Source organism: Ylistrum balloti, unplaced genomic scaffold (assembly GCF_031769215.1).
Source record: "Ylistrum balloti isolate Yb309-2 unplaced genomic scaffold, AGI_CSIRO_Ybal_v1 Utg370386, whole genome shotgun sequence".
NCBI classification, from domain to species: Eukaryota; Metazoa; Mollusca; class Bivalvia; order Pectinida; family Pectinidae; genus Ylistrum; species Ylistrum balloti.
In genome coordinates this window covers 1,607,222-1,895,579 of record NW_026782268.1, presented here as the reverse complement: position 1 = coordinate 1,895,579, position 288,358 = coordinate 1,607,222, and the positions used below count along the sequence as shown (strand labels likewise).

Genomic DNA, 288,358 nt, shown 5'->3' with positions numbered 1-288,358 from the left:
GCACCGCTAACAATGTAATTTTATAGGTGCTCGAAAACCGAGATAATAATTATAACATTTCACCAAATTGAGTGTAATTTCATCCTCATTGAGTGTAATGGGGAACAATGAGTGACCAGAATATGAAATAGACCAAGCTGAATTGTAACCAATGAGAATGGCTGTATTAAACATCTAACTGTACAGTAGAGATCAGAACACGATATAGACCAAGCTGAATTGTAACCAATGAGAATGGCTGTACGATACGTCTAACTGTACAGTGGAGATCCGAACACGAGATAATTGCTTAATTGTATTTTACCCTAGTTCTATTGAATTTAAGTCTTGTATTTTTCTTGTTCAAGTGTACAAAGTCAAAGACACCAGTGGTGAATAGATAGAGGGAGCTTTACACCCAATAATAGCAAAAAAAAAATTAATAAATAAAACCCCACACATTTCGGCGAGAAATGAATGTTGTACGAGAAGAGATTAAAAAAGTAAACGTCTAGATATCAACAACACAAACAAGAGCTTAAGCTATGGTCATGACTACTCATACTACCGAATCCTCGGAGGCTGATCACCCAAAAAAGGACGTCACGCATCAACTCGTATTTGTGGATTTAGTAAACGCTGCACATCAGAGATCTCTGAAACATGTAAATCTGGAAGGAATGAATACTTTTAGAGGGTTGTAAGGTTTAATTTATAATTTTGACAAAATGTTTTGATAGATTATAATCATATAGACGCGATAAAATAGAAAGATAGAGAGAGAAAAAAAAATAATAAAAATGTAAGCATACCTTTTCTTAAACGGCATTCATATTTTGTGTAAATTTCAGTTATTTAATAAAATTTTAGCACAATAAACAAATAATTATTACATAGCAAAATACTCCTATTAATTACAAATCACTCGTGATGCAAAGTTATCAACCCGTTACGTAAGTTTAATCAAGTGTGTTGCTTCCATATGTAAGTGCCATCTAAAGAGGTTCTATTGAGTGTTGGGGTATTATACACGTAGCAACAATTGTCTCGCCACAGGAATTTTCCTTCTCAGCAATTACATATATCCTTTTGTCAACAGAAGAGCTGTTTTAGAATCGCCGTTGGCAAATGCAAGCAACAAATTAGGAGCATCGGGCAAACTTCCGATTGATCAGTTGCAGCCTACGCAACATCAGGGAGGGTTGGTGATCAGTTGGACAAGATTACATGGTGTAGGATTATCGGATGACATCAGACCCATTAATAACACGCCAATCTCGCATGACACGGATGGAATATTATAAAAACATAATCTTCCGAAGTCCCACTTATTAACGTTTGTCAATCACGATCAACACACACATGACGTCAAAAAGGCATCCAGGCCCCACTTGTATAAAACATCTCAACTTGAGATTTCCTCAAGTCGAGATTTTCCTCAGCTGATATCTCCTCAAAAACGGCTTATATAAAATTTTCTCAAGGAACAGGAGGAAGGCATCGGCTAGGATGTCCTGAAATTCCTTGAGGAATTTTCATACAAGATATTTTCAAGGAGATATCAGCAGAGGAAAATCTCGACTTGAGGAAATCTCAAATTGAGATGTTTTATACAAGTGGGGCCTGGAATATTGACCGAGTGAATCTATCGGATAGATACCGTAGATCGTAACATTCAGAAGTGTATATTTTGAAATGGTACATTATTGAAGGCTTCACAGTATATGTCACTCGTATAAGCCGAAAACGGCCACTGGTTACTCAAAATAATATTCATTTGACTAGTTAGTAATTATTGACTTCATACATGAATGACGAGGGACAAACGTGTCTGTTGTTTTATCAAAATAGCGTTTCAAGTATAACGAAATGGAAAGATGATTTCACGGAAGCATGTCAATCTGGTGTTCACTGACCAATACCTAGTAGCCCATCCAACGTAATTGTTGCGTTTTTTTAACCGTTAACACTTCATGGTTTCCATACTTTCGAAATTACAATAACTAAATCGGTGTGTCAACCAACCGGCGTATTCATGTAATATAAAGTTGATGTCAATTATAAATGATTAAATGGACAAGCATCCCACTTTAAAACATTGTCCATGTTGTAATATCAGGCTAAAAAGGCAATTTTGTTTACGTTACAAAGTGCAATAAACAATGGGTTTTTTTTAAATCAAAATTTAAAATTGCTTCTGTCTTCCCTTTGTCATGCATGGATTAAACGATTCAAATAACTATACATTTCCTTTCTAACAATTCTCTACATAAAATGCAAATAATTTACCGTTGGCTGCTTTTGGGCACTTGAAATATGTTTAACATTTGACTGTAAAACTTTATAAAAGTGTACCTTTTAAATATGGTATACTTTTGAACACAAAGTTCCTTTAAACAATCCGTAAGCTATCGGCTGCTGGTGCTAAAAAGGTACATAATTGATCATATTTGTATACAAACGTGTACCTCAGAAAAACATTTGCCCATAACAGTAATAAAAATGTTCCTTACGAACGTTCACCATATTACACTCACATAAGTGAGGTATAATTTTAACATATAAGTAAAGAAACGAGTCCGCTCGCTGTCGGCCATAGTACAAAACTCTGTAAACGATCGATATAGCGTTAACAGGCGGGCTCCAAAACGTTTGATCATCTCATCTCTAATTTTTTCACTCAATCCATGAGTATCCATGATGAAGAACTAAAGTATAAAACTATATAAATTATTTTCATTCACAGACAACAACAATATTATATATACACCATTTTCATGACAAAATTACCGGTAACTATTCGTTACCGAAAACATCGCACATTCAAGCCTTATTTGGTATGTCCATACTGTTCTAAACGATGCGTCATTAATGCTGAAGGACTGAAGACTCTTTTTGCTTTCCCTTCAGCAAAACGCAAGGAAAAGATTATCAGAGGACTACGTTGGTTAATATTGTTGCATTTTTACGAATATTGCTTATTCTACCCGTCAATGACCTTACACCTTTCATGGCACAAACTTGAAAAGGAGAGATTTCAGACTGTTCCGCAGTCTCATCTGCATTTCATACAGTTATCTAGAGGTTTAGGATGGATGACTTGTCTTTTAAATATATGAGCCTGTAATCATTTCCAAAGCCTCTGATTGGTCGTCCCTGACCTTCAACAATTCTGAATGGTTAACCTCTGAATTTTGCTATCGGACTACTTTATAACCACGTTCTTTTTGTTGTCATCTGTCAGTGAAAAAAATATCAACATGACCATCAATCACAAGCTTGTATAGAGACGAGAAAAAACCATAATACATTGAAAAAAATACAAACGCAAAAAATCTGACAAACTGTTTGTATGTTTTCGATGGCAGTGAAATAGGATTAATGTAGTGTTCACGTGACACGGAAGTCTTACGATTTGCTTTCCCGTGATAATTTTAAAATGCATGCAAGCTGATTATTCAGGTTTTGCTTGAACATGGGCCTGAAAGACAAAGAAACTGGAAAGCATTTGACTGATCATTCACCGAGGAAATATCGTACTCTGTTGAGAAGTTACTCTCGAATCAAAATTATGAAATTTCATTTTGGAACATTTGCCTCGGGTCAATAATCTGATAAATTAGTTTCATGTAAACCGCACACTGCATGATACGTTAGAAATATACACGTTGATTTAAAAGTCGTGATTTATTTACATAGTAGATCTTCGGACCCAAAAATGAGTCCAGTATGAATGCATTTCGGCGTTTAACTTCTGTCGACCGCACACCTTTTCCTACGTGTTTCTCTTCGGGCAGTTTTGCAGTCCGCCGACATCACCACGTGTGTCAACAACACAGTGTCATGACCGTAATGTTAGTTCATGACTCCAGCTCGGCAAACTGAAACTCTGTTGAAACACGTCTGCCTTAAACAAAATCCTCCAGAGAGCGTTTTATATCACCGTCAACAATAATTACACACCTATAAATATATATATACGAATGAATCATTTTAAAAAGTTTTCTGATGTGCAAATAAATCCGAATAAGCGTAAATTGGTCATCTAGAATATACAATAACCACTCCTTCCTTACGAACTATATTTTGTTGTGGAGTGTTGCGCGGAGTGTTGCGGCTCACAAAATTTAGTTGCCACGTTGGGAGAATTTAGACTCTGTACATTGTTGGTATTCTAAAGGTATGGGATAAACAAGTTCTGTAACACGTGATGGTCGCTAGAGATCGTGCCTTTTCTATATTTGAAAATTAACTAACTAACAATGGTATGTCTCGGCCCGCGCAAATAACCTAATGCCGTCTTCTTGAAGGCAAGCTTTCAACAATGTTAAGGGAGACATTTAAACATTTTTCTACCTATGAATCAGATTTACAGTTCCAAATTACAACTTTAGAAAATTAAGCTCGGGATGGAGCGATATTGCGGACGTCGTTTTGTTCTCTGAACTTTTGACATATGTCATATTTCAGGGAGTGGCCACCCATATTTAATACATATGTATTAAATGTTAGGAGCGAGAACAATTATTTCAAGCTCATTCATCAATATTGAGATAAACTCATAGCGTCCATTTTTTTTCTTGGAAGAAACAGAAACTGCATTTATTGAATTGAGAAAAACAATCCCAGTTTTTTAAGATCTAAAAATGAGATTTTCTTTATTCGGAAAGTTGTCATTTTCAAGTAGCACTGCAAGTCCAAAACAGGAGATTAGAAATTATAAAAATCGAACTACCCGGATAATAAAAACTGACAAGGACGTTGTCTATTAAATTTTTTCAGACATAGAATAATATGAAGTTAAATTTGCAAATATTGAGCTGGTTCAAGTGAATCTAATGAATAACATCGATCCGAGAGCTCTCTAAGTTATGAAACATATACAAAAATGAGCTAGTTTATTAAGGGGTATTAATGTGAGTGACGTCATTGGTTTATACAATAACTAGTGTTAACGCCTCTCACATTACGTACATGGTACACATTCAAGTAAATCTCTGTTTGATTCGGCATTAATCCATTGGTAGGTTACATGATAAAATCGAAGTACTTTTAACATTTTTCTTTTAAATACTATACTTCAAATGTTTTTCGATTTATATGTCGTAAAGGACAACTTGGGCTGTACTGTTGATTTTAAATAAAACGTTATTTTAAAGTGTACCCTGAGAGGTCAGCTATGTTGACCTTAAAAAATATTGCTGCACATAAAATACACATTTCCGAAGACGCGAATGCCGTGGAATGTTCCGTTACTGAGAAATTGCGACTTTCCTGAAAAACACACCTTTGGCTGAGAGGCGTTAACCTCGATTCCGCGGAAATGACGATTACGCTGATTAGGTCTGAGCGGACAGGTGAAAATCGACAACATTGAACTTTATTAACTCGACACTGGGGCAACGGATTTAACATTATATCTAAATATAAAATTACACTCAGGTCACACTTTAAAGTCGAATGTTTTCTTATTACAAAAAGTTGTAACATCAAAAAGTGTGTATTTGTTTCCTTAAATACTGCAGACGCTGCTATATGACATTATGGTACGAAGCGACTAAATTTATTCTAAATTCAACTAAAGTTTTCCCTGATGTCTGGCAAGGCACAATTTGGACACTACCCTTCAGCAGCAGGTTTGTTGTTTTTACAGGAGAGGATGCTCAAGCTTTTTGTACTGAACATAAATCCACATTCGTTCTTTTACTGTGTCCTGATTCTTCCTTCCTGGTGATTGGACAAAAAATCTTAATTCGTCATCGAATTAATTTTACCTTAATACTGACCTTGAAAAAGAAAATTCTTAGAACTTTATATCCCTTTCTTTCTATGCTAAGAGTAATTTGTTTGGCAGCTAAAGGACATCCTCCATACTCCAGAGGTTACCATCACTGTCATGGCAAAATTGAAGGTACAAGCTAGGTAATTTGATTGGTTCCAGGAGAAAAGAAGGACCAATCATATGCTGGTATATTTCTTCAGATGATTTTAAAGGAGTGGCACTCATCTCCAAAACCATTACAATACATCGTTAAGCGTCCTCGTGATTCGTTTGATGTACATCATATGACCAAACTAATCTTGTCATCTTGTCCACAAGGTGTCGCCCATAGAACCTTCAATTTTGTTACGACATGTCCCAGTAATGAAGAAAGCGAAAGTGGTCGTAACTCTTGGTATGACTTACGAATGATGAAACGCTTCCTTAAACTGAATTACCCTGAAATCATTCACATTTAGAAGTAGGCTAAACAGATCGAACGACCTCGGTAATCGAACTCGTCGGCAGTCGAACGCAAACTGAAAGATACTAAGTCATACCTACAATCCAGTTTTTATCGAAATCCGTTCATATCTCGCATGGAATCAAAAGCAGAACTGACAAAGGGCCAAAGAGACTGACCGCGACACCAGCCAATCAGTATCCCCCTTTTTCTTGGAAAAGCGGAAGATAAAAGTAATATACTGAGGTCACTGAAAGGAAACTAGTATAATCTATTAAGACGTTAACAAATATTAAGAATTAAAGACGGAATACAGAACTTAATTTAATCTCAGACCCTTTAAAGCCATTGCGTCTTTTGTACAGAATGTGCAAAATCACCTTTTGCAAGATTAAGAAATCTTTCAACCGCATTAAGGTTTACAGCCCAGAATGTTTGGATGCCTGAAAAAAAGCCTCTACGTCATGAATTATTTTTCCATTGCATTAACACTCTGTCTCAGTCATATTGAATAATGGCTGATAACGTAGTTTACGCAACACTGGGGACGAATTTAAAAGAGAATATAGCAACACTATTAAAGTCGGAGGACATTCTACGCTTCTACTGCATTATGAAGGCCATAAATATGGTTTCGATCTATACTTGGTGTTGTTCTCGTTTGAACACAAGAGCAAAAAGAGAAGAGAGTTTTAAGGCTTAAAATGGAAACCAGACATGATCAACATTAACAAGTGAATTTCACTTTTACACCAATAGTGTATGGATAGGAATGAATTTAAACACAGTCTCCAATTTTCTTGACTGTTATGTTATCAACATTTTAAAGGCAAGCTGTGCACTGTAACCTTCGATAGTATTAAATCATCGTTTGTCAATTTCCTTCCAAAACCATGTTTGCAAATATCCAAAACTTACTGAAATCATAATAATACTGATATTGCATTTTTGTTCGGGGCTTTGATTACGTCTGACTTGTCGCGTGCATGGGTCTGTTTTCCGGAAGACGCTGTCAATTGGAATCACGTGATTCCTCATCTAGTATACATCCTTTACCCTATCTTTACCTTAATCTTGCACATCAAGAACTCTCTTTTATGAAAAAAATGAAACTGAAACGTTAACATTTTTTCCCGATATTACCAAATTGCTAAAGGGAACAAATTATATCGTGGAAAATTAGATATTTTAACTTTAAAATAACCATCAGGACCAGATTGTTCAAAAGCTAGTTAGAGATAACCAGCGGTTAGCGAATTTTTTTGATGATTAATAAAATTGAGAAATTCATTTCCCAGCTGTAGGTTTGCTGAGACACGTCAGCTTGCTATATGTTGAGTGCCTTGAACACTCTTGTATTTTTCGTGGCAATAACTCATTTTTTTAACAAACCGATGATTAACTATAACAAACCTTTGAGCAACCGGGGCCTGATGGAATGGTTGAGAAGACACGATTATTAATACAAAAATCACGGAAATTGAATGAAAAAAACTGAAATCAATTGTCGACTAGGTATATATATATATGAATATACGGTCACGTAACGGAAATGAAGAAAATGTCCCCAGTTTATTAGTGCTCAATAATCTTTTCGATGCTGCAATTTTAGTATCGTATGTTTCCTACTTTCCAATAATTGGAATTAATTATCTTGACCGTTTGCCCTGTCCAGTTGTTTTATGTTACATGTGAGATATAACAAACAAAGGGCAACGCATTATTGTAACTAACAACCTGACAAAATCATCATTGTTAAGAACACCCACTCCAAGCCCTAGTGTAAATAATTGAGCTAGAGGATTTTCGACCACACTACAATCTGTATTGCGCGTCAGCTTCCAGGCTGTCTGACGCCACTATTAGGTTTCAACTAATCCATAGAGCTATAGTACGCCAAAATAATTGATTCTGATTGGTGGGCGACAGCAATGCACGATTTCTTCCTTAGGTGTTCGATGGCTTTCTAGATACGCATTTGTTAAAACAATATTCGTTGACACAGATGTCAGCTGTATTGCAGATATAGTTGCTACCGCGGCTGTACTGTACGTCTGAGATGCATTTCTGGAGAATAATCTGGACACTTATCAATGTAGAGGCAATCCTTATGATTGATGTCGCGTTTTCACTTAATGACACTGCACCAGACAAATCAACTGTCTCCAGCATGAAAATAAACCATGTTCTGCGAAGTTATACCATGGGATTACACCAGGTAAGTGAACCTAAATAATAACAATTTATGTTTTTTTTCACATTTTTATTTTTATTCATACATCCAAAGTATTCTCTAGAATCCCGCTTTGTGAATGAGACAAATATATATTTGTTACTGCAACTATTTTGAGAACATGAAACCCTGTACTTTTGATTCTAGTGATGTTTTACAGTGTTAAAGTTTTTTCCGTAAAAGCGCATCTACTTTTAAACAATTAATTGAACTGACCTAAATCGTAAGCAGGCAGAGGAACAGATTGCCAAATTAGCCCTTCGTAAAAATACCTCGTTTCTTTTCTTTAGCTCTTCCCACACAGTGAGACACTTTTTTCCACAGTGTTGACGATTAGCTTCGCATTAGATGCTTTATTTCAGCATCTCGGAAAATAATTTGTTTTAAAATTATTGATTATTAAGGCGATTGAACATCTAGTATCTTACGACGCTTTGCGCCTCAAACATTTCTGAAGATTTGTAATATTTTTACCAATTTGTCAAAGCTGGTTTTACTTTGATGCTGCATGTATCAATTGTGACATTTAAACGCGAAAATAATGAAGTAGAAAACATGCTGATAATTGATTTCTAATGTGACAAATAAGTCATCTTCAAATATGTTTTATTACATGCAGTAAAAATCGATACCTGAATTTAATTTTGGAGAGTAAAATTTTTTTTATCAAGTTAACAGGCTTCCATCAAGATAACAATTGCTTGATAAATAATAGTCGTAATAATTGAATATGATATTGGTCAGCAGTAAATGTGTCCTTAAAAAATTATTTACCAAAAATAAGCGCTGACTTTGAGTAAATCCATTTCTTTTTTCGATGGTTCAAATTTCCACGGTTTCCTCCAATGGAGAAAAAAGATTCGCGAAAGTCATCAAACACATAATGGGTTTCTCTATAATTTTCCAATGTATATGTTTTCGCGATTTTATTTAATTCTCGAAAGTAGCGAATCTTGAAAATCTACATGTCTCATTTAAACGTTGGTGTATTTTCATAAGACTACTATGGCAGCAGACTAATTTAGCTTTGTTAACATAACTCGTCATAAAACTTTGAAATTAAGACATAAAACGAAAATTGTTTACAAAATTCTTTATTGTATACGTATTCATCTTAATAGTAAACATATTTAATGTAAAAAGTAAAACAATCACGGACAATATCAACATGCAGTATAATTGAATAATATTGGAAGGGGAAGAGGGGGGGGGGGGGGGGGGGGGGGGTTGGGGGAGTATGGGGATGTGGCATATAGCATTAAGTTGTAGATACATGTACGGAGGTCCATCGCTTTGATTCAATTGAGTGTGTATGGGGCAAGACAAAGTTTGACGGTTCAGAAAACATCCCAAGATAGCAGACTCCTAGACATTTTGGATTTCAACATTGATGATTATCTTAAACTTAGTGATTGAATACGGCAAATCATTTTAATTTGGCGAGTATTTAATTGCGCGAGAAGAAAGTGACAGTCTTATTCGCGAATATATGATTTCGCGCGCAGTTCAGAACAAAAGTATTTTAACTTATTAATTTATTTTTTCTAGTCAAAATAAAAAGAATCGACCCTTGATCTTATAAAGCTGATTGGGATTCTGAAAACGACCCGCTTGGAGTAAAAAACAACCCATAAAAATGAAAAATTCTTGAATATCCGTACCGCCTCCTCATCCAAGTAAAATATCAAATTTTCTCGTAATTGCCCTTGATTTTTTTCCATATCATTTTTCGATTTTCACCGTAAAGAATAATCGTTTGAAACATTCAATCCGTATATTAACAGACTCTTGAGCTGAGCTTGAGTTGGCTTCGGAAGAGATATCATCAGCAAACAATAGTATAGGAAATATCAACACCCCCACACTCCTTCAAAATTAACTTATGGTCTGTTGCTTTACACGTGAGTTCGTTAAATTTCGCCGCAGCTTTTTAAATAGCCAATTTCCTCGCATGCATTATTCATCATAGTAGTCATTTGCATTAATAGAGGCTGACATTAATCGTAAAGTTCATTTGGAGTTAGATCTCTTGTTGACACTTATAATACTTCGATCATACAGCAGTAGGCTGAGGATTCGCAAGAGTCATATTTACACATACTGAGAAATATGTTGTCAGGTATTAACTGTATATATTTGGCAAACGCAAACCGACCCCGAAATTAGACAACAAAGGAAACTGATCTGGTGACGTCAAGACGAGATCAATCAGACTTTTCCCGCTTTCGTTCATACAAGTACTGACACTGACAGCTTTACCATTTCTACCATTTAGAATTCTTGGACCTGACATTTTACAGAAATCAAGTTTATGACCATTTTTATTCGCTAGTGCTATGTCTAATGAACGACCAGGTACAACGTAGCCGTAATTAATTGGAATGGGAGCACTATTGTTCCCGCCCACATAATTAACACGTCCAGTGGCATGTATGTCAATGACAACTATGAAATTTTAACTGGCATCATATAACACCAACAGGTAAACATGATTTTCCAAAACCGAAATAATCTTTTAATAATTAAAGAATCTCTGATAATGACTTTAATGTCCTGTAAGTGCACAAGATTCTCTTTTTGTATTTTTCAAAAACTGTAATCTCTCTCAGGGACAACATGCAAAGTCTTCAATATCCAATTCCGTAATGCCGACGACCATGTCTTAGCAAATAAAAGAATGACATCTAAAAGGTGAAACAAATGTGAAATCTTATGCTTGTAACTTTTTGCTTTGCAACTAAACCCATTAATTCAAATAAACAACTTCATCTTCCTCTAGCGCATGCGCGTACATGCCCCTAAGTGATCCTAATCACTGTCCTAATCACTGAGCCCTTTTATCCGCCATTTGTTGAATCAGCTGTCTTTCTGACCAATTACTGGCTGTACGTCGCTGAAATATTCTACTCCACCCTGGAAGCGATTCCCTCCACAACTTGCCAATTTCAACCAACAAAACTGGGAGTACAATGTTCGCCACATTCTTTGTCCTGTTTGCCGCGCTGATATCCTCAGACTGGGCTCTCTGTTATATCTTTTTTGCATGTGCATGTTATCCCCTTTCACCTCCCTTTTAGATGTATTCAATAAAAGTGTGAATAACTTCAAAGACAATTTCACTCTCTGAATAGGGAATTTTTATAATACAGTAAATTATTCCGACACGCTTCCTAACTTCCTTTCTTTAAACTACATGCATTTGGCTGTAATTTCAAGCTGTACTTAGTTTTCGTCATCATGAACTAAAATATCCCTTCACGACGATTTAAACACAAAATACCAATGTTTTCATCATCAGAATAGATCTAACCGCTTTCCTAAATGACCTTTGATCAATGTCACTGACCTCCATCGGTATTACAAAGGTTTTGGTAACAATAACTTTTTAAATAGAGAGTGCTCAATGGCAAATTCCTGATGCAGGGCTCGTTCGCGCATTTGAAAGCATCATATCTTGCATACGTCGGTACTTTCTTCAGGTAAAAGTCTCTGGAAAATCACAAACTAAAAACAATTAATGTATATTTTAATAGGAAAAGAAGCTCGAGATAACCTTGACGTAATCTGGTTAAAATATTTAATACAATTATTTATTTTTAGATGCCCTGCAACAACATAGGAAGACGTTGCAACCCTTTGAATCCCAGAGCGAGTGGCTGTTCCGGTGTGTGTCGACCAGGCAGGAGTGTGCGAAGGTGTCGTATGTTCCATGGTGTACCATACTGTGTACCGACAAGGGTACTTTGAGATGTTACCTGGATTTATCCAAACTGGTTATTTAAAAAAAACAAGTATTTCATTTATAGAAGCGCAGCAGCTCTCTAATGACTAGAGTATGGGAATTAAATCAGAGACTTTACATAATTACCTCCCTTCCCGTATGTGTTGCCTTTATGTTTTGATTGTCCGAAAACTGGAAGCAGTATTCCAGGTAGAAATAATCTCGAAACAAGTTTAAAAAAAACCGTGGCGAAATGTAGATTTGGTTTATCCAATTATAACTTTAATTGAGGTTTTAGTTTTAATTACATTCATTAATAGAACAGGCAGTAATTAACTAACTAAGATTCAGAACTGTATACCTTGTCCTATTCTAGCGAGAGTGAGAGTACATTGTAAAATGATTCTCTGGTACCAAGTTATCTGCATAGACAAAGCAGTTTAATCCAAACGAGCATATACCTTGAAAAAGATTCTCTGTTCAAAGGCAAATTATTCTTTAAATAAAAGAAAAGTAATTACATTAAGTATCACTGATTTTAGTCGCATTTCGACGAAATAAAATAGAATGTCTCATCACAGCAACGTGTGTGGTACGTTCATATAGGAAAGGTAACTCTAACAGAAAATATTACTTGGGAATTCAGTGCATAATTATCAACAAAAACATTAGCTATCGTCTGTGAGACGATAACATCAGTGACGTAGGCAAAACTCGCGTGTATAAAAGTTTTAAATTTACATCAACGCAGATTAATTAGTACTTTTATTTGTTTGATTTATGCCCTGTTACAGCCCGTTCATTTATGACACATATGACATATAGCAATGCTACGAACTTTTAATACTTTACCCTTAAACATATTATATAATGTTTGTGCAAAATGATCAATATTAGCGACTTTTGACAAAAATATCTGTAAAGCTATAAAGCAGATATAAATGTAACATAAAACATGTTTTAGTATTTCATTAGCACTGTTTAAGGGTGTCAAGTGATAATTTTTTGCGAATCTAATGGTTTGAAAGTATGTATATTAAAAACAATGTTCTGCTAATTAGTAAAATTCGGTATAGTGACATACATGGCCATCCATATAATTAGTGTATGTTGCTATAGAAATGGTACAATTGTAAGATGCAAACCTCCAGAATTTAAGTTATGATATATGTTTTTGGTTTATTTGTTTTTGGTGGGTTGCTAGTATCAAATTCAATTTGTTTTGAATGTGTAAATTAACTGAAAGAAATAGTTCGAAATATGAATACGGATATACGTGTGTGTGTCAATTAAGTTTTGTGCTATGGAAAAAATGAGATAAAAGTTTGCAAATGACCGATTACTTTTTGTTTTCTCTTTATTTTATTATCCTTAAATCTGTTATAAACACGCATATCTGTTGCATTGTTTCATCCTTACCCTTCCCTGGCTAATAAGGACGGACAATGCCAATAGTTCCGAGTTGTCTGAAACCAAAGAGTAAACATTATTCTTTTCTTTTAACACGCATAGTGACACTTAAATATTTGCACACACTGTCAATGACATTTTTTATGTAAATAAAACTCTAATTTTGTCTCTAAAAACAACAAGATAATACTAACATGTCCACAAAATCACAAGCTCAAATTCAATAAATCTAGGGCAACTTAGGAACAAAAGAAAGATTTACACAGCGACTACCATGTGTGCCGGAAGAGCGAGGATCTTCTGCTTCATTGACGACACCCGCCATGTAAGATCTTGGTCAGAGATGAGAACAAGGTTTACAACATTTGAAACATTAGCGAAACTAACGAGCATCAAACACGTCCAGCTTCAAAGAAATAAAATATTTATTAAGAAGATCTCTATGACGATAGTAAAACTTCTTCATCATTTTCATCAATCTTCGCCTTCTGAAACCCTGTGTTACGAGTTTGTCAGTTGACAACGCGAAAATCGTGATAATGCGAACGATGCTTGGATATCATATCATCTGCAATATGTGCACACCATAGGCTGGGAATGGAGGGATATTGCTATCCAGAAAATGGAAAATCAACAATAGGGAAATTGAAATCGTCATGCTTATCATGCAGCTTGATGGGGGCACACTAGAACATAAAGATATTTGTGCCCATGGACCTATGCACTTTAGTGAGAATTAAACCGGGAAGAATCAGACAGCGTTTAAATAAAGTATGTCAGGCAGAATGCACGATACCTACGGTTAAAACACAGAGCTGTGCGAAAGTAATAATAGGGTTGAGACAGTGATGGAATTTTAACAAATAGTTTATTTCTAGTTTCATTATCTGTAATGAAATATGACATCGAAGATTATCAAAAATAAAAGTATATAATTTGCATTCATTTTATACCTATAGTTCACTAGGTGATCACATGGTAATGTCGTTGATGATTGATAAGACTATGTTATTACTTACCGGCTACTTGATGATAAGCATTTTGCCCTATAGCGTAATCTTTTTTCTAAACATTTTTTCATAAGGTCTATCTTCACAATACCCCATATATAGCCTATAGTGGAGAGTTCGCCTGTGTGATGAAGGTTTTGGGCTCTGACTACTGGTCGAGACATACCACTATATTTAAAATGATAGTTTTTACAGTGCGCTGATAGTTCAGTATTGTGGTTATGTAATGACTGGTTAGTCCGTGAGGTGTCCTGCTGGGCGACAGTTAATGTTTTATCAAATGATATTGTAGTCGGACAACATCCTTTTTGAAGAAAAAAAAACCAATTTAAAACTGATATCCAAAATATTATATAATGTATTTCAACATTTCCTCACCCCCAACTTATTGTGATTACATGCCGGAGCTGATTCGATATTCAAGGCCTTCCTCTCAATATCACGATGTTCGTGCATGACATTGAAGACACATGGTTTTGAGAGACCCAGGTAGATGAAGATTACGGGAAAGTTTTATGTCATAATGATTTCCTTGATTTTTTTCTTGTGCGATATGAACCCGGAAGTGCTTGATGCTTATTAGGATGATTGATGGTTTTGTTGTTGTGTACCTTGTTCTCATTTGAGAACATGACATTACTTACTTAAATTGACCAAGATTTATTTTCGGGTGTCGAAGCAAAAGACACTTACTCTCCGAGAACACTTTGTCTTATTATCTTCATACTTTTTACTTTTTTAAAAAGACTTAATGCAAATCTTTGATTTATTCATATTTTACCCTAGTTTCATCGAATTTGAGCGTGAAATAAGATATTGTTGACGTATCGCTACATTCTTTGTTGTTCTGAAACATTGATTTTGAAATATCGTATTTTTAACTTGAACAAATTGTTTCATACATTATATCCACTTTCTTATTGAAAGAAGGTTCTTAGAACATCAAAGTCGTTGCATCACGTTGACATGTAACTTTATTGTGTTGAAGCCTTGCAACATAGATATCACTCTTTACCTATTGTATCATAACTGTGAACATCCAATGTCACTTATTATTAAAAAAGATGAAATATTTTGGTAAAACATAACTGGTAACATTGTATATGATAAATACACTTTATGCACGTTTCATCGGATATTCTGTGGAAGAACACACGACCTTTTACAAGAATCTACAATAATAACAACTATTTTGTCATAAAAGTATTTTAAAACCTAATAAAACCAACCCTAGTTGCAATATAGCATCGAGACATTTCAAGATTCCATTTTATAGCGAATCGTATTACATTAATTAGTTAGGAGTATGATCATGAGAGTTAGTGAGGTTGCCTTATCTTCCTTCATTGCCTATGCAATACATAAATATTTTGATAACTACAGTGCACAAACGAAAATCATTGAACTTTATATCAGGAATAAAATCAGTGGTTCGGTTTCACCTTGCCTTCTAGTCTATTTTCATAATAACTGCTTAAACACATACTTTGGGTAATGAAATGGAGTTCTATAAAGTATACGCTTTCCACATACAGCAGACAATGAGGAACTCAATCACAACATCACAAAATATAGTATGGCGTCACATAACATAATTGTAAGCATTGTAATTATTTCTAGTCATTGTCCTTTTGCAGGAGTCTAAATCTCCCTGGTGCCGCGCGTTGTCGCGTGGCGTTGAGCATCTGACGGTCATCCATGGTTATCGTTGCCTTGTTACTTACCGGGTGTCATACAGGCCCATCCAACCTCTTTTTAGTGATTGTTGACCAGTTGCCCATCGTCTGTATACTATGAACAGGAAACATATCCCCTTTATCCACAACACTGACTAAACTCATTCTTTTTCCAGTGCCTGCCCGACAGAGATACTCGATGGAACAACATTTAATTAGTAAAGATTCAAGACTTTGTTTCTCCCTCACGCACAACCTCAATGTACTTGTATCCAAATAATTTTGAGTCAAACTACAACATAAGCAAAAATCGGCCATATCAAATACCTGAGAGCAAATTCCGAAATTCAAACGTAAACACCTACATGCACACTCTCTATCATACAGATATTCTACTATTTTAGATAATAAGAAATGACCATGCGCTCTAATGTTGCAAGCTAGATTGAAACCTTGAACCACGTATGTTTCACTTTCCCTTCTCAATATTCATGATCCGTCTCACATTAGTAAGAAATAGTCATACAGGCCCTGCTTTATTACTAATCGTGGAAAAATTACATTATTTAAAGCTAAAGGGAATCGCCATCTTTATCAAAAGTAAGGTATTGCCAGATGATGCATCAGCGTCGAAAAAGACATAAGCAGGAATAAGTATAGATCTAAATGTCTCGCAGAATGTAGCTGCTATGATCTGGCATGCTTACTCAGTTACCCTTTATTCTCTCAGTGTCTATATGTTATTTTGTCTGTAGGTGCTCCTCTAGACCCTCGTTATGAAATCACTATGGCGGTTGAAATGCTATTAGATTATCAACAAACGACATTGTCTGTTTTACAAACTAGATAATATATTTTGTGGAGAAGAAACACAACTATGTATGCAGTGTGCGTTGTAATATGCGGATACAGGACCAACTATTGGTTAGTAAATTTATAAAAAAAACCCTCCAAGTTGTTTTTTGCCAACCAATTAATGTATGACAGCAATAGTTTAATTACAGTTATATAAACAGTAATAGGAGTCACTGGAATTATATCTTTGGATGTGGAGCGTGTGGCTTCTGGCACGTACACCTCCATTTTTAGTTGATATTCTAGAACTAGATATAGGATGAAATGGTTTGATGGTGTGTGAAACACTGAATGAAAGGTACTTTATATAAATCGCCATGTCACAACGGATGTTAAAACATGTACATGTTGTCAAATATCATACAAATCGGGTGACAAATATGATTATCACGATAGAGTATTTATATCTGTGGGTACACCTTCTTATGTATCTCTCACAGAATTGGAGCAGTGAAGTCAATGATGATCTTGGTAGGATGCGAATAAATGTGACAATTTGTTAATAATTAAGTTTCTCCCCGAAAAAAAGTTTTTGTCTCACAAACGATGTGATACAATTTATTTTAAAAAATACCACCAACCTCCTGAGAACGATAATAACACTAAACATTTCACATTAAGGTAAATACTTTCCTCTTCAATTTATCGTGTGTCGACATACGAATTTATCATATGGGGGATATCAATTAACAAGGTAATTCTTTTTGTAAAGATATAACAATAACACATTGCAAATGTCAAATCCAAGATGATCACCTATCGGCCATATTTGTTTCTTCTAACAATTAGAATAATGGATGAGCTCAAAATTGATAATGATCCATCAATGACTTATAAAGAAATGACTTATTTACCATTTCATTTGTTCATCATAACATTAGTAAACACCATTTGAGGATGTTACGCTAAAAAAGGATAATTTCAAGTGTATTTCAATAAAAGTGTTTACTTATAAGTCAATTTCATAAGCATTTTCATTTCCAAGAACACCTTCCTTCCCTCCTCTTGTTGACCACAAAAGGCTTTGTATTCGGATTAAATTCAACGCATTATTGGATATTAAAGGGATATTCCTTCATTCTAAGAGGAAACTTTGGTACGATGCTAATCTGTGACAATGTTACCATGAAAATGTGCTAAAAATACACATAATGTATGAACACTCGATATATGCTGGCTATATCTTTACATCGGGCCGAATTAAGAATTTCAAATTTTTAGATTTTGACCATTTTTTTTAAGATTTCCATTTATCATTAACTTAATAAACTAAAATAGATTCAAAGTGGAAATGCTTCTCTCATACAATGAAAGAAATATGCTGATGATGAATATATAGAATGAACAGCGCTTGTTTCATTTTACGGTCCTAAAGCGCTAATTAATAAGATTCGATGCTGCATTTCAAGTATTGTGGAGTATAACAAACCGAAAGAAATGCTTTATGTATAATAACACTAGAATGGACGCTCAGCCTATGCAATGAAACAGTTGGACAAGATTAAAATGTCCACTAAACGTAATAAATTCTACGAAATTTGTAAAAGCTATGTATCATTTAACTCTGAATTATCAGGTTAAGCCTACAAAGTTTAAAGATCTGTTGAAAACTGCGGTAAGGGATCTCTGGACCTACAATACAGGTACAACCATCGCCATACCATAACACGCCGTCTGATTTTTTGACAAGCGTTTAACTATAGTCAGCTAGTATGTATGTTTACGTAAAAATCTTCTTTGACAGCACACATGTCTCTTGAATATGTAGCCTAGCTGATGAATAATAACCGTTACGGAATTCCGGGTTAATATGAATCATTTATAAAAAAAAGTCGATCTCGTATAAAAATAATTAGAGATTACCTGATACAAGATCACAAATGAAAACCAATTTTTGACACGATTTAGTCAGCATATGAACAAGTTAAAAAAGATTACACATTAGATGAGAACAAGCAGTACATTAAAATTGTTTCTATATTAGAGAAAAATCTACATAATAGTGACGTATTCACTTAATAAAGATGTCACTTTCCAGCCAACTGTAACCAGTCCAAGCATTTAACGTCTCGTAAGATAGATGTCCGTTTTTATGGATGATCATAACATCATAACACTATAATATCAGGTTTTTAGGCCAAGTCACATGGAAAAGGTATGCATATGTAAAGAAGGACATAGTTTGCTGTCATCATATGTTGCTACCGTTTAAACCTCGAGATATCACAAGAACAGCTGTTTATCATGCATCACCAAAAGCATTCAATATATTTCCTTCTAGTGTGTATTTACTGTTTACTTGTCTTAAATGTGTGTGGACAAACAAGAGAATTTATTCTAAACAAAGGTAAGTGTAATGTATATCTATAATGAATTCCCATCTCATTTCCCTTTGTCATTACGATGTCAGGTACTATTGATAGCTACATTGGTGTAGGTATGTAAATAGAATATATTTGAATATTACAAACTACTTTGTTGAACGTCAATGAGAAAGTAGTTATTATCAACTACTGAAGTCATTTCTTTCCTCAAACAGCAAACAGATATATTCAAAAGAAATGCTGGATCAAGGGTAAATTTCGTATTTCTTAAGCATATCAAGTTATGATGTGACAACAATTAGTATACTTTTGACAACATTCCTGCTTGGAATGATACATGTCGATCTACGTTAAAAAACACCATAAGGTTCATTTCTAGAATAGAAAGGCATACTTCTAAAAACCAGATAGACAGAACTTTGCATCTTCCTCGCCTGAGTCATATTTAGTGTTATTTTACGATTTATAAGATATGGGTAACATACACAATTCTGAGGTCAATCCTGTAGATCATGATACCACGTATTTAGGCTTAGAAACATGCAGGTATATACATCTTTTCAAAATATCATAAGAAATAACTCATACATTTCTTGTATTTCTCATTATGTCAAAAGAATGTCTTATATGTAAGCAGTTCTGTATTTTTTATTCGGATTTAGATTTCAAATATAGAGTTGTTTGATATCAAGGGAGTGCAGGTCTTTTTAATCTACACGACAACGATCATAAAACTTCAGCATAATCTTCATCAATCTGCATCTCTCGAAACCCTGTGTAGTGAATTAGTGTGTCAGCAGTCGTCATTTATTATTAAAGTCAGGATATTTTGAAAATCCTTAGATATTGTTTTAACTGCGGCATGTAAACACCGCAAGCTTGCGAAGCAGGACTGTTACTTTCGAGAAATGGAAAACTCACTACAGAGTAATCAAAATCATCAGGCTTTCATTTATGGTTGGTGTGTGCGATGGACATGATGAATTAATTATGGGTAATTTAAACAGAAAAGACAATGGAAATTTAAGGATTTGGTACGGTCTTCCATAAACTCAGCTTGGAATAAAAACGGAGACAAAGGGTATGTCAATAATCTTTTGAAAGATGTTACCATGACACTCGACGAATAAATTGTCTGCTAAACTTTTCCCGATTTTATTCTCATTTTTTCAACCGATTATCTATATACATAAAGAAATGCTTTATGTTTATCCTCATGATTAGTTTCTGCAATAGTATCCATCATTAAGTAATATGACTGATGTTGGGAATGAGGAGCTTCTGGCTATTTCAAATCAATACTGTGTGGGCAGGAGATAACCTAGATATACCCCACCCATCGTTTAAATCTGATCTAAATCAATTCTAAAACTTTTAAGACGTTCATCTAGTTTAATCTAGTGTAGAATGTAATAACGTGATGCTGTGGTGTGACTATGAACTGAAACTATTCAAGGGTCCATCAGAAATCTTGTTAACATTTTTTTTAAGTGGGCATTTGACCTTTAACCTCGACTTATGACGACTAAAATCTAATCAGGTGTTGACCTTGGTAGGGAAGAGCTATAAAGTGGATATAAAGTGTGACATCTTGTATATTTGTGATTGACAATATCTTAGCCGTGTGTTGGTGAGATCTTCCAGCAGACTACCAACATACCTACAAGGAAAATGGCACTGTTTTCTTGACTGGTTTCTTTTTGTTTTCATACTGGAATGAATTTATCAAAGAACTTAACAAAACAGGTCACTAAGTTATTTGCTTTCACCATCAGACGTATTGATGATGTCCGGTCTTTAAATCTTGATTTTTACTTCAATGAAAACAACAAAGATATCTTTCAACCAAGCTGTATGATAAGCGTAACAATTTCAATTTGGTGCAGGCCAGTGACAGACAAACTTACAACACAGGGTTCCAAGAGAAACTCTCTATTTTTTTCTGCGATATGGAGCTTGACGTGTTTGAGTCTCGTTTTTATGACTGGCGGTTCCGAGTTCGTTCATGGGATCGTGACATTAATGATTTCAGAGCTACAAGGTGAGTTCCATCGACGATGTAGGAGACGCTTACTCTTGCAGACCAAATGGTCTTATTTTCATTGAGCTTTTGTCTAACTCTCCGTGTAAATTTTTATTTATTTTTTTTTTTTATGAAATGATATTCGTTTAACATCCCGACACTTTCGTTTTTGTTCTTGGTCAATGACCACAAAAATCTAATCAGGTGGAAACTTTCATGGGGTGATTCTGTGGAGGAATGCGAATTAGATCTATCGGGTTCACAAAACCAGTTTTTTTTTATTTCAAAAGTGACGACCTTTGACTTTCAGCATTGACCAATGACCACCGCAATCTAACCAAATATATTCCTCATTGTTACGATACTATGTTGTAAAGATGAATAAATTTTCTCCAGTGGTTTATGAAAGATGTTTTTTGGAAGCTTTTTATTTCAAGTGGTCGACGATGACCTTTTACCCTGATCGATGACCGCCGAATTCTAACCAGGTGAACACCATAATATGATATATCATGAATATGATTTACACATGTCCAGTGGTTTAATAGATAATTAGTTTTTTTTCCAAAAGTTGTCAAAACTGTCCTTTCATCTTTAACATTGATCGATGAACATAAAATTTAAGACCTTGGCGAGATTGTGCTATGATGTTGTTTATGGTCTAAATCTGTCCATGAGAAATCTCACGTACAAAGAGTTGTCATGGGTGTGAGCACACGCGGATTTAAAACATGATTACTACGTACGTCAGTGCTAGTGCACTCCACAATGGTCATATTTCCGATGAAAGTGACCGTGTAGTCATCAAAACCTTACACTCTAATCTTCTCCTGGTTGTGTTACAAAATCTTCTATTTCATTGGCATTACCATTTTAACATTTAAAACAGTTACTGTGATGATAACTGCTCAGGAACAAAACAACTGTTTTTAGGAAAAGGGCTCATGAAAATTAAGCCAGTGATAGGCCAGCAAGGGCCCTTCATACCCCCATAGTCATTAGGAAGTCAACTGTCCATATCCCTGATGTTGACGCTAGACATTTGGGCTTCAAAAACAATTACAAGAAAGTAAAACACCATACATGTACTATGGTGTGACCATAACCTTCAGACTACTGACTTCTTGTTTCTAATTATGATCAACGTTGTCCTTGACCAAAAGACAAATCCGATGACCTTTGACTTTGTTTTTATTATAACGATTTTTTACATTATTTCATAATGAAATGCTTATCTGTGAAAAGCTGCAAAATTTGGATTTGATATTTGACCCGATGACCTGTGACCTTTAGTGTGACCTTTAATTTCAACCAACTTTGCTTCACAATGCTACAATAAAGTACTGGTCAACGAAACGATGCAAAAATTTGACCTTGTAATCTTGACCTTTCGGCAGGAGTTTCAGCCAAAAACTGTTATAAAAGCATGATTATGCAAATTCCTTTGTTGATTTGCTGATAAGGCTCGAGTATGACATTGTATTATGTACTTCGTATATATTACTTACAAGAGTCTGATTGGTACCACTAGCAAAAACAAAATTTGAAAGCTAAACTAATACTATTACGTACCGATTTGATATTTATCAGCAAATATTTTTAACATATAATGGACACTTTTGATTTTATCGTATTTGCGTTTACAGTCATTACGTAAACATTTTGACATCAATATCATATTTGATATATTGTTGTTTGTAAGTTAGTCAGTCTTCTTGACACAACTTCCATGGTTTGGCGGAAGAACTATCGATGCGCACGCATGTAGTACACAAACACCTGTCCTTCCAGTCTCATGTTTTCCTCTCATTCGGGAACGTGATATTTCTTGCTTGGATTGGCCGAGATTTACATACTGGATGTCGTCGATGAAGCAAAAGATGTTTACCTTTCCGGAACACCTGATCTTATTCTCCTTGTATTTGTTCGGAGCCTCCGTGTAAATCATCTTTTGGATTTTGCCCATGTTGAGTCAAATATAAGGTTAACTTAATTGAACTGAATTTTGATTTTGACTTGCCGGTATTTGTTTTGTTCAGTTCCAAATGATGTACTTTACCTTTTATGTGTTTAAATAGATATATTTATGAGTTTTATCCATAATAATGTTTCTGATATATAAACACGATGCTAACATCATTATATTTTGAAATATGAAACGCATTTGTATATTTTGACTGTTTTTAGTGAGAAGAACGAAAGGATGCAGAGACTTGTCCATCGGATTCGAGACATGCCGCAGGCTTAAGATGTTTCTCTACAAAGACATACCGCAGAAATTTTGTCTTCATTACGAACGTGAATGTTGCATGACATGCACACAGGAAAAAACTATGACAATGGTATGATATAATCCAACCTCGTTATCTCGAAGTCGTATAACCCGAAGACCCCTCGTCGGTCCCTCCCTAACTATACACAAATCATTCGAACTCACGTAAATCGAATACTTGAATATCTCGAGCTTTCCTCATGGTCAAGAGTTCGAGATAACAAGGTTCGGCTGTATATAGTGTTGCTGGTAATAGTAATTGTGAAAGAATCTGGAGAAGAAAGACCTTATGAATAGCCTTATGGAATGATATCGGTTCCTGAAAACAGCTCTTATCGGCGGATTCTTGAACCTTCATAAACCAAATACCTGCTATGATTGAATTTGATATGGATGTTAAAACGCTCTTTACTATATTGAAATATGATAAGCATAATAAGAAATCGTGCATTTTTGTAATATAATTCACTACTGAATAACCGAATGCCTGTATTCGAAATGATTTAACAAAGTATCAGCTTTCGTGTAAAGTAATATATTTGCCGCTTTGTAATCTAGACAATTTTGTGAACTCAAATTAACATAATGAATATTTTTTAAGCATACATGATAAAAACATCTATAGGCACATCAATCTATATTGCTTATCTTTCCGTCACTCTCTACTTTAAACCGTTATCAGAAATACAACTTCAACTATTAGTTGAAGAAAAAAAGTTTTACAATATACATAAGGTATGTAATATAAACGAACGACAAGCGTTATACCTACATGTCCTGCAGTATACCGACTTTGAACTTTTGCAGTTTTTGTGTTATTTAATTTCTTTACCAATACATAGAAACAGGTATTTTGTTACAGCGAGAAAATATCAACATGTAAACAGAAGCACAATGTAAACTGAAATTTAATTAAACAAGAGCAAATTATGAAGAAAAGAAAACATTGAACGGAAACTACCGGAAATATACGAGGAAAATAAGACCAGGTGTTCCGTAAGAGGAAGTGGGTTCTGTTTCATCGAAGACACCCTCCATGTAAATGTTTGTCAATCCATGTAAGCCATGTCGTTACGTCCTCGGATGGGGACAAGGTATCGAGAACAGAAACAAAAACAAACTTATCTCCATCAAACACGCCCAGCACGAAATAAAATATTGTCCAATGAGATCACTATGGTGGCCATAACATGGTCGACATTTTAAACGGAAATAGGATATTAGAAGGCTATTAATATTAAAACTGAAATCATCAGTCTTATAATACAGCTTGGAAAGCTTTTCGTGTTGGTTTCGTTGTAGGAAAAGATTGAAATACTTGAGTAAGCACCAGGTGTAGAGGAGTATGTCGTGTCCTTGGCGTGTTCATTCTGGCGGGTATATACGATGGACGAGTTCAATAAATATCTTCTTATTTAAAGACACGATGTCATGATTATGACTGAAAGTGTGATTAAAGGACTACACGGAAGGTCTTTGCGACCTGTTTCGATAAACTCGTCGATAAATTAAGTAAAACCGTTTAGCACAATATATTACAAGAAGAAGCATGTGAAACTAATATTCGTCCAATATTATTATATCTATGTGTGTACTTGTCAAAACGGAAGTATTTTTGAAATACAGTATATATTTCTTAATATAATATATATGCATTTCATGTACAACTAAGGACCTGTGTTCAACGCGGAGGTTTCGCAAACACATTACACTGATATCACTGCTACCAAGCTTCATGGAAAACACGTTTGATACGTTTTTTGTCGTTGTTATATCTTACAGATCAAGAATGCCTACTCTAGAATCAAGGAAAGTGGCTATCAGAAATAGAAAAAGACTGTTTGATGCCAGCCATTGACCATATGGAGCATATATGTATGTAGTGTATTCTACCTGAAACTGTTATGGAGGGCAAATTTACGGATAAACAGGTTAAAACAAGACAATATCGTGATGTATTTATCATTGTGAGTAAGATTGTGAGTATGCGGCATAGAACCACAGTAATTTTCTTTTGGACTTCTAATTTTCAATTTTTTTAATTTTCCGCTGATAAACTTCTAAAAAGAATACCATGTAATGTTATTGTTATTAGATAATCAGTCATTGTATATGAAGACTGTGTAATAAAATAGATAATTGTTGTGTATTAAGATTACGTAATATCATAAGATAATCGTTATATTCTAAGACAATGTCATAAGATAATTGTTGTATTCTAAGACAATGTCATAAGATAATCGTTATATTCAAAGACAATGTCATACGATAATCGTTATATTCTAAGACAATGTCATAAGATAATCGTTATATTCTAAGACAATGTCATAAGATAATTGTTGTACTCTAAGACAATGTCATAAGATAATTGTTGTACTCTAAGACAATGTCATAAGATAATCGTTATATTCTAAGACAATGTCATAAGATAATTGTTATATTCTAAGATAATGTCATAAGATAATTGTTGTATTCTAAGACAATGTCATAAGATAATCGTTATATTCTAAGATAATGTCATAAGATAATTGTTGTATTCTAAGACAATGTCATAAGATAATCGTTATATTCTAAGACAATGTCATAAGATAATCGTTATATTCTAAGACAATGTCATAAGATAATTGTTGTATTCTAAGACAATGTCATAAGATAATCGTTATATTCTAAGACAATGTCATAAGATAATCGTTATATTCTAAGACAATGTCATAAGATAATCGTTATATTCTAAGACAATGTCATAAGATAATCGTTATATTCTAAGACAATGTCATAAGATAATCGTTATATTCTAAGACAATGTCATAAGATAATTGTTGTATATTAAGACACAGTAATATTGTAAGAATATCGTTGTATATTACTCCTGTCTTAATTCTCTGCAATTAAATATCGCAAATGTTTTCCGATTTAGAAATTCGCGAAAGAAAATAGCACACGAAAGAATATCACCTAACAGTTTGTAAAAAAATACTCCAAATATTTGTTTATCAGCAGTTTTTATATGTACATAAACATAACCAATTTACACAGATAAAGACATTTTATAATATCTTATTTATTAAAAGTTGACAGCAGCTTTCCGCCTTTATGTTGTTGTATAATGTGATATTGTAATAATCATATTTTGAAAATTCCAGCTGATTCCTATCACAGAAAATTACAATGACACACCATCAATTCTAAAAGATAATACTATCATCAAAATTGTGTGAAAATGCCAGAAAAAACAATGCATTTATGCTATGAAACAAAACCCTGAGTATGATGTTTCTTTAACTGCGAGAAACAGCTCTTTTGTCTTTCTAAAATTCTTTAGTGATGGTAAATCGTCTTTGGTTTGGAATCTTGAAGAGATGTCATAAAAACCGCACACTAGGAATAAGTGACTTACTATTGGAATACGCAATCAGTACATAATTCACATGTGTAAATCTTTTTTAATTGCGCCGCTGTTTATTATAATCTAAACTAGCGGAAACTGCCAGCAGGACATTTATGCCTCTTGAGTTTAGCACGGAACGCGTGCTCTTGCTTATACAATGTGTGCTGACATGCATATCAAAGAATGATTAAGCACAAACATTGACCATCAGCATAACCTATAATAGCAAATCTTTAAAAAAAAAAAACAACTCTAAAATTGGGAGATTACATCTGACAGGTTTTCCGTCTTCCTGACTCCTCCTAAGTCTAGGCGTTGTCTCACCGACGAATGTCAGTGTTTTGGCGACTTGAAACATCGGCGGAATTTTTGTACAAATTAATACATTGTTTCTATAACACGATATAAATCTTATAAATAGTTAATTACATGCTATAGTATGAAAACCAGTAGGAATATGAAATAATATCACGAGGAATATCAATTCATTCATATAAAATAATACCACGAACACCATGCTCGTTATCCACTCCATATAGTGGTAACGAACACTACATAGTATGTTAAAACGTTTCGTGGTAAGTGTATTAAGGTCCTTTTTATTTTGTTTATCTTTTTTCTGTATTTTGTTTTTGATTTTGAAGAAAAAAGACATAAGTATATATATAACGATCTTATATATTCCTCGTACAAAGATTGTAATTTTCAAACTCATTTTCTAATTCATTAATCTTTTTTCGAGATGAGATCCCCTATATCACCACAAGACGGTACATGTTAGTAGCATTTGTTGGCGCGATCTGATATCAATTCTGTTGAACTAAGGCATCGTACGAAAAATGGTCCTAATGACTGACTAAATGGGCGTCAATAAACATGAATAATTACCAACATTAAAAGTATAAGATATCATCATTTTGATTCCTTACAATGTCTGTCGTCATCGGTACTTCCCAGCAACATATACGCCATTTGTCATATGTTTTCTGTGATGACACAGTCACGTGGTTTCCCAAAAGTGAATCGTTTTATTGATAAATCATACATAAATTATATATGTCATATACACATTTAAATATATCTGAATAAAGACATTTAAATATGCCAGCTTTTGCAAAAAAGGCATATTGTAGAAATTTATTGGAAAAAAGCGTAATATAGAATAGGGAAAAAGCGTAATATAGAATTGGAAAAAAGCGTAATATAGAATTAGGAAAAAGCGTAATATAGAATAGGGAAAAAGCGTAATATAGAATTGGGAAAAAGCGTAATATAGAATTGGAAAAAGCGTAATATAGAATTGGAAAAAGCGTAATATAGAATTGGGAAAAGCGTAATATAGAATTCGGAAAAAACGTAATATAGAATTGGAAAAAGCGTAATATAGAATTGGGAAAAAGCGTAATATAGAATTGGGAAAAGCGTAATATAGAATTGGGAAAAGCGTTATATAGAATTGGGAAAAACGTAATATAGAATTGGAAAAAGCGTAATATAGAATTGGAAAAAGTGTAATATAGAATTGGAAAAAGCGTAATATAGAATTGGAAAAAGCGTAATATAGAATTGGAAAAAGCGTAATATAGAATTGGGAAAAAGCGTAATATAGAATTGGGAAAAGCGTAATATAGAATTGGAAAAAGCGTAATATAGAATTGGGAAAAGCGTAATATAGAATTGGGAAAAGCGTAATATAGAATTGGAAAAAGCGTAATATAGAATTGGGAAAAGCGTAATATAGAATTGGGAAAAACGTAATATAGAATTGGGAAAAAGCGTAATATAGAATTGGAAAAACGTAATATAGAATTGGGAAAAAGCGTAATATAGAATTGGAAAAAGCGTAATATAGAATTAGGAAAAACGTAATATAGAAGTGGAAAAAGCGTAATATAGAATTGGGAAAAACGTAATATAGAATTGGAAAAAACGTAATATAGAAGTGGAAAAGGCGTAATATAGAATTGAGAAAAGCGTAATATAGAATGGCTAGGTGTTTTGTTCAGTGTCGTTTAAACCTGCCAACAGCTATGATCCTAAAAGGATAGGTGATAGACACAACAGCGAGTGTTGACTAGAGTTAGTTTGAAGCTGATAAACTTCATCAATTTCTCTTAGAGAGTGTTATAATTTTATGAAGAGTCTAATTTTAAGTATTTACAATGCTTGCTCAAACGTATAGGAAAAAATAACGAAATCTAACCATTTAGTCCCTTTATAGAAATACGGTACCGATGGTTTAATCACAATTCTTCCTGTAAACATTTAAGGTTGGTTTTTAAGAATTCTTTACTCTTTCGCATCGTGAATTGATTTCCTTATTCATAACTCAGACTTCGTTATGTGGACTGATCCTCCGAAGTCAGAAACCAGTTATGTTTTCTATTCCTATATTCAGTCCATTGTATACATTAATGATAGGTTCGTTTCCATGATCAATCTTACATTTCACCTCATTGTACCCAATCACAGACAAATCGTCGAAATAACACAATGACAAAAATCACACCTGGTCCTTATCTGATTGGCGTTACCTCCAAGTGATGTTTTGGTGTTCAGTGAAAATTTGATCTGTCTGTCACCTTATCGTATGAACAGGCTATCAACAAAGGTCGCGCTTTGTGTACAAAGACAATCGTTTACCTCTTAACACCATTTGCTGTTATATATGTACATGACGACATTAAGCCAAAAATACAGTTTACTTCAGTTAGCAAATTAGTATTAACGAGGAAACATTACTTATCACACAGCGGGCACTGTAGCGTGCCAATTTGCTACAACAACCCAGTTGGTTGGGCACACCCTTCAAGGTCACAAATAAACAATGTAAACAATGCAACGATGCTCGATAGTGTATTGACAGACGACAGAATCATACAAAATGTATACCCTACATGTGAATAACACGTTTCAACACATGATGAGTCACTAATTATCAGCAACGCTTACCACGATACAACAATATCGTTTCTCTAATGATGTTCGAGGTTAAACAGTGAAAGGCCAGGAAATATATACATACGATCATGTGAATCAAGCGTGTTCCGTCTTTCCCCCACAACCTAATACATTGTTATTAGTTAAAAGGGCGGAGCCCAAAGATTTGGAACAAATTCAGTTACAGTAGAACCTTGTTTTCTCGAACACGGTGGGCCCATGTAAACTTCGAGATAACCGATTAGTTCGATTGTTTTGTGAAAATTTAGGCAATTGCTCCGAATTAAACGGGTTCTGCCAGTTATTCGAGTTCGAGATAACGAAGTCCAGACATAGTATCACATCATTATTAAGTGAATAGTGAATCAAAACCTTTAACCTTTAATGTGAATAAATCCTGAAATGTAAAGTTTCACTCGGTAGTATAAATAGCAGCAAAGACAATAACGGCGTGCCAATAGAATACACATTTAATTGAAACTTTGATGAAATTAAGGAAACATATAAAAAAAAAAGAACGATTTGTTCTGAGACTCCAAGAAAGTACAAGTAGAATAAAATCAGGTTACATCCCTAAAGGATTCCTAGGTTAAGTATCCCAAAACAATGATTCAAGGAAAGAAAAAAAACCCTAACAAACAAACAAATAAACAAACAAACAAAATCAAAGAAAGTACCAAAAAAGTTACCTTTAAACTTAAAAACTGGTTACCTGCCCTTGCCGGGCGAACAACACGTTCCGAGCTGCTCCGAAAAAAATATGTAAAAAATCAATTTTTGTGTGGTTCCTGGGGTTCATTCTGAAACAACGGGTTGTTTGATGTCTTCTCATTATATACAACGGAAAATTTTTATGACATTGTATTTATAGCTGTAATATTCATCCCTCAAGATTGAACGTTTGAGTGTGAACCATGCATGGCCTGTGCATTCAACGACAGCCATTGATTTTATTCCCGGTATAACTCCCAGAACGTCTGTAAATAAAGTATCAGCATCCCAGAACATAAATTCAATAGAAAGCAATTAAGATATTTGTCGCAAAACTTATCCCAGGGTTTCCTTGTAGGTTGACAAGAAATAGGTCAACACGAAATCACATTCTCTTTAGAAAAGGAAAAGTGTTCATCTTCTTGTTTTGTCCGTCCTACTCTTTTTTGCCTAACGTACATATGCGTCCTTTCTACTCATGTGTCATACACCTTCATGTATCCTACCTATATGTACTCATACGTCCTATATACAATTACTCGTGTCCTACATACCTCTGCTTCATAACTACTTTTGTGCCCTACTCTTGTTGCGTCCTGTCTTGTACCTGCCACTGTGTCCTACCTAATCTAGACCTCTAACTCGACATATCCAGTCTTACAATGTAACTATACACCCCTAGCTCGACATAGCCAGTCTTACAGTGTAACTCTACACTCCTAGCTCGACATATCAAGTCTTACTGGTAACTCTAGACCCCAAGCTCAACATAGCCAGTCCTACTGTGTAACTATAAACCCATAGTTCGACATAGAAAATCTTACAATGTAATTCTAGACCCCTAGCCCGACATATCCAGTTTTACCATGTAACTCTTAACCCTTTAATTCTTTCATTCGCTAATTCAGCTATTCAGTGATACAACAAAAATTCAAATATGACTTATCATTTCTGTTGTTTTCTACCCACACGTGTCTCCTACCTCCTCACGCGTCCTACCATATATTGTTTCTAACTACATGTGTCTCCTACCTCCTCCTTTGTCCTGCCTTATGTTGATTTCTAACTACACGTGTCTCCTACCTCCTCCTGCATCCTACCTTATGTTGTTTCTACTTTTAGTGTCTCCTACCTCCTCCTGTGACCTACCTTATGTTGTTTCTACCTACACGTGTCTCCTACCTCCTCTTGCGTCCTACCTTATGTTGTGTCTACCTACACGTGTCTCCTACCTCCTCTTGCGTCCTACCTTATGTTGTTTTCTACCTACACGTGTCTCCTATCTCCTCCTACATCATACCTTATGTTGTTTTCTACCTACACGTGTCTCCTACCTCCTCTTGCGTCCTACCTTATGTTGTTTCTACCTTTAGTGTCTCCTACCTCCTCCTGTGTCCTACCTTATGTTGTTTCTACCTACACGTGTCTCCTACCTCCTCCTGTGTCCTACCTTATGTTGTTTCTACCTACACGTGTCTCCTACCTCCTCTTGCGTCCTACCTTATGTTGTTTCTACCTTTAGTGTCTCCTACCTCATCCTGTGTCCTACCTTATGTTGTTTCTACCTTTAGTGTCTCCTACCTCCTCCTGTTCCTACCTTATATTGTTTCTACCAACACGTGTCTCCTTACCTCCTCCTGTGTCCTACCTTATGTTGTTTCTACCTACTCGTGTCTCCTACCTCCTCCTGCATCCTACCTTATGTTGTTTCTAACTACACGTGTCTCCTACCTCCTCCTGCCTTATGATGTTTTCTACCTACACGTGTCTCCTAACTCCTCCTGTGTCCTGCCTTATGTTGTTTCTACCTACATGTGTCTCCTACCTCATCCTGCATCCTACCTTATGTTGTTTCTACCTACACGTGTCTCCTACCTCCTCTTGCGTCCTACCTTATGTTGTTTCTACCTAATCGTGTCTCCTACCTCCTCCTGTTCCTACCTTATATTGTTTCTACCAACACGTGTCTCCTTACCTCCTCCTGTGTCCTACCTTATGTTGTTTCTACCTACTCGTGTCTCCTACCTCCATCTGCATCCTACCTTATGTTGTTTCTACCTATTCGTGTCTCCTACCCCATCCTGTGTCCTATCTTATTTTGTTTCTACCTTTAGTGTCTCCTACCTCCTCCTTTGACCTACCTTATATTGTTTCTACCTACACGTGTCTCCTACCTCCTCTTGCGTCCTACCTTATGTTGTTTCTACCTTTAGTGTCTCCTACCTCCTCCTGTTTCCTACCTTATGTTGTTTCTACCTACACGTGTCTCCTACCTCCTCTTGCTTCCTACCTTATGTTGTTTCTACCTTTAGTGTCTCCTACCTCCTCCTGTTCCTACCTTATGTTGTTTCTACCTATTCGTTTCTCCTACCTCATCCTGTGTCCTACCTTACACGTGTATATTGTTTCTACCTACATGTGTCTCCTACCTCCTCCTGTTCCTACCTTATATTGTTTCTACCCACACGTGTCTCCTACCTCATCTTGTGTCCTACCTTATGTTGTATTCTACCTACACGTGTCTCCTACCTCCTCCTGCATCCTACCTTATGTTGTTTCTAACTACACGTGTCTCCTACCTCCTCCTGCCTTATGATGTTTTCTACCTACACGTGTCTCCTAACTCCTCCTGTGTCCTGCCTTATGTTGTTTCTACCTACATGTGTCTCCTACCTCATCCTGCATCCTACCTTATGTTGTTTCTACCTATATGTGTCTCCTACCTCCTCCTGCGTCCTACCTTATATTGTTTCTACCTACATGTGTCTCCTACCTCATTCTGCATCCTACCTTATATTGTTTCTACCTACGCGTGTCTCCTACCTCTTCCTGCGTCCTACCTACTTCCGTGTCTTACTTGCTCATGTGTATCACGTATTCGCGTCCTACATACTCTTGGCTTCTACCTAGCTGCTCTTGTCCTATGAAATACCTTGTGTCCTACATGCTGTTGTTTTCTACCTATCTTGTTTCCAACCTAGCTATTTTGTGTCCCATCCACTTCTGTGCCCAACATCTTTCTCCATCATACCAAGCTACTTTGGTTCCCTACCTACTTTTGTGCTCCACCTACTCCTTTGTCCCACATACTCCTCCATACTTTCAGGGTACTCTTGTGTCCTACCTACTCTTGTCCCCCATATACTCTCGTGTCAATCATACTCCTCCATCCAACTCTTGTGTCCTACCTACCCTTGTTCCCCATTTACTCCCGTGTCAATCATACTCCTTCATCCAACTCTTGTGTCCTACCTACTCTTGTACCCCATTTACTCCCGTGTCAATCATACTCCTCCATCCAACTCTTGTGTCCTACCTACTCTTGTCTCATTTACTCCCGTGTCAATCATACTCCTCCATCCAACTCTTGTGTCCTACCTACTCTGTTCCCCATTTACTCCCGTGTCAATCATACTCCTCCATCCAACTCTTGTGTCCTACCTACTCTTGTCTCATTTACTCCCGTGTCAACCATACTCCTCCATCCAACTCTTGTGTCCTACCTACTCTTGTCTCATTTACTCTCGTGTCAATCATACTCCTCCATCCAACTCTTGTGTCCTACCTTCTCTTGTTCCTCATTTACTCCCGTGTCAATCATTCTCCTCCTCCCGTCCAACTCTTGTGTCCTACCTACTCTTACTCTCGTGTCAATCATACTCCTCCATCCAACTCTTGTGTCTCATTTACTCCCGTGTCAATCATACTCCTCCATCCAACTCTTGTGTCCTACCTACTCTTGTCTCATTTACTCCCGTGTCAATCATACTCCTCCATCCAACTCTTGTGTCCTACCTACCCTTGTTTACTCCGTGTCATTTACTCCCTACTCTTGTCTCATTTACTCCCGTGTCAATCATACTCCTCCATCCAACTCTTGTGTCCTACCTACTCTTGTCTCATTTACTCCCGTGTCAACTCTCCTCCATCCAACTCTTGTGTCCTACCTACTCTTGTCTCATTTACTCCCGTGTCAATCATACTCCTCCATCCAACTCTTGTGTCCTACCTACTCTTGTCTCATTTACTCCCGTGTCAATCATACTCCTCCATCCAACTCTTGTCTCATTTACTCCCGTGTCAATCATACTCCTCCATCCAACTCTTGTGTCCTACCTACCCTTGTTCCCCATTTACTCTCGTGTCAATCATACTCCTCCATCCAACTCTTGTGTCCTACCTACTCTGTTCCCCATTTACTCCCGTGTCAATCATACTCCTCCATCCAACTCTTGTGTCCTACCTACTTTGTTCCCCATTTACTCCCGTGTCAATCATACTCCTCCATCCAACTCTTGTGTCCTACCTACTCTTGTCTCATTTACTCCCGTGTCAATCATACTCCTCCATCCAACTCTTGTGTCCTACCTACTCTTGTCTCATTTACTCCCGTGTCAATCATACTCCTCCATCCAACTCTTGTGTCCTACCTACCCTTGTTCCCCATTTACTCCCGTGTCAATCATACTCCTCCATCCAACTCTTGTGTCCTACCTACTCTTGTCTTGTCAACCATACTCCTCCATCCAACTCTTGTGTCCTACCTACATTTACTCCCGTGTCAATCATACTCCTCCATCCAACTCTTGTGTCCTACCTACTCTTGTCTCATTTACTCCCGTGTCAATCATACTCCTCCATCCAACCCTTGTGTCCTACCTACTCTTGTTCCCCATTTACTCCCGTGTCAATCATACTCCTCCATCCAACTCTTGTGTCCTACCTACTCTTGTCTTGTGTCAATCATACTCCTCCATTCTTGTGTCCTACCTACTCCCCCATTTACTCCCGTGTCAATCATACTCCTCCATCCAACTCTTGTGTCCTACCTACTCCCGTGTCAATCATACTCCTCCATCCAACTCTTGTGTCCTACCTACTCTTTCTCATTTACTCCCGTGTCAATCATACTCCTCCATCCAACTCTTGTGTCCTACCTACTCTTGTCTCATTTACTCCCGTGTCAATCATACTCCTCCATCCAACTCTTGTGTCCTACCTACTCTTGTCTCATTTACTCCCGTGTCAATCATACTCCTCCATCCAACTCTTGTGTCCTACCTACTCTTGTACCCCATTTACTCCCGTGTCAATCATACTCCTCCATCCAACTCTTGTGTCCTACCTACTCTTGTCTCATTTACTCCCGTGTCAATCATACTCCTCCATCCAACTCTTGTGTCCTACCTACTCTTGTCTCATTTACTCCCGTGTCAATCATACTCCTCCATCCAACTCTTGTGTCCTACCTACTCTTGTTCCCCATTTACTCCCGTGTCAATCATACTCCTCCATCCAACTCTTGTGTCCTACCTACCCTTGTTCCCCATTTACTCCCGTGTCAATCATACTCCTCCATCCAACTCTTGTGTCCTACCTACTCTTGTCTCATTTACTCCCGTGTCAATCATACTCCTCCATCCAACTCTTGTGTCCTACCTACTCTTGTCTCATTTACTCCCGTGTCAATCATACTCCTCCATCCAACTCTTGTGTCCTACCTACTCTTGTCTCATTTACTCCCGTGTCAATCATACTCCTCCATCCAACTCTTGTGTCCTACCTACTCTTGTTCCCCATTTACTCTCGTGTCAATCATACTCCTCCATCCAACTCTTGTGTCCTACCTACTCTTGTCTCATTTACTCCCGTGTCAATCATACTCCTCCATCCAACTCTTGTGTCCTACCTACTCTTGTCTCATTTACTCCCGTGTCAATCATACTCCTCCATCCAACTCTTGTGTCCTACCTACTCTTGTCTCATTTACTCCCGTGTCAATCATACTCCTCCATCCAACTCTTGTGTCCTACCTACTCTTGTGTCCTACCTACTCTTGTTCCCCATTTATTTACTCCCGTGTCAATCATACTCCTCCATCCAACTCTTGTGTCCTACCTACCCTTGTTCCCCATTTACTCTCGTGTCAATCATACTCCTCCATCCAACTCTTGTGTCCTACCTACCCTTGTTCCCCATTTACTCCCGTGTCAATCATACTCCTCCATCCAACTCTTGTGTCCTACCTACTCTTGTACCCCATTTACTCCCGTGTCAATCATACTCCTCCATCCAACTCTTGTGTCCTACCTACTCTTGTCTCATTTACTCCCGTGTCAATCATACTCCTCCATCCAACCCTTGTGTCCTACCTACCCTTGTTCCCCATTTACTCCCGTGTCAATCATACTCCTCCATCCAACTCTTGTGTCCTACCTACTCTTGTCTCATTTACTCCCGTGTCAATCATACTCCTCCATCCAACTCTTGTGTCCTACCTACTCTTGTCTCATTTACTCCCGTGTCAATCATACTCCTCCATCCAACTCTTGTGTCCTACCTACTCTGTTCCCCATTTACTCCCGTGTCAATCATACTCCTCCATCCAATTCTTGTGTCCTACCTACTCTTGTTCCCCATTTACTCTCGTGTCAATCATACTCCTCCATCCAACTCTTGTGTCCTACCTACTCTGTTCCCCATTTACTCTCGTGTCAATCATACCCCTCCATCCAACTCTTGTGTCCTACCTACTCTTGTCTCATTTACTCCCGTGTCAATCATACTCCTCCATCCAACTCTTGTGTCCTACCTACTCTTGTCTCATTTACTCTCGTGTCAATCATACTCCTCCATCCAACTCTTGTGTCCTACCTACTCTTGTTCCCTATTTACTCTCGTGTCAATCATACTCTTCCATCCAACTCTTGTGTCCTACCTACTCTTGTTCCCCATTTACTCTCGTGTCAATCATACTCCTCCATCCAACTCTTGTGTCCTACCTACTCTTGTTCCCCATTTACTCTCGTGTCAATCATACTCCTCCATCCAACTCTTGTGTCCTACCTACTCTTGTCTCATTTACTCCCGTGTCAATCATACTCCTCCATCCAACTCTTGTGTCCTACCTACTCTTGTGTCAATCATACTCCTCCATCCAACTCTTGTGTCCTACCTACTCTTGTCTCATTTACTCTCGTGTCAATCATACTCCTCCATCCAACTCTTGTGTCCTACCTACTCTTGTTCCCTATTTACTCTCGTGTCAATCATACTCTTCCATCCAACTCTTGTGTCCTACCTACTCTTGTTCCCCATTTACTCTCGTGTCAATCATACTCCTCCATCCAACTCTTGTGTCCTACCTACTCTTGTCTCATTTACTCCCGTGTCAATCATACTCCTCCATCCAACTCTTGTGTCCTACCTACTCTTGTACCCCATTTACTCTCGTGTCAATCATACTCCTCCATCCAACTCTTGTGTCCTACCTACTCTTGTTCCCCATTTACTCTCGTGTCAATCATACTCCTCCATCCAACTCTTGTGTCCTACCTACTCTTGTTCCCCATTTACTCTCGTGTCAATCATACTCCTCCATCCAACTCTTGTGTCCTACCTACCCTTGTACCCCATTTACTCCCGTGTCAATCATACTCCTCCATCCAACTCTTGTGTCCTACCTACTCTTGTTCCCTATTTACTCTCGTGTCAATCATACTCTTCCATCCAACTCTTGTGTCCTACCTACTCTTGTTCTCATTTACTCTCGTGTCAATCATACTCCTCCATCCAACTCTTGTGTCCTACCTACTCTTGTTCCCCATTTACTCTCGTGTCAATCATACTCCTCCATCCAACTCTTGTGTCCTACCTACTCTTGTTCCCCATTTACTCTCGTGTCAATCATACTCCTCCATCCAACTCTTGTGTCCTACCTACTCTTGTTCCCCATTTACTCTCGTGTCAATCATACTCCTCCATCCAACTCTTGTGTCCTACCTACTCTTGTTCCCCATTTACTCTCGTGTCAATCATACTCCTCCATCCAACTCTTGTGTCCTACCTACTCTTGTCTCATTTACTCCCGTGTCAATCATACTCCTCCATCCAACTCTTGTGTCCTACCTACTCTTGTACCCCATTTACTCTCGTGTCAATCATACTCCTCCATCCAACTCTTGTGTCCTACCTACTCTTGTTCCCCATTTACTCTCGTGTCAATCATACTCCTCCATCCAACTCTTGTGTCCTACCTACTCTTGTTCCCCATTTACTCTCGTGTCAATCATACTCCTCCATCCAACTCTTGTGTCCTACCTACTCTTGTCTCATTTACTCCCGTGTCAATCATACTCCTCCATCCAACTCTTTTGTCCTCCATCCACTTTTTCCCCATTTACTCTCGTGTCAATCATACTCCTCCATCCAACTCTTGTGTCCTACCTACTCTTGTCTCATTTACTCTCGTGTCAATCATACTCCTCCATCCAACTCTTGTGTCCTACCTACCCTTGTACCCCATTTACTCCCGTGTCAATCATACTCCTCCATCCAACTCTTGTGTCCTACTACTTGTGTCCCTACCTACTCTTGTGTCCCCACCTACTCTTTGTCCCATCATACTCCTCCATACTTTCAACTCTTGTGTCCTACCTACTCTTGTTCCCCATTTACTCTCGTGTCAATCATACTCCTCCATCCAACTCTTGTGTCCTACCTACTCTTGTTCCCCATTTACTCCCGTGTCAATCATACTCCTCCATCCAACTCTTGTGTCCTACCTACTCTTGTACCCCATTTACTCTCGTGTCAATCATACTCCTCCATCCAACTCTTGTGTCCTACCTACTCTTGTCTCATTTACTCTCGTGTCAATCATACTCCTCCATCCAACTCTTGTGTCCTACCTACTCTTGTTCCCTATTTACTCTCGTGTCAATCATACTCTTCCATCCAACTCTTGTGTCCTACCTACTCTTGTTCCCCATTTACTCTCGTGTCAATCATACTCCTCCATCCAACTCTTGTGTCCTACCTACTCTTGCATCCAACATGTGCCTATCATAGTGTCCTAACTTCTCCTACGTCTTACCTATCTACTCTGCGTAACCTTTCTACTTTTGTGTCCTACATTCTCCTGCTTCCTATTTACTCTTTTTTCCTACCTAAAAGTGTGTCCTACTCACTGCTATACAGTAGGGGATCAGTGCTTTATTTCCTATCTGCAATTTCTTTTCGCTAAGTTATGACGGTCAGTATTTATACAACCTAAAACGCTGCGACGTTTAATTAGCTCTGGATCAATATCTGAGGATGCTATCCAGATGTCAATTGGTATTAATCGGTGAAAATAGTAAAACTGTACAATATATGTGTCCAGTTCTGATGATCATCATAAATACCACGTAAAAAGAACATGTCATCAGCATTGTCGCTGTATTAATTGACTTCCATACCTTTTCTCAAGTAAATTAATAGGATCAAATCTAAAGAAGCAGACCTGACCTTTCAATGCAGAAATATATTCAGACTGGCCGTAGTTATTTTTCTTGAGTAAGACAAGATTAATAAAGAATAAAGATGCCAAAAACAGATTGAAATATGCAGTGTCTGCCGTCTACAGGAGTACTTGTTTAATACAACGAATTACAAATGGATCGTAAAGAAAAAAATGAACGACAGCTCTAAGATCCCGAAACATCATCCTCAATATTCCAGGGATTACGATCAATTTCCCTCCCTGCAACCCGGAACATGTCATCGCAAACTTGATTGGTTCTGGGAGAAAAAAAAACTGACCAATCACAAGCTAATACGCTCATTTTGAGCGACACCTAACTTCAAAGTTTAAAGATTCAAAGATTGGGGAGAGAGGATGAGGCGGGGGGTTCTGGAGGTTGGGAGGATTATAATAATCAATACTATAGAGCCAAAAGAATTCTCATTATAAATTTTAGTTGCAATGTGGTGATTTCAAGGCCATTGGGACAAGGCTCGAATGAACTAGTTTATTATAACTTCAAAAGAGGTAACCTCTTCTTCAATTTTTTTCTGAAAAAATGCTTTAAATGTGTCTGTTTTACTAGAAGTGATATATTGTGGTTTACGACACACATGTTCCACACACACACACACAGATACACACGCACGCACGCACACAGATGCACATGCATGTACACACACACGCACACTCACACTCACACACACACACACACACACACACACACACAAAAGGATTAGTATTAGGATTGGTAATTCTAAATAAGTATGTTTCGTTGTTTACCCCAAAAGGAATCAAAAGAATATCTAGCAATGCCTTAAATCTTTCTAACAGAGTCTGTTCATCTGCACACTCCCATAAACAATAGACGATTGTCTCCCTTTCCATATTACACAGATTACATAAAGGATTAGGAAATAAATTTATTTTGAAAAGAAACGTGTTTGTAACCAAGATATGATGTATAATTCTTTCTCTCTCTTTGCCTAAAAAAGTGAATTTGGTATTACCCCACAGCAGGCTCAATAAAGAAAGGAAAGATTCGTCACTATACTTTTTACTTCATATCCAAATGACTTTTGTTTTATTTTTGTTAATATGTAGCCCAGAAATTTTAGCAAAACTAGTTAGTTCGGTAATTGATTACTTGAGTAAGTTTTCCGAACCGTAAAGTATAGACCAGTATCATCTGCATATTGTGCATTTAGAATAGGTCCATTTTCAATTTCTATACCCCGTATGCTTCCATTAGCCCTTATATTTGCTGCTAAAACTTCGACACATAAAATTTAAAAAAATATATATGGGGCGACAGGGTTGCCCTGACGACACCCCCGCTGAATCTCGATAGTGCCATATAGATTACCAACTTGATTAATGGAAGAGAAAACATCAGTGTGCATGATTTGTACCCACTTTCTAATGTCCTACCCGAAATTGGAAAACCCCAAAACTGTATTAATAAAATCCCATGATACCGAGTCAAAGCTTTTTCGAAGTCCACCATAAGTAGTATTCCTGTAATATCTAACTCTTCAACATAAACCATAACATCATAAATTGTCCGAATATTTCACCAATATACCGCCCACACAAAAAAAATCCCCTCATCTCATTTATGAGCTTATCCAACACTGATTTTATCCTACAAGCAATTACTCCAAAAGCTATTTCATAAAAAAATATTTAATGAGGAAATGGGTCTACAATTTTGCAGAAAATGGCGAGGCTTATCTCCCTTTGAATACAAGTTATTATACCATGTCTCCGAGTGAAAGAAAGTTGAACTAACGAAAAACTGAAATTAATTGAATGAACAACAAAATCACCAATAAATTTTTAAAAACTTGACAAATTCTGAAGTAAAACCGTATAATTTGGGACTCTTATCATTTTTCATATTTTTCAAAACTTTACCCGCTTCTTCAATTGTAATCATACCTTCTAAATTCCTTGACTTTGTGTTGCTTAATTTTGGTACCCCACAGCCCTGGAGATGATAATCTAGATTAACATCATCAACTTCCCGAAATTTATACAAATTTTCATAGTAAAATCGAACTTCGTTTAAAATATCCCCCTGGTTTGTAACAATAATCCCATTATATTTTTGTATTTTCGGAATAATCTTAGAAGTGGAGTTTCGATTTTCAAAGTTAAAGAAATATGAAGTTGGTTTTACTCCCCTCCTCAATCCATTTAGCTCGTGACCTGATAAGGCTACCCTTTACCTTTCTTAAACGTAAAGCCTCTAATTCTTGTTTTTTACTACCTAAGTCCTCTACATCTGAAGCTAGCTTCTATAGAATCTATAGTTTTCATTAAATTATTCTCTTGGTAATTCTGTTGTTTTTTCCTAAATGATGCAAAAGATATAGATTTTCCTATAATTTCCATAAGCAAAGTCTCTAAGAAAAGATGGTCACTGACTGAAAACTGAATCTCACTATCAGGAATAAGTTCACTAGAATTTACATATTATAAACTGGCAAACAATATTGTACCTTAACATCATCTATACAACAATGAGTTGTTAAACTTCCAAATACCACCTCCTGCCAACCCCCAACCCCCCCCACCCCCCCACCCCACCCCCACCCAACCCCCTACCCCCACCCACCCACCCACCCCCACCCCACCCCTCATCCCCACCCCTCCCCCCTTAAATTCATCCAACTGTAACGCTATAACTGTGGCTGAATGGTATGATCTATAACTAGGTTCAATAGTTGCTTTTCTAGCACTAGATAACAGAGAATCAACAGTAAGAATGAATTCTAACCAGGCCTGTTTTAAGGGGTTTCTCCTTTGCCAAGCATATCTCTTAGTATCTGAATGAAGCTCTCCATAAATATCAACGGGATTTATATTTGTCGTTAATTTCCAAATCCCTTTACTAAGCAGCAGCGTTATTAAAATTTCTATTTGTGTTATCATAATCCATATCAGCATTAAATACGAGGTTGAAATCACAAAAAACTACCACATTATTGTATCCGAAACTTTCTATAGTATTAGAACCATGACTATATAATCTGGATTGTCATTATTTGGCCCATAAAGATTAATTAGTGTTATTCTATTACCCTCAATATCGAAACCTTGTTGATATAATCCATTAGAATTTGGAATATATAAAAATCACTTCAGAACATGAAAAGAAATCACAGATACACACACACAAATAGACCTATAAACAACACATAAATATGAAAATCCAACACCGTCAGGGAATTTCTGATCGGTGACAGCCATTACTGGCGTAGTATCCAATCGATCATAACGCACATGTTGTCCCTTAATGCTTCGTCATAATGTTGACATCGACATAGTCAGTCTTACAGCGTAACTCTACATCCCTAGTTCGACATAGCCTGTCTTACAGCGTAACTCTACACCTCTAGTTCGACATAGCCAGTCTTACAGCGTACCTCTACACCATTAGCTCGACATAGCCAGTCGTACAGTGTAACTCTACACCTCTAGCTCGACATTACCAGTCGTACAGTGTAACTCTACACCTCTAGCTCGACATAACTAGTCGTACAGTGTAACTCTACACCTCTAGCTCGACATAGCCTGTCTTACAGTGTAACTACACACCTCTAGCTTGACATAGTTACTCTTACAATGTAACTCTAGACTCCTAGCTCGATTTTGCCAGTCTTACAGTGTAACTCTACACCACAAGCTCGACATAGTTAGTCTTAAAGCGTAACTCGACACCCCCTAGCTCGACATAACCAGTCGTACAGTGTAACTCTACACCTCTAGCTCGACATTACCAAGCGTACAGTGTTACTCTACACCTCTAGCTCGACAAAGACAGTCTTACAGTGTAACTCTACACCCCAAGCTCATCATAGCCAGTCTTACAATGTAAGTCTACAACCCTAGCTCGACAAAGACAGTCTTACAGTGTAACTATAAACCCCTAGTTCGACATATCCAGTCTTACAATGTAAGTTTACAACCCTAGCTCGACATAGCCCGTCTTACAGTGTAACTATAAACCCTTAGTTCGACGTAACCATTCTTACTGTGTAGCTCTAAACCCTTTAATTCTTTCATTCGCTAGTTCAACTATTAATCATTCAACAAAACTTCAAATATGACAAATCTTTCTGAGATAATTTTCCTATTGGGTCTCGGCCTTATGGTCGAACAGCATTCGGACCATGCCAGCTTATAACAGCAGAAGTATGAATAGTTCAGATTCAGAATATTCTAAAAGGAAAAATAATCAACAGGCCTGATGGGCCTGAATTGCTCACCTGTTCTAGCAGACAATAAAGAATTAATTGGTTCATAAAATAATTTTCTGTTAAACTGAAATCTTAGTCCTCAAACATCATACTACACATTTGTCCTCTCTGACCATGTATCCCAGCATGCTACATGCCCAATATCAGCACCCTGAGAGTTCTGATGATTAATTTTTTTTTTATTACAATAGGTCATTGTCATTCCATTTTTGTAATGCTGAAACCCAATAAGTTTGTCACTGTATACTACAAGGTCAATTTCAGTATTGTGGGTCCTTTGTTATTATTAAGTCGTTAAAAAAATTAAGACCTTTTAAGCCCTGTGACCTTGAATGTGGATCAAGCCCCTACCCCCCTTAAATTCATCCAACTGTAACGCTATAACTGTGGCTGAATGGTATGATCTATAACTAGGTTCAATAGTTGCTTTTCTAGCACTAGATAACAGAGAATCAACAGTAAGAATGAATTCTAACCAGGCCTGTTTTAAGGGGTTTCTCCTTTGCCAAGCATATCTCTTAGTATCTGAATGAAGCTCTCCATAAATATCAACGGGATTTATATTTGTCGTTAATTTCCAAATCCCTTTACTAAGCAGCAGCGTTATTAAAATTTCTATTTGTGTTATCATAATCCATATCAGCATTAAATACGAGGTTGAAATCACAAAAAAAACTACCACATTATTGTATCCGAAACTTTCTATAGTATTAGAACCATGACTATATAATCTGGATTGTCATTATTTGGCCCATAAAGATTAATTAGTGTTATTCTATTACCCTCAATATCGAAACCTTGTTGATATAATCCATTAGAATTTGGAATATATAAAAATCATTTCAGAACATGAAAAGAAATCACAGATACACACACACAAATAGATCTATAAACAACACATAAATATGAAAATCCAACACCGTCAGGGAATTTCTGATCGGTGACAGCCATTACTGGCGTAGTATCCAATCGATCATAACCCACATGTTGTCCCTTAATGCTTCGTCATAAAGTTGACATCGACATAGCCAGTCTTACAGCGTAACTCTACCCCCAAGTTCCACATTACCAGTCGTACAGCGTAACTCTACATCCCTAGTTCGACATAGCCAGTCTTACAGCGTAACTCTACATCCCTAGTTCGACATAGCCAGTCTTACAGCGTAACTCTACATCCCTAGTTCGACATAGCCTGTCTTACAGCGTAACTCTACACCTCTAGTTCAACATAGCCTGTCTTACAATGTAACTCTACACCTCTAGTTCGACCTAGCCAGTCTTACAGTGTAACTCTACACCTCTAGCTCGACACAGCCTGTCCTACAGTGTAACTCTACACCTCTAGCTCGGCATAGCCTGTCTTACAATGTAACTCTACACCTCTAGCTCGACACAGCCTGTCCTACAGTGTAACTCTACACCTCTAGCTCGGCATAGCCTGTCTTACAATGTAACTCTACACCTCTAGCTCGACATTACCAGTCGTACAGTGTAACTCTACACCTCTAGCTCGGCATAGTTATTTTTACAGTGTAACTCTACACCTCTAGCTCGACATAACTAGTCGTACAGTGTAACTCTACACCTCTAGCTCGACATGGCCTGTCTTACAGTGTAACTACACACCTCTAGCTTGACATAGTTACTCTTACAATGTAACTCTAGACTCCTAGCTCGATTTTGCCAGTCTTACAGTGTAACTCTACACCACAAGCTCGACATAGTTAGTCTTAAAGCGTAACTCGACACCCCCTAGCTCGACATAACCAGTCGTACAGTGTAACTCTACACCTCTAGTTCGACATAACCAGTCGTACAGTGTAACTCTACACCACAAGCTCGACATAACCAGTCGTACAATGTAACTCTACACCTCTAGCTCGACATAGCCAGTCTTACAGTGTAACTCTACACCCCAAGCTCGACATAGCCAATCTTACAGTGTAACTCTACACCCTCTAGCTCGACATATCCATTCTTACAATGTAAGTCTACAACCCTAGCTCGACATAGACAGTCTTACAGTGTAACTATAAACCCCTAGTTCGACATAGCCAGTCTTACAATGTAAGTCTACACCTCTAGCTCGACATAGCCAATCTTACAGTGTAACTCTACAGCCCCAAGCTCGACATAGCCAGTCTTACAATGTAAGTCTACAACCCTAGCTCGACATAGACAGTCTTACAGTGTAACTATAAACCCCTAGTTCGACATATCCAGTCTTACAATGTAAGTTTACAACCCTAGCTCGACATAGCCAGTCTTACAGTGTAACTATAAACCCTTAGTTCGACGTAACCATTCTTACTGTGTAGCTCTAAACCCTTTAATTCTTTCATTCGCTAGTTCAACTATTAATCATTCAACAAAACTTCAAATATGACAAATCTTTCTGAGATAATTTTCCTATTGGGTCTCGGCCTTATGGTCGAACAGCATTCGGACCATGCCAGCTTATAACAGCAGAAGTATGAATAGTTCAGATTCAGAATATTCTAAAAGGAAAAATAATCAACAGGCCTGATGGGCCTGAATTGCTCACCTGTTCTAGCAGACAATAAAGAATTAATTGGTTCATAAAATAATTTTCTGTTAAACTGAAATCTTAGTCCTCAAACATCATACTACACATTTGTCCTCTCTGACCATGTATCCCAGCATGCTACATGCCCAATATCAGCACCCTGAGAGTTCTGATGATTAATTTTTTTTTATTACAATAGGTCATTGTCATTCCATTTTTGTAATGCTGAAACCCCATAAGTTTGTCACTGTATACTACAAGGTCAATTTCAGTATTGTGGGTCCTTTGTTATTATTAAGTCGTTAAAAAAATTAAGACCTTTTAAGCCCTGTGACCTTGAATGTGGATCAAGCCCCTACCCCCACACACCCCCACCCCACCCCTCATCCCCACCCCTTCCCCCCTTAAATTCATCCAACTGTGACGCTATAACTGTGGCTGAATGGTATGATCTATAACTAGGTTCAATAGTTGCTTTTCTAGCACTAGATAACAGAGAATCAACAGTAAGAATGAATTCTAACCAGGCCTGTTTTAAGGGGTTTCTCCTTTGCCAAGCATATCTCTTAGTATCTGAATGAAGCTCTCCATAAATATCAACGGGATTTATATTTGTCGTTAATTTCCAAATCCCTTTACTAAGCAGTAGCGTTATTAAAATTTCTATTTGTGTTATCATAATCCATATCAGCATTAAATACGAGGTTGCAATCACAAAAAACTACCACATTATTGTATCCGAAACTTTCTATAGTATTAGAACCATGACTATATAATCTGGATTGTCATTATTTGGCCCATAAAGATTAATTAGTGTTATTCTATTACCCTCAATATCGAAACCTTGTTGATATAATCCATTAGAATTTGGAATATATAAAAATCACTTCAGAACATGAAAAGAAATCACAGATACACACACACAAATAGATCTATAAACAACACATAAATATGAAAATCCAACACTGTCAGGGAATTTCTGATCGGTGACAGCCATTACTGGCGTAGTATCCAATCGATCATAACCCACATGTTGTCCCTTAATGCTTCGTCATAAAGTTGACATCGACATAGCCAGTCTTACAGCGTAACTCTACATCCCTAGTTCGACATAGCCTGTCTTACAGCGTAACTCTACACCTCTAGTTCAACATAGCCTGTCTTACAATGTAACTCTACACCTCTAGTTCGACCTAACCAGTCTTACAGTGTAACTCTACACCTCTAGCTCGACACAGCCTGTCTTACAGTGTAACTCTACACCTCTAGCTCGACATATCCATTCTTACAGTGTAACTCTACACCTCTAGCTTGACATAGTTACTCTTACAATGTAACTCTAGACTCCTAGCTCGATTTTGCCAGTCTTACAGTGCAACTCTACACCACAAGCTCGACATAGTTAGTCTTAAAGCGTAACTCGACACCCCCTAGCTCGACATAACCAGTCGTACAGTGTAACTCTACACCTCTAGCTCGACATAACCAGTCGTACAGTGTAACTCTACACCACAAGCTCGACATAACCAGTCGTACAATGTAACTCTACACCTCTAGCTCGACATAGCCAGTCTTACAGTGTAACTCTACACCCCAAGCTCGACATAGCCAATCTTACAGTGTAACTCTACACCCTCTAGCTCGACATATCCATTCTTACAATGTAACTCTACACCCTAGCTCGACATAGACAGTCTTACAGTGTAACTATAAACCCCTAGTTCGACATAGCCAGTCTTACAATGTAAGTCTACACCTCTAGCTCGACATAGCCAATCTTACAGTGTAACTCTACACCCTCTAGCTCGACATATCCATTCTTACAATGTAAGTCTACAACCCTAGCTCGACATAGACAGTCTTACAGTGTAACTATAAACCCCTAGTTCGACATAGCCAGTCTTACAATGTAAGTTTACAACCCTAGCTCGACATAGACAGTCTTACAATGTAAGTCTACAACCCTAGCTCGACATAGACAGTCTTACAGTGTAACTATAAACCCCTAGTTCGACATAGCCAGTCTTACAATGTAAGTCTACAACCCTAGCTCGACATAGACAGTCTTACAGTGTAAGTTTACAACCCTAGCTCGACATAGACTGTCTTACAGTGTAACTATAAACCCCTAGTTCGACATAACCATTCTTACTGTGTAGCTCTAAACCCTTTAATTCTTTCATTCGCTAGTTCAACTATTAATCATTCAACAAAACTTCAAATATGACAAATCTTTCTGAGATAATTTTCCTATTGGGTCTCGGCCTTATGGTCGAACAGCGTTCGGACCATGCCAGCTTATAACAGCAGAAGTATGAATAGTTCAGATTCAGAATATTCTAAAAGGAAAAATAATCAACAGGCCTGATGGGCCTGAATTGCTCACCTGTTCTAGCAGACAATAAAGAATTAATTGGTTCATAAAATAATTTTCTGTTAAACTGAAATCTTAGTCCTCAAACATCATACTACACATTTGTCCTCTCTGACCATGTATCCCAGCATGCTACATGCCCAATATCAGCACCCTGAGAGTTCTGATGATTAATTTTTTTTTTATTACAATAGGTCATTGTCATTCCATTTTTGTAATGCTGAAACCCAATAAGTTTGTCACTGTATACTACAAGGTCAATTTCAGTATTGTGGGTCCTTTGTTATTATTAAGTCGTTAAAAAAATTAAGACCTTTTAAGCCCTGTGACCTTGAATGTGGATCAAGGTCATTTATCTGAATAAATTTAGTAGCTCTTCATACCACCATGCATTAGGCCTAATATCGGCCTCCTGGGTTTTTGGTAGAAGTGCACAATTTCTTGGTGTGGCCATGGGTGATATTTTTATTCATTAGATTACCCCATAATTAAGGTTTTTATGAAAAATAAATCCTTGCTAAAATTGGTCAGGTCATTTTGAAGTGGAAAATGTGGGGCTTCATATTTTTCAGAATAATATTTTTGTATTTTATTCGAGATGACTATTTGGGCAGTCTCGAATCTGAGTCTACACACCAAACACTGACTTCATAGGATGTGGAACAGTGGCCATGTTGTAAAGCTGTTCCGGGTTGGAATTTGATGAAACTCTGTTACGATGACAGTTTCGTTAACTTTTGAATATGTGTTTAGAAATCAATTCCTCACAAGAAGTTTTGGGTTGGAATTAGTGATATTTTGGTATCTTAAGCCTTTTTTGAGTTGGTAACCATAGCAATCTAAAGTCAAAATTAGAGCAAATTTTTGTTTACAAAATCTTTATTTCTCTACCATTAATGTAATTGTTATGTAGTTTATAAATATAGATACATGTAAGGGTGTATTTTACATAGCCAATCTGCTATACATGTACTTGAATATCTCAAACATGTCCTATAATTTCAGGTAAAATGCAATCCTGATACCATATAGCACATGAAAAATAAAATCTACGTCGAATGTGCTTTCCTATACTTGATTAAGTTTAATTCCATTCATAATTGCTCTAAATGTATGAAAAACATACTGAAACTTGTTCATGACGACTACATTTCAATTTCATCTGCCTAATGGGAGGTAATTCAAGTTGTTGGTGAGAATTAAGCTGTTTTCAAAGGATTGGTATCGATTGGAAAACTGTTCTAAAGTATGTTACAGATAGAAAATAGCTCAGTAACAATCACAATGTATTTAGACTGAATTTCAGGGTAACTTGAATAGTTTAATGTCCAGTATCCATGGTAATAAAGTTTTTTGAATTTTAAATAAATTCTCTATTTTGATTTTTTTCACTACATGATGTTTGTGAATTTCTCATAGATTGAGTTTACAGTCATGACAGTACTGTAAATAAATGATATTTCCATAGTAACAGCTGAAACAAATAGTATATGTTGGATGCTGGTACAGTTTCTGATAGCCATAGTGAAAGAATGGTTGAGGTGGTAAGCATGGTTCATTGTGATTTCAAACACATGACATTTAAGGATCTCTGATGTCATATCATTATTCATTACTTCCGAGCAACGTGTCACATGACACCTTGAATTTTTTGTGGGATTTCTAGCCTTCATTATGACATCACAATTCATTGGTTATGACATCAATAGCAAGTGATTACATCATAGTACTGGTTATGTCACAAGTTACTATGACGTCATGAGTTACTATGACTATCCTAGTATCACTCTATTATTCAGTAATCAGAGGTGTAGCAATAATGTAAGCTTGTATGCTTAAGCTTTATTCTATTGAGATATTTTTACTTAGAACTGTTTTTACTTTATTTTGCACATAGAACCCGACCCAACCACCAGGGATCTGCGCCTGGACCCTCTCTTGAAAGCATACACTCCTAAAAAATATTTGCTACACCTCTGGTAATTAACACAGAAACACGAACTACTCAATTCATTTTGAATTGCAATTTTATTCAAGAAACCTGCGCGTCAAATGATCTCGGTCCCTTTAATCCTAATTCATGAGCTAAATTGGTAAAAAGAGACCATACGAAAAAATCCTTACTACTCTGTAGCTATTGGAGATACGTAGCATAGTAATGTATCATTTTGTTTGTCTTTTCTTTTTCTAGACACTAGATTTCAATGATACATAAATTTGCTGTTCTGGTTATTGAGAAGAAGTTACATATGACCCCTGTGACCTTGGAGAAGGGTCAAGGTGATTCATTTGAACAAAGCTGGTATCCCTTTATCTCAGCATGCTGCAGTGCAATATCAGCACCCTTGGCCTTTTGTTATCGATAAGAAAATGTTAAAAGACCTGCAGCTAGTACCTGGTGACTGACACACATAGGCCTCGAACCTGCGACCCAAAGGTGCAGGGCTAGTGGCCATTGTGTCACCCATGTTACACAAAACATTGACATTTCACTACACATCAAACCTCTGGAAAAAATAAGCAACAAGAGTGAAAGAAATATTGTAAATAGCAACTTGTGTAAACTCTGGATACTTTATCTGCAATTTGTATATCGGAGTCTAAATGTTTGAAATAATCTCAATAACTTGTACTTCAGAATTCTGTGTAAATACTTTCTGCTTCATCTGACTTGCAATATTGAAGGTACGGACAAATCCTGATTATAAAGATGCTGCAGTCAGTGAAGAAAGACCATGGTAAGAAGAATCTCAAAATATTTTTTGTCAAGTATTACGACCATCCCTCTCCCTATCGCCATCTTGTAGTAAGTACGCAGGTCTATAGCAGACTACACCCCTGTCATCTCTGTACTGTAGAATGGGGTTTGGATGGGTGTTGTCCTGGCTCCCCAGAGAAGTGTACCTGTCAAATACAAAAACAAAGAGCATAGATACACAAGGCTGAGTAAGTGCGGTACAGCCTCAAAAGTTTATCATCAATTATTACTAATTATTGGTTAAAAATGGAAGCACGCAAGAACTCTTACTAAGGGAGGGAACTGGAGTATCAGAAAAAACCTATGACACTTAAGCTTTTGCCTAGGTGAAAAGCAGTTGTATTACCACTTAATTAACGAAACATCCTATTTGTGAGTTTTTTTAATGAATGACCACTCTGCTAAGAAGATGTATTTTCTTTGTAAATTCAATATAGAGTATTAACTGACCCTTGGTCATATAGACTGCAGTAGTCGATGTAGAGTGACCGCAGAAAGTACCACACATCAGAGTAGGACCAGTCCAATATTGGATTAACTCTCATAAACTTAGGCCAATCAGGGTCAGTCCAAGCAAATCCCTCCAATTGACCTGTATCAAAAAACAGGATGTCACTACAATTTACCAAGTAAAGACACAAGAATACATATCAGCACATTAACCAATATCAGTTAAACATTTTTATACCTGTTAATACTTTTATTTTGTTACTTTATTTTTTTTTAATTTCTGGCGACCCCACTTTTGGGAGCAGTCAGACATTTCTCTCAACCCTCTTTCTTAAGAGTGTTACTTTTTTGTCAAGCTAAGTTAGTGTTGCCTTTCTATAAAAAAATCTCACTAAGGATAGACTTACATTTCTGTCAACCCTACTTCTTTTAGAGTAGGTATCACATTTTTGATAACCCTAATTTTTTTGGATACTGTTACATTCCTAATAACCCTCCATTTCTGGGATAGTGATGCATTTCTCTTCACCCTAATTTTTTTAGATACTGTTACATTCCTAACAACCCTCCATTTCTGGGATAGGTAATGTCACATTTTTTTTAAATTGAATTAATGCTGTGCTGAGGAAAGTTGCAATAAGCAAACCTACACCACATACTGTATTGACAGAGAGAACATTACAAACACGTAACACAGGTATTTTGTCACCATGTTTATTACCCATTTGGGATATCATTATTAGTTTAACAGGGTTGAACAAAATCTGTGACATACATATCACCAACACCATGCAGGCAGGATAATCAAGATGTCTACATGTTGTCATAATGTTAAAGATGATTGAGAGTCACTGGTAACAACACTGATATATGATATACCAAATAGCCGTCACATATTTGTTGACATAAAATTTGCAACACCTTCACATACAAATAACAAACCAAAATATGTAAACATCTAATTTCACTATGAAGTTTTTTTTCTAAAAATATCTAAAATGTACAAGTAAATAACACTGGGTCATGCCCAATAAGCATCACTAAGGCAAGAGATAACCCCTGCCATGAAAAATAACACTGGGTCATGCCCAATAAGCATCACTATAACCCCTGGAAAAGGCGAGGACAAATTCTTTCCTGAAGAGGGATTATGTAACCCTGGTAAATACTAGCCATAGTATACCAGTAGCCAGAAGTCCTGGGTTCAATTTCTAGCAGAGACATTAAAATGAAAAGTGACCTTTGTTACATACATGGCCATAATAAACTCTTACATTCACCACGACAAGAACAAACAAAAACACCTTGAAACACTTCTCTTTCAGCAAAAAAAAAAAATTTGTAATCTATTTAAAATTTAAATAAAAAGGTCAAACTATATCAATCATATAACAAGGAATTTATTCATATCGAATACATGTATCTTAAAAGTACATGTATTTTTCAGTTTTGCATTAACTTCTCTCAGACATTTCCTCATCGTTGTCAATTTAGCTTTACTATATGTATAATATGTAGAGTTCACTTACTTCCGCGTGGGTCAGTATTTCTGGTACCCATAATAATCGCCTCGATGTTTGAATGTTTGTGCCTTAGCTCACGAAGACAATCTTGAGTTCTCCCTTTTAAGATAATTCTATCCAAATTGTACCTGGTTAGAATGAAAATCGGAAATAACACAAACTTTCCATCAAAATCAATATTTAGCATCTTTTTACAATTTTTTTTAATATAATCAATCAATTCTTTCATACAATTGTCATGTTCAATATGAAATTTAGTATTAAGCTGTCTCTATTTCACGATAAAAAAAATCAGGATATTTTAGAAACATGCCAGTTTTGTTGATTTCACACATAAGTCACCTAAAGACTGACCATACAGTATTAGTAAATTAATAAATTATCAGAATTTGCAAAGATAAATTCTAGTTGATACAAATTTATGATTATTAAAAAAAAAAAAAAGATTTCATATATATTCATATTTCTGACAATTGCAATTAAAACTGAAACACAAGAATTACATATCTATCACACAATTATAACTCTGAAACATTTTCACCTGTCGCTTGACATCTCAATAAATTGTTCCACTTCTTGGAAGGGCTGTCCACTTCTTATATAAAGTGCTTTCAATTTGTCTGTATGATCTGGATGTTTTCTGTGAAATTAAAAGACATCAGATGGTAAAATGTATAAAAGTCTACATAGGTACAAAATACTCTTAAAGAATATTACAAAAATTTTGACCCATTTGGACAGAACTGCCCGTGTAATGGAATTACGACAGCTATGAAGATGATCCCTTTTTTTTCCATTAAAATCCATGTTTTCAAAACCATGAACGCACTTGAATTTAGTATGCGACTATGTTAGAAGAATCAGGGGAAAATATTATCAAGGGGGAATAACTTATACATTGAGATTAAATTGCAGACAATTTAAAGATCCTGAGTAGAATTTGTACAGAAGTATCCATAGGTAACCATCTTTTCCCATAGGTACAGTATAAAGTTTGTCCTTTGGACCAGGTGTGCTAAAAATGGATTGCTATTAAACACTGTCGTCCACACATTATCTATAAGTGATTTTTGGTCTATTGAATTTATATTATTTTTTAAATTTTTATTTCAATTTCCAATTCTACAGACCCGGAGGTCCACTTACAGAATGGATAACAAATAGAACACAAATATAAATATCACAGTCACATGAAACAGAACTATTAAATGTACAAAATATGGAACTATAGGTAAAGGGCATTCATGAGTCGTGCTTTAAAGTCGGTGAGAGACAAATAAAACATATCACAGTCTGAAACAAGACCAAGAGAGTTAAAATTTGACTAAGTTCTGTTTAAAACACTATATTTTCTAACATTTAAATGACTTCTCTGGCAGTAAAATTGAATTGAAAGAGTAGATCGTAGATTACGACCAGGTACTAAAAAACACATTTGCTATACTAAATATGGACAATCAAAAACACTGTTTACACATTTGAAAAGAAATACATTGTCTTAAAAAATAATCGTCTATGTTCCAAGCTGGGGAGATTAAAATACAAGTTTCAGCGTAAGACAATGAATTGAAGTCAACATGTGCCTTAAAACATAAAAATCTCAAAAACTTTTGCTGAACAGCTTTGATTTGTTAAATTAAAGAAGTTTGGTGTGGTGACCAAATCTGACAACAGTATTCTAACTCCTTACAAGGCTAATGTATAAAGATTTTAAAACATTAACTTGGGTAAAACTTTTACATGAATGTTTAATAAAACCGAGCAATCGCATGGATTTAGAAACAGTATGTCTGATATGTTTGCTAAAACTCATTGTAGAGGTAAACCATACACTCAGATCTTTCACACACGTTTCATTCTTCAGGAACTCGCCACCCATAGCTATAATTAAAATATAAACATTTTTTCTTATCATATTATTTCTTGTAAATACGATGTATATTCAAATCCATCTTAAAATCCTAGATCTTACCTTTTGACGACTGCATGAAATAAATATAATACGGCCGTGCAATCTTTACCACCGTTGAATCCGATACAAGTTTTTTCTAAACTGAAAAAAGGAAAAAACAAGAGAATTATGAGAGTCTAATCAATTCAGTAACATTATGAATTAAAAATTTCCCGACAAATCAGACAAAGGATGTCAAGTTCAGGAAATTTAATTTGGATGTAATTTACATCTTTACAGATATCTTTGTTCCGAAATATGTCACTTGTTCTACATTTCAAGCGATTTAATCAAAATGACTAGAAAATTCTTGAATACAACACCAATGTAAAACCCTTAATTCAATGTAACTCAAATGTATGCAATATTTTCAGGACAATATTTTTCCAGATTGGTTCAGTTTTTGAATAAAGATAATTTTTTTTTATCTTATAATGAAGTCAAAACCAAGAAACACTACATACCGAAAACATGCTAAAATGCTGTTGGATCCCATTTTTCTACTTCTCACAGAAAATAAATTATCTCTGATTTTTGTACTAATTTGAAGACTTCTGGCAGAACTATATTAAATTGTACTGTTTCAGAATGATGATCACATTGACAAGCTACAAACAAAATAAGGTCCTTTAAATTACCTATATCTTCCTAGACTTTGTTCAATTATGCCGATGGAATGTTGAAGTTTATCTCGGAATTGTGCGTCTACTGTGTGAGATTGGAGAACACTATAGACTCTTTCTGCTGCATAAGCAACCACATCCATGTCAAAGTTCACCACCGAACCTAGAGAACAGAAATTGAAAGAAAATCTGCCATAGACATGAAAAATACACAAATCGCAAAACTCTATATTCTTTAAGTTTCAAGGTCAAACGCCATTCTTACAAATTGACAAAGATATACAATGTCTACTGCAATGATGAAAAATATTAAACTTATGTTTATTTGTCAAACAAACACATATATGACAAACACTATATATTCAGCTTGGTAGAAAATAACCTTATTTTACCTAATAAGTAAACCTAACATTACGTATACCCCTTCCCCGTTTTTTTGCAACATTTTTATTCAGGTCAACAAATGTTAATGTTAAGTACATGATATTACTGGTATGAGGAATACATTCCACTCGTATTGAAAACCTATGCATCAGACACGTATACAAGTTCATTGAGTTTCATAGTGTGTATGGAGGATCTCATTCGAGATATTATATTACAGGTCCCCTATCTAATGCGAGTACCATTTGGTTTTCACGCCTGAATGCAAACAAACAACTTTGATGAATCAGATCAATTATCTGCGTTTTCTTCAGTATATTTTGAGTGAGTTTGTGATAACATGAATATCTAATGTCAATATTAAATAGAAACTTGAATATGGATACGATATCAATATAATATGAGAGGTTTTAATAAGCATACGGATTAATATATTCATATTTTACAAATTCTGATCTGGTTTTAACATTCTGAGAAAAAAAAGACTGAAGTTGGCATTTATACAATTAATACATAAAATAAACAATTTACCTGCCAGCAATGCTTCTGACATTGTTATGATGATATCATGTTAGAATAATGACTGCAAATCCAGGCTAACTCAAGATAAAAGACGTATGCAGTGCTACACATTTACAGTGTACACAGGTGGGCACAGATAGACTCTACCTATACATTAGAGGCCAAATCTGAGGCCACTTGAAATACAGGTAAATGTGATATTGTCGCTGTCTTATGAGTCACATCAGGCCAGGGTATCATTCCCATCAGGTACAAAAGGTACATTTTGTATGAGTGTTTCTGTGTGTACATGTTTCTATGGTAACAGTACAATGATGTATCTAACCTGTATCGCTCACCTGGATATCTAAGTAAATAATGCAAAACTTTACATTTCTTAAGAAGGAAAATATTTCCCCTCATGAGCCTCACTCCACAGATACAGCTTCACATTCCCTGTGAAATGGGGACACAGATCAGTTGTTGATCTTTTGATGTCAGCAATGCTATTTAGTTATGGGATAGTGATATCAATGGCTTTAATAATATAATCTGCTTCACATCAATATTTGGACAATATCATGCGTTTCCTAAAGAACAAGATGGACTTTAAAGAAACAGAAGGATTTTCCCTATTGGGCTCTGCCCTTTTGGCCCTAGGGGCCAGTCCAACCATTTATACAAAACTGATTTACCTTCACCGAAGCATGTTTTACATCAATTTTAAGACAATATACTGTATTTGATAAAGAACAAGATAGATTTAACAGGAATTGATAGATCTTCTCTATTTGGCTCTGTCCCTTTGGCCCCAGGGGGCCCTGAGACCCACATCTTTTAAAAACTGATTTCTCTTCACCCAAGCATGCTTCAGAGCAAAATATGAACAATATCCCGCAATTCCTAAAGAACAAGATATATTTTTAAGAAATTGATGGATTTTTCCTATTGGGACCTACCCCTCAGCCATGACAAGATCAGACCCACCATTTACATACCTTATATTGATGTGTTGCGAAAACATAAAAAAAAACAATTTTTGAACTTGTTTGGCTTGGGAACCATCAGTGTCCGTACTGTTAAATATTGGCAAAGGTGCTAAGGCCTTGGCACGCTGACAAAATTCTTATAGTCTCATTATTTCTTGTAAGTTACACAACGCCATTCTTAATGTAAACAAGCATGACGGTCATTCTAGAAATTGATCCAACTATCTATCGATCCCAAGATGCAACAGCCCATTGTAAACTTCCATTATGGCTTTCAAAGCAAAAATGAAAAGTTCAAATATAATTGTGATTCATATTTAAAAGTATGATTATTTAAATCCATGAGGATGTCTTTTTATTTTTTCAATCTTAAAATCATCCTGTATATGATTGCAAATGACAGTTCTAGTCGATCTAGCTGTTTCAGTGACAAACACATGATGGACAGGTACTCGTAAAAAACTTGGTACAAATTTTCTATTTATAGAATCAGCGACTTTAATTTTTAACTTTCACATCAAAAAGCAAGCAAAATCACTAAGAGAGCACTGTCTTAAATCTGAAGTCTGCACTGAATTCTTTGAGTAAGAACTGTGCTAACTGAAGAAACAAATTGTCTATTTAAAGTAGAAGAGATCTCGACATTTGATCATGTACTCCTTATAAAACAACAATGAGTAAAGTTTGAGTTTCCTCAGAGAACTCAAGTAATTTGTCTGGGTATTTGAAACTGAACTACTACAATGTAATATTTGGCACTGGACTACTACAATGTGATATTTGAAACTAGATTACTACAATGTAATATTTGGAACTGGTCTATTACAATGTAATATTTGGAACTGGATTACTACAATTAATATTTTGAACTGGCCTATTACAATGTAATATTTGGAACTAGACTACTACAATATATTATTTGGAACTGGACTACTACAATGTAATATTTGGAACTAGACTACTACAATATATGATTTGGAACTGGACTACTACAATGTAATATTTTGAACTGGACTACTACAATGTAATGTTTGGAACTAGACTACTACAATATATTATTTGGAACTGGACTACTACAATATATTATTTGGAACTGGACTACTACAATGTAATATATTAAACTGGACTACTACAATGTAATATTTTGAACTAGATTACTACAAAGTGATATTTGGAACTGGACTACTACAATTTGATATTTGAAACTAGATTACTACAATGTAATATTTGAAACTAGATTACTACAATGTGATATTTGGAACTGGACTACTACAATGTAATATTTGGAACTGGACTACTACAATGTAATATTTTGAACTAGACTACTACAATGTAATATTTGGAACTGGACTACTACAATGTAATATTTTGAACTAGACTACTACAATGTAATATTTGAAACTAGATTACTACAATGTGATATTTGGAACTGGACTACTACAATGTAATATTTGGAACTGGACTACTACAATGTAATATTTTGAACTGGACTACTACAATGTAATATTTTGAACTAGACTACTACAATGTAATATTTTGAACTGGACTACTAAAATGTAATATTTTGAACTAGACTACTACAATGTAATATTTTGAACTAGACTACTACAATGTAATATTTTGAACTGGACTACTAAAATGTAATATTTTGAACTAGACTACTACAATGTAATATTTGGAACTGGACTACTACAATGTAATATTTGGAACTGGACTACTACAATGTAATATTTGGAACTGGACTACTACAATGTAATATTTGGAACTGGACTACTACAATGTAATATTTGGAACTGGACTACTACAATGTAATATTTAGAACTGGACTACTACAATGTAATATTTGGAACTGGACTACTACAATGTAATATTTGGAACTGGACTGAAACAAAACCAAATAAAGCATATAACTTCATTAACTGATCACAATAAACGTATCTACACATCAATGACAAAGAATGGGTTTGAAAATTGATACTGGCAATGTGTTTAACCTAGAAAATTACCCATACGTTTCTGATACTTTTTCACAACCAAACAAACTGAAGTTTGTATGTTTTTGAAGAGTTTAGATTAAGGTTTGGAAAATACAATTCATATATACAAGAAAGGAAGAGGAAAACAAGAGGCCCATAGGGCCTTATTGCTCACCTGGATTTTGAAAGCCAAGCAACAGTAAACATGCCTATAGATTGGATATTTCAAATACTTCCAAATCAAAGCTGAGATCAGGCTTAACCAAATAGGTGAAGTTTTATATCTTATTTCTCTTTTCATTCCCAAAAAGAGTTTAAATGGTTATCTAGTTGGAATTCCAATTATGTCAAAAATATGACCTAGAAATAATGTTCGTAGAGGTGTGCCACACCCAAAGGTCAATTCTGACATTATGAATGTGTTTATTTCTTGATGCCAAGCAATTTGGTATGTTCTTGGGAGGGATTCCAACTGTTTCTAGGATATAACCCAGAAATTAAGTCCAGAAGGGTAGGGCCACACCTAACAGTTGTAACATTGTAAAGGTGTTTATCTCTTGATGCACAATTCTGCATGTGATTACGGGCAGGGGATTTCAACTGTTTCAAAGATGCCCAGAGGGCATGTATCACTCACTGGATATTTAAGTCAAAAATGCAAAACTTTAGATTTCTTTAGAAGGGAAATATTTCCCCTGATGAGCCTCACTACACAGATACAGCTTCAAATTCCCTAGGGTTGCGGACAGAGATCAGTTGTTGATCTCTTGATGTCCAGCAATGCTATTAAGTTATGGTATGATAATCTCAATGGCTTCAAAGATTAATCTGTGCTGGGGTGGAACCAGACCCCAGGACAAATGATCAGTGATGATTGTGTTTATTCTCCTTATGCTCAGCAATGCTGTAGTTGTTCAGTGGTGGGGATCACAACTGTTTCAAGACAAAGATCCAGATTAATGGCTGATAGTGCAAAGCAATGATATGAAAATAAACAAAATCTACTTGGGGTTAGACTTTCCCTGTTGGGCCCCACTAATCTGGCCCCAGAGAGTGGAAATCCAAACTTTATTCAAAACTGACTTCCCTTTACCTAAGCATGCTTCACACCAAATTTGGACAATATGTTAAACATTCCTGAAGAATAAGATAGATTTAAAAGAAACTGATAGATTTTTCCCTATTGGGCCCTGTTCCTCTGGCTCCAAGGGGTCGAGATCCAAAATCTTATACAAAACTGATTATCCTAAGGATGCTTCTGACCAAATTAGGTCAAAATATCATCAGTGGTTCATGACTAGTAGCATATTGTAGAAAATGTTGACAGATGCTGGAAACCGTGGTATCCCTATATTTCACAAGGCACTTCAGGCCACGAGAACGGAAAAAATATAAGATGGACAGGAAATCTAAAGACTGAGGAAGCAGTACATAGTTTCTCTGTGTTGCCATGGGTGATAGTTTTGTTGAATAGATTACCCCATTATAAAGGTTTTCATTGAAATTTAGAAAATAAATCCTTGCTAAAATTGGTCGTGTCATGTTAAAATTGACAATGAGTGGTTTCCGTTTTTCCAGAATAATATTTTAGTTTTGTGTTGGAGATTACTATTTGGGGATTTTCAGATCTGTGTCTAAAAACCAAAAACTAGCTTTACAGGAAGCGAAATTTTCAAAGTGTTTACATGTGGTCATGTTGTGAAGGATTTCCAAGTTGGAATTTGCTGAAATGTAAGCAGTTTGTTACCATGACAGTATTGATGATTTTAAGACAGGTGTTCAGAAATAAATTTCTTCTACAAAGTTGTAGTGTTTGGTTGAAATTAGCAGCATTTTTGCATTTTAGTATTTTTTCAGTTGGTAACCATGGCAATAACATGTCAGAAATCAGAGGAAAGTTTTGATTTAGATAAATTTTATCTCTCTACCTTTAATGCAATTGTTATGTAGTTTATAAATATATATACATGTAATGGTGTATTTTTCATAACTAAACTGCTATACCTGTATATCTCAAACAAAACTAATAATTTCAGGAAAAACGCAAAACTGTTTCCAGCTACCTGAGAAGGAGAGAACAGAATGTGTTTAACATTATGGTAGTTTGTTTAATACATGCTTTTATACTGGTAATTCATGTTATTTCAAATATTTACATTAATATGACCGCTGGATCCCCAGTGTAATGACATTGAAGTTTGACATTTTCCTTGGGTTAATGTGTAAAAACATATATTCAAGTACACTGTATGTTGTTTAGAATAAAAAGATAGGTGAACTCATTAACATTCATATAGTCAGAATAAAAGCACTGGCTTGTTAATATAAATGTGTTTACTTGTTATTTGCGAATGACATTGCCTGATATTTTGTCCAGAGTGATTGTTTTACCCGAATTTGTTTTACCTGCCACCTGCATTTTTCGAATAACCAAAAAAAAACATAGTGTTTATAAGTTACTCTTTTAATAACCAATGGTGTTTGACAAGTTGCCACCAGCTCATGCTGTTTGACCAGTTGCCACCAGCTCGTGGTGTTTGACTAGTTCGCACTAGCTCATGGTGTTTGGCCAGTTGCCATGTAAGAAATCTTGGTGTTTGACTAGTTCCGACCAGCTTATAGTGTTTGGCCAATTGCCATGTAACAACTCTTGGTGTTTGACTAGTTCCCACCAGCTCATGGTGTTTGGCCAGTTGCCATGTAAGAAATATTTGTGTTTGACTAGTTGCCATCAACTTGTATTGTTTGGCCAGTTGCCAAATAACACACAGTGGTGTTTGGCCAGTTGCCACAATCTCATCGTGGTTGGTCAGTTACTCTGTAACAACCAGTGGTGTTTGGCCAGTTGCCACCAGCTCATTGTGTTTGGTCAGTTGCCATCAGCTCATGGTGTTTGGCCAGTTACCATGTAACAACCAATGATGTTTGACTAGTTGCCACCAATTTATGGTGTTTGGCTAGTCACCATGTAGCACACAGTGGTGTTTAGCCAGTTGCCACAAACTCATGGTGTTTGGTCAGTCACTATGTAATAACCAGTGGTGTTTGACCAGTTGCCACAAGTTCATGGTGTTTTTCACTGGCTTTGTTACAACCAATTGTCTCTGGACACTTGCTGTCAGTTCACCCCATGGTGTTTATCAGCTGCTATGTAGCTATTAATGTTGCTTGGCCAGTTGCTCCTAACTCTTAGTGTTTATTAATTGCTATGTACATTTCAGCAATTAACTCACAGGTTTTTGCAGTTACTCTGTAACTATAAAATCATTGTGTTTGACCATATTCTCTGTAGTTTCAAGTCTTCTCTCAACCAGTAGCACTGATTGATAATACAGTTAAAACACTCACCAAATTTTGATAATGCTAAAGAAAAAACACTGAAATTGTACATATTCCAACACTTTGTTTCTTACTTACAACTTCAAAAGTAACTTACCTTTGGGAAGTTTATCTATAAGATTTTGCTTGGCTTGTCTTAGAATGCCTGCTTCTTTTGCCTCCAATGTCAACTTCACTTTGTAATACCTGGAATCATATATCAGATAAAGTTTGTTAGTGAGTACAATTCAAATTCACTCCAATACTTCAGAATGGTTGTATAAAGTACAATGATTAAAACTAGTTGTTCAATAGTTCAGTGTTTTTCTCTACAAATTTCGAAACTTGAAGAAAACAAAGATTTAGTCATATGAAGATTACAATGCTACAATGGCAGAATTTGATAAATTTCAACTTAATCTTTTGAAGAATTGATGACAACCTGATACATAAGCTTTCTAAAATAAATGGAGACACATGAAGATGCAATCATGCTTGAATACACAAAACCTAGCTCATCTTTTATCTTCATGCACTACAAAATCCTATGTTGATGGTCTCTAGATGTATTATTGGACCAAGGTATCTTTGAGGTAAGACCTATGTGGGTTGTAAGCTTTTATTGTGCCTCCACATATTAACAAACACCTACAGCCTTACTTTGCCTTTTTAAATACAGTCAAACTTCGATAATTCGATATTCAAGGGACCGTCATAAAAATATTGATACATCGGGACTTCGATACAAAAATAGTTCAGTCAAATAGCTGGTCCACGTAATAGGGGTCCGTATTTAAAAGTTTTTTTCATTATGTTTTAGACAAAAGATAACAATTATGTGTGTATTAATGATTTAAATAAAGACTCAACAATCAAAAACAGTTAAATTGAATTTTATTACGACCAAACAACAATAAATAACATGAAACATTCGAAGTACATGGCAATGAAGTATCACACGTAAATGACGAAATGGGTAAATGTATTTTACGGAACAGAAAAATCACATGTCACGAAAAGCACGAAATTGGCACTGTCAGTTATTTAGTACTCTTAAACACTATCACCATTAGCACTAAAACACAAATAACACATTAATCAGTCACACTTAGAAACAGTTCCAAAGAACTCACTCAGGGTACACTGTTTTCTCTCGAGGAGGAAATACTGTTGGATGGAATAACTGACGTCGGCAAACTGTGAGGCGGCTGAGTCTGTATTATTCCCGATGCCAGTCTGCTGGAGAAAATCTCGGACTGTATCTAGGGCGTTACTGTTCAAACTAATTATTGGTCATTGACTAATTGTATACAAGAGGTGGTAAAATGCCATTGTCCTGATCGACCGTAACGGTAAACAAAAGATTAACGCTGGAGGGTCTCGCTACAGGTGTGAATTTGTTTCGGTCGACTGACCATCGAGCACAGTGACCACAGGTAAATTTTTTTGGTCGATTTATTCATGGTGATTTTGAACGAATTTATATGACTTGTACTGTAGAAAATTATCGAAACACCGAGAATATCGAAACATAAATGATCGATTCATGAGTAGTGAGTTAAGTAGAAATATATAAGGAAAATAGTCGGGGCCAAGTAAAAATATCGACACAGCGAGAATATCGAATCATCGAAGATCGATTCATCAAAGTTTGACTGTATATGCAATCAAGAAGCAACAATGATATTGTGAAAAAGAACCCACAATGGGCCAAAACTAAACCAGAAATCCCTGGTATTTTAAAAACAAATAAAACAGTTATAAAGTCATTTTCTTTCACTGTTACTACAAACTGATTATCTTATATTCAAGTGATTAGAGGTCTTCTTTAATACTGAAAAGAAACTTTAAAAAAATCATGCTTTCAGTGGTAAAATATTACCAAATGAGTGTGAGCTCATAGCTCTACTAATAGTTAAAAAATTGTATCTACCTGTACACATCCTGATTGTTACAAATAACAATCCACATGTAGATATAGAGTATGTAATACGTAGTGAGTGAATGACAGATCAAACAATTTTATCCTAAAATGTGTTTTCCTTCTAAATGAGGTTTGGAATAAGAATCACAGATTCAATACAGTTATCAAGTATCTCTACCTGTTTGTGAAATCAGGGTAAGAGCCAAGAATTATCTCCTTTCTATGCTTGTCATTGAAGTCATTGAGCACCGACGTGATGGACACCTCATCCTTGTCCACATAAATCTCCTCTGTGTAACGCTTTCCAGCAGAGTTCTTAAACAGGTCCTGTAATGTACCAGCGATGATTAAAGTAACATCAAGCAACTGATAGTAATTACAATTCTCATTCACGTATGTTTGTATTTGCCACTAATGTGTTATTACAAGAAAATGTGACACTGATACACTTGTTAGATGTAGCTTGAAGCACATTTGTTATAATTCAATAGAGGCATTAATATTGCCAAGTTTTCTTTAGGTTTACCTCCAGAGTGACGAAGGATCGCTCTAAAATTGACGGAACTCCGGGGAAAACACACACATTCTTCATCACCACTGTTGGAAACTTATTCTTCTCCCCTGTTTTTTTGCTGATACCATAGACCAATCTGGCAGTACTTGGAACCTTACAGAACAGAAATATCCCCAAAGTCAAGGCAAGTTCAAAACTATAACAGGACTTTTGTTTTTTCAGGGTTGAACCCCACTCTAAACAACCAAGGTTATAAGATGAAACCTGTGTAGATGAGCATCAGCAGAGTACAAAAAAAATGTAGACATACATGTATGTATGATGATGATGAAATACATGTTTAAGGAGACATTATATGTATGATGATGTATGTGCATGTATACATGTATGGTGATGATATGTATGAGGATGATGATGATGATGATATACATGTAAGATGATGTATGTGCATCTATGAATGGATGATGATGAATGGATGATGATGATGATGATGATGACGATGATGATGATGATGACGATGACGATGACAATGACGATGATGATGATGATGATGATGATGATGATGATGATGATGATGATGATGATGATGATGATGATGATGATGATGACGATGATGATGATGATTCCACTTGAGTGAATGTGTGGTGTATGGTTGTTGATCTGTGTGATGTATATGTATTAAAAATCTTTGAAAAAAAAATTACTAAAAAAAACCCCAAAAAATTGTTAACAGACACAGCACACAGGAAAGAAAGGAAAGCAAGATTGCATTTATGTCAAGTGTTGCGCTGATCTACAATTTCCTAGATCATGTTACCAGATCCTGTTTTAAGTATACCCATTTCACAATATCAACATTACTAAATTTCTGCATTTTCCTAAGCTAAAGAAGATAATAACATGATATAGATCCAAGATTTCCTAAAATGATTTATCAAATGTCTTAATATCTGAATTGCCCACTGTATATATAACATGTCATTCTTAACTCACCATCGCTAACTTCATCATAGGGGAAGACATGTTATCAGGCCCAAAATATTCTTTGCACAATTTAACAATATCAGGGTTAGGGGAAAGCTTGTCTCCAAAGGCCTGAGCCACGCCTGTATAAAAGTAATAATCATGATAAAAAAACCATTTTGTTTATTTTTGGACAATGATCTAGACTGTTTCAAATTTTGTTATAAAAAATATTAATTTAGTCAGAGGATAAATTCATTCAAAAGTAAGGCAGAAAGAGGATAATTTCATTAAAATGAGAGGCAGAAAAAATAATTTTATCAAAAGCAGAGGCAGAAAGAGGATAATTTCATTAAAAAGATAAGCTAGGAAAAAATATTACTACCATTACATTAGCACCTTAAAATCAAACTTTGTATAATATACATACCCTCAAATGTGACATCATCATGAGTAGGTCCTATACCCCCTGTTGTGATCACATGAGTAAATTTCAGAGAGAAATCTGTTATTTCTTTTGCTATTGTTTCAATGTCATCACCAACAATAGATATCTGAAAAGTGAAGTTATATTTCAGAAAGAATGGGCAGACAAAGAATTGTTTTCCTGATCGTTTAAAAAAAGTAATTTCTAATTTTATCTCTCTTTCACTGGCAACTGTTTGTCATTATTAAAAGATAGATATGACAATGACTATGTTCAGACTAGGATTTGAAAGAAAGGGCAGAATGCTAACCAAAACAAGCAATCTAGTGTTTACGATAAAATAAAGATACAGAGAAAGAGGTCTACTCAAGCATAGCGTAAGTTGGTATGCCAGGTTTACAAAATGGGTTAATTCTACAGACTTCAGCAATATTTCTATCAACCAAAATTATCGTATGACGTCATCAGGAACTCCAAGTCGATTCTTATTGGTTAGAATTGGGAGTTTTCTCAAAGAAGCGGGAGGGATTCCCCAAAATCGGGAGATATTGCTGTTTTATGACTCACGATCGGGAGTCGGGAGACGGGGTGAAAAATCGGGAGGCTCCTGCCTAAATCGGGAGGGTTGGCAAGTATGAAAAACTGGCAGGATGGTCAGAAAGAAAACCACTGTATCCAAAATGCTGGTGGAAGATGTTCAGAAAAAACGGCAAGGAACAATCTAATTTTTGAAAATGAGATCAAGGTGCTACATCCTGGTGTCCCATTTAAATTGTCATGAAAATGCATACATTGCCCAGCAGCATTTTTAAGAATAACATTTTCCTAAAGAAAATTTGCTGAAGCAGACATATATTGTATCATTTGACTAGCTACTCCAAACCAAGCTGGTCTAGCGTCACCAAAACACATTGTATCTGTATATGTACATAGTAAGAAGGTTATAAAATATATGTATAAGCCATAATATGATATTCTATTGCATGCATTTCAAAATCGAATTAACTAAGCAAATGAAATTTATAATTTAGAGCCTATATTCTTTATGTTTTTTACTTACACGTTTGACCTTTACTCCCCAGGAAAATAAATGTTCACAAATAAAGTGAGAGTTGGTGTCTGCAGTCTGTCCTTTCAATATTTCATCTCCAATGACTGAAATGAAATAAAAATATGAATCAAGTCCATATAAATTTAAAGATGTAAATGCAGGTGTAGAATTTATATCTGAAGACGACCCAATGGCCTATTTTGAATATATGGGTTTTTCAAAACGGGAAAGACACCAGGTTTAGTTTTATTTATGTGTAATGATTAAACTTTTCATTAAATCCTGATTTATAAGGTTTTATTTATTTTGTACCAAATGCAAATAAAAAGTTAATGAAGGTGATGGATCTAGGTAGAAGAGCCAATGGAGTTGTTTCCTCTTCTGTTTGATAGCCAGCAGTATACAGGATGATTGAGTAGTAGAAAAATAGGTGAGAGTATCATTATCACAGCAACATCAGGTCAGTGCTGTAGCTAGTCAGTGATATAAATGGTCATCTTGATATTTAGTGCAAAGCTACATTAAAAAAGATATTTCTTATCCAAGTATACACACAATATATTACTCAATGCAGTAATTACATGTAATACCATAATGCAGGGCCTTTGTCCAATATGAGGGATTGTGCCTACTCTAACGATGTGGAAGAAGGTCCAACACGACTAAAAAGTTTTAACAGACACCGTATGAATATATGATCAACTGCATACATATGGGAGAAGGTTTATGTTTTCAACCTGATCACACATCGCCGGACTAAGGGTTAAATGGATTTAAAAAAAACAAACAAACAAAGTGTTACCTATGATTCCGGCTGAACATTCATTTGAAGAGGCCATGAGGGATCTGGTTGTAGGGTTAATGTGATGAAAGATGTTGACGATGCGTCTTAGAGAGCGATGAGAATACATTCAGATATTTTTCAGTAACATTTCGGAAGAAGTGTTTTTTCTTTACATCTGGAGTTATCGTTCTTCACTTCCTGTAAACGGTGATGAACGAATTTCTTTCTAGATTAGTAAGAACAATTGTCTTTTGATTAAATACTTACATGGTCAACAATCGTGATTAGGACTGACACATAATTTGTAAGGTATATAATCAAACCTCATATTGAGTGTTGATGTTTTCCCCAGAATATCTTACATTTCAAGACTCTTACCGTGTTTGATTTTATCTTATTATGTTTCCTAAATTAGAACTATTTTCACTTTCGTTTTCGATTCGGATTTCCTCAAGATGTTTTTCATGTAACCTTGTTCAGTTTATTAACGAGTGTTTTCAATATTATTGTTATAATTGTGTCATTATATTTATGTATTAGTGTCAAATCTAATTACACTAATGATAATCATCTAAATATTGAACTTATACTTATCTTTACAGTGTTATGGTATATCAAGCTCCTTAATTACGTTATTTTAAGAAGATACATATTCAGTACATTGTATATGTATAACATAGCTCACCCTACATATGATGCAGAGGTACGTGGAGTACAGTTTTGAACTGCACTTTCATTCCTATTAATCTGTTCTACAAATCAATAATAACCACAATTAGATCTTTACTCTCTACACACTGCATACAACCAATAGTACATAAAAACGACATAAAATAAGAGTCTATAGTGGCAACTTGTAGATAGAGCTACATGTACATTTATATATACAGATATCAACCCCTACATTATCCTACTTTTATAGATAATAGTTACTTGAAATACATAATATTATACAATATTGGAAAGAATAGTTACTTACCAATAATACTGGTGTAGAATCAATACCCAGTTATTCAATCTCTCTGAGATACTAATAACCAGCCGTTCCCTCCAAAACCCAAACCTGTACTGCCCGACAAATCTAAACTTCCCAGTAAAAATCATACTTAACCATTCTTGTGTTCTACCCAATCAAAATTACCTACCCCAGGTCAGTGGACAGGTCAGTCACACGTCAATCTGTACCATTACCATATGTGGAAATGTCTTACCTGAACACTTCTTACTATATACCTAACCAAACCATTAAGGACACATGCCTCATGATTTTCTAAAATACTATATTTACTACCTATATTGCTCAATATATGAATTAATTAAATTATACTAATATCTGAATCATATCAGATATTACAATACATATAGCAATAAAAAAGATACATTATCTTATCCATGTCAGCAAATACAATGGTATAAAACATAACTTTAACAAACATTTAATAAAAGCAATAATTCACATAATTCACACCCTGTCACATTTAAGAAATCGAAATTCTTATGCTTTCTTCGATCCCGATGTGATGGAAGGCTTTTTGGTATTCGAAATAGGTGCTTAATTTCCGCCGACACCGGTTGCGTTATATATGTCAATAAAAAAAAGCATGGAAGGTGCAGGTTCTGGATCTAAAAAAGCGGTTTTGTTTATTTGTCTCGGTAAGATTTTATATATTATGCTATTAACACTTACATTAATAAGTATGCTATACTTGTGTTATACATATATGTTAGATATGTTAGATCACGTCTTACCAGAGACGTATCTGGTCTTACTCAGTATTTCCAAAGCAGTGCATGTACGTACAAATGTAAACATGGCACAATGTTGGCTTGTTACAAATCCATTTTGTGCATAATTTTAGCGGATTTCATCAAAATGTGTTCCTGCATCGTATTTGAATTTATTCTGCATTTGATTACTTCATTACTCAAAACACTGCTAGCGCTGTCACTCATAAAATGCATATCTGATTAAAGTTACACAAATATTGCAGGAAACATTTGCCGTTCGCCAATTGCTGAAGCCGTCTTTTTGGATTTGCTGAAAAAGAAAGGGCAACTTGATGAGGTGAAAACTGACAAAAAGTGTCAAAATAAAAATGTATTGTCTTGATCAACCATTATGTTGTGAGTCTGTTGTAGTTGTATTCCTAAAGTGATCTATATATAGTTCACGTGAGTATTTTTTTAAAGAAAAAGTAAAGCTCCCAGTAGGGAAAATGGTGTTGCACAATGTATAAGTTTATTATCAAACTGAATTTACAATGTCATATGTATTATAATGAATTATTTTTGTTTGTCAAGTTACAAGGAGTATATATCCTTGATTTTATTAACAAACTCAATGTCAAGTTGTTACATTTATAAGACAAAATGAAAATACTTAATGACTGACATTTCCAGTAGCCCTATGCATGAACAAATAAAATAGCCTTAAAGTAAAGTTACACTATTTATTTTACATATATACATCTAGAGGAGGAATGATAAAAAACCAGACTCAAAATGATCACTTATGATACATTGGACGTTTGAGATATTTTCATCTTATGGTACATCTTGTACTTTTAGATCAATGAAAGTTCCTGTTTACTTTGAGGAGATAATGCCATTCAGTGAGTGGTTGTCACTGAGGTTTGATTATGATATACATACCATTTGTATTGATTATGAGTGTTATACACACATTGTATAGTCTGTCCTTCCTTAGGTATCTATTATTTATTTATATCTAACTTTTGTAGCGAACATCAAATATAGGATTTTCAGATTTTAAACTTCCAATATACTCCATTTAACTTTTTTTCAATCATTTCTTCACTGTTTAAAATATATTTGTTTAACTACATGAAGCCAGAGACATATATTGTATACGTCTCTGATGTAGCTAAATCTCTTGTTAAGTAAATGGTATTCTCAAACCTAATATTTTTATTCACACAGTGGCATGTTGACAGTGCTGCTATAGGGGACTGGCATGTTGGAGGTCCCCCAGACAAACGAACAATGAAGACCTTGAAAAAGAAAGGGATAAACGACTACCACCATATTGTCAGACAGGTACCCCATGATACTTACTCTTTATGTTCGGAGGTTCCTCAGAGGATTGACACTTACATTTGATTTAAAGATTTGAGACAAGTTTTACCAAATTTTCAGATTTCAAATTTAACAATTTGAAGAGAGTAAAATAAATCAACATCTACTCATTACATCTTCTCTAATTGTTTTCCTCAATATTCTACATGCTAGATTTTTGTTTATCAGTCATCCATGACTTGTTGTTATTTTTTTTCTTCAAATTTACGATGTATTTCAATAAAATTCCATGAAATTGCAGGAACCATTTATTTCTTCAAAACAGCATTTTATTCACTGTTAAAATCTTACAATGAAAATGAAATATAAAACAGTTTTATGTTGTAAGGAGTTTGGTATGAGAAATCACATTTAATTGAACACTTGTCTATATAATGCTTGTGATTTCACACTACAATGTATAAAAATTGACACTGATGCCTGTACTTTGAATCCATGTGATCGACACCAGGAGCTAGAATATTTTCTTGTCAGGAGTTTTATTTATTCTTTTTGTTTTTACAATGAAAAACAAGTTCTGAGAAATTTGAAAAGATATCCTGTAAAACAGTACCACCTATGATATATATAATTATACTGCCTTACATACCAAGTAACTTATAAACCAGAAGAGTAAAGCCAACATCAGTTTGAAAGTAAGTAGGTTGACAGGGCTCTCGATCTGCCAGATTTCGGGCCGATATTCAGCCCCATTCCCAATGCAAAATAGTATCTTTTTTTCCCAATTTAGACCCCAGGTTTTCCCAATTCTAAGGAAAACACTACTAATGTTCCCAATTCTAAGGGCCGCGGGCCCCGGGCCCCAGTCCCTAAATAGGGTGTGAGAGCCCTGGTTGATCAATAGGGTGCTGCGCGTTGGGTATGGATACAGAAAAGTAAACAGGGTGACAAAATAACATAAAATAAATAAATCAATTTAGTTTCAATCACAACAATGAAGCATCGATTATGGAGGTGAAACTAGCCAGCCATTAAGTAAGCCACTGACTGGTGACCCTTTGGTATTTTGTGATTGAAACTACCTTGATTCAAGTAACTATAAAGTTATAATACATCAATGATAAAATTAATATTAAAAGTTCTGATAATTTTTGTAGTGTATAAAATTATCCCTTTACTAGTATTTCTAACTTTCCTGCTTATATTTACAAGTTATGCATATTTATTTCATGACAGTTGTCTTTCATATATACAGTGTACTATATTCCTTATTTATGACATCACATGGAGGTCCGGAACTCTCCCTAATATTACTCACTCTACATAATCCGAATGATCACCTGCATTTTGGTTTGACTTTCAGATTAATGTGGAAGACTTTTACAAGTTCGATGTTATCTTTGGTATGGATGAACAAAATATGAGGTAAGATACGCTCCGTCTGGATTTACCTTTGAGTATGAGGTAATGAGACAATGTTTGAAAGTTAAATGAAAAGCTACACTTCGTCTTTTGATGACTAGCAAATTGCTTATTTCATTCCATATACAAATGTCAATTACAGCTTGCTGAATGATTTTGATAATGCTTTATTATTGAGCGATCTCTGAATTTGGGGTGGAGCTACAATGTACAATTTACCTTTTCATATCTGCCACACTTCAGAGACACAAAACTGCAAATATTAAACTAAGTATAGTATACACACCATAGATTATTGAATATTTTGAATTGAATATTTTGAATTCAATTTATGCTATTATTTTGAGTATTTTTTAATTTGTTAAAATTGCATATTCAGCAAGAGACATGATCCTTTTATAAGGTCTATAAAAAAATAAACATACTTCTACAGATCCACTTAAAATAAAACAATCACATGACAAGTTTGTTTTTATCTGTTGAAAAAATTTGCTTCTTTTCCTGCATGCAAAAAACAAAATAAGTATTGTATTTCATTGTCATTGATTTATCTTTATAGTGACCTTGAAGACATCCAACCAAAAGGAAGCAAGTCTGTACTTGAAATGCTTGGAACATATGGTTCCAAATGCAAAACCACTATTGATGACCCGTATTACGTAAGTAAACTTTACTCTGTGAAGAAACCACAGGAAGTATAGGAAAATATTAACAATTTTAGTGTTAATGAGAATACTTTTATGGAATATGTTTCTGTGTCCATATGTTCATCCATCCATCCTTCAGCCATTGGCATGTTTGCAGACTTCTTGTGTTAAACTACTTTTAATTCATAATTTAACTCTCACATTGATGTGTACCGCTATACAGACATATATATTGTCTCTTAAAAGTATATTTGTAAGTAATTTGATGTCTGCATTACATTTGTAACATTGGTCCTATATAGATATCTGTTATATTCTGATTTTGTGCCTAATTTTTATCTATTTTCAGGGTTCAAGAATTGAGGATTTTGAGGATGTGTTTGATCAAGTAGTGAGATGTTGTGAAGCATACCTAAAGAAAAACGAAGAAAAAAAATCTTGACAGCTGAAGTTTGTTAATCAACTTTTAAGTTGATGTAGAGATTAAATTTGTTAACAGTCTTTTTCAGTTAATATAGATATGTGAGTTATCTGTACTGGTGAGATTTAAAAGGAATGTTGTTTTTGTGTTTTAACAGTTTATGTTAGAACCATCCCTATCAATTGTACTAATCTGTTATGAGCATATGCTCTGTTGCCCTACAGTTTTTCTCTTCAAAAAGATGTTTATTATTAAAAAAATTGTTTTGGTTGTATTTGATATTTGTTGAAAACAGCATGCATGATAACTGAAAATTTTACCTGCTTTTTTCTTGTTTTTATCTTGAGTTCAGATTTACCATTTTTACCCAGTTTTACCTTTGAGTTTGAGGTAATTTCAAAGACGAGTGATTACAGTCTATAAACTATGTACTTCTGATCTGACTGGAAATAAAACCAACTGTTCATAATACGAGTTGTATTCATGTTTTTTGTTTTTATTTTCATAATCTGCATATCAAACTAGAGGCATGCTTTTTTTTATAACATCGAGACAAAACCTTGCCATACATTTAACAAAAATGAAATATGTTGAACATCAATCCAAATTTTATGTTAGCGTGTTGACAAATACACCCTTTTACTTTGTGAAAAAAAATAAGAAAATAAAGATATCAAATATTTAAAATAACATTTTTCCCTCACACAGCGAAAATTGATGATGTGACTGTCGAAACAATCACAGTATTTAGGTTACAAATCATGAATTGTTATACAACATGGTATGCTGTTATGACAGCGATCGAAAGTAAATGTTTACCATATTTAATCTTGTGGTGATAGAAACCTACTTTCTGTTTTTCAGCATCGTTGTTGAGGGACTTGCATGTACACTGTAGCTCCACCCCAACCCCAATTCAATGATCACACTATATAAGCCATTATTGTAGTCATTAAAGACATGGAGACCGTTTCTTGTACTTTTGAAACATTATTCCATTACCCTAAACTTAAATCCAAATCGGATGTAAAGAAATACTAAAAATTAGCAAGTTGAATTACATTACAATAACCACTGATAGTAAGAAATGCAGAAATTACATTATCAGAGACTTGTGAAAATAAAATGTTCTCGGATCCCTTTTATTTATCTTATTCAAGAGGAAATCAATTGAAGCCATGTTTGTATATAATAAATGTTTACTTATTGATAAATAATCAATAAGATATAGATAAATTCTAAGTACCTCATGCAGTTTTCTAAAGAAAATACTGATTCAGAAGTGAAAAAAAAAGACTTCTTCTGACTTAAAAGTAAATCAACTGCTGAGAATGTGGATGCTGCTCTTTAAGGAAAGAAGATTAAGACTATTTTCATTTTTTGTTCTGTCATTTTTGTTTTGGTATGAATTATGATTTTGTTGGAATGTCAGTGTTCTTCTGACGTCGTATGAAGGGAAATAACCTGAATGATACGACAGCAATGGAGGAAAATATTTTGCTCAAGGAAAACATGATTTTCTGGGAGGAGAAGCATCTCATAGGCTGCTTCTGATTTCTAGTGTAAAATTAATTTTGTAAACATGTGAATAATTAGAAATATCATAAGTACATACAGTTAATTAAGAATTTATTCTTTGTCGTATACAGTGTTGATGAATTCAGACACATGTGTTGCATGTACTGTATAAAGGTCCGTAGATCTTCTTGTTAAAAGGCTTTTTTATCAATTATAATTGGATGTAACTATTTCTGCTCCAACAGTGTTCATTACACACTAGATGTTGCTATATTTAGACCAATATCTCCAAATGCTGCATCCCTGGTCTATCATATGTCTGGTTGTTCTAGACAGTTCTTGTTATTGTTAGCGTGCTATTTCTTGAGAAGTACATGACACTAGATGCATCTCCAACAGGCGCCGGCGGCCATCTTGGATTTTGACAATGAAATTTTATATGAGAATTCCCTTGGTCCCTTGTGCCCATTTGATTTTGGTACTGTCAGATAAACAAAATACTGACAGGCAGACATCTTTTATTTGGTAGTTGGGGATCATTATTGGTATTTCTTGGGAGAAATTATCAAATTTCATATTATCAAGACCAAATAAGAATAAAAAAAATGAAAAAGATCCATTTTTTTTAAAAGATTAATTAAGATAGAACAGAGGTGGGCACCAAGATCCCTCTCGGATCTCTTGTTATATACCTTATTTAGATTTATCGATAGCTAAGCAATGGTACATATGAAAAGTCATTCGTTACATTTGCAAAAGATGTCCTTGCCTGCTATGAGAAAAAAATGAAAAATATAGTCGATGTTTCGACATCAATTCCGCTGATTTGTCCTGACTTTATAGAATCACAAGGCAATGTTATCCTTAAACATCAGGTTGATGATAATAACCTGTAGATGTGTTTTAATGTCGGCGACAACTTCATCGGGTGAAAGAGGCGATTATTTTGTTGCTTGAATTGATGTTGCTCTTATTTGAAGAACATGACATTACTTTATTACACTCAATTTACATGACATGTGACATGAATTAAACAGGAGATGCTTCCCTTCCAGAAACCTAGTCAGTCTAATTATTCTCCTTGTCCTTTTCAACCGTCTTCTTGTAAAGGTTTTTTTTAAATTTCATTTTTTATGCCCTTCTATCAACTTTTGAATTTGAATTTTATTGACATGTACGTCGTTACAACATATATTTTAAACAATAATTTAAGCCAGGATTGCTTGAAGTTGCTATCTTACTGAACATGATGGGAGAAGCCCGCCGCAAGTTATCTGGAGCAACTAGGATAGCACAGTACGATTCATGACCTCGGCTATCACATGTCACAGGTAATATGCAATACTATTTCGGAAACCTTAAAGTCCCAAATTTGCTGTTATGATTATCTACTTGTACATGTCACTAAGACTTGGACTGTGTGTTTAAGTTCTGTTAAACTATTCCTCAAAAATATCTCCTCTTTAGGCAGTTGAAATACTCGCCTTAATCTGCTAATATCGATCGTATGTGACACGTTAACATACATACATGTATCTAGAAAATATGACTCTCACAAGAGCCCTATGGACAGCTCTAAATAAATATGATCTTGTCACCAAAATATTGAGGTTACCGCGGTTTATAGCTGTATGTATATCACCAGAATAGTACATACAGTTTAATGTTGTTGTTTCACGTCCTTTTAACAGCCAGAACCATTTAAGGACGTGTCGGGTTGGGATGGTGGAGGAAAGGTGGAGTTCTCTCAGAAAAAAACAGCGACCTGTGACCAGTACCTGGCGACTGCTCCAGGAGGTCTCGAACCCACGACCCAGAGATGGAGGACAAGTGATGAAGACATCAGACCACCTTTTGAAAGTTATGATGTAATGTCTCAGCGATAGAGTCTCAGGGCTTGGGGGCCCCTGAGCTTCCTCATAGTGCAAGCAAGAATATAAAAAGATGAAAAAAAAATCCCAGTTCCGTTAGGCATTTGTATCATAGGTCTTGACAGATGAAAAAAAACTAACACATTTATTAACAGGTATATTATATCTCAACTTTTACCAATTCATCCTCTACAAAAACATGTTCATTATCACTTGCAAAGTGTTTTGTTCTTGATGTAAGACGCTTAAATCATTCGGCTACCAGTACTTACAAAGAGTACTTCACGTATATGATGTATATGCAACATGTAGAGCGTATTACTGTTGTCTATCATTCATAATTTAATGACGTAGAATTAAAAAGTTTCTTAAAGATTCGCTAACAGTTAGGATTATACCTGAAGCCACACTCTTTTATTGACTTTTTAGGCTAAACGTACTCAGTACGAATAGCCTATTGCTACGGCCTTTCGGACAAAATTTACCGATCCTGGCCTTCTCATTGGCTGAAATATCGAAAAGAGTTAGAGCCCTCTAGCGGCAATTTTCTGCGTAAATAATGCCGCGATCTTTCAAATCGCTATTTTAAAAGCACCCACAATTAGTTTATTTTTTAAAATAACAATACGATTACTATACATTTAAAATAAAGATGCACAGTGTGGTTGAACTATTTTGAACAATATATTTTACGGAATTTGCTCACGGACATCCCCGACCTGTGCTACTGAAGAAGATCGAGCTGACGTGATTCTTATCGCCTGCTGTGAATATTCCTAGAAAACAACCATATTTACCTGAAGTAAGCAAAAAAATGGTTTCTTGTATCTTCAAAGTTTATTGTAACTGCATGACTTGATTTACAGTGTATTTATTGTATGGCGGGGCTTATGAATCCTTCTCGACATGACGTAAGCGTACAGAACACTGTACGTGCGAGTTGGCGCCATGATAAGAATCTAGTCTGGCGGCTTGGTTTGAATTATCAACTAACAGCACTTATAAACAAACAAAACTTACAAACAGAACATCAATTTTGTTTTAATCCTTGTCGTTGTGGCAAGATCGTCTTAATATATAACATCACTTTACCTCATTAGACGTCACAAAATTAGACTGTTGGTCCCACGCGCACACCCGCCGATATGATACTTTTTCAAGTTTTTCACACCTACCGCCGTGACACTTTTTCAAGTTTTTGAAGATAAAAAGTTTGCGCTTCGTAGGCAAGGTACATTTGGTGCTCATGATTTATGAATGATATATTTTTAATACTGTACTGATCATGATGTTGACTTTGTTGTCTTTTAGTTTTATTTGATGAAGGTTGATTGTGCTGATTTCTCAAGTTTTGTTAATGTGTATCAAAGTTCCTTGAAATGAAAATATTCCTTCAAACAAAGCGCTTATTAAAAAAACCCCAAAATATTCATATTTATAATTATCAATTTACTAGAACAGAATATTTCTATAATATATTTATTAATTTCGCGTGTCATGGTGATATTATCTAATGCATTGGAGATCAGAAATAGTAGTAGCTGTAGTGAAAATATTGTATATGTTGTATATATATATGGAAGTCTAGTTTAATCTCATAGAACTGTGTCTTTATAGACATAATTACTGGAAGAAAAGTCTAACCATGATACTTCAAGGAAGATAGGCATGTAAATACATTTAATGTGATTACTTCCACGTTTATCTATCTGAAATGCTGTGTATACCTTATCTACTTTCCTCAACTACAAATGTAATTATAATAAGTAAGGACTATTACTTTGCAATTCATTCAAAATAAAGAAGTAGGTATAAAGCCAGCTCGATTTGTCTAAATCCTCATATTGATAGGATAGTAATTGCAACATCTTGGGTATTTCAAAGATTTTATTTAGTCAACTTCATCATAGAGCTATTTATCATTTGGCTCGTTGGCGATAAATATATGGTTGTGTGTAATTTTTTTTTTTTTTTTTTTTACCTATTTTGATTTGTTCACATTATTGTCGTCAAAATTGAAATAAGAATTAAAGAAGATATAAAAAACGCTAAAAATTAAGAAAGATAGCCCCTGGTTCTCTTATTTTAGTAATTTTTGCATTCCAAAGTGTAGGAGTATGGGGAAAGTAATATAACTTAGCGGTTATTTGTGAACATTTTTCAATACGTTTAGCCTCTCAGTACTTTCAGTACTTTGATTTAATTGTATGGACAAACTTAAAACTGATAAAACTATCCATTTAGTATTTGTAGTGACATTTCGCGAGCTTTTTATATAAACAAGTTGTACGTTTCTCGATCTTTTTAAATAAACAAATTGTACGTTAAAAATTCGATATTCCCCATTTCCACTTTACATGTGATTAAATCGGTAAAAAATTCAACCTGTCCATATTGTAATAGGATTCATGTCAATACCTATGTAGGACACGTATGCCGTACAAGCTGTGCATATTTGATTAGTAAAGAGTGTGAACTGTGTTTTAACTGAATTGACCTTACTGCATGTATGATAAATGTTATGTGACAGGTTGATGTTTATGCTCAACACTTTTGAGAAGATGAATTCATCATAAAGAATGTATTTAGATTTGGTCGCACTGTATTTTTAAAAGCTTGCTTCTGATACACACTTTCAATTCGTCTAACAAAAAAAATCGAAGTACGACAGGTCTGGAGAAAGCTGATTTTCTAGGGCCGCTTATGTTCTTATAGAAAACAAAATGGAATATAGAATCGTTTATGTTACTGCAGTCGTCTTGGTCTTCGTATGTAGAGCATTCGTCGGATGTACAGGTAAACCATAACTTTAAATAAGAGTGTGTTTACATATCAATATTTTGTATCGTCGATTTGATGTTGAAATATTTTAATGTAAAACGAACTTTTTATGACAGAAAAATATGTTTTTATAACGTGTACTGTTTACACATGTATCTAAAACACTGCTGAAATGTCCCCTCGTAGCCTTTGTGATTTTATATATTTCATTAGATGTTGTTGATTTTTAAATATCATTTATACTCGCGTTTTTTTTATTATTGCTTGCTAGTGTCGTAAACAAGTTTTGACGCGACGCTGCGTGTTGGTAAAGTCGTGTTTTATAAGCAAATACAATAATTTTTACAAAAATTAATAAAAATTCGTTATATTGTAGGATGTTCGTAATGTGCCTATATTGAAGATATGAGCATAATCACAGAAGTAAACTACCCTACCATATATATTTTAGACAATGCTGTCGATTCATTTGAAATACATGTGAAACAAGTGTTTCATCATAAATGAGTTGTGTATACGTATCAGATTTTTCACCTTTTTTTCAGGAAATGGGATAAAGTGATAATTAGAATAGAGCATTTCTTATATTTTCATATGATTTATGACACAATAAATAAGCACTTTGTAATTATATTTTAGCTAACCGGGTTACCATTACGATTCCGAAGACACTGGTGTTAGGTGAAGACGGGTACCGCTATACTGGGCTTAATTCGTTCGGCTACTCTGTTGGCAACACAACCTCTTTCGAGTTTATGGTGAAAACCTGTAGTGGTGCACAAGTGGCATTGATGTCCGGTCCTACGGAGAGGTCCCAGCTTTATGAGGTGGTCATCAGTGGACTGGACAACTCTGAGACTGTCGTTCGTAAATACAAAGGTGGTGCAGTCATGATTAAAAGCCATGGCGGTATGCTGGACTGTTCAAAATACAGGGCTTTTCAGATACATTGGGAAGATGGAGTGATTTCTCTTGTTAGAAAATGTCGCCTTGGAAAGTGGTTGCAAATTTTGAGTTGGAAAGATTCTCATCCGAGACCAGTCAGATACATTGGAGTAACGACGGGATCGTGGGCTTCCAGCACGTGGAAGTTTAACCAGGATGTTGTGGAAGATCCAGGTAATGATGAATTAAGAACATCATTAAGTGTGTTAATTCTGCTGTTTGCAATTACAACGAGTTTCCTATTTTTATTTCGATATCGAAGCATCCCTTCTTTAAAACTGGCACACCCGTCTGGAAAATGTACATGCCTATCTATATAGGGATTACAATTTTTTTGACTGTAGGAAAGGAAATCGTGGCCAGATGTAAGATGCGCAGATAATGGCAGATATATTTGCTCTTAAGAGCTTATTAAGGGGGAAAATCGTAATCTCAATGCCAGATCTATTGCCGTAATCATAATATCATTGGGACGTTTCTATTTCCTTGTACGCTACGAAGTCTGACGTGTTTGATGCTCGTTAATTGCTATGGTGGTTCCCTTTTGTCATTTGGAAATCTGGCACTATTTACTTGGACTGACCAAGACTTAAATGGCGCATGCCGTCGATGAAACAAAACACGCTTACTCTTCCGGAACATATGGTCTTATTCTCATACGTTTATATTTTTCTTTTGTTCATATCTTGCTCTGCATTCATAGAATATGAGTTTAAGTTTTGTTAACATGCCAGTTTTTTTTTGTCTTGCTTATCTACCTATAACATGCGTGAGCGATACTTATCTGAAATGGATCAACCCAAATTATATTTGTCCCGTGTTGATTATCGTGATTTGATAATAATCAAATTAATCAGTGATTATACATAATCTAATGTTGATTTCCAGATTCCAAACGAATACTTGAATTCGAGACTGATATGCAGAGAGGTCTCAACTATTACTACAAACACCTGACAGATTTCAAATACGAGTTGGGTCACCGGACATCCATAACATTCAGTGTCAAAGCCTGTAGTGACATTCACGTCGCCCTTCTATCGAGAGACGTTGGTGCATGTGATATGTACGAAGTTCTTATAGGTGGATATGCAAACACACTGTCAACTATTCGCCGCGGGAAAAACGGATACAATTTCGTCACAAAATCCTCCTCTCCAGCCGATTGTAATGCGTTTAAATCGTTTAAAATCACCTGGGATCTGGGTCTGGTCACCGTTTGGTACGAAAGTGAAATTGCCACATGGCATTTCTTGATGTCGTGGAGAGATCCTAAACCAATCAATGTTCGGTATATTGGCATGACAACAGGAAAGGCCACTTCTGGAACATGGAAATTACAGCTTTAGGTATTGACAAGATGTTACGACAACGAAAAAGGTGATGTGATGTATGAACTATTGAAATGAAACATATGTAAAGTGATCGATATCTTTTAACACTCACCGATTGTCTGATTCCCAATAAAACGTCATGTTGACACCATCTTTTATTAGTAGACATACGTTCGCATTAACGTAATTTTCTGTTGTTATCGAATACCGCAGAGCTGGTAATTTTCAGGAATCAAAATTTTCGCGATTTTGATTTAAAACGAACGAATTATATCTGAACGAATTAAAATTGCGTAATCTGGATATAAAGGGACATCACACACACCCGTGTCTCATTATGTCAAGATTAAATTTTCGCGGTCACGTTAATACACCGCCAAAATATCGTCCTCAAGAAAATAATCAGCTTTAAGGTACCTAAATGCTGTCCTTGTTTGTTAAAGTGACCGCACATACAACACTGCACTTTAGCAAACAATATATTTATCTTTTGAAAACCAATTGTAATGATGCAATGACATGTATTCAACTGTTGACTGTTCATATGTATCTATCAGTTTTATCATCTCATTAACTAGTTTTATGTGCCCATTGACTACACAGGAAAATCCTGCATACGAAATGACAGAGGTCAACATCACAGAAAATAAAACCAAATATGATCCAGCATGTGATGCCATAGTCTTCGAAGCAGTTTGATGATATCACAGTGGAATCTAACCGTTGATTTCCCTCGAATTAGTTCTTATAAAATAAATATTTTAACTCTTTGTTTTCTACCTCGGGAGACGTAGAAGTTTAGCGGTATGATATAGATGTAATCATATGTAAGAGAATATGATAGTTGAATTGATTTTCAAGGGCCTGTTCCCAATTGCCCAATTGATTGACCAAGATTTACATGGCGGGTGTTGTCGATAGAACAGGGGACGCTAATTCTGGTTTTATTCTGCTTGTACTTTTTCAGGAGTTTTCACGTCATATTTTCTTTTGTTCATGTTTCACTGACTTCATCGAATTGGAGTTTGAATTAAGACTTATGACATGTCTGTATTTTCTTTATGTGTGTGTGTGTGTGTGTGGTTTTTTTTTTTTTTTTACATAAGCATACATGTTTTGTGCTAAAATCTTTACCATCGATTAAGACCGGTAGGAATTTCATCCTACCAGCCTGCAAGATTTGTCATTTCAGTGCAGACGTACTTCAAAATGATCTTCAGCTAGCTGCTCAATTCACCATGCCTTGTACAACCCTGAATATATTGACAGTTGCTCTATGTGTCTCTTCCATGTATTTATTAATTCCCGTATGTCCTTAAATGGGAAAGTAACTGTTTTCGCTCTACACATGTTTAGTTAAAAATTCTTACAACTCTTTCTAAATGAAAATTTCGAACTCAACTGAAGAGATTTGAGCTTATTATACATTTCTATCTGATGTGGTTCTCATGCTGATGCTGAAGTCTTCGCGTGAAATTATTTGAATATCACATCTCACTGTATATATATGATGAAATAAACATGATATATGTGTTTCGCTAATGTTTTGCGGACCTTGTGTCAATCTTGCATAGACAGTATAGGTCATCGTGTTATAAACAAATATATTTATTTGCATTTTATTACCTTACCTGTCTAAATATTATACGATCTGGATAAACAAATTATGGTTTAATAATTATTTTGTAGAAGCACTGTCTGGTATGATTGCTTCTATACAGAAGTCAACACAACTGAAACTTGCTTTTCAATAAATAATTTCCATATCCGCTAATAAAGTACGCAAAAACTTTATATAAACATGCATATGTAAAGCCTTGCCCTTTAATCTAAGTGTACATATTATAGTCACTGGGGATGATAATGATAATGAACACTTTGTTGGAAGGTGCTTATATAATGTATTACTGAATTTAAACATCACTATATATCATGACACACAACTGTTTTAGTACATTGTCATGTAATGTGCATTAAAAAGAAATTAAAACCCTCAATGACAAACGTGTTAGGTAGACACCTATGGAAATATTTATAACATTTGGTTTACTTTCTCATTTTCTTACTCATATCTGTTTTCATAATTTATGTATAAGTTAAAGTGATCACATAAATATCGAATTTACCTTTTTAAAATAATGTTTGAAATTATGTCTTTTACAAGGCTAATAAAATCCGTCATTGACAATCATTTGATATATGATATAGGGAAAAAAACCCGCTTCGTCCTCGGCCATCAATATAGGAATATATCCCATTGTGACACGTTAGTATCGACAGAATGTGTAATGAGCCACGTGTTCCTCTGTTCTTGCACATTTTATGCTATGATCGACAGCCCCTGACTATCAGAAATACAAACAGGTTGACGCCTATGACCTGAACACAGTGACAATGACCATCCATGCTATCAAGTAACATACTGGAAATGGTGGTAAATGATAATTACCTTTGTACATCGACACTGCTCTCGACCATTCAGCGTACGACATAACGCAATTACATAAAAAGGTGACATTGAAGAAAACATACATTTGTAATCATTTCTGAGAACGTTCAAAGGAGTTTATGGTCAATTCAACGCAAAATGAAGTCACTTATTTTAGCCTTGTTGTTCCTACTCTGCGGCTTGGCCTGCCATATTGAAGGTAAATGCATCTTTTGTAATCTTAATAGAATTTATCATAATAATAAAATACTTACATAAAATAATTTTACTTCATATATGAGATTAATTATTCCAGTGTCTTCGTAAAATGTTAAATTAAAGTTACATGTTCATGGCAATTCAAATAATGTATGATTTCATTATACAAAGTAGGTTGATAATAATATTGTTTTTAATTAAAATATTCGTATCATGAAACAGGCCTGAAAAAAGTTTGTAACTCAAAAAGACCTATTTAAAGCAATGGTTTAGATATCATTGTAGTTGTTAGTTGTTTATTTTTTGTTTTGTTGTGAAAGTACATTTGTTTTACTAATCGTATTGTTTATGCTCAAAAGTTATCATATTATTTCAACATTTTATCCATCTTTATGTTATATTTCAGTTGACAAAAGCGGAGAGGCGCGAAAATTTAATTTATTTTGACGATTTTGATTAGTTAGATTGTATATTGAATACATTTTAAACAGTTCATTATTGTATGATAGTAGGTTGCATGAAGCAAATATGAAAAAAATAGTTTATAACTCAAAAAGATTGTTTAGGTATCATTATGGTCGTTAGTTGTGTTGTTTCCTATAATGTCTGGTACATGACTGCATGTTTCATTCCATCTTATTGCTTGCGTTTAAAAGCCATCATATTTAATCAACATTACATTCCTCTATATGCGATGGTTGGCATGTTGGTATTTTCTTGTTTTTGTTTTTTTAGAAAAAGGGGGTGTGGCGAACATTGAATGATATTTATTAACACCACTTCGTTTGTGTAGTCACTATATTGGATATTCATTTCTTTTTTAATAGGTCGTGGGTACTTAAGCAAAAGGCCACGTGCCCAAACAGATCTACCGACAGAGCCAAAGCCAATAAGTAGGAAAAGAGCAAGACCCAAAAAACCCGTCTTAGACTTTCCTTCTCGTAAGCATTTCACTTACTGCGATCACGTTTAATCTGTATTATATGTGTCAGTAATTGAGTACAAACATCCCTTTACAGTGACAATCTTATTCGGCGTATCTATCTATATTATGACAATCTTAGTCAGCATACCTGTTTCTTATATTGACACTATACTTTGGCATACCTTTATACTGACAATGTACCTTCGTGTATATCATGTGAACGCATATCGGCCTACCTACATATATATTAGAAATTTAATCTATCAACGAAATATGTATCGGACCAAACAGGTAATGATCTTCATCACCGAACTGAACAGTGACATGTAGAACACTGTTTTGCGTTTGTTTTTTGATTGGATGGCCTATGAACAATTTATATTCATATTAGATGATTTTCAGGTTTTCTGTAAAAGTTATCGTATTTACAAGCAGATCGAGCATATATTGCCAACATAATATTAAATACCGTGTAACGAGTTATAAATCTTCTAGAAGTGTTGATCTATCGGTATATACAGGACATGTGATCCTTTAAAACTCTGCACTTCGTCCTTGGCCATCAATATACGAATAAACACTATTGTGACATATAAGTATCGACAGCGCATAAAACGAGCTACGTGCGTGCTCCCCTTGTCTGCATTTTTTATGTTATGATCGACAGCCTCTGATAATCAGTAAGCAAAAATGTTGACGCCTATGATCTGGACACAGTCACAGATGCTATGCAATCTATCATGTAGCATACATGTACATAATGAATTTTATGGAACTATACCTTCAAGGAGCATTATTTTACTTCGTTCTTCACCAGAGTACGACAATATGATGCAACGACAAATAAGCAACATGAAAATTTCTCATGTAAAGAGTAACAATTTATTTTTCCCCAATTCCATCAAAAAATGGCTTGAAGTTACCTGATCATGTAACTTTAAATTATGTATCAAGCCATTAAAGAATAGAGGAACATGATAATATCATAATCTGTAGCTATTATGAACAATAAGCTTATAATATTTGTGACTCAAAAATACGACTTATTTACATGGATTATTTGGGTGCCTCCATAGTTGTTAGTTATTGTGTAAATCCACATAAGTGCCTTTACATTTTTTTCTCTTTGTCAAATCCTATTGTACATCAACATGCAAAATATTAAAAAGAAATTATATAAGGAAAGACCATCATATACATGTATATAAATTTAATATATTTTTGATGAGAAAAAACGTAGAGACGCAAAATTGAATATTTATTGATATCGGAAAGTCCACCCTGTTGAATGTATCTTGTCTTTTAAAAGGTCGTGGAAACTACGGTTGGAGGCCGCGACCTCAAACAGAACTGCCATCAGAGCAAACACCTATAAGTACCAAAAACGTCAAATCCGGAAAATCAGTCATAGACCCTGCCATTCGTAAGAAATCCGTGGGATGCCCGCGACGTCGATGTGCCTCTAGAGATATCCCGGTCTCCTGTAGACAGGAAACTTTTTTTAGATCCGAGGATGGTAGGCGATGTAAAGGATGTGATCGTAATATTTGTCAGGAAAAAAGCCTTGATACGGGAAATCCTTTGTTCACCCGTAAGTTAGCTTCAGAAAGTGATCCGATCCGAGATACCGTTTCCAGGGATAGACAGAATGACGGGACACTACCCTCTAGAAATCGTAACAGTAACAGCGCAAAAAACAATTTACGATCTCAAAACGAGTTCCGCAACATTGACCTTTTTGATACTATTTTCCAAAACAGAAGAAATTCACAATCGTTAATTGAGAGAGGATTTCCAGAGATGTTTCCTTCGGAATCAGATTCCATGATGTCACGACTTTTTGGACAAGATTCAACTGGACAAAATATCATGAATAATCGGGATGTTGGAACACGAGGAGCAAACAGAAGACGACAGTCACCTGGTTTACAAAATCGTCGCAACCGTGTTCCTGTGACAAATAACAGCTGGGCATCTCCAGGTTTCCAATGAAAGTAAGATGTCAGTTAGAGTACAAATTATTGATCAATACGTTTTACATTTTATCAATCAAAGGATCTACATGTGAAGACGTAATTGTTTTGCTTTGCGTCTTAAAGTGTTCACACTTATGACATACAGATCTAAAATAAGTGGTGTCAGACTCAACTTTTTGTCCATTTAATTCAAAAGTAGCATTTTCAATATTAACAACGGCACTTATTAAGATACTAGTGAAAATCATTTGCAGCCCCGCCCTTAAACTAACTCATATATTAGATGTAAAACAATGTGTAATTTGTAACTTATTAACTCTTGATTCAAACTCGTGTTCGACGAAACTAGGAGCAAATATGAAAAGAAGAAAGATGTTTCGGAAGGGTAAGTGCCTTATACATCTTGGTCAATCCAATTAAAACATTATGTAATCTTTTCAAATGAGAACAATAAAAACATAATTCTTAAACCGGCTGTTGCAACCACAGCGGGATTATGGGAATGCCATAGTTTGTGAAGAATGTATATATATATTTTAATAATTTGCGAGGGTATATGTTCGTAGCATGGGATACAATTATACGAGTCATCCTCGTTATAGTTGAATCTTGTTATGTACATAAACTATAAATAATTGATGTCATGAGCGCACGTTGATGTACAGTGTCATGTCTAGTGTTAAGACTTGGTTAGATTTTTTAAATTATGAAAATATCAATGACGAATTATCGAACAAGATAAAAAAAATTTGACAAATTCGATGCAAATTCAAAGTGAATAAAGAAGTATGGTATTATAACATACTGAATAGCAGATTTTTGATACGTCTCGCAGTATGCAATTTTATTCTATATTGGTAGTTTTGGAGAAAGTTGATTTGCACACAAGTGATTTGGAATGCAGCCATTAAAATTATAAAACCATATTTGAAACTTTTAACACTATTAATCCGGTTAGATAACCAAGATTAGTGCATATTATTGTACATATTTCATTTGTCGAATAAAAACAAATATATATATCTTTTTTTTGTAAATTTATTACCCAGTATGGGATACACACATTACATATATGACAAATTCTCGTTATAACTCTCTACAATAAGTAAATAGCAACAATGTGTTAAACTACTGAAACATTTCAAAACAGAGATTGTACTTTCAAACAGTTTAACAATATAAGTCTTTGGATGGATTTTATTTCATTTCAGGCAGCTGCTACAATACAAAACAAAATCGGTAACAGTCATTCTATTTTCAACTAAGAAAACTACATAATGTACAACGTTTCCAATCGATCAGAATATCCATAAGTTGGTGTTTCCTTGCTAAAAGTTTAACATATTTTGTAAAAAAAAAATACACATTGGTCTTTCATTGTGTTAAGGCCTTTCTGATTCAGTCATATATAAAATTTAAAAACGTTGAAAGACAACGTTATTTGCCTTAAAATGCGTTTTTTTTTAAATAATTTGGCAATACACCAAAAACACATCAAGATTAATGTAAAGTGGTGTTGCTGTATAGTTTTCTATAATAAGTTCTTACTTTTATTATATATTAATAACCAATACGAAAAATGCAAATGAATAAAATTCTTATTTGCCCACACAGAAGACTGGGAGAAGGACGGACTGCTTTACGTAACCAAATGGATGTTAAAAGATAGTGAAGGTATTGTACCTGAGGCTGATAAGGGAAATAATGAATATATATATATCTTTTCTATCTCATTTCACTCCTTCTCCTTCCTATCAATCGTCAATATCAAGGAAAAAGTTACATAATTCAATAACAAGATTGTCTTATTTCATTATCTTCGTCGCTATTCCGAAATACTGGTCAGAAGTATTGACGAAATTGTATTATCATATTCGTTACAACATACACATCAAATTAGAATTTATGTCAAACCCATTTTGTGCATTCATGTCGGAGGCTCCTGTAGACTATTAAAAACACACAACTGATTATAAAGTATTTCGTACGAGCTTTCCACTGCCTATATGTAGGCTAGTGCATACATCTTTGATCAGTATTCTAGATTCTAGTGGCATATCAAAGACATGATTCATCACACACCTACGGAACAGCAAAAAATACCAAACTCGACTTTCTCTTTGTGAGAACGAAATAAAACTTTAACTGTTATCCGTTTGACAAATAATTTTATAACGACAAAAATCAATTTCTACTTGATATACATATATACATTTTCACAAGTATTACATGGAATTTATATTCGTCCAGATAAACAAAATCGCTTGTCTGAATCAAATTATGAAAATATGTTCATCAAAGTTTTGAACTTGTATATTACCAAATACATATACGTTTTACTATATATTTCAAGTATGCAGAGAAAATATTTCCGCATTAATCCATATCTTTATGCGGAAGGTGAGACTGAAGGACAAACACGTCCGGATTTGTTTTCTTACGAATATGTAAACAAAGACCAGTGATTTAATTGTGAGAAACAATATCGACATTGACCACTGAATGTAAACAATTAAAAGACTTATCAAGTATCACCCAATTACGCAATTATAACGTACCCTTTTTTTTTAAAAAAAATAAATAAACATATTTCTTTGAATAACCACAAATTAGAAATGAAAAATGTATAAAAAAGCACACAAAACGAAAAACAATTACGTATTGAATAGGACCACCTACGAATTAGACATTTCTACCCCTAGATTTTTTTTCAAACAAGTTATGTAAGACATTCTATATTCTGTTAAAAACCTACTGTGATGCTTAGTTATGACACCAGATTCTTGCATACACGGGATACATAATCTATGGTAGTGATAGAAATATCAAGACTGAACTTTTCTAATTGGGCAGAAATCGAAATCGTTCTACACAATATGAACAAGACCAGGAGAAAAACATGTGTAGTACCGTAAAATGACTGCTTCAAATTCAAATGCCTTTTATACTCACACTGGTGAAAAACGAATCGGTAGTATTATAAGCAGTGTTACATTTGTTTGGTGATACGCTATAAAGAAAAAAGAAATACATTGCTGTTCACTTGCGATAGTTTGTGCAATTTTAAAGCACAGAAAGTAATATCTCCGCGGAAAGAACATTTGGGTTACTTAGGTATTTTCACTTTCAAATTCTGAAAATTTTGCACTCTGATCACTTCATACAAGCGTTAAGGAAACGCATTGGATTTTTGTATAATACTCTTGATTAAAACCTAGTTCCTGCATTATCTAAATGATTTCGTATGCATACGAAAGACCATTAAAAATCAAGTTCTTGAATTAACTTTGAATTTACAATAAGAATAACGAATATTCGAGGTAATAAATCATTCGTGCTATCAAGTAGACAACAATCACATTATGAAACACGACTGAATTAGCCGGTTTTAACTTAACAAACAAATCCTGCATTTCTAACGATAGCTCTGAAAACTCCAGTTCTCATCTAAAAACGAACATATGACACACCACTTAATTTTCACAAATTAGTCAAATATAACTTCAGAAGAATCCTGGCACAAGATGTCCACACCTTTTGTCTACTGAAACGCTATATATACATTAGCATACAATACAAAATGGGTAGCTTGTCGAACTTTCAGTAGCGAAAACCGGATTTGTTTTCACCTCACAGCAGCTTAACGTAAGATATTTATTTGCAAAATTGTTATTTCATCAAAGTGGGAAAAATCATCAATTCAATTTTGTACAGGATAGGATAATTGTTATCAACTATCTAAAATAGATCAGACTATGGCAGTTTAACCACTTCAACAGGGAAAAAAACCTGATGGTTTGCCAGGGTTGCATCCCTTACTCCCAGGCAAACCGCTGTAATAACTTTGAAAGCAAACATCATTGACACTATCAAACAGAGACATAGTACAAGCATGAAATCAATAATAATTAATCAATGCAATTCATGAAAAAATAACCGCAATTTATTTGCAACGTAGAAGCTTAATGACAATATTAACATATTATTCTAATACATTCATTTTGCAGCAAAAAATCACTTTGCTTGCAGGTTGACATCAGCATTATGTAAATATTTACATCATCTGACCGATTAAACAAACCGATTATCGCATTGTACTTTTGATAGAATAGTCTCCACCTATTTGGCTTATAATAGTTTAATATAGCCGTCCTATGTTATTACAATCTCTTGCATATCATTTGTATGTACATTTGTCCACGCCAATTGGATAAAAAGAGATTTACAGCCAAAACAAGACATAAAATAAAGAAAATATATTGCCATGCATCATTAAAGGCTGGATTAGATTTAAGCATGTTAGTACTAAAAAGTTCCTTGATTTGACTACGGACAAAACCTCAGCGCTAACTTTTTTTTTATAAGGGACTTTATATACAGAAAGCCGCAAATCTCAAGACCTACAGATATGAATGGTGTAATTTAGAAAATGAAAATTTATATTTTTTAAAGCAGTCGTGTTGGTAAATTGTCTTACAATTGACAAATAACTCACTTTTCAGTGTTTCTCATATGATACAATGAACCTTGAACACGACTTAGAGATATACATTTCATAGTTTTACAGACATCGAGATGGTGACAAGGATTACCTGAAGCATGAATGTTGTGGTCTTTTCTGCAGAAGATATGTAACTACTATGCTCTTATATACAAAATAAAAATGTATTTATCAAATTGTCTCTTTGATTTGATCCACTCGGGATACAACATGGCAACTGCTTGATCATGCCTCGTTCACCACCGTATTACTAACTGCACAAGACGTTACAGTGTGCTGGTATACATTAAATCTGTCATAACTTAACAAAAAAAAATAATAACTTGTCAAAGCTATCTTAGTTATAAGTGTATTGTATTTTGCCAATTAATCGTCGATGATAGATTTCGGAGGAGTTGGAACAGTGATTTCTAAAAACAAGGAGAAAATGCCAACATTATAAGAAAATGAAAACTCGCACGCAAAATGGAAAACAAATTATAGAAAAGATACCAGTCACTTACACTTGCATGTATTTTCATTTACATGAGAAAAACCAATGTTAGTATCCTTAAGTTCTAAGAGACATTTTCATATCAACTGCACGATGTAGAATAACAAAATGTAACTAAATGCTTTTATTGGACACAGGTAAGGCTTTAAGCAACAGACGGATGAAAATCACAGCCTCTCAAACACTAAACTTTACTCAAACAGCTATGCAAACACATTTAAATAAGAATATATACAGACAATCACTTCGGCTGGTTGGTAGATCCTTTATTAGATCGGAATATGTTCTAAACCGGTATGTTTTTAAGACCGCTCTGATCTGTTGCAGGTATTACTAAAGTTGATACTTCTATTTGATGAAAGCTTTTCATGCTGGCATACTTTTCATTAAATCCAGAAGAAGAGGATGTTTTGACATCACGGGCCATTCAGATTTGATCTTATTCATTTTTTTACTGCACTCCGTCAGAGATCGTAAAGCGGTCAAACGTTCGAGTAACAGACGTATTCTTTTGTCAGGATTGAGCTTATTTTTCTTAGCCAACCACCGGATGCAATTTAATAATTTCCATTGGATTTTTTCTACTTTTTCTGGTTCTTGTAGTTTACAGCGGTCTGAAATATATACAAACATCATTGACACTATCAAACAGAGACATAGTACAAGCATGAAATCAATAATAATTAATCAATGCAATTCATGAAAAAATAACCGCAATTTATTTGCAACGTAGAAGCTTAATGACAATATTTACATATTATTCTAGAATAGACAGTTAAGAGACATGGAATTTTATCTAAAAATTATGTTTTACACGAAATTTAAGCATATTGAAACGGGTCATAACGCCTAACGAAATAGGAATACGAATAGAAGTGACAAGAGAACAATAAGGATGAAATAAATTGCGTCACAAAATAAAATCCGATGTAGAAAATCCGTCATCAGACCGAAACATTTTAGAATTGTTTTTATAAAAATATCAATTAGCTAATAATTCATAATAATGAACAAGTCCTTACGTCCTTTACATACCTCTGAATGTGACAACTACTCCGCGAAGAAGAACTATTTCTTCAGAATTCATATTCAGTGCGTGCAATGTTCTTGCGAAGTTAAAAACTTCGTCTGTGTGATCTGCTGCAAACAATTTCGCAAAGTCGTCCTTGTGGGCATTGATACATCCAGACACCACAGATAACTCTGGGTTTATCATTCGGAACTCCATGAGAATCCAGAATTCAAAATGACTCGCTGTAAATATTGCAAAAAATTGTCAACAACTGAAATTCATATTAATCTTCAGCATAAAATTGTATATGGTTATCAATTCAATATCGCATAGAATTCTATTCAATATCTATTTACACACTTTAGGTACTTAATAACTTGAGCGTAGAATAAATAACTTTAAAACACGGTTTATTGGTTACTATTATACACAAATTTGAACCGACTCATTGCCAGCTATACTCAGTTCTGACGTCTCTTTAATAAATAAAAAAATAGTTATAAGCTAAACAAGATCTTTAGAAAAAATGTTTACCAAAAGGTAATTTATTTCAGAATATTTGTTGATATCACTTTTAAATTGCGTACCCGTGATCATTTAAAGAACAAAAGTAATGTTCTTTTATATTCTTAAGCAGGACATTTGTTTGCACAGCTGTTGATAGATGGGATTTTTCTTTCAGTCAGCCTTAAAGCTAGTTAAAGCTAAGGTGATGTGCATACAAAGCTTTACTCTTATATCCAACATTCCTAATTCTTTTAACAGACATTTTAAGACCATTCTTCAGCTTATCACCTTTGTAGAGACATATTCATATTGTTAACAATTGTTGTTTACTTAAATATATAATATTATAATTGTGAGATAAGTATTTTTTTCAGTTTCCTGTTATAGAGAAAATATGGCCCTTTATCAAACTATATAACCCGTACTGGCAAGAGAGCATTTATAATCGATGTGCTTTACCCTTCGACATATAATTATCGTACGACATACCGAAATTTTCTTGCATTTGGTTCTGTTGCTGTATCAACCAACTTTGGAAAATTCATACTTATATGAAATAAGTTTTTTTTCCTTTCCTAATATAATTCAAATAGATTCACCATAAAAAAACAAAAATATTTCAAATCCCTAGTGTATCGTAAAACATTCGTCTACAGATCTTCGTCATTGTTTATAATCTAAAAAGCTATGCAGCATAAGCGGTTACACGTACGAAGTTTTCACCGTAATTTAGGGACACAATTTCCAGTGCATTTGAAAACGAAATATTTAAACCCCTCAAATTCTGTGGACGCTTATTTTAGAAGGATTCTTGAAGCTTACGGTCAAATTTAGTCGGAATATTGCAAATACTTTGGGAAAAAAAGAAAAGAAATTTTATGTTATCCAAACATACAGTGTTACATTTAAATCATTCCTCCGCAATCATATAACTTTCAAGTTAATTCAAGGTAAACTTCAAAGGTGATTTTTCTAAACAATGTTTATATTCATCGTCATCATGAATAAATTAGTTTCTAGTGTTATAATGTACATATTACTAAAAGGGGGATTTAAATGTGCTATTGGATATGCATCGTCCACATTATAGATGTATTCACATAATATAAACATCAGACCAAATTTCTACTCAATGAAATCAATTAAGATAATACCAGAATTTCAAGCGCCGTTAAATAACTATTACGAAGATCGGGGTTCTAACTATTATCATTGTAATACTGGTATTACGACGTGAAACCGTTAAATAACTGTCCTATTTTCAACAAGTTTCATATTAATTATAAATATTTACATTTTATTAGGTTTGTCTGGTCCTCCACAGACAGCTCAGAAAAACCAGGTATCAGACGAACAAGTTCCACCATGTTTCGCAAACCATGCTCCATCTGACAGGCTATGTTAGACATCAATTCCTCACGGTTGTCCAAGTCGATGCCAGTCAGTTCTTTGAACTCTTGATGAACATCAGGAGGCAGCGTTGACATCGTACCAAAAAGTTCTACGCGGGACTTATATTGTTCCTTTAAAAGTAAAAAAAAAACAATACTGAGTTATTTTTGATATGTAGCAAGTCCTGCACGCTCGTGAAGTTCTGAGCTTTGTGATGTGAAAACCATAAGCTTACAAATTATAGGACTACTGTATAACATGAAATATTTGCGTTTTTCCCCTCAGATATCATTGCGAGATCACAACTTTCAGGAGTGTTCTTTTTACTTTACAAAAGCCCTTTTCTCTGAAGTTTGTTAAAAATCCTTTTATACGTAACGATTTCCTAATGAGATTATCAAAACGACAAATAAAAATCGCACTTTTCGTGACTATGGACTATGATAGATGCAAAATTAATTGAATTCCAAAACTAAAATTGGGAAAGCCATGAAGTGTAAACATATGTAAAGACTTAAGATAGCAAGTTCAGTATTTCACCAAGTGTTCATAATATGATGTTTTTGGAAGATTATTTTGATAATACAAAATGAATGTAACATAACATTGTATAAGTTTTTGAAAGAACATTAATCTTTTATAATAAAACAAAAAAAAGTAAAATCAAAATGCTGCTACAAGGAAATTATCAGTAGCTGTGTGATAGTCGTGAATTTTACAATAATGTTTTACTGACAAAGGAGAATATAAAAAATGTAGAAAAAGGTCCGTGTCCCTTATCAGCTTTAATGTTCATTCAGCATAAGAAGATCATGTTGTGGATATATTAAACACTGACAAATGAAACGATTATGTGGTTGTCTGAGATACGTGAAAATATTTTCGTCATACAAATTGACCAACAGATTAATACACGTTTTCTTTACAACAAGAGGCCCATGGGACCTGCATCGCTTACCTGGCTAATTTAGCTTTTCAGCCATTGAAAAATAATTTCAAATATGATAATAAAGTTCCGAAATAATTTATTGATTGGGTCCAGGCCTTATGGTCGAATAGAAGTCAGATTCACTATTCCTAAAACTTGCTTCAGACCAATCTTGGATAATATCCGTGAATGGAAGAAGGATTTTTAAGATCTTATATTTCCTCTATTGTGCCCAAACTTCGGACCAGGTGGACTAAAAATGTATCTCATTTTATAAAGCAGTTATATGGCTGATAATGAAATCTTACAAATATAATCTCCTGTCTTTTTTGAAGCTCTAGCTTCATTTCAGGGTCGAGATTGGTTAGAGGGCAATATCTTTTCTGGACCTCCATCATTGGTTCGATGATGGCCAAAGCCTCGTCATCGTCTAAATCCACCTCTGAACGTTGACCGAGACACTTATTTTTCTGTTGTAATTTTTTGACCTCCTGTGTATCACGTGTGCGCTTCTCGTATGTGTAACGCCCTGTCTTAATTGCTGCAACAAAAAGAAATCACTAGACTGACGTAAGATGATACACTGTATGTCCCGAAGGTCAACCATTTTCTTTTTCGTGTGGCATATACAATGAACACGTATCTGTTCCAGAAGTTCGAGAATGAATTTATTCTTGCTAAACATGAACCTCCGAAGGGAAATCGAAAAGAATAACCTCATTCAATGCTTGAAAATAGTTTCAACTTTCTACAGAAAAAGTTTAATACATTGCAGGAGTATGTTAGCTAGGTCAGTTTTTATCTTTGGTATGATATTCGATCAGGTAACATCATTATATAAGCGGCTGACCAGATTGTTGGACAAAATATTCGTTGGCAATAACACGGACAACGATCATGATTCATGTATTATATTCAGCGTTCATGAGATATGTTAAAGAGTATTTCCGATCCCAAATAACATTTACGTTATTTTTTGTGTTTTACATCAATTCGTCCTCTGGATACCCCATTCTTTTATGATAACATCATACTTAAGATTTTTTGTTGAACATCAATGTATCCCATCATACTGGTATTTCACTGTGAAACACAAGTTGTCTACATAACAATAATAGTTGTTTACTCATTTATCAACGAGTGACAGAATAAGATCAACGACGACAATAGATTTGACCTTTTCTCTGCCATGTCTTCACAAATATTCTCTGCCATGCAAATGTTTGATAAACAACCATAGAAATAAAAGTACATGTAACTGTTCTGAAATTGGACTGGTTTAGAGTTCCTCATACACGTCACAATGACGTATTAATAACGTATTCATATCAGCATTATAAAACGAAAACTAAGAATTTTGCAAAGAGTTTTGCAATCAAATAAAAAACCAAGTAACGATGACATTGGCCGTGACATGTTCATCATTAAGGCAAATGTATGGGAGCTTTAATTTCCACAGAAATCTTTTTCATTTGTCGCTATATTGACGTTACCAATCGGAACTCGACGCGACTCAATGCTACGTATGAACTCGACGCGACTCAATGCTACGTATGAACTCGACGCGACTCAATGCTACGTATGAACTCGACGCGACTCAATGCTACGTATGAACTCGACGCGACTCCATTTCATGTACGTCAGTAAAACATACACTGTGAGTTCGCAATAAAATAGCGAGTAGAGAGCAACAATAAAGGTAAGAAACAGACTTACCTTCGTGCGACATTCCCACCTCCAAACACTTCTTATATCGACATAATGGACAGGCGCTGCGTTTCCCTGGCTTAATGTTACACTTGCCGTCACCGATACATTTGTATTGTTCCTTGTTGTTTTGTACCTTCACAATACTGCGTCTGAAGAAGCCCTGCAACGACAATAAGACAAGTCATCACATGGGACATATTAAACCTTTGACATAGCATACAGTGACGTCAAGCTAATAACACATAGGCATGTGTTTTTGGTAAACTCAAATTTCGTCAGCAAGCACCGGGTTTATGAATAACGTATAGAAATAACAATGAATTCATATGTAAAGCAAGTACGTATTTGTGGTTAACGCCCATTTCTACAAAATGTGCATATATCTCACCTTGCACGCTTCACACGTGTTTGCTCCATAATGAAAACCAGACGCTTTCTCGCCGCAAACTCTACAAGGTGGAAGAAGGGGTGATGGAGGCGCTGCAGGAGTGGTCGAATCTGGGCTGGTTGGCTTTATAATAGTCTCATTCAATATATCCGAGACGTCCATTTGGTGCTCAATGGTGGTGCCAAGCATCTCCTCCTTGAGGAACAATGCATCCTCCTCAGACGTCAATTCCAAGATGTCTGAAATCACATCAACATCAAATTACTTTCATATGTCTCAAACCTTCAGACTTCAAACAACATTATTTCGATTTCGACAAGCTTGTTGGTATTTTTTTCATATAAAATTGTAATTTGCAATTTGGCATTTTTGCTAAGATTAATCTGTATGTTTATATGTTGTCATGTATTGGTCTGTATTTAAGCATCTTTGTCAGGTATTAATTTGTGTTTAAGTACCTTTGTGTTCATCTCTATGCTGGCCTTTTCGTCATTCTTTGATCTGTATGTGGGTATTTTGTCATGTTTTGATTTTTATTTTAGTATTTCTCTCATATTTTGATCTGTACGTTGGTAATTTTGTCGTGTGTTGACTTAATTGTTGGTAATTCTAAACGGTTCTGATCTGTATGTTGGCATTTATATGATATTTTGATCTGTATTTTAGTGGTATTAAGATGTTTATTATATTTTGTGATATTTTGGTCTCTATAGTGGCATTTGGTATGACAAGATGACTTGTAAAGTGATTTTTAAGATACTTTGATTACATGGTAGTATTTCATTCTGTATGTTGACATTTTGATTTTACGTTATTAATTGTCTCGGGAACTCATATTTTTTCTCTGTATTTTGCGTTACATTGAACTAAATGATAGTATCTTTTGTGATATGTTGATCTGTATTGCAATCTTTTTGTGTGTAGTACTGTTTGCAATATTTCGAGAAGTATGACGGGGTTTTTTGGAATACAGTTGCGATAATTTTACCTGAAAGATATGTTTGACATCTCAGTCACCTCAGCTAATGTTTACACCAATTTAAATGTTCATAATTGTCTATTTGTGATGTTTTGCATTTTTATTATATCGAATCGGTTCCCACTCCAAAATTCAGGAATATGTTAAATATCGAACAAGTGTTAGTGGGCAGTTTATAACTATTATTATTCATCAGTAACCTGTTGCTTCACAAATGTATTTATTCGAATATACAGCAAATCACAGTGAGTAAAGACAAAGAAACCTAAGACGCCCTTGGGTGTATTTAGATGGAATATGTCTTAATGGCCAAGCAACAATTGTACTTACTTAAGATCAGAAGAATTGGAATAAAACAACATCGTATTTAGATAACCGTCTCTTGTTACTCACAAAAACAGCCGGCTTACATTAACATTATTTCATAGCTTTTTTGAAACGAACATTCACGAATGAAGTTATAGATAAGTGAGATTGGAATTTCATTTCAATGGTCGTTACACAATCATACAATTCGAAAAGTAAGTAACGAACGAGAAAGTAACTTTAATTTCATCAACGGCATATATTGAATATCATAATAAAAGCCTTTATATTGATGATAAAGTATATGATACTTTGTATTAAATATCTACGTCTTGGCCAAACCGCTTAATTATATTGCTTCACTCTATCAATAAACATATTGTATACTGTACAATTACTGATAGAAGATGTAGTCATTCCTGTATAGAGAGGTCGGAGACGCAGATGACAGTGTACTTTAAGATAACTGACAGAAGATGTTGTAGTCATTCCTGTATAGAGAGATCGGAGACGCAGATGACAGTGTACTTTAAGATAACTGACAGAAGATGTTGTAGTCATTCCTGTATAGAGAGGTCGGAGACGCAGATGACAGTGAACTTTAAGATAACTAACAGAAGATGTGTACTTTAAGATAACTGACAGAAGATGTTGTAGTCATTCCAGTATAGAGAGGTCGGAGACACAGATGACAGTGTACTTTAAGATAACTGACAGAAAATGTTGTAGTCATTCCTGTATAGAGAGGTCGGAGACACAGATGACAGTGTACTTTAAGATAACTGACAGAAGATGTTGTAGTCATTCCTGTATAGAGAGGTCGGAGACGCAGATGACAGTGAACTTTAAGATAACTGACAGAAGATGTTGTAGTCATTCCTGTATAGAGAGGTCGGAGACACAGATGACAGTGAACTTTAAGATAACTGACAGAAAATGTTGTAGTCATTCCTGTATAGAGAGGTCGGAGATGCAGATGACAGTGTACTTTAAGATAACTGATAGAAGATGTAGTCATTCCTGTATAGAGAGGTTGGAGACACAGATGACAGTGTACTTGAAGATAATTTTCTTTGGACAATAAAAGTGACACGCCGCGTTTGACCTCATATTCACAAACGAATAAAAGATGTGTAAGATAGTGATCAAAGTGTTCCACGGAAATAACTTCAGCACATTCATGCGAAAACATCTTTTATCGCAGCAGAGGAGGATTTACTCTACAAACCATGCTATTCAAAATAGAATAAAGGAGAAAGATGGCAGTTTATATATCACCCATCTCTTCCGCTAATTGCAATGGTGCATGTTTTGACCACAATGACCCCAACCTTGTTTAAAACCTCATCTGAAATATGCCAATTGGGTAATTACATTCGATTTTCGGTATGCTAATCAATTCTGTGCTTTTCTTGGAACGATTGTTCTAGCTATGCTCCCCCATGAGTATATATGTATCGCAGCACCCTTAATACAATACTAACTTATGTACGTCATCCAGGTCGGACCATACCAGGTATACGTGTGCACATGACCTTCACTCGCTCAATTCAATATGGATAAAATATTTATCACTACCGCCATAACGGTCTACACGATGGCAGTCATAGTCACTTAACTACTTCTACAGGAATAATGCTGGTGTTTGGCATGGCGGACTAATTGGCGTGGCATTTAAAATGACCAAAACCGAAACACGAACGAGCAAACAAATCCTGAACACAACCTAACGGTTCATAGAAAGTAGTGCCCTTTTATATTTCAGCTATCTCAACCAGGCCCAATAGCTTAACAATACCATTGTTTACACACTACAGTGCCGTGTCATTATATACATATTCCAGGTCCGAATGTCCTTTATCACCATTAGTATCGATTATTAAATGCATTATGTGGATTAAACGTACTCGATGTTGGGGTCAAAGTAATCATTTCTAAAACGGCTGAACACAGGCTATACAAATACTGAGTTACTGAATATCTCAAAAGTGAATTTCTAGACTCAGAAAAACATCATATTTAGAAAATATCATTGGGATTTTATTCATTTTGATATTACTACATTTTATATTGGTGTGAGTAACATATTATCAGAACTTAACATGTACAAAATATGAACGGTATGACAAGCCTTATGCCTACAGAGGTCAACAAGACTTTGAGGAATAATATTTGTTTTGAACGCAATAACGGAGGTATCATGTCGGATCGATTTTATGATCTTATATATATACACTGACGGCAACCATTTTATATATTAGCAATAGCAAGCCTGTACCAGCATATAAAATCTATACACTGACGACAACCATTATACATACTAGCAATAGCATGCCTGTACACAACCATTATACATACTAGCAATAGCAACCCTGTATACAACCATTATACATACTAGCAATAGCAAGCCTGTACACAACCATTATACATACTAGCAATAGCAAGCCTGTACACAATCATTATACATACTAGCAATAGCAAGCCTGTACACAACCATTATACATACTAGCAATAGCAAGCCTGTACACAACCATTATACATACTAGCAATAGCAAGCCTGTACACAACCATTATACATACTAGCAATAGCAAGCCTGTACACAACCATTATACATACTAGCAATAGCAACCCTGTATACAACCATTATACATACTGGCAATAGCAAGCCTGTACACAACCATTATACATACTAGCAATAGCAAGCCTGTACACAACCAGTATACATACTAGCAATAGCAAGCCTGTACACAATCATTATATATACTAGCAATAGCAAGCCTGTACCGGTATATAAAATACATCCACTGACGGCAACCTTTTAGTCGTGATAACGTCATCGATATGCAAACTTAACGAATTAGTTTCACAAAATGCTCTTTCATGAGATATCTAAAGCTTCAAATAAACGCAATCGTCCTGACTTTCTTTTGAAATCAATCTATTTTCAAAACTTTTAGGGCTCGTTACTCTCATTTTTTCGATTTATGTAGGCCAATCTGGATCATCTTAGGTATTACTGACGAGTCCTAGATGTACGAAAGAGCTACATGTATATGATGCGGTTTTAATTCATCATTTCGTTCTACTGTATCTAAATACTAGTTTGGGTCTTTTTTACAACCATCAGTGTCACTTTTATAAACCGCTTTATCAGACATTTCTTAAAATCCCATCGTGTTTTAGAGATTGGAACTTTGTTCTTGAGTACATCCGAACACATGCGCTAAAACATCGCCATCAATTTATTTCTGGTTGACGGTAATGTTAAAATTATTGTTTGCATAATAGACCTAGAATTCGGACTTAAACATTTTAATTGGTCGTACTACATCTAAATTACCGAATCGTTGTGTGAGGTGATATGTGAGTGTTAATCTAAGAGTTTTATCAACAATGATTTACCCGATATTGCGTTTGTATACGACGTTATCTGCGGGGTTAGATTAGGTCAAGGACCGCGCCTGTGTATATGTCGGGTGGACCACTCTATTTGATGTGAACCAACATGTTAGCGTTGCTACTCATGTACCTGTTGTGTGACTGATGTTGTAAGACTGGCCGACGGTAAAACACAACGTAAACAGTAGACCGGTCGACCGTACTACACCTCAGACGGCAATGTCTACTAACTGGACACCTTATCAGCTTACTGACAAATCAGTACTATTTAACTCAGGTTTTAAATGTTTAAATCCACAACTTAATCGTTTATAATCGTCAAAAATACAATCGCAATCGTGACCATAGATTTTTTAAAACATATAACAAAACGGGAGTTCTGATCCTATTAATTTAACACCGATGTACCATCACACTACGTTGACAATACTTAGCAAAGCTGGTCCACAGCAGTAAGACAATGTTAGTCATAAATTATTAATAGACACGACCAAGAAATGTCAATCTGAAATTTTATTTGCAAATCGAAATCCGATGGTAGCTCTCTTTCGGCTTAGAATAGAGTCAATATTATGCTAGGTCATACCTCTTCAACAAGCGTAATGGTGTGATTGGGCACATTCAAAACGGACCATGACCAAGTAATGTTTACGTACATTAACGAATAGTATGCATACTCTAATCTATTACGTCTGATGTTCAAATAATGAATTAAATATGACGTTTAATTTGTGAATCAGCTTTTTGCTTAATGGTACCACTTTGACATCAAGATATTTGTTTTTAGTGCTAATAGTGGTGATGTTTCGATTGGCAAAGTGCTCATACGAACAAAAATGGACAGTGCGAGAAAAATCATGTTCATTGCACAAGGGGCCAGTCCAATGAAAATGTCCATTATTTAAAAAAAAACGCTTTTGTTATGTTGGTCAAGTCATCACATATGCAGACGACAAGATGTTTCTTTTTTAAGAAAAAACTATAAATATGAAAAAGTATTTTCATTAAAATGAAGGCATTGATCAATTGAATCATTTTTTTCTATTTATATGAATGACAGTACCTTATATGTCAGAGACAGTATAAGTTTTCTGTTGAAAGTATATCTTTGTAAGCGTGCATGTGCTAAAACTGTTTGTTGAAATCTTACTGATGAGAGCTAAACGTATCACCCTTGAATGATACTTCATCTGCCCGCCTCCCACATTGATTTTTATAAATATGATGTCCAATCAAACTTATATACATATAGCTTGTCGGTCAGCGATGTCGATTATCTTTTATCTTAAAAGCAACACATCTCTGGTGGTTTAATGTGTGTGCTTTAGATAGTAAAACAAATGAGGTTTAAGTATTCCTGAAAAAGGAAATATTTCTATCTTGCCTTATCGCGAAATAACTGACGTTTATTCGGTCTGACAGAGGTTTGTTAGCTTATAATTCTGATGTAACATCTGTTTATATGAGCGGGTGGTATTGAAAATATATTGACATCGTTACCTGTTGTTTTCTGGTAGGCTGTACCAGCCAGTGTAACTCACTTAGAGAAGTAGGTAAACACTATTCTGATTTTATGGATGAATTAAAAGCTATCAATACTACACATTACATGTATACACATCAGATCGATGGTAAAACCATTCATGGAATACCGCTGAAGTGATGTCGTTTCAGTACCACCAATACCACACTTTACAGATGTGTGAATTCCTCGAAATTCTATGATTTGCATTTAATGAGCAGTAATCTTGTTTAACATATAGCTTGGTTATTATTGTACATATCAAAGTGACGTATCTAACAGATTTTACGTATCAGTATTCCTAACATTTTTGAGACTTGTTCTCGAGTTATGCCCATTATCAATATGTGTGAGTTACATACCCTGATGATGTAGTTCAAAGAACCATACATCACCATGGTGATGTAGTTCAATGACCCGTAAATTATCATGGTGATGTAGTTCAATGACCCGTAAATCATCATGGTGATGTAGTTCATCGAACAGTGAAATCATCATGGTGATGTAGTTCATCGAACCGTAAATCATCATGGTGATGTAGTTCAATGACCCGTAAATCATCATGGTGATGTAGTTCACCGAACCGTAAAACATCATGGTGTATAGTTCAATGACCCGTAAATCATCATGGTGATGTAGTTCAATGACCCGTAAATCATCATGGTGATGTAGTTCAATGACCCGTAAATTATCATGGTGATGTAGTTCATCGAACAGTGAAATCATCATGGTGATGTAGTTCATCGAACAGTGAAATCATCATGGTGATGTAGTTCATCGAACCGTAAATCATCATGGTGATGTAGTTCACCGAACCGTAAAACATCATGGTGATGTAGTTCACCGAACCGTAAAACATCATGGTGATGTATTTTACCGACCGTAAATCATCATGGTGTATAGTTCAATGACCCGTAAATCATCATGGTGATGTAGTTCACCGAACCGTAAAACATCATGGGAATGTATTTTACCGAAGCGTAAATCAAACAGATAGCGACAGCAGCACCTGATTTATACTTGGAATTTAAGGAGATCAAAATACATTTACTAATAACTAGTATCGTGTGTGTGTTTTAATGCAATGAATCGTCTTCCATTATATGTATAACATTGTTTGAGATTGAATTCAGTTACACTAATACTAAATACTAAAACTTGATTACAGTGACGTTATATTAAGGAAAATTATTAACTGTGTATTGGATTGTTAACAAGAGTTTAAGTTTTACCAGAACATTCTCAACACCCATGCATACATTTGTATGCCTGTAGATTTTACATACCCCATAGGTCACCAAAATCTGACATTTCTGTATTGGAATACATGTCAGATCCGGAAAACTGGTCCAGCTTTGAGTCTATAATTCCAATCAGTCCTTAGGTTCCGGAGATATAATCACTGACAATCTTGCATTTAAAAGACACACACAGCATACATTTACTATCAGGTATGTGAACGAGAGTGATCCACGGTGAGGATAGGCTAAGACAAGATATCACACGACTGAAATAGCCACGTGATCAGAGGCTAGATAATCGGTGTTGTCGGTTAGATGTTTACTCTGACAATACCTGCTTGTCCTTGGGGTAATGAATTATATCATATTAGGAGAAAGATGGAGTTGAAAAGTAGTTTGCGTTTATGACAAATTTACTAAAAATAGTTATGTCGATAAATGTCACGGATGTATTTCGAAATACCACTGTACATACACACTGTTGTATTAAATCCGGTGAATGAAATGTTTCGTCGATATTTCGTCACCGTGTTTTTTATCACATGTATTTTTCTGTCTTTATCGCTCTGAATATTACACTGTATAGATTTGCAGTGTCACAAATTAGTCATCCTATCGATGTGTCTAGAACAGGCCTAGATTTGGGACAACCGATCCTTACTCTTTTCCCTATCTATTTGAGTGCACATTCGGCAGTGATAATTAACATTTCTGGTGCTTTTACACAGTTTCCTTTTCACACACTGTATACGACATGGACTTCTCGCTACGGTCTTACACAGCATACATGTAGCCGTGTCTTCTTAACTGTCCTGCTGTTTTATCATGGATCTTGAATGATATATTTAACTATTGTACTGCTATCTAAAGCAGCTTTCACGCAGTGGCACGGGTGAATGACCCTAAATACTAAACAAGACAAGTAATTTTAGTATGGGAAGTTTTCCATAAAATGTACAGGTGTTTCTATGTGTTTCTTTCTATTATAGACATATGCTAAAATACCTGGTGTGTGTGTGTTTACCATAAATGCAACAGACTACAGCCTATGTTAAACAGGTGTCACTTTGTTTTACCGTATTATATGGTAGTTCATCAACAACACAAATCGTTTGTTTGGAGGGGAAATAGCATCGATAAAACGATAAAAATGGAATATAGACATATAAAATTTATATCAGTATCCAAATATTATTCACGGACATATTCACGGACAGAGTATATCAGAGTAAGTAAGTAGCACTGCTGGGGAGATCAAATTAACAGGTAGACTTGTTCGTATCATGTTTCACGCTTTTACAAAACATTAAAAGAAAGCAAATGATTTTTTCACAGTAGGAATTTTAAATTATTTTACTTAACATGTTGTGAATGTCACCAATTTAAGTTAAGTCTCTCATTGCTACCGTATATGGACACCACAAAAAGAAAAAAAAATGTTTCACGCGGGATTGTTGGGTTAAGCAAACCAATGGTGATATATTCTTAAGATGCATTGATGATAACATAAAGTCTTAAATAGAATTTACTTATTCTAACAGCAAAGGAATATCACAATATCAAACGACTTTAGCTAAATTTGTCTTCACGGTTGCTTTACTTCGGTCCTGTCGTCGAATTGTTATCGCTACGACAGATATATAAACATTACATTACACGAAGTCGATAAGGTTATTGATGTTTATCTGCTTGCTTTAAGACAAGAAGATGACACTTCTTAAGACTAGGTAATTGATGATACCTGGTTAGCCAAGATAATACTTTCGGTCACTATCGAGAGACCGGTTGTCGAGTCTTTTGTTCTACCCGGCCTCTACTTTAACGTTGACTTCACCCATAAGATAAATGATCATATTTTGTTGGTATCTCGTTTTGCCTTGCTTAAAGCTGAGTAGGACAAACTGTCCTAGTGACATTTCAGTGTGTCACACATAATAGTGTGTCTGACACCAACAGGCTCATTAGCCACATATCAATTGTTGAAAGGCTTAAATTTATTTCATATATTATCTTTTTGGATTTATCGGGGTTTAACAATATCACAACAGTCTAGATCCAAGGTACAAGCCAGTGATAATGCGGTCAGTAGATCAAATTCGCTTTCTTCAGCGTCCCTCAATTGATACGCGACAGAGAGAGAGGGGGAAAGGATGCTGCTGCACTCATTGCGGGCTTCAACAGATACAACTGTTAGATAAATGAGCAGGTCTTATCTGAGGTTTCCAATGGTAGAAGCATCGTTGCAGAAACCACCATCGAAATTGTTATATAAACGAAACTTTCAAAACAAGACGGAAACAGCCAGTTGAGACATGCGAGGGGAAATGAGTTAACTGTAAATATATGTGCATAGATGACGTGTAAGCCAATGACACCTCCAGATTGTCACCGATGTGTTTCGCTGTATTATGTTGTACCACACTCTTTTCTATGTGATGTTGTAAGAGTGAAATGATATATAATAATATACACCCATGAAATCGGACATCTAGCTAAGATCTAGTTTTTCTACGTGTTATAATTTTGTTTTAATCCCTTTATCTTGTTCTGCCCCTAAATACCGCCAATGGTTTTAAATATTTCGTTATCAGCGTTTTTTATTAACCACAAGCATATTGTGAAATGGCATTATAATATAGCCCCCTCGAAGAATTTCAAACAAACAAGTATAAGCAATCTATTTCAAAGACACGGACAAGCTGAAGTTATCTTCAGTGCCGTATCTTGTTCTGGGTTATTCAACATGGCACTGGTAATTACACATCAAAACGAGCGTGTACAGTTTGTACCACGCGTCCGGTCTTCTATTGTTTGATTGATATCCAAGTCATACGAACCTAGTTAAGAAAAAAAATATCAACAGGATGTTTAGCAAAACATGGCGTAAAAGCTTCACAGTGCTATTTTACATATGACCGCTCCTACATGTAGATACGTCTGTACGTCCCCGTGTTAAATTACTTTGTAAACTCCAGTTGAAATGTCAGGATGAATACAAGGTTATGATAAGTATCTGAACAAATGGCAATGTCAAGTGATGATGTTTTGGCACATGATGTCAACCTCGGTTATTCCCGTGTAAAAGTCATCAAAATAGACAAGCCCATTTACCTGTCGTATTTGTTTATTCTAATTACACTATGTATTCGCCTACATGTAACATTTGATAAATATGAAAACCTTTAATGTAAGATTCGTTGCATTCATTAAAACAGGAATTAAGGTGCATAAACAATCGTCAACATTTGCCAAACCTTTCTTGAGGTTTCTTGGTTCATTCATTTCAAATTTATTTTTATTCAATGTACGTAATGTGTATATATTTATTATTTATTTCTCTATAAACTTGATAACTATTGTTGACTTCTCTGAGGTAACGAGGACACGACCCATTACCGCACATGTACTGGATGCTGTCCTCTCTGTCTAGCACCTTTCCCGTGAGTTTCTCAGCTAAATTTCCCACGGTAATTTATTCATTCGAGCGTTTAAAATTCAGACATATTGATTAGTAATAAATTTGAGTTCGGGATGTTGCATCATTATTATCCATCCTATCAATTTACGTTTATAGTATCGGCCGCATTCTTTACCTGGGTACACTGACACCTTCAGTAGGTAAAAACCGTCAGATCCCAGCAGGACAAATGTGGCAATAAGGAAAGTTCATTAGATACCAACACAATTACAAGAAAACAAAGGAAATACCGCCAGATCACACTGTAAACCCATCTCTTGCGGAAAATCAAATCAGATGCCAACAGAATCCAAAGACAATGAGGAAGTTCCATAAGATCCCAGCAGGATTCCATGTCAACAAGGGAAAACTATCAGGGATTCCAGAACATTACAGAAAGGCTGTCAGACCACCAGGACAATACGGAAAAGCCACCAGATGCCAAAAGGATTCCAGAATAATAACGAAAGAGACCGTCAGGTCATAGCAGGTCACCATAGCAATAAGAAAAAGCCAGCAGATGCAAAAGGATTCCAGAATAATAACGAAAGAGACCGTCAGGTCATAGCAGGTCACCATGGCAATAAGGAAAAGCCAGCAGATGCCAAAAGGATTCCAGAACAACAGAGAATGACATCAGCGCAATTGCGTCACAATCCGGAAAGACCATCAGATGCCAAATCATCCAAAGAAAATGAGGACATTACATACGGACCGAGCAGGATTCAAAAAAAATACGGATAGGCCATCAGAGGCCTAAAGGATTCCAGGAAATTAACGAAAGACCGTCAGATCAAGACAATACTCAGAGACCGTCAAAGCAGACAATTAGCCGCTTAAAAAACAGACAGGATAAAAATGAATAAATATATTCTGAATCAGCTGCAGAGGTAGACGATGAGATGAAGTAAAAAATATTTCTAAATTTTGCAATAAACCTGAGCAAGTTTATTGCTATTGCATTTGTATGGAGGTTTTGAGCAGCGACTTCGGAAGACACTATTTTATATTTAGTTCTCAAACGCATAACCATCGATGTTCAAATATAGGTTTTGGTCCACGAACACACTGTCACACACGGTCTCACTGTCAATCAATAATTACATGGATGATTTATCATATTTCGAGCCAAACTTGAATATGCATTTCAATATCATTATATATGTATTATATACATATATTGACAGAGTAAAGGACGATTCCAGAAGTATTCAATGTATGGTTAGATTGTATAGTGTGGTGCTTACAATGAAGTGAAGCTTCCTAGTGATATCTCACTAAAAGGCGCAAACAAGTAATATAAGACCCGCATGTTGATATCCTCGGCGTACCCTAACGCAGTCTTTCCCAAGAAATACATAGAAAATTGACAATGGTAGACAAAGCTTACATGTTATATTTCAAATTTCGTCAATTGTGTAAATTTTCGTTACAAAAAACTCATTTTTAATGTCTTGCGCGACGATCTATGTACTTCCGTCCGAACATCGTATTGCTCATCAGGGCCGCTTATGCAAATGGAATCATTCAACGTTAAAGAACGCAACTATACTGAATGTAGGTATTGTTATATGTGGAAATGAAATGATACAATGGTAATCTAAAGATAATGTTTCATGTTAACCTGCACTTATTGCCATAAAATTTGCGGAAATTACAGATGTAACGGCATTCAGCCAATCTGTATCGGAAAGTCAAGGCTAGTTCCCATAAACTCCATGAGCCCAATATTCCGCAGTTCTTTTTCTATCCTAATCTGTACTTGGTGATTTCCAAACAGATTTACTCAGTTCAACCGTTTCAACCACTTACAGGTCTATTGTATCTTATGTAAATCACTGAACACCGAAACACCATTTCATCCGGTACGAAATTAGAACATTGCCTAATTCAAATATTCTTTCGTTCCATTCATTATAAATGAATGCGGTTATTTCCACCTGTATGTTGCTGCACATATTACAGAAAATCCTACCTCGTCATCTCTCAGTCGGGATTCCGGATTACGTTACCGGCCAGGATTTAACAAGAAAATTAAAGAGGGATGTCTTAAATTCACCACCTGTATTAACACATATTGTCAGAAAGTCAATCGTCCACCAATCTCCTTCGACTTAGTTTCTAGTTAATCTGATACCAAGCGTACCTGGAATTTGACCGAGCAGACCAAGGTGGTATGAATCCCAGCAGTAAGGTCACGACTAGTTCACACAGCATATCATACAAAGAGATACATGAGAGGGAAAAAAGAAAAGTTTAGCAGAAAAGTATATTGCGATACATACCTATCGTGTGCCTGTCATAACCAAGACATGTTCTAGCCATAGCTTTGATTTGTATAGACGATAAGTTTCCATCGGCGGATATTTCTATTCTGATAGTTACTTAAACTCTCTTTCTAGGTCAGATGTATTTATATATACTTATGCGATAACGTTTTGGTACATATAGGTATGCCCATGCATAAAGCAAGTTTACATTGTACTGTTCTTCTAATCTGATGATGTTTCACATCGTTCATCTCAATGTTCTGAGGTCCCATATTAGACAGTATTTCATTTAAATATAATAACACATATACATGTACTGCAGTATCCAATCGGGACCTCTATTAAACTTTTTTAGAATTACTGTCTGCTATAGAGAAATTTTGGGGTGCTTTGGGGGTTATTTCTGATGATTAAAAAGGGGGATTTGCTTTATTTCTGTTGCAATTTTCGTCCAAATATCATATTATATTTAGATAAGGAAACAAACTAAAATATGAATTTCATGTCCTTAAAATCAGAAAATGCTATCTTTAAAACAAGAAACAGAAACAAGGGCTCTACCTGTCAGGATTAACGTATTTCAAATATGTGATCTCACTCATTCATTTGTTTGGCAAGAATATTCCATCCCAAGACGACTCCACCCTTTCAGGGAGCACCATCTCACTAGGTGTGGGAAAGTATTTAAATTGTCCACACTTTCAGATGAATCACAACATTAACTACGCCATCAAATAGTCAAGTAGCAATTTCGTTTTTTCTAATAATGTCCCAAATTCCAACGGGCATAACTATAGACAAAGTGTAACCTACATATGAATTTTAAACAAGATCCTCTTTGTTCTCCTCAAGAAAGAGCGATAACAAACTTTCATTGTCGAAATCCAAGATGGACGCCTGTCAGCTTTTTTCTCCATTTTTCTGATCAGTCGCCTTTATATCGGAGTTTTGAAAAAAAAGTCCGTTCAAAGGTTTTCAAGTAAGAGCGATAATAGGCTATCTCCGATCAAAACTGGCAGCGATGGGTGGTAGACACAACAGCGAGTGTCGACTATCGTTAGTTTGAAGCTGATGATTAATTTCCCGTAGAATGTTATAATTTTGTGAAAAGTGCAATTTTCAATATTACAATGCTTGCCCGAAATCAAACGCATGGGAAATGTAATGAAATTTAACCATTTAGTCCCTTTAAATATATCACTTTATCGTAACACTGGTACATACATCTCCAGCCGTCTTGTACGAGAAGACAAGGAAATAGGTAAATTTTACATGGGAGTCTGGCTGGATATCTTTTATGTCTTCCTGTTTCAAGTTATTCGAGTCCCTAAACATCTATTTTTAAATAGTAGTAACCCGGGTGGGTACAGTTACCGAATTATAGTGTTGTTTTAAAAATGTCTGTCTAGACCAGATAGTCAAGATCTCGCCCACCTTAGAATTCAATGATGGCAGTGGACCGAAGCATTTCACTGGGTGCATGTAAGTGCAATACTGTTTTACATGCATATGAATAATGGCCTTCGTTACCATGACGATTTCAATCAGAAAAGGGTACTTTAAAGGGCATTGTAAATGTACAATCAGCTGTTTCGCTTTTGTTTTACTTTAAGGTTAAATAAAAGTATTGTTAGTGTCGCAGTCTACAGTATGTTTGATAGTACAGTCGATTGCGATAATGTTCCTTCGCGTGTTATAGAAACGGCACCCAACTCTAGTTAAACAATGCTTGGTTCTACATGCATGGTATAACGTCCAACAACTACCTGATTAATTATTCAATACCAGTCTGAATAATAATATCAATTCCCATTTGGGGTGTATGTATTGAGCAAAAGTACTGTACAAAGGCGCTGCTCAATGCCGTGAACGACAGACAAGTATGGATCCTTATCTTTGAATTTTCGAGACTTTTTATCGAAATAGGTTACTACACTTTATGTATATGGTATATTGTACCTTGATGTCATAAGAGCGTGTTGCCCTACGTCGAAACCTTACTTGCTGTCAATCGAGCATGTTGCCCTCTGTCGAAACCTTACTTGCTGTCATAAGAGCACGTGCCCTCTGCCGATACCTTACTTGCTGTCATAAGAGCATGTTGCCCTCTGTGGATATTTTACTTGTCATAAGAGCATGTTGCTCTCTGCCGATACCTTACTTGACGTCATAAGAGCACGTGCCCTCTGTCGATACCTCACTTGTTGTCATAAGAGCATGTTGCCCTCTGTCGATACCTTACTTGACGTCATAAGAGCACGTGCCCTCTGTCGATACCTCACTTGTTGTCATAAGAGCATGTTGCCCTCTGTCGATACCTTATTTGTTGTCATAAGAGTATGTTGTCCTCTGTCGATACCTTATTTGTTGTCATAGGAGCATGTTGTCCTCTGTCGATACTTTACTTGTCATAAGAGCACGTGCCCTCTGCCGATACCTCATTTGATGTCATCAGAGCATGTTGCCCTCTGTCTCGATACCTTATTTGTTGTCATAAGAGCACGTGCCCTCTGTCCCGATACCTTACTTGCTGTCAATCGAGCACGTGCCCTCTGTCTCGATACCTTACTTGTTGTCATAAGAGCATGTTGCCCTCTGTCTCGATACCTGACTTGTTGTCATAAATGCATGTTGCCCTCTGTCTCGATACCTTATTTGTTGTCATAAGAGTACGTTGTTCTCTGTCTAAGTATATATGTAAATATTAACATGCTCGCTACCAAATTTCGGAGAGTCAGCAGAGAGACACATTTGTTATAAATAGTTGACTAGTATCTTGTCATACAACAATATGTATGTATATACTTATCATCTAACGTGTAGTCACATGTCACTGAAAATAAGGATGTCAACTTCCGGTTGTAAACTTCAAAATTAAAAAAAACAACATACAAGCCTGTGTGATATATTTGCCTTTGTTATCGGTAATATGGTCTATCTAGAATTGATTACAACTAATGGAACTTTACTGCGGTCTTAACGTTGTGGAAAAACGGCATTTCAAATGCATTGTTTCTACTTTACTAGCAAACCACTCGTAGTCGATGTCATTGTCACATATGTGTACATGTTTCTGATAAACGTTAAGAGATGGACTTAATCACATGTGTACTCACACATTATCAAAATCACACTTGCACGTTGTAACACGTTTACCAGCATATGGAAATTTGCGAAGATGCATTTTTCTCGACTCAACATTAACATTAAACATGTCTTTTTTCTAAAAAGGTCTGCACGTAAATGGTCATTACCAAGGACTTTCATGAAGAAAATTATATAAAAAACCTCACAATGCGTCAATTCAACAGTCCGTGGCAGAAGATGAACCGGACCCGAGTTGATGAAGGGACGAGATTTTCGTCAATATATCTTTTTTTTCAAATCGCGTGAAATATCTAGCGACGAGACTGGATTAGAAGAACCAGATGGAATTTCCCATTCCAAAAGAAGCAGTTGCCTATCCCTCTCTAGCTAGGTAGATCCGAGTTCATGGTATTACCAAATATAGCATTAGCTGCATGATAATTTTGGACCCTGTATATAAATTATCACTTGGAAGATATAAGATCATTTGTCTTGGAAACATAACTATTTGGATGACGACGATAATTATGCAATACCTAGCTCCTAAGCTGATCAGCCAATATGGCTTGGATTGCTTAGCAACAGTAATGTATGAATTCGGTAGCCCTATAAATGTGAACGTGCACATCTATAACATTTGTAGATACAGTTAATTTGCATTCAATCACACAAGATTGGCAAATGAACAAAATTTTAAGAAGTTAATACCCTGTGTTAAAAAAACAGTATTTGATATTATCTCGACAAACTAACAATGCTCACTCTGGCCATGTTCTATATCCTAAAGATAACAGCGTGTAAACCTAGATCTCGTATGAACATGAAACAGAAACGTATACAGACATTAACAATCTATTGGTTCCATGAGGGTACGATCACGAGAAAAGATCAGGTCCTTATAATATTGTATTGATTTCAGATGACAATAGGTGTCGGTTGTACCCTGTTCTACGTCGGTAGTTGGGTACATAATTGACGATCCCTTGCAGTGTCCCTTGCACTCAGCGGTGTATATCTATTTATCAAATACGTCGTCGGCTCTCTGCGTCATCGAAAATCTTGTTTATAAATACTTCATGTATATATGAAATATTATTAGCATTTGGATAATATACTGGCAAATTTCAGAACATCATGGACGTAGGTTACAGTCATATATAATGTAAAGAGCTCGCAACATCAGTTACAATATGAACATCACTTCAGCTTATTATTGATATCATGGAAAGACAAATGATAAGAAAGGTGAGCATGGAATCACTGACGTATATATAGACCCAAGTCTGTGATAGAACCAAACAAAATATCATTTCTAAATTAATACTAAAGTGATTTTATTTTTTCCTTTCCCATTTAATTTGTGTTAAGAAAACCTTTTAGCGAATGAGTTTTGTTTTCTCAGAGAACACATGCACCAGCATTCATCTGGGTCATAAATCAGAAGTTTGCTATAAGGTCTGGTCATATGTGTAAACATGTCGCGGTCAGCGAGATTTCGCCAACATTACATTATGCAAGGTCATGGTCGAAACGACACTGGATCACGCGTTCACGTGTCAAAAGTTGAGGGTGAATATAAGAGCGACTAATCTGTGCTGCTAATTCTGTTTGGTTATGGTATTAGACTAGACATGTTTGCTTGTATATTTACAGTACTAAACCTCTACTTACCAGTAAATAAACTTGACCCAGTTTTCAGACATACGCGATGGACAGTGATGCAACACATACCTGTTAACAATACCTTCAGATTGATGTAGGTCTATATACTATAAACTGATTACAGTATAATTCGTTACATATCTTATAAATTAATATATTTTTCTGCTTTCGTCACACCATTCCTCTAGAAGCAAGAGATGCGACATTATACTCCGATTCCAATTCCGTCAGTATTTTCGGACAAAATAGGAATCACATATTATATACATTTAGATAAAGGGTTTGAAGGTTTTACCCTACCGTAACATCAACAACACTTCTGTAATTGAAATATTTTGTTTTCGAAAAAGACAATACTTTACTCATATAATCACACCCTATGTATTACAAAATGTACTGTGTCTCAACTAAGGCTGAAACGTAATAGGCAAGATATTTGATATTAGTAATTTTGTAAATTCCTTTCATTGTTGGTATTTACTTGGTAAAGAAATCCTTTGATCGTGAAAACGTAGATATCGATTTGTACATTTGAAATAAAATGCATATTGAAAAACCGCGGGGAGTCGAGTTTAAATAGATGATTTGTTTAGATAAGGTGATTTTCAACAAAGTGATCCTTAAACGTTTGGTTGTGCGCTGAACGCCGGTTTATATACAGGTCGGTTTCGAAGCATTTTGAACTGCATGTTTACATATCCTTAACACTTATTTGGTTTAACAATAATTTCAAGTGTTATCAACTGATAGGACATACAAATGTTCCTGTTTATGGTGTTTCGTGAGGATGGGCTATATGCATGTATCGTGAATTCAACGTGATGATGCACAGAAATTATCACATTTATCACATTGAGGGCCTATGATGTATTGATTCCGGACCAGGATGCTGCGCTAAATCTTATTAATTATTTGTTTTTGTGACAGATAAAATTGCCAAGAGGACTTCTGATACAGATCACTGTAGTATACATGTATGCAGTCGTTTACCCCACACCTCACGGATTGTAGCTCATAACATCAAAATTTCAATCAACGTCGGTAAAAAATCTTTTTACCTAAAATCCGGCTGTCACTTTAATCATCTGGATATAAAAACGGACATATATATCTAAGTTGGCGATATATTATTAAAAACTCGAACCACAACACCACAGAAAATATATTTTTACATTCCCTTTACAAGCACTGTTCGTATTATCGATAGTCCAGACATTTTAATCTATTGCCATTTTGAGGAAATCCGTGATTACTCATAAACTGAACGTGAATATAAGGACTCCCGAGGTGAACTTAATGACGAATAGCCCTTCACAGTACGACAGGGAAGAGGTCCGGGATGAAGGATGATAAATGGCGATGTCTCGTGGTAACATTCAGTTATTTGTGTACCTGTTACGTAGTGTTATTTTCCCGATCTGCACTTACATGTAAACATTTATGTGTACAAATATATGTAAATATTTTCACGGTATGAAACTCATTAGGATTTCACGCACTGATGCATATGTACATACAGGAAGCAGGCGCACGACTGCTTTGCCTGATTACATACTTTTAAGTACATATGTACTTTTAGGTCGTTAAAATGATAGATATTTGCCATGCTGTGCAACTGATAGGTAAAGTTTACGATTTGAAATTACATCGTTCATGTGGGTAGCAAATTTCCATGGTCATATTTTCACCACAATTATTTGTTTATATACAATATAGTCCCACGTCACGCATGCTATCTGTTCATTAAGACCTACCTCAACGTTCGGCCTGCCCTTGTACAGAGCTTGTACCAGTGTTTACACCGGAATTAAATGTAGTTACAAGTCTCGTTGCTTCTTCACTTACCTGTTCCTTCGGTGAAAATATCCATGCTTACGAGCAAAAACGGAGACACGCCCCTTCAAAAACAAATATATGTGTTTTCGTCTGTGTTTGTAGTAATGCGGTTCCCATTCACAACAATCTTCTTGTACGCGAATGTGTGTTAGGTGTCATGTGACTTGAAGCGTAAATAAACATTGGGTTTCGTTTCAAGAGGAGTGTCAACATAGCGCTTGAACCGAATGGTCCCTAACCTGAAGCGTGTATCTGATCCAGACTTATCTACTTCTAAGGCCGTCTCAAAACAATATACGTGGCGATTGCGAAATGCCAGTTTATTTGCGATATTAAAGAACATTTAATTAGCATGAATGTGCCCAAAATCAAATTGTCCATTTGGAACATGAACAATTTGTATTTAAGCGAGTGTCAATTTCACGAAAAGAATTAATCGGGAATGTTTGAAATGATGTTGAATTTCGTTTGAGACGGGCCCTCGTTATTGCCCATTGGGGTAACAATCTAGAACGTAGCCGATGAGCCATGCAACCACGTAGAATAGAGATTTATCGGTACAGAAAAGTAACTATTATCCACATGTACGAATAAGTCATTGTCTTAGTATATGTATATATATTAAAGCAAACTAATTGACAGAACATTTTTTTCTCCGTGGACCATGTGACAGTATGTTATTGATGGTTAATAGGACATTTTATAATGCATATTGCATATTAATGTACACTTTATATTACTGACATGGATCAGATTAATTTTATTTGTTCTATAATATACGTTGAATGTGTCTAACGTTTGAATATTTATATACGTGTTTTAATTTGGAATATACATGTGCGTCAGTTAAATAACACACTATATGTTCATGTTCGATAGAACATTGTTGTAATATATTACATATGTTGACTGTGTTTAATAGACTTGTGTGAGCGGTGGTGGTGGCGTGTGGTGGTGTGTGAGTGGTGGTGCGTGAGTGGTGTGTGAGTGAATGGTATGTGTGTGAGTGGTGGTGTGTGTGAGTGGTGGTGTGTGTGGTGGTAGTGTGTGTGAGTGGTGTTGGTGTGTGCGTGGTGATGTGTGTGTGTGAGTGGTGGTGGTGTATGAGTGGTGGTGGTGTGTGAGTGGTAGTGGTGGTGTGTGAGTGGTGTGTGTGTGATAGGTGGTGTGTGTGAGTGGTAGTGGTGGTGTGTGAGTGGTGGTGGTGTGTGTGAGTGGTGGTGGTGTGTGTGTGAGTGGTGGTGGTGTGTGTTAGTGGTGGTGGTGTGTGAGTGGTGGTGGTGTGTGTGTGGTGGTGGTGGTGTATGAGTGGTGGTGGTGTGTGAGTGGTGGTGTGTGTGTGTGAGTGGTGGTGGTGTGTGAGTGGTGGTGGTGTGTGTGAGTGGTGGTGTGAGAGTGGTGTGTGTGTGAGTGGTGTTGGTGTGTGTGAGTGGTGGTGGTGGTGGTGTGTGAGTGGTGGTGGTGTGTGTGAGTGGTGGTGTGAGAGTGGTGGTGTGTGAGTGGTGGTGTGTTAGTGGTGGTGTGTGTGGTGGTGTGTGTGAGTGGTGTGTGTGTGTGAGTGGTGGTGGTGTGTGAGTGGTGGTGTGTGTGTGTGAGTGGTGGTGGTGGTGTGTGGTGGTGGTGTGTGTTGTGTGGTGTGTGGTGGTATGTGTGTGGTGGTATGTGTGTGTGTGGTTGTGGTGGTGGCATGTGGTGGTGGTGTGTGTGTGGTGTGTGTGTGGTGTGTGTGTGTGTGTGTGTTTGTGGTGTGTGTGTGAGTGGTGGTGGTGTGAGTGGTGGTGTGTGTGAGTGGCGGTGGTGTGAGTGGTGGTGGTGTGAGTGGTGTGTGTGTGAGTGGTGGTGGTGTATGAGTGGTGTTGGTGGTGTGTGAGTGGTGGTGGTGTGTGTGAGTGGTGGTGTGTGAGTGGTGTGTGTGTGTGTGTGTGTGGTAGTGGTGGTGTGAGAGTGGTGGTGTGTGTGGTGTGTGTGGTGGTGGTGTATGGTGGTGGTATGTGTGTGGTGGTGGTGGTGGTGGTGTGTGTGGTGGTGTGTGGTGATGGTGTGTGTGTGGTGGTGGTGTGTGTGTGTGTGTGGTGGTGATGGTGTGTGAGCGATTGTGGTGGTGGTGATGTGTGTGTATTGTCAATGCATGTGTATTTAGTTGTATTATAAATAAAAACAATTATCCCTTTTGTATTTTAAGTCTGCTTATACGTGCTTATCGTTTGTGTAGATAGGTGGGTTAATAAGTTTGACTGTACGACATATATGTACAATCAAATTAAAAGTTATCTACGACACGATCATAATTATCAAGTCTTAATAAACTAGATGGAGTAAGATGGCGACAGTTGTAATAGGTTTGTATACGAGTGTATACAGCATTGTATTATCATAATCAAGTTATAAAATTTGACAAAGAAAAAAGAGAGAAAGAATATCTCGGACGATTTAACAATTCGAAAAGATTGTGCATTCTGATCGAATTATCTCCGTTTGATTGAGAATGAGTAAGTGCGTGCGTGCGTACGTGCAGCCTTGATCCTTAAAATCGATTTTCAGTAAAAGTCACACTCAGGAATAAAACCGATAAAGTTTTATCATTCTGAAAGTATAACTATACTTATTTTGTTAATATAATTTATGTTATATATCATGTAATATTCAGGTAATTACACATGTAACTGTAAATATACCTGATTTTATCCTGTAACAGGCACTGCGATTGTCAGAATACACCTGCCTCATATATTTTTCACCCGGCTGTATTTGGCAGAGGCGGAATACAGACAGAAGAATAAGCTGAATTTACTTAGATACTTTTATTTAAATATTGTTATTAAAATTACATATTGTAATGGACATGGTGATCTATGAAAGTTCATAAAATCTCTGTTATACCCGATGAAGTTTAAAAATATGTTACGTTGGCGTCCGTCATCAGGCAAAATTCCGCTAACCTCAACATCCCAGGTAAACAAAGATTGAACAACAAAATTACTGAAGTAATTGATTGATTTTCAATCGATGTTGCAGAATAAATAGAATACATGTTCAGTGTCTTAAAATCATGATAAGCCGTATTTTGGCTCGGACGGACACTTAAAAGACGTCAAAGGCTCGTCACCTCTCTCTCTCTCTCTCTCTCTCTCTCTCTCTCTCTCTCTCTCTCTCTCTCTCTCTCTCTCTCTCTCTCTCTCTCTCTCTCTCTCTCTCTCTCTCTCTCTCTCTCTCTCTCTCTCTCTCTCTCTCTCTCTCTCTCTCTCTCTCTCTCTCTCTCTCTCTCTCTCGTCAAAATACAGCTTATGTTTTTAGACTATCAGTATCATTGAATTCCTCGAATTATTTCATCCCAATCTTTAAATAGCGTTTAGCAGCATGTTTGTAGCCAAAGAGACGTGTACGACGATCTTTCGATTCTTCATTATAATGAATTTTTTTTTAAATGGCCATGACTCACTAAAGGGATCATTCTCCAATTACACTCCTACCAATGAAACCGGTTTGAAAGTTGTAGTCATGCGTCTCTTAATCTTCAGCAATACTCACACTATCCACCTTTACACTACAGGTTGTGGCCAATAGACCACGATTTCGACGAACTGTCTGTCAATAACCTATTCCCAAAATAACTCGGAAGCCCTACATTCTCAAAAGAGGGTAGATACACATGTAGAAGCGAGCGTCTGACTATAGGGTCACCAGCTGATGGGTCATGTCATTCTTTTATACCGTAGAAGGCTTCATTATAAGAGTTACGCCCCCTGATAATCGTATCTTGAACTCAAAGAGTTGTCCTTCTTACTTGTTCACATACCATTGTCGTCTGTTTTCCTAACCCCATTCAACGATTTGACCAACTCATAGTTAGATAAGAGGTCCGGAGATCTACAGATCATTCGCTGGAAACAGATTTTTTTTATCTACATGTAATAATTCTGTTTCTGGGATATACGGGTATTTAAGAATGCTGCAATGTAATATTTAGATGCCAGGTAGACGATGAGAAATAAAATATGATTGTAAATCTGGTTTTTACTGTACAATAAATGACAAGGAAAACATCATATCGATACATTTATATCACAATTCAGCGCCATTATGGTTATCATGAAACTGTATACGCCACTATCGGAATCACGCAATTTCAGTTTTTTCTAGGCGAATGAAATGCAAATGGCGGAATCTATGCTACAATGAAAGAATGAAATTTTTGGGGTACATGGTGGCCTATTTTTCTAACCTTTCACAACGTCAGCCACCCAAACTGTAATAACCTCTCCGGTATCTTATATCGGTTGGGAAGTCACGTGGGTATCCATGAACGACCTCTGGTGATGAGTTAATTTATTGATCTGTCTCTTATTTCACACCACAATCCAATTCTTGTGATTTGCATGTGTGTTGTATAGGTCATATGAAACATTCACATAAAACTTCGATTTTCTGGTGAGATCAGACGAACGAACTTAAAAAGTTGAGTTAACATGAACTGATGAATGTGTTAAAAGCCCCGAAGCAATTACGATTTAAATTTGTCATTTGTAGAAAGTGATACATTATAAATATTGCAATCCAAACACTCAGAAATAAAGAAAATTCGCTGCTAGACGAAATCAATTGCAAGATGCTAAAAAGAATACAACCTGTCCATATATATATAGACATAATTGTTTTCTGCTAATTTAAAATAAACCTTTCAATCGAACCTAGGTCAAAGGCAGACATTGTCATCAGTCGGACCGCGATCGCCCAGCGCCATCTTATCTTTAATGTATCTCTGTCATCTACTTTCTATATTACAAAGTCAAAGAATTTCATTCTGCCATAATAACACTGTTTGCGTCTTCCAAGAAGAAAGTTGCTTTGCGTCACTAAAGCGTAGAGGGATAAGCACAGGTATAAATATTCTGGAAGGCGAAATGTCTTCTAATCCATCGGTCAACACTATACGCCACGTAAAAAAAAAAAAAAAATAAGAAAATTGCATATGTAGCTTGAAAGAGCACGTGCAAATGTAATCAGTAGGCCTTCTGATCGTTCATGACAACTAATTATTTGCCGATGGAACCGCGATGGCGCCCATAACACTACATCTGAATTGGAAACAAATCATATTCCTGTCTAGAAAAGGAAAGTCAATCGGAGTGAAATTGAAACTAACATGCTTACCGTACAGCCGGTCAAGAGGCTAGTTTGTCCTGTTATGATATATGTACAATGCTTAAAATCAAAAATAATTTCAACATTAAAATCTAATTTTACTTTTACGATTTCATTGTACAACTATAGGTTGTCCTCGGTCTTCTGATTGGCCGATTCTAAACATTCTCACATATCACCTCTAAATCAATCCAATAATACTAAAATCCAATTATAGATACGAGGTATTTTCCGTGACGTCATAATAGCGTTCCAGTTGCACGTGGATATAACAATCCAACAACACCGGATCGTTCCGAAATGTAGTAGCAAGGGATTTCAGTGACGTCAGAACAATTGTTAACAAGATTGCAGATGGCGGAAGATTAAAAGTTTGAAGAAAAAGACAGAAAAAAAAACCCATTCAAATTGCAATAGATATAGCAGTGAAAATTCTTCTGGTTATATCAATTAAAAGAAAAAATGCAATACAATTTCGAATGCGAAATTGATCAGATTGTTGTCGAAATTATATGCTGAGGAAAAAACGGTAAATGGAATGGCATTGTAAAACTATGTATTTCCTATTAATTTTGTTAATTAGTTCAGCTTCATGTTTTTTTTTTTTTTTTTTTTTTTAATTTTTTTTTTTTTTTTTTTTTTTTTTTTTTTTTTTTTAATTTTGTGTTTTTTTTTTTCTTGTTTGTTATTTTAGTAGAAGCAGGGACGTATAAAATACGCCCCGTTTCTATAAAAAGACAGGAAAGGATTATTTCGTAAAGTGAAAATATTACAAAACCTGACCTTGGGTTCATGCGATGATTTATCAACACGAGAATTATCAGGCTGGTGCATCCCCTTGTTTAGATTTTCATATTTCTTCCGATCAATTTTGATTTTCTTCAGCCGCTTTAAATATTTTGAAAATCAGGCACAGATGAGTTCTGGAAGAATGAAACAGCTGAGTGCAATTATTTGTCCGTACTGTATTAATGTATGATAATGATTATTGGGAGGTATTGCTCACCTGTATATCTTTTGTACAATCTTTAACAAGTAATCGAACCACCAGTGGACGTAATGTGTACGTAAGGTTTCCTTGGTAATGAAAAGAAATAAAGGAATTATTTAAATATTGGATGGTTGACAGGCTGGTAGATTGTATTGTCAATATCAGGACTAGGTATGTCATAAAATAAAGGGTTCGTGTTACCGCCTAAGCGAATCTGTCTATAGCGGGGATCCGTCTCACCGACAATCGCCAGGGCTCTGTCGTACCCCTGTGTACATAATATATTTCTATTTGCATTGTCCGAGCCTTGATAAAATGGGACTCTAATGGAAAAAACGAACTTATGATTTTCAAAAATATCTACATCACATTTAGCATACCATCTAAATGTTCAATTTAAAAAGGGTGTAGATTTTGTGTTAGTCAACTCTCATTAAAAGAGCTGTTTGATGACCGGCGAAAGCCTACGTGAACTGGTAGAACAGCTTTGTATGAGATCGGCACTTGTAATGTGATCTGTTATCTCAAGAGTATTTTTTGTGACTTGTAAATCTTTTTTATTCATAAATAATATGGTCAACTGCCAATTTCTTTTAAATTCCATACACGGCGATCCTTTTACATGTTACTTGACAAGTTTTTCTCTGGTAGTACAAGCTAGTATTATGTTTGTGTGTGATAGAAAACCATTTTCAGGCCTAATTTCTTCCACACTCATTTAATGTAAGACATATTAAGTAAATATAGATATAGATAATGTATTACATACTACTAATACGAAATACAGGCCTTGTTTCATGGTTCGTTTTTTTTTTTTTTTTTAGTTAAACAGGACACAAAATCGACATAAATTTTGTTAACGAACGCAAACGATTACACAATACCGCGCCAGTGTTAATGTGAAGGGATCGTCTCATAGGAATGTCTGTAAGTTACACCACAAAGAAATCAAGACGAGACGATTAACAGATTCAAATATGATTTACAAATATTATCATGATATGTGCTTTTATGAATGTGTTCTATGGATTTAAAAAAAAAAAAAAAAATTACACTCATTCCAACAACAGCAGGAAATTTATCTTATCAGGTCCAGCAACGAGAAATTTAATATTGTAACTAAAATCCAATGTTGGCGTTATTACAACATGATAGGGAAAGGATCATGATTGTATATATATAACCACACAATGTTTTTTAAGCTTATAAGTTTATAGTTAGATATCAGTCAATCTTATTAACATACTTTATTTACTGTCGGTCATTTTCAGACAACGGAAGTTTTTCACGTGTTGCTAAATAAAGGAGGTTTTATCCGATAATGGTGATTTTGTGTATATCGTAAAAGTTACTAAAAGATCCAAATGTATACATATATATGTGTAAATGTTACTGAAAGCATTGCAATACCGATAAATGTTTGTGATTTACGACCTCCGAACAGCCAGAGTCATATGAAGACGGCACGGTGTTCAAGGATGTATATTTTCATGACCGAAACGTCATAACCTGGAGGCTGTAACAGATTCTGTTATTTCGGATAAATTGTGTTTCAAATAACATCAAGAAATACAGGTAACTTGAATTTCGTCTAAAGTCAATGATAATTCCAATATAATGCAATTCGTTTCAATTTTTTTGTTAATGAAAAAAAATACATTGAGACATTTTAAATATTCGCTTGCTACATAAAGTACTGTATAAAATACAGTAGGATGTATAACAGTATAAGCAACGAATTTTGTTTGACCTGAAGTCTGAATGTTTTGTCTCCCTTTGTACTGCCGGCTTATCGATGCCATACAAGCATTTTCGACTTCATCCAGGTCAATATAATTTCATTCGCCAGCTGAAATAATTTAGGGATATTCATGATTTTCAAATACATACAAAAGCTACACGAATATTGACCACTACAAAATCTAGGGGATGTTTCCAACAAATCTTCTCTATTACCAGAAAGATGTATTTGTTTAGTCACAGTTAATGAATTAATGTACCGATGGTTATTTAGGAATTTTTGACACAATGTACCAGCAGTTTTCCTAAAGTATTTTAGTTCAGCTTTGTCGTTAACGAAGGATTCATCAGACCACAGCCTCCACATTACTTAAACTCGCCTCTGAAGTGAAAACAGCCTAACCACTAGAAATATCTCCTAATACATATAGATATATATTTCTGCTATAACTTTTTTCATAGTTTTAGAACACTTTCTTGATAACAGTTTCTTCCGAAGTAGCCGAAAGTAATTTTGTAGTTTCTTCTGATATTTTTTTCTCGTTTGTGTCTTTGAAAACCATACTACTCATTCGCTCTGTCAAAAGTTCCCTTTCCCAAACTGGAACACGTCTGGGTTTTTTCCTTTGATTTTCCACAGCTCTTCACCTTCCTCTGACCAAGCTTATCCGCCTTTTCAAACCGTTTGAATGTACTTGACATGTGTCTCTAACTTTTGAAACGTTTACAAGGAAACTCCCAGCCATCATTGATGTAGTTTCATTCATTAACCTGCTAAATAAGATGCAGGTGAGTGAACTTGACTTCCGGCAATATGAGGAAGTGGCAGAGGATTAAACTACAAGTACACAGCATAGTAATGTAACGACCGAATTGCCAGGAAATTAATCGATGTCTGGTTTGGAGCGAAATGTGAAACTTAAGATGGTAGCACATTTTGATCACGGCAAGCCTTTCTCCACCACGCGACAGGTAAGCATGTGTAAGAATGCCAATGGGAATAGATCGACCGTTTTCCAGTTAAAATGTTGCGATATATGAAAATAAAGAGATAACAAAATATTTATTAATATTTTGTGTCTGTAACGAAAGGACAATGTAACTAAAAGCATTCTTCTCTTCACATTTTACTCAAAGAACACGTAACGTGATCGTTACATAGGAATAGAAAGGCACGAAGATCGACATATTTCGGAAACAAGAATGATAATTCAAATATGTAACTCCGGGCAACGGCTTATCAAATACTTTCAACATAGGCTTTCAGACCAGTTTTAAATATTTTTGGTCGATTAGTAATAAATATACTTAAATCACTTACCAATCCTAGTACAGTGAGTTACCAATATAGACCAACTTATCATATAAGTACGTAGACATGATTAAAAGCATCTCGCATAATGAGCTTAATTATCAGAGACAACCTTAAAGATATCCTGTTTATCTAATTTATATGAATAAAAATATACAATATGGCACAGCTGAAGGATGTGAACGAAATAGTCGTATCAATTTCAGACATTCCATAAAACCTGCCGAATAATTCTAGAAAATTCAATTGTAACAGATACCAACAAAATGAAGATAATTGACATATGCACATATTTACAATGGGTACAACAGTACTAAACCGGCCATGCCTTATTAGAATTTTTTTTACATATCTTCACCATACTGCCCCATACAATATATACATCTCTAATTTCCCTAACAAGGATTTTTTTCAATAAAATCTTCAAATTAGAACGACTTTTTAATTCATCTTTCAACACAGCTGTCGTTGGAAAACTTTGCTGTGTAAGTTAATTTTCTCATACAGATTTATGCATCAATTATTTGGCGAGCAAGAAACAGCAGTATAAGTGGAATATTCCTAGACATCTCTCCTACATTGTTACAACACCAAGAGTTACAGCAAGTGATTTAGCAGCAACACAAACAAAATTGCTGAAAAATGTTCTCTGATGTTCATACAGACATATAATTTCTGAATATCATAACTTTTCAGAAGGGAATGTTTTCTATAAATAGAATACCAGAATAGACAGTGCTGTTACAGCACGTGAATATAGCACAATATAAGCTTGGCAACATACTGTTTTACTGGGGATGCCTGTACAAGCTGCGTAAACTGCATAATACAGAAATGAAAATTTCACATATATAGGGTCATATGGGGGTCACTTCATGAAATTCATGAAGTGGGTATGAGAATTTTTCATTTTAGCAAAACTCTACCAACCTCCAAAGAAATGAAATGCATTTCTTAAAATCAAATCAAAAAGTGAAAATAAACTTATTTTTTTACAAAAAAAAAAAAGAGTTTTTACTCCTGTGTCTAACTTAAAATCTGATATTGTGATTGTTTTACATCATTTTCTCATTTAAATTTGAGGTAACAATAGGTTATATACAATGTATTTTTTTTTTTCTTTTTTAGAAAAAGTTATTCTTGAATAATAGGATAACAGTGAGATGAAAGATTGTGTTACACCACTTCAAAGTCTATATAGAGCATTATACATGTGTGGTGTTCAGCCACTTGAAAATTTACAACAATGAATAATATGACAGCTGATGAAATGCATATCAAAAGTGTAACAAATAAATAATCAATATTCATTTTTATTTTATCACATAAAAGACATGAATATTTTTGGTCGCAACAAATACATATATTTTTTTTATTGTTAGTACAATAAAAATTGTTTAGATACAATTGTTAACACTGTAACGTACACATTTTAGGTGTAAACGTACTTCAGCATTTTTTACTTTAAAAGCTCTGCGCTGATTGCAATTTTTCAGTTTTTTTATATGGCTTTTATAATGGATGTGGAAATTTAAGACATTACGCTTATTGTATCATTATTTAGTTGATAATGCAACTAAATTTGATTGCTCCAAATTAAGTATGTTAAGAGAAAGGAAGGCTGTTAGCCAAATAAACATATCATTCTTTTCAAGCAGAACATATATCTCTGATTTATTTACCAATATATTCAGGAAAAGATAGCTGCTTTTTTGGCATAGACCAGACAAAAAATGAATTTATGCTTGTTTCAAAATGAAAAAAAAATATAAAAAATAACATGTAATGTCGTAAACTCAAGTAGTAGAATGTAGTCTGGAATCGGTACTAACAAAACTTATATGCCCATTTCCTGAAAAAAGTCAATGCATTTTATCTACAATGAGAGATATTGAATAAACAACAAGCATTTGGAACTATTTGATTACAGTAGCAACACCTTGATCCTTACCCCCAGACTTGGACAAGGCTTGACATACGTCTAATGTGCGAACCATAACACAGAACAAAATCATATTCAATCAAGGAGCAGAGACACGACATTTGGATAGCACTAGGCACTTTGGAAGTATACTTAATATGATGTAAATGTCACATTCATTGATACTGTAACAGAATGGAAGAAACGAAGGTTGGGCCTGGAAATGACAAAAATAAAGACAATGAAATTGAGCATGACTATTGTTAAGAAATATCGAACAGTAATAAGTAGGTAGCATAACTTCAGTGATGGTTAAAGTGTGTATTCTCTGATTAATATCAAAATATGCAATTTTTGTTAAGTTCAATATTTATATAAAAACAGACATGTAAACGATGCAGTCATAGGTTGATCAAGCGTAATAAAAAGCATAGATATGAGCTGTAGTATCACACTCCTGAGACATAATGTCTATATCAATTTTTATGTGAATGTGAAATTTATTTAAATACAACAAAATTGTATTACAATAACAGACATCGGTTTCTATCATAATTGATAATGAAAGGCATTAGTCTTGAGTTTATTTCTTAAATACATTAACTCAAAATATCCATAGGAAAGTATTAGCTCGGAGGAAAATATTCCTGGAATTTTGCCTTAAGTCTGATGATATATTCTATTGACATACTTCAACAGAACTTCCTTGAAATAAGCACTTTTCCTAAAACTTGCGCCTGACATTAAATACATGGGCTTTCTGTACAAGCAATTCTTACATATTTCCCTTATTTCACATCCCCCTCTCATCTATTCACATGATTATGATACAGTATTCATATCACAACAACCAACTCAAAAAGTAATGAAATGGCAGGAAGATTTATGCTGTTTTGATAAAACACTCAAAACACTTGTCAGTGTTGACTGATCTGAATGTTTGTTGTATGTATGAAGCATTTCCCTCAGTGAGTATTCCATTTTGATGTACGTAATTCTATAATGAAATTGCCATAATTCTTTTGTGATAGCACTTCTAAAGCTGACTCTGTATACCTTCAGTTAACTGATGCGCTCACATTTTTGCACAGAACTGCACTTCTCATAAAGCACTCTTGCCACATGGTATACACAAAATACTATAATAAATATGTAGGCTAGAAATGATGCTGTGAACCCTGTTGATAATTCATATTTTGTTTAAATTAATAGATGATTACCGTTTCACAGAGACTGTAGGATTAAAATGCTATGTAACAGTATTAATCTTATGCTGAAGATTTTTAACTAGCTCACTTGTTGTACCTTCAAGTTAAAATGATAATTAAACACTTATTTCAACTCTGATATTCATTTTTTACAAAAAGAGTGTACACATGAGATGCAATTCAAGCTGTCACACTATCCTTATGATGTCCATTGTTCATGTATGTGCCATATGAACATTTTTAACACCAGGCCCAAGTTGCTCAAAAGTAAAAAGTTCAACAGTGGTTAGTGGAAAATTCAAATTTCTGACACTGAACAAATAGGAATGTTAAGGAAAAATCAACACTCAAAACATACCAGTCTGACTACAGCTGTGATATGGAAAAAAAGAATGTTTCCCAATTTCATTCAATTAATTTTTGAAACCACTGGTTATTTCTTACCAGCCTTTCACATAGACTCTCCTCATGGTTGAGAATAGACAAGTGTTCCATTTCATATCTAATACTGGTTTTCCTACTTCAAAGTCACCAGGCCTGGAAAACATTCTGTAGCAAACATCTGCTCTTGGGAAGCATTTAGGCATACAACAACCATAATAACCATGGTTGAGCTGTTTAATTGTTGCAGTGGAGTGAGACTATAAATACTTATACTGAGTTTAAGATGATTTTAACTACATTTGTGTTCCATTTTTTTGTAACTTTAATTTACCATTATCTAGAATTTTCCCTAAAGATGATACTAGTTTGTGTAGCAAGTAAACATGGAGACAAAGAGTAGGGGTCCACAAAGATTTGATCTCAATCCTTAGATCAGAAAAAATCAGATATAGACCTTGCTGGTATGACACTCTGGTGTGAATATGAACTGAATCTGTTTACAGGTCCATATCTGTTACACAAGGTTTTACGTTATCAACAATGCATACATGGATCAAAAACACAGAATAACTCAAAAAATGATTCCAATATATTGGAGACTAGATCATCATATTTTTTTTACCATTTTGAGAGTAACAGAGAAGTTCCCCAAACTATACAGTACCCAGGCCGTCAAACACAGTGCACAATTAAGTACTCCAACAGAAACAAGGCAGGTCTTTGAAACCCAAATATACATCTTGAATTTTTTTTTTTTTGAAAACTTAAGCCAGAAAATGTCAGCCATCTTTGATATCATCATAAAAATAAATGATTTGATGATCTCAAGCGGCCAGCCATTACCAATGTACAGTTTCGTTAGTGTTGCCTAAGTAGTTTTTTCTGAAAACATCTAAAAACAATCATGAGAATAATGATAAGATGTAATAAGAAGAATCAAAGTGAAAACAATAACATGGCTAGTTAACTTGAATTTCGTTGCTGTAGCTTTACAAGAATATACAGCTTCCTAACACTAGATCATACATCCCTGTTTGGAGAACTTACATCTTACAAAAGAAATTATATTTTTCTGAGCCAGTAATCACATTGGAATGTCAACATAAAAGTTCTATCAGAAAATTTGAGAACTTTCATGATGATAAATGCATTTAAAAAATTCAGCAAATGTTTAAATGAAATGTTACATATTTTCACAAAATGATGCACTGTTCATATACTTTGCATATTGACACAGATAATTTGTATGTAATTGAATGTGATATACTTATCCATTCCTCGTACTGATATCACATAAACACATCAAACATCTGAAGCTATTACACCCAATTAGCAATGCTAGTCTCTGGTATATCTTTTTATGTTCTGCTTTCAGTTTACAATAAATTATGACTATCGAGGTGCAGATCCACCTTATAGCAATATGCCATTCTAACACTGTATAGCCTCTATAATCAGACTGTCCCATCAACACTATCTTAACCCAATAGCACAAAAACCATAACTCTCATTTAGGGTGTAGGTTCAACAGTTTCCACAGCATCTAAAACTCTGTTCATCAACCCAGTATACTATCTTAAGTACAAAAACACAGAAAAGGACCTATAAGTTGAAAAGTACTGCAGGTTTTCAGATACAAAAGGGAATAATTCAGATACAAGTGATCTATCAGTTAAAATTAAATCAAATATGATGCATTATGATGTTATTGGTATTTTATATATTGGTCAACTTCAAATACAGTTAAATGATAGTTCTGGTAGTCAGATTTATCATTAGTTTTACTTATTATGTATTATAACTGACTAAATAATTCCTGATGAGTTCATCTATCTATGAACTTATCTCTTGTCAAGGTTGAAAAAGTATCATTTCACATATCCCTGGTTTCATAAAGAGGAGTTGCCCTTAATGAGATATATATGAAATTGGTCTACACTTACATACCCTAAATATACTTAATTTGGCTCAACTGAATTTTAACATATCATTACTTTTTGGCAAATAAGTACAACGATCACAAGATTTGCTAAAAACAAAAAAAAACCATAAAGACAATGTGACAGCACAGTTTTATGTTTAAGCACGAAAAATTCAGAAAAAAAGCAGTAAATGAAAGTTAACCGTTAAACATATATATGTTTAGAGTATGTCTATTTGTCTCTTTATATTCATTATGTGTCTTATATAAAATGAAGCCAAGCTTTATCTAAAGGTAAATTCATACTTGGCTTTTTTGCCTTAGCACCTATATGACTGTATTTAAAATTATATTAATATTACAACAATACATTGACTATTGATTAGTGTCCACCTTGTAGGTGAGTTGTTGTAAAGTTTAAACAGGATTTGTATATAACAGGTAAATACTTGGTGGCCATTTGACCATTTCATGACGATATGAAAAGTATCAACTGAACTTTTTAAAGATGATTTTTTTTATTCAAATCAAAGGAATGGAAATTTGGAGCTCGAAGAAATACTTCCAATGTTTATAACTTTCAGCTTATTGCTTTCTACAGCAAAAGTACATGCCTACGGCATAAACCAAACCAAAATATAACGACATTCAAACATCCTGATTGATAGTTATCCAGATGATGTATACTTGACAACCATGCATGGAAAAAAAATTCCTCAATATATCAATTGAGTGTGAGCTCAAACAGCTGATATTTCAGAACAATACATTTCAATTTGACATCATTTTCGTGTTCATATAATACACTTGCAGCTCAAACATCATATTTCAAATCAATACAAGCTGGACCAACTTGTTTCAAATAGACATCAGTTCCAACAAGAGAGGGTGGTTCTTGATTACAGGCCACTCCAACTTAAGGCTTTGAGAGACTCGAGTGTTAATTTCTGTAAGACATCGTATAGCTGCAAGACGGTCAAAGATCTTCGAGAGGAAATGTTCCTGTGGGCAATGGGTTTTTTCCACCTGGTACTTGAGGCACATTATCATTTTCCACTGGATTGTCTCCACTTTGTCTGGTTCGGCCAAATTGCAACGATCTACAAGTAATCAAATTGAGTACCATAACAAGGCTGGAAAATGTGACCTGCACTTATTATACCAACCTCTGATATCCTATGATTATAAATAGGACTCACTGGTAGAATTTGGAATCTGAGAACACTGATGGGGTGAGAACTGGATGAACCATATACAAATTTATCCTACAACTGGTGCTGGCATTGTCGGAATACACTTGCCACATGTATTTTCCCTGTATTCAGCAGTGAGAAAAACAGCTGTATTTGATCATGTGCGGTAATTTGACAGAATTACTTTCTGAATTTATTTAAAATCATATTTAATAATATAAATAACTGTTGAAATAAGTGATTTTATATGTTGTAACGAATAAGTTTATTTATGAAAATTTATCAAATCACTCGTGTTTGGAACTACATTTCTAAGCAGAGCAGTCATTTTGGTGTACGTTTTGGACAAAATTCAGAGTAACATAAACGACAGGTAAACATAAATTGAACAACAAAACTATTGAAGTTTTTGATTGTCTGATTTTCAATCAAAGTTGTAGGATAAATAGAAAACATGGTCAGTGTCTTAAAATATAAGCTGGCTTAGGACAGAAAGACAAAAGTGGCTCACCTGAGACTCCCCATTTTTGTCTTTCTTCATCTCGCCAAAATACAACTTATATTTTAAGACACTGACCATTTATTGTCTAAATACTAATTGGAAATTGATAGACAATTTACATTCTAGCTATCAGATTAGAGAGACTTAAAATAAGACTGCTGTGCAGATCAGGGCCCGTATTCATGAAACCATTCTCATGCTTAAGCATAATTTTGTGCTCAAGCCTTATATCTTGTTTAAGTTAAAGATTAATAAATAAGGCTTATTTTGCCAAAGATTTCAAAACAATTTTGAAAAGGACTTCAAGTCAAAGTTATATTCAAGGTTTAAATTTGACATTTGTATTATTTCATATGATTTAGGTGAATTATAAAAAAAGTTTGCTTGAACACAAAATCTACACTTGAGCATGAGCATGGTTTCATGAATATGAGCCCACGTGACTTGATATGAATAAGAATATGATCTGGTTTGGAAAATATGTAAATAATATCTTAAAACCTTGACCATATCAATCCAAAACTCAAAAACCTCGCTTGTGTTGGTGTACAGACAATGAATACTCTCACATCACCAGTACACAAATGCTTGTCTTAAGTAATTGATTTAAAATGTTTTTTCATCCAATGGTGGTAATACACAATCATGCACTAAAATGACCTTAAACTAGAATGAAAGGTCCTTGCTGCAGCAGTATTATCACTTTTTGGTAAAAAACAAGCTTAAAAACACCAGAAACAAAACTCTCCATTTTCATCTAAGTTTCAAAACTGTTTTTTTGTGCTGCATAAAAAATACTGAAAAAATACTGAGAAAAGATATACACATGTAGCTCTCCAGAAATTACAAGCATTGAATTTTTTCTTCTCTTTTTTAATGGTATTGTCATAGCTTAGTTAGATTGACTTGAAAGCCAAACTTTGTGATACAATTTACAAATCATGATAGTCATAACCACTTGAAATTTCTGGTCAACAAACCAGTACAGTATGTCTGCAAGGATTAATTGAGTACCTCGGGAAGAGAGATGTCATACCCCTGACATCCTTAGAACGAAGCATCAGGTCACAGCAGTTTAAAGAAACAAAATCAAGATACTTGTTCAAAGTAGTCTCCATCAACAATGTAAACAAATAAACAACAACATTTTACCTACAGATCACACTTACCTGTGTAAGTCAGAATAATACTCCTAATGAGGGAAATTTCCAACACTGACAAATTCAGTTTCTGAACAGAACGCACAAAACTGAACAACGTTGTGATGAACGTTTCGTCCCACAATTTGAAAAGTTCCCGTATGTGATAACAGTTTCCTTTTAAGTTTGTTGTAATTCCTAAGTCTGCATTGATGAACCTATAAAATCCCCAGAACCAGAACTCAAACCTTGAACCTGTTAAAAAAGAAACATATAATATCCTTTTCATTTGAAGATATCAAGATATGATAAACCTGATTGTCATTTCCATGAAGGAGACTTTAAAATAGGAATTCATTTACAAATCATTTTGTTAGGAGAAATTTTATTTTTGGTGAAAATTATCCTAACGCAACGTCTAATATACCAGATTTTTTTTCAATAATGTAGGTAATTTTTGGTAAAACCCTCTAAAATTATGTATGTCTTCTAAAGAATGTTTTTAAAGTTTGAAATTGAATCTTAAAGTTAGGAACTCGGACTCACAGTAACTCATATGTCTTTGACCTAACTTCAATAGATAATGCATATTTACATCTCTCTAAAGGCATATCTTCTACTCAGATGTGCATGAACACACTAGATATTAAAATAATTCATCGACATCATCATTGCCTTTAAAATGAAACAGATTAACAAACACAATCAAAGGCTATTATCCTCTCTCTTTGAACTGGAAGCATTACATAAACGCACAGCTACTCACTTTTCACAAGTGCCGCCTGATCATCCAATGACAACTCTGAGAATCCAGGAATGTTTTTAGCAAATCCGATATACTTTGTGATTCCATTTTCCATGGTGGTAGCAATGTTGCTCATCATTTCCAGTCGATTGTCCAAGTCAATACCTGTAGTGTCGTAGAAAGTACGATGTTCCTCTTTTGATATACCAGACAAATCTCCAAACAACTCCTTTTTTGCCATGAACTCATCCTGTTGGTATACAAATGTTAAATATAAATATGGACTGACTATTGATATTCTTTAAAGACCATACTCAATGTAATTGTCATGTAGTTTTTCCACAGCGTGTATTTAATCAGCATCACCTGTGTATTTAAAACAGCAACATTCCACATACCACTGACCACAATATCCTACCTTATTATCTGGTAAGTTCTCTACACTAAAGCAATTTTCAACTCTGCTGATTTAACAAAACTATAACCAAATTTGTTTTTTTGTTTTTGTTTTTTGTTTTTTTTTTTTGAAAATCAGATGATCAAAGAAAATTTTAGCCAATGTTCCTTATAAAACTCACAGAGCCATTTTTTTTCCATATCCTGCTAACAATCTTAATTTGAATGCTTTATGATGTGTTTCCTCACAGGTGTAATTATATCAATGTAAATCAACCGTAACACTGTCAATATTGTATCAGGGTACACACACAGCATATCTTTAAGCCTATGAAATAAAATAGCAGTATAAGGCAATAAGGATTGTTTTTTCACAAATACTTGAAGCTTATAAATAAACAATATATGGTCTTTATTCTTAATCCTAAATATATTTCATAGTCCTTGCATCTAAATCTCTGAATGGCAGGTAAAACATGTGCCTTTTCTTCCCTCGAACAAGATCAAGGGTCATATTGGTCATGCCAACACCAAAACCTGCAGACTTAAATCTTTGAAAAAAAAACAGTATAAACATATTTGTACGTCTCTTTCATGTTGAAATCACAGCTACACTGAATTGCCACTGCATGGACTTACATGATATTTCTGCGTCTTTTTTATGATATCATTGTCCTCATCGAGCCAAACTTTCCACATAGGACCATACATTTCCTCCTGTGCTTTGTCCATCCTTGTCAGCAGACTTTCTATTTCTTCATCACAGAACATTTCCTCTTTAACTCTCGCAGGTGACGTTTCACCTGATATATCTTTTGACGAATTAACATTGAAAGGAAGAGGAGAAAGCCTTGGTGAGGGGCCAGGTGGAATCTCTCTGCCTAGTTCCTGCTTCTGAAGTTGTTTAATCTCACGGATATCGTTGGTTCGCTTCTCATGTGTATATCTGCCTGTTTTGATTGCTGCAAAATGTTAATAATTTTTTTCTGAAAAGTTTTATTCAATTTTGTTTCAATGCAGATATTTAAAGTTCTGATGCAATCAATAAAATTTAAAGATTTTCAAGTATTTTATCAAAACATAACTCAATAGTAAGCCTAGAAGGGCCTGAAAGCATTTACAACAAGAGTGCTAAGTTACAAAGACTTGCCTCACATTGTTTATTGATAAACCTCAAACTAGCATTAGGAGATGGTTTCATCAGCTGAAACCTGTTTCCAAATACACTTTCAACACTGACACCAAAAGCTTGATTTCAGACTTAATTAGATTTGACACAAAACAACTTTAATGGGCATAAAATTTTAACAAAGGGCAATAACTCTGTAATTAAAGTGTTGCAGACCCTGAATTTTGAATAGAGCACATACTCTTAGTATGAGCAATGTATATACCAAACTCCATGATCCTAGTTTTAATGCAAGCAAAGCTATGCTCATGACACAAACATTTCAACAAAGGGCAAAATAACTCAGTGCTGAAGGGTCATGGACCCTGACTTTGCTACACTATACCTTGCTTTGCATGCCTGATGTATACATCATCTTTCAATATCCTAGTTCAAATGGAGGAAAAGTTATGACATCCCTGAATTTAGTACACTGCACATCACCTTAGTATGACTGATGTATACCTAAGTTTCACGATCCTTGCCTAACTGTGGGCAAAGTTATGCTCCAGACACAAAAGGATGGACAAATAGACAGATAGACAAGGCGGTGAATATTTACTCCCTGGAAATTTTTGGGGAGCATAAATACATATACATTTGCACAACAATTGAGAATATTTTTATGTTATAACATTTGTGGTTTCAGGTCTCATACAATGCAACGACCTCTAGAAATATGTATAAAGCACCACTACAATAATGTTAGAAATCTGGTTTCCTTTTACCTTCTTTTGACATTCCTACTGCAAGGCACTTCTTGTAACGGCACTTTGGACAGCTGTTCCGTCTTCCTGGCTCTATGACACATTCCTTTCCCACCGGTCCCTGACATCTGTAATCTATTTTCCTCTTAAGACTTCTACGGAAAAATCCCTGAAATTTTCAAATATACAAATCAAGCACAAATGTGAATTTTGGGAAAATTTACTAAAAATTTCACGAAAAATAATCTTAAAAAGACAAACAATAATAATATGTGATGGGTATATTTGCTAAGCTGATTATTGTTCATACACTTTCAGTATGCATTGTATTGAATATCAATTTGATTTGAGTCTGGAGGAATCTTGAAGCCCTTCCCTCCCCCAACCGTTTAATCTTCATTTCATTTTTTAAAAGTTGGATCTTTATTCTTTCTTTCCTCTTATTTCTTCGGAGTTATTTACTCTTGATTATATGAAATTAGATAATCATCTTTAACTATCAAATCAAGGATAGATGCCAGTCAGCCAACTACTCAGCACCATGGGGAATCTACAAATGAAATTCGAGACAGAACCGTCTCGTACTTCTCAAGAAATAGTGGTAACAAACTTTCAAGGTCAAAATCCAAGATGGCTGCCTGTCAATCATCATTTTTCTCTAATCAGACTGAAAATTGAATGGGAACAACTAGAAACTAAGAGAAACCTACTTGTAATTTAAGACTAGATCTGTCCTGTACTTCTCTAGAAATAGAGAAAATACTTCAATAAACATTCTAATGAGTTTTGAGAAAAATCCTGTTGGTATTTCAAAAGAAATAGTGATAACAAGTATCATTTATAAATGGACGGACCGCAGATGAAGGGCAATCTTAATTACCCACCATTTGCATAAAGCATGCACTGAAGGTTTTTGTGAGAAATCCAAGACATATCAGATCAATGTCCCATTCTTGTACACTACATACATGTCTGTAGAAGAATGTCACCAATTTAATCGACTGTATGTGGATACACATTTATAAACAATTAGTTTTAAAACTCATCAATGTATTCAGTTTTATTACCAAACATACAATCTTTATTTCATTCTAATGCCGTAACATTGAGATATAAAACACCGCAGTGTGTCATGATTGGTTTGATGACATTATGTATCTATTTCAGATGGATGACTTAGAACACAATTCTCACAAATTATGGTTAACTGTTATATCTCAGTTGTTTTGACACATTGTAAGCTATCCAATTACAGTCTAACACTATCAATCTATATAGTGGGGTTTTACTCTCAGCCTTTCAGCAAGGGAGCCCTTGTCCCCACTTATGGTAGATGAATCAGCACAAGATTAATCGGGCCAGCATCGTCGAGACCCCTGATGATCCGGAGTGAATTGATCATCACCCATTTTCCTGACAAGGTTATGCGACACAAGTCATTAGAATCCACTGTTTTCAAGGTTCTTAATAGGGATTTATCAGAGTTAACTGACACCCAAACCAATTCTTTACCCAGAAACAAAATAAAATTGTTTTGATGCTTATGGAAAGTACTGTATCAAGCTACTATTCCATCTCATGTAGTATTATGTTCACTCACCTTACAAGCTTCACATGTATTGACGCCATAATGAAATCCTGATGCTTTCTCCCCGCACACACGACATGGAGGCAACATTGGTGTGGAGGCTTTTGATGTTAATGGTTGACTGACCGAGTCTGGACTTGACTGTTCCTCTCCGTTGTCAAAGTTGACCTGTTTCTCATAGTTTGGGGAGGGAAGGCTACTGTATTCCTTAAGGCTTGGTGGTGTAAGCACTGTGGTGTGGGGACTTGGCTGGCTACTTGTATCACTGTAAGGTGGACTGACATGACTTCTGCTGAATTCGTCATAACAATAGGGTGAGGTACTGCTTGTACACATTGATATCACATCCGTATTTGTTTCCGGACAAATGCTTTCCGTTTTAATTATTTCTTTTTCATAATGAGGTTTGTTTGTCAAATCACTATGATGTATATCAGTCATCCCTGAAGTTGGATCAATACAGTTCATACCCGACATTTCAATTTTAGAAGCTAACAGATAACTGTCAGTATTGTGGTCACCTTTCTTGTCTATACATTTCTGCGAAAAGAAGACAATCATTAAACATTTATCATCAGTTGAATAACATATTAAATAATATAAATCTAACAGTTTTCCTTGTGTCAAATACACACATAAAAAAAAAAATTCCTTTTGTAATCATTTGCCGATAACTTCTAAAATTTTACCTTTTTGATATTAGAATTTCTGGATTTTGGCGAAAACATTTTAAAGAATCACTCAGTAACTGAACCAAAAGGACCTAAGGGACTCATACAGCTCCCCTCACCAGTTTTGCAGCTTGGTAAAAGAAGACTTACTATGTTGTTTAATTCAATTTTGACAAATCTGAAAGCTCTTTACCATAGCATGCTGTCAGCAGAATAATGTGATTCTTGGCCTTTGTTTATAGAAATAATTTCAGCCCATTTGACCTTAAAAGGGGGTCAAGATCATTCCATGTGTATACACCTGAAAGCATGTCATCCCTGCATACTTCTGGCAAAATTTTCTTAAATATTACTGAGAAGTATCCATGAAAAAATAATATAAAATGTGATCAGTAATATCTGGTACAATTAATCTAAAATAATGGACATATCTTTTCTTATGTCTGTCTAGAGATATAAGAAAATCAATAAAGTATCCCATTAAATCTTACTTAGGTATAACATATTGAAATCAATGATATTTGAGGGATCAAACTGTGACATCCAAAGCAAAATTGGCAGGAATGAAGATTTCATCACACACATACTTTTATAACAACCAGCGTAAGATTACACTTATCATATTGAAAAATATACTCGTTTGCAAATAATTAAAAGACCTAAGTCTTCAGAGAATTAAAATCAACTCAAAGTTTACTATCTTAAAACAGCTGAACGATGCTAATCTCCCTGGTCAGTCCATTGTCCTTGGACTATTTTAAAACTTTAATTCCAGGGGGACTACAGTTATTGAGCGAAACATATTATACATAGTATATCTTATACTGTGTTGAAAAGAACATGCCATTTATAGTAACTGTAACCTTGATATCAATTTACATGTTTTACTTGAACAACAATCCAAAATAATAACTGGTCATTTTTGAAAGAAATGAGAAAAAGTTTGAGTTAGATTGATCCAAGGAAACTCCAACAAAAACAATTCTTTTGTTTATTGTAAGTGACATTTACCTTTGATCTTTCACAAAACCCAACCCCATGGAATGCAAGTCAGGTCAGTAGGATGCTCTGTGTGAAGTTAATTCAGCCTTAATGAACTTGACTAGACTTGACAGGGAAAAGATTAATCTTACAGTGACCTTAACTTTTGATTTTTTCTTTACCTGAAAAGCCATTCAAAGCAAGCACTTCCCTTCAGGAAGCAGTTTGTCAAGTTTGATTTTCATCAATCAACATCAAACTCAAAGATCCTAATGATCAAGTTGACTTCTTTTAGTTAATAGTAAATTTAAACTTGATAATCAAGTTCATTTCTTTTAGTTAATAGTGAATTTAAACTTGATAATCAAGTTCATTTCTTTCAGTTAATAGTGAATTTAAACTTGATAATCAAGTTCACTTCTTTTAGTTAATAGTGAATTTAAACTTGATAATCAAGTTCATTTCTTTTAGTTAATAGTGAATTTAAACTTGATAATCAAGTTCATTTCTTTTAGTTAATAGTGAATTTAAACTTGATAATCAAGTTCATTTCTTTTAGTTAATAGTAAATTTAAACTTGATAATCAAGTTCATTTCTTTTAGTTAATAGTAAATTTAAACTTGATAATCAAGTTCATTTCTTTTAGTTAATAGTGAATTTAAACTTGATAATCAAGTTCATTTCTTTTAGTTAATAGTGAATTTAAACTTGATAATCAAGTTCATTTCTTTTAGTTAATAGTGAATTTAAACTTGATAATCAAGTTCATTTCTTTCAGTTAATAGTGAATTTAAACTTGAAAATCAAGTTCACTTCTTTTAGTTAATAGTGAATTTAAACTTGATAATCAAGTTCATTTCTTTCAGTTAATAGTGAATTTAAACTTGATAATCAAGTTCATTTCTTTCAGTTAATAGTGAATTTAAACTTGATAATCAAGTTCACTTCTTTTAGTTAATAGTGAATTTAAACTTGATAATCAAGTTCACTTCTTTTAGTTAATAGTGAATTTAAACTTGATAATCAAGTTCATTTCTTTTAGTTAATAGTGAATTTAAACTTGATAATCAAGTTCACTTCTTTTAGTTAATAGTGAATTTAAACTTGATAATCAAGTTCACTTCTTTTAGTTAATAGTGAATTTAAACTTGATAATCAAGTTCATTTCTTTTAGTTAATAGTAAATTTAAACTTGATAATCAAGTTCATTTCTTTTAGTTAATAGTGAATTTAAACTTGATAATCAAGTTCATTTCTTTTAGTTAATAGTAAATTTAAACTTGATAATCAAGTTCATTTCTTTTAGTTAATAGTAAATTTAAACTTGATAATCAAGTTCATTTCTTTTAGTTAATAGTGAATTTAAACTTGATAATCAAGTTCATTTCTTTTAGTTAATAGTGAATTTAAACTTGATAATCAAGTTCATTTCTTTTAGTTAATAGTGAATTTAAACTTGATAATCAAGTTCATTTCTTTCAGTTAATAGTGAATTTAAACTTGAAAATCAAGTTCACTTCTTTTAGTTAATAGTGAATTTAAACTTGATAATCAAGTTCATTTCTTTCAGTTAATAGTGAATTTAAACTTGATAATCAAGTTCATTTCTTTCAGTTAATAGTGAATTTAAACTTGATAATCAAGTTCACTTCTTTTAGTTAATAGTGAATTTAAACTTGATAATCTAGTTCACTTCTTTTAGTTAATAGTGAATTAAAAGTGACCTTGATTTTCCAACAGTTTAAGCTACTGACCAAAATAACAAAGAAACATTCTTGATAATAAAGCAGTGTGAGAAGTTTGATTCTTGAACATATATACTTCACCTTGCACTGTATCTTTTTTTAAAGTGGTGATGCAGATGATCAGATGGATAGCAGCGTTTATATCATTATATCCCCTTCTGGTCTTTGATCAGGACTTGACATTTATCTATTAATATGTATACATTTATGATTTTCTAAAAGGCAACTGTCTATCATAAGAAGATTTTCTAGCAACAAAAAATAACCACTCCATTGATACAATGTTTATTTGTTTCATTGGGTACATGAACTGTTAGATGGAAAATCTACATCTACATTGTACTTGTAATGACAATTCAAAACAAATTTGCTTATAATCTTATTCAAATATCTGATTTTGTCAAAAAAAAAATTCGCTAAATATCAAAACTTTTATTCTAAAAAACACGTGAAAAAAATAGATCGAAGATCTTTATAATAATTTCATTAATATGCACTTATATTTACATTATATACACGTATAATGTATCAAAATGTTAGCAAACTTGGTTCACATAGTGTTAATTACATGTAATTGGGAAATGAACGCTTCTATTGGTACGCTAGGATTGCATAATTTTTTAAAAGTCTAGTATATATGACCATGGTTTTGATTGGTGTACTGTTAAAAAGTAAGTAATCTTTTCCAATTATCCACTAGTGACAAAAACATGGACCCGTCAGATGTATAGGGTTCTAATAAACAATTGTGACTTGTAATGACCAACTTTGAAAATAAGCTTATAATCACTTATTACAAAAGAATACAGCACGCGTTTTCATTTGATATACACTACACAATATGTAGAAGTCTAGATCCATGACCAGGAAGCCTTATTCCAGCATGGCGACTATACCCTGTAACTACAGGCTTTGTTTTACTACCCTTGATTTCTACAGATCTTTATCTTTATGTGTCCTAATTTATTAAATGAAACGTGCAATAATACTGATTATTCCAACAGATGTTCATTTAGCATGCTTATCCAAAATGGAAAAAAAATACGACCCTACGTTTTTTTTATCTTTGACCTGTATACTAAGATGTTCCGATTTCAATTAAGTGTAGAATATCTGATCACACATAGCCTAAAGTCAAACCTGTTTCTCGGAGACTGACAATGTTTGGGTACAATCGGTGAGTAAATGGGTCACCGTGACGGTACTATCTGCTGAACGTCAGATTCGACATATGAACTTTCTGAAATTGGAGTCGTGGTGTCAACAGTTCACCAACGGGATATACCTATTTATGAACATACCATATTGATAACATATACTAACAAAATAATTCAAATATTAAATATTTACCTGTTAAAACGCGTAAATACGACTGAAAACAACTTGATTCGCTAAGATCTGTAAGGTGCAGCTTTACTCTCAACGACCTACTTTGCTTGACAAGTGTAAACATATTACTTGTTCGCGGAGGAGAGGTACGTTCAAGGGAGGTAATAATTTAATTGCGATGCATCGAAATATTTCAATATATTGTATTTTCTTTGAAATTGCGTAAATAATATTCGTTATTTGTTGTGATTTGGCACTTTAATTCACGACTGAGACATATAGGCTATGACAAATCGAATTATCTCACAACTTGAGCGATTAAAAATTTTAGCAACTTTCATTCACCCTATCGAAAGCCATTGGTTAAAGGTCTTCATATGTAGTATGACACTTTTGAAATTAATCCACATTATTTAAGAACAGGCAAATAGTAAATTAAGGATGTAAAAGCTCGATTGTAACTCGTATGTTCCCACACATGTTTCTGTCATTTCGAAAGCTATTAATGACAAGGACGTTTACTTTGCTTTGAGATATCTGTCCGTTGTACCGACAAGAAGCTATCTCCGGTCCTCCTTGATAAAAAATCCAACGAAATCCTATAGTGACGATTATGACACTTCTCTGATAAACTGTGAATTGTGATTTTCTCGTCGGCTGTCTGCATCTGTCACGGAAATTGCAATGTTCCGAGTATTAACCTTGAACATTAAACCCGCTGTGACAAGTAAACACGGTAGACTGGGAAAAACAGAAATATGATTAACTATAAATAGAAAATCCATTAAATACACATAGAAATAATTACGCAAATTTAAGAGAAAAAAACCTTCGATAATATCAGCTTCACAATAAATAAAATGCGAACATTGGGAATTTTTCTCATTTTTCAATCGGTAAGTCAGTACATGTTGTTTGTCAAGTATCTTGCCAACTAAACGAATGTATTGTCAATTTAAAACTCAATGTAATATTTCTCACAAGTAATCCTTTTCATGCGCCAGCCTTGGTTTTTTATTAGCACTTAACCACAGCAGACTATCGAAACCATCACAACATGCAATTGCAATGATCTATAAGTTTGAAATAAGTCAATTGTCGCCTCACTTTTTTGAGCGGGGTTGGGGGGTGGGGGGGGGAGGGGGGCATATCTTCTGTGGTATCCCCGTATCACTGATACAACTTTATTAGAATCCCTGTATCACTGATACAACTTTATTAGAATCTCCGTATCACTGAAACAACTTCATTAGAATCCCCGTATCACTGATACAGCTTCATTAGAATCCCCGTATCACTGATACAACTTCATTAGAATCTCCGTATCACTGATACAACATCATTAGAATCCCCGTATCACTGATACAACTTCTGTGGAATCCCCGTATCACTGATACAACTTCATTAGAATCCCCGTATCACTGATACAACTTCATTAGAATCCCCGTATCACTGATACAACTTTATTAGAATCCCCGTATCACTGATACAACTTCATTAGAATCCCCGTATCACTGATACAACTTTATTAGAATCCCCGTATCACTGATATAACTTCATTAGAATCCCCGTATCACTGTTACAACTTCATTAGAATCCACGTATCACTGTGTGTATAACCCATTTCTAAAGATTTGGAAACCGTTTGTTACGAAATAATATTTGTATGCAGCTGGCTAGGGTTACACTCCTGACTGATAGAAACTTGGACTGATACCTAGAATCATTAGATATGAAATGGGCTTTATCAAACAGTTGTCTAGGACTGCTTGTCTGATAATATCACACATCTGTCTTAAAGACTGATTATCTGGTAATATCATACAACTGTCTGGTAATACACAATTGTCTGATAATATCATACAGATGTCCTATAGACCGCCTCTCTGATAATATCACACAGATGTCTTATATACTGCTTGTCTGATAATACACTCAGCTTTCTTATAGACTGCTTGTCTGATAATATCACATAACTTTCTTATAGACTACTTGTCTGATAATATCATGCAATTGTCTGATAATATCACATAACTTTCTTATAGACTGCTTGTCTGATAATATCACATAACTTTCTTATAGACTACTTGTCTGATAATATCATGCAATTGTCTGATAATATCACATAACTTTCTTATAGACTGCTTGTCTGATAATATCACATAACTTTCTTATAGACTACTTGTCTGATAATATCATGCAATTGTCTGATAATATCACACAACTTTCTTATCGACTGCTTGTCTGATGATATCATGCAATTGTCTGATAATATCACACAACTTTCTTATAGACTGCTTGTCTGATAATATCATGCAATTGTCTGATAATATGACACAACTTTCTTATCGACTGCTTGTCTGATGATATCATGCAATTGTCTGATAATATCACACAACTTTCTTATAGACTGCTTGTCTGATAATATCATGCAATTGTCTGATAATATCACACAGCTTTCTTATAGACTGCTTGTCTGATAATATCATGCAATTGTCTGATAATATCACATAACTTTCTTATAGACTGCTTGTCTGATAATATCACATAACGTTCTTATAGACTGCTTGTCTGATAATATCATGCAATTGTCTGATAATATCACACAACTTTCTTATAGACTGCTTGTCTGATAATATCATGCAATTGTCTGATAATATCACACAGCTTTCTTATAGACTGCTTGTCTGATTATTTTCAATGAAAGATCCTATTAGAATACGTAACATACAAAATACATCATTTGGACTTTGGAAAGTTTAATCGCATCCTGCCAATGATTTGTAACGAAATGCTTTTTTCTTGGTTTTGTTTACTCAAGTTTCATTGGTGCTATTCATATGTATTTAGTCATTGTAGCGAAGTAACTTTCAAACTCAGTCGCCAATGATTAAAAAATGACTCTTCTTTGAATTGTGTTAAATTGTTGCCACAGACACTCCAAATCACTTCGGTTTAAAGAAAATCAACTCAGTTATACATACAGACATATACATGACGTCAAAAACAGGATTAAGAAAAAGCACATTATATTTGAGTTTTAACCTGTTTCCTCGAACTCTGACACAAGGAGCAGTTGTTATGATGAGCATCACAAACATTGAATCAGTTAAGCACATTTTGTCTGTGAATTACAAGTCTTTATTAATTTCTATGCAATATAAAATGAAAATACTAGGGCAGTAGAAGGGTCTATATTTAGACACTACTTAAAAACTTAGAATGTTCAAGTCATTGCAGTTGAACACCAGCTTGAAAAGAATTTGTGTACTTTTCTCTGTACAATTGTTTAAAAAACAATGAAACTACATATCAAAGGTAGGTCAAATATAAACAAATGAAAGATTTTCAAAAGACTTTTGAATTAGCCCAGGGAGAATATAATAATATGGTGTTTCGAAAGGGTAAGCGTCATTTGCTTCATCGACGACATCCGCTATGTAAATCGAATTCAATACAAGCAAGAAAAACCAGGTTTCAAATAAAGGAAACAACAGAGGCGAGAACAAGCATCTAAAACGCCATAACATCTTAACGTATCAGAAAATAAAACATTTACCAATGAGATCATGATGAACTTGTCTAATAGTTTCATCAATCTGATTCTCTTGAAACTCCATGTTTTTCTTCCAGTTGTTGATATCTTTCACAAAAATCGTGATACTGAGAACAAGTCCTTTAATATTGAATCAATGCCATGATGTAAAGCTCATAAATTGGAGAAGCAGAACTGTTCCATAAATAGGTAAAATATGGCGTCCCTGTTGATTTCTTTCTATGATAACATCGAGGGTTAGAAGTGTCCTGTCCTTTACTTCCAGTTCTGGTAGGTATATACGATGGACATAGATGTAGTCAATACATTTCTTGGTAAAAGAAAGTGAAATTGGAGGATTTTGCAAGGTCTTGTGGTCAGTTTTAATAAGATCTTCGATAAATTCAGTTTCATATATAAAAAAAAAACAAGTCAGTCAATAAATGGACATAGTTTGTTCCCATAGGTAATCCTGTAATAGTATGTCGGAAAGTGTTACGGTCAATCATTGTTAAACAAACTATGCATATAAGTATATGGTTTGCAATGATGTAACATATGGATGACACTAGCATCGTATGGTTTGCATTGCATATGTGATTTACAGTTTTAAGACTTTCACATTTTGACGAGCATTTGGCAAATTTTTTGACAAGTATGATAAATTGATTGAAGAAACGAATTTGATATCCTTTTATATTGCATTGTCTATCCCATCAGTTTTGGTAGATATTGCGTCGCATCACGTCGTCTCGACCCTATATGTATGGTTTTCATTTTGACATTATGATTTTATCTGCGAGTTTGTGACGTCATATCATTACTAAATTTTGACGTCACAAAACGTGATATCATACAGCGGGAAATTCGACATTTTGACTGACATCGTTCCAGATGAGTACATGGTAATACGCAAACAGATCACGCGGGTACATTAACTGAATAACAAAACTATCATATGCTGAAGAATTTATATATCTAGTGGTAAGTAATGCTAACTTAAAGTATTATATGACACACTTAAGTTACAACACAATGTATACCTAATGTATCAATTTCTATCCTAGTTATAACACAATCCCTCACGGTCATTCACCCCTTGGCGATAAGACCGCAAATATGTCATAGATAGGAGAAGCAGATATGTGAAGGTCTATATGACACTGTGCCTCAGTGTAGAATACAAACAAAGGATAGTGGATTAAGGGGAAATAAAAGTATTAGCACAGACATCAGATGAAACAAAGATACTTCAATAAAGGTAGTATATATATTAAAAACTTAACAGTGACCGAAATGTTTCTGTCCACAATAAAAACAACAGTAACCTGTCAATATAATCGTGATCCAAACTCAAATTCGACAGAACTGATTTTATAAATCCTGCAGGGTTTTAACCTCAATACTATTTATAAGTTTAGGTCTTGTAACAGTTGTTTATCCGATTTCAACCTTTGTGTGTTTTAATGTAGCATTTATACTCCTAAAAGGTTCTATTAAAGACATGTTTACGTCCTTAGTGTCATATTTCATCCTATATATCCACGAACAATGATTGATTGAATATCTGTTATTTTATCACGTGTATATCCATCAACAAACTTAGAAATTAAAAAAAGATACATTTCCCTCTGAATCATTAAGAAAAGCGGACTTAAGCAAGTCTGTGATGATATTTGTTATAAACAAAACCATCTACAAGACAAGTATTTTTTCATCAAACGACATGTATGCATACAGATCAATGCATCTAGATAATAACGATGCTGAATAGGTCTGTAATGAAGATATGTATAGTAAAGTTAAGTCGTTGATCGATTTTTTCCCTGAACCTAAGCCCAGGTGACTATCTGCAATATCGATCTTTTAATACAGACGGCGATTTTTTCTAATCGTTTGTTTATAACATTCTCTTGCAGATGCTAACATTTTGTCGCTACACAAATATGAAATAATGAAATTAACTAATTATTGAATATATCTCACCACTGTGGCCAATTCCTCTGTACAGGATAGAAGGTCATCGACCCAATCGCCCGTCATAATTAGTCGTAACAGTTTACACTGCCTTTTGTCCGGAGTTGTCGTCTGCTCAGGCCCTAGTGTTACAGTGATTAGATCTGAAAACAATTTGGTTTGTGGTTGATAGTTCACGTTTAGGGTTGTTTTGTTTTCTTTTAGATATTGTCACGTCCACAAATATAAAACTGAAAATGTTTGTTTTGAATTCCTATACGGCTGTTTCAACTATCCACCATAGCATATACACACAATTTATTATCGAAATGTCTCAGTATGATTAGAATTTATCAAAATATATTATATAATCGTTTTTAATGTCGCTTGATATGTAAATGAACCCCCTTCTCTGGCCCCGGAACTATCTCAGTGTTAAAGTACGTTAATACATGAAAATGACTAACATAACATTTCACTGAGAAGCACCCAGCGCCCCAGAACAGGAATGAAGTCAAACAGGATGTAATGCTTTTCAGTTTGATTGCCCTCATTTGTTTAATGTCATGAGATTTTTTCCTTGTATGCTTGTAAAAGAGGAATTTTAGTTTCGACTCATCAGACAAAATCTTTATGATTGAAATCAATTGAAAATAAATTTGAAGGTTACAAGATAGGACGTCTTTAAAACCGTTTTTTTTATCTTTCACATTCAAGCATACATTAATATCTTACGATTTTCTTCTTTTGATTCAGAAAAGTTTCGAGTCTTCTTATCTTTTTTTCACTTCCTTCTATTTTGGAAAAAGCTGTAACATTATAGAACTGATAATTACTTCACCAAAAAGGTAAGCGTATGAAACGTTCATGAATTAACAAACACGTGTTGACCTATTTGTACTCAACCTGTTAAAGCCCATAATGTGTATTATGTTAAGCTTGGTATGACGAGTACGTTCAACCACTTTGTGTTTTTAAACACTTATAAAATAGTGTGTCACGTGGATATAGTCAACAAATGCAGTTATCTTTTCTCAAGACCCGTCTAACGTTTTGTAGTGTTATGATTCAGTTAAACATTACAGAGAAAAGCAACATGTTCCGAGAATGAATAATAATGCAACACGTCGTAATATGTCGAGCGTAACAAAGCTTCAACTCCCACTGCCAAATTGTCTTCTTGAAATTATTATATACGGAAGGAGAAATACAACGTTTGAATTATTCCAATGTAAACAGTGGTGCAGAAATATCTCGTTAAACAATCTTATTTCTACAACATGATTCGGTGTCAGGAACAGAGCCAACACACCGTGAGATATATTGGCAGTTAGCTAAGTGACAGATAAAATAAGTTAAACAAGTCCTGAATGCATAATTGCGTGGCATTTCCAGAAAGTACTAAGTTTTAATATTACGTTTTAAGTTAAAGCATCTGTGTATAAATGAAGAGATAAAGCACTCCTACCTTACGTAGATCGTCATCTCTACAGGGTGTGTTGCGCCAAGCCTGATACTGTATTTTACACAAGGATTACACAATAACGTAATCGAGAACTTCCGTATTTAACTGAAGCTTAACGAAAACTTCTTTCTGTTGTAAAAGGATATTTTGTTCAATTGTTTTATTATGAATCGACGGTGAATAGGTAGATCGTTGCTCTGGGAAAATCAATTTACATGTGGATACTGGAAATCTTTAAACCTCTAAAAAAAAAAAAAAAACAAAAACAAAAACAATAAAAAAAATTTCAAATTTATAAAAAACATGCATGTAATTGAGTACAGTTAACGTATATATATATTTGTTCAAATACGGACACTGGTCATTTCTAGGTGCCATATTCAGGGACTAAGTACTGATAAGAAATTCCCAAACAGAGAATGTAGGCGATCTCATTTCAAAATGTTGGTTTTGCAAAGTGGAGTTGGGATTGAAGGGGATCTCGTATTTATTGATATAATTCATATGTAGAATCTGTTTTGCATTCCACACGTCAGAGCACATAATGTTAAGAGATTTGTGGATAAATGTTTATTGAAAGATGAGATTTGTTGATGGTGAATCTGATTTCTGGAGTATTATTACAGTAGCGCTCGATGAATTTCAAAATTTATGTATCATCACGTGCGTATTTATAGGACGTGTAAAGTATCAAAATATTAGTTTCTTTTTATATGTATATTTCATAACATATCGCTGGTGACCTCTTTGTAGATATTTGGTATTGTTATATTCTCAGCAGTCGTTAGAAGGTTGATTACCAAAACCGATTTTCTTTAATTTGTCCTTGATACCTTGATAACCAATATATCCATTGAGATATATTTGTAAAGATAAGTAAAATAAATAAATTAATTTTGAGTTATTATTAATTCAATTAAGTAAAATTAAATGTAACAAACGAGGCCGTCAAAATTATCATGGCTTTTTGTCCAAATCGGCTCATGTCTGCAACGTTAATAATAATGTCGTACCTCGTGCTGTCTTTTAATATACAGCTCACGACACATCACATATCACTTCCATAGCAAGCAGAGTATTTATATACACAACCAACACGTTCATCGCTAGAGCAGTAGTAAACCATTCATTTGAATTCATTCACACATAATGACGAATATATATATATATATTGTTTTACACTACCCAGTTTATTACAAATCAGCACTAACATTTTAACACCAATGAATAAGAGAACATATTGAAAAAGTTGATATGCCTGTAGATATGACCAATTAGAGATACAAAGTTTTATAAAGGACAACAAATGTACTTACATATCTCTCGTTCTAGAAATGTTCACAAATAGGCTTTATTGTGTATGTTCTTATCGAAATCGCACTTCACATTTGCCCTACATTATTATCTCAATGTAATTGTATTATGAATAGGTAACTGGCATCGAATTATATTGAAGAAAAAGAAAAAAAATACAATATTAACCTAAGTTGTTCTTCATTATTCAAAGGACATGACGTCTCTGTTAAGTCACGATTAGTCTATTTTTAGATAACCAGTATGAATGTCTGGTATAGCTTGTGTCCAATATCTAAAAATAAATCATTGTCAAGTTGTTGTCGGCGTATGGAGATCTTCACATCAGTGTTAGAAAGCACTACGTTCAACAACCATAATACACATTATGTGTCAAATACAAACAGTGGCAAGCGATGACGTAATTGATTGGAGACTGCGCCGCAAATGGAGTCTTGTATCCATTCAAATAGATTAAAACATTTCAACCTTGAAAACAAGACCTGTCAAAAAGCCTTCATTGTGCTTCGGGATTTCGGAAATCAAAAATTAAAAACAACATACTCAGCTATAATGCTGTCGTTCTATTAGTTATGGACTTCTGTCAATCAATTATGAAAAAAAATATAGTTTATTTTATAAACATGTCATATTCTGTATTATCAGTCCCTAAATAAAGCAATTAACAAATTATTACTATGTTTAGTAGGCTGTTGTGATAAAAAGTCATGTTTTGTATTGAGCCTATGACCTTACTGACACAACTTCTTTAATTTGGAAGGCAACTTTATATGCATGGGTTGCAGATAATATACTCTTGAATGATGTCGAATTTTTAAAAATCATTTAAGATGAATATTTTTTATACTAAATGTTATTCACATAAAGCAAATATTCTACAATAATTACATATATGGTTGTATGACAGTTATAATCATATACGCAAATGTGACCTTTGAACTCTACAATGGATGACGCATACCATTACGTAACTTGCTGGCGTACGTGCTTCAATGACCGCGTTTTAAAATGACACATTATTCATCAACGATGGATCGTAAGGACTTACAAGTGACAAAGTCAGTTATTTAAGTTAAGTGCGGTCGTCTAGACAGTTTAAGACTAAACGGACAATTGAATTTTAAGATTCAATATAAGAGATTCAAAGACATGATCAACTGCTTCCGATACATTAAACACACTATATTATCGTCATACAAGTGGAGATAACTCCTACATAGTTATGTAAATACTTCTCTTTGTACAAATGTGAAATTAAATCAATATTGCTTTGGTAATGAAAAGAAAGACAACATATGATACAATATACGCTTTAGAAAGACGCTGAAAAGTACTTTATACTTTATACTCTGACACCAAGATCAACTCGGAAAGATGAAAAGCGTCAATTGTATGCTTTAGACACAAGACAAGGTAAATACAAATAAAAAAAAAAAAAAAGAGAGTTGTTAAGATATAGCGTGAAGACAAACTTTTAAAAAAATATGCTTTAGATGAATCCAAAAATTAAATCACCTAAAATAACTCATTGTTTTCTATACACGACACAGAAATATTAAGATATCATTCAAAAATCGCTCGTTATGGTAAGACGAAGAAGGATACAAAATGATATATTACGGACATTGCATTAAAGTAGAGAATTCTAAACATAAAACATAGCGCCAACAAAAATATTTTTATTTTGCTATAGCTGTTGAATCGATAAATGTCTATAAAAATCAACATGGTACTTTAAAATTATTAAACACGAGATGATTAACTAAGTTGCGATTTTTTTTATTTTATTAATGCAACTTACAATGTTTTACCATTTTTCAATTTTTTAAAAATCTTTTGTCCGACTTTTGTGAGTAAGGTGCCCTTATTTTCATCATCGTAATTTTGGAAACGTTTAGCAGGTCAGAAACGTCAAACTTACGATTATTCTGAAAGACTTTCCAGGTCCGAATAAGAAACACAATTTTGGAGTTGATTTTGGAAATATTTTCTAGGTCCAAATAAGCATTACAACTTCGTCGTTGATTTTGAAAAATGCTTTCCCGGTCCGAATAAGCAGCATTATCTCATTTTGACTTTGGAAATACTTTCCAGGTCAGAATATGTAACATAATTTAATCTGTTTTGTTAAACATTATACGTACAATCCCGCTGGATAGGAGATTTTATTTTTCTTCAAATGCAGTTTTGTTAAAGGTAACAGAATACTGATATTGCGAGTAGAATAGTCAGTTCGCATATAATATAAACACCACTGTTAGTGATTCCGTAAATAATGTTCTGTTGACCATAAACACTATGACACGCTTTATGGATCAATATGATGATGTGTTCTGACCATAAACCAGTACAGAGACAAACTCCAGTCGCGGTAAGTCTGTCATAAACAGTGTGTACCAGAAACGGGAATAAGCCTCAATAACGCTGCACGTGCTTGTAGATAAAGTTACTTCCGTGGACAGACGGTAAGTGTTTATTTGTGTTTGTTATACCTTGACTGTAGTTTTGTATCAGAAGGTATATCGATAATATACTGCTGTCATTTTCAGTAAAGTTTGTTCAAAGTTTTTAATAAGCAAATAAGATATAAAATAAAGTGAAAGGTTGATATTATTTTTTGACTTAGAGAATATTATATCATTCTTGGACTAAGATAATAGTATATTATTATTGTACTAAGAATATATGCTATTATTCTTGGACTAAGAGAATATTATATTATTCTTGGACTAAGAGAATATGATATTATTCTTGGACTGAGAGAATATTATATCATTCTTGGACTATAAGAGAATATTATATCATTCTTGGACTAAGAGAATATTATATTATTCTTGGACTATAAGAGAATATGATATTATTCTTGGACTAAGAGAATATTATATCATTCCTGGACTAAGAGGGTATGATATTATTCTTGGACTAAGAGAATATTATATCATTCTTGGACTAAGAGAATATTATATTATTCTTGGACTATAAGAGAATATGATATTATTCTTGGACTAAGAGAATATTATATCATTCCTGGACTAAGAGAATATTATATCATTCTTGGACTAAGAGAATATTATATTATTCTTGGACTATAAGAGAATATTATATTATTCTTGGACTATAAGAGAATATTATATTATTCTTGGACTAAGAGAGTATTATATCATTCTTGGACTAAGAGAATATTATATCATTCTTGGACTAAGAGAATATTATATCATTCTTGGACTAAGAGAATATTATATCATTCTTGGACTAAGAGAATATTTTATCATTCTTGGACTAAGAGAATATTATATTATTCTTGGACTATAAGAGAATATTATATTATTCTTGGACTATAAGAGAATATGATATTATTCTTGGACTAAGAGAATATTATATCATTCCTGGACTAAGAGAATATTATATCATTCTTGGACTAAGAGAATATTATATTATTCTTGGACTATAAGAGAATATTATATCATTCTTGGAAAGAGAATATTATATCATTCTTGGACTATAAGAGAATATTATATTATTCTTGGACTAAGAGAGTATTATATCATTCTTGGACTAAGAGAATATTATATCATTCTTGGACAAAGAGAATATTATATTATTCTTGGACTATAAGAGAATATTATATTATTCTTGGACTAAGAGAGTATTATATCATTCTTGGACTAAGAGAATATTATATCATTCTTGGACTAAGAGAATATTATATCATTCTTGGACTATAAGAGAATATGATATTATTCTTGGACTGAGAGAATATTATATCATTCTTGGACTATAAGAGAATATTATATTATTCTTGGACTATAAGAGAATATTATATTATTCTTGGACTATAAGAGAATATTATATTATTCTTGGACTAAGAGAGTATTATATCATTCTTGGACTAAGAGAATATTATATCATTCTTGGACTATAAGAGAATATTATATTATTCTTGGACTAAGAAAATATGATATTATTCTTGGACTGAGAGAGTATTATATCATTCTTGGACTATAAGAGAATATTATATCATTCTTGGACTAAGAGAATATTATATCATTCTTGGACTATAAGAGAATATTATATCATTCTTGGACTAAGAGAATATTATATCATTCTTGGACTATAAGAGAATATTATATCATTCTTGGACTATAAGAGAATATGATATTATTCTTGGACTGAGAGAATATGATATTATTCTTGGACTAAGAGAATATTATATTATTCTTGGACTATAAGAGAATATTATATCATTCCTGGACTATAAGAGAATATTATATCATTCTTGAACTAAGAGAGTATTATATCATTCTTGGACTATAAGAGAATATTATATCATTCTTGGACTATAAGAGAATATTATATCATTCTTGGACTATAAGAGAATATTATATCATTCTTGGACTATAAGAGAATATTATATCATTCTTGGACTAAGAGAATATGGTATTATTCTTGGACTATAAGAGAATATTATATTATTCTTGGACTATAAGAGAATATGATATCATTCTTGGACTAAGAGAGTATTATATTATTCTTGTACTAAGAGAATATGATATTAATTTACTCAGACTCATTTTCTTGAAGATGGTCGTTGGCCTATATGCATATAGCTAGAATTATATATTTCAAACAAATGTCAGTCGTTATACAACAAATTGTAAAATACCTTGTCGTAAAAAAAAATCCAAATATTTTGTTACACCACATTTGAACTTCTTGCACTACATATCTACAGATCACACTGAAAACAACCAGGAAGTATTTCTGCTATAGTTAAATTTCTCCTATTTCACACAACCTATTTTTCTCTATCCACCTCCTCCTGTTGAAACCAGGTATATAAGATATGTTAATATTGACAGCTTTTGAACGTAACTTAATCGATAAAATAAATACCGACATGTCAATATCATTTTGTTAAAGTGAACTTATGAAAATAAAACAACTGACAAATTTTAAACAAATGAAAGACTGACACGGAGACAACTAATAAAAACATCTTCCTCTTCATCGACAACACCTGTAATGTAAATCCTTGTCAATCCAATAAAGTAATGACGTTTTCCTCAATTCGTCAGGTAACTATCTGATATCAATTCGTTAGATAAGTATTTGACAAATAAAATTTTTGTCTGCAAAATTTCTTCTGAAGTAATCTATTGCGTTCTCGGTAAATTAAATATCTATCGGAGAAATAAGGTCTATGTCTGTGAATTTCTGCAAAATTACTCAATTACATCCTCGGTAATTTAGAAATTCATATACTTTAGGGAATTGAAAGGGGGCACAATTTTCTCTCATTTATGACAAAGTTTGAAACAAAGTATAGCGAATCGACAACAGCACATTGTTACCATCATGTGTATTTTTTCATCAATCATTTTACCATCTTGTCACACCGTTACTACCTTAGTGTACAAGGGGTTATATCACAGCCTTACCATCTCGTCCACTACATACGTCAGTGCTAGTACGTTTTTCCCTGTTCATTTGTCTGACGAAGGTAACCGTGTAGGCATTGAAACGTCAAACATCAAAATCTTAATTGGTTTAGTTATAAAATTTACTATGCTATTGTTACCATGTGCATCAACCAAACGACCAAGTTTGTTATCTCGTACGTCAAAGCTTACTTCGTGTTGATGTTGATGGATATTATAAGATATGTCTGAAATAGAATGAATTGGAAATGATGACGTCAAACATAAATTGTTAACAAAATATCAAGTAAAAAGAATACTTCAATGGAACATGGAAACAACAAACGTACCAATTAACTGGAAATAATGACGACAAGAACGTGATAATCAGTATCTATTGTAGATATATGAAGACAATGCCTCGATGCCTCGTGATGTACTGGCTGTTAGCCATGCTATTATACCCCGGACATGTGCACTCCCTCACACCTTCACAGTAAGTATTATACTATTTATGGAATAATGGAATCTTCCACCCCTTAGAGGTGAAGTAGATGGATTTCAACCCGACAGAATAATTAAGTTTGAAAACACGAGCCAGGGGGAATCCCACAATCTCAACCCTAGGATGAGACAAGGAAATCTCGAACAAATAATAAACGTGAACACACCTGTACAGGTAAAATAATTACCCTACACAAGTAAGTTGAGTTTTGAAAAAAGGAAATTGATCGTGTAGAAAGTGTAAAAGATCAAACGATTTCATTATGGTAAAGCAACTATTGGCAAGTTTAAATGTAGAACTTTATGAAAGTCTAGGAAATACTTACAAATGAATCAAATAAAAGTTCGTGAACTCATATCAACATACCATGACCATGACAAATTATTAACCATTTAAACACAAAGTTCTGCTATTGCTGCTTCAATGCAATACGAATGACATTATTGTATTTGTGATACGTTACACATTATACTTAACCAAGGTTCTATTGTATTGTATGTCAGTGTGCTTTAGTAATCTAATGTTATGCAAGATCTTAATTTATGTTAACTTCTCACAAGAAGATAATTTTTAAATTTACCAAATTCAGTTTTACACGCAGTTGTTCTGTATCTTCCGTATAGAGTTATGCTCATTTAAATTTTCAGGAGACAGGAAATCGAAACCATGCTTGAGAAAGACCATTCTAGTCCTCCATTTTACTATACAGGTAATACATTCTATTTCACACAGGTTATACATTCTGTTTCACACAGGTTATACATTCTGTTTCACACAGGTTATACATTCTGTTTCACACAGGAAATACATTCTATTTCACACAGGTAATACATTCTATTTCACACAGGTAATACATTCTGTTTCACACAGGTTATACATTCTGTTTCACACAGGTTATACATTCTGTTTCACACAGGTTATACATTCTGTTTCACACAGGTTATACATTCTATTTCACACAGGTTATACATTCTATTTCACACAGGTTATACATTCTGTTTCACACAGGAAATACATTCTATTTCACACAGGTAATACATTCTATTCCACACAGGTAATACATTGTATTTCACACAGATAATACATTCTATTCCACACAGGTAATACATTCTATTTCACACAGGTAATGCATTCTATTTCACACAGGTTATACATTCTATTTCACACAGGTAATACATTCTATTTCACACAGGTTATACATTCTATTTCACACAGGTAATATATTATATTTCACACAGGTAAAATATTCTATTTCACACAGTTTATACATTATGTTTCACACTGGTAATGAATTATATGTCATACGGGTAATGCCATCTTTTATTCACGTAAGTATATACCGATATGTTTAAAAAGTCTCCTAGTACACTACAAGTTTTAATCTTTGTTGTTCAAAGCAGACACTTACACTAGTGTATATCAGCAATATCGTAAACACTAAACTGACCCGCGGTGTTTAAAGTTTTGAATTAATTTGATAAAGAGTAATTCTTCAATGCCAGATCATAAATTTAGTATCAACTCATATCAATATACAAAACTATGAAATTTATGAATTCGTAGTTTTTTTCCATACCAATGTAATTGTTCAAAACACGCCACCCTTTACGTTACTGCTATTCATCACACACTAACCAATCATAAGTACAGGGATATGACTGTGATATAATTTTCATTAATACCCAATGGTTGCTAAAATTTCCTCGTATCATCGTTAATGATTAGATATTGATTTTCCCCCAGAGTTCACAGTTTCCCCAAAGCAATAATCCGCATCAGAATTATGATCATCTCGCTTTATTTCAGAACAATCCTCTTTACATAGTATACTTAACAACTAAGACCACCTCGTAATCAATACCAGATTTAAAAAGTCATTATGACCAGTTATGCGATGTATTTCTCTTCACTGATCAGACCACTACTCTTGCAAAACACTCACAAAGTTATTTGATGAATATCTTACCAGGTGCCATTGCCTGAGACAGATCAGTTAACTCAGTTAACATCTCAGATATAGTTATAATGTTTTTAAGTTATAAAACCAACACTATACTTAAGAGACCATGGAAACATAGGCAAATGTGACCACAATGGAAGTGTGTTTGTTGATATACTCACTGTTCAGACCGTCACGTTATAAATACGAATTTTGTCTAACCTCCATGGAGTTCTTAAAACTGAGAGTTCTCTCTATGTCTCAATTACATTTAAATGTTGTAATGATATGTGGTGTGGGATACCAAAATGAAATTCCTGATGAGTGAAAAATTTTTTTTAAAAATTGGATAGACGAGAAAATACATAAAAAATAAATAAAATTATGATTACACACATTTTCTCAATTTCAACCACAAAGGTGCAATGGAAATAAGAACGAGTGTACCGGAAGCGTGCATTTGCTTACCAAGCATTACGAATAGCAAAACCCATCAATCGAATTTTATACTACACATCTAAATCTAATCAATTCAGTCGTGCTATATAATATATATCTACAGATTAAAAAATAATTGCATGATGTTGTCAGTGAAAACTATTTCAAACATATCATGTAATCGTAATATCAACTTTAACGTCTACCAGAGGATAGAGGTTGTAATATGTTTTTCTAATTGTATACGATTATTTTCATTAAAACAAGGAGTTTCTTGTATCAATTACAGATTAACTCCATAATCAATTCTGTGTTTACGTGAAAAATAATTCACACGCGTCTATTTTCGTTCTCGCAAATCTGATATCAACAAGTTGCAATGTCGTAATTACCGATTCCCAAGAAACACACGTGAAAAAAACTTACATACTTGAGTGATAGCGATGTCCGTTTCTAGTTATGTGTAAGGTATTCATCATGTGTTGTCAGCATTTATGATTTCATACTCCGTTGTACCTGTGATTTCTCACATAATTAACATGGTGACTCCGTGGTTGCTAGTGATGGCTTCACTTTAACACCTGAGAGGTAGGGAAGGACAGCTGGCACATGCTATTATGCTACTCACAATAGAGCAGTTTCATCATTGAATGAAGCGTAACCATGTCGCAAATTTCGAAATCAAAATCATCAAATCTAACGCACATTTTTAAAATAAGGTGCGATGAATAGGTTAAACAGTTGATTACAGTATATTAGGGGAAAAAATCAAACGTTTTAATTATCTCAACCTTAGATTTTCGCTGATCAGCACCCCGGGAAGCACCATGTAAAATTTATCTATCTTCGATGTAACCTTTGTTGGAGCCTCTGTGGCTGCGGTTGTAAATCTTGTAATCACACTTCGAGGCAATGTTGAAATGAATACTCCTGAAGTCATGGCACTGCATGATATGAATAAATTACATGGTAAAGAATTCAGCCAAGGTATAGAGATGGAAATCTGCATAAAATATCCTTCACTCCTCTGATTACATATCCTCTAATCTAATGCAGATTGAGGAGTAATGGAGATTATGAGGGAGTTTATGATGGTCATAATTATCTCTCTGGGGTATATGTAGTTTTGCGATGGGATTTTTGACGCTTTTTATGCTCACTAGTGCAGTGTTGATTCGCTGTGGTTAACCTTGATCTCATTCGGGAACGTGAAATTACTAACTTGGATTGACAAAGATTTACTTGTTGGGTGTTCACGATGAAGCGAATCCTTCCGAAACATCTGGTCTTATTTCCCTTGCATATATTTCAGGGTTATCGTCCCATGGTAAGACTTACTTTTGTCTGTATTTTGTGATAGTTTCATTGAATGTAGGTTTTCGTTGTCACTTTCACAACATTGTTAAAAAACAGTCAGAATCCGACTTAGATTTGTATTACTGCAGGTAATCAGACCGCAATCAAAATCAGCATCCTTATGACAGAAATGAGATTTCTTGACCAGGTGAGTATCTTCCTATATACAACGCGCTGAATCATAAATGTCTTCAGTTCTATTCAGTGTGTAAAATTTTGTGTAGAAATATAAAATATGTTGATAATTTGAATATATTTTGCCATTTGTCAATGTGTGCAGTTACATTTCAAACCCATGTCTATGTATGCAGTGTTTCTATAAACATCGCAGATATTTAATTAGCTTAATATTGATTTTTTTAATGCCCAGAAGATATTATTTCACATTTTTAAATTCTTACGTGATACGTCTATCATTCCATCAAGACATTTTTGAAGTTGTAAATATGGCAATTCATTGGCTAGTTAATGAATTCTCCATTATATCGAAAGAACTTTAAAAAAAAAAGTAAATTGAATTTTCTCTTTGCAGACCGAAGCTGATTTTACGTTTTACTACTACCAAGTATGGGATGACCCTCGACTGAAATATCCCTTTGCTAATAATACCGATTATGGTATTAATGACTATCACGTGATTCGAAGTAAATACTTCGATAACATATGGCTTGCTGAAAGCTACATCGAAAACGAGTTACGCTCACGAGTCCACGATTCATCGATGTCCAATCATTTTGTATGGCTTCTTTCCAATGGAACTGTTGTTTACAGTATACGGTAGGTTCTGAAATTTTAACAATCAAAAAATTAACGTGTCTATATTTTCGTGTTACCTGTAAGTCCTCCATATACATGTACTTGATCCGTTAGTAGGTGTTTCACACACCCCACTCCCTGCCATGGCTGAATCAGGGGCTTTCTTCTGTGTCTTTTACTAATTTGACATAGAGAAATACCAGAACAGATTTGCGGCTTGCTACACTTTTGAATCTCGGTATTTTCTTTTGTTTCCTCAACGCTCTCTCTTTGTGTGCTTTATTTTCCCTTATTGGTGTCACTCTTGTCAGCAGACCACAAATGATCCTCACTGTTGCAAGGACGATAAAACATTAAAATAATGAAATAGACGTATAATTCGTTGGTTTGCAAATGTATCTGTCGTACATTTATCTGGTATATCGTCAGATAATACGGCAAAGATAGCAATTTTATAACTGTAAAATATTAATTACTGGCGTTAACAGATAAAAGTGGCATTTTGTGAGTTTTAACTTGATATTAAATATACATTTACATACGTATTGATCTTCCAGAGTTGTACTAAGCAAACAATCAGCATGGATATGTAAGCGAATGTGAGATCCAGGTGATCACAAAACAATATTAAAAAAACAAAAATAAACTGATAAATAAAAACGACATGACTGTTTTTGAGTATTTGATATTGCCAATTGAGGACTGAAAGAAATTGAAACTATCGTATTCAACACTTGGTTATATCCTTGAACATTTCAGAATGACGGCCGGAGTTGCTTGTATTTTGAAAGGGATTATGTTTCCAAATGCTTTGTTTGTCTGCAGGTTAATGTTTCGGATTCGTAAGTAAACAATATTTTGTCCTGCACTAGAACACTATTTAGGCATATCAATAACTTCACAACTGGTCAGCATTGCCTTTCTGACTCTGACTTTACAGGACTTTGTTATCGCCTCCGTTTGGTGTTCCATTCCCTCTTATTGTACATTTCTATCCTAGAGCATTCACAGTGAAGCTTTTTGAGATAATATGTGAAATATAAAAACATCTTTTTTCGCATTTGATTAATTATCATCGAATTAAAAGTGTTACGTAGTTATAAATGTATGTGTTAAAATTACATAATTACCAGGCCTACCTTGAACGTTATATACGTAGAATTATAGATAGAATTAATTTGTATTCAGGTTATCGGTGCATGCTATCAATAAACCTACCAAAAACAGACGAAAAATAAATGTTATAAGCCAAATACAAGCATGTAAGAAATATATAAGAAAATATTATGTATCATCTGAAGTAAGACCATTATTCATTTTTCCGCAAAACCACTTAGATTTCGCGGATATTCCATGCGAATGCATGATTTCACGAACGCTGTTCAAGAAATTACTTCGAGAATGATGAGCTGTAAGAGACTTAGACTAATTAAGACTACATCTAGTGTTATTTTCGTACAAATAATAGCGAAAATATATCCAACGCAAAAAACAAGTGATTTACAGTATTTAAAATCTAATTAAAATATATCCCCTGTTTGCAAAGACTGATTAAAAGCGTTTCTTTTGTGTAATATCTGATTAAAAAACATGTTCAGAACATATATTTTTCATATATTAAATAGATTCGTACACGACAGAAAAAGTATATTTGTTGTGGGATTCGCAGCTGCAACCGAGGATTTCAATAGACTTTGATAATGAAGAAGCGTCTATGGATAAATGGGAGTTAATGCAATGTTCATCAGACAACAGTGCAGGTACATGAAATATCAGTTGTAACAAATTCTAAACTTTAACATATATTGACAATGAAGACAATTAATAGCCGATTAACTCCATAATACCATACTGAAGAACAGTTATTATCAAACTTCAATGGACGATGACGTGAGTCTTTCTTTAATTCTTTGATATTTTATTCACTTTAGAAAAAAAATTGCGTAGGTTTATCCTTAAATTATAGTGGAGTTGTTTTGAAAACGAACTGCTTAATCTCTTTCAGTTGTTGATAGTTAATGCTTGGAACTCAAAGTCAGTCTCAAAGTCAATTTCGCAAGAAACGCTATACGCATATTCATGCCAAGTGTCTTCATCGTTCTGGTTGGATGGCTAAGTTTCTGGATTGAACGATCCGAAGTATCGGCGAGAATCAAACTTGGAACGCTTTCGATGTTAGCCATGATTACGGAACAGGTGGGGACAAAATTCTTTCTACCGGTTAACTTCAAAGTAGCTGCATTTGAAGTATGGTATATAATGTCCTTATTGTTTGTCGTTGCTGCAATGTTTGAGTATACTTTCGTACATGCCGTTGACGTGTATCAACTGAAAGTGAAACAGCGGGAAGAAAAGAAGAAGGATGAGAGTAAAAGATCAAAAAGCACTGTGGACATAAACGGAGACAACACAGAAGGCAGGTCTAACCAAATAAAGCTGGAAGAGATTGATACAGTATGTATAATGTAGCATTAATCTTATTCAAAATTTAGATATATTTATATCGATAAAAAATTGGTTTATTAATGTACCAGCAATAAAGTGCTGTTAATATTGCTTCGTGTGAAGTTTAGGAATACGATACATACTAGGAAGGCCCCAATCCTTATCATTGGTCGACTATATGAATTATTGTAAAACTGAAGAATGATTGAAAAGTATTTCTTCTTTTTCCAGGAAATGAAATTATACATACAAAAAGAGTCAAGCCGCAATTTTTGGATTCTGTATATGCAGTAACGTACAATGTAGCTGATATTATAGCACTAATTTCAACTTATATCGTTGATATTTCATTATTTCTCTGAATGATTATCATTATACACTGTATTTTGTCGTTTCTAGGCAGATCCTGTCAGCGGTTCAAGTCCCAACACTCAAGACAGCCAAGGCATAATAAAGAACAGCACCATCGCAAAAATTTCTACTGGTCAAGTGGAGAAGTATTTCCGCATACTGTATGCTGTTGCATATCTCGTCTTTCAATTTTTATTCTGGACAATATCATTAAACTATGAGGAAACCAATGTTTGATACACAAGGAAATGATTTGCCAATGAACTGCGATAACAAAACGTTCTGCAATTGTAGCAGATTACAGTACAAATATATTTGTTTGTGAATAAATTTGAAACATGATGATAATCTTATGCAATTTATAGAGTATATATTGACTAGCTGTATTTATCATCGATGGGTAGATGGGAAAAAATGATGATTTGTACAGAAAAAGGTTTATTTGGTAAATAATACACCGGAAAAACTAAGAGCGGAACTGAACATTGTAAGATGTTGACTTGAGATGTTGTGCACAGCTTCGAAACAGTATTTAAGGTTAGTTTGATATCAGCAAGTAGTTGCGGTTTAGTTCTGTGAAGAGGCAAAAGAACAGCTTTCACTTCTCCAATTAAAACGTCGAGCCGAGCATAGAGACGTTTCATTTTTTATTACAAGAAAAATGTTATGTATAACTTTCTTTGCGTCAACAGAAACAATTTGAATGTGCAGACTATATGTCATGGGGCAAGTTGAACGTTGGGCCTATCACTTTACTTCACGGAAGGTTAAGTTCTAAACTACATTTATATCATAACGCATAGACCCGATCTGTGATAGTCTTTTGCTGAAACACATGTCGCTGCTTTATCATTGTAGAGTGGTTGTTCTTTAGCTCAAGTAGCTGACACATAGAGAAAGAGGTCTTTAGTACGCTAAATATGAAATTTATTTGTGGTATGATTGTTGCAAACTTAATTTTCGTGATTCGGTACATTAAATAGTTCTTTCATGTAATCATTTTTATGAAAGAGGCATATAGATGTTATAAATTACTTCATTCAATTTGATATTAATCATAGGAAGTCAACTGTAAATCAACGTAGAACTGATGGTGCAGATCTAGGGCAAAGATAATGTTTGCTGATGTTTTGCTTAAGGGAGGATATGAAATGCCAATAACTTTTATTGGTTTGATGAATAAAGAATAATTAAGAAAGGAAACGAAGAATTTTGTTAGTAGTAATAAAAAACCAACTTTAAAACAAGTACGTAAAATATATGTTTGAAGTGCGTCATATCTAAATCGGTGCTATTTCTTTTGTGAAAAGGAATGCATGACGTTTAATCATTTGTCATGTCGTAAAAGACGAAGTAACATTTTCAAAAAGCAACAATGCAATCAAATTAGATCACATTTCAGCCATTTCTGACCCATGTTGGTTATGTTTCGTCTGTTCGGTGCTGATATGACAGAAAAAACCCTTTTATTATGTGGGTGTTAAAGGTATGGATATTTCACCCTCAGGGATTACAATATGTTGTTAAACCCTCGACAGAGCCTCATGTATCAGCATATCTTGTGACCCGTGTATGGATTATCCCTATTCTACATCCACGCATATGAATGAATCTTATTTTATCCTTTTCATCAACTTTGCCGAATGCAACAATAGCTTAATGCTAATTAACCTTGCACGTGCTCTATATTTTATTCCAGAAAATACACTGATTGGTATATTCACTGTATATATCCCTTTTCTTCTCGTTGAAGACATTACATGTTTGTTGTCAGTTTCTCTTTTTCACGGTAAATGTCGTTGCAGTCACAATTTTAACACATTATTTTTTATCCTTTCAAGCCATGGAAAACACAATAATGATTATCCGTGTTTTTGTTGTCTTTCCGGACAGGAAACTTGCGTTGAAATGAGTAATACGATATTACAGAATAAGGGAACTTAAACTTATGGCACAACTACAGCATCAGTTCCCGAATTAATCTTAGCTCGAGAGCGAAGCTGTGTGACTTGTTTTGATCATGGATATTATAGGCTCTGATGGTTTATAGACATTCTTATTGTAACGAGGACTTTTTTTCCTTATGGAAGACCATCATTCTTTGCTCTTTTTTCTTACTGTTTAATCATGCTTAAACTTTGAACCATTGACCTCGTCATCTGTGAACTCCGTCTTCAAATGAACCTGACTGTTTGAACGCAACCTCAATCTCAATCGATAATTAAACACAATATACATACTTATAACAGAAAGTATGATGTCTAAAAATCAACGAAAAGAAGGTGAAGAGGAAAAGGGGAACAAATAAATGGATAACATGGATATTAATTATTTACAAGGAGAATTAAAGTAATCGAAAGTAAAACGATTATATGTTAGCAAATTGAAGCGTGGAAGAGGGGTTACAATAACAATTGTAAACTAACACCAAGTCTAATCAACAAGAACGCAAAGATGGACCTGTGAATTGCTGATGCAAGACGACAGAGGAGTTGTCTATATGATTTACGTAGTGTGCATGCTATTTACTTGAAGTGTCCAGCAAGTTAAAACCAAACCAAGGTATCTTTATCAACGTTATCACCTTTTCCATCGGTGTGATGCAGGGTTATTATAGAGAACTGTTCGATACAATGTAAAACTCTTTCTATACCACCATTCTCTCTACCTGCAGAAGTCGATACTTATTTTAGGGTCTGGTAGTTATAGCCTTTCTAGTATTATCAATTAACTGTTGAAACTTGTTTATCATAAACCATTCCGTGATATATATATATATATATATGTGTGTGTATTATTGTAGGGGCCCTTAAGTGTACGCCATCCTCCATCACTATCTACATGCAGTAAATACACCTATCTCTTATAAACATTGTGCATAGTGTGTTTGTTGTTTAGTGCCTCGTAAAATGTCGATGATTGATGTTACTAATATATTGATGTTGTGTTAACGACCAGGTGCTGTTTCGGAAGTATCATGTTTAGTTAGTATTCCTTTAAACCAACTATATCGTGACCCAAGCTACACAAGGTAAGTTATAATAGTTAATCATGGAATTGTGACATAGTTTTTCAATAGTTCATGTAAGTATAAATATTATAAGTTTTATTTTAAAAAAAACTGACTCAAAAAGTTGTTTTGCCGCTCACATACAGGTTTTTCATTTCGATAAATGAGTTTCCGTTTGGCTTGTATCAACCGACTTAGTTATTTCCAATATTTCATTTATTAACGTCAGACGCCTAATTTTGCCATAGTGTTAAAAAGCGTATATAAAACATACTCAAATGAATAGCAACTTTCAACACTAATTTAGAAAAAGATATTGAAAGAGCCAAGTATTTTAATTTGACTTCATCATAAAGCTGTTTAGTCCGTATATGACTCGTCAGTGATACTAAGGGTTTGTTTAATGAAGCGACTGAGGGTTTATTTTTTATTTCTTTAATATAAAAATTCAATCAATTTTATGATCCCTAATGCCGAATAATTCCAAAGAGCGTCAAGCACATATGTATATTCGGAACCATGCCAGTGCATATAATGGCAAATTTCAGGGAGATACTAAAAGTCCACCAGCAGTGATACAACTCTCTTATCTAGAAGTTCAGGGTTTTCACAGTTATAAAGTGATATATAACAACATGTTAAAACACTAACGAACATTAATACTAGATGTGGCTAGGTTTCCAATCAGTTAACATTCAAATTGAAAAGAGAAAAAGACTTAATTTTAAAAATATAATTATTAGTTATTTATTTATTGAAAATAAAGGAGATGTGGATTTGGAAAAGAATGTTTACATTTTAGAGGTGTGTTTGGACTAGCGACATAAATAAAATGTAAATAATGTAGAGTATGTACCATCCATTGATCTTGTTATACAGATATTTTCATTACTAATCCTTACATATATTATTAATATGTCAACATTACCATCTTCAAAGATACCTTATTGCTTTTCATTTGATACTATCACATCAACAGTAAAACATTTAAAAACATTTACTTAAACTTCTTCACCTAAAACAGGGAAACAGATTTTGTAACGTATGTGATATTTCATTTTTATTTTATTACATAGGTGTATATTTTGTATCATGACACATAATATATCCTTTATGCTTCATTCATTTATGGAAATAGTCTAATTTGATTAATGATATTTTCTTATACATGTAATATGTAATATTTTGTCCTCATTTATTGGTTACATAGTTGACCAAATTAAGGCTGTAATACAATGAAGGCCGCGTTCACAATATTAATTATCACGTCATCCATTTTCGCATACCTGTATCATCAGTCAGGTCGGGTATTATTGTCAAAATGATTTGTATGTATATATTTGTGAAATTTTCATTCGTTTTTTTTCTTTTTAATCTTGATACACATGACGTTGCATCTCAGTGGATTTATATCACACCAAACATTTACTAAATCAATTCACTGAAGTGGTCAATGACCCCCTCCTACCCTTCTCCCAATTTTATACTGAACACCTTAGATCGATTTCTATTTCATAACTTCTCTTCTGGTTTTTCGGAGCCATCAGTGACTCAAAGAAATTAAGTATTTAAAACTTTTATTTGAGTTTGTATTTTAACGATACTTATCAACACAAATTATATCAATATGATACTATTGTTTTCTAACAGTGTCTTGTTTTCAATCATTACAGTTCCATTTGCTTGACTCATTCGCTGCTGAATATGATAGTAACCATATTGCTAAAGATATGTGCTATTTTGATTCCAATAGCAACATATGGAGACGTCAGAGCTGAATTGACACCATCACAGTAAGTTTTCCTTGGGGTCACTCTTCGTCTCCTTCCTATCTGAACTGTTCATTTTATACAACCTATTATTTTAACTTGATATTCTAAAACTCATTAATGGCCTTGCTATAAAGTGTAAATAATTAATTTTCAGACATCACGAAATAAAGACCATGCTTCAGAAAGACCAATCAAAGCCTCCATTTTATGAGACAGGTAAATAATTTCATGCAGATTCATACCTTCGTTCCTAAAACCTAGCTTGCATCGAATGCAGTGTCAATGTACATTATCATTATAACGTGAAACAGGGCGAATACTGGAAAAGGAACCAAAATTCATGGCGATTACTGCAATATTTTATATTATCCATATCTTGCATTTACAAGACACATATTCAGATATATGGATATCTATAAGCTGTATAATTCATGTCTAATATTTTGTATTTCAGTAAACCAAACCAAAGTCCGAATCACTGTACACATGACCCAAATGAGGTTCATCAATACGGTATGTAATAATTAAAGATCAATTTTATCGATCGATCTGTGTGATTAATTAACATTATGAACATTCACTTTTGATCTTTTTGGCATTTCCGTTGTATGATTTGCAACATTTAGTTTTATTTTCATTGATTTTATTAAGTTTGAACTATAGTCAAGGATTTGATTCTAACCTTCAATTTGTATAAATAAAATTTCTAGTTTTTAGTAATATTTTAAGCACTTATAGAGATCAACCTCATTATTTGAGAACCTGTCTAAATGCACGTTTGATGTTTCAAACTTCCCAGTTTTTACAAGCATTTTGCGTATTTTCATTGCTATGGAAACGGATTTGAAATGCTAAATTTAGATAAAGAAAGTAATAATTTATCGATTTATATTGTTATTCAGGCGGAAGCGGACTTTACATTTTATTACTACCAGATTTGGAATGATCCCAGACTGAAATTTCCCTTCGCTGGTAACACTAATTTTAGCGAGTATACATACCACGTGGTTGAACGTAATCATTTCGGAAATATATGGCTGGTAGAGAGCTACATCGAAAACGAATTACATTCCCGTGTTCACGATTCATCGATGCCAAACCGATTTGTATGGCTGCTGCCAAACGGAACTGTCATATACAGTTTGAGGTACTGGTATATTCTTATAAATCTTTTTCGCTTTAGCAGTCAGATTTAACGACATATACCATCTTGTTATTCTTGAAATGAAATTCAAACAGCAGTATATTATCATCTTAAAATTCCTCATTTTAGAATGACTGTTGGACTTGCATGCGAGCTGCGGGGCTTTCTTTTTCCCAATGGTCTTTTTGATTGTCTGTTGAAATTTCGGATCCGTGAGTATTTCTGTGGAATTTTGGTGCAAAATTCAGTATGAGTTGTTCCCTGAAAAATCACTGAAAGAAGATTTTAAAAATTACAATTTCAATATTAAATGAGCCAAGACATAAACATTGAAAATCTGCTTCGTATAATCAACTGCTCCTGTACTTTACATAAATATAGGCATACATATATACTTCATTTAAAACAGGTATTTGATGTATTATTTTCACTATACATTCTTTGAATTCTTTGAGAGGAAACCAATGTACGTAACCTTGTATAGGCGAAAAGTCGAGATAGTATGTACAAAAAGAGGTCGATAGAAGTCCTTAGTTATGTTTACCGTGTTTTGCGAATAGAATTATTTTTCATTATCAGTGTCCACAACAAGATATCAGACTGCCAATATGATACGCGTGTATGAGTAAATATCTCCAAAATCTGCTGCCGTAGTTGTTTTGCTCTTTTGATATTAAATGTTTCATGTCGTTGAGGTCTTACGCCATAGTACGGTAGTTTCTCAGGGCAAGAACGAGGCTCACGGTTTTCGAGTGAAGGTCATAATTACTTTGTATATAAAATCATTGCCAACGCTTTATCTCTTGGGGAATTCCCAAAAGTATCTTCAACCAGTGTAAATTTCAGGGAGTTTAGGTCCAGGCCATGTCACTCTGGCTGCTTCATTTCTTGAGGGACTCTCAAAAAATATTTACAGGATTATTAAGCATAGATATATCTCGGACATGGTCGAAATTCAGGATAGTTGGGTTAAAGTTAAAGTCATTTTTTTGTTTTTGGAAAATTAGTGGGTTCATTCCTTCAAGAATTCTGCATCCACATTTAAAGCACTAATATATCTTGAACTAGTTTCAGGATTAATATCAGAAACATTGTCGGAGTGATCACACTTCTTTTAAGGATACCATTATAACATATATCCTCTCGTTTCCGTTGAGACCAAAAGTATCTAATCCAATTAAATATTTTTCTTTATATTTTCTATCCTAAAAGTTTGATGAGGCACACTGTAGACGGCTTTTTGAAAATGTTAACTTTTATCAGTGCCTTTTTCTTGTCAAGATTTTCTGTCCATTTAACACACAAATAATCCTTTATTAGATCATGCTGATATCTAGAGAACATATTGTTAGATTACATGCAATTTACTGCAGTGTCCCTTGCTGTTTTTCCATTTTTTGTTTTTATACATATTTGGGAAGAAGGCATATTGTTTTATGTCTTTTATATTGTATAAATGATTCATATTCAAGGACGAAAACGAGGTAATTGCCTTAAAAAATATTTCCAACTTTCTCCATTGTTATTGTCCCTATGCTTTCAAATTGATTAAATCTCTTATTAATCATGCATACATATATGTTAATTAGTAACATGGGTCTAATCTGTTGCATTATGTGTCTGTATGTATTGTACTTACATACCGTATAATCTTATTCAAGACTCGTACACAAACGACCAAGTTTATATGGAATGGGACTCCATCAACAAACCGGTGATAAATATATCTTTTGCAAACCCGGAAGTGAAAATGCATACCTGGCAGTTTACGGAGTGCTCTTCAGATATGAGTGCAGGTACGTATAGCAAAGTATGGATATGTTTTTAGCATATGAACTTTGTTAGAATATGCAGAATTGCTGATCGATTCCAAATCATTTTGGATTTCCAAATGATTATGTTGAAGATTCAGTTTCACTTATTTTCCATGTTCTTCCCTTTTGTTGCATTCTGTTAATTCGAAATATTACCCTAGATACCAAACACAAAAGTATCAGTCAATCAAAGCAATTTAGCGGTCGCAGTAAATTTATAGTAGAATTCTTAAAGATTGTGTTTGTGATTAAGAAAAAAAAAGTTAAAAAAAAAATTAAAAGAAAAAAAATGTTTGAGTGCTCAAATACTTTTTTTAAAAAAAAAAACTTTAAACAGTTTGAAAATTGCAAATTTATAATATGATATTTATCAGATGCATGTATGTTGTGCAGTATTTCTATTTTATTTTGCAGTCGTTGACAGCTCTTGCCTGCAACTACTGGTACGTGTTCAATTCAGTTTTGCCAGCAGCGCTGTGCGTTTGTTTTTACCTAGCGTTTTTATCGTACTCGTTGGATGGCTGAGTTTTTGGATAGAACGTTCGGAAGTCTCGTCTAGGGTCAAACTCGGAACACTGTGTTTGTTAGCAATGATAACGGAACAAGTAGGAACGAAATTGTTCCTTCCGGTCGAGTTCACGATATCCTCCATGGAGGTGTGGTTTGTGATGTCTCTGGTGTTTGTCGTGGTGGCCATGATTGAATATACATTCGTACATGCTGTAGATATCTTCCAGGAGAAAGTAAAACAACAGCAAGAATTGAAGGAGAGAGTTCGTACAGAAACAGGAGGAATCGGTGATCCTCAGGATATTAAGCAAAGGAGCAACGTAGATCTCATCGAAATGAACACATCGCCAACGGTAAACAAAAATCTTTTGTTTTATCCTTTAGCAAGACTACAAGGCTTCAATAAGTTTCTTTATAGTTGGAAACATTTTTTATTCATTGATCTTTAAAAATATTTTTACAATCTTAAGTAACTTTTTTCTATTGAAAATGTCTAAAATGTTTATCAAAAATATGAGAAGTCTTAGAGCTCATACCAAAATGAACCAGGCTGATAAAAATATCCAAAAATTTAAGATTTTCAAGAAATTTCGGACAGACTGAAATAATATCAGACAAAAATGCCTGATATCCATATTCATTTAACATTTTTCTCACTTTGTTTGGAATTCTGTAGGGTAGTCCAGTTGATTTCGAATCATATGGCAATGAAAAGGACGATCTAATGAACAGCTTTGGTGCCAGATTTATCATGATGGTGCCAACTGGTGTGGTGGAGAAGTACTTCCGGATTTTTTACCCAATTGCCTATCTCTTATTCCAGTTCCTGTTTTGGACAATCTTCCTTAATTATGAAGAAGTGCTTTAATAAACGCTTTATCATCCATCAGAGACCTGGCGCGTCACCTATATGTTGTAAATACGTACATGTGATTTTTTGGGTTTTTTTTTTTTTTTTTTTTACACATTTTGCGAAATCAATAAAAAACGCTACTGTTTCGATAATATTACAACTTATCAATAGTTTAGATTACTGTTTTGGGCAGAAATACGATATGAAATTGCATGCGTAGTATTATGAAACGAACTCAACGATACTGAAAATCAAACAAACTGTTATTTAAAAGCAAACTCCACTTAATCAGAACAAACAATGAGTGAAGGAAAGATTGAAGTGGGGATCACTGTCTTAGAACAAGAGAATAAAAGCATGTGTTCACGGAGGGTAAACACACTTTGTTAAATTGACCACTTCAGATGTGTAAGTCCACTTCAGATCATAGACGTATCACAATCCGATTCATATTTGATTTAAATGTCGAAACTTGCCACTAATGGTATTTATACTGACGTGTATGTTTTGAAGCATTTGGTTTTTGGATTACCTGATACTGCCTCTTGTCTGACGTCGAGTGTCGTCAATTGTAAAACTATTGACATTCTTGACTTCTTCTTGGAAACCCTTGAATCATTTTCAGTGAGACTTTACATAGACCTTCCATGGCCAATGGTGAAACAAAATTTTGAATCAGACGGTCACCTCCCCGGGGGCCTGAGGGGGCTAACACGGAACAAGAAGACCAATTCTCAACACCCATATATGGTATAATCAATTTTCATGGAAAGGTCTTGTGGGTTTTACCGAAGTTGTGAATTCACAAAAGTTTATAGAGAAAAAAATCACACTTTGTTAAACTTATTAGCAAAAAAAGTCGGTTTGTTGGTATATACGTACCTTTCTGTTCCCAGGTTGATGGTTGTTACGAAAATTAATAAAATTGACTCTGATTTCGAAAATATCAGCACCCAGATATGACAGAATGAAATTCGTCATCGATGAAAGATTCTTAAAGAGCTTTACCACAACTGTGAATTTCCTGAACCCAGGATCTCACACTCCCCATTGGAGACATTCATGCAATCTACATAGACTTGTCAAAGGGTGAAGAGTATACTCTACAGCCAATTTTACAAAAATTTGCACAAATCCTGTAACATCTACCTGGTCATTTATTCTGAGGGACTTGACATCTATGAGTTTCCATACAGCTGAGATCAACGACGGCTCTTCATGTTTGTGTATAAGACGCCCACACGACATCACATGACCTCTAAAGTCGTCACATTGCCCAAAGTATAACGACCAAAGTTTGATAACTGGATTGAGTATCCTTCTCTTAGAGTAATGCACCTACATTCACAAACTGTCCCGTTCGGAGATATTATGGTTTTCTTCTGAGATCTGGACAGATTTACGATTGCGATTGTAGACATCGATGCAAGTGTTGGTACAATTCCCGTTGGCAAGTTAGGAGAAGTATGGAACTTGTTTTATGCTGTTGTAATAAAGACTTATTTGTTAAATCAAAAAAATAATGTTATTGCAATGCTTGCTTGGTGCAAACAGACATAAGTACGCCGTAGAACAAACAGCTTGTTAATGTAATTCTAATATACAATATTGAATCACAAGAGGAACAAACATACCCATAAGACTGCATGCGGTTCATTCGAAGTGAAACGTCTTGCATACCAGTCAAACTGGAGCGAAAAGCAGGCATTTTTGTATCCCTAGGCGATTAAACAGTAACGGCAACTCGGCGTTTCTGGGTTTTGTTTCAAGTTCAAGAGATTGTAATATACTAGTAACATAATATAATATAGATTTGATTTGCATCCTATTTTTTTTCTTTTTAAAACTAGTATCCTCTACATTTCATGTTATTTCAGTTCAATATCTTTGGACTTGTTTATATATAGTTCCCAAATACGCATTTCGCTACTAGTGACAACATATGTATGCGTAGTTTACTAAGTTTGAGCTGCAGATATATTGCTTAAAAATGTGTCTAAATCTTCCGTGGACATCATCATGTGATAATATCCAGCTGTAAAGAAAATTGTAGATAAATGATCTGATTATGTACAGATTAAATATTGGCCATGAATTCCTTTGACAGATCTCCGTCTCAGTCCCAGTTATTATAGATAGCATCACAAAAATGGAGAAGACTGGCCAATGTCTTGAAATATAAACTTAGCGAGGTTAAGAAAGACAAAAGTAGCGAGGATGTATTTCTCTTCGTGTCCCGAGTCTGGATACAGTGATACATATAAGGTAAACTGATATTGAGTCGGACGCGATCTAAAGTCGGGCAAATTTTATGATGTTTTATTCGCATTTTGGTTCAAAACTCTCATTCTTACCCTGTGCAAATCGAAAAATGGACGTGTTCTGAACCTAGACTGATCTTTCTAGCCACTTCGGTCTTTTCTGGTGTGTGACGGAAGAAGCCCCATTTTGATTGGTTCTCCCTTTAAATATCTGCACCAGAACACTCTTGTATCTTTAATGATAACTAATTATTTACAAATAAACCATGATGCCGCTGAACAATGCGTACTTCTGACATTTTTAAAACATGTATATGATTTGAAAATTACAATTTTAAAATTAATTTTAAAAGGAATTACGGTATATTTGTTATACTATTAAAGAGTCGTTCGTTATCATTTATGGAAATAGAATTGTACATTTTTTTTTCACAAAACTCCAAATAGATCTTCATTTCATATACATGTATAAACACTTAACAGTTATGTTATATAATTCATGTCAATCTTTTATATTTTTATTTCATTTTTTTTTTCAATATATTTTGGCAGTTTTATTTTGCAATATCACCTTGGATGTTGGCTGTGATCTTTTGCTTTTGCAAGGTATAATACATTGTCTAGTACTTATTTTGATAATAAATCTGAAGGATAGTTTGATGTTTATCAAAACAATTTGTAGGATCTTAAACTTCCTGACACTCTAAAAAAATCCATGTATGTTTAATGAAAGTTTCAGTGTTTCAACTACTTAGATTACAAACGGAGAAATGACAAGATATGGTCGAAAAATGAAAGAGGTAGTTGTTACGATATGGTGTCTGACTCTAGAGCCGAGAATTCGCCTGACAGTGTGCAAAATCACGACCGGATCGAGGGAGCGCAAACAGGCAAATTTCGTTCCCTCCCCGTCATATTCTCGACCCCTCGCATTGTCGTTCCTCGCTCTGCCGACCTTAAGGTCGAGGGAGCGCAATCGCGAGATGGCCCTAACCGTCCACCATATTGTTCACCTTTTGGTTTTTTGTATCTATGGCGCTATAGTTTCGCCTTGTATCTCGGCAGTTAAGGCCAATATTACATTGATGAATTGCAACTGAACAATCGCATAATGTTTTGATATGTGTTCATAATTCAATAAACAGTACAGTGTAAACATTTCCTCTGAAAACGTTCCATAAAATATATAAAATAAACCGAAGTTGTCCAGCACGTAAAATGCGTAAGAATTGTACCAACTGTTGCCAATAGAAAATTGTAAAAGAGACGACTAAATTTGGTATCTAATCCAGTTTTCTCTTACTTGTTTCCTTATGTCTCCTTGACCCTTGCTCCATTTTGACAATCAATGAGTTTTGATTTTTTTTTATATAAACATAATTTATTGCACATATGTAGCAGTAGGATGGGGCGCAAGTTTTACAACTTATGTAAAACCTTTTCCAAACATATTAATACACACGCATTATATTTACAAGGTGGCAGTAGGATGTGATAGCAATGAAACAATCATAAACAAGTTTAGTGAGAGAGAGAGAGAGAGAGAGAGAGAGAGAGAGAGAGAGAGAGAGAGAGAGAGAGAGAGAGAGAGAGACAGAGACAGAGAGAGAGAGAGAGAGAGAGAGAGAGAGAGAGAGAGAGAGTATGTATGTATGTAATGTATGTATGTATGTATGAGAGTATGTAGATCATGTGTCTTGAGTTTTCACTTTGGGGTGCATTGTTACATCATTTACGTCGTCAATTGACTTGGTGAGTTGTCAGTGATCAACTGGTAGCTCGATAGTCTCTGGTCCGGGAATAAGGAGGCGGAAACCGAGAGTTCAAAGGTGGGAAACTGGAATTGGTTCTGAGTTTAACATTGTAAGTCGTGAGACTGACAGCCATTATCTTAATAATAAAAGTGATTTTTTACTATTTCTAAGTACGTACCCGAATTACTTGATGTTATAAACATAAACTGTACTTAGTGTACAAAGATAAAAATCCCTTTTGCAATGATATCTACATTTATTTGGTATCACAATTTGGACAAAAGAGGAAGAGACTATTAGTAAATAGATGTACAAATTGACTAGTACATGCCTTCGATATAATTAGTTCAAGATTATGAATGCTTTCGACTTTGTCATCATTGCCAGGGATTGGAAAAAGGGAAATGGATGATAGCATCATAGCCACGGATGTCAGCATTTCAACCGCAAGAGTGTATTGACAGACGAGGCTGGTACCTGTGGCCAAATTAAAGAAATGCTGGCAAGTCATGAGAAGTTTTGTACACAATGTGTCTTATTCTGATTTTCATAGCACTTCCGGTGTAACACAATCCCAAGTGAACTTTATATACTATTTAAAACATAACAAATTAATTGACTGTTTAGATGGACGATCTAGAACAAATAATTTCGTTAGTGTAATTTTCAAATTAATAAAATAAATAATTAACTATCCTAGCTGAGATGGATGAGTGTATTGCAAAAAAAGGAAGATGAGAAGGAATGAAAATAAATTTCGTTTTTTAAAAAAGTTTTAGGTATTTACATTCTTAATTCTGACACAGAAATCTTTCAGTTTATGTATATATCCGTAAATCATCCGGACCTAATTTTACTACAGCTACGACAACTTCCGGGTCGATGCTTTTGAAAGGTTGCTAAGGTTGACGATATTCAGTATTTTTACATTTAACCGCATACGAATGATTTTTCATCAACATTTAACACGAAAGAATCCCTTTGTAATAAGTTTGATTCGGGATATGTTTGGTATTTCACCATGATTATTTTTATCATTAATATCAACTAACGTTACCAAATATTAACCAATGCCTTTCACCGTTGCTCACCAGGTCATGGTCATTGGCACAAAGAATCAACATAATTTAGACTTAGTGGGCATCAGCTTTTGCTACAGACTAGCTCGTAAGTACGGTTTGAGCATATGTTACTTCATGTCAATTGAAAGAAATATACATTATGATGAATGGCCAGTGACAATGCATTCTGATAAACTTTGAATGTTAACGAGGTGTTGAAATATTTTTTGATCATCAGACAAAGTTAACAGTACAGCAAAATGATATGTAATGTGAATGACAGCTGTTTTGTATTCGTAATTTATTAAAGAACAGACATATGTATACTGTATGCAGATCCTATAGTCTATGTCATGCTAAAGTGAACAGCTGAAAGTCTCAACACACATATTTCATCATAAGCCAAGGATGTAATTTAATAATAATAATAAAAGGATAGATACAATGCCACATTTGCATAAGACCATATTTCATGTACATTTGTAGTCTGGAGATATAGATTACTGTATTAGTTTTAGTTTGAATTTCAATACAATTAATCAAGATTGAAAATTAGCATACTTATTAATTGAAGAAATCGTTAACTTTAATATATTTTTTTATATTTTCTATTAGATCGTCTTGATGGAGCAGTTAGAATCTTTGTAATGAAAATTTGTTCCGGAACAAGATGTGTACATTCAGAAAGAGGAATATGCTACAGAAGGTATTAAAATACATGTTTTCATCGCCATTTCTTCTACTGCCCTAACATTATGACCTTCATTCTTGACCTGGTGCACACATTGAGTCATGGCAGTAGCTATGCCCAAAAACAATGTTACAAAAGTAACTAATGCTACTACAACCATGAAGGACAAAGCGATGAATCCTTTAGATTTTAATTTACCACAAACTAGCAATGGGGGTACAAAGTCTCTAAGGAAAAAGAAAAGAAAAACAAAAAAATGTCCTAAAGTTGTGAAACCTTTAAGTCGGCAAAAAATTCGATCATCTTCTGCTGTGGAGTCAAAGTCGGAAAACACTATTAGTAACACTCCTCATCATGGCTTGACGTCATCATCTTCGTCATCCCGTTTCTGTGAGCGTCCCAGCACAGCAGGAAGTCTTCGTCTACCCTCCATCCATACCCCCATGTCTACAAGTAGCACAGCTCTATCTGCCTCCATAGATAGACTAGCAACACCTCCAGGAAGACAAAGAGCTTCTCTTCCAGAATCATCTCAACCCACATCCAGTGAACGCAGAAAGAAAATTCCACTTCTTGCTGCAATTAAACCAGCAAACGAAAAGGCAGAAAAGGAAAGATTTCTTCGGGCAAAATGTCAATACAATCCATATTTCATTTACAAATTTCCAGCTGATGCTGAAGTTCTAGAGAGAGTTAGTGTGGCTTCAGACAAGTTTTTACCACAGGTAGGTAAACCTTTTTCATAACTCTACACCTGTCATAAGCATGTATTTTCTCAATATATAAATTCTGTAGGAGAGTTAAATATGTATTGTACCTTATCCATAATAAAATATGACATCATGGACATTTATTGAGTCATGTTAATCTAATACATGAGACATCCTTCCATTTTCCTATACTAGGCAATCTTAATAATGGAACGTGCTATTGACCAATACGGGAGTTATGAGAACTTTGAAGCAGATACTGGTGGTCAGATTATATCCCGGGGACAGATCAACAACTTGGTCCAGCGCTATCTGAAGAAGGAAGATATAGAAAAAGAAATAGTTGTTAATCTGACAGAGGAACTCCTCTCACGGGGCTCAATGACAAGACATAAGGGAAAACCTCAACTAAATGTTCGTGTCAGTAACCTGAGGGAGTATTGGGTAGAGGGACTCCTTCGCCATGAGCTTGGTTTGTATTTTAATGTATACATATTTCTTGCGCAGATTTGAAGGGAAAAAATAACATACTGTATAGATCTTTTAAATGTCATCCTCTTTTCTAACAACAACAAAATGATATTGATTGAAAAAAAACAGAAAACAATTTTTAATCGGTAAAATTATCAGTGAACAGACTTAAACAACATAATAAATGCAAAATCACTATCATGAAAAACAGTTTTGATGTTAGTATAAAATCTCAATATGGATCATGAATTGTAACTCTTATATCTTACTACTCAATATAAGAGCTAAGTAAATCTGACATAAAGTTGTCTGAAATGTTTGGAATGTATTTAAAAATATGATGTTTATATGTCTTAACTGAAGACTGTGTAATAATTATCTTTAAATGGTTTAATTAAGAAATTCAATGTACCTGTTTCAAAAAACTATTGAACAGGAGATTGCACTGTTCTGTTGATTTTTTAGCATGTAATATCTCGGTATGATAAATCTTTTCTGTTTAAAATATGATTTTATTATTTTCAGTAAATTTATGCCAACAATTGGTTTCATATTGTAATGTCAAATGAATATCATGGTATTCATATATTTCAGGCACTCACTATGTTCGCAGTTATAACAATAAATTTCAACCATGGTACAACTGGAAAGTACGTAAAGAGCTAGATATGTTACCACTGAATCCGACTGAGGAGGGACTGGCATCACTACACAGTGTGTTGTTCCGTAGGAACCCTTGCTTGTGGCGGTCAGCACTGCTTTATTACACAGTGTATAAAGCATCTAAACTGTCCCTGAAGGATCTCTTTAAGGATCTTGGCCGATTTGTCAATGACCAGCATGTACGATGGGATTATTGTATCCGCGCAAAGCGAGGTCAGATAGACACATCAACACCAGGTAATTTTGTCAGATGTGTTTTGTACGGTAAGGAATAGAAAATGAAATTTATTGTGATGTTACTATATCATATTTCCAACAAGACATTTGTTCTATTTTAATTTTTTTTTTTTGATAAATTTGCATGGATGTTTTTTTCATACACAAGTCAGGGAAATCTCACATGCTACACATTGTTAGATTTACCGTCTTGTCTGATATATCTAATACTATAATGCGATTTTAATGCCAATATTGTTTTTGCTGTAATACAAGAAAATACTGAGGTATCGATGAATGATAATGAGAAATTACATTCCGTCATCTGATCAGATGAGGTTAAGCAATTAGATAATCAATTATGTAGGATCATCGTCCAATCACATTTTTGCAGTGCTGCTGATGATTGTTTTTTTTTTAAAAAACCTTATCAAACATATATTTAACAGGGGCATTTTCCAAGGATCAGGTGTATTTATCTGGAGCACTACAAATACTGAAATACCGTCGACAGATTGACTTCCAAATGATGATGAGACTCGGTAAAGTGGCATACCAGGATATTGACCGTTTAAAAGGGTATGCTGATCTGGAGGGGACACGGGTGCCAACATTTATGGAAGACAGGGCAACATACATTAAACATTTGGACCGCATTGCAGAGGCTAACGGTCTCACTGACCAAGTCCTGCAAAATGTATGATGATGATGGATCCTAGCCTGTAGAATTGATAGGAACTATAAGTGTTGTGATACATTGGCTTTGTGTTCGTGTTTCTTTGACGTAAACAGAAGGTTTTTTTTTTTGTTTTTTGTTATGGGTCTGTTGAACAAATTTCTCAAAATAAAAACTGTTTAAAAGGTATGAAATACTTCTGCACCAAACTCCTAAGAAATAGAAAAAGACACTGAGAAATTGTCTTTCAAACAGTTAAGATATATATGATGGAATAAGCATATCTTTTTTGATAGAAATGAGGATCGCATATTAATGGAAAAAAAACCACCCAAACCTCAGACTAATTGTAGAATAATTCATATTTTGTTTTTCAAATGGTGGATATTTTATTTAAACCATGAAAAAAAGTCTACAAAAATCAGAATTTAGGAAGGTGGTTTTTTTTCGCCCTTTTCTTGTTAAAGTGCAAAATCTAACTCTTTTGTAATAGTGGATGTAAGAAATTAATACAGGGATAAGGCCCACCAAAATAAAATGCAAGTTTGCTGAATAATTTAAGATAAATAGGGAACTATTGTGCTTGAAAAATATTACTCTCACAAAATAGCTGAAATTTATTTTTAAGCAACAATCATGACACTGGCTTCAGTTGTCATTTTCAATGAAATAACTATGAAATTATCAAGATGAACATTAATTAAAGCTTAGAATAAATGCATTGTCCTAGGTATTTTACAATTAATTATTTGAATGGAAGATTTTGTATTCACAAATACTTAAAAGAAACTTTTAAAGTTGACAAGTAGCTCTAAACTTGAAACTTTTAAAAGTCAAAATTCAACAAATTTCAAATTTTCAAAATTAACTTGTGTTTAGGTAATATCAAAAGGCAATGCTTAAAAGCTAATTTTTTTTTCTATGCATATCGTTCTTAACAGAAATGCGATCTTGATGGAGACTGCTGCAAGTGAACCAAGTCTGGTTGATCAAATTGATCTCACAAATTGAACTGAATTGACAAGTATAGCTAAGTTCTTGATTTTGAATGACAAAAATAAGAGTATATATTTGATGTTGGATATGATTGTTGGTTAAAAATTATACCATAACATTCCCCTTCTGACTAAGGGAATTAAGGTTTAAATGATATTTCCTTTTCAAACAAATAAGAAATTTTTCTTTTCAGCCAAAGCACAGAATATAAAGAGATACAAACTTTTATGAAGTGGTGTAAATGTTTAACCTTAATTTCAAACACTGCTAATGATTTACTTTTGATTTATAGACTTTACTGGTAAACTTATTTGTTAATTGGGAAAAAAACTGCAGAAAAAACAAGATTTTCCTTGTTAAGAGATATTGTGTTGAAAAAGTATTGAATTGTTGATATAGCTGACAAGGATGGGAAAAGATTAAACTTTTAAAGAGCAAATACAGACCAAACAAGGTGAGTGCCATAATCCGTCTGGGATCTTGCTGTTTGTAAGGCCAATAAAACCTCAGATTTATAATTCCAGTACTCAATATGAGTTCTTTGCTAGCTGATTTCATGAAGAAACTTTTTCAAGTCATGACCAGCCATTATTCTTCCAGTATTTTTGCCACTATCAGCCTGTTTGGATGGCTGTGTCTTTCACTTGTTGATGGCCCTAATGACCTTTTATGTGTTGACGGGCCGTTAAGATTGTAATAATGATAATAATTACACTCTCAGTCTGTTGTTTCTTTCCTTATCAATAAGGAAATTTTCAAATAAATTGTTCAGTATGATTTCAATCTTGAATGTTTAAAAAATGAAAAAGAAAGAAGGAAATTGGATTTAGTCAGTGTCACAGGATCAAGACACATGGAAAGAAAGTCTGTTTTCATTGCATTGTTAATTATGTGTTTCAACTTACATCAATCATTTTGTGTGTGGATTTCCTCTACGTCTACAGTTTCTGGGAAAAAACGACACAATATTGCCAAAAACAGTTTGAACTTTACTGAGGAATATATTGTATTTATAATTCAAAGGTTTTGATGCCATACTTTGAAATGACTGATCAGTATTTTGTTTGAAGTAAAAATTGTTATGAAGTTGTTTGTAAATAATGTGTTACAGTATATGTACATATTTACCTGGTTCAGTACATAACCCCACAGTGTCACTTCAAAAGTGTATTATTCTGTTACTTTTATCAATATTAAAAATACTTACATGTACCCTGTAATAATCTGTGCCAAAAAAATCAGTTTTTCTTCAGCTTGTGCTAATGGAAAATGGTGCTACAATGTATGGAATTATGTATTGACGAGCGATGAAAGAAACATGAAAATTTATATTTCTACTAGGAAGGGAGGTAACCATGATATTGTACACTCTAAGGCTGAAATAGCATGTTCAGTTTTTAAGTAGAAGGTCATGCACTCTGTATCAAGTGGATTAAGGTTTTTTCCTTCCTTGTTATGTAACAGTCAATATCACATAACAGTTCAATGTCTTTGTATAGACTGATTGTTGGATTTGTATTCAGTATTTTTTTTTTTTTTGATAGATTTCTGAACAAAAAAATTGTAATTACTTACAGAAAAAGTGAACTTGATGTCATGTCTGCTTTACGTTTTAATTCATGACTGCTCAATTCATTTTTTGTCAGATGTAAACTATTTATTTTGTTTTTTATGAAGAAATACCAGTCCATTTTGATGTTGGATTTTGTACCATACAGATTTCTATGTGTATAATTATAAGATTCATTCCAAATTGCAAAACAATTTTTCTTAAGAAATAAAGAAAACTTAAATTTAATAAAAAAAAAAAAACCAGTCCTATATAGTTAATTGTACACATTGAATTCTGCCAAATCCTTCCCCTGGATTATTTCCGATCCAGTGATGTTCCCAGACCTGTCAGGTAGAATGTGTCAGACATTCCATGTTACTTTAAGTTTGTCACTGTTGATAATTTTGCTGATATCGTTGATGCTAATGATTTGGAAATGAGTTGAAGTGTGTTTATTTTGACATGACTATATAAATGATAATGTTAACCTGATCTGTTTTATCGTATAAATTTCAAAGTGAGGATGAAAATGATCATAACCAGTCCAAGTTTATGTTTGTTACAAACTGTTTTGTTTCTGCAATACAATGTGAGAAAACACGTAATTTGACATTAGAATGGAATGTTACTGAGTAGGTTTCATTCTGTTAGTCTCTGCAAACATTTGTGTTTTTCATGTGAATGTAAACTGTTTTATCGGAGTCTCAACTCAGCATCACTGTGCGTTTATATTCACACATTAGATTTTAAAATAATTATACGGAAAATATCTTACTACTGAACAACATGAAATGTTTACATTAGGTTTTGTATCTTGCTTTGTAGGTATACTGGTATATTTTTAAATTAATCATACAACTTCTGTTTCAACAACTACATGTTAGATGGACAAAGGGATATGAATATCATACAGACCAAATGCTAGTATCTTTGGTCCACAGAACTGTTTTGAATTATGGGTATTAATGAATCATCATATTGATAAGACTTTAAATTTAAAAGGAACACAAGTTTTTCTGTTGATATATTTGATGTTTGAGGATTGTGAACTTTTTATTTCATTTTTTATTAATGACTCATTGAACTAAACTTAGTTTACCAGGATTCTGAAACAACTTACATTGACTGGACATGTTTTAGTCACTCTTGTTGGCCTGAATGGATGCTTACAAGGGGTCAAAGTTTAGGAGATGGAGGAATTAAATGCCTATATGGCTGCATCTCTCTTAAAGAAATGAAGGTCATGGCCAAAGAAATGAAGGTCAGGGCCATTCAGGTAATCAAAACCAGTTTTGTTTGTCCACTGTGATATACCAGACCAATATGGCGTTTTACACATATTTTGTTGTTGTTGTTGTTGTTGTTGTTGTAATAGTTTGTTATTATTAACAACATTGTTGTTAACTGATTAACAGGCATGAACTCTGTTATATGGTATCAACAACACAGACAGTAAACTGACGATCGACAAAAACCAAGCTCTTGTGTGATAAAGATACTTTAGTAATCTTATAGCTTCATTAGTTTCCATTTCACAATTTCTTTATTTATTTATTTTTTTATTTATTTATTTATTTATCTATGTTTGTCATTTTACAGTAGCTAGACAGATGCTTGTGACAATGTTTTTTAGGACTGTGTGACATAAGTCTTTTGTTGTATTTATGAAATTTAATAAAAACTGGTTCATTGATATCAGCTTAGTCACTTTGTAAGTTTTGTAACTAAAATAGATTTATTATATTTTGATAAATGCAATGTCATAAATCACACTCTTATCATTTTTTTTTCCTGTAATTAAAACTATTTACCTGATTCTTCAAAATCATTGCAAATATTTACTTTACTATTACATCAACGTGAATCTGCTTAATGTTTCCCCATTTTCCTTTTTTTAATTTTCAGCTGGTCATGGTCAATATAATGACTATTAAATTGTTTAGGTTTCGTCACAATGAAAGACTTGTAACAGCCAAATTAAATATCACATGTATTAGTTTTCTGGTTTATTCAATTAACACAATCAAATAACAAGTTATGAATATAAGTGCTTGTTACTGGAAAATTCAATAATACGCCATATCTAATTATTCTGGTGGGTATTTAAGCATGATCAGAGGGGTATAAGTTCTACCTGATGTAAGTGAAAATTTCTGTTAAACTTCCCAGCTACTCAACAACTTTATATGTGAAATACCAGTATATTTTTTTTATGTACATGTATAGACCATCAGGGCTTATAAGCCATCTGATTGTCTGTTTCCAAATCAAGCATAATTACCATACTGGTAAATTTTTGATACGGCAATGTAATTACATGTATGTTGTGATGGCACTTTGTATGCTGTCGTTGTCTCGTCAAGCAATGTGTGATTGTTATTATGTTTGATGATAAGCGAGACATCACTTTCTGAATTTGTTTTACATAACTTTATACTTTGCGGAAATTGCCTTTGTTTTATTGTAAAAACTGTGATATTTTTAAAGTTGGAACAGGATTTATGTTATAAATTCTAGTACTGTGATAGATGTTTCTTTCGTTGGTGAATATATGTATATTATGTGGTCAACGTTTTTTCTGTAGGTTACAGATGTTGTAATTTATTTCTATCATCACATACAATGTAATACATATAATATTTATGCTGTTGCGAGACTTGACCAGATGATTGTTGGTTGACAGCAAAACGTCCAGTGATTACGTTGATCATATATGTCAAACTCCTGGTCCAACCCTAATGTATTTTCCATTTCTTTTTATAAGCTATTTTACCTCAGATAATTATAGTCACAGTTGAATTTCATTTTCTTTGCTATACAATGACCATAAAGAAAAATCAAATGGCTAGATTACTTGAAAGGTGCTAGAACAATTTGTGTAGTATTAGCATGATTTTGGATGCTTAATGGTTTTGATATCTTTGATTATAACTGTAGATTCTTTCACTTTTTAGAAGATGTGATTTAGGCACTGCTTTTCTAATTTAACAATGAGAGAATATTGTATATAAATCAGCATTCCTAAGATATAAAATGACATCACATCGTTGGAGGCGAGAATTTGTGATTTTATTTAGCCCATAGTTCAAACATTTGTTCCCTTTCATTTCAAGTTTATTTGATTTAAATTGTTTAAATATACACAGTCTATACAAAAACTTATAGTATTTGTACAAATTACACCATATACAGCACCTGTTCAAGACAGGATTTTGGATTTAAATGGAACCGCCATAGCCGGGTGGCTAAGGCGTCCGACCATATTTATCACTAGTCCTCTGCCTCTAGGTCACAGGATTGAGGTCTACATGGGGCAGTAGCCAGGTACTGGCTGAAGGTCAGTGGTTTTTCTCTGGGAACTCCGGCTTTCTTTCACCATGTCCATAAATGACCCCAACAGTTATTAGGATGGAAAGAAACAATAATCGAAGTTACATTTCAACATGTACATCATAATAAATGAAAATGAAATAGACCAGTGTAATGATGCATTAAAACAAACAGTGATTTGTCAAATACATCTTTAACTATGGAAAATTAAAGGGAACTGATTTTAAAACAATGATTGTTTAAAACCAACTCAAACTGTAGGTTAGATACAAAAGTGATGTCTGTATAAGATATGAAATGTTTATCAAGGAAAAATAAACAAATAGAAATAATGTTTATTAATTTCTCATGGTAGGTTTATTTTTCAATCATTTTTCTGTATATTTATCTTTTTATGGTAAATAAGATTACAGCTTGTGAATGTTTAAGTGACAATTGTTGTACTCTTTTTAAAAGATGTGTGATATTGTTTTGTAATCAATTGATGTTTTTTTATCATTAATATTGATCTGAGCATTCAACAGGAAAGCCCATAATATGAACTATTCAGGGAGATCTACAGAGTCCAAAGTCCAGCTACATATATATTGCAGTATAATCTGTCTGAACCAGGAGTCACAACAACCAAGCATTTTGGGTCGAATTCTTCAGATGACCGATATGTGGAGGTCCAAACCTGTCAACTTATTTTCAAATAACGATCAAGTTTCCTGAAGATTTAAAAAAAAACTATAACAAATTGTTTTTTATCACAGAATTGATTATATTTGCAACAGCATACACACATTCATTGCGTATATGTAAGTGAATTGTCAGTTGATTGTGAAGGCCATAGAAAGTGTTTAGTATTTAGATTATGTGGTGTCAAGTAAAGGTCAAGGCCAATATGAAAAGGTCGTCTTTAGAAATGCACTCAAGCTGTCATCAGTAAAACAGCTCCGGTTTTCAGAATAGACAAATATTCAGCCTAGAGAGGGATCAGTTTTGACAGGTTATACTGATAAGTCAAATCTAACTAATTGCTAGCTGTCATGAATTTCATCAGCTAATTATGGAATGGAATGATTAACAATCTACCTCAGTGTGCCATTTTCTTCTATTTTTTATCAAAAAAAACCCTGTGGGTAGCTCATTTTAGCAATTAAGGATGTAAACATTAGTGCGATGATATCTGTAATATTTCAAACAGTTACTTTCAACAAATGTAAAATCCGATATAATTGGTTATTTAATTTTTTGTAATGAGAAAGAGATCAAAACCTTAGGTGATACAACCAAATGTTTCAACAGTTTATACTGACTTTGGCCTAGTTTTAGACAACAGTTGGTCAGAGTCAATCAGGAAATCTAATGATGGATTGGGTCAAAGGTCACGGTCAAATACCTGTAAATGACCACTAACCAGAAATAAGGGTAAATTTTCGGAAGTTTATAAATTCTCAACTTAAATTTTGTTATGGCACCCTTTACCAAACCAGAAATTTAGATCCGGAGATGATTAAGAGGTCAACATCAGATTTTGTTTTTGAAATAATTACTGGTAATGTACTTTTTATGACTGATAGAAGTTAAGTTGCAACATGTTGAAATAAAGCAAGGATTTGACAAAAAAACTTTTGTGATGAAGATATATTGCTGCTATCTTCAATTTTCATGTAGAATTCATGATTTTTTAAACAATATTTTATTCAATAATCAGCAAGGTTGATTTGTTTATCTGCATGACGATTTAAAGAGTACACAGGACAGTGTACAACAATCTTGTTTTTTACATTGCTTATAGATTCCAGAGAAGCTTATATAGACTGACCCAGCTTTTATTCAGTACATTGGCATTCTATTTATAGACATGCTCTCTATCTTCACAAGTTGCAGGGAGGTAGGGCTGGGCTGGAGGCTTAGGCACTATAGCTACATCATAGTCGATTACTAGATGTTTTTTTTTTATTTGAAGCAGTATTAGCCAGATCATATTACATGGTAAGTCATTTTTATGGTATCCCAGGTTGGATGTTAAAAATAAAGTTCTTTGTTTTTTCTAACATTTCTCATTAAATGGTGCCATGGGAAAGAATGGAGCACTTTATATATGCCCATAAATTTCATACCTAAATGTGAAATAAAATTGTAAAACTTGCAGAATAGTGACAATTAGATTGTGTAAAGTTATTTTATAGGTCATCTTTTCAACTATTATAAAGTAAGTGATTGCTGCACACCAAACAGGCTTTCAACATTGGTTTGGTTTATCATATGCGTGCCTCTTCAGTGTTGATCAAGAGGCTTTGTAATCATCCTTACTCTCTGTATTGTCTTATGTGGTCCTATATCTGCATCGTGCAATGGCATGGCTTTTAGTAAATAAAAGTTTTCAATACTTGTTTTGAAATCCTGTTTTTATTGTATTTTCAGAAATGAATTGATAGTACTTTAAAATGATTTTGTTTTTTTGAAGTCACAAAAGATTTAAGCAAGATTCAATGATGTGAATACTGAATATATACTGAAATATATATGTCTCCTTGAGAATACAATAGAAGCATATATTATTGTTTTCGGTTACAATTATTGCTTCTTCATGTTGTACATGTACAATACAACCAGAACTTTTGAGTTGTTAAAATTGCAGCATATGTAAATACACATTGTTCATTACACAGCATCCCCAATACTCCAGAGTTACAATCACTTTCACTCTCTGCACCCATGAAACTAATTTGATTGGTTCTAGTCAAAGCCATTGCAATATACTGTTATGCAACCTTAAGATTTGTTTGATGTACATATAAGGAACTTACTACATGGTGTCACACATGGAACCTTCAATTTTGTTCCAGGGGTGCAGAGGGCAAAAGTGTTAGTAACCTCTGGTATATCAAGTATGACTCCACTATAAAAATGTTCCTTTGCAGAAATAGCAATGATAATTTTTACTTGCCAAATCCAAAATGGCCACCTGGAAGCCATTTTGTTTCTTCCGATCAGTCCCAAAATCAAACGAGCACAAGGAGAGAACATTAAGAAGAATTTGAGAGACATCCGTTCAGTGCTTCTTAAGATATAGCAATAACAATCTCTACTATGCAAAATCAAAGATGGCTGTTTATTGGCCATTCTATTTTTCTGATGGCCGCCTTTCGGCCATTTTGTTTTTCTGATCAGAAGCAAAATCAAATAAGCACAACTAGGGACAAAGGGAAACTTACATTTGATATTTAAGAAAGATCCATCCAGTACTTCTCCAGAAATAGCGATAACAAACTTTCAAAGTCAAAATCCAAGATGGATACCAGTCAGCCATTTCGTATTTCTGATCAGTCCCAAAATTAAACTTGCACAACAAGAGACCAAAAGGAAACTTTACATGAAATTTGAGAAAGATCTATACATTAGTTCTCAAGATATAGCAATAACAAACTTCATTTAAATAATCCAAGATGGCTGCCTGACAATCGTTTTGTTTTTCTCTCAGTCTCAAAATCAAACAGGCACAACTAGGGACCAAAGGGAACCTACATATGAAATTTGAGAATGATCAATCCAGTACTATTTAAGGAAGAGCAATAACAACAATTGTTTACAGATGGACAGACGGACGTTGGACCATGGAGGCAGAGCGGTTTGAATTGCCCACCATCATCAAATTGTGGAAATTCTTATGTAACTTGGCTTGGAACCAAAGCTGAATTGCAATGTGTGGCACAAATAAGGACCAAGGAGGAAGATACAGGCATTACTTCTAAAGAAATAGTGAAAACAAGAATTTTCAAGGACACTTTCAGAAAAAGAACAATAGATGATTTTGATCAGTCTAGCTAGAGGAGCTAAAAAAAAACACAACACTTCAACCATTAATTTTATTTTTCATTTTTTTAATATTTTTTACATTAAATGAAGATACATTTATGCATGAATAAATAACTTATTTTTGTCAACAGTCAGCACATGTCATTGTTTGTTCTCTCCTTTTTGTATTTTGTACATAAAAATATAAGATTTTTTTCCTTGATACATTTTATGTACTACAATTAAGCAATGTGTCATTATGCTACAACGCTATTGATTTCATTAACCAATCTACAAGACATATCACTTTCTACATCAAGTTTGGATTGATAAGCAAATGTAGCATTAAATTTACCAGTCTATACATTTACAGGTCAAAGTCTTTTCAGTAGTAGGAAACCCCAAAGTGTTGATGATGAAAACAGTGTGATGATGTACCATCCATGAACTCTCACAGGACTTTAGGTGACTGGATCACAATCAGAAGGTATTCCTTTTCTGAAATAATAAAATACATGTTGGTATCAGATCTCAGGAAGTTGACAACATCAATAGAATTTGTTTATTGACATATGTATTAATAATCCAAACATTTTAAAGTTGACATAAACTTCATTAAACCACAAATATTTGTCATTACACCAGTGCTAAAATGCAAACAATACATAATTTTGTTCACAGTTCAATTCATAACTACTTTGATTTCATTTAAGTACTAAATTTTGTATTGGTTAATTTCACAGGGTGACAGATTGGGTTGTTCTAAAGACAAATTCAACATGAACTGCTTCATTGTTCATTCAATTATATTTCAGTCAGCTTGTTTTCAATTTGTATTTTGAACATATCCAAGCCTATAGTTACCAGAACTTGTGCAAGTCTAACGGATTGATTTTTAAATTAGAGGATGACCAATCAGTACTACTCTAGCTAAATATGATTATGTGACACATTTACAAAAAATGCATAACAACACGATCAGATTATAAAAATTGATTTTGTCTATGTACTTTACAAATCATGAAAATTTTCCAACAATTACATGGAAGGTGATCTCACATTTTGCTTCAAAATGGTTGGCAGCCATTTAAAATTGTCATGAAGTGTCTTATGACTTTTCTCAGTATCTATGTATAACATCAAAATTTTGGTCAAGAAGCAGCTCTTTATCAGAATTGCTCAGTAGATGCTTTTGGTCTAGGTTGAGGTTTTTCTTTTCAGGCAGTAGAAGGTTGAAAAATAGTTGCTTGCCATTTTGAAGCAGATATGCAGATATACACAGAAAACAAATCTGTTCTCGTAAAAATGAACCATGTCACATTTGTATTTATCTAATTAGTTTACGATCATTAATCAATAATGAAATTTTACAGAGTCAAAAAATTGTAGGATGTTAATTAGATATCTGTGTGGTATTGGTTGTCCAAATTTAACACATGTATAAAAAAATGATTATAATGTAAGTTTGTCGTTAATCCCTGGATAGCTTTTTGGTATTTTCTGAAACTTGCCTTCAAAGCGTACTTCCATGCTTACATAAATCAGTAAAATATTTGAGGCGTTTTATCAAAACAGGTTAACATGACTACATTTTTTTTTACAACAACTGCAAATAAGCTATCAGTTTATATTGTCAATGTGATGTCCTGGATTAACAGGAAAGGAGTACCTGAATACATTTGATCCAACATAGTCAGAAAGGTGATTCTGTACCTTTCATGTCGAATCTAGGCATGGAATCCCATTTGTCAAGGTGAAAGGTTAGTGTGTTACCAATGGGTTACCTGACCATTTGTTATGCCCCCATCCCTATTTCTCATGTGTATTCCTTTTGACAAGACCTTTCCGGTGGTACCAAAAATTTTTCACCATGTGACCTTAACTGTGACCTTTGACATACATTTGGAAAATTATAATATTGGCCATAGCTATTTCATCATAGGAGGCATGGCTTTCATATTTGGCATATGTTTTCCTTGTGACAATACCATTCTGGAGGTACCAAAAATTTAGACCATGTGACCTTAACTGTGACCTTTGACCTACATCTGAAAAATCATAACATTGGTCATAGCTATTTCATCATAAGAGATATGACTATCATATTTGATTCTGTATGTGTTCCTTGTGACAAGATCTTTCTGGTGGTACCAACAATTTTGACCATGTGACCTTAACTGTAACCTTTGACCTACATGTAAAAGTAAAAAAAATCATTACCACAATGAAGACATAAGTGTTTCACAAAGTGTGGTTACAATTAGCACATGCCTTACACAGTACAGCTCTAATGTCCAACTGCAGAACTTTGTTGCAACTGCTGGCATAGTGTTTCATAAACACATTTTGTTTTATAGCATATCATATCTAATGGCAGAACGAGGACTCAAATACAATGTAGATTGCGCATTCATAGTAAGGAATCCTGTAAATATCCCCTTAAATTCAAGAATATTTTCAACTTGATAGCAAAATTGTTAGTAAACTATACAGGTTTGGCACATCCTTGTCAATTTGTCCATCGACCAGATCATGAAAATAAGGAAACATCACTGATAGTCTACAGATCATTTGAAAATGTTTGTTTCTTCATTAACATGTAATTTGATATCATTTTCTATCAGATTAATAACTTCAAAGACTGAAATACATTGTGTGTGTACAGCCAGTCAAACTAGCCATTAAAACATACTAGTTCTCAAGCAATATTAGTACACTTCATATTACAATTTTAGCGGTTACACACCTCCAAACTGTAATTGGCCCAACAAAATCTCACAAAAAGCCTTCATGTAATTCAGCCACCAGAAATACATACTAGGCATGTTAATCTGTCATTAAAAATTATGTCACAATCTTCAACCAATTAATGTTTAGCTTTTCAAAAATGATATCAAAAGCAGACAAATTACAGGTATAACAAAACTTGGTTAAGATATAGAATATTTCTCAACAAATCTTGGTAGTCCTTGGTGTTTCTTCTTCATATTTTAAACAGATTTGACAACAACTTACATTCTTAACTTAACCATGTAAACATTGTATTAACTAATTAAAATGTCAAGTATTAACGATGTTAAACAAGTAACAACATCAAATGCCATATTACATCTAAGACTTGCACACACCATCTCTGGCCATTTTAATACAATGCTAAAGCCAAATGTTTAGCAGACAAACATAAATCATTCTAACCTATACAGCTTCGTTTGGATCCTGGATTACTATCAGTAAGTACTCAAGATCTGTGAGACGACAAAATCAAAATCATTTACAACCAAAATGAACACTTTAATGTGAAATGAAAAGTAAAACAACAGTATAATGTTACTTATCCAAATTGAACATAAAGATTGACTTAAGACGATTGTTGAAATATTGATGTTCATAGAAATTTTATACCATCATCATTTTGAAGTTGTATGTACATCAAGCATTGATTTAACAATAAATATCAGGCTGTGAAAATTTGAATATATTAAATGCTTAATTCCTAGAGTGATAGCTGAAAAGTCAATAATTTGTTTATAAATACTCAAAATATTTCTTTAGTTGTGAAATAAAACTTCTGATAGTCTACCAAAAGAAAGCTACCTTCTTTGTAATGTTCTTAAGGAAATAATTTTTTCTAAGTTTTGAAATGCACACTCAATTCAAACATTTTCTTAAGTATAATGAAAAACAATATTTCATTGATTCAACTATGATTGTATCTTTGCAAATTAGCTTTGACTCCTGACTTACAAAAGACATGTATGTCTCCATGAATCTAGCTTTGACTGTTCATATTGGAACCAAGGCGACCCTAAACAGGGAATATGTACATTGTATAACATTACTGTAATCATAATTAATGAACAAACCTGAATGTGACATTAAGCTGAAGTATGACTACAATGTACTTTAATTAAAATCCTGGAATGTAACATGGATTTATGTGCTTTAATCATTACCTGGTGCCACCATTATTTCATGCTTTTTTGATCGAATTCTGAGAAATGTGAGGTCATTCTGTGGATCAATATCTCGTACAACACTTCGTGCTTTCTGTGTGAGCTGGTGAAATAGGCCGGCATACTGCACAGTAACAGAATTGTCTAGCGTCGTTCTGATGGGAATGCCTGGAAAGCAAACATATTGAAAAACAGACCATTATTGTAAAAGTATATCCAAACAAAATCAAAGAAATTATTTTTTATATTTTTTTTTTCATTTCAATAGACAATCAAATTTAGCTGATCTGATATTGAATTAATAAAAAGAGTTTTGATATGAACACAGTTAGACAAAATCTTAAAAATATAATTTCTAATTACTTAAATAAAATGTACGACAATTGATTCAAATCCAATTTATGGAAAGGGGACAATTTTGTATGTCTTAATAAGCAATTCATTTGCATATACAATACCATTTTCATAAAACTAAGATTATTTTCAAATAATTCATGGCATTCACAGTGAATCCCTGCAGGATATGGAATTATATAAGGCTTTTCATGGTGAGTATACACTGAAATAATGTCAGTACTTGAGATTGCCAGTTAAAATCAGAAATGGAATCAAATAATTAGAACTACAGACAGTAAAAGGTTGTAACATTAGACAAACTGCCTTCAATTATATTATATTATTATTTAAGATAAAACTTGTGAGTATGAATGAAATGTTACCTTCATGATTGACAATGACAATTCCTTGTACACCTTTGTGTGCACAAATTCTCTTTACAGTTTCTTCAATTTCAGCCTAAAAAGAAACATTATTATCATTATTTCAATTAATAACAATTGACACTTATCATCTTGCTTATAAGAATTTATATTCAAACTTCTGTTAAAGATAGTTTGTGTTTGTGAATTTTACAAGAGAAATTGTCATATAAATTGTGGATCTTCATAGCTTTTTGATGTTTCCACACTTATATTCTATACTATTGTTTGCTTACACAACTTTTCAATAAACAGTTTTGGTATTTTGACATTGTCATGAGCTTTTCTGCTTTTACAGGTTCCAAAAATGTTAGAATTGAATATTAAAAAAAAAAAAACCAACATATGCACATGTATTTTGAAATCCACAATGTTACAGTTCATAATTAACTGAGGAGCCTTGTAAAACACAAAACATTTGGTGAAGCACATGTTCAGATTATAAAATATCCAAAATGAGCAGACGTGTAATTTCTTTAACTGTGCATTGTTCCTCTAAAAATATCATTTTCTTCAGCAGATTCATGGCAACGTTTAAAAGCTGACTTGTACAGGTAGTAAATGGACAGATATATAGCTAAATGAATTAAACATTAAACTATCCTAAAACAGCAGTTATCGTAGGGTGCCGGATACTGAAAAGACCAAGTATCTATAGAGAACATTCAGGAATGGGAAACTAAACTAATACCAAGCTTTAGGGATCTACCATAACCAATTAGGTTAAAAAAAATAGAAATACCATCCTAAGAGTATAGATTATGGTCAAGTATGTTGCAGGTCTATAAAGTCGAACATTTGATACCTTTTCCCAAAATATACTGGAGTATAAAGAGTAGACCGCAACTTTGAACCAAGTGTTACAACAAAACAATACAGTACACTTAGTAACACTAATCTGTGCAGCTGGATGTGATGAAATGTATAGACAAAGACTGTGAGAAGAAACACAATAGAACTAGTTTGATTACCTGGGCTCTTCTGTTCAGACAACGCAATTCAACAAAATTGAATGGGGACAAACTTCTACTTCTAACTGATACTGACCAACTTCAACAAGTTGAAGACTATGTCAGAAGAGGAGTTGTAAGAAGGGACAAAAATTCTACTTCTAATAAGTTGTCAAATATAATGGAACATTAATGGTGATATTTCATGCGGATTCTCGAGCAGAAATTATCCAAAAAGGAATAACACTGCGTCGGATTACCATTCATTCTATAGAGGAATGTAACAAACAGGAAAAGGAAAATCTAATGCCACAGCTATCTCGATAACCATAACAAGTGCGTGTTCCAGTGAATGATAAAAAATTAGGTATGCAATTAAATTTGGATTATCTAACAATACATCAAACGAAATGTGTAAATGGAGAGTTATTGATAATAACGTTCAAGTAAACAAAATTCCTCACCATAATGTATGATCTCCTAGATTCTGGTTTCACTTAATGTTGGAAAAATATTTCGTTTCGTTGCTACGAACCTATGAACATGCGCAAGTGCTCGTTTCCGGTATTTCTAAATCGGCATTTCCGGAAACCGAAACGACTGGAAAAATTCCGCTTTTACCTGAGACAGCGTTTGTCGGTCAAACCATGAATTTGAATCAAAGAAATCAAACGTTCATAGATTTTGGTTAAACAATAAAGTCGTTTTAAAACTAAAGGCATCAGAATGTTGCGTTTTGGTTGAAACAGAAAAAGAGTCACAAAAATCCACATTTTGGATTTTTTTATCGCTCAAAATAGGATCAAAGGAATAAGAAAAATCGATTGGTGCAAAAAGAACATTTTGAGAATTAAATCCTGAACAGCTTGTATAACAATGAATAAGAGAAATTAGCTGTATTTCAAGACCAAAGAGTGCACTACATTGATAAGAAAACTCACAAACGACCAATAATTTTACTTGAAAACTTAATAAGAACCATCACACTAAAATATCACATCATGAAGTATTGTTAAAAACCATTAAAGTGCAGAACATATATCATTATTTATTTATTTATTTATCTATTTATTTATTTATTGTTTTGTATTTAGTAAGAAAGGCATGATTTGGAATTCACGATATTTAGTATCGAAAAGAAAAATCTATTAATACATCCAAATTTGACCTGCGCCAATTTTCTCGAGCTATTTCAAAGTCCGAATTGAAATATATCTTGATTTAGAAATGTATTTTTCAAAAAAGTTTTACAACATTTTCAACAAATGCTGAAAATGAATTAAATAAATTTTATGCAAGATATTCTGAGCAGAAAAAGAAATCTTTGTTCGGATTAATAGGTCACGTTGATTAAATTTGACTGGGCCATTTAAAAAGGTCGATTATTTTAAACAACATTTTTTTTGCAGGTATTTCAACCACAACACACCCCAATTGATTTAGGAGAATAAACATTAAACTTTATCATTTTTTTCTATCGGTTGATAGTACAGAGGGGTTACGGGATTTCGTAATTTTCAATAAAATTATTTCATTATCAAATGACGCTTTCAGTGTGTGTTTACATTTTCCATGAATTATGTATAACCGTTACAAAAGCTCATCCTAGGTTCAATCATTCGTTACTAGCCGTTCACATATTATTACTGAAGGTCGAGCGCGAATAATTTACCACTGGTCTACCACTACGTTACATATGATTAAGTAAAATTTTAAAAATCTTATTTGTTCCCTCCGAATATTGAACACATTCTGTTTTTGTAATTGTGTACATCGGGAAAAAATATAATATTTTCATACTGTCAAAACCTGTAACTCACGTCCTACACACACAAAAAACATCAAATAGTAAATATTACACACGTGTGATCTATTATCGGGGAAACGAGTGTGGAAACCGAATTTGATTATCACCATTTACGAAATGTAATATCTGACATTACTTTGCTGTCTGATTTCGTTGGGATTCTAAAAGTAGTGTGTTTTGAAATGAATGATTTGAAAACACCGCGTCTAATTTTTTTCCCTGTTGTATATATATAGAATACAAAAGCAGGACTTCAACACATAGTGTCCTAGGCTCGGTTATAACCGGAACAAGGACGTTAAGCTAAAAAAAAAAAAAAAAAACACGTCCTCTAAACGAAGCCAAGTGTGGTTTTCCTGGCAAGCCTGGGTTGTCACATGAACAAAGCTCTCGAAAGTAATGTTCTTTCATTTCTATATTCCTTATCGCTTTTTAAAATTCGGACATGCTAAGTCCGTCACGGTCTGCAGAGTTTCCATACACTTGAGATTTTCTCCTTAAAATGTTAACGTTGTCTTTCGTCTTTGGTATTTATCAATTTACTTCCGTTATTTTCTGTACATGTTGTTAATCTGTATGCGTGGTTCCAACAGGCTCTTTTAATCCGTATATTGTTTTTTAATTAGTTAGCGTAAATTGCATCCTATCGATATGTGGTATGATACAAAGGTGTCTGGATATCTATGGTATGATCTAGGGACACTAAGTATGAATGTCATGATTATGTCATTCGCATTGGTTTATATGGACATATTTGATATCACCTCGAGAAACTGATGATTATGACAGTATTTGTTTTCGGCTAACAACATAGATTTTTCAAACGGTGGAAGAAAGTCAGTCCAATTTCGAACAAACGTTATTGATAACGGTTTTATAACATTCGTTTGATTTAAACAGATATTATTGCAAATAGATATTTACAAAATACGTGATCACAAGTATTCACAACGCTTATCACAGTACTTCTCTTCATAATACATTGATACAAGCAATAAACCGGAACGGCAAATTTAGACAATTTATAGTGAATGAGAGAGAAAGTCGGTCACATTCATTCACACCGCTGTTTCGGATTGCCGGATATAAGTAAACCTAACGTGAAATTCTCACTGAATGATTGTAACGGTCCTATTGATAGATATCGGTTCTGAGTGTATAAGGCACAGAATCCAAGATTGTCATCAAATTATAAGAAAAGGTTCACCATACCTATGTCATGCAGCTGTATTACTTAAATTTACTCTAAAGAGGTCGTAAACAAGGGAGTTAGTACGGTTTCTCAATTCTGTTGAAATTACGTAAACCCATACACTAAAGTTTTAGAGATTTAAGACCCTCTATGTTAACATTAACTTTTACATCTCAAATAATCCAAGGTTATATTTGTTTCATATTGTAACCATTCTCGCGTGAAACAAAATCAAAATATAACACGTGATCTTCTTCAAATATATATAAATTAACCACCACCCACCCACACAAGCACCAACCCTGCAAAATGAAAAAAAAAAAAAAAAAAAATGAATAAAGCAACGGGAAGGGGTTTCGATCCAGGACATCTTACCACTATACTGCCACTACGTTATATAAGATCAATTTAAAATATTCACATATACAACATTGCAAACCAAGCACTTCAAAAGAGATGGTAAGATGTTTTCCTTATTTTCTTGATCCTACAAAAGGCCAAAACTTTTCCTTAAACCTCGCTTTCAGGCGTTTTGTTTTAAAATATTTTAATGTTGGTTGAAAAAAAAAAAAAACAAACAAACAAAACAAAAAAACGAAAAATAATTTCTTTTGTTATAACTTTGAAGTTAGGACTTTTTCAAGGCCTGAACAGTTAGATACGTCACATAACAAATATTTCTGGTGTTTAGAATGTGTACCTTCGAAAAACACAAAGAAGCCCCTTCAAATAGACTTAAAATGTCCCCATGTATAATTGATAATGTGAGCTTACCTTGTTATTGGTCCTGTACATAATAATTTGTTTCTTAGATCAATAATCTATTAGGCACTAATTTCGATTAGCGTTGCGAAGAAAATTAATTCAAATTTAAGTGTGGAAAACCAGCACAGAAAGGAAGAACAAAATATATAAGAGGAAATTACGGAAAATATCAAGATACAAGTGGAAAAACAGATCCAATATAATCTCCTAAATGTCATTTTAGCCGAAAACATGGAAGGAAACCCCCGATTCTGCAGGGGTCACTCTCTAGTCGCCCCCTCCCCCGACGAACATGAGGTAGACTATATTCCTCGTCTCTCCGATCTCCCCTAAAACAGAAGGCATCGCGAAAACCATGTAATCTACAATGGTGCTCCACAATCTGTCTCCTTTTCATGCAGAGATATAAAGCTAGAATATTCTTTACCTGTTGTCTGCATGGGTCTTTTTTGAGAAACATGAAAGTCAGACAACCTGGTCGTTAATTTTAACTGAAAATGGTGCATTAAAAACATTATTTATTGAACGCAATGAATAAAGTCGACGCCACATAACTTCACAACAATTTAATGGAACTACTATGCAAATGCATTTGAAGACTCCTGAATGCCATTCTGCTAGAATTTGAGTAATAATTCTGACATATTACTATGTTAACGTACAAACAAGTAGTGTTGAATAATATTATCATCGATATGAAAGTAGAAAATACGAAACCAAGTTTGCAGCTCTTGAGGAAGCCGTGTCGACAAAGTGTGACGCTGATGCGTAGTTCTCTATAATAAACAAACAGATTAAAATGTTTCCTAAACAAAGGAGGTTAGATAACAAAACAAAGTTGTTTCTGTCTTCCAGTCAACAGAGGACGTTTGACTGGTCGGTCACAACAAAGTCTCCTATTGTTCAAACGTCTTTTGACGGCTAACGCGAAAAATGATGTTCTGTCTTCTGAGCCTGTTGGCACAAATGAATGGGGCTCGCCTTGCCAAACTACACAGAAATCTATCTTCTCTTTCTGCAATTCTTCATTATTGCTGCAAACGCTGTTGTAGGCGACACAGCAAACTTGTGTTAGAGTACAGAATACCCCAGTTATCCTCAAGTTAGGTGTATCACTTGGTTTGTTTTGTTTTAACGTATTTAATTGCCGTTAAACAAAAGGATTGGGCACATATTACAATAAAGTTATATTGCATATATACATTACAAGATGACCCAATGAGAGAGAGAGAGAGAGAGAGAGAGAGAGAGAGAGAGAGAGAGAGAGAGAGAGAGAGAGAGAGAGAGAGAGAGAGAGAGATTTACTCGAATTTTATGGTAAAATAGATACATTCTTGCAAAATACATCTGAAATATATCTTACACTTTATTATACATTTAACCGCACCAATCGAAGCATGCTACCACACAACACGTTCATGCTCACAAGTCATGAAAATTACACAAATTCAACTAATTGGAAAGAAATAATTATGCAATTTCATAGAGAAACGTGGAACGTGACCTATCTAAAACCGACGAGTGCTTAATATGTACTGTTGGACAAATATAAATAAATCCTTATTATCATCACTTGAGTAGTCTTCATGGCCAATTAGCAATTTATCTAAACTTAACGACAAATATTTATGAAGGTTTCTGGACATGGCCAGACATTGGTCGTTATATCAACCTCATACAAAGAAGAAATGATGAGCATTGTCATAAGCATCACTTGGTGGATTACGACAACAAACACTAGAAGTAATTTGTCAAATGTTGTTTTTAACATTGCCAGCTAACCATGCTTTGCCCAACGTATTGCTAAGAGATAGATTAACATATCTAGTCTTGTGAACAGACTTATAATATCACTAAAATTGCTTTTTGAAGATCATTAATGTCGATATCTAAGTCACTATGTATGTATGTGATATATATAGATATTTATGAATTTGTTCAATGATACACTCCAATACACACCACTCCTAAAGGAACACGCGACATACGAGATGAAAAACCCTGTACCATGTCATTGTGCCATTGACTAAAGACACCAGACATCAACGAGATGAAAAACTCTGTACAGTTTCATTGTTTAAAGACATTAGACAACATGCAGGACATTAAACCCCGCCCCATGTCATTGAGTCATTGACTTAAGACACCAGACATCAGCAAGATGAAAAACCCTGTACCATATCACTGACAAAAAGATATACAACAGACAAGAAAATATAAAACCCCGTCCCATGTCATTGAGACATTGACTTAAGGCATCAGACATCACAGTAGGGATATAAGACCCTGTACTATGCCATTGTGTCATTGCTTAAAGACATCTGGCAACATACTACTTATAAAACCCTGCCATATGATATTGATTTAAAACATCAGACGATAAATAAAACCTGTCCCATGTCTTTGACTACGAACATCAGACAACAGACTAAACATATTCTTAAATCTGCAAAAGTATATAGAAAACGTGATAAAAAGGATAGGAGAAAATCGTGAAAATTATATCATTCCAGTGTTTTGTTTAACTGGCTATATTCGATAAGATAAATTAAAAGACAAGCAAACAATATGTAAATCATTTTCATATACGTCATAGTTTTTAAATATTGTAATAGTAAATCCAGGTAATTCTGATTCTGAAACAAAGAACGAATTAAAAAATTGTACATTTATATACGTTATGAGAATTTACAAAAACTAACATTACATCTTTCAATCGAGAGAACAATACTTCACAAATCATATTTATAGGTCACTAAAATTCACTATTCAAGTATGAAACTAGATCAAAAATTTCAAATAGAAAAACACATACATTTATAAAGATAAAAGCTACTAAACAACATTTATCGTACCACTGAGCAACATGGTTCCAGGTTACAGTAAGGACCGTTTTTTCTCCCATGTGTTCATTGGCTTGGTCTGTTCGCGAAAATGAATTGTCACGTTTATGTCTTTTTTCACTATTCTTTATGCCCCAATTTCTGTTTTCCTTGGGTGTTCCCTGAATACCGGTGTATATATAATACCCGGTCTCTGTGTGTCTGTTGAAATGTTTCTCATTTCCATTGCTGTTATCTTCAACAGTAGTTGTAGAATTCCTTTTCATTCCGTTGACTTGAATCTTTCGTGAGCAACATGCTGTTAATTGCAGAATCCAGTGGGGTATTTGTCTATCCGCCTCTATATTATAGATTCGAAGTCCGAATATGGCCATCGCTACCGTAATACTACTGCACGCGAGTTGGAACAAGAGGTAAACTGTGATACGGGGTATGTGAGGTTCGGATGTATTGGGCAATTTATCGGATACAAGCGATAGGAATACAGCCAGAGACAGTAGTATGGTTGTACCAAAGGCAGTTCTCTCACCTGGTTCTGGGGGTAGGATAAAAATAAACACATTTAGGACACATATAACTGATATTGGAAGAAGTAAATTCAAAACAATAAAGAGCGGCCTTCGCTCAAACTTCAGGGTCATTTTGATCAATTCCCTGCCATCAGCTATATATTCCACACTTGTTTGTGAGGAATGTACTTTCCAGTTTCCGTTTTCTGTAAAGTTAATTTGAGACATTGCATCTAACGGAAGACGCAAATTGAAGAAACCCGAACTGTATCCTAAAGGGATGAAGAAAATTTCACAAATTTGTCGATCACTTGGATAGTATGCGACGTTAGCCATGCATGAAATCTCGTATAAGTCTGTGACTTCCCAATAAGCGTTTCCAGTATATTCATATTGCACCTGTATGAAGTCAAATCCAATTTTTTTTACCTCATTGTATGGTTTTCCTATCACGACAAACGGAACCCAGACCTTTGTTTCAGTTAGAAACACGTTGGTAATGTTGCCATGTTGTTTTGGGTCCCACATCATTCTGTCATCATTCCATTCAATGCTGAAAGATCCCAGAATGGCCAATTTCCCGTTAACATCATCAAATTCTTTCAGTGAGTACAGGTTAAATGAAACGAACAAAGTGACGGGGTCCGTCTGGTTACTATTAGGGCTTAAATCCCTGTTGTAGTTAGTTAACAGTTTGAAGTGAAGATTATGCATATCCTGTCTCGTTGTCATACAGTCTGTTCTTCTAAACAGTGTTAGCAAACAATAACACAGCAAATAAAACTTCAGGATCATCATTCTTAACAAATTTGCTGTACACCAATGTACTGTAAAGAAGGTAGCAAAGTTTGATACATTAGTGTAATACTATTGCTTTATATATAATTCCCCAATTTATTCGTCCGTGACTGAAATCAATTTGATATGGTTCGTTTGACGCCAAAATATTTTTTATAAGCTGACTCATGCCCATCTCTCCTACACAGAAATTCATGTCATTTAAACAGATCCGGTTCTATCGAGGTGATATTGTCGTTCCAAAAAATTATACTGTGTATTTTATTTGAAATACTGATTAATTTAATTTAAAGTTAATCAACACATAGTAAAGTCTCTAGATTGTATACGAAATTATATCAACAACAACAGACTAATCTGAGACACATGACGGTATGATGAATTTTCACGTGGTTACATTGTGGTCGCGATAGTATTATATACAGTTTATATAAATATATATATATACATGTATATATATTGCCTAACGTCAGTTGAGGTCATTCAAGGATGTCCTCACTATGTATGCGTGTGCGTGCGCGTGTAAGTCTTCTTCAGATTGTGCGGATCTAATGCTGAATTTATAGTGCTACCACACTGGAATATATTTGTGAATGTTGTTAATGTTCCCAGTAGTACCCAAAACCTGGTCAGATACTGACAACGGACAGACCAGTCGATAAATTAACACAATGCTTAGAAATAAGGATGAAGTAGTTACCACCATTTCTGAAAGCCTGATATGTCCTCCGAAGTAAATCCATTGCTAGACAGTAGAAATTAATGTAGTTTAGATACTATAAGAGCAGATGACGTAGCAAATCCCAATAGGTTCATTTCTTACACCACATCTGCAGGACAGATCATATACAAGTAAAGATGTACAGTCGAACTTCGTTATCTCGGACTAATATAACCGCAAGGCCTTGTTCAATTAGACTATTTCGTCTGTACAGGCAAACTTTTCACCTAGCATCAGACCTCACTTAAATCGAATACTTGGATAACTCGAAATTTTTCAACAGTCACGCCGACTACGACATAACAGTTTGACTGTACTTTTGGAAAAGTATTGCTGGCCAATACATCTCCGAACCAGCACGCCCACTTCATCATATTCTCAGCTACACTTTCGGAATCGTAACAGAGGCAATATCATTTTCCGTTAGTTGCAACCAATGTATTAATGTATAAACTCATCAATGTGTTTATAGTCTTGATTAACTTTACGAATAATCCAAATGGCTTTCTTTGTAATCTAGTAAGCAGAATGAAAGGTTGGCAAGCTTTATTTAAGCACGTGTTGGATTATCTTAACAGCTGTTTGAGATTAAAATTGTTTTGCATTTTTACAATAATAATATATTCTCATTTTTGCAAGGAACGGATGATATTATCGTGTTGCTTTCTTGTTTAATACAATGTCTGATTGCCGGATCTACTTCCCCCTGAACAGCCTGAGGCGGTGTTTCATTGTCGAAGCTAGTGACGTTCTCAAAAATGCATTTGACAACAGCCAGAAATAATTATTCTTTATTTATACTGAAAAAATCTAAGACATTTTGAAATGAAACAAGAATAATGTAGGTTTTTTTTATCAAATATTCAAACGCTAATATTAACTAAAAGCTTGAAGCAAAAGGATGGATTTTTCATCAAAATGATTAAACGAACATTTGAAAAAAAAATTTCATCCTCAAAAGTCTACCTTTTTGGCAATATTTTTCAAAATAACAACAAATATACCCCCTGGTATATAACAACATTGACAACATTCTTCTCAGGAGTTATCACTAGTCTACAGCGAAATATAAACTTTATTTATTTTACAGCAATTGCGAAACAAGTTACTTCAACTAATACTTAATCACTTTTCGTATGTAAGCGAACGAGAGGTCTTATTGTGGGAGGAAATGGGGAATACCCACGTGGCTAGGCAGGTGACCCCTTACTTTTCACGTCAGTTCCGGGAATCGAACCCTGGCGAACCCCTCCTTGCCCTTGCCCCCCATGGGTGGCGCAATCCACCGTAAAATAAGTACCAAGTAATGCTGTTTATGGTGAATGATATTGCAAGTTTATTATACCGTCTTGTTAAAACATGTATTTGGTTGCAATGAAAACTAAGTTCAAACCCAGTATAAATGTCATGATTTACAAAGCAAATTGATGATCGGAAATCACTCACAATGTATAAGTTGATATGTTGATATCAAATTTCTTTTTGACATTTTGACCATATCAACATAAACAGTTTTCGATGCGTTTGTTATAACTTAGAGTAATAGAATTATTATATGGAACTTGTGATGAAATAAACAGAATAAATGTGTATTGATACTCAAGTGAACATTTATCTAGAGCTCATGATACAATCCTAAATTTTGCGGAGCCGTGTACATTTGTCGTCTATTTCCAAGGCGTTATTCGTGACTGGCTCAATGCAGTTTTCAAAATGTTACAGATTTTATCAGCAAAATTCTTTTTGATAATTGTTAACCATGACAGTAATCTGTCAAAAATGTAAAGCTCAACAACATGTTTTAACAGTTATGCGTATCAATGTCGTTAACATGGACTCAATAGTTTTGGAATAGTTTTCTGTCAGTGTTTGCTACCATTGCAACAGTAAGCTCTAGATAAGTTACAATTACAACGACTTAGAAGTGACAGCGTTGACGTCATCACTATGACGACAAATCACTCCTTCATGAACACGTTTACTCTAACCTACACAGCACTGGTAAGTTTAGTTAACACGCCTAATCAATCAAACTCCCAGTGTGATCGTTGTCCCTGGTCATTTAACACGCCATGCAGACATTTATGTGATTTTCTGGACATGGCGATGAAATACCGAGGCCATTGTCGAGGGGAAATCAGATGGCTGCCGTCTGGAAGTCGAATTATTTTAAACACACAGTCTTTTCCTGGTGCACCCGCAACTCCCCATACACGTAAAGTCAAGCTGTCCCCTATCTCTGGAACGCGATGAAGTCCTTGTATTCTGTCTAACCCTACTATCCAGTGATTCTTGTCAGGGTCGACATGCAGATATATCGTTCGCGTGTCGTGATCAAGGCGAATTGTGAAGTAGTTCCCATCTTCAGTTTTTTCAAACACAAAATGACTTTCGTTTACCGATGTGGAATCGTTCATGCCTCTAACATATCTTTTAAATTTGGGTAGACCTTTAGAATGTAGTAATCGTACTGCAAAATATTCAGGCCATCTCTGTGTTGTCATGGCAACTGGACGGTTTTTCAAATAATCTAAATTCTGATATATGTTTAAATCTGTCATATATTTATGCAAGAAAGGCATTTCAGCAGGATCAAAGGTCGCTAAAATAACTGTGGTCTTTTCATTTGGATGTGCAAGCTTTGCGATTAATCTGTTAGCATCATTTCTGTAACAAGTAAGAACATTCTTTATTGCAGCAATAGTTGCATTAAGTTGAACGCTTGCTCTCTGAATGATACAAACCAAATACCATAGGATCATCTGCTTTACTACTACTAATTGACAATACAGCTGTAGATATGCTAGAACTTTCCTTGCTGTTTTTGAATCCTTATCCGCGGAGGAATCATACACCTTGAAAAGGCTTTCAATTCTTATTCTAAGCTCGCATATGAATTCATCTTTCTTTTCCGCCATATTGCGGGGCTGCAGGGCCTGGATGTCAGATTCGGTGATTAACTCGGTAGATTGTAGACCACGCAGGTATTGTTGTGTATGTTGGAAAGAATGAACACAAGCTTCAGCCTTCGTTCTAATATGAACATCGTCATAATCCTCTAGTGCGTTGTCAATAGAATGCCTGACTATGACCCCGACATCATTGTTCCCTCTACCATTCCCAAATAATGATAATATCTTCAAAAGCACTGGAGATATTTTTGGAAGATAGGACACGATATTATATATAGTGTTTATCACCGGAATAGATTTAATCAAAATTTGTAGGATTTCACAGTCTTTTATTGTCAAGACGACCGTAACCATGTTTTGCAACGCTGCTGAAATTGCAGCAGGAATGTTTTTCATTGATGAACTATCGTCATGTAGGTCTGCTCTAATGTCTAGGTCAACCATTTTGTCCAGAATGTCATTCAATGATTCCATGACATCTTCTGTTTCATTCTCCATGACCTTAGAATCGTTTCTGTTCTCCATTTCCTTTATTCAACGCGAAGAAAAGGCTTCAGGTGTGTGTGTCCATGCTCTTATTATGTGATTCCTGTCCGTCGTTCCCTTCAATAATGTTCTGATCCATTTCTCACGATATCAAGCTATGCTTGTTCAATCTGTTAGGAAATAAAAAAAAACAATGAAAATTTAAAACTATTTACACGTTCGATATATTTTTTCTACATAACTCGAGTTGTGATATTTATATTAAATTATGTTTTACCTTAAATGGGTAGTTCATAGAAGTGTTATCAAGACGTGTGTAAGTTCAGATGTTTCGATATCAATATTTCCAAAATTAAACATGTCTTTTTATCATTTTTTGTAAAAAATAACACACTTTGAAAATCGTTTTACATATTTTTTTTATATTTTATCGATAATAACGATATTGATTTTTAAAATTTTTATTACAATAAATTTTATTGATAGTAGATCAATTGGATCGAACATCAGACTGAAAGCTTATACAAGCCTCCGAAATTTGTAGTTGTCAAAATTAACAAAACATGTTCGAAGGGAAACAACTCTTGTAAAAATGTAAGATGAAAAAAGTGTTAAAGTATTGACTTAATCCATCATCATGTTTTAAAACTTATGTTATTGATCTACCAGATAGCCATGATATACACTTCACAAGAAATTTGAATGAGATAGTCCATACTGATTATGGGTCCTCCGAAAGTGAGCACATAACATAAACAATGAAAATATCATAATTGCATTACACTCACTGTCTGTGCTGTGCCAGGCCTTTGCATTACATACATGTGCACAACCCAAATACAGTAATGACATTACACGCATAGTGGGCCTTTGTGTTACAGTCAAAGGCAAGTGTGTTCATTGCAAATTTGAAACATCCGATATCAAGATGTACACAGAAATTTAGTCAAACGGCAGAGGACCAGCACCTGGAGCCATTAATCAGAGCCTTGTGCTGGCTACTCTGAAATCCAAAGTGGGCACATCCGATGCTCCCTTATTTCTGACATGCATGAACATCAAGCCACTCAGCAGAACATATAAACAAAACACATTTAACACATTAAACACTAAAATGACAGAGATCAATAGGTCATCTATGCTTGAAAACCAGAGGTTTGTGAAAGAGTGCTTGGAGCTTCTCGGTAAACAGCTTGTTGTAGCTGTAGAAACAGATACAGTATATAATAACAGGCTCCAGACTGGGTATGAAGCAGCATCTGCTTCCTTTTCTCCTTTAGTGGAACAGGAAACAAAGCACAAACTCGCACTTGCAATTGAGACGGCCAATAAATTGTGCCTGAAACCAAGCTGTGATCACCAAGCTGCTTGGACATTTGGTGCTGACCAGTCTATGTCCTCCAGTGAGTGAACACTTGTCCTTGCAAACATTGAGAGTGTTCGCACTGCTAATATTGTCGGTGTGAAATCTCTCATGACTGATGGCAGCAGTCAATAACCAAAACTTGTGAGGGAGTACTTTAATGGAACAGGTCTGAACATTCAACACGAAAATTGATTCTTTCACCTGCTGAGGAATTTATACAAGAAAATAAAAACTAAATCCCATTCAGAAAACTTTTGACAGGGATCTGTTCATGGAGAAGCTTGCCTCCTGCGTGCGCAGCCGACTGAGACTGGAACTCACACGTGTTCAACAAGCCTGTACTGGTGACCGCTTCATAGACCGGTGTCAGACAGCTATACAAAATGTGATACCGTGCTTAAGCGACATGCATGCTAACTGCTGTGCACACTCCACCGTCTGTTTAGCTCATCTGCGTCAGTACAACACACGCCATTTGCCTTATGGTCAACATTTAAATCTGAGTAGAGAAGATGAGCATATATTACATACCCTCCTAAACACTAGCCTTTCATTTGCAACACTAACAAAAATTCCATGCCTTTTAACAACAAACAATTCTTAAATCACCGCGCATTTACATACGCACCAAAGACCACCCTATGGAGTAGAAACTCCAGTGGACTGTGTCATTCAGCTGTCCATTCAGATACGGTAGGGACAGGTCAATCAACACTCGACTTGAGTACGTCGATTGGCCTGAAATACCTACGACAGGATCCCTTTTGGAAAGAAATGGCCAAAAGGGATCTAACTGATAGGTACCACGCAAACAGGAAGCGCACAACACAGTACAAACAAAAAAGGCACTTAGGGAAACTGGAAAAAGTAACTGCAAAATCAGAGCACAGTCATTATATTCAAATAGCACACCACAACATGCTTCCATACACAACTACGGTGTAAATATAAACAACCACTTAACCAGAAGGGACGACAAACAACAAGTGACACCAGACCGGAAGGGACACCAAACCACAGGTGACACCAGACCGGAAGGGACACCTAAAACTAGAAACACAACCAACTGTCATGAACAATTCTACACAAATAGAAACACAACCGTCATGAACACTAATACTCACCAACATTTACAATACACAATTAGCAAAGCCATGGTGACCTCTACAGACTATCAATCAAGCACTGTTTCCTACTATTGTTCACTCTGCATGGCTCCAAGGATAAATGGCTGATATTTACACACAATTTGTTGTGGCAAAGATGAGACACATGCAGTTGAGGGGAGATACACTGACAATCCATGTGAAATATTGTAGACGATGAACAGTGACACGCCGCGTAAAATTTCTAAACGTCAGACGTATGACACCATTGCGTCCTTGTTTACTCTTCCCACCCAAGTGTGGCAGTGATAACCAGAAACTGTGTATTGCCTTAATTTAGAATGAAAGACCTGCTTTTCTTGAGCCGTGAGAACTGAACTAAAAATAACAGACATTTGGCTTTGTAATTGATATATATGTAAGCTGTATCTATAAATGAGGCATATACAGCAGTCAAATGAGAAACTTACACCAGAAAACAGTAAAATGCAATTTCTGAGCTAGTTACCATGGTAATGGTTCAGTTAGTTGTCAGAAATACACTGAAATACAACCAGAATTATTGTGAGATGACCACTTAAATGTTTCACACTTATTCCTTACTGCTTTGCTACTTGTATGTAATAGATGTGATATGAACTTGTCAAGTGTCTCTGGCTTTGAAATTATAAGAAATTGGAGAGGTATTTCCCTTTTTCATCACCTGGAGCAAATAAGAATTTTTGTTGTCTTTTATGATGTTTCTAGCCATACCAGATGTAAAAGAGACCCAATGAAGAATTTTCAAGGATATTTGTCATACAACAAATTTTGGTAAAATCCTATAAGGTAGCAGGAAACAGTTAAATGGCCATTTCTGAAAAAATAAGGGACACATTCCAGATAATTACACACAATAGATTAACCGTGCAAAACAGACATATGAAAGTATATATTTTCATAGACTACACGCCACATGAAATTCTAATACACAATAGAGCATTGTCTAAATTCATGTTTACTCTGTATTAAACACTGTTGAAAACCATGGTTACCACATTAAAAATCACTGAAAATAGCAAAATTTTGTGATCGCAATGGCGGTTGTTGTTGAAGAAAATAAACATCGCGATTTTAATATAGAATTTAAAAAAATACGAGACATACAATCATCACAGGAATTCTGTGTGGACACGGTTATGGGCACTGTAAACCGCTACGTTGTATATTTTGCCATTTCGCATAGACACGAACGCGTGTTCCAACCGGCAGGATGATGTCTACATAGCCTCTTTTACTTTACATTTCCGAATGTGTCAGGTCATGACTTTGTCAATCTCGTTCATCAAACGTTCTTTAGAAAGATGTAACATTTTTTATGGTGTATATGTCGCCAAGATCTATGACCCTTTGGATATAGAAACCAAATTTAAAGTATGTTCAGTTTCTCATCTGAAAAGTTACAAGCCTTTTCATTATAGTATATGGGAATACGTGTCATGTCCCTGTACATTGAATTATACCACTGCCTTCTGGGTTATATATCCGACTCTTTCATTTCATTCATTGTTTGAGTGATTCCGTGTCAGTAAAGAGCTTTTTTTGTTAATCGCTGATTGCGTACCTTGTCAAGCGTTTACATGACATACTTGTAAACAAAGTTCAACTGGCGACCATTATTTTATAACTAAGTTCATTTTTGTACCACTAAATGATCGGAGAAGTGTAGATCTCCTGGAAATAAAACCAAACTTCCTGTTTAATAAGAGATTTTTCTGCCAACGGGGTCGACAATTTTACCTCACCCTAATTTTTTTCTACACCTCTCTTAGATTTGTTGATGAAATTTCAAATCACATCATAGAACTGATACATAGTGTTATATTACTATATATATTCGTTGTTATCATATATACACCGTCTCTATTATATTTGTATACATCAGAATCATATACATATTGCATACACATATGTTGATGTATCTCAGATCATTTGAAATCAAAGGTGGTTGCTAGAGGTATATCTAGTTTGTAAACTATCTGCTTATAACACGAACCCACATTTATATATCTGAAGTTTCATAACCTCACAGCTACGATGATATTTTACAAGTAGTAGCTTTATAGACACTGACTCGTATATAAGGTTAATACTATAGTGAAACGATTGTACATTCACATAATACGCACGGGCAGATGAGACACCTACCGTGAAGTGCAAAAATCTAATATGTCCGTTACTTCAAAACCACTGGTGTTCGATGAAGGAATTAAGGTGCTAATAATCAACTTACTTTTTCTGCGGGGTTTCATGATTTTCTAAACAGTATTGAGATGTTAAAGATAATCGCAGCAAGGGGTTGGACATCCCTAGCAAACTGTCTGACCAAACTAATACATACAAGTGACCTCAATGTGCATTCACCTGATAATTACCCTCGATAGCATAACTAAAACTCGCTTTGATTGGAGTGAAAACTGCTTTTTCATTGGCTAAGAGATAAAATATCTAAATTTGAAAGAGTGTTGAATTCTTATACGTGTTCACATGCACAGTTTTATTTACTAAAGTTGTTTTGTTAATACACGTCCACAAGTAAGCATTCCAAGCCTAGACATTAGAAGAGACACTTGTAAACTTCATAATTTAACTTAATAAAATATCTCAGAAATTCATATAGTAAACGAGTAAAACACGTAATAATCAAATATAAACTTTTTCAATAAAAATCAAGAGTTAGATACATTAAAGTCAAATAACCAAGTTACTAAGTTACATAGCTGTGTTGTCCATCTGAGACTCGTCAGAGATGCAAAGAGTCAAAGGTTGGAAACCTATAAAGCGGCAAAGGAAAATCGAAAGCTATCGAAATATATGCTTCAGGCCTACTACTACACCACAAATCTCGTAATATTCATTTATTCTTCTCTCTGTTTGTCTAATAATTTTCTCGATAAGTAGTTTTGTATGAAGTATGAAATGAAACGTGGCATGCTTGTTACAGTAAAGTGCACTTCCGAACGAAAATGGCAACGTGTTCGTGTGAAATATCACCATTCAAACGTTAGATTTAAATGTTAGTCATCGAAGTGCCAAAACTGTGAACTGTGCATTGCGAAAAGTGGTTTTGTCTTAAGTATATATGACCATAGTGAACTCCTCGAGAATTTCAAACCAGCCTTATAACAGTCTGATTGGTGATGACGCAACAACGGTCATGTAATGGCAGATTGAACAGTGTCACAACATTTCTTAAAACTAAACATCAATAGTGTGTTTGTTTTAACTGTTATGCTTTGTTATTTAACTTCTGTTACGTTCTACTAACACATTAAGAGCATTTAAAGACAGTTCCTATTTGTATAATTTTTATACCAATATACACATGCAGTACTGTATTCCCCGAGGAATGAGTCATCAAGCATGGCAAGTCAATAATCATGCTTGTTGTCCAAAGACATCATACACAGGAACACTTTGTTCATCCCACAAAAGTAAGATGTTGTTCTAGGACGGCTTTCGTCAGATAAATAACATAGAAAAGGATCAGATCCCAAATTTAGTCGGTTTGTTGGTTGACATGTTTTCCGTGACGTGTAATCCAAATGAATGAAGAGAAGTAAACTTTAGTTGACTGAAATTTTCATTAAATGATAACGAATATGTTATTTTTACTTACAAATGGTATTGTAGTTTGGGATCACCAGAAGATTATAGTTGATTCCCCTAGATGAGTTAAAACGATAAACAAATTGCCTGTATGTATTGTAAATTAAATGTTTGAGTCTGCGCAAAATATTTAGGGTGGTTCCATTTCCTACAACAGAGACATTCACCTAATGACTTTTCGTGGTTCTGGGGATTTTATGGGGTTTATATGGCTACTGTATTCGTCTAGACTTTTACTTTTTTCGATCACTTTGGATTTTCTTCAGTCACTTACTTGGCTTCAAAATTTAGACCCTTGACATCACTGACGAATGCTTCAAAATCGAAACAGCTGTATGATGCAGTCAAATAAGTTTGGCTTTTTTTTTTATCAAGTTTGCAATTTGTATCAATAGAAGTTGTTCGGCCATATATATTTTATAGAATAGTCTGTTGTCTATAAAACTGATAGTCAGGTTCCAGAGTCTTTTTGTTGTTCTGGTCCGAATCCTTCAAGTTTACATAGTTTGAAAACGGGCAAATATAACATCAATGTTATATGTCTTCGGGGTTCATAGTCACAGCATTCGCAGCTGCAATATCATAGTGGTCTGTGACAGTTCACAATCTATCCTAGCTGACTTTTGTTACATGCTTCAAAAGATTACAACCTTTTGGACATTTCTATATCTTAATCTACCTATATGAATATAATTTAGTAAATGTAAATTGATTTCTAGCAAAGGCAGACTAGAAACCAAGTCTCAGATGGACAGATGGATAGAGGAGCAGTTCTGCAGTTAGACGGTTTCCTTCACATGTTTATTTCTTCTTAAAAAGGTTTTGTGTCCATAAAGGTTCGAAAGGCCTGTCTGTTAACATTATCTAATGACAGCAAATTGTTTCATTATTAAACGTACAAATGTGGCAACACCTTTATCTCGTAGACAAACAAATGTAGAGAGCAACAGTACGGACATATCAGTATGTCGGTTTCTCTTAAATATTCATATAAAGGTTTACATAAAATGTAGCTTCATATATGGTTCAAGTGTTGAGTACATTGGGAATCGATACTTTCTTGTTTTTTAAACAAACGTTTCTTCCTGTTTCTGCCTTCAGTTGAGCGCTCGTTCCGGGTAGGAAAGCGTTTGGGATCGTCCTCCTACCAGAGTCTTTTAAAGATGACAGTTACTACACCTTACGGTTCGAGATATTATGGTGGTGTAATGACTGGCTTGAACACTAACAGTATAACGTGACCGGATGGGGTGTCTCCGGCAGTATACTTCAGTGTGTTGACACTATTTCTTTCGATTCAAGGCCCTGTTTCCGTTATCATGATTTTCGTGCTAGAAGTCGTCAACCGACAAACTCCTAACGCGGGGTCTCAAGAGATTATGTGGAAGTTTTACGGTCGTCACAATGATCTTATTGAGAAGTATTCTCTTTGTTTGTGTGATATGACGTTGTCTTGTCTGATTCTTGTTAGGTTGTATGTTGGTTCCGTTGTTGTATACATTGTTCTTATTTAAGTATCTAACATAACTTAATATGGATTGGACAAAGACTTAGATTGAGGGTATGGTCGAGGACGCAAGAGACGCTTGCTCTTCCGGAACACCTTGTCCTGTTCTTGTACTTTTTCAGGAATCTACGTGTAAATCTTTCTTTTGTACATATTTGCCCTTGTTCTATTGAACTTGAGTTGATTGTGGTGACTTGTTGGTGTGTTCTTGTTTTTTTTTTTTTTTTTTTTTTGTTTCTGGCAAAAGAATGGAAATTGTTCTTTAGATAGAAACACTAATTCTTTTGCTGCTGTGTGTGTTAATTTACAAAGTCTGTAGTGTTCTACTTAAAGATGACAAGAATATACCGACATTCCGTGTATACCGTCTTTTCGATAACTTCTTAATCAAAACGAAAATCGATGGACTTTGAAAATTGAAATCAGTTGACAACCAGATTTTCCGGACGGGAAACCCTCTTTTGCTTCGACAACATCGGCCATATAAATTCAGGTAAATAAAAAAAATGAATAGGAAGAACAGTTGCATAGAGACATGTATTACAAGACCAGGGGTTACAGTAAGCGTCTTTTGTTGTTGTGTTGGAATCGTGTGCGCCGCACCAATAGATATCTATTATTGCAATTACCAAGCAAACTAAAATATTCAACCGCGCACCGTCAAGTTAAAGGTGTAGTATACGAGTGTTCATGTATCCCCGTTTTGCTCAATACGAATATTTCTTATTGTGAATTATATAAGTTACCTGTATACCAGGCTAACAATGAATTAAAAAGAACATATATGAATATATCCTTGATAAAAATTTCAGGAGATATTAAATTTAATGCATGATTTACTTAATTTGCATAAATCGTACCCAGATCCCATATGTCCCTTGTTTAATTCACATTCAGTTAACATTGATTTACAGCTCTGGACAAACAAATTCTACACCGGTAGAAATGAAAGGAAATTCTGATGAACCCGTGTCACTATCTGCGGTTCAACTATATTTTTAATTCAAAAAGATCTCACGAGGCATTATCATTAATTTTGACCTTATATTTCAGCTTTCGTGATAAGAAGATTTAGGTATTTAGCAGGAGACAAACTCGTCAATTTGGTTATGTTATTCAAATTTGTAAACGCTTCATATTACCATAAATGTACTGCAGAGACATGAAACTCCAAACCAACCAACACTTACAGATATTTTTTGTAATCTTTATGAAGACAAATAGCTGACATATGTTTATTATAAATAAATAACATATGATATGTCGTCCTCAGATATATTTACATTACACCCTACCTCATCTGTCAGATCGTTTAAGTATTAATGAAATAGATAAGACCCAAGGACTGAGCCCTAAAGTACTCCAGATTCCAACATTTGATAAGTAAAATAAAATAACTTCATAAGTACTCTGCTTCCTGCTTTAATGTTATTTATAAACCATTATTTCTAATTTCATTTTGTTGTCCAATGTATACATCAATCTCTTACACCAGACCTTTTTCAAAACCAATGCTCAAAAAATAAATTAATATTTATCTTTATCTACATAGTTGACTAACAATAATGTTAAATACTGACAGAAGCTGGCAAACAGTAGATTTGTAGATAATATATTAATTATTCTATGTAGCTAAATTGATCGCTCTCCGGACATTTTCCTTCCTATATTGGTACAACATTTTCAGGTGTAAGGATGACAACATGATTCTATTAATGGAGGATCATCTAACAAATAATGTAGATAAGACCAGTCTCAAAGTAGGAGACATATTATCTTGACCAGCTGATTTATATTCGTCTATTAATTACAGGTGGTCAGTTGTATTCTGTTCTACAACTATTTAACCAGAAAGGGTTCAATTTAAAAGTCGGAACTTCAATTAAACCTGGTACATCATCATTTTGTTTATCTGTTGTTGAAATTGTGAAGATATGATTGCTAAGTATTTTAGCTTTTTTTCTACAAAATGAACGATAATATTGTCAAATGTTTAAGTTTTAGTTTCAAATCATATTATTCACAATTTATTTTTGCGTTTTGTTTTTTCTCTCCTTTTACGTCTCGGAATGGTCCAATTTGCTTCTGTATCTTTAACTTCTAAAATTGTATTCCTTTGCATTACTGACCACTGAAATGGTGAGGCCATTTCGTGAACGCCAGTGTTGCTGTTTTGGTAATGTTTTAATTTATTCATTCACTTATTTATCGTTTTATGCCTTTTACTTTTCCTAATTCTAAGTCTCTTGTCGTTGTTAAAGTAACATTTATCATTCGGTCTTTTTATAATTGTTTCAACTTCATCACTTCATCACAATTAGGATGTGAAAGATTCACATCCTAATTGATACCTTATTTGATCAGGTATTGTATGGATCTCTGCAGTATATTTTATTGTGATAGCACTGTAAAATTGGCTTCAATACCTGACTATTACATGAAGGCTAATGCAAAACAAATCGTAAAGGGCCTGTTTCCAGTAATGTTAATTCTCCATAGGAGCCTGCCCCCGTATAATTTCTTATCTAGCTCAACTACTGTTTTTTTCTTTTCCGAAAAATAATTTTACACCTTTCCGACACCCTGATTTCATAATTTCAGTGAAAATGTATTTTTATAAAGTTGTCAATTTCAGCATCAAAGACATAAGTTCGTAAATAAAAGAAGGTTATCTCGAAATCGTAATTCGCAACATAGTATAAATTTCTTTTGATAAATATTTCCAAAACATCGTGTTTGTTCATAAAACATTTAAAAAAAAATATTCTCGCATGAAAATGCACTTGCAGAGACACAATTATGAAGAAAAATGCCATTTTCCTCAAACACACGTGCGAAACACGAGCGCGTACTTTTGCAGGACTAACCGTGTAAATATTTGTTTATATTTTGCTCTAGTTTTGCTGAATTTGAATTGACCCTATCTATGAACAGGACGTTAAGCAATATTAACTAATCTCATTAGTCTTGCGACCGATGAAAAATATATCAACTATTATTTAACATCTAACACTAAAAGAGACGTTAGCAAAGAAAAGTAATGGGCAGAAAACTACATACAGATCGTGATGGCAATATTTTGACCTTACGATGGGTTACACTTGCAAGAACAGATGTACCCTTAAATGTTACCGAATAACAATACTGAGTAGAGTATGACAGTCTATGCAAATTGAAGAGACATGGATTTTTTTCTCATAAAATGGGCGTTTTGTTTCCGAATGTGTCTGATATCTCTGTTACATTCTGGATAGGTTTCTCAAATAGCTGCTTCACATACCAGTTATTTCAAAGTATGAAAAAGGGCTACCGTGCCGTGCAGTCACGTGGTCTATTCACTATGTACTATTCAATTTGTTGGATCAATTATGGTAAGGTCTTCTCCCCCTTCTGCCTGGTAAGTCAGAAACCAATTTAAATGATTTACTTTTTCATAATGAAAAAAATTGAATATACAATGTCTTTTTTAATTACAAATACCTCTATTTTTGCTCATTGGAGGCTATGTTGCTAGGCCGTTTAGTTATAATCAAGTCGAAACGTCCCTGGACAAAGTTAATGAAATTTATAGATATTTAAGCACTGCGATCGTGATGATATCCAACTTCAAGATTTAAAAACAACAATTTGTACCAAGTAACTAGATCATTTTACACAAATTGGCTTTATAGATCATTAGCTGGGAGAGATATTTAATATTTATCAATCACATATAAATACATTGTGCTTAGCTGCCTCTCTCAGATATCTGTTCAATTTATATGTTTTTTTTTCATTTCTATGATCTTAGAAACATGTCTCTGAAGAGCCAGATGCTGCTTATTCAGTATCTGTCTGTCTATCCTCCTTCTGTCTGTCTGTCTGTATCTTCTATGTAGCAACAATAAGGTATTATGAAATAACCGAATTTTAAATGTATTCCATTTCCAATATTTGCTCCCAACCCCATTGCCAGACAGCCAACATTTTACACCCAAAGTTGTTTCAGACCAAATTGGGACAGAATCAAGGGATTCCTAGTAAAAAAGAAAGGCTGTTAAGATTTGGTCTAACTTACATATTGGTCCCCATCCCTCTTGTCTCAAAGGTTCGAGACCAATAATTTATGCAGAATTGAAATGAATTCTAAAAACAAATGTGGGGAATACAGAAAATAGACACTATGGTGGAATTTTGTGATGATATTGGGTAACTGGCTAAAAGGAGACAATTACAATATCCCAGAATAAAGAATATTAAACACATAGAGTTTCTTCAATCATTTTCATTGTACAACAAAAATGACATTACAAGACATTCATGCAAAAAAAATTTTGTTCAACATTCAATAAAAATCATGATGTTTCCACATTGATGCAAACCTGTAACAGTGCATGACAAAGCTAAATTTAGATATCAGTGTCTTTGCTAAACCAGATCTTTTATAAAACATGGCACATTTTTTTTACAGCTGACAAGATGACTTTATACATACGGCTGTACAAATATTGTTTATAATAACCCTTTCCATAGCTGTGTTATATCATGTTTTGTTCCACATCTATTCATTATAAATATCCAGTGTGCGATACAGTAATGTCAATATGTCTTCCAATGATGTATGTTTCATATGCAACATCCAAGTACTACATTCATATACTGAGATCTCTGCCAATATTACATGTATAACAATTACATACATGTAAAAAAAATTAATAGTTGTTAGTTGTAAGTCAAACGGTTTTAATTGATTTTATTGAAACTGAAACACTTATTGTTAATATTAATACGCTGTCACAGTCTTCATCATCATCTTCCATGATAGAATTATAAAAAGAATAATGCAATTTGGAATATTTCTTTTTATAAAAAAAAAAAATCCTTAAAAGTAACTTTTAAATTATTAATAAACCATGCTTGTTAAGTAGGTTTATTTTCTGTAACATAGAAATCATGATTGTTATATTTATCACCTTAATAATCGGTTGCAAGGTAAGTCTTCAATTTTTATCTTATTAAAACTATCCAAATTCACCAAAAGCATTAACGATTTTATCAACCAGGTGCAGGAATGGTTTAATTTTTTTTTTTTTTTTTTTAGAATTTTAAAAGACAATTTCCTAAATGTGAACGTTTCTGACTCAAAAAATGACTGAGTTTGAATTAAGTCAATATATTAAAACATATATTATTGCATCAATATTTAGTCAAATACCATAATAAAGTATGAAAATATATGTCAACAATTAAACTGCAAGGAAATAATACAAAAATTCACAACCAATTTTCAGGCTTGAATGACTGTAATGACAGATCTACGTGAACTACAGAGGAACCTTGTGGTTTGTTCTGTCAACAAGGCTCTGGAGTGATTGATTTTATCAATGGTTGCTAAAATGACTGACGGACACTAATAAAATTTATGTATATATACATACAAGATAGGGTCCATTTTGTGGCAGAGTTGGAGGGACTGTTAAATTTGATATCTGAAAGGTTACAAAAGTATGACAATGGACGGAGAGAAAATATACACAATGCAGTTTTAAAAAGTACAAAAATATTTCACATCAGTATTTCACATCAGTATTTCACATCAGTATTTCATTTCAATTCCCAACCCCCGCCCACTTTCATATCTTATTTATTCTCTTTCTTATCTGTTTGTTAAATACAATAATCAATAAATACATTTTATATCTAAATACATCAATGACAAAGAAAATACAAAATTCAATAAATACACTTCACATTAAAATACATTGATGGCAAATACATGGAATAATAAACACATTTCATAATTTTAAAAACATCAAGATCACTGAATCAGAAAATAATCAAAAATGTTTACATGATGTAAGGTTACTTTGAAAATAGTTTTATTTTTATTATAATGTGATGAAATGAAATTGAAAAAAAGGGGTTTTTTTTTGGTGGGAATGGAATTACAAGTATGACTTTAATTACATGTGTTAATATCCGTCATGCACATTAGAGTTGTCTCCCTTGAAGGGCCAACACCACAACTTCTAATTATTGTCATTTTAACTATGCCAATTCAAGGACTTTTAGTAGGGATAAATATTGTTAAATATAAGCTATATATGAGTCATTATTTCACTATTCATGGAATTTGTTTTTACTGGGTTTCATGGTTTTTTTTAAACAGCCAATGTCATACAAGGACAGAATAGATATTCATAATTTTGTAAAAAAAAAAAAAAAAGAGCATTCAACGGTTCTAAGATTGCTTAAGCATTTGATAGGTCTTTCTTGAAATATCGTTTTAAAATATGAACAATGCAATCTCAATCTGAATAAAAAAAGACTGAATGTACAATGAAGTGCCAAAAAAAAATTTAAAAAAAAAATTTTTAGTGGCCAAAAGACGCCATGTGATATGTTAATAATATACTTAAAAAAAGAAAAAAACAGGTCAATCTCATTCGAATGTATTCAGTGGTCACTCTCATACTAAAGAAATCTGTAGTCACTCAAGATCTCACACTAAATTCAGTGGTCATTTTCACCATAAGGAATCTAGTGGTCTCTCTCACACTAAAGAATTCAGTGGTCACTCTCATACTAAAGAATTTTGTGGTCATTCTAGATCTCACACTAAATTCAGTGGTCACTCTCCCACTAAAGAATTCAGTAATAACTCTCATACTAAAGAATTCTGTGGTCACTCTCATACATACGAATTCAGTGGTCATTCTCACAATAAAGAATTCTGTGGTCACTCTCCTACTAAAGAATTCTGTGGTCATTCTCCTACTAAAGGATCTAGTGGTCACTCTCCTACTAAAGAATCTAGTGGTCACTCTCCTACTAAAGAATCTAGTGGTCACTCTCCTACTAAAGAATCTAGTGGTCACTCTCCTACTAAAGAATCTAGTGGTCACTCTCCTACTAAAGAATGCAGTAATAACTCTCATTATAAAGAATTCTGTGGTCACTCTCATACATACGAATTCAGTGGTCATTCTCACAATAAAGAATTCTGTGGTCACTCTCATAATAAAGAATTCAGTGGTCATTCTTACACTAAAGAATTCAGTGGTCACTTTTACATTAAATAATTGAAAAATTTGGTAATCTATAACATACATTCCAGTTAGGAAATATGTACACTTTAATAAAATGCATGCGCAATGTACAAAACTTGTGTATATTACCACAACATTTGCTCTGGAACCTTGTTACACATTTAGCTATTTTAAGCTGAGTCCTGTAAAATTTTGTCACCAATCAAAGCGGTGTCTAGTTAGGTAAACTAACAAATAAGGCCTACATTACTCAAGAAATCAGAGCCACCCTACTCATATCATCAAAAAAGGTAGAAGTTGGAAGTTAGGTACCTTGTCAAGCACAACATGAGTTGATATCAGATGGAACTACATGCAAATGCAACAAGCAGGCTTTAAGTCTTGTACCTTAATTTGTATCAAACCAGAGTGAACTACCTACTACAACTAGGGTCCTTCTTGATGTAGCAGGTCTCACTCATCCAATCAAATCAATCTTCCACATAAGTCATATCTACTGCACTAATCCCATCAAACCAGATATCTACCCTCTGGTAGATTAAACATAACTGGATGATATTCCAATTCTACAAATTTGTCCAACAACATCTCTTTCCATCTAGATTGAAAAAGAACATTATTCCTTTTCTAGGAACTAATGAAAAACAAACATGTTTCCTTTTCAACTGCTCAGTAATATGAAAAATCTAAATAGCATAAAGCATTCAATATCCTTATACAATCTTCTCCGTACAATTCCAGTTGAAACATTCATCAATTTCTATGCAGAATGCTTTAAAGTTCATCACATTGTCAGTTGCATTTCTGCAAAGTTGTAGAAATCTTCAATTTGTTTGTCCGCCAGTGCCTTGGACTGGCTGATAAAAACCAGTCCTGTGGTACCCTTCATAAACTCTACAAGTTCTATCTGACATAGGTTTATACAGTCATCACCATTGTACTCCAGACCAATCACATGACCTATAACAAACAAAAGCAGTCAATCAAGTTATGTTTCAGCCAATCAAATAAAACAATACAAAATTCACCAAAAGTGTGATTAGATTACTTAAAAAAAAAAAATGTGGCAGAAATTTTGGGTTTTTTTTTAAGAACTCAAGAAATAAAGACAGACAAAACAGCCCAAACTATTGTGTCTTGCAAAATGTTTCCTGGAAAAAAGTTTTAAGTGTGTGTATGTGGAGGTAGGAAAGGGGTATGGGGGTAATCCCTACACTACAAATCAGCTGACACGTTTTTCAAACCATCTTTAATATTTCAATAATACAAGTGGAAAATGTCCAGTCTTTGAAAACAATTACGTTTTTTAGACAAAAGAATACATGATTCAAGTTTATCATGCCCATCATCTATTACCAAAAAATCAGAGCAGTCTGCAATATACTATCTAAAGAATTATTTCTGAAATGCCTGCAAGAATCCAAAAGATAAACATAGCAATCTCCATATATCAAATTAGTACATTTACTCAGAACATATGTAACAGTTCTACGGTCTATGGTCAGTAAAATAAAGTCAAGTTATGTAATACAGGTGTGTACTGGATTGTACACAACACTTATGTAATACAAGTGTGTATTGGACTGCCCATAACACTTATGTAATACAGGTGTCTATTGGACTGTACATAACACAGGTGTGTTTCGGACTGTATATAATACTTATGTAATACAGGTATGTATTGGACTGGACATAACACTTGTGTAATACAGGTGTGTATTGGACTGTGCATAACACCTATGTAATACAGGTGTGAATTGGACTGCACATAACACTTATGTAATACATGTGTGTATTGGACTGTACATAACACTTATGTAATACAGGTGTGTATTGGACTGTACATAACACCTATGTAATACAGGTGTGAATTGGACTGCACATAACACTTATGTAATACATGTGTGTATTGGACTGTACATAACACTTATGTAATACAGGTGTGTATTGGACTGTACATAACACTTATGTAATACAGGTGTGTATTGGACTGTACATAACACCTATGTAATACAGGTGTGTATTGGACTGCACATAACACTTATGTAATACAGGTGTTTATTGGACTGTACATAACACTTATGTAATACAGGTATGTATTGGACTGTGCATAACATCTATGTAATACAGGTGTGTATTGGACTGTACATAACACTTATGTAATACAGGTGTGTATTGGACTGTACATAACACTTATGTAATACAGGTGTGTATTGGACTGTACATAACACTTATGTAATACAGGTTTGTATTGGACTGTACATAACACCTATGTAATACATATGTAATACAGGTGTGTATTGGACTGTACATAAGACTTATGTAATACAGGTGTGTATTGGACTGTACATAACGCCTATGTAATACATATGTAATACAGGTGTGTATTGGACTGTACATAACACTTATGTAATACAGGTGTGTATTGGACTGTACATAACACCTATGTAATACAGGTGTGTATTGGACTGTACATAACACTTATGCAATACAGGTATGTATTGGACTGTGCATAACATCTATGTAATACAGGTGTGTATTGGACTGTACATAACACTTATGTAATACAGGTGTGTATTGGACTGTACATAACACTTATGTAATACAGGTGTGTATTGGACTGTACATAATACTTATGTAATACAGGTGTGTATTGGACTGTACATAACACCTATGTAATACATATGTAATACAGGTGTGTATTGGACTGTACATAACACTTATGTAATACAGGTATGTATTGGACTGTGCATAATACTTATGTTATACAGGTGTGTATTGGACTGTACATAACACTTATGTAATACAGGTGTTTATTGGACTGTACATAACACCTGTGTAATACAGGTGTGTATTGGACTGCACATAACACTTATGTAATACAGGTGTGTATTGGACTGTACATAACACCTATGTAATACATATGTAATACAGGTGTGTATTGGACTGTACATAATACTTATAAAGCACAGGTGTGTATTTGAGTGTATATAACACTTATGTAATACAGGTGTGTATTGGACTGAACATAACACTTATGTAATACAGGTGTGCATTGGACTGTACATAACACTTGTGTAATACAGGTGTGTATTGGACTGTGCATAACACTTATGTAATATAGTTGTTTAAATGAGAGTACAAGTATGACACTAACCCTGTTGTACGAGGGACTGGTAGGCATCTGTGCCAAACACACGCTGTGCATCTTGTGGCTGCATAGCCAACTCTTTGGTCTGTACTAACACACAGGTGGGCTAAAACAAAGATTTTACCAATATAAACACTCAGTAAAAATTACATAAGAGTTTCTGTCCATGCATAATACTATGATAAATCATATTGCAGACAATTTATCTAATTTCAACAACTTGTATCACTGGTTCCTTTACTTGTTACTTTGTACAACTTTTTGTCACTTTGAAGAAATTATTCAAATTTTTAAGTCTCTCTGAGATATGAAAATATCAGTTTATATATATATATATCCAGTAAGAAATATTTCTTTCTTATGTGTCTTTGTACCATCAATTGACCTTAATAATTAATTTCTGCTCATTAAAATGTCTCCTCAACATCAACTCCATAATATTTACAGGGTATAATGTCTACAATTATTTGATTCTATCAGTCTTCATGTGTATAGTAAAATAGAAGTTCTTACAAAACAACCAGAAGAAGCTTTCAGTGTGACATTTCGATAACTACACAGTCACTATCCTCAACAAGAGCATTCCAGCACTGATGTATGTAAATAGTATATGAGATGTTAAGGAATCGTTCAATTTTTTTTTGCTAGTACTATACTCCTAAGTACACTAAGGTCAAAAGTAGTGTGCGATGAGATGGCAAACAGATTATAGACCAAAAAATACACAAGATGGTTACAACGTACAGTAACACTTGGTCATAGATGTGCTTGGGTATGTGACTCCCTTCTACGTACATTACCAACCTGAAGGAAATGTTCCAATACAGTCTTCGCTGTCTGTTTACTGAAAGTGGCTACATGACCATATTGTCGTATTGCTCCATACATCAATCTGAAGTTTTCCTGATCTTTATTCTCTATGTTAAAAAATGTTGAATGATTTTTTTTGAGAAATCTGGTCTGATATCTATCTATTCAGGACTTAGAATTACCTGTTATTGTTGGATCGCTGTAGGTTTCACTAACTGATGGCTCTAATGACATTTTATGTATTGCTGGGCCATTAAGACTGTAAAAATTATATATAATAATACCTGTCTTTGCCTCATGGTACGTATGTATTTCATCGTTCTATCTACGGCACTGCCATCATTGAAGAATACCAATAAACAGGACTGAGAAGAAAATACAGAAACTTCTTTTAACAGAAATCATAAATTCAAACGTAATTTTATATGGAAATAAAAGTTTACACGTACAAGAATCAAGTTTTGTGAGAATCACATCAATGCATATAGATACTGTTACAGGACGATATGCTTATCATAAAAAATTTAACCCAACAAGACAAGAACATTCTTTGGAGGTCATCTTTCTTTTAAGATACATATCTCATTCTGGATTTTGTTTGCTGTCTACTAAATAAGCTACTTTTCAATTGTCTTCTACCAATTTAATATTTTTTTAACTTATGATATCTTAAATAATGCAAGGATATCTTTTAGAACATGTTGATAAAGTGTAGTACAGTTTTTTTATATCATTTTAACACCCAAATATAATATCAATCCAATATTTATTGCTCTCAAATGTTGAAATGTTGAACAAAAATCACAAGAATTTGAGACTCATACAGTTCAACTCAGTCTGATTCCAAACAAAATTAGAGACTCCTTATTTAGTTAGCTTTATATACAGGATTTCAGTCCCATACTCTGATGGTTGAGCCAATGTTAAGATGTAATTTCCAAGAACCTGATTTACACTGTACCTAAAAAAAGATTGAAATATTTCCCAAAGCCTCCTAGACCAGACAAGATTAAGATATCATTTTCCAAAACCTGAGAGACCAGACAAGATTAAGATATTATTTTCCAAAACCTGAGAGACCAGACAAGATTAAGATATTATTTTCCAAAACCTGATAGACCAGAAAGATTAAGATATTATTTTCCAAAACCTGAAAGACCAGACAAGACTAAGATATTATTTTCCAAAACCTGAGAGACCAGACAAGATTAAGATATTATTTTCCAAAACCTGATAGACCAGAAAGATTAAGATATCATTTTCCAAAACCTGAAAGACCAGACAAGACTAAGATATTATTTTCCAAAACCTGAGAGACCAGACAAGATTAAGATATTATTTTCCAAAACCTGAAAGACCAGACAAGATTAAGATATTATTTTCCAAAACCTGAGAGACCAGACAAGATTAAGATATTATTTTCCAAAACCTGAGAGACCAGACAAGATTAAGATATTATTTTCCAAAACCTGATAGACCAGAAAGATTAAGATATCATTTTCCAAAACCTGAGAGACCAGACAAGATTAAGATATCATTTTCCAAAACCTGAAAGACCAGACAAGATTAAGATATTATTTTCCAAAACCTGATAGACCAGAAAGATTAAGATATCATTTTCCAAAACCTGAAAGACCAGACAAGACTAAGATATTATTTTCCAAAACCTGAGAGACCAGAAAGATTAAGATATTATTTTCCAAAACCTGAAAGACCAGACAAGACTAAGATATTATTTTCCAAAACCTGAGAGACCAGACAAGATTAAGATATTATTTTCCAAAACCTGAAAGACCAGACAAGATTAAGATATTATTTTCCATAACCTGAGAGACCAGACAAGATTAAGATATTATTTTCCATAACCTGAGAGACCAGACAAGATTAAGATATTATTTTCCATAACCTGAGAGACCAGACAAGATTAAGTTATTATTTCTAAGAACCTGGTTGGCCAGACAAGATTAAGACATCACTTCCAAACATCTGATAGACCTGACAATATTAGATATTATTTTCCAAAACCTGAAAGACCAGACAAGATTAAGATAATATTTCCCCAAGCCTGATAGCCAAGAAAGATTAAGATATCATTTCCTAGAAGCTCATTGACCAGACAAGATTAAGATATTATTTCCCAGAGATTGATTGACCAGAAAAAATTAAGATATTATTTTCAAGAACCTGATAGACCTGACAATACTCTGATAATATTTCCCAGAGCCTGCTGACAACCCAAACAAGGTTCTTAAATGATGTGATTAAGATACTATTTCTTAGAGACAGTTGCACCAGACAAGATTAAGATATTATTTCCCCACACCTGATAGACCAAACAAAATATTAGTTTCCCGCACCTGATATACAAGACAAGATTCAAATATCATACCCTCTATTCTAAATTTTCATATGAGAATAAGCAATTCGCTAATCTTAATAGTGTGATATTTGAGGTATGGCTGAGCAATGCCTTCTATCAGTTTGAGCGAAATGCTAACATCCATTGGTCAGACAATGCCTAATGATGGGAAGAGTCACGGACACGTAAAACCTGTAACCTATCAAACAACATGTTGAAACTCTCCTTTCCAAAGTGTGATATCTTACTTTTAAGATTTACATACTTTCTATCCTGTTGTATGATATAAAGAAATAAAAAAAAAACCTCAAAGTCTTTGTAAATCTTTAAATGAGGGCATGAATTAGGAAAAACTATTCCAGTATAAACAGAGTTTACCTTTCCACTTTGTAAATAGCCGATAGATACTTACCTCATCTGAACCTTTGCGGCGCAAACCAAGAGTAATGGGAATAACACTCTTTTCTAAAGAGAGGTCTATTTCCATGGTGGAAAACTGCTCGGCAAGAGAAATGGGCACTAAATCTTCAACTTTAGTACCCTGAAATGATATATAATGAATAATAATATTCTTGACCAAACTCGTTCGGATTTTTATCTATCAAATCTACTTTCGTACAAAAGCTCTCAACATTTATGACACAGAAATGAATTTATCGTAGTCACGTGTTTGTAAACAGTGCCATTTGTGTCCGGTATCACTCAATCAGAGATTTATTTTTAACAGTGATTATCTTCTACTCACCTCTGGAATAAAACTGAAGTGAGTCTCACTTGGATCACTAGAAAAATCGTGGATTTTACTCCAGTTGTTGTTGAACTGACTCATCCCTGCTGATTTAAATTGTCCTGTAAGGGCAATTACATATTCCTTTTAATTTCATTCTTTTTCACAATTCCCGATTTCTGTAAACATATGGTTCTGGATAAAGACAAACTCTATCTCACATACTTCATAGGGTGGTATTGTGGTTGCTAGGGGTGGGATAACTCTAACATACTTCACAGGGCTGTACTGTGGTTGCTAGGGGTGGGATAACTCTAACATACTTCACAAGGCGGTACTGTGGTTGCTAGGGGTGGGATAACTCTAACATACTTCACAGGGCGGTACTGTGGTTGCTAGGGGTGGGATAACTCTATCTCACATACTTCACAGGATAATCCTGTGGTTGCTAGGGGTGGAATAACTCTATCTCACATACTTCACAGGGTGGTACTGTGGTTGCTAGGGGTGACATAACTCTATCTCACATACTTCACAGACTGACCCTGTGGTTGCTAGGGGTGGAATAACTCTATCTCACATACTTCACAGGATGGTACTGTGGTTGCTAGGGGTGGAATAACTCTATCTCAAATATGGAAAGCTGGCATGCATGCTAGTGTTACCATGACAATATATTTTAACACATATTTCATGGGATATTGTTAATGTGGCAATAAAAAGGTTTCAAAACAACTAATGATTAACTGATTTTTTATTTCTCAATGTAAGGAAAATAAATAAACATGGGTCTGTTTAATGGATGTGGATATCTTAACCCTGGTGAAAGAGGTTGATTAAAACTAACATTTGTGTCAAGATATACCAGTACGTGGAACAACCTAAACTTGATTCTACTACACATCAATATCTCTCTTTTAGCTCAGTGTTAGTTGATTATCAATACCTACCCTCTAGTTCTAGGTAAAAACAAGCTTATCATCAATACCTACCCTCTAATTCTGGGTAGGAGTATGTAAAACAAGCAAACTTCATGCCCGAGGAGTCTTCAATGACAGGTTGTGTTGTACAGAACAGGAATGCCTCTATCTTACTACAGTCGCGTGTACGGAATTGCTGACAAGCAAGTGCTATCTTCAAGTTCTTACAATCTCTTATAAATACACTGAAAATGAAAATGTATTTTATGATAAAATGATAGAAAAAAAAACACACAAACAAAAAATTAAAAGGTTTCCAACAAAATTATGTCCTCCATTAAATTCAATGATGCATGTACATTGTTTATCAACATGTACATTAAATAATGCTAATTTGAATTCGAGAAGGAAATAATCCGAAAATTGTAGGGAACTGTCAATCAAGGAACTATCAATTGAGGAACTGTCAACAGGGAACTATCAATTAAGGAACTATTGATCAAGGAACTATCAATCAGAGAATTGTCATTCAGAGAACTATCATTTAAGGAACTGTCAATCTGGGAACTATCAATCAGAGAACTGTCAATCAGGGAACTAATAGTTAAGGGAACTGTCAATCAGGGAACTGTCAATCAGGGAACTATCAATCTGGGAACTATCAATCAGAGAACTGTCAATCAGGGAACTATTAATCAAGGAACTGTAAACAGGGAACTATCAATTTAGGGACTATAAACAGGGAACTATCATTTAAGGAACTGTCAATCTGGGAACTATCAATCAGAGAACTGTCAATCAGGGAACTAATAATTAAAGGAACTGTCAATCAAGGAACTATTAATCAGGGAACTGTAAACAGGGAACTATCAATTTAGGGACTGGCAATCAGGGAACTATCAATAAAGGAACTGTCAATCAGGAACTATCAATTTAGGGACTGTAAACAGGGAACTATCAATTAAGGAACTGTCAACAGGGAACTATCAATTAAGGAACTGTCAACAGGGAACTATCAATAAAGGAACTGTAAATCAGGGAACTATCAATCAGAGAACTGTAAATCAGGGAACTATCAATCAGAGAACTATCAATCAGGGAACTATCAATCAGGGAACTATCAATAAAGGAACTATCAATCAGAGAACTGTCCATTCCTGGTTAGTTCTTCAATATTAAAATATTTAAGCAGTTTCACATCAAAAATTTAAACTACTTAATTTGCTGTGTAGGTATATACTTTCCATGCCATACACTTTAATTGACACTGTAAGTGAGTAGCAAAAATGTGAAAATATTGCAAACCTTTGGAAATATCTGCACTCTACAGTGACATCATCATTTATTTAAGAATAATTTATTACACATTTAATAAACAGGAATGAAATCAGGTATAAAGCTTGATCGTGTGTACACATCGTACTGCACTACTGAGCAGATAACATTACCTTGATAAATCAATAATTATCCAATTTTCCTATGTGATCAAATGCCATTAAAACAGGTTGCATAACTGAAAAGGTATCTGTCGCTTTTAACAGAAAAAAAACCCACACATAACCAAACTGTAAAGCTTGGCTGCTTGCTACAGAAATCTAGTTCCATGTAATGTTATGTACAATAAAAGATTAAACAGTCTGGATCCATGTCTATACAAATAAATAGGGAGGCTTCTCATTTCATATCACATACATGTTATGAGTATGACTGAATGACTGCATGTATTTTTCATGAGCACAAAGCAGAGAAAATTATGGACAAAATATTCTTTTCATCACGTTTTTAAAGGAAAAAACAAAAAAAGACATTTCAAACATGAAATACACAAGTCCAGTGTTCAAAATAGTTCCTGAAATATATATCAGAGCATTCATTGGTTTCATGTTATTTTTGAAAAGAAGGTGAAGCCATTTCATAGAGACTATTTTACATGATTTCTGTCATTACATATAGACTGTTTTACATGATTTCTGCCATTACATATAGACTGTTTTACATGATTTCTGCCATTACATATAGACTGTTTTACAACATTTCTGCCATTACATATAGACTGTTTTACATGATTTCTGTCATTACCTATAGACTGTTTTACATGATTTCTGCCATTACATATAGACTGTTTTACATGATTTCTGCCATTACATATAGACTGTTTTACGTGATTTCTACCATTACATCGACTGTTTTACATGATTTCTGTCATTACATATAGACTGTTTTACATGATTTCTGTCATTACCTATAGACTGTTTTACAACATTTCTGCCATTACATATAGACTGTTTTACGTGATTTCTGCCATTACATATAGACTGTTTTACATGATTTCTGCCATTATATATAGACTGTTTTACATGATTTCTGCCATTATATATAGACTGTTTTACATGATTTCTGCCATTACATATAGACTGTTTTACATGATTTCTGTCATTACATATCGACTGTTTTACATGATTTCTGCCATTACATAGAGACTGTTTTACATGATTTCTGCCATTACATATAGACTGTTTTACATGATTTCTGCCATTACATATAGACTGTTTTACATGATTTCTGCCATTACATATAGACTGTTTTACATGATTTCTGCCATTACATATAGACTGTTTTACATGATTTCTGCCATTACATATAGACTGTTTTACATGATTTCTGCCATTACATAGAGACTGTTTTACATGATTTCTGTCATTACATATAGACTGTTTTACATGATTTCTGCCATTACATAAAGACTGTTTTACATGATTTCTGTCGTTACATATAGACTGTTTTACATGATTTCTGTCGTTACATATAGACTGTTTTACATGATTTCTGCTGTTACATAGAGACTGTTTTACATGATTTCTGTCATTACATATAGACTGTTTTACATGATTTCTGTCATTACATATAGACTGTTTTACATGATTTCTGTCATTACATATAGACTGTTTTACAGGATTTCTGTCATTACATATCGACTGTTTTACATGATTTCTGTCATTACATAGAGACTGTTTTACATGATTTCTGTCATTACATATAGACTGTTTTACATGATTTCTGTCATTACATATAGACTGTTTTACATGATTTCTGTCATTACATATAAACTGTTTTACATGATTTCTGTCATTACATATAGACTGTTTTACATGATTTCTGTCATTACATATAGACTGTTTTACATGATTTCTGCCAAAGAATCTATTACAGAACTGTTTTTTTCATGCAAAATAAAAAAAAAAAAAAACCACATGAAAAATCAACTTATATTCAGTCACCACTTTGTTTTCCTCCAAACAGGAAAATAGGTAAATATCAATGCAGTTAAGAAAACACTGGCTCTAACTGGTAAAATTTTAAAAAGTAATATGGTCACTGAAAAAGTTAAGTTATCAATGACGATTATTTATGATTGATATAGATTTAAAAAGTAAAGGGAATCTTTGACCCATAGAAACATTATATAAAGTTTATCAATTTTGTCAATATTACATTTTACATATCAGTGAATTTATCTAATACTTTCTGCGTTTAATCAAAAGTTTTATGTTAAAAGGCCCATTTAGTAATGGGAAAGGAGGAACTTACCTTTCTGAGATGGGTCCCATGAAAATATTACAATTTACACAATCATCTATTGTTACTGTTGATGAATTGTCATATATGTAGATATTACAATTCTGAAAAAAAAATTAAAAAATCATTAATTTTTTTAAGTGAATGATTTATCTTTAATCATCTTATCAATTAATTTGATTTAATTAATAATTTTACAGGTTGGTTGATTGTTGGTTAATAGTTCTTCTGTCTCAGTGACTCCTCCCAATTCCGAGCATCAACTCACTGACAAACCTCAAGTGCTCTGATGACATGAGATGGCGACCTGCATCCTCCTCAAAGGGTTGGAACCGTCTGTCACTGTGTGTGTTGGATTATGCTAGTTTAAGAAGATGACTCTGGGTCCTGATAATACCTTATCCTAACTCTGGCAATCGGAAACATGTCCAGAAGTGGACGTGAAGGATTAGGGGCCTACATAGATTTGGTTTAGGTTAGGGTAATTTTGAAATCAGTCAAATGCCTTTAAGAAAAATTGTATGGCCTAACATTATCCCTTACCCCTCGAATGATGCTATCATGTCCGTTCTTTTTTAAAAAGCCACAGAGCGATCCTTAGCATGTGAGTACATGTGAACAGTCTCCACAGAGGAATCTTACAGATAAACTAGGCATTTAACATTCATCATCTTCTTAATATTTCTTCATCTTTATCTAATCTTTTCCTTTTCAATAACAGTTGAAAAAATCATCACAATTATTTTGAAATGATTCCCAAATACACAATCATATACCACTATAGGCTCATTAATAAAATCAGTTCATCAACACGTTTCTGAAAGAAAAGATACCTACTTCACAATTCTGTATTATGAACATATTTCCGTTGACCTGTCCTGGAGTTCTACCAAGCGTTGCGTCCTTGTGCCCATCAAGCGTGTAATCCTGTACATTCACCTTTTCACGCCGTTCCCTGCAAACATATTTATAGACAATTTAAATATTTTTCATCATTAATTGAATATTTCTGATCAGTCATAAAGTATTATGATTATTGCAGTTTTGCTATGAAGACCACAAATGGCAAAGTCCGTAGAACTTCAATATTTAAAAGCTGTCAGAACCGTCGGAAAATTTTGACTTATCTAGTGTCTCATTTGACTTAAGTGAGATGGAACTCTTGGTAAAAAGTTTGACCAGGACATACAAAATACTTCAGGAAAAATGTTGTCTTCAAATTATATGTATTAGAGAGAATGACCATTTGACGGTATATCAGACAGTTTTGTTTCTTATGAGAGGAGAAAGATGAAAAAATTTTGAGAGGAATTGGGAAGGTGAAGACGAAGAAGGAAAAAATACACTGATAACGTCCAGTTTACTTGTTTACATGGTCGTTAATAATCTTACGTAGCATTAAATTATTCAAGATTAAAAGCCTTAAAATTCCTGTCCCCTACCTCTTTGTAAGGATGTATCCCCCTTTTGTACAAAATTCTGAAATTTCAAAGATTACGTTTGGGTGTGTGATTTGCTGATAAAGCAGGTGTAAGGTGAAAGTCAAATTTAATTCACCTTAACACTGACAACTTTGGATATACAAGAACCGAAAATTTCCCTATACCACTTATATTTCGAGGTATATTGTGTTTGTATATATATATATATACTAGATAAATTGACTTAATGATTATTAAATAGCCACAAAAGATTTAGGTATCCAAAGCCAACAACAATACATGTATGTTGTTATGAAAAGCATATGGCTTAATATATACAAATATAGTTTAACTTGTCATTGATTCAAGTGATTTCCAGCGACTACCTTTAGTACAACACTGACATCTTCATGTTGACTTACTCTGTCAGCGTATTCAAACTTAATATTAGTAACATAATCTTAATATCATTTATAGTCCTTATCAATATACTTTCACTTCGTGTACAATATCTGTAACATCTAAAGCCTTTAAAATTCATTCTAAAATAATGGTTATGCAACACATTTTTCAATTAGAATTTTTTTTTTTTTATCAAATCCCCAATATCTACTCATGAACTCTGATGCTGGCTAGCCCAAAGATGGCTGCCATCTTTTCTGCCAAAGCAGATGATCTACAACAACATTGGGGAAATTTCGTTATCATAACGACATGCTAAAATGTGTCCTCAAAATATGAGTGGATAGTATGATAACGATAATCTTTGTGACATACTGCGTTTCACTTTTCTCCACTATTAGGCGAGTTTGACGAAAATGTCAAAATATTCTCAATCCAGGGAATAACTTTCGTGAACAATATCACAACATAATAAAATCATATCATGTCACATTGTCTCCTTCCGTTACTGAATAATTCTATAGAGAATGATACAAAAATCCCAAACCACACTTGGCAGAAATTTACTGACAACTTTGGATGATCTCTTGTTGATGACTCTCCGAAATGCAAATTACTTTATTGATTTACTTTGGTAAATAAATAACTAAATAACGTTTAGAGACAGACAAGGCAGATATATGTGGAATTAATATTAGCAATAATTTAGACATATTGTCCACGTAATGAAACATTCTAAGCCTTTCAAATATTTCGAATTATATCCCGACCCAAAACTATCAACAACTTGGCTGGAAAGTGGGCAGAGCTTCTATAATGTCATTAATGGTTGAAAGGGGCATTTTCATTGGCTAAGAACCAAGACAAATTTTAGGTAGGTACATGTAGAATTAATATTTGCAATAATTTAGACAGATAGTCCATGCAAATAAACATCTTAAGCCTTTTTAAATATTTCAAATTACATCCGGACCCAAATCTATCAAAACTTGACTGGAAAGTGTGCGGAGCTTCTGTAACGTCATCAACGGTTGAAAGGGGCATTTTCATTGGCTAAGAACATGCGAGGGACTGTTTCAAACAAAACTGTACAGTTCTTAATTTTTGTTGAACTGCGTTGACACTGCCATTATAACATCACTTTGAGACTCAAAATATTTTTGAATGAGGATAGCATGTTTATTTTCATGCATAAATTTTTTCATGTTTAAACCAAAATTCATGATCTAATCTCCAGTATATGTATATATTTGTAAAAGATTAATGAGAGATCGTGATATATATCTAAAGAGGAAAGCACTTTTCATTTGTAGATATCTAATAACTATTCAGGATCAATAAAAGGGAATATTAATCATGAAATATTATCTATAGAGGCGTATAAAAGATAGCTTACCCTGAATGTTTACCACCACTATAACAGGGAATTATGGTCTTAAAACACAACATTTCCATAAAACAGTCCAGATCTTGAGAAATGTGGGAGGAATTCGTTGTCATCCACTAATCATGCTTAAATGATTGTAAACAAATCGTTAACAATCCAAGGAAATAACCTTCTCCCATCCACCGGAGTTTATATTTTTTTTTGTTCCTGGTAAAGTGTTCTGAAATCCCATCTCTTTCCGATAGGAAACTTGTTGTAACAATTCCCTGGTCATTTCCAATACTGTATGAAGTTAATTGTCCAGCATTCTCAACCAATCACAGCTAGTTGCTTTGATTGGTCAGAAATATCCAACATCATATACATAATCTAGAGTAGAGCTGTATACTCCAATCTGGATACAAATTAGGCCTACACTATAATGGGCAAGTTCATTCCTTATTGGAGAAAGGTATCTACAACTGATTCATACAGCAATGAACATTACTTGTTCATGCGAAACCAAAAATATTTGCTTACAGTATTATAATATCACAGTACAAATAAAGAAAAACTCAAGTGACACAAACAGAAAATATCTTCTTTTTCATCTAGTTCTTCCAAGCGTGAAACTAAATGTCGTAGTTTAGTCATAACAGGTCATAAGTGGTGCTTGAAATATGATTTTTAAATGACTATACATGTATTTCAATAAGTGGTAAACAATCAGACTCAATTATATAACATTACTGGAGAAGAGATTGAATGTTGAACATAACAGGTAAAGATTGAACAATCCTAAATAGAAAAGATTTACAATGTTTATTCAATCATGTCAACAATTGTTTTGGCAGTACTACAATATCTCAAAACACCTGATAATATTGATAAATTTAAAACATTCAATAATAACGTCATTTTGGAGTGATTTTTCATAAGAACACTGAATTCCGGTATACAGGTCAAAATTTATCTGATAATCTTAAGAAATTTGTAGTTTTTGAAAGAAAATTTATGATAATAAGGTGATAGAGTTTAAGAGAAAGTACTTGTACATGTAGTCTATACACTACAATCATTCTTATGGTAACCAAAACACTACATCAACATCAACTGGCCTGGTCTGTACTAAAATCCATAAAACTAGGAACAGGTCCTAAATCCTAGACCTGCATGTCTGCAGTCCATCTTTTTCGAAACATTATCTCCGTCCTCATATTAAAATCAGCCACTTCAGGAATTAAAACTCAGGTAAACACATTATTCCATGTATAACTTGAAAGCACACTAGCCTGTAGCTGTTGTTAATGTAGAGATGATGATATTAAGATGGCGTAATGCCTCTATGGCCACCATCTACACTAATAGCTAGACCATATAAAAGATATATATATTAAAGGCAAAAGGGTTTGGTGATAAAAAAAACACTGGTATCAGTCATTGATTCACCAACTTGATTGATTGGGAATGTAATTTACTCTCTGTGTGACCTTTCAATATCACCCTGGTATGTAAAATATCCATTTTCACTGAGAATCAATAACACTGAACGTGTTTCTTGTGGTCAATGTGGCCTGGAAATTATAATGGCTTCTTTTCAAGAGAGGTGCTATCAGGTAAAATGCATCAGAAGATAATTAGTTTCTGTCATCCAAGGCGCAGAGATAAACACAGATTTAATTTCTGGATGTCAGATAAATGTATGATTCTTATGGAGGATATATTTACATCATTTCAACCCAACACAAACTGGTTGAGAACACCCATCACAATTGTCAGGCTGTGCTATTTTTCACTAAGTATCAACATAGCGATTTCACAACCACTGCCTAGAGAAGTAAACATCCATTTAAATCCAGTTTTAATAATTCATAATCAACAGCAATTATGAAAGCACTCTATAAAAATTTCCCACAGGCACAGACGAAACATGGTGTCACATATACCAACAACTATACTTTAACAGCCACCATCGTTACAGGCGAGACATCAATAAATAAATAGGTAGCAGAGGTATCGAGACATTCAAGCATGTGATTCAGGTGTGTGTATAATGTATTGATCTAGTTTTGTTTGGAATCCAACTCGAAGAAAGACTTTTACAGCATAAAAGCAATGAGCATTCAGCTTGAAATCTACATGAATGAACACTTATTTTCATACATATATTTCTGAAAACATTATTAAATGCACAGAATTTTTTTATACAAGTGGAGATACTATCTCAAGATAATTACAGTTACAGTAATGCTACTTTAAGATAATTACTGTTACAGTAATGCTATTTTAAGATAATTACAGTTACAGTAATGCTATTCTAAGATAATTACAGTTACAGTAATGTTATTTTAAGATAATTACTGTTACAGTAATGTTATTTTAAGATAATTACAGTTACAGTAATGTTATTTTAAGTAATTACTGTTACAGTAATGTTATTCTAAGATAATTACAGTTACAGTAATGTTATTTTAAGATAATTACAGTTACAGTAATGTTATTCTAAGATAATTACAGTTACAGTAGTGCTATTTTAAGATAATTACTGTTACAGTAATGTTATTTTAAGATAATTACAGTTACAGTAATGCTATTCTAAGATAATTACTGTTACAGTAGTGCTATTTTAAGATAATTACTGTTACAGTAATGTTATTTTAATAATTACAGTTACAGTAATGTTATTTTAAGATAATTACTGTTACAGTAATGCTATTCAAGATAATTACTGTTACAGTAATGCTATTCTAAGATAATTACAGTTACAGTAATGCTATTCTATAATTACAGTTACAGTAATGCTATTTTAAGATAATTACAGTTACAGTAATGCTATTTTAAGATAATTACAGTTACAGTAATGCTATTTTAAGATAATTACAGTTATAGTAGTGTTATTCTAAGATAATTACAGTTACAGTAATGTTATTTTAAGATAATTACAGTTACAGTAATGCTATTCTAAGATAATTACAGTTACAGTAATGTTATTTTAAGATAATTACTGTTACAGTAATGTTATTTTAAGATAATTACAGTTACAGTAATGCTATTCTAAGATAATTACAGTTACAGTAATGTTATTTTAAGATAATTACTGTTACAGTAATGCTATTCTAAGATAATTACTGTTACAGTAATGCTATTCTAAGATAATTACAGTTACAGTAATGCTATTCTAAGATAATTACAGTTACAGTAATGTTATTTTAATTAATTACAGTTATAATTACTAAGATAATTACAGTTACAGTAATGCTACTTTAAGATAATTACTGTTACAGTAATGCTATTTTAAGATAATTACTGTTACAGTAGTGCTATTCTAGATAATTACAGTTACAGTAATGCTATTCTATAATTACAGTTACAGTAATGCTATTTTAAGATAATTACAGTTATAGTAGTGTTATTTTAAGATAATTACTGTTACAGTAATGTTATTTTAAGATAATTACAGTTACAGTAATGTTATTTTAAGATAATTACAGTTACAGTAATGCTATTCTAAGATAATTACAGTTACAGTAATGTATTTTAAGATAATTACAGTTACAGTAATGTTATTTTAAGATAATTACAGTATTATTAAGATAATTACTGTTACAGTAATGCTATTCTAAGATAATTACAGCTACAGTAATGCTATTCTAAGATAATTACAGTTACAGTAATGCTATTCTAAGATAATTACAGTTACAGTAATGTTATTTTAATATAATTACAGTTACAGTAATGCTATTCTAATTACAGTTACAGTAATGCTATTTTAAGATAATTACTGTTACAGTAATGCTATATACAACAGTAGTGCTATTCTAAGATAATTACAGTTACAGTAATGCTATTCTATATAATTACAGTTACAGTAATGCTATTTTAAGATAATTACAGTTATAGTAGTGTTATTTTAAGATAATTACTGTATTTTAAAGTAATTACAGTTACAGTAATGTTATTTTAAGATAATTACAGTTACAGATGTCTTCTATATACAAAGTGGTGTTATTTTAAGATAATTACTGTTACAGTAATGTTATTTTACAATGCTATTCAATAATACAGTTACAGTAATGTTATTTTAAGATAATTACTGTTATGCTTTTATAATTACAGTTACAGTAAGATAATTACAGCTACAGTAATGTTATTTTAAGATAATTACTCTCTATTTTATATACAAAGTAATGTTATTTTAAGTAATTACAATTACAGTAATCTATTCTAAGATAATTACAGCTGGTATACAAAGTGGTACTATCTTTAGATGTCTCTATATACAAAGTGTTACTATCTTTAGATGTCTCTATTTACAAAGTGGTTTTATCTTTAGATGTCTCTATATACAAAGTGGTATATACAAAGTGGTACGTTAGATGTCTCTATATACAAAGTAGTACAAAGTTTATCTTTAGATGTCTCTATATACAAAGTGGTACTATCTTTAGATGTCTTCTAAATACAAAGTAGTTTTATCTTTAGATGTCTCTATATACAAAGTATCTTTAGATGTCTCTATATACAAAGTGGTACTATCTTTAGATGTCTCTATATACAAAGTGTTACTATCTTTAGATGTCTCTATATACAAAGTGGTTTTATCTTTAGATGTCTCTATATACAAAGTGGTACTATCTTTAGATGTCTCTATATACAAAGTAGTTTTATCTTTAGATGTCTCTATATACAAAGTGGTACTATCTTTAGATGTCTCTATATACAAAGTGGTACTATCTTTAGATGTCTCTATATACAAAGTGGTACTATCTTTAGATGTCTCTATATACAAAGTGGTACTATCTTTAGATGTCTCTATATACAAAGTGGTATATACTATCTTTAGATGTCTCTATATACAAAGTATGTTTATATCTTTAGATGTCTCTATATACAAAGTGGTACAAAGTGGTACTATCTTTAGATGTCTCTATATACAAAGTGGTACTATCTTTAGATGTCTCTATATACAAAGTGGTACTATCTTTAGATGTCTCTATACAATATACAAAGCAGTTTAATCTTTAGGTGAAACTATCTGCTACAAAATTGAACACATACAAGTAAATGTACTTGAGGTTATAATTACATGTACTTAACTTGTCAGAGAGACTGTTGGTACAATATTGTCAGATTCTCAATAAATCAACCAGCCAAGGGTCTCTCATTAATCAGATACCTCAAATTACATTTGTACATGTACAGTAATTTAACAGCACTATGATATTTCTTGAAATACAGAACTTCAATTACAGCTACTGTCAATTACAACACAAAATACATCATGAATTATTTTGTACTCCAAACTTGTAGTCATTGTCACAATGAAAAAAAAATATAACTGAAAAACAAAATTTTGATTACAAAATGGGATGTACTTTAGTTTATATAAATCTATCCTCTATAGCTGCATGAATTCTAAGTTTATCATGTTAACGGTAGCTGATAATGAAATGATCCGAATTCAGTCTCTTTGTTTATTTTTCAAATTTAATTGACATATCCTGGTATAAATTAAAAAGTGCGCATTAAATCTATAGGAGAGAATTTTTCATCGCAAGACAAGGTAAAGTTTGCTAAAAAATATCACCAACTATGATTTACCTCTCTGTGGCATTATAAAGTAATGACGTAGTTCTGATACAAATCGATTGCCTTCAGCCATCAAAATGTCCAGAGAGACCATTGTATCACATAGATCATAATGGTGTCTGAGATGTTAAAATAGTCAACATCGCAGTCTGAACTGCGCCTGAACTTATCAATAATACAACAGAGAGAAATCAGGACTGAGATACATCTTAGGGCATATGAATCCATTACTGACAAGTTATCTGATTTTCAAGAGATTCGCACACATCACAGTGTAAAGTCCAGTGATTTGAGCCCTGGGTTTGCAATTCTGCATGCTGATATGCCATGCTGTTCCAAAAACATATCATGTATTGCATTTATCTCTGACACACCTGAGATAAGCCATGTGTTACTACTTGCCCTGATGAAATATAACCTTTTTCCGAACAAGACTTATCATCCTGAGGATAGTTACTACCCCCTCCCTTCACAGATGCTAAATGTACAAGTTAATTCATTACCTGGTTTAGTTTCAGTTTGTGTAACCCCAAACAATTTATATATGACCTTGAATTTCCCTTGTTCTTACTATATAGGTTAACGTCCATCCATTAGGTGGCTCATTTAAGCCAGAATATTCCTTAAGATCAGAAGTACCAAGAAGCCCTTGGGCCTAAATAGTCATCAGACTTTCTACCATTACAATGTCAGTACAAAGATAAGCTAAAAATGATGGAAATGAAATTGGTGAGAAAGTCAGTAAGTATGTGTTTTATTCTAACATAGATTCAGTAAAGATACAGTTAACACTAAACATCAACCCTGACCAATAGAAAGCCTCCAATATGTTTCCCCAGTAACAATTTTGAAGTTACATTCACTCAGCAGGGGGTATAAATGCAAACTTATTTTAGCAGCATAATGCCATATATGGTAATGGCACTTCATACACACGTCGCCAGAACACCGACATTCGTCGGCAGGACAATGCCTCGTCAAAACAAGTCTAAGAAATGAAAACCTGAAACCAACCAACCATGTCACGGAAGAATAAGTGGATACATATGGTATTTATCACTCACTTAAAATGAGTTAACTCAACTCAATATTGATTTGTAATTCAGGTGAAAATTGAAGGAAAAAAAACAACAAAAAACTATGAAAACTGGACGAATACATAGCCAGACAAGTTTTGTCTCATTTTTCAAATAAAGGGGCATATTAACTCTCTTAAAAAGGGATGAAAATGTAAGACCACTCCAAAGACCACAACTCTATACAGTTTAAAAGTTTATTATCAGGAAATCTGAAGGAAAATGAGACAGAGACAAAAATGTGTTCATATTTTTACAGAGAAGGGTCATACTTTCTAAACTGGAATCAAAATATAAAACCATACGACGGGCACATTGCCTTATGGTATTGCTTATTCTTTCACTAGTGCAAATACTTCATTTTAAGAAGATATATGCATCTCTTTTTAAGTCAAACATATCCGTTCCTCATTGTACCTATATTAAGTAAGTTATTTTTACCTTATCTGTAATTAAGTATCAATTAATATGCAGCTAGCCTTAGGTGCAGAGTAGATTCTTTATTTCCAGGCATAAACAGGAAGAGACAAGGCCTTAAATTGGGACCATCCTCTGGACTTGAAACTTTGAAAAACTAATCATATACATAGTCAGGAAATGTATATCTTTTTTTCGCATAAAGGGACTTAATTCCCTTAAAAAGAGAGAGAATACAAAATCACTCTGAGGCACAATTTTATGTGGTACATTTACTTGCATTTCACACAAAATATTAAAAAAAAAAAAATGAAAAATAAAAAATCATTGAAAACTTTGGGAATGCATATACATGTACTGTATTCAGATGATTTTTTTTATCTATGGACAGAAGAAGTACAAGCTGATAACCACATCTCTCTAGCAGGAGGTAAATGAAGGTTACACATATGAATGTTGATAAATACATTTTTAATGTATCTACGTATAGCCCCATCCCTAGATAATGTCCCCATCCATATTTATTTACTTTTCAGTAAAATCATAATCTAAGTTTTTCCATTGTCCTGTAATAAGCCCATCCTCTGGCTTTGAATATGAAGTACTGTGCTGATTCACTGGGCTTATTGTAGCCTAAATTAATAATAAATAAATTCATCGAATACTGGATATGGTACGTGCTGCTTGCTGGACATCATATATTTCTTTAAATTATCTGAAATTACAATTGTATATGTAACTATCACACGAAATAAATTTCATTGGGCCTCTTTAAAAAGTAAAGTGTGTCTGTTTTCATCATATAATCTAGGTGAGGTACACTTTGGAGCATTGTGTCGTAATTAAATTGTTACTTGCACAAATGTTATAATTTGCAAGGATGGGCAAAATCAATGACTTACTAACTGTATCAAGTAACCACTTTAAGTAACATTTGATTTAACTGTATCCAGTTCCCACTTAAAGTAACATTTGATGTAACTGTATCAGTACCCACTTTAAGTAACATTTGATGTAACTGTATCAGTATCCATTTTAAGTTACATTTGATGTAACTGTACCTAGTACCCACTTTAAGTAACATTTGATGAAACAGTATTCAGTATCCACTTTGAGTAACATTTGATGTAACAGTATTCAGTATCCACTTTAAGTAACATTTGATGTAACTGTACATTTTCAGTAAATGACAATAACAATTTTAAGTGTTTATTTCCTTTGAACTAATGCCACAAAATTTAGAACCTATATACTGATTTATCACCTACAATATGCCTAGTTTTTAACCCCAGTTTGTTGTCAAATAAATGACAGTTTATCAAAAGACATCCACACAGAAATTCTGCCATTTATAGTTTTTATAGTGTCAACAAGTTATTTATAAAAGGCTACAATGGTGTAGATTTAACAAGTGCAATAGAATAAGTCTTGCCACTAACTCTTTGTAATGTGTACAATGTACAATGAGACCACGACAAAAATAGAAAAAAAAAATCTGTTCTGTTTTCTTCACATCCTCCACAACAGGGTAATAAAATAAAGTTTTCCACCTGCAGTGTCATCCATAGTTAATGAGGCAGGAAACCTGTAAGAAATCTCCAGCTTTCAACAACATACCAAAGAAAGGTTTGCCTTTCCTTAACGATGTCTTCCACGCTACAGTAAAATGACACACATCACTGAACCCCATCTGTCTGTGCATGTGAATCGAAAACACAAATATCCTACTGATAACGACAACAGAAACGTAATTCAGACACAAATTCTAAGAAACATGGGCTAAAATATGACCAAAAGTTTATTTTACACAGAGACTCTTGAAACAGTACAAAGAGAGTAAGACCAGCTGCTCCAAAAGAGTAAGCATTTTCTACTTCAGTGACAACACTTATTATGTAATTCTTGGTCAGTAATGGCATGTTTCCATAAAATGTACAAAACAACAAAACCACCAGACAGAAATGTACAGATGATAAAGTGTCCTCATTATATTCATCAGCCTGCATTACTCCAATTGATATGTCAATCTGTCACTGTGTTATCAACATCTTTCATGAAAATCCTGATATTGTAAACAAACCCTTGAAAAATTGTTGTTAAAGGATATATTTCAGTTAAGATTAAATTCTACAAGTCCTTTTCCACTCACTGGTATTTTATCCAAATTATGAAACAAAATGGTATTTGAATTTTCTTCAAGAAAATGACCAAGTTAACATTTAAGACACAATTTTATCTTTTGAAACAATAGAAATTCTTCAACATGGACCATTTGATGGTGAGAGGTTGGAAATAAAAATAACTCTTTCAGGAGGTAAATTAAGATAGACAATTTTGTCTGCATGTCTGCAAATCACATTTTTTCATTTGTAGTATTGATAGGAGAAGGCTTCCTCAGTTGTATAACTTGTTCCAAATCCATATATTTATTTGGTTAAATAAAAAAAAAAATCATATGTTTAATAGCAAAAGTAAATGGATTAAAGTCAGAGACCGATTAGAGTTACCTCCCTTGACAAATGCATTTCTGGTTGGTGGAGGGTGGGCAGCTTTGAGAACAACTATCAATTCTGACAATTCAGATTCTCCTTATTATAAAGATCTTGACAATTTTTTTATTAAGCAAAATGATTGGAATCAATACACAGACACCAAACTTGATTAAACAATTGGTGATTGTGTCCTTGCTATAGAGACAGGTGCCAAGATGAGGTTGTCTCTGATTGTCTTCAGATAAGTCAGATGTATAGTTCTGCATTCATATACTTAAGAGTGGTGACACGTCTCAGAGCAAAGCATGTAAGGAACTATACATACACACAGTGAAACATAATTTATTGTTGCCCAAAACTTTTCTTTATAAACATTCAAAATTCTACAATAACTGAAAGAGTCACATGATCTGAGTGTAGAGAGCCATTATGTTATTTGATCTGTATGTGAGTTTTTTGACAGATCTTTAATCATATTTTTGCTTGTTGGTCCTCAACAATGACAAGTTTTGGTGACAAGATATTTACTAAGACTATAAGCCCCCACCCCCACCCCCTCTCCCTCCCTCATATCCCCCACCCCCGAGGCTGATATGGGTTTCGGTGTATTGTATAAGATTCATTTTTAAGTTGAGTCTATTTTGTTTATTGTTGATTTACATCCTTTTAACAGTCAGGGACATTTAAGGATGTGCCAGGTGTGGGCAGTGGAGGCAAGCAGGAGTTCCCGCAGAAAAAAATTACTGACCTAGCTGCAGCCAATACCTGGTGACTGACCAATGTAGGACTCGAACCTGTGACCCAAATGTTGAGGACTAGTGATAAAAGTAAAGCTATATAATTAGCTAAGGTCACAATCAGAATGTGATACAGTATTCCTTTAGTGTGTAAAAAATACCATACTGGTGTCAGTTAACAAGCCAGCCATCAAACCTGAGACTTTAACATGGCAGTATATAGAGCAGGAAGTGCTTAATAAAGATTTTTTATGTACAAAATTTCAGATAGCTAGGATTTATTGTAGGCCTGAACAAGTAAAAACATGTTCCTTCAAAACATAATGGTACAAACCAAAAAAAAAATCTTGACAAGTTTTACAAATGATAATGAGACTGCAGGGATGTCAGGAATCAAACATAACAATATACATATCTTCTTGGCCTTGGGGTTCGTATAGTAAAGCAGAATTTTCTCAAAACACACTAGCACTCATCTGAAAATATCAAGCTCGAAAATCTTCATAGATAACAATGATACCGCAAAGCAGTTACGAATTCAAAATGAAATGAACACTTGGGTACCTGATAATGATAAGTACAATATGATGTCACAGCATGTGCATCACTTGCAATTTTGTGTTGAACAAATCAAACTATACTTACTAAACCACAGGCATATCATTGCCACAAAATTTACTACAGCAACAGCACATTGTAAGGGAGATAACTACAGGAAAATAGTAAGTATGTATACTGTTTTGTAAAGAATGTGAGAATCTAAATAGTTTGCTTTATTTACACAAATTAAGGTTATATACTGACCATAATAAGTTTCTCTAGATATGATAATTACAAATTAATGAGAACCTTTTATATACTTATCACTCATGATCAGCTCAAAACAGTTTTCTCATTCTGTTTACAAAGCTCAGCAAACTTTTGAGATACATGCCTATAGAACAACTAAATTGAATTAATAATCTGCAAATTTTATAGAAGGTCATCTTATCAATCAATGAGGCAAGTGAGTCTCATATCTGCCACAGACCTAGTGAAAGCCATATATCAGATATTACTGGTACAATGCTGAGGTAGTGCATGCACAATTTAATTGTAACACACATATACACTGGTACAGTGTATATATATATCACGCAGTTAGGATACGTAGATTGCATTGATGATAACTATTTTAGTATTATTCCTTGAAATATTTCCAATTATGTTGAGGATGTTGCATACATTAATCTATAACCCAACTCTAGAATATGACTTATGGGTCACAATATGGTGCCATCCTCAATACTTTAAGGGTTACATTCACTTTCACTCTCTGCACCCCTGGTACATGTCATGTCACAGCTGAAGGTACAAGCGAAGTAATTTGACAGCTTCCAGGATAAAATTGCTGACCAAGCACATGCTGATATGCTCATTTCGAAGATCACAAATGAGTGACACCTAACTTCAAAGTTATTACCAAATTGTGCAACCTCCAGTTTTGTTTGATGTACATTAAAGGATCAAACTGGTCTTTTCACCTTGTCCACAATGTGTCCCGCATGGAACATTCAATTCAATAGCCTCTGGAGTATCCAGGATGAGTACGGTGCATAATAAGGCAATTTGCAATGTGCCAAATTCATACAATGCTAGCCAATATTATGAAGTCACAACATTCATTATACACATGCACACAAAACCTCATCAAAATAATTGCATTATCAATCACTCACTGTAGTACACCACTTGATATAGTACTGGCCAAGTTAACCAACAAAACCTCAAAATTCCACGTTCTTGATGTACACGTTACCAAAGACCTAAACAGTACTCTGTATATGCCTGCAGAACATGTACATCTAAAATGTAGTCCAACCCCGTTTTTTATTACTTAAATTAATTAATAAAGCATAAAATATAGTCATGTATCTAATTAAATATGAGTTTTATATTCATGACCAACTGGTTGTTCCGTTCAAATACCTTTATCCAATAGTCATTGATAATCAATGGATGCAGACCGGCTAACGTTGCTGGATCTAAATAGCAAACCGGTTTGTTTACACTCAGCAACCAGTAAAGTACATAAATTAAAAGAATATATTACCATGAATACTTTGGAGGAGTCTCTTCCTGTAATTCTGCATGACGTCTTGGTCGTAAAAAGCCTAATTTTGCGAAAAGGCAACCCATCCTCTGCTGCTAATACGAGTAAGAAAAGATTAACTCGAGACAAGTGTCGACAGAATCAACAAATTCCGGAAGTAGAAGTCAACAGGACAGAGAAGAGTAAATACTAGCTTCTGATTGGTTAATATTCATTATACGTAATTTTACATACACGTTTGTGATGTAATCAGTATTAACGTGACAAGCATTACAATAAGAAAGAACACAAAAGTCACGTTCTAGATTTAGCAATAGAATGACGAATTGGTGACGTCACGACGAATTTAATCAAGTCATAAAGTGCATGTATTAGGAAAAAACACCCGTGTTGGAAGCTATAAGAATTAATAATAATGATAGATATAAATAATCATGAACAATGATCTGATAACTGAAATTATCTACACATTTATTAAAATCATTAATACATTTTGTAAATTTTTTAATAAAGAAATATCCGGAAAAAAACAGTAATATATCTGATTACATTTTCGGAGAGTTATGGTTTAAGGAAAAGAATTAAGCTGTTTAAAGAGCAACAAAAATTGAAATGTGTTTACATCTAGCGGATCAGTGAAAAAAAGTGATACAAAAACCTATATATAACTTCGATTAATTATCGCCATCACTAGATTTCCTATGTGGTTAGTTTACCTGTCAGCTGTCAGTAAACGAAAAATGTAAATGGAGTAGCCATATTGAATTTATATGTAAAAATGTGTCTAAGCAGGTAAATGTTTTACCAAGAACAACATATCTAAAAGCGAAATTGAAGTGCTTGAAAAGGTCTCTGTGCTTTGTCTTAATGAGTTCTGCTATACATTCCGCTTGCATGAAAACAACAAGCAGACCAAGAGAGGAACAAGGGTACATTTGGCCTTAATTCGTCGAAGAAGCAGAATACGCTTACTCTTCCGGAACATCTGGTCTTATTCTCATTGTGTTTTTCCAGAAGTATCCGTGCAAATCTTTTTTGTTCATATTTTGTTGTCCTAGTTTTTTTTTTTTAATTTGGGTTTGGATTATGATAATGTTGACACCTGATATTTTTTTTGAAGTTTTAATATGCCAATAGTCTTTTATATACCACCAAAATCGATTATCAACTTGAAATTCGCAATTTTATAGGTATTATATTTCTTCTTGTCTTTAAAGTTACTTTTCATATGTTAAGATACAGTTCATAGTGTATACTTACAAAGCAGTTCATATTACTTTGAATTGCCTGTTATATAGCATGTGATTTTCATGGTAAGACTATCAAAATCGCAAGATCTTAAATGAAAATTAATTTTCTTTTTTTTTCTGTTCTAATTGTGGTAAAAAGGTGGACTCAGTACCTCATATTCAAAATTAAGAGGAAAAGTCTGTGCCTTCGTGCATGTTTACATGTTTTAGTTTAGCTTAAACATATTTCATTTCTTTTAAACCACGCAAGAGGAATGGGGATAAGTTATGGCAACTTAGAACCCTCCCCCCTCCTCCTCAACAATTTAATCCAACAACATGACAGCACAAATCAACTCATATGTACATTTTAAACAACAGAACGAATTTGGAAATTATAAGAATGAAAGAAGAACAAGGTTGAAAGTACAAGGAAATGGCAAATACATCATATAGCAAATATCATCATGTATAAAAATTGATTGCACAGTAATATAGGATATATAACATAGCTGCCTGGTAAACACAAGCTACACACTCAAGCTACATTTATTCAAACTGTCCATTTGAATCCTCACGCCTAATAACATTGCTCTCGTGTACACTCGCTCTCCTTCTGGGCATTGTTTTATCGTAGCACCCCAGAAATAGAGAAAACTATTTATATGTATAAAAATTCACATGTAACAAGGTATTCTAGAAAAGGTATGGATAGCATTTGGTAGGTTGGATATAAAGGCCAGGATTGAAAGACAGACTGTAGGATAATCTCACCTGTTCTTCAAGATTATAAATATTTAGACATTGTTTATGCAAACATTCGGATAAATTCAAATTAAGTGTTGAACAATTAGTATAGTATAGTATAAAATAGATTGTTTTCATAGAAATAATTTTATATGTGTTTTAAAAGAAGACTTTGCCTACTGTTGATAGTCAGGAAAATAAGTCGGCATTTAGAAGGCGGGTCTTTTTCATCTTTTTTAAATACTGGCATACACTGTACCTATTGCTCGTTTCTAAATAAACCGACAGAGATTTATTGATAAAACTTTGGAGAGGTTTAGCTGTATATCGTAACATCTGGTGACATATACAGTAATATACCTGAGAACTTCTCTGATTTAATACCATTTATATACCTGCTATGTCCTCTAATTGCAGGTTCAAAAAACTAAATGTTGATTAAGTTTTAAAAACTAGAAGTGGAATATGGACATGTAAGTTATTTAAATTGCTTATATGAAAAAACGGCGTTCATTAAGGCAGCCATTTCATTATTCTTATATATAACATTACCACTAAGTGGATCAATAAGAGACGTTTCTATCTTTCAGAGTAATTGTTCAGTTTGTGTTACGAAAATGTATCACACGAATAATCACCTACAAAGCACGCGATGACGACCAAACATTTTAAATGTGGTAGATAAATAGACCAAAGTGCGAAATATTCGTCATGATAAAAAAACGATAAAAAAAAAAAAAAAACAGCAGCGAGACAAGCTTTAATATGTAAAATTGCATTAACATTGACATCAAAATGGTTTACAGTTCAAGAAAATTGATATTTTAAAAAACAATATCTAAGTAGGAGAAAGAAGCTGAAGTATTGCGCAACCTGCCTGTGAGGTGATTTCTAAGATAATTTACTGACATGACTTCGTGTTTGTTTGAAAGAAGTCGTTACACAATTTATTTGATTATACGTCGAGAAATTACGTCTGTTTACTTGGGAGTTTTTATTTTTTTCGTAAACAAATTTAGATAAGTAGTAAATGTACATTTAAATATGACTGGTAACGGTCACGAAAGAAATTTTAATAAATTCAAAAAAAATGTCACATATATTTAATTTGTTCGATTTAAAAAAAGATACACAATGCAAAAGTTTTTCGTTAACGTGCATAAAACATTTTATTAGTTTTGTGTAGATTTTAAGATACTAAATGACATTTATTGAACGGCAAATAGCTAGTTTCAGTCAATATGTTTTGAAATGCAGTTGGTAGAAAACCTTGAACTTATCTGTAGTTAAAAAAAAAAGACTTTTTATAAGCGCTAAGGTCAGTATGCAAATTGTAACTATAAGCGAGTGGCAGACTCAACATCTGACTCCTAATGTAATCTCCTAACCATTGTAACCATCATACATTTGAATACTTTGTAGGCGCTGCGATTTCACGATACAAAACTAACTAAATGACAGGATATTTGTATAGATACATCTACAAACAATACAACCATATTTCGTTTGCCGTTTCCGAGTAAGATAAATTCCGAAATCCAGGTTTTTTTGTTTGGTTGTCTTAAAACTGCTTCTACCATATCTTCGTGCTTTGTCTTAATGAAAGCCATACCTTATCAAATATTCCAGGTAAAAGTTTTGTACAGTAGTGTAAAATTATGCTCATTAACGAAAATGAAATGATCGTTATATAAAAACGGACATGTGATTTGCTTTTTAAACCTGGGTACTAATTTGATCAAACGAAAGAGATTTATCTGTACTGACACCAACATCTTTTTCTTTCTCCACGTGGCCGACTTTTATGTATGGATTTACATTTTGAATGGTAAAAAATGCAATTTTTGCTCCATGAAAGACGTTTGTTCAGGTCATCATTAGCGTCTCCTCGCATTGGTTTAACATCCTTGGTATCTGCATATCAATAATGTCGGCCCAAGGGCAGAGCCCCGAGTACCAGTGAGTACTCTCGTCCAAATACAATTTCCAGTTTTCATGGACACCCATTGCTCCCTCTCGGAAATAAAGCTAGATGTTCAGTTAATAATTTGTTTACTTATTCGGTATGTTGACATCTTACTTAAGAGTCGTTTATGTGAACAGTATCAAAAGCCTTCCGGAAATCCACGTATATGCAGCTGACTGCAATTCAAATATCAATTCACTTGGTCCATTTGTTTAAAAGTTGCAATTTCAAGGATTATCATAAATGAGCTTTCTTATTTGAAAAAAAAAACATATATAGTCCAAAGTTACTTGATATTGGAAAATATATAATTTGATGAGCTTATTCTCTTAACATCCAATACAATAAGAACATAGTTTAACTTTAACATCTCATCAAAGGTCACCTGTTCCGAAATAGATTTTAATTACCCCACTTAAGGAAACACAATATTTACTGTTTTACATTAGCTTTTACTGTTAACGAACCATTTATCTAATTTATGTACCAATTAAGTGTCGCATAAAGATAACGTGCGGGGATTGCCTTAATTGAAATATTAAAATTGAATTACTCATAGCTGTTATATGAGTTATATTGTGCTAACGACCGATCGAAATGTAACTTCAAATAAGTTCTTGCCCATTTTTTACCATATGCTCCTCGTGTGAAGTTCAACTGCGCTAGTGCGCTAGGTGGAAAATATTCTCCAGGGTGTAAGTATAGTGATAATTTGTTCGTTAGTTGTAATGTTTTGTGATAGCAATGCTGTTTTTAAAAGTAAGCATCGTGAAATAACACCATATGCTAATGACTTTTGGGTTGACAATCTGGTGACATTCGTGACATTTTCACTGATTTGTTTTAGAAAACATTTCCAGTCCATACCGACAAATATGGAGGGGTTTGTCAGGCCTTTGGTGTCCACTTTGGCTGTTCTTATGTTGCTTCCCCAAACTGTTTGGACACAAGGTGAGCAAGGAATATATGCCAACAGTCATGTTACTATCATATTCCCAACGTCTATGGAGGTCGTGTTGGTCGAGTGATTAAGACGTCTGACCGTCGTTATCACTAGCCTTTGCCTCTGGGTCGCTGGTTTTATGCCTGGGGCAATTGCCAGGTATTGGCCTTAGGTCGGTGGTTTTCTCCGGGAAATCCGGTTTTTTTTCAATCACTCAATATTGACACGTCATTATCTAACCCTGACTCTTAAAAGAACGTAAAGTAACAATAGATAATACTTAAGTTACTTTAGAATATTTAGAATATTTCTTTGAAATTTCAATGGTCCTATACTGTGAGAGTAATGTTACATGTGCTTAAATTGGATGATGCAACTACAGATTAGCGTTGCCATTTTAGCATTATATGTGACAGAGAAAATAACAAAGTTACTGTTGTAATACCAAACTCGATAAAAATTTGTCATGAGCAGAAAATATTGGGGTTTTAGAAAATTATTTTTGTATTCATTTTTGTATACACTGAATTTGATTTTCGTTTGAGATCCCTGTGCAATACCAAATCCGGCCGTCGTCCCTTTTCTTGGACAAAGAGGACGTGACACCGTTAATATTGGACTGGAGGATTTGTTAGCGAACCAGTGGTTCAGCGGCACCGATAATTACGACATGGTCATCACCGACGATACGGAAGCAGAACCAACAATTGACCAGTGTGGTTCTCTATATCCTGCTATGATCGTTGGTACGTATATGGACTTGTAGCGTGTAGATATCCTGTACAATAATTTCGACAAGTTTGGATTTTCCTCAGACTCTACCTAAGGTTTAACCCTCCTGGCCCCACTTGTATAAAACATCTCAACTTGAGATTTCCTCAAGTCGAGATTTTCCTCTGCTGATATCTCCTCAAAAACGGCTTGTATAAAATTTTCTCAGAGAACAGGAGGAAGTCCTCGACTAGGATGTCCTGAAATTCCCTGAGGAATTTTCATACAAGATATTTTCAAGGAGATATTAGCTGAGGAAAATCTGGGCTTGAGGAAATCTGAAATTGAGATATATGGGGCCAGGCATTTAGCATCACTGATGATTAATAGGTAAGCCTTTTTTGTACTACATCTTAATTCTTAATTTTAAATGAATGGTGGCACTGACTTTTTTCTTTGGTATAATGTATGGTTTTTAAGCTTGGAACAGAAAAGAAAATACATGTGTATTTTACATGGAATAGATTTCAGATGTGTAGAAATAAAATATTAATTCAGCGAATGTAACTCTGACATTTGAAATTAGATATGTACCGGAATTATTATGGATGGAAAGATTACATTAATGTCAAAGTTGAGACAACACATCGTCTTTTTATCAATTTTCAATGTAGCCAGTGGCGGGATTTTGTAATTTGTTATTGAATATGAAATTAGTCCTCTGAAGGGAGAGGTTATTCAATCCTCAAGGAATACAAATAATGTAATTCTCCAATTGCCAAAATATTTTTACATTCATTTGCAATTAAGTAAACTTCTCAACGAAGCAAATATGTAATATCGGTATCCCCGGGAAGTCCGGTTTCTTCCCACAATTGACAGGCTTCAATCTGGATCAACAAGAGTGATAAATAGAAGAAGATGAATAACTGTTTTCGTTATCGTTGTAAAATAAAGTTTATACTTACATTTTTGACATATATAAAGCACCATCATTTTATCATGAAGCTTTTCGATGTTTATTTATTGAAGAAAAAAATCTGGTTTCCTATATAGAGTTTTAATGTTTTTTTCATAACTCAGGTCCGAATTCCACCATCCCTAACGACAACACACAACAGAATGTAACTGCCAGGTTTTATAACACTATGTCTTTGACTTGGGAGACTATGATTCTTCAAGTCAAAGACTGTGGCACTTATCGGATGTACCAACTGCAGTCAATACCGATGGGGACATATTGCTTCGGTAAGTCTTCACTGAAAAGAAAAATGGGAAAAAGATATCGGGAAATCTGTTGAAAAAATACAGTAAATTTTCAATTATACAAAACTTGTAAGAAATAGATGACATTAAATGCTTAGGTATAATTATGTGCATTTGACATATCCATGTATAAATATGAACGACAAAATTCTGTATGACCAGTGTATAATCAATACGAAAAAGTGGTCACTCCAAACATATTTGGAATATTGATAAACGTAATCAGAAAAAATAAATGGCAAATATGTTATAAATTATTTATAATATAGAATATATAATTCAAGATAATTCAAGAAAAAAACACATTATTTGATTTTCCACACTCTAATAAACTACACCTCTCTGTTTATATCAGAACTGTGGTTTGTGGCTACTGTAGTGTGACATGCTTATCTAAGATTCAGTCTGTCAAGTCAAACGAAATTCACCGTTTATCATCAAGGAATATCATACATGCAAACGGGAACAGTTCTTTGAGTCGCCTTCAAACTGTCATCAAAACAACTACACAATTCAGTTTCATTTATTATTTGGCAAAGAATGTATTTAATTGTTGCGTGTTTCGGCTCCTGCTGTTTTCTTACCGTGATTTGATTTTTAAAGTAACTTGGATTTTTTTCACTGCAGGGTACGACATAGACTTTTATTGAATAAGATCTAATGTATGTATTTTTGACACAAGCAGAAGTAACCCAAAGAACTTTGTAACATTAAATTTTCAAAAGAGTGTTTTTAAGTCAATGGAATCGCTACGCTTTTTAATTTCCTAATTGTACTGAAGAAATAGATCAAGTTAGCTTGATCATTTTCAATGTTGTTCATACTCGGTACTTGTATTTTTCTTTGTGGATTCGCAAATAAATAAAATGTGCCCAACGAAACAACATAATAGACTGTTAAAAACTTCATTATCACACGCGAAATCATTCATAAGAGCAAACTATGCTAAATGTAAGATGAAATATTTACTTCAACCTCTTTGTCTCATTAGCATCGGTACGCATACTAAATGGTACAGGCTTACAGTCGCTATGTCCATAACGATATTATAACAAAGCCTAATGCGGATATTTCGCAGTTTCAATCAATTACTGTTAATCTAAAGATAGCAACAAGTTGTCAAACTAACGATCAAACGAACAAGCTTAACATAGCACAATTCTGGTTTTTATCGTGATATAAAAATCGAATCGGGCATAAAGTCTTAATAAAGTTTTACTTGACGTGTGATTATAATCTGATGCGATGTAATGAGACAGAATTGGTTGTTAGTTTCATGTAATAAATATTCCTTCATTTTATGTTGCAGAACCTAACTCGAATGCAGGTAAGATATATTATTGGTTAACCTTTCATGCCTTATGCAATCACTGCATTCTAATACTCGTACATAGAAATAGTTTAGGTTTTTTATTGACAGTCATTCTCATTTAAGGACGAGACAATGGAAACATTTCTATTACATCAGACCAGATTTAACATGTTAAACGTACAAAAGAATAAAATTAACGGCAATTAAATCTTACAGGTTAATATAAAGTAAAATAAGTCCATCACTTAACTTTGGAAAATATGCGAGTAATATTAAAACCGTTGATATCAAAATGTTTAGTGATCTATAACAATCCATTGATCTTTGGTATTTTGTAGATTGTGGTTTAGAACGATCCTTAATATTCTCTTTTGTAGATTTATGTATTCGGAATGACATCCCACATATATCGAACGTTCTGGATCGCAGGCCTCTTTTCGATGCAGCTATTTTAGATGATAGTACTTTGACCCCAGGATGGGTTAAAAGTTCACTACTCGATATATCGCAGCCATTTCCAGTGGAAAACCCAGACTTTCATCATTGTGGCGGAGCACAACCAATATATGCGGAGAGTATGTTTGTTTCATCTCCCTTGGCTATGTGTTATAATTTTCATATCCGTGATTTCTTCTCTGGATAACTGATAGACAATATTTCACGCATAAAATGAATAAGTTAAGAATTTTATCATTCGTTTGTCGGGTTTTGATGACGGCTTCCATCTGTCCTTTCTCCTAAAATTCGAAATTTATACAAATGGAAAGTATCATTACCAGCCCTCATACAAATAATAGCTAATCAAAATATTCAATCATAGTGAAAAAGAGATCAATGTTTGTGTCAAGACCTGTTGTACATTAGAAGTAAACGTAAAAGACTTTTTATGTCCAGAAAAGTTTCCTGTCAAGAGAGCAATCATTTAGCTGATATACAAGGCTGAATTTATATTAGACATCAAACCTTCCTCCAAATTCTTTCTTTTTATATATAACAAGGCATTAATTGAGAATTACCATCGTTTTTTTTTTTTTTCGAAATTTCAAATTTTCTGTACAAGCTGCGACAACTGACAGTCAGCTCTCAACAACAGGCTTTCAAAATATGCGAGATGATGAATATAATAAGGAAGAAATTTGTATGACTGTCACGACCTCTTTAAGAGATTTTCCATTTCCATGAGCGACACAATGTCCAAAGTGTGTATAATTTTTAGTGTTCCTGTTCGTTCCATGGCTGTTAACCTTGTTCCCAGTCGGGAACGTGACCTTGCTTACGGGTGTCGTCCATAAAGCAGAAAAGGCATACCACTTCAGAACGCATGGTTGGGTTTCCTCTTCTTCTATGTCTTTCTGTTGTTCATATATGTTGCCCTCAATTTGAATTTCGAATCGATCTGATGCCATTTTTTTATTATATATATTAGCAATACCCTTCCTTCACCAACCTCAGGTGTTTAAATGTCGCAGTTATTTCGGTATTCAAGGACCTGTTCCCATTATCAAGTTTTTCGTGAAAGAAGTTGTTTACGGACAAACTCGTAACACAGGGCTTTTAAAGATGCTTACACTTCCACAACACCTTTTCTTATTTACCTTGTGCTTTTTCAGGAATTTCGTTTGTTCATATCTCCTTTGTTTTATGGAGTTTAGAGTTCGGATTATGATTACATTGACATGTTGGTGTTTTCGTGATGATTTTAACCAAATAATCATCGTATATGCCTTGACGTCTACATTGCATGTACAGATATGCCGTAATGAATATTAAAAGCCAAATCATGAATTACCGTGTCAGTTGGAATCGCTATCAATATTACATTGTTTTGCTTGAAATACCTAGATATCTAAGTTATCTGTTGAATTTTGTTTTCGTATTATGACGTCAATCATACTGAACTCAATTAAGGGTTTACTGTCCAACATTACAGTGCACTGGTAACGGTCAAATACCATTGGCAATTATTACAATACCGAACAGCTTTCAGGTTACATCCATGGACGATATGAATGCGACCTGGATAAGGATAAATTCAACATCAGCCCTTCATGTTAAATTTGCCGTATCTAGATGGCACTCATCATATTAGAATGTGAAGCAAAAGCGGCCGAGAACTTTAATATCATCTAAAAATACCTTGTTACATGAAGTTGAGACGTAAACTTTTAAGGGGAGGCTTTTTCTTGTATCTATTGATGATGATGATGATGATGATGATGATGATGATGATGATGATGATGATGAAAGTAATATTGTAGATCCCTTACCACCTAACGACGGAATGGGACACGACATGAATTTGACCATTTTTAACATAAGTGGAAACAACCAATCCTACGTCACCATCCAAGTAAGGAACTGTGGGGATTTTCGTATCTACAACCTCTCACCAATGGTACCCAGTAATTCTTCGTACTGCTTCGGTAAGTCATATATATTTCACAACGAAAATTCTTTTGTTACAAAGACTTATGAACCTTCCGCACCGCTGTGCTTGTTTCTTTCCTTGCATTTTGGTGTAACCTGGTATCCTTTATTGTAGTTTCATCAGTATTCACTTATAGAACATATGCCAAGGGATATATTTATTTTCTAAGTCGATTTTTCTTAGATATATCCATCATCATTAACTTAATTCATAAAAAAGTATGTAACATGACAAGTCCGAATTAGTTGTTATTTAACACCTATTTAACAATAAGATAATACTGTTCAACTGTCATGTAAACAGAATATGCTTGTATGATTAACATGTTGCTTGCAATGACTGCAGAAAATTTTACAAAACAACACACAAGTGAATAGCATATTTCGTTACTAATTCAGATTAAGACACAGAGTAGCCATTAATGAGTTGAACTGCATTATACAAGTGTTTCGTCCCTCTAGGATACGTGTGTGATGATAAAGGCTTAATTTGAATCTGGTGGCAATGTTTAAGGATTTTGTCTCTTTCTGAAAAATCTCGCCCATATAAATAAGAACAGAAGTATACCAATACATGTAAGATTGGAGTATTTCTATTTCTGGCGTATTTTGATTTGCTATTAGCTCTGTAGATGTTCTGATATTTCTTTATTTTTAACAGATATTCCACATTCAACTGACGGTACGTAAAATTATAGAGGAAAACATTAAAAATGCTTCGATAGCACAAGACAATCAATAACCCACGGATTGCAATGAAATAATATAAAACAATTATTACAAAAAAAAATATATGACTTTGAAATGAGGTTATATACAAATGCGATAAATGGTCAACGGTATAGTGATGTATACATTCATCTAAGTATGAACTAATTATTATAGAATACAATAGGTTCATTATGGAAAGAAATACAGGGGAGGCAAAATGGCATGCTATAAAGATGTATGTCAGATCAATTATAAGTATACTTTATGTTGCAGAGTTCGCGCCTATGGTATTCCCAATATTAACGATAGATGTTTACCACGAATGTTTGAATGACACGGGAAGGATCGTTGCAGTTTGTGAGTTTGAACCAGAGGCTGAAAACGACACCAACGTCTATTTAGTCACATGGTTTGTCTCAGAAATGCCTTTACTAAAGACGAGCCAGGTCAACGCGGCTAACCTGACGATGGCGATAATAACGGATGAAGATCTTGTCAATGAGGGATATTACCGTGCAGTGAATGTAAAACCATTATACCTCTTTGTTATGTGATGAAGTGATGATTATTGATAACATGTATTTATGTTATTATTTTATATGGCACTTCCTAATTACTAACACCACTAAATGATCTAGCGTCTAGTTTATTGTCATCATTACCCAATGTCTAGTACAGCGTATATGGTCATCATAACATTTGGCCTGGCATGTGGTCAGCATAACGATATGTCTCGTGTTTGGTTATTAGAACCCTGTGTGTAGTATATGGTCATCGTTACTGTTATATTGCAATCAAAGCCTTAAGTCTAATGAATATGGAAATCAAAATCCTGTGTCTTTTATTTGGGCATCATAATGACGTAATGCCGAGTGTAGATTCATCATAATGTTATGTCAGGTCACCATGACAAAATGTCTTGTGTATTGTTAGGTAATGTATCTGGCATATGATCATAGTGACCTAAAGTGTCATCATAACGTTAAGTATAATGAATATGTTAATCATAACTTAGTGTGAGGTGTCATATAACTAAGATATATAATTTCAATTATATATTTATACAAAATTATACAAAATGCAGTTTTGATGATGTTGATTTAGCTTTCCTGTGGAGTCGGTGTCCGGTCAACAGCAACGGGAATGGTTGGAGAACTGTCTTTCAGCGACGAAATTTTTTTCGGTTTGAAGGTATTTCATGTGCTATTTGTTTAGAAATGTTGGAATGCTATAATTCAATAACATTCAAGCACACAACGGCAAACAATCAAGTTCTTGTTGTGAAACACAGGGAAATAGAATTGTTATCCATTATTTAAATTTTTCTGGGTCGCGAAAAACGGATTTTCATAATTATATAACAACAGATAATTTTTGTAAATGTTAAACTTGTCCTATCAACTTGCATATGTTTCAAAACAATGAAATGAGGCAATGACCTTTTCTAATGATCACCATTATACGTAATGTCGCCAGAAGTGTCTTTTTAAACCATCCAAAATGGAAATTCCCGCGAGATTGGCGGTAAGTTTACAAGGGTTAGTATAGAGAGAATATTAACACCCATTGTAAATATACTGGGGAGTAAACTTGTTCGGTAAAATTAATTGGAATACTTAAATAATGACTTTGACAGTTAGTTGAAAAAATGCTCTCTGTTTCATTTGAGGTATCATTCGTAACTATCGCTCTCTTGTAAACTGTATGAAATATTGCCTGAATGCAAATACAAACACGGGTCGCTGAACAAGGAAAATGTGGATAGACAAAAATCTTACTTCCTTCAGTCTTCTTCGTTATTTTCCGAAAGTTGGAAATACCTAACGAGAGTGTAAGAAGTTCCATATATAACAACCTAAATTTTATGTGAACTGTTTCTACCACAATAAAAGAAATATTCCGGAGTTGACTTGTACCCATGTGTGGAGTGTTAACGTGATCATTTTGGGCGTAATGATACGCCGCTGATAAATGTGCAAAAGTGACAATTGTAGAAATATTATATCGTAAATAATTGCAGATTATAACCAGAACTAGGTGTTGTTTTTTGGGATTTTTTTTTTTAATCTTCAAAACAAAAACAAATGATATAAATCCAAACAAAAACAAATTATCGCAAAATCAAGCACGAACTACTTATTTTGATCCAGTTTCCGTGTCAGCCAGTCCAAACCAGGTAAAGTGTTACACCATATCCAGTCTAAAATGCTTGTTTAAATATCAATTTGATTGCTTAATTGATGCAATTGGAATTTAATAACACGTCTATTGTGGTAGAAACACTTCATGATACGCAATATATAACTGGCACATGAGTATTATTATTTTTATTGTAACGCAGAACACTTTAGATTATTTGGGTTGAATATGACTGGATGACAACTATCTTTACAAATCTTCTATGAGGAAAAGAGAACAAAACGAAAGAATTTTATTCTTTATAAGTTACAGTATTGGTTTTTTTTTGGTCGGAAGGAAAAAGAAAAAAAACTTTCATAGTGCAGGTTTTCTGTGTAAAATTTCTTTCAAAGACTTTGAATTACAATATAACTTCTTCACGTTGTATCATTTTCAGGCAAATGATATGGCCTTTGAGGTTGAGCCCGGAGAATTCCATAATGTTGACATTCTCATAAACACCCCTCTCTCTTGTCCATGTGGAGAGGAATTCTGCAATGTAAAACTGTTTGCTGTCGATCCTAGTGTCCCTGTAACACCGACAGATCCATCAGTTGAAATGGCTTTCGTCAGTGTAGAGAATGCACCGAATGGTGAAAGCGGAGTTTCAGACGGGGTACTCGTTGAAGGTAATCGTATTTGTGTCAGTATCAAGCTTTGATGATAACAAGGCGATTGTTAATATTTAAGTCACGAGTTTGTTTTTTATCCATTAAAAGCAAATGTTTCTTATTCATGATTATATATATTTCTTGTTTTGCACGAATGCATAACTTTTGCTACTTTATTGCTCAAATTTACTGTAGTTTTGTTTCATTCCAAAGTTATTCGCATTCCGTGGTATCGTGGTTGTCGCATTATCGAATGAATATGAGTATAGGATATAGGATATCGCAATCCGATATCATCACATTCTGTTAAACATTTTATTGGCATGTTCTTGTATTTGTAATAGTTACAGGGAGCTCAGAATGTCAAATCATGATACTAGTTGATTTCTCCTTGCTTCCCATCTATTCGTACAGTATCGAATCATGTAGACGCGGCATTACCTTGTTTTAAAAAGACATGGAACGAATAACAGGACGAATCAAATTATCTGTTTCACCAAAACTGAAAATATATTGATGGGTTGAAATTTACCTAAAAAATCCCTTCACATTGTCCTACCATTAATAACCAATGTCGCTTGTGAAAACTAATTATAATCCCCATCTAGATTTTGGCATTTCGGTAAATGTTGTTTTTCTCAGTCGACTCCTATATTTCTTACAGTTAAGGACCTCATTATCAATAAGGAGTCCTAGAAGGTCGAAACAACAGTATGATGGAGTTTAATTTCTTATCTGGTTAATGTATCTAATTCTAAATTTGTATTTAAATGTACGCACTATGTACTATGTAACTGTGAAGAATATTTCTATTCGTGTCCTCGCGTTTCTTATCCATACTAATTTGATTATAAACTGTTTAATGTCAGGCCTTTTTCTTATTTTACCTGTTATACACTGTATGTCGATGATATTTCAATTTGTTTATTTCTGATACAGGAGCTGGCAGTGCCCCTGCGCGAAGACGTCGAAGTTTCAGCCCGAGTGGAGACCCATTCCGCCTTAGCTTCAGAATTAAACATAGTTTCCCGTATCGTACAAAGCATTATATTACCAGAAAGAGTATTCCTATAATGTTACGTATGACATCAGATAGAAATGCATTTTGGCCAAATGGAATTTTCGGTAGTGTCAACGTAAGTGTCATCTTCTTCCTCCCATTCTCAAACAAGAGCAAATATCTTAATTAGTTTTCTTTAGCCTTAATGCATGTGAATTCACACATTTAACTAAAGCAATATACTCGAATATTGAATTATTATCGTTATCAACCATTAAATCAATTTAATGAATAGTTATCTCATGCAACAATGTGGAAAACATATTTCAGACATCAATATTCTTCGCCACCTTTTTTCATATATCCACCTCTGTCATTTCAAATTTGTAGTAGGGATGTTGCCTTTTTGTTCATATAGTCTTGTTATCATCATACATGCCCATGCAGTTAACGTATGCAGCTGTCTCTAAATGAAAACACACATCTTAATAACAGTGTAACGTGCATTTCTATGCTTAACAGAAAGTTTTTGTGACAGGTTCGGGTACGTGAGCGGTCTCATAGACAACACTGGAGAAGGAAAAGTTGTCATGCATTCTGTGATCCACATATGAGGTCATTTGATGGCAGGTAATGGATGTATGGTTAATATGAAAAAGGACATTTTCTACGATATGATTTAGTTTCGAGGAATCGAAAACATTCATTGAATATCCTTGAAAGATGCATTCTCTTTATTTTTCATTAGATAAAAATGCAAAATCATGACTATTTACTTGATTTCACATGTATAACTGTCATAGATGAATACTTGATAGTACTCATAATAAAGTACATAACGACATCATGAGACAGTACCTATTATAAAGTACAATGTTACAAATCTCATTAGGATGTAATAAGGATCAACATTAATAGTAACTCTACAGAGAGCATTATTCCTGATCAATTCTTTATTATATGAATTAATGAGGAAGGAAGTATTCGTAGTCACAAAACAGCATGTTGCAAAATACGAAAAAATATTAGTTTAACTGGTTATTTTCGAGAAATATCCTTTTCACCTTTCGAGAGTTTGGTCTTGGTAAACAATTGATTGTCGAGGAAGAACAATCTTTTTCAGGAGTTATGAGTTACAGACAGATGGAGAATACGTGTTGTACAAATATTGCCCCAAATTATACCCACGATGGTATTCCAACCCAAGCGTTTCCCTGAAGGTAGGCTTTTTGTTATAGAAGTAACGGATCCACGTGTTTTAGATAAAATTTACAAACAATGCTGAGATAGTAACTATATGGTCTACACCATATCTTAAATATACTGTCATGCTTTATAACTTTATTTTGTATTTGATACATTGCAAGAAATATGAAAAAAAAAATCAAAGTGAAACTTTAGCTTATGTAGGTACGTAAAGGGTTCTTTTTGTAGATTTGAGCTACTTCGTGCTAAACACCGTAATCTATATGTACATTCAAACCTTGTTTAAGTATCACAGGAACACGTTTATCAAAGAAAGAATACACCGAGCACGAAATCATAAAAAGTGATCGAGTTTCTAGTTGACAAATTCTACGTAGATTTTGGTGATAAGATATTCCGACAGACTGATGGCATACGCATGGGAACTGACTCTCCCCTTCTAGCTGATTTTGGCTTCGCTTGAATACGAAACTGAACTTATCGAAGGATTTATCAAAACATGACACAATGACCTTTCAAAGTCCTTTCTTTATTAGTTTCAGATATACTGATGACTTTTCGTTTGTAAATGACACTATTTCTATTGACAGCGTCGATCGGATATGCCAATCAGATTTGGAAATCAATTTAACTGACAGACAAATTCACAAAATAGAATTTCGAAAGAAGCATATGAATCTATATATCTATAATAGTCTACTTCTTTGTGCGATATTTTGGAAAGTGACATTACATATTTGGAAAGATTTACATAGCAATTGTCGTTTATGAAGCAGAAGGCAACGACTTTTCCATGTAATCAATAGCCTCCGTGTATACCTTTTTTTGTTCATTTAAAATATTTGATTAATATTCTGTTCACATCGGGTATTTTTTTTATTGTTTCTGAACGATTGTATTAAAATGTTTAATCCTCTCCAGCTTCTTAAACAAATAAGATCTCCCTTCAAGTCAGGTTTAAAGTTTAGGAGTGATTTATCTATAAATTTGAATAAATACTTTTAAAAGAAGGAATGCGATTCCTGTCAAACACAACAATATTGACCATCAACTACATCTTGTTATAACGAAGATTTCCAAACAGATGAAGATGATAATGAAATTTTGCTCATTCAGATTTCCACAGTATCGACTTGGCCTTAATGTTTGTATCCAAAGAGTACACCAGTGATATTTATTTGGATGCAATCACCTCTTGTACAGGTTCATGTTAAAATCTCATCTTGTCGTGGGGATGGGCATGTACCCTTTTGCCCTTGTGGAATAGCAGTGATGGCTGGCCATGATATTTACGTGGTGGATACATGTGAAGATAGCCGGTACCAAGGCTTTACTCGCTGTGAGGATAACATACTACGTGTTGAAGAAACGGACACGGTTGTCAAAGTATGTGAGAAAGAAAACAGATTATACAAATACAAATCGAGTTGCAATAGTGTTTAAAAATGCAATGAAAAATACAAAGTAATATAGAAAAAATTTACATTTTACAGACACGTTAAATATATCATTTTTGCCAAATGCAAAATTAACGAACAAGAGAACCAAACAATATGCGTCAAGATATATTCAGCACTTTTATCGTCAGTTAAGAACATTTCATATTGGAATGGAATTAAGGAAATGTTCATCGTACATCTATATAATATACATATAATTTATTTTATAATCTTGTTTGAGTTTGTAAATGTTAATCCATTTCAACTGCGTGAACTATATCACAGGTATGGTTACCCCATGGCACTCGCGTGGAAGCAAGAAAAGGGCAGGTGAAAGAATCAGTTTCTCTGTGGAACGTGTGGGTGTACCCATCTATTTACGATGTAGACAGCAGTTGTGGGCTGTGTGGAACACTAGACGACAACTGTGCCAATGACTGTGATGTGTTTAATTGTAATACATTCTATAGGCCCTATGGATCCGATTGTAATTCCCGCGTACATGCTCTCGAGTTCACAGAACAGTTTCGGTAAGTTGAGTCGGTCAATTTCATTTCAGAAATTTACACTTATTTGTTTTGAAATGAAACAATTTGATTTCTGCTGATATATATTATCCTTTTCACTTATAAAAAGTAAGCATCTATGTTTACTATTGTGTCAATCTAATTCATTAGTTTACTGTATATTCTAATATTTCATATCCTTTTGACACTGCGGTGGAAATCAAAAATGTCCTTAATGCTGATCCTCTTCCACACTGTGTTAGGAATACTAATCGCTCACAACTTACAAATCATGTAACCCAAGAAACTCATACTCGACCTACCATACCTTCCTTTACCCATAGAAAACCGATTTTACAATAATTTCTGCCAATAACACCTTCACAGTTTCATTCGTTGTTAAGCAATACTATTTATTCCCCCATGTACGTTCAATAGGTTTTCAACAGGGAAAGTTTTTGCATGAAACTGTGTGTTCATTGCGGTGATTTCAGTTTCCATATTAATATTCCAATTCTGGATAGCATCGTGCCTGAATACCCATGTCACAGTTAATTCAATATTCAAGACTCTGTTCCCTTTATCGTGAATTTCGTTCAAGACATCGTCAAACTTATTACATAGGCTTTAGAGAAGAGTGCAGGTTGATTCAAAGTATGGAGAAGTTTTAGAGTCATTGAGTTCTCACTGAGAAATATTCTATGTCATAATTGTGCTACATGATGCTTGATGCGTTAGAGGAATTGTAGTTTGCTTATTGGTTCCGATATTGTATATCTTGTTCTATTTTGGAATTGTGACATGAATTATTTGGATTCACCAAGATTTGCAGAACAGAAGACACTTACTCTTCCGCGACATCTGGATGTATTCTCCTGGTATTGATCTGGAATCGGAAAATCCGTGTTTTGCCTTAGTTTTACTGAAGTTTTCCCTTTGCTAAATCAAGTCAGGTTTAAAGCCAAGGAGTGACTTACTTATCTGACCTGACCCCATCCTACATAATATTATTCAGTTATATAACTTTTTGTAATTTCTTCGTCTTTCACTTCATAATTCTCAACCTGTTTTTTTATACAGGTTCTCAATGTGTTAGAGAAATAAATGAAAATATGTCGGGATGGCAAGGTGATTCCCTTTTTCTAGGTCCAATCATGCTTTTGTAGTTAAAATCAACTTGCCATCCATTGTTTAATTTTCATCTTAATCAAAGAGTGTTTCCTCAAAAACATGAATTGAGGTATCCTCTGCAAATAGCTTAACAATTGTTCCAATGTCATAAACAATGCTCTTTATATAAATTAAAAGCTGTAAATGTCATAGGATGGAACCTTGAGCCTTACTTTCCAAAAAATATAACTGCGCCCTATTAATAATTTTGTTTCGTTTTCTGAGCGTTAGTTTTTAAACCAATTAATCACTTTATCGTCCAGTCCAATGAAAAAATGTATATCACAAAACACAATACGTACTTAATTCCTTGATACAGCCGTCCTTCCCAAATTGTTAGATTTATTCAACAAGTAATTAATTGGTTGAATAGCCGGGGCAAAATCCAGATTGGCAATAAATTTTTTTAAGATTTTTTTGTTTAAATATGCTTAATGCCACATCTTTCCATCACTTTTCCAATACTCAGTAGAAAAATATCACGCCATCCTTAAACTCTTTCTGTGTGCAGTTATGACATCTTGGTATTTTCTTGTTTTTTTTTCTCCACATTTATTTTACATGTACGTTTTTAAGTACTGTATACATATTCATTATTTCAGCGTACCATCGTCACAGTCACTATTTCCGCCACTTGAATTTGGTAATATAGTTTACATCAATCCGACTCCCTTTAGACCGAACAGTCCCAGCTACTGCTTCTGTGGACATCGACAGTGGCCAAGAGATTCAAGCTCATGCTCGTGTCAGCAGACACAATGGTGGGGTGACGTCAGAGATCAGTCATGTGATGTGTTTTTAGAAATACCCGAGAATCCATCAGAGCGAATTATTGACCGTCAAGATGAAGTGAACCGGGTAAAAATTTATCTATAATTAAATATTAATTGAAACTGGAAATCGATTAAACATGCTATGAAAGCGATAAGAAATTCAGATGTTGAAAATAGGTTTCGTCAGCGTTGAAATCTATTTCTGAAAATAATAGAAAATGCGTTAAAGATATTCAAAATAGATAAAAATTATGTTTCCGTGAAAAAATCTTCAAAATTGCCTGTTTTCATTTTTTAGGAAACGCAGCCTGATTGTGAGACTATGATGGCGGATCTGAGAGAAGAATTCCCAGAATGTCCTTCATTCAACGACCAACTCGAAAATTGCAAAGAAGATCTAATATTGGATGTATGTTTTTCGATGTAAAATCATAGCGTTTTTTTTAAAGCTTTATAAATTCATGTAAATGAACTTTAAAATGTGCTTATTCTATTGATATGAAGTTGATAATGCACTTTTGACATAGAACATTTTCTAGCAAAGGGAAATTATCCTCTTCTTCAAGGATATTAAGAGTACAGTGTATCAGAATAATTAGATTACTTGAAATGTAATTCATGATTTGAATTAATGTCAACAATTTAGTATTTTGAGGAATGTGCAACGCTCCAGCTACCGACGTTAGATCGAAGTCGGTAGACACTTTTTACTGATGTTTAGCCGTAACCTACATGCCACAAAATTTAGAGTTATTCATCTTGCTTATGACATTTCGACAAGTTTTCACTTTCTAAGTCGTCCCCTAAGTTTCAAGAGTTGGGTCAGCATCACTGACGAGTCCTAGAGGGGCGAAACAGCTCAATGATGTAGTTAAAATCATTATTTGGTTTTACAATAATTTCAATTTTGTACTGACAAAAAAAATGCTTTTGTACTACCTCAGGATAATTGCAACTCCGTAATGGTAGTATATTTGCCTATCTATTTTTAAGCCAAATGCACTAGATGAAGGCACTGATTGGGTTGAAAACTCAAGACAAATACTTGCCACTGCATGTCAAATAGATAATGCTGCCCAAATGGATCCAGTACCAGCGATAATGAACATGTGTCCAGTAGACTGTGGTAACCATGGACATTGTGTTGAAGGTAAGTATTGAAAAGTGCTAGGTGTTTATCCAATCAAACAGTTGCTTTATTGTTGAAAAGGTCTTGTTGTCAATGTATCATCAGAGAAATATTGAGTTGATATTATTTTTTAAACAAATTATTAAATAGCGGACAACATATTAGGGTAAATCAAATGACATTACCAGCAAAAACGCCGGATATATAACATTTATTGTTTTGAAACCGTAAGCATGATCCAAACATATATGAACAAAACTTCTTGCACAAAATATCCGTAGGGGCATGTGTGTGCGATTCTGGTTACGGAAACTCTCTGTGTGACACATCATTTAAAGATAAAGTGGATGTACTAAGTGTGGAAAATGGTCTGTGTGACCGCCGCCGGAAACCATGTACAGTGTTCGACCTTAAACCGAGAAGGCGGGCATTTGTTCGTGAATTTGATTACATCGCAAATATTGACGTAAGAGAAGTAAGTAGAACTGACATATTATGTTTATTACTGAAATAGATATTGATGACGATCATGCCAAAAAGAATATTTTATTTTTCTTGCTTACGATGTTTTCTGAACTCGGCTATTTATGTACCATTTCACACAACAGAATTCTGCAAATGCTGTATTATTGGAAGGGTTCTGATTTTGCAGGAAATCTTGAAAAAAAAAGATATCGCTTAAGTGGAATTAAAGGAGATAATAAAAGTCCGTGTATGATTTCTTGAACAACAACGTCACGAACATTTAAACCATTTAAAGTAATATATCCCACAAATGCCTGTAAAGTTATGAATTTCACAGTATGCGTATTTGCCAATTTGCGTAGGATTATAGCAGAAAATACAAACCTAAGACGAAATTAAGATAACAATATATTTTATTGAACACTATTGCACTTTTGGCGTATTTAATTACGGAAAGCTTTATTCCGGCTACCGACAAGCATTGGTTAGCATTCACAACAACACAAGTATCGAGTTCAAGGGCACTAGTTCATGTTCACATGTTCCAGTTCATTGGCTCAGATTCCAATTCACCAGTTCAATATTTCAAAGGTCAACAACTCTACGATATAATTTGACCTTAGGTACTCAGCAGAAACAGTGTCAGCGGTCAAAGTTCAGTGACTACGTTCAGAAAGTGTTTGTCCTTGATCGGTGATAAATTGGTGGCAACTAGTCGAAACATATTATAAGGATTTTACGTTGTGCAAACGCTTATGACCGCTTTATTATCGCATCTGACTTCAAAGTTTATCTTAAAGCGGTGACGTCTAACCTTTATGCATGAATATGTCATCCTTGCATGACGTAAGGAGGGAACCATTTTCGATTTCTTTCGAATCAACCTCATTCATGTGGATCGTGCAGACAGGTTGTAGGTCTCTCCCCTAGAGCGATAAGTATCCTTCTGGCCCCAGTGTCTCAAATAATGGCTTACGTTAGCAAGTAGTTAGTGGAAAATGTTTAATTGTTGAGATTGCAAACAAAAGAAGACTTTAAAATCAAATTTGGAACCCAAAATATCAATTTGACCTTTATCAATAATTCTCTGGTTACTTCCAACCCAGTTTTGAGCAGATTTTGAGGCCTGGCAATTCCCCTAAATAGGAGATCCAGATATCTCATATCTCTACTCTTCTAATGCGACATCTTCTGTTGATACAGGATTACTACCAAAGAGTATAGACATTTTTTTTTGGTACATCTTCAAGACCACTTGTGTAAACACTGAACTAGTCCTATCCCTTGGTAAAACAGGTATACCACCATTTGTCAATTTTATGTCAACGACTAAATCAAAATTTGATTTAAACTTTCTATGATATTTCTTGATATTTTGTTACAGCATTTAGATTTCCTGATAAACCCTTTCAAATTTGCAGTTTGCAAGACGTGTGTGTTCAAGGCGATTCTGATTACTAATTAATGTAGGTCATCACCACGTGGTATTTTTAGGGATGACAATTTCTAAATCAACAGGCAACTTCTTTGAATTAATTTGTCCCACACAGATTGATCAACAGTAATAAATTGAAAGTCATGAGGCCGATATAAATTAAGTGATATTTAACATAAAAATGACAAAATAATGATATACTGTAATGATATAGGTTTTACTTTTATTTGCGGAGCTTGTTATATGTTAAGTCGAAGATAGTCCAAAGCTCTAACAAAAATGAAGAAACATTTATCTGCTGACAGAGAACCATACACTGGTTATCTTACCTACCTTTTATCTTTCCAGATAACGAAAACTGGCAGCGTAAAAAAATTCGGAAGAGGATTTAAAAAACGAGGCATCAGGAGAAATTTTTTGTCCCTAGAGGTGGAAATGCCATTAATTAAGCCGACACGTGGACGGAAATTCCGGTACCGAGCTGGATCGAGATCTAAACGTTCAGCAAATAAAGAGATAGATAATGATATCGAGGCGGCGGAAGACAGATTTAGAAGACAAACCGATACGGAACCTTTAGTAGAAGGATTGGAGTCGTTTGCCTTGGTGTATGATATCACACTAACAACAGACAACGTGACCTTCAGTGACCCCGTCAGCGCCTATAACTTCGACGCCACGTGTATTGGATACGTTGATAACGAGAGTGGTGACGTCAATTTCTTTATCAAGGTAATGTTCTGAACATATTATCAAGGTAACCTATTTTGATGTTCTTATTTAAGAGAATTCACTGAATGCCTCAGTTGCCACTCGTATTTTCTATCAATGACACTTTAAACTTCGGGTAGATTGTATATACATTTAGATATTGAATGCCTGTAGACGATAGACAATGGTCATAAAAGGTCCCATTAGCCCACGCGAAAGGCATTTCCGGGGAAAAACATATCGGACTCCTTCCGTTCTTCCGTTTCTTCAAGGGGCATTTTATTCTGGCTTCAGCTTAGAAATCGTGCAACTGATTAACACGAAACTTTGTAGGCATATCAGGATGTTGCTCAAATTGTAACTTTGCTACCTATGCGATTGTATTTCAGAATTGTTCCCTGGTATTTGTTGTACAATATTGATTGTTAACAAGATTGTCAGAGCTACAATATACATTGAACGGAAAGTGACGAAATTTTGAGTTAAGGACAATGGGACACTGCTTAATAAGTATAAGAAACTGGCATGGTGAATCAGAGACTTTTTATTAAGTTCACTTTTGGGGATAGTGTAACGCTTGGCTGTTCCCTGTATTCAATTTAATTCCTTTAAGTGTCTAAACACAACCTCATTTAATGCAATTTTCAAAGAATATGTTATCTCTGATTCCACAAATACATAACAAAGTGGAAAAAAGTCCTTTAAATGGCTACTTCTCCTGAAGGAATAATTGAACTTTGCCCAAATTTGGTTTGAATGATTCTTGGGTAAAGGAGAATCATTGTTTTATAAACGGTGGACCCCGGCCACCTGGAGCGGGAGGGTCGAGGTCCAATAGGAAAAATAGAGCAAATTCTTTAAAGTCCTGCTCCTCCTGTAATAATAATTGGATTTTGCCCAAATGTGGTCAGAAGCATCTTTGGGTGAAGATGAATCAGTTTTGTTTAAACGTTCCATCTCAGCGCTCTAAGGCCTGATGAATGACAGGTATGTCAAGAAAGTTTCATGTTTTAATTTAACTTTAAATTGATTTTCAATTACCTTGATTTCTCAAATAAAATTTTGATATAACTCCTGATGAAAATACAGAAAATCAAAGAATTCAATTTTGAACAAAAGAAATTGATACATTTCTTATTTATTTCAGCCCTTGTTCTGTTTTCTGGATTTTGAGTGTGTCCCTAATGGAACATACCATATAACTGATGATTGCAAGTTTTGTCACACTGAAAGGAACCCGATAAGCTGGACAGATGATCTCAACAATGCTGGTGAGTCAATAAAATGAGTATGTATATTTTGTATATGTAACAATATACTGATTAAATCTACATGGATTTCACAATGAAGGAATGTTGTTGAGGGTTTTCGTTAATTTCGTATTTTAGCGCTTGCTAATGATTTTACTATTTAGATTATTTGACAAATGATGCAAAATAACATAATATAATGTCACCAGGTTATCAATAATATCTTAACTTATGAATTCATTACAGAAGAACGATTGTTTTACCTATATCTCATAAAACAACAGGCATTTTTTACCAATGTTTTCACACTTTTACACATTGTGTGTTCCCCGCAGGCTCTAATACTGTTACAAATTGTATTTCCCTCCGTCTCTGATACTAATAGGTTTTCGTTAGCAGTATTCTTTCATAGTATCGCCAATATTAAATCTAGTTTGTTTTGAGCTTGAAAAAGATGATTTCCCTTATATGCATGTCAGAAAACATTGGAAAAGATGATCATTTTAAAATTAAGTTTAAAAATAAACAAAATTTATTGAAAAAAAAATTTATCCTGATAACACCAAATGTTTTTCAATTTTATCTTCGTCAAGGAAGAAAGCATACTTTTTCATTACCATGAAACAGTTTTTTGAAAACTTTGATTTGTTGAAGAGGTGTTCTGCACAAACTATTGATTTTCCAATCGATTTTGAACAAAATGGCACATTGTAATACCATATTCTTTTTTTTATAGATTTATAGATTACCTGTCATTTCTTGTTTAAATTCCTATATTAGAAGATCAGGTAATTTGAATTAGAATTAAAAGAAATAAAATGAATTAGATTAGTGATAAGACGATCTTCAATAATGCAAATGATCAAAGTAGTAAAGTAATTAAGGATAAATACTGTGTTTTGATAACTGCATATTTATTATCATTGTGATAAGGTTACCGATAATAAGTATTAATTTATAAAAAATTCTAATGCATCAAATCTGCGTTTGTTATTGAATAAAAACCGCTAAGCGGGTCTTCAGCGTAGAGTTAAACATTGATAAACATTCTCCAAACATAAATTCTGTCGGTTTCTTTTGGTATCTATATTCAGATGAAGTGACTTCGTTTAAGTCATCCTGCCACCAATGGTTTACATTGTTGGCAAGATCGAGAGCCGTGGCACGGTTACTTGTGTAAAACTATACAAGTCCGACACCGTGAAGTTATCGACTGTTTACTCAACTGTACTTAACCAGGAGATGGTTTTACATAAGCTTTAAGCTTGTTACCAAATCCTCTTAGTTAAGATTTGAATTATATGTATATCTAAATGTTAAACATTGAATAAAATATTGTTTAAACTAAAAGTTGCTCCAGATAATATCATAAAAAAAACACGGATTGTTGTGAAAATACTTACTTAATTATGAAATTTGATTGTACCAGTACATATTTGACTTCAAGGCATGAGAAGTTACAAAAGAATGTTTTCTCTATTATATTTTATCGCTGAATTGTACGTTTTTATATACTCACCATAGAGTGCATTGAGGCTGAAATAAGTGACCAGTCTGACAGGCCACTCAGTATAGCTGTCATTGCCAGCAGTTCAGCAGCAGTGCTTGTGGTACTCACAGCAGCAGCAATCTTTATAATCTACCGTATTTACCGCAAAACCCTGTAAGTATATCTTTGTTGAAATTCGTTTTCAAAACATAACCGTCTATTACGCAGAAGTAGTCATACATTATATTTGTTCTAAACATTATACAATGATATTTGTGTTTTCATTTCATTTTTTCTCAGTTTTCATTTCAATTTTTCGTTTGTAGACCCAAAAATGCAACTTTTGCTGAAATTGGGCATACGCTTGGACAAAAAAATCCGCACTTCCAGCCGAAAGAATTTCTACCTGAGAAGAAACGCATTATCTAAGGAATCTTTTCACCATTCATCTGGTACACCGAGTCAAGAAATTAAAAAAATAATGCCATTTCTTCAATTAATCTGTACCAGTAACAAACAGATAAACTATACCATTTATTATTTATTATGCAAATTGCAAATTGCATTGCAAATATTATTTTCAAATTCTTGCAAAATACAATCCCATAGTGATGAATTGTTTGCGTATGTTTTCGCAATGTCCGTTACGACTTCTTTACTGCATTGCCTACAGACAGTTTCTGTTAATTATTTTCAATATGTTTTACTGAATAATTCCAATAGTATAAACAATGTGTTGAAATATATTATATGCACCATTCAAATGACCATATCTTTTTCCTCGTGTAAAAAGAAGCAATGCATTACAATGCTTACTAATTATGATAAATTCCTGTTTTTACCCTGTTTGTTTTAGTAATATATATATATATATACATGTATATAGATAAGTACGCTGTGATGACTACACATAATAAACAATTATTAATCAAGTGTTATTTTATATGCACCAAAATATATTCGGATTCCTTTTTTTATGTTTCATGGTTTACACTGACAGTTATTTCTTTTCAAAATTACTTCGTTCAAAGATTTTTATTTTACATTGTTTATTTGTTTAGAGTCACGAAAACGAAACTATCACAATAGATAATTTATAAGTTTATAAGTTTATAAGACAAATAAATCGAAGTTTTAATGTAAAATTTAAACTTAAATTGGTGAAATGCTTTATATCAGTAAGATATTGGATGTGCTTGGTATTGGGCATTCCGGAGGGTGGAGGGGTGTTTTATATTAATCAACATTTGCCAGTTTCCAGTGTTCTTCATGGGATCATAAGACCTATAAGACAAATAATTTGCATTAAATAACTTAAAATTCTTACTTTTGGACGAAATTTAGTGTAATATTCTGTATCAATCCACAACCATATGGTCTCAGATTAGCTTATTATTTTAATCTCTGAAGAGTTATTGGATTTCTTTGCTTCCTTTAAACAACTTTAATTGGAAGTGCCAAATTGGACCCAATTGTTATATTGCTTTATTTACGTGAACCCTCAAATGAGTTCGATATTAGTCAAAATTGAAAAAAAAACAGGGCAAAAACAAGAGGCCTCCCCCTCCCCCTACAGTTTCGTTTGGTGGACTTAAATATACTATAGTTTTCATTTTTTATTCAGTACATGCACTCTAATGACCTTGCACTCGATTGTACTTCATTTGATCACCTACGTCTTCAATGTATTACAAAAATGTCTTTCTGTTGAATGTTCATGAAAGGCTTTATCTCATGGCCTTAGTGATTATCAAACATACCTTTTTATTTTCTAATTTGCATTGAATGTTACTTTTGAAAATACATTTATAACAAAATAAATCTTATGTACTGACAAATTTCGATATGACTATATTTGGTAAGGTATATATAAATACATTTTCAGATACAATATAGTAGAATGATAATAATAAAATGATATAACTTATCTTCACCCTAGTGTACTAATTTTTGTTATACTTTTGAGAAATAAACTCTCTTAGTCTGAAAGTAATATTGTTCTGAAATTGTTTTGACTTTAAATATGATATCGATCCAGTAAGGTTCCTTATTGTGATCATAAGATGAAAATATATCACCAAACAGTAGCAATCTATAGTGAGTTGGTACGTCAAGGAAGTTGATTATATTCGTCGTGAGTAAATAAAATTTACATAGTTCAGCAAGAAGTGGGAATTATCTTCAACCAAAAAATGAGTTCTGTTGTTATTTATCAAATGATAATATCAACATGAGTAATCATACTACAATTGTGAAACAAAGTAATGCCTAAATGTTTATGAAAGTTCACATTTTCAGGGGATTGCTTACTAAAATTTGATCTAGTTCACTAAAGTTTATTTCAGTAAATAGAAAAGACTCCGTATCCGTATATTATTGAATAATATTCAATTATCTAGCACGATGGTAACTACAGCTGTATATTGCTTTATATATTATGAAATTATCATATTAGCATCACAACCCTTATCAACCTGAGAGTCCTGATATCAGCCAAAGACCCGAGGGTTTATGTTAGGACTCATTCAAATATACTAAGCATCATGTATAAATGGCAAAGTATATTACTTTTTTAAGAATTCAAAATAAACGTTACGCACTTGCTAAGAGTAAGCACGACTGAATGTATATCAAAATATTTGGTTTCCTTGGATGCTTTTTTTATTTACAAGGTATATTAATGTATACTTACCAGTTGTAAGATATATATCTACCGTTGATTGAATGAGTGTTTCTTTATCTCAATACGTTTAACTACATGTATACCGACTGTGAAAATTTGAATATTTCTTTACCTTCATGAATGTAACCCGAATGTGTCCAATTGAACACCGAAACCAATAAAACGTTTCATGGAAAAACAAATAAACATACAATTTAGAAATTAGAATATAAGTGGACGTTTCAAGATTTCAGCTCATTGAAAATATTTGCAATATCAGTATTATTGTTCATCGTCTACTTCATTTGAAGTTTGACAAAATCAAATGTTTACATTGCTGGAGATAAACTTTCACAGTATTTCTGTACTTCTCAAAGGTTTGTAATTAAATTGAACTCAGACGTAAAGTCTATTTCACGTATTGTGTTTATGTCAATCTCATACAACACTACATAATCGCAACCGGTAGCAAAACCACGTAGGAGTCTGTAATGGAAACCAATATCATGTACAAAACATTTTACATACAGCTTTAGAAATGGCATCAAAATTCACTTTGTATAGTGACACAATATGATGGACCGTTTGAAACGATGGGTAATTACAGGCAAAGTATATCGTATATAAGTATATTCCATGCAGATTTTATATATAAAGGGGAGCTAAATCTTATAGTTATGCGTGACCACTGACCCAAGTCTACAACATAGCTTGATATATAGAAAGATGTGCATAAGGAATTTCGTAGCAGGAATATCGATTGATCAGCTCCAGCAGTAGGAAGGTAATTTTCCAAAAAAAAACTTAATTTATGAAATATAATCCATACAATTATCCATTTTACCTTACTTTAAAAGAAATGACCATCATCTGAATCACTCACTGTCAAATTTGTTGATAGAGAAGTGTGAGATAAACTAGCGTCCAACTTAATGACGTCATAGATATAAACATAAGAAGTGCTGATCATGACAAGGGAGATAACTAGTGTAGTGTTAAATTATACACAATGATACATAAAAGTTAATAATAGGTAATACAACTTATGGAATATCCATATAACTCTTATTCACTTTGTCTTGACTTAAATAACCGAGAAAACGTGCGAATATTTAACCAATGGTAGAGCAAATATGACTGGAACACTTAAATTTTGTGGCTTCATCAAATTGTCTGAAGTCACGTGTTCAAATCTGTCCAATGACATCTGCATCAAGCAATTACTCTTCACAGAACAATACAGTCATAATTATAACAATATCAAACAATTTTACATCGTAGGTCACCTGTCCGTTCGGCCTTAACAAACAATGCACATGACACAATAATGAAATATTAGTTGCCCGTTGGTAATTGCTACTTAGAATATTCTTAAGTAATGTTATGTAAAGCATCTTTTTATTTTCATTTCATACAATTTTCATGATTTTAATCCCGATATACTCATGAATTCTGACATTAGCTCAAAGATGGTGGCCATCTCTCCGGTGGAGGCAGATGATCGACATTATGGAAACTCATTATGACGACATGCTAAAATGTGCTATCAAAAAGTGAAGTGGACAGCACGATGATGATAATCGCTGTTGCGTATTCCGATGAACTTTTCTCGACTTATTGTGAGTTTTCGGTAATGTCAGATTATAGTCCTTACAGCAGGTGATAATCTCAATCCGGGTATGAGGTTCAGTTATAAAATCACAACTTAATCAAACCATGCTATTGTCGCCTACCTTTACTGAAAAATAATATAGAAAAGATACATACATCAAAATCTCGATTTGAAAGAAATGTAGAGACAATTGGGATGAGTCTCCCTTCGTGATCTTTTGTAAATGCGTCTCCGCGGTGCCTATCGTTTTATCGATTTACGCTAGGAAGCAAAATTCTATTACCATTCAGAGACAGACAGTTATATATGTACATCAGGATTCAATATAAACAACAATTTGGACGGCTAATTAACGCAGAGAAACATTGTTAGATGACTCAACCTATATCCTGACCCGAATCTGTCCACAACTTGACCAAAAAATGACCAATAACATTCCTCAATTTCCATACATTTTTTTTTTCTTTACTTTTTTTTTTAACTGTGTTACGAGTGTGTAGTCAGTTGACGTCTACTTGTACGAAATGGGATACCGGGAACATGCTCTTGGTTATCGAATTAGCTTTTGCTGTCCCAGTTATTTATGTACACCTGCTAGGTGTCAACTTCTGTCACAGAAATCGTGATAGCGTGATCAATATTGAATACCGCAGTGCGAAACACTATTCAGAATAGAAAAGGAACACTTATCATCCTACTTCCATGAAATCTGTCCCTGGCTTCTTGTTTTTTTATACTCAGAACTACTAGATAATCTTATTAAGATCGGTGCTGCTAAGGGAAGAGACCTTCTTGCAATTGAAATGAACTGCAAAGTAGTTCATATAATATGTACATGAGGCTAACTTCCATTCGTTAGTCCATGTTGCAACAAAGTAGATGATCAGTTATTATATTTAAAATCCGTCACTTTAATTTACATTCAGTTGACCATGCAATATATTACAAATATAGTGTCACTATATAGCATTGTTGCAGTGAACAGTTGTTTGATTCTCCACCAGACAATCAAAAATATGCATTGTACATTGTAGTTCCGAAATCAGGTTTAAATAATTATGATATAGATCAGCCTACTTCTACTTTCAATACGTTCTTTGTAGTAATAGGAAATGTAATTTTCTTAACGAACATCTTGGCGAAAGTGATTATTTACACAAGTTTGAAATTTGGTCACACCTCAGGTGAGTTGCACGAACACTAAATACCAAATTATATAAATAATTCTCAGTATTACAGATCAGATGCCCTATCGTAGAAGAACCGGCGAAAAAGCTTTTGTAGAAGTACACGTAAAACAATTATTGATAATGAAAACAATTGCCAATTGTAAATTCTAAACATACACAATCAATACTACAGAATGTGAGGTATGGAAATACTTGTCTTCAAAATTAAAAAAAAAAAGTGAAATATAACAATAAAGATCAACCAGTAGGGTTAAAAGCCAAATTACTGTCACAAGATTTTAGTCAATGTTTTATCACAAAAGTATGATTTACATATGATATGAGCTCTATATACGTGGTCGTATTTCAAGATATAATTAACTTATAATATCAATCTATTAAGACAGAGGCAAACTTATGAAAAGTGAAGATGGACGAATTTCTGCAAAATTGACACTTTAAGATCTACATAGCTGTTAATATACGTTTGGTATTTTGAAGATAATTTTCGACAAGTCTACTGAAGTTGATTTCACCAACTCGTCTGATCAAGGAGCAGTCAATACTATCCAGTTCTACCACATGACCAGTGCAGTCTTTCATAACTTGGAGATGTTGGTCGATTAGAACATCAACACGATTGGTGACGGCATTGATGTCATCAAGGTGATTTCTCGTAGTAAATTGGGGACAGTTCTCGGCGAAGTCATTTGTAACTTTGTAAATTGAAGTTAAGAATAAACCGTTTTAATTTTGTCGAAGTTCATTCTTCAACTAGTTTACAATCGTTAGTTACATTTACATCTCTTTCGATGAATAATTGATTTTTGTTATAAAATCTATTGGTATGATTTTTATTAATGATTTTATTTTTACAATGTACAATTTTTTTTCTTACAAAACTCTATAAGACTATAAATTCCGGTGGTGTTATGTAGGTTTTGCTAAAAGGAAAAATATACAAAGATAATCATATTTGATTGAAAACAATATCAAATATTACTGATACATCATAAAAAGGATAATAAGTTTTCGCTGCGTTCGTTCAAGAGGTGACTACAATCGCGAAAATAGATTGCAAGAAATGAGTTTTATAGAAAAAAAGGCCCATCGCAAAATATATAAGCTTTTCATAACACCTTGAACATGTTCAGCATGAAAAATATCAACATTCAAAACCAATAATGGGAACTGAGCTAATAAACGAATATGCTGATCATAATTTTGTGAATCGCTTTCTTGAAAAGTCGTTTTGTTATTACCGAGCAGGAAGCGAGTCTCAGGTACCAGCCTCTAAATTTGATAATTTATATCTGCATGTAACTCCCGTCAACGTAGGTTTAGTGATAACCAAGAAATATCTCGTCTTAAATGCTAATTGGTTTTTGAATAGTTTGTTGTTTATATAAATTTACTAATGCTTATTCATTTGCCAAAGAGTGATAATGTGCCAAACTTTCATAACGTCAAACTCAATTATTTAATGAGACTGGAAGTAGCTATTCATGAAATACAATAAGTAGTTGTTTATATTATCGAAGCGTATTTCGAAATTCTATTTCTCAAGAAATATATATAATTACCCAAGGTTCCTCTCAGTAATTCAATCGACCTGCCATTTCTCAATCTGCGTTACCGCAAATTTTCTGGTGTTGACGTGA

General features: G+C 34.1%; 11 protein-coding genes and 1 pseudogene across 13 annotated transcripts; 7 read left to right on the top strand and 5 right to left on the bottom strand.

Moving 5' to 3' along the window:
- Positions 1-51,224: 51,224 nt before the first annotated feature.
- LOC132554182 (FAD synthase-like) lies at positions 51,225-69,503 on the bottom strand. Of its 2 annotated transcripts, XM_060218481.1 has the most exons (13): positions 69,370-69,503; positions 68,577-68,671; positions 67,520-67,643; positions 67,120-67,232; positions 66,139-66,279; positions 65,791-65,939; positions 63,807-63,895; positions 56,536-56,683; positions 55,919-55,999; positions 54,488-54,586; positions 53,953-54,074; positions 52,424-52,565; positions 51,225-52,119 (listed from the first exon to the last, which is right to left on the bottom strand). In XM_060218481.1, the coding sequence occupies exons 1-13, from the start codon at positions 69,476-69,478 to the stop codon at positions 51,981-51,983; spliced, it is 1,551 nt and encodes a 516-aa protein (XP_060074464.1). In that variant the 5' UTR covers positions 69,479-69,503; the 3' UTR covers positions 51,225-51,980. The 2 variants fall into 2 exon arrangements, with proteins under 2 accessions (XP_060074464.1, XP_060074465.1); XM_060218482.1 differs by lacking the exons at positions 67,120-67,232; positions 67,520-67,643.
- A 1,440-nt stretch (positions 69,504-70,943) lies between these two features.
- Positions 70,944-75,348, top strand: LOC132554189 (low molecular weight phosphotyrosine protein phosphatase 1-like). Its single transcript, XM_060218490.1, has 6 exons — positions 70,944-71,004; positions 71,343-71,416; positions 72,292-72,408; positions 73,751-73,812; positions 74,369-74,468; positions 74,806-75,348. Exons 1-6 carry the CDS (start codon positions 70,953-70,955, stop codon positions 74,896-74,898), a joined length of 498 nt encoding a protein of 165 aa, XP_060074473.1. The 5' UTR covers positions 70,944-70,952; the 3' UTR covers positions 74,899-75,348.
- Positions 75,349-81,937: 6,589 nt separating this feature from the next.
- On the top strand, positions 81,938-83,341 carry LOC132554234 (C3 and PZP-like alpha-2-macroglobulin domain-containing protein 8). Its single transcript, XM_060218540.1, has 2 exons — positions 81,938-82,166; positions 82,881-83,341. Exons 1-2 carry the CDS (start codon positions 81,938-81,940, stop codon positions 83,339-83,341), a joined length of 690 nt encoding a protein of 229 aa, XP_060074523.1.
- Positions 83,342-85,913: 2,572 nt separating this feature from the next.
- LOC132554167 (uncharacterized) lies at positions 85,914-88,890 on the top strand. Its single transcript, XM_060218467.1, has 3 exons — positions 85,914-85,974; positions 86,801-86,822; positions 88,230-88,890. The coding sequence occupies exons 1-3, from the start codon at positions 85,914-85,916 to the stop codon at positions 88,888-88,890; spliced, it is 744 nt and encodes a 247-aa protein (XP_060074450.1).
- Positions 88,891-90,747: 1,857 nt separating this feature from the next.
- Positions 90,748-119,655, bottom strand: LOC132554188 (nuclear receptor subfamily 1 group D member 2-like). The gene is made up of 7 exons (XM_060218489.1): positions 119,575-119,655; positions 99,806-100,044; positions 99,424-99,577; positions 98,016-98,248; positions 96,682-96,910; positions 94,904-95,122; positions 90,748-94,482 (listed from the first exon to the last, which is right to left on the bottom strand). Exons 1-7 carry the CDS (start codon positions 119,597-119,599, stop codon positions 94,235-94,237), a joined length of 1,347 nt encoding a protein of 448 aa, XP_060074472.1. The 5' UTR covers positions 119,600-119,655; the 3' UTR covers positions 90,748-94,234.
- Positions 119,656-130,102: 10,447 nt separating this feature from the next.
- LOC132554140 (peroxisome proliferator-activated receptor alpha-like) lies at positions 130,103-151,933 on the bottom strand. 2 transcript variants are annotated; one of them, XM_060218440.1, is made up of 7 exons: positions 151,871-151,933; positions 141,635-142,162; positions 140,056-140,203; positions 138,799-139,121; positions 137,785-138,013; positions 137,049-137,273; positions 130,103-135,284 (listed from the first exon to the last, which is right to left on the bottom strand). In XM_060218440.1, exons 1-7 carry the CDS (start codon positions 151,925-151,927, stop codon positions 135,043-135,045), a joined length of 1,752 nt encoding a protein of 583 aa, XP_060074423.1. In that variant the 5' UTR covers positions 151,928-151,933; the 3' UTR covers positions 130,103-135,042. The 2 variants fall into 2 exon arrangements, with proteins under 2 accessions (XP_060074423.1, XP_060074424.1); XM_060218441.1 differs by lacking the exon at positions 151,871-151,933 and adding an exon at positions 146,371-146,450.
- Positions 151,934-160,452: 8,519 nt separating this feature from the next.
- On the top strand, positions 160,453-168,063 carry LOC132554166 (gamma-aminobutyric acid receptor subunit beta-like; annotated as a pseudogene).
- Positions 168,064-172,540: 4,477 nt separating this feature from the next.
- On the top strand, positions 172,541-176,944 carry LOC132554165 (gamma-aminobutyric acid receptor subunit rho-1-like). The gene is made up of 8 exons (XM_060218466.1): positions 172,541-172,629; positions 172,763-172,824; positions 173,063-173,121; positions 173,511-173,755; positions 173,882-173,964; positions 175,414-175,548; positions 175,981-176,429; positions 176,753-176,944. Exons 1-8 carry the CDS (start codon positions 172,541-172,543, stop codon positions 176,942-176,944), a joined length of 1,314 nt encoding a protein of 437 aa, XP_060074449.1.
- A 5,853-nt stretch (positions 176,945-182,797) lies between these two features.
- LOC132554212 (putative tyrosine carboxypeptidase MATCAP2) lies at positions 182,798-185,459 on the top strand. The gene is made up of 4 exons (XM_060218518.1): positions 182,798-183,421; positions 183,602-183,878; positions 184,472-184,777; positions 185,206-185,459. The coding sequence occupies exons 1-4, from the start codon at positions 182,798-182,800 to the stop codon at positions 185,457-185,459; spliced, it is 1,461 nt and encodes a 486-aa protein (XP_060074501.1).
- Positions 185,460-195,153: 9,694 nt separating this feature from the next.
- On the bottom strand, positions 195,154-201,301 carry LOC132554194 (dynein light chain roadblock-type 2-like). Its single transcript, XM_060218496.1, has 4 exons — positions 201,222-201,301; positions 199,769-199,844; positions 199,050-199,217; positions 195,154-195,594 (listed from the first exon to the last, which is right to left on the bottom strand). The coding sequence occupies exons 1-4, from the start codon at positions 201,222-201,224 to the stop codon at positions 195,548-195,550; spliced, it is 294 nt and encodes a 97-aa protein (XP_060074479.1). The 5' UTR covers positions 201,225-201,301; the 3' UTR covers positions 195,154-195,547.
- A 26,818-nt stretch (positions 201,302-228,119) lies between these two features.
- LOC132554206 (protein XRP2-like) lies at positions 228,120-254,666 on the bottom strand. The gene is made up of 9 exons (XM_060218513.1): positions 254,581-254,666; positions 239,826-239,943; positions 239,001-239,092; positions 235,485-235,657; positions 234,511-234,614; positions 234,178-234,306; positions 231,691-231,771; positions 230,603-230,702; positions 228,120-228,405 (listed from the first exon to the last, which is right to left on the bottom strand). The coding sequence occupies exons 1-9, from the start codon at positions 254,664-254,666 to the stop codon at positions 228,230-228,232; spliced, it is 1,059 nt and encodes a 352-aa protein (XP_060074496.1). The 3' UTR covers positions 228,120-228,229.
- Positions 254,667-259,397: 4,731 nt separating this feature from the next.
- LOC132554163 (uncharacterized) lies at positions 259,398-281,683 on the top strand. The gene is made up of 22 exons (XM_060218464.1): positions 259,398-259,473; positions 260,011-260,211; positions 261,260-261,424; positions 262,752-262,769; positions 263,132-263,329; positions 265,013-265,177; positions 265,843-265,863; positions 266,166-266,416; positions 268,468-268,699; positions 269,621-269,817; positions 270,220-270,311; positions 270,805-270,901; positions 272,091-272,273; positions 272,612-272,856; positions 274,605-274,860; positions 275,074-275,184; positions 275,769-275,925; positions 276,186-276,379; positions 278,153-278,536; positions 279,663-279,786; positions 281,290-281,428; positions 281,581-281,683. The coding sequence occupies exons 1-22, from the start codon at positions 259,398-259,400 to the stop codon at positions 281,681-281,683; spliced, it is 3,609 nt and encodes a 1,202-aa protein (XP_060074447.1).
- The last annotated feature ends 6,675 nt before the right edge of the window (positions 281,684-288,358 follow it).

Excerpts from the sequence above, each read along its gene's own strand:
- LOC132554167 (XM_060218467.1), top strand. The coding sequence starts at position 85,914 with ATGAAGTCACTTATTTTAGCCTTGTTGTTCCTACTCTGCGGCTTGGCC. Across the intron at positions 85,975-86,800 it reads CTTGGCCTGCCATATTGAAG|GTCGTGGGTACTTAAGCAAA; the intron begins GTAAATGCATCT and ends CTTTTTTAATAG. Across the intron at positions 86,823-88,229 it reads CGTGGGTACTTAAGCAAAAG|GCCGCGACCTCAAACAGAAC; the intron begins GCCACGTGCCCA and ends CTACGGTTGGAG.
- LOC132554206 (XM_060218513.1), bottom strand. The coding sequence starts at position 254,666 with ATGGGTTGCCTTTTCGCAAAATTAGGCTTTTTACGACCAAGACGTCAT. Across the intron at positions 234,615-235,484 it reads CTCCTACCCAGAATTAGAGG|GACAATTTAAATCAGCAGGG; the intron begins GTAGGTATTGAT and ends TTGCCCTTACAG. Across the intron at positions 231,772-234,177 it reads GCCGCAAAGGTTCAGATGAG|TCCTGTTTATTGGTATTCTT; the intron begins GTAAGTATCTAT and ends TTTTCTTCTCAG.
- LOC132554234 (XM_060218540.1), top strand. The coding sequence starts at position 81,938 with ATGATTAAAAGCCATGGCGGTATGCTGGACTGTTCAAAATACAGGGCT. Across the intron at positions 82,167-82,880 it reads GGATGTTGTGGAAGATCCAG|ATTCCAAACGAATACTTGAA; the intron begins GTAATGATGAAT and ends GTTGATTTCCAG.
- LOC132554140 (XM_060218440.1), bottom strand. The coding sequence starts at position 151,927 with ATGACGGGCGATTGGGTCGATGACCTTCTATCCTGTACAGAGGAATTG. Across the intron at positions 142,163-151,870 it reads CAGAGGAATTGGCCACAGTG|AAATGTATAGACAAGAAAGG; the intron begins GTGAGATATATT and ends TTCTTTTCGCAG. Across the intron at positions 137,274-137,784 it reads TCAGGCGGCACTTGTGAAAA|GTTCAAGGTTTGAGTTCTGG; the intron begins GTGAGTAGCTGT and ends CTTTTTTAACAG.
- LOC132554189 (XM_060218490.1), top strand. The coding sequence starts at position 70,953 with ATGGAAGGTGCAGGTTCTGGATCTAAAAAAGCGGTTTTGTTTATTTGT. Across the intron at positions 71,005-71,342 it reads GGTTTTGTTTATTTGTCTCG|GAAACATTTGCCGTTCGCCA; the intron begins GTAAGATTTTAT and ends CAAATATTGCAG. Across the intron at positions 71,417-72,291 it reads AGAAAGGGCAACTTGATGAG|TGGCATGTTGACAGTGCTGC; the intron begins GTGAAAACTGAC and ends TTATTCACACAG.
- LOC132554212 (XM_060218518.1), top strand. The coding sequence starts at position 182,798 with ATGGCAGTAGCTATGCCCAAAAACAATGTTACAAAAGTAACTAATGCT. Across the intron at positions 183,879-184,471 it reads ACTCCTTCGCCATGAGCTTG|GCACTCACTATGTTCGCAGT; the intron begins GTTTGTATTTTA and ends CATATATTTCAG. Across the intron at positions 184,778-185,205 it reads GATAGACACATCAACACCAG|GGGCATTTTCCAAGGATCAG; the intron begins GTAATTTTGTCA and ends TATATTTAACAG.
- LOC132554194 (XM_060218496.1), bottom strand. Across the intron at positions 199,218-199,768 it reads TGTCATTGTCAATCATGAAG|GCATTCCCATCAGAACGACG; the intron begins GTAACATTTCAT and ends TTTGCTTTCCAG. Across the intron at positions 195,595-199,049 it reads TGAAATAATGGTGGCACCAG|AAAAGGAATACCTTCTGATT; the intron begins GTAATGATTAAA and ends TTATTATTTCAG.
- LOC132554182 (XM_060218481.1), bottom strand. The coding sequence starts at position 69,478 with ATGTATTCTCATCGCTCTCTAAGACGCATCGTCAACATCTTTCATCAC. Across the intron at positions 68,672-69,369 it reads ATGTTCAGCCGGAATCATAG|TCATTGGAGATGAAATATTG; the intron begins GTAACACTTTGT and ends ATTTCATTTCAG. Across the intron at positions 66,280-67,119 it reads CTATGATGAAGTTAGCGATG|GTTCCAAGTACTGCCAGATT; the intron begins GTGAGTTAAGAA and ends CTGTTCTGTAAG.
- LOC132554188 (XM_060218489.1), bottom strand. The coding sequence starts at position 119,599 with ATGGATATTTTCACCGAAGGAACAG. Across the intron at positions 100,045-119,574 it reads TATTTTCACCGAAGGAACAG|ACATCTTGGAATTGACGTCT; the intron begins GTAAGTGAAGAA and ends ATGTGATTTCAG. Across the intron at positions 99,578-99,805 it reads ACACGTGTGAAGCGTGCAAG|GGCTTCTTCAGACGCAGTAT; the intron begins GTGAGATATATG and ends TTGTCGTTGCAG.
- LOC132554165 (XM_060218466.1), top strand. The coding sequence starts at position 172,541 with ATGATAGTAACCATATTGCTAAAGATATGTGCTATTTTGATTCCAATA. Across the intron at positions 172,825-173,062 it reads GCCTCCATTTTATGAGACAG|TAAACCAAACCAAAGTCCGA; the intron begins GTAAATAATTTC and ends TTTGTATTTCAG. Across the intron at positions 176,430-176,752 it reads AAATGAACACATCGCCAACG|GGTAGTCCAGTTGATTTCGA; the intron begins GTAAACAAAAAT and ends GGAATTCTGTAG.
- LOC132554163 (XM_060218464.1), top strand. The coding sequence starts at position 259,398 with ATGGAGGGGTTTGTCAGGCCTTTGGTGTCCACTTTGGCTGTTCTTATG. Across the intron at positions 265,178-265,842 it reads TAATTCTTCGTACTGCTTCG|ATATTCCACATTCAACTGAC; the intron begins GTAAGTCATATA and ends TATTTTTAACAG. Across the intron at positions 270,312-270,804 it reads ATGAGGTCATTTGATGGCAG|GAGTTATGAGTTACAGACAG; the intron begins GTAATGGATGTA and ends AATCTTTTTCAG.